Below are 274,928 nucleotides of genomic sequence, written 5' to 3'. Positions count from 1 at the left end.
TTGCTCTAAAATGCATAAAAAAATGCTCATATTTCTGTCAAACATCCAAGTTTGTCTCCAGTTTAGTTGAGCACAGACTGAATTATCCTAAAAAAAAACTCCTCTCCAGTATCTCACACACTGTCGCCTCAGATGATTCCAAGCTCAGGTTTCTCATTCCCTTTATGATTTAAAACCGTCCGTCTAACTGGAGATGAAGGCTGGTGCTGTAAAGTTTCCTGACTCACCTCATAAATCCACCCCCCCCTCCCTCGTATCTGATTTCTGAATTTGGATAGGAGACATTCAAACTCCTAATAGGTTTCTGTGCCTCCAGAAGGTTCCCGTGATACGATCAGTTCAGATTTTCCTGGGCAGACGGGGGCCAGACAGAGCACAAATGGGAGGAGGCTGTGAGGGCTTAGGGAAAATCTTGTTTGTCCGGTCTGGTGGCTGACACTTCGGCAATGAGAGCTCGAGTATGAGCCTCCCCCCTCCTCCTCCATCTCTCTCTCTCTCTCTCTCACGGGAGCAGTGGTCCACCCAGCAGGAGAGGAGGAGGAGGAGGAGCTGTGACTTGGATCTGCACCATCAGTGAAGAATGACGCCAAGTGGAAAAAAAGAGGAAGCAGACAATAAACACAGGCTTACATTAATGAGGATTCTCAGTCGTGCCCCGATGTCATCGCAGCATAAATTAAGTTGATTACACTTCGAGCTCAGTCTAGCCATTAATGTCTGAATTTACAGTGCATTTCAATTTAGATTACCATGCATAATTAAGTTAATTATAGACAGTACTGCTGTCTGTTTCCATAATGCCCCAACAACAGTGAAATGCAGGGCTTTTATTTGTATTTCATACAAAATAAAAGCAAAAGGAGATAAATAACCTTTAGAAAGCAAAATATTTTCAGAGCATGATTTTGCACCTCTATTTTAAAGGCATGAGGGGTCATGAGATTTATATATAAGATAAGATATTAAGATAAGATATATAAGATATAACACTGCCTATTCTAAAATAAATACACATACTCTTTTCATACAAAGCACTGATGATGTTACGTTTTGTGATTTAAAGACATCGTACACAGAATAACCAAGGTCATCATGCAGAGGAGCACAACAGCTGTTGAATCACATTTTCTCTCTGGAAACTGTAAGGATTCGATCAATACATGCACGACTCAAAGACTTTTTTTTTTTTCTGCCACGGAACGAACATCGTTTTGAAGGAAGATGAAAGCAGACATTTATGTGCTTGTATCACCTACTGATAATCAAATGTGGAGCTCTACATGCGTACGGGATCAAAGCTCTTCATCATCTCTGCTGGACAAATTGCGTCATTCAGGTGAGGGTGTCGTGTAACTAGACTCACCAGCAACTGAGCGTGACTAACTTCACCATTCAATCCGTCTAGAAGGACCTAGTTTCAGTTGGTATCTGTCTGAAATGCTATTTGTGACAACTCCATCATTCCTCCTTCTCTTTTGTGTCCTCAAAAAAAAGGGTCTAAAAGCACCTATAATCTAAATTCATATAAACTTCATGCAGCTCAGTTCATGATTTTTCCAACAATATTGCTTAATAACACAACTCACAAGTCTCCAGACAAAATTAAACGTTCTATCAGTGGCTGTCAAATGGCAAAATAAAAACTAATTCAAGCATTGCTCAGTGTGTAAATACTAAATCAAGTCTCTCTGTTGCTCAGCTACAGTTATAAGACTACAAGTGACTTGATGTTTAATAATTAATTTCATACTTTAAAATCCTGCAGGATATTTAGATTTTTACGCACAAATTCCCGGTCATATTGTAGAAGTGTCTGCGTTAAGGGTGACAAACTGTCCTGTGTGTGAGGAAATGGAAAGCTGTATTATTTAGTTGTTGGTAAATGGAGCTGGGACATATTGACAAGCCTGCTGGACAAGTCTTCATTTGGGAGTTGAGTGGCAAATCCCACAGGCCCATCAGAGCAGAGAGGTTAACGTGCTTAGGGGCAGCAAACACTGAATCAACATATTCACATTGATCCTGCCCCACGTTCCCCCCTGGAGGTATGACTGAGGGGTAAGGCAAACCGTTCATCCATCAAGGGCCTGTCAGAGGAGTTAAAGCCCAGGGGAAAGACCCCGGGCCATCCAAAAATCACACAAACCGTCTCGGCAAGTGTCGGGGAGAGGACATAATGACAAAAGAAAAAGTGGTGCAACTTCTGCCAAGACAGTAATAGAAATGTTTTTAGGGCACAAATCCACCCCCATTGTTTGTACTGAATAATACAGTGACATATTTAATAACATGACTTTATTCCTACAAAGCTAATAACATTCCCATCAACTTTAATTTCTCTTTAGTGCTAATTAGCAAAAGTTAACATACTAACAAGCTGGGGAAGGTCAACGTTGCTCAGCTAGCACTCACTAGCATGGATGCTAATCTTGCTAGCAAACCTCCGTAGCTAAAGCTAACTTTATAAGATAAAACTCACACAACAGTTTACAATTAAATACATATCCCGAGATTCGTAAAAGCTACTATACCACCATATCAGTCATTTTGATAGGTTAGGAAAAAGTCATCCAACCATAGAGAGTGTAAGTTTATTAGCTAACTCTTAGCTAAGGTAGTTGGCTAACGCTTAGCTAGCTAACTCTCGCTACCAAAGCGTTAGCTAACTCTTAGCTAAGGTAAGTACCACCATATCAATATTCTTGATCAGCTACAAAAAAATTTCATCCAACCATAGACTGTATAAGGTTATTAGCTAACTCAAAATTAAGACAATTAATTAGCTAACTCTTAGCTAAGGTATTCAGGTAGCCAACTGTTAACTACAGTGACTGGTTAGCTAACTCTTAGCTAAGGTAATTAATTAGCTAAGAGTTAGCTAAGGTAGCACCACCATATCAATATATATGATAGGCTAGGAAAAAGTGTCATAGACTGTATAAGATAATTAGCTAACTCTTAGCTAAGGTAATTAATTAGCCAAGTCTTAGCTAAGGTAGTTAGCTAATAGCATGTCTGTTTGTCAGAAAATATGTTAAACTATAAATGTGTTGCACTTGATATTATGAAAAAGTTTTGAAACCCTCAGCTAAAGTGAAACTTTGGCAGACTCCACCGTAGGTACTTACCATGCACTGTATAATGCATTATGTTCTGTCATCCCGAGGAGCAGGGAGATAGATGACGGCTACAGAGGCCTCTGACACAATGGCTGCACTGTTCTGTAATTCCTCTGGTATCTACTGAACTCCACACAATCATCTCAGCCTCATTTCAAAACACTGCACCTCAGGAAAAAAAAGAAAGACAACACTTTCATCTACTGTCAGACAATCAAACTGCAGGCAGTTTTTTTTTAAAAATGTGGTTTTATAGTTTCCGGGGTTGTGATAATATATAATAACATAAAATAATGGGATGAGAATCGTCTTATTTACAAGTAGCAGGATGGTCGGGCACAACATAATTAGGATGTAATGAGACCATAATTGACCCGCATCTGAAACCCCGCTGCTTCCTGGGTAGCTCAGAGGTTCAGAGGCTTCGTTTTGTGCCTTAAAAGGATTTGGAGATCACAGTTTTGTGTGAATAGCGACAAAAATCAAATGCATCTGTTTTGCATGGCCTTCAGGCAGATCTTACTAGTGTAGCAGCTCCACGCATAAAATATTTTTACTTTCCTGAACTAATTCATTCGTTTGTTCATTAAAATGTGCTCATTGTTCGCAAAACAAATCGGAGAGAGGGGCTTAAAAAGCGATGCGAGGAGGAAGGCAAAAATGAGACAAGCCTGGCTTTTGAATAAAGGAAATGACTAGACAAGTTGTACTCTGAGCAGCAGAAATCCTTTGATCTGGCATGTTGATCACACAATCCTGTCTGCTAATGTTCTGGGGCTCCGTGTTTTTTGGCTCAAGGCTTATTTAGTTTATTAGTGTATGTGGGGGTGGCGTATCATATAATGGCTTAACTCAAAGCAGGCTTGCACAATAGTTATGACAAGGTATGCATACCACGAACTCTAATTGGACATGCACTCAAAATTTCATGCAAATCCATCTGAAGCAAGCCCTCAGTAGTTATGTGCTAATCCAAGAACGAATGTATTTAACTGTCAGTTTCATTTGATACTTATGTTCATTTTTTTTTTTTTACTCTAAAACTTGTTTAAGTGTCAAAACCGGAGCTTTGAACAGCAGGATACACGTCCGCGCTCACAGAAGTACCGATTGTGGTTATGTACTTTGCAGCTCCTTCTGACCACACTGCGGTAACAACTCTGTCACAGCACTCATTATAGTTAACGAGGATAAATAATGTATGCAACCAGAATTAAGAGAAAAGATATTTCATAAAAAAAGACTCAATAGATACCACACGATCAACAGGTTTTATAGACAGCGATATGAGAAACGATCACGTTTTGGGGAGTAATGAAAATAACTGTGGACAGAAACAAAGTGTGTTTAAAACAGTTTTATTTCTTTAAATACAGGTATCATTAAATACTGACACAACTTCCACAACAGCATTATTTTCAACCATCACCTCCTCAGTAAAGGTAACCAGACTGAAATCTCAAAGCAAAAAGAAAACCGATTTGTGAGAGACTCATTGAGGGAAGCATCAACAGTGGAGTGTGCCCATCATGGTACTTACATTCACCGGGCACAAACATTTGGTTTCTACATTCAAAAAAACAAACAAATATTTGTGTCAGTTTGTTGATTGTTAATCAAATCAAAAGTGTGTGTTCACTTCGACATAGCTTGATAAACTCTAGAGCGCTGGCGAAAACAGAAAGTACTCCTCAATTAAAAGAAAATTACATCTATATGATTAATTCTTTTTTTGATTCATAAACCCATTTCTTTAAAAGCAAAGAATAAATTAAAGTTTGAAAACACAGCAGCCCCACTTGGTCCTTTACATTTCACACAGTGCAGGTACGCAAATACAGTAACATTGGCTGAAGTAACGATCTGAGACGGCAAATAACTAAACGTATGGGGGGGAAAAATCAGCAAGCCTTAAGCGTTGGATTTAACCTCGGACGAAAACGAGCAAAACAAACTTTGAAAATGATTACTGCTGTTTTTTTCTTGTACCAATTAACGTTTCAGAAAACAAGCAAGCAGAACAGTTTGCGTAGGCTCAGTTGTTCTCATAGTATCTTATCGTAAAGTTATATTAAAGCCAACTATTGATATAGTCATAAGTAACCATTTAAAGGGTCTAGAAAGTTCTCAGAGACAGTAAAAAGTAAGTTTGTGTCCGAGCTCGGCCTCCAAATAATACTCAGACGTATAGTTGTGGAGCAGCATATAAACTCTATATCTGCTGCCCCAATAAGTGTCTCTCCTCCTGTAGAAAAATGACCAATTTGTGTCAGTTTCAAACTGTTGATAAGTGAATTCTCAAGGTAGGATTGAGTTGGAGGATGCTCCCAGAATCCCAAAGTCATCAATAATATTGACTGAGAAAGACACAACAATCAGTCTGAGCGGTCTCATTAAGGGGAGGGATGTGTCAACTCAAAACAAGGCTGGAGCCCACAGGACGCCACTGCAGCGACACCTCCTTAAAACCAATAAATTAAATCATGACAAATTACTGACATCCATTTATTTGTCCGTGAAGTTGTACTTTCTAGTCTCTTTATGTTACGGTTGGAGTATCTACAAACCCGGCCGAGCGGATGCTGATTTTCAGTGCACGTATTCGTCGTCGCTCAGGTCTGAGTCGTCGGCCTCGACCTCTCCTTCGATCACAGACTTCTTCCCTCTGCAGCAGGACACCACCAGACCGATGAGGAAGGCCTAAAAATAATAAGCACAGCAGCGCACGTTAGGAAATATTTCATGAGGATCACTTGATCGATAGAATGCATCAGCAGCGGCGGGAAAGAGGCTATTAAATATTTTGCTGAGGAGATTAGCTGTGTGCAGTCTGGGAAAATCATTTTCCAGCAACCTTTTTTCTAAGTAGAAATTAAATTATGTGCTTCTTGCTCTCACACTCGTCCCAAAAGAAAATACTCCTAAACAGTTTCTGAACTGAATTAAATGTTTTATAGATGTTGTTGCAGTAAATGTTTTATTGTTCAAATTATACAAAATAACTTTTCAACAACCGGCTCTTTTTTTCGCCCAAATTTTTCCCATGAACACCGTAATGTGATTCTCCTTCTACTTTGAATCGACGTGATGACGTTTGATTTACAAACTTGGACTCACCCCGATAAAGGCCCAGTTCCCGAAGTAGTAGATGGTGCTGAAGAACCAGAACTTGTGGAGGAAAAGATAGGACCTCGTCACAGTGCACTGGTCTGAAAGGGACACAGGAAACAAGAGCAGAGTTTAGAAAAACACAAGTCAAGTTAAATACAGAGTATATAAAAGCAAATTTACTTTTGGACTCAACACAAGATGCTTGATATAAAATATTTCATTTATCTGTGACAAGTCCAATTTGTTTCTTTAATGTTTTTAGGTGCAACACTTCTGCACGGCACAGATAAACAGATACATAAAAAGATAAATAGGACACTAAAGTTTGGAAAACTAGCTGTTACTTTGCAAAATGAAAACAAAAAAAGGGAAATTTGTTCTCATGTGTTGGGACAACAGAGCGCAGAGGGAAGCCGTGAACCCAAAGCCATCTGGGAGAAGTGATGTTTAAGGAAGTCAGCAGGACACACAAACCCGACTGTCCTTCTCAAAAAGCAGAATTTAAAATAGATGCAATAAATTGTTGCAGAGTGACGAAAAGAAAGAAGACAAGCAGCCTGAGGGAAGAGGATTTCTGTCTTCAGAGAAATATGAGGAGTTCCTTCTCTGTGGTGTCTACGAGGAGCATGAGCGTAATAAAATGTGACAGGGATATTTCTACACCATGTTTGTAATTGTACCAGAGTAGCACTTGTTATACATCTGTTATAAAGGGGTCTGTGCTCACTTAAGGCAGCTATTACTACATGGACTGGTGCCGCGGGCAGTTTTGTCACTGTAACTGAAAAAGACAACCAGTCTTCCTAAAAGAGGAAAGCCATGTCACTGTCGGTGTGACTATAGCTTAACCAATAGATAAAATGGGAATGATGTAACATTTAATGGAGCCTTGCATCAAATGTATCTAGTGTTGCACACTGAAAAGACGAAAGGTAAAAGGACAGGCGCACAGCAGGACGCCAAACTGCGAACCATTGGCTATGAGTTATGCATGTAACCTTGATTTTCTGATGAGGTAAAGGGGATGCAACTTCAACTGGAGCCCCCTCGAGCTCTCCACGTCGTGTGAATCACTTTTAAAAGAAATGTATGATGTATATGTATCATACCCACGAATACAAAGTGAATATTGTTATATTTGGTTCATGCCAGCTTTAAAACATGTGGATCTCTCGCTGCTCCTTTGAATTAGTAACAATTGCTATATTTTGATTGATCTTGCTGAAATCTAACAGTTTGCATGGGGCTTTGATATCCTGGTACTAAGAGAGGCCCCGGTCATCAGCAAACCACTTCAGAGAGCACTTCTGTTTACCCGTGATGTCCTTGCCGTACAATAGATGGACATGTCCCCACAAAAAAGGATGAAAAGCTTCCCCTTTCTGTTCACTCCGTCTGTTTGTTGATGTTTCACCTCTCAAAAACCTCGGTAGCAGTAAGCAAATCTCTTCTCTGTGAGTTTTTCCCGGCTATGACCGAGCACAGCTCAATCAGTCCTGACTAAACTCTGTCATCATGAGCACAAGCACATGAAACCAGAAGACCTGAAAAAAAATAAATAAAGTTCTCAAACTGCTTTCTCTGTCTGTGCAGCAGCTCTGTGCTTTATGCTGGTGACATCACCTTTGAGTCTCAGCTCTCCAGTTTTTGACAGAGCTGATAGTGCTATTGATCTGACTGGCACAGACGGCAGGAATAATACACAAATACTTGAGCTGAGTCATTCCCCTTTATGTGCATGAATGGGTATTGGCAGGCTTGGGAAATGCTGATGACGTCAAATGTGGAAAGTGCCAATGATGTGAGTCTGGATCTTTCTTCAGTGCTCCAATTGTTGTTGTGTGAAAACACGGGAAGAAAGGGAAGAAGAAGAAGAAGAAGAAGAAGAAAAACGCCTTCCTTCAGATCACATGTATTAATTAGCGTAATCATGCACAACTGGAGCAATAAAAAGAGAAACATTTCAATAAACTCCCTAAACAGACTTGTATGATTGCAGCAAAACAAAGCAAGAGAGGAAGTCCACAAAGCCGAAGTGAAGACGAAGCGCACTGTCTGGCTATGTTAGAGAGCCATCTGGAGCATTAACGCTAACCCTGCTGAGCTGCTCCTATCACACTGTTTCTTACACAGCTCTTCACACTGACTTGAACCCCATGAACAGTGCAATCAGACTTATACCAAGCTACGTGGCATCACGGCCCACAGTAATAACTCTGCGTGGATTGGAATTTATTCATTACCACCGCTATTTTCAAAAGCTTCTTCTCTCTTTTGAGAGTTGAATGTAGAGTGAAAATCCCGGCCTGTGCTGCTTTCACAAAGACGAGCTGGAGTGGACACACGCGAGCTCTGAAGGTGCACAAGCAATCTGCTTGTACTTGCACCACCATCAACAGATAATAGAAGAAGCAAGTCTCTCGTCATCCCCATGACCCCACGCGTTTTCCTCCAGTCCCTCAGCCATCTGTAGCTCTCCAGCTGCTCACCTGAATAGCAGGGACCTACAGATGGTTCACAACAGTGGTCTGCCTAAATATATTATCATGTACACTGCTGACCCATTTCACCTTGAAATCATTACCGTTCTCTGATAAGAGCACGAGGGCAGTGTGCGAGTGCCGGTAGTTTCACCTTGACTCATGATACCCGGGTGAGTGCTGCCCTGTGTAGCATGATGCATTATGTATAACTTCCATCTCTCCATTCAAACACAAACACATGCATAAAACCTTGAACACACACACACACACACACACACACATATATTTTGGTCTTTGTGAAAGCCTCTCTATCAGCAAGCACTCGTGTTCCTACACTGTATGCTTTTACTTTCTTTTCAAAAAGCAAGAGAGCACTTTCACTCCAATGTCCTTTGAGAATGCTGATGTTCCTTCAACAGAACTATTTTCAAATCTCTGGCTTCTCATATTAGTGTCGATGAATGTTCACCAAATGCATCTTTTCACTGTGCAGAATCTATTTTTTATTTTTTTTTTCTTCCACTTGCAGAGAAAATCCATTTGTGCAGCGCTCAAGACCCACAGACACATACACAAAAGGCAAAATATGTAGAGGTGACCCCATCCGGCTAGAACCAACCTGAAGCTCTCAGTACACCGACAGAAAGCTTGGGAACAAAATCCCTGCTTTGGACAAGGTGGGTCTTATTTCCTTCTCCTGTTGGCTTGATTAAATTAAATGACTCATTAAGTTCAGGTTTGAGATGTGGGCATGCAGCTAGTAACAGCTTGTTAACAGCCCTCCACTCATTCGGATTCTGGTTTCAGGCGTCCTGACGGATCCACTCCTCTGTTACCTGTTGGGGGAACAGGATGATAGTTGGCTCTATCGCCTCTAAAAAGGTGAAAAATACTGATTAGAGCAGCTTTAAAATGGGGATATCATCTTAATTAGACATCTTTAAAGCCAAATCTTGATCAGAAAGTGTTTTTTATTCTATTAATTAATACTGCGGGTCTTCTGCCACAAAACCAAGCAAACGGATATTCTGTGGAAATGCAATTTCCTTTAAAAGGTAAGGGGTGTCTGTGGATTACAAGATGGACATTTTTCTTCCAGGAGAATAACTTTTGATTGACATATTCCATTGTAACTCAAATTGATGATGATCCCCTTGATGCAAAGAAAATTACTATTAATTTGTGTTGGGGTTGAGGGAGTCTCCTGCTGAAAATTGCTTGGGCACCTGACATCTCAAAGGCAACACATGAAATTATGACCATCTTTCCCCCGAAGCTCTTTAAAACAATGCCGTGGAAACTGGCAAGTTGCTAGGAAACAGACAGCAGTCCATAGCGTGATAACACTCCTCTGTGTTTTAAGTTTCACCACTAGGATTCAAACCAGAAATAATGTTGATATTTCTTCCAAGGTAAGAACTGGACTTCAGCTCATAGTTAAAATTCAAACTCCCAGGAAGACATTTATGCAGACGAGGGCAGGCTTGAGGGTTCTTTGTCAACTTTAACAATGAACAAAAGCAGAAAAACAGGAGCTGTGACCTTGTGGGCGTTAACTGGTAAAGTGAAAAACCTTGGAGTTGTGCTTATTGATATTAGGTGTAGAATAAAGTTTCCTTGCTAGAAATGGTGCTTTTATACGTTTTTGGGTCTTTCAATAGGAAATTATGTTGTTGACATATTATGGTTTGGTAATATGCCTTTACTGTACCCATAATGCACGTGGTTGTTGTGCTGTTGACAGAACGCCATTAAAATCATTAGTAAGACTGTCAAGGTAACTAATGTAAGTAATAAGCGGAGCTGCAGATGTGAAGATGGAGGCCTTAACATGACAGCAATAAACAACAGAGGAGACAGTTTATTTCTTGGGAGCAGGAGTGATCATTAAAAATGGACATGAAGACAGATAAATCTGTGATGGAAGCAGTCATAATGAAATAAAATCAAATGCATCAGTAAGTGAGATGAAGGCTTATTTAAATGGGCCTGATGGATTATTAACAGCTGAGATCCTCAACAATTAGACCATCGTCAGTCAGAAGAAGAAAACGAACATAAAATGTAGATCATCATGTCACCCAAGAGAGCAGTTAGCACAACCACATCAGAAAACTAACATCTTTACTGACAAGGACGAACGGTGGATGGAGATGATCTTAGACAGAGAGTCAGAGTTTATGATCAAAGCAACTCGCCCTCCATTAAGTAGCAGCATCTCGGTGGTAAGAATAATCTGGAAGAGCAGCCTCACTTAATGCTGAGTATCCCTCAGGTTTCAGCCAGGCTTCCTGAAGCCATAAAAGGAGAAAATGTAATTTATTAATAAAATTATTTATTAAAATAACTCTGAAATAAAGTGACTGAATATACTAAAACCAAACATGGGGAGATTTAGTGCGGCGAGGGTTCAAGGGGTCAGTAGCTTGAGATAGAATGAGTATGGATATAAAATGAAATGGATTAAATGGAAGCTCTTCCTCGGCTGAATTTAACTGCTGCTGTAATGTGCAGCATCACTGCTGTGCAGAGGTGCAACAAACAGAGCTTCCAATACATACTCAGACTTATTTTAAATACCATTATACCCTGTGTTGAATTGCACACTGAAGAGGAGCCCAGAGTTCAGATTTTCTGGGGCCTTGGCAGCTAATTTCTAAGGATTCGTTTCCACTCTGCGGAGTGAGAGAGTAACAGTTAGGTAATGACCTCAGAGCGGATAATGGAGAGCTTTACACCGAGTACATGTTTACCAAGATGTTAGTGTCACTGCACCACTGTGACCAGCTGCCAGTCAGGCACCAGCGTGACTTTCTTTTGATCCCGTGTCACAATAAAGGTTATTACACAGTCCATCCAGAGTGAGGAGCTTGAAATTTAGAGAGTGTGCTTGTGTTTATGTCCACGTTTGTGAATCTGGCGTTCTATGCTGCAGAGACATGGCGTGAAAAATACAGGTGCAGTTCACTGCCGCAGCCCTCGATTTGGTAAAGAATTGCAAAAGCTTACTAGAATGCACCTAATATTTGAAGATTAAAATACTAAATGTAACAGATGCATGTAAAATAAGGGCTAGAGGCAGGGTTACATAATGCTAACATGATAGGACACAACATGTGCTCAGCAACAGTATGTGCACACCTTCTCCTATTATGTGCTTTATTAGATTTATTAATAATAAAATGCACCAAACCCACAATAACAACGCTTATTATCATCAGATCATCCTCTGTTCTTGTCCTTAATATTAGTTCTCTTTTAATCATCATGGCTTTTCAGATGGACGCTGCAGCAGACAACAGAAGTTCAGGTAAAAATGATCTCACAGCACAGATTAGTTAAGGACATTCAGATGAGCTGGTTGGTTGACTCACTGACACGTAGCCAGTCAGTGTATTCCTCTACATCCACGCCTTCCTCCTACCTTGAAACTGCTACAGACATTATAAAGAAAACCCTCACATCGATGGTTGAAAGCTGCATTATGTAAATAGGAAAAGAAAGAGTTGCGCTCCTTCACCTCTCAACTCATTTCTTTTACAGTATATCAGTCAATAAGCTTTTGATTGTATTCCCTCTCAGTCACATGTGCTGTCTCTGCTTGACACTTCCTCCTCCTCATGGTAGGTGGTACAACGGCTGTTATGAAAGCAGGAGCCATTTCCAAGATGGCCAAAATAGGATCAGTTTCCCTAAACTGGTCAGAAGAGAGAGCAGAAATACTGCTGGTAATCATCCTAATGACGCCGTCACCACGACTCCTGTGGTGTACTGGAGAGCGCCAGAGTGTCTGCACAAACCAACAGACCTCTCAATCTTTTATCACGTGCCCGCAGTAACTAATACTGCTTGCCACAGAAACATTTGATTTTACTGCACTTGCTTAGACCAGCTCAACTTAAAACAGCTTCACATCTTTAACTTATCATCTTGTCAGACACAACGCAGCTTTCAGGCTGCAATAAACAACAAGTGGTGCAGAATCATGGTGGGATCTGTTCGGGTTCATTTAGTCAAATTATTTGTTCGAGAGAAAACAAACAACCAAACAAAGAAAAGCTAATTAATTTCCACAATTCTGTCTGAATAGTCATGTAAACAGGAGCATTTTGGGGGACTGTCAGTTTATGTAATTACTGTGTGTTATCAGAACTATTGTCATGTGGAAACACAGCTGGATTAATTAAATGCAATGTTATTAATCACTTAGGTAAATGTGATTAAAGGCAACCTAAATAATATATTATTGCTTATTACATTTAATTAATAATAATCATTATTCCAAACTGTTGCACAGGTGAGTGCATCTTTATCTTCTGATGCATACTGTAGGCTACTGTACACAGACAGCGTGGTGACAAAGATTTAATGATTTCATCTGCAGCAGGGACACCGTCTTATCTTTGACTGTTTATTTAAGGTGGAATATACATTTTCAGAATATAAAGTGTTTCGGAGAAGCAGGTATGGGTTCCTGTGTTTCTGTGTGATAAGAGGAGCTGATTGGTCACAGTTGTTAATGTATTCTGTGTAATCGTACCATATTCTAAATATGTTTCAGCTTATCCGTGGGCCTCTTGCCATGGAAACAGCAACCGCTGACCACCGACTGCCTTTTGTGCATGAATAGAGTGCAAAGAGACACCATTTCGCATCATTTTCAAATGTCAGAGACATTATTCCATTAGCCCCTCCGTGCTGTGCAGCCCTGAAAGAGTCACCATCACCACGGCCTAAACCCACTGCTGACAGCCTAAACAAATATGCTAATCACTTCTGCTTCTTTCTCGATTCACTTTGTAATGCAGCTAATCACCGCCAAGCTGTTCCTTTTCAAACAAGCCAGGTCCCACTCAGGTCACTACATCTGTCAACCATGTCAAAGTTTGGCCGACCACAGGAGTCACGTCACTGGACGACAAAGACTCCCCTTTCAGTTCCACACAAAAACCATCCTTTCAATAAAGTCTTTCTGTATACAAACACAGATAAATCGACAAAACTACTGCATGTGTGTAAAAAACAGGTGAGCCCATCCACAGGTAGGGGGACACAAGACCGGTTTGTCTATAATCTGATTATTATCTGATTATTTGAAACAAACCTTCCCTTCCATCTCTGCACTTACTCTCCTGCCTTTTTATTTTCTGCCTGTCGTACCCTGTATTGATACACTTTCAATAATGGATTAAGTAAAAACAATTCCTGACCATCAAGTCAGTAATCTCTAACATCTTTGCAGCATTCAGGCGAGCACCTCATTAGGGCTGTGAGATATGACTAGAATCTCATATACTGATATAGGTCATTTCATATCACGATACAGAACATTTTCTGTAAATTCAATGAATAAATAATAATAAAGACCTACTGCTTATTACATTTTGAATTATAATCTTGACAACTAAAAAGATAGGACTATTTGCCTCTTCTTATTTAGAGCCTTTGTGCAAATCTTCAATTAAGCATGTAATAAAAAATATTAAATATCTGATTTTGAGCTCTTCGGTTTGGACAAATGACAAAAACTATTGCAGTAAAGAGTGTGTGTGCGTCACCATGAAATAAACACTAGAGCATGACATGAAGCGATAGACGTTTTTCTATGCAGTCCATCGACAAAATGCTAGCACGGTGTTTTACCTCCAGCTGCTTTACCGCGAGAACCACATTTGACGCTATTTGATAAATTGATATCATTTGTCTTAAATAAATGTTCACAGGTCAGCCTTGTTTGTGAGCCTTTTAGCATCAACACATGGAAAAAAAACCCACTAAAAATCACGGAGAGCCCTAAATATGAGTGCATATTTTCTTAAATTGTATGTGTAATTAACTAAACAATAATTTATTCATTTAAAACTGGTACAAAAAAAAAACACATAAGAAAAAATATTAGGAGAAATATCTAATTTGCACAATATTTGTATATTGACAATATTGACTAGAAGAACAACAACTCCTACGTAACTGTTTCCACATCAACTTCACTCACACTTGACATTTAAACTCATCACCACTCATTAGTTGCTGTAATTGCAATGCAATTCTGCAACTTCTGGGAGAGCATTTATGGTCCAACACCTTGATTCATTTGAATAAAAAATAATTACCCCTCACACTAATAGACCTCCGCTAGCAACAACAAACACGCACGGGAGCCAAAACACTCCTACAACATGTTACAGAGAGACTTTTCAGGGAGGATGACTTGACTAAAGCTAAAAGTCTGTCTGTCTGCCTGTCTGTCTGTCTGTCTGCCTGTCTGTCTCTCTCTAACTTAATCGAGCGTTCAGCTAATGAGTGAATGAATTGTCAGGGTAAAGCTCGCTGCAACGATGTACATTCGCACGACACATTTATGTTTTCATGGCTGATCAGCTGTAATAAGCGTTGGCATGGAGACAGCAGGAGGCCATGTACTGCATTACTAAATGTTTGTCCTTGGTATTATTCCCTCTAATAAATAATAGATGGTGATAAAGATTACTGAGCAGTGTTCTGGCCATGCTGTTCGCTGTCCCTCCTTTCCTCTGGTATAGACTTGGTGTTGTTTTCTAAGTTCCTCTCACTATAGGACCGGTGCTACCTCACTGTGCTAGCAAGAGATGACATACTTACCCTCAGGCGCATCTGCATCACAGATCTTCGTGGTGCCAGAAGTAGCATTCCCCGATGTTGAACCTGCTGAGGGCATCTGATGAAAAAACACAAGAGGCATGTATCTGTTTAGGGAAGAAACACTACAAACTAACGGCTTGAGAAGAAAAACCTGAACCCATAATCTCTGAATTACCTCTCAGTTTTACAAAATCACCTGGAAGTTGTGGTTTCCAGCTGATTTTTTTTGATTAATTCAATAATAAACTCAGGTCCTCATAGAGCAACATAGGCAAACAACATCATTTTAAGGATTTATAAGTTAAATAAAGGAATTCACTGCACACAATTGTTAATATCCACTACACAGAGGCTACACTGTATAAGCTGGGCTGGTAGAAATGACAATGAATGTATTCAAATACCGTAGGGGAAAAGACAGCAACAGAGAGGAATAAGCCATGTTTACCCTGTGAGTCATATAGAGCTGGTTTTAAGAGCTTATTTTCTCACATTTAAAAACAGGATGTTTCAGCAAAAACAACACTGTGGTTCATTTTAATTATGTTGTTTAAAAGATTCTTTTTTTTTTTGAGACTAAGCATTGACGCGAGGGTGCATCTAAACTAGATGTTCACACCCACACAGAGAGAAACAGAGCAGAGCTGCATCAGATCACACAGAGGGTAGACTCGCACACAACAGATCCACACAGCAATAGCCACGAAGCCTACATAAAACAGATAGACAGAATCCAAACAGAGCTGGAGTCTAAAAAGCCCCGCTGCCAGCCCGCAGAGACCGTGCTGCTGCCTACACCCTGCTGGCCCAAAGTGGTTTGAACCCACTGACTAACCGGCATTGTTAGCTCCCCGTCCTCAGAGCGGGCTCTCATCAGCGAGACTACAAACCTAGAGATACACAGAAATGCAAAGACATCTTTCCTCACCTGTGCGAGGTATTTCTGGCTGCCGTACATGACATATTGCGGGGCCAGGCTGTAGATCATGTAGCTGGTGTGAAGGACAATCAAGAGAAGAATCATACAGAGGAAGAGGAGAGCCTGAGGGCGAGTCCTCTTAGGTCTTATTTTGTACAGCTGAAAAAGAAGAACACGTTAATGCGCAATTAATGAATATTGTAGTGGCGATTCTTTTTGTGGTAACAAAGAAAGACAGCCTTTGCTCACCCTTATCCAGAAGAACCAGATGCCCATGTTGCGGATGCCAGCCATGGATGTGACAACAAAGTACATGGTGATAACTGTGATCAGGATATAATCCAGTGGAAAAACCTGTGATACCAAAGACAGAGGTCAGCTGGGTTTCTTAAATGCTGCCTCACCAGTCACTGCAGAGCACATAAACCTTTGAACATCCAAAACCTTCTCTCATTATTCAGTGGATCAATTATCTACAGGTGTGGTCTACACATAAAAGAACACTGCATGGAACATAAACATTTATTGATTGTGTTGTGTAACCTGAAAAGCTCTGATTTAACCTGATCCCTACAAACACAGAACTGTATCCCATTCTTGATATGGTGTACTTCATCCCTTAAACACCAAGGTCAAACTTCTAAACACTGGCCCTAGACATTTAATCAATGCCTCTATGTATGATCATTTTTTTTCTCCACATTCTGCTAAAGAATACTGAGTTTAACAGAAAATGGTCTATTTAGTGTCTAGACCTGAGGCAATGGTGGAAATTTAATATTCTGTCAATCTCAATAACTCACATTTGGAAAACTTTGCTAACACTGAATTTAAATGTGGGTCTTCAGAATCCACAGGTTTATTGTTGATTAAACGGATAATATCACATTATAACTAAAAGATTTTTGATTATAGTTGCATTTTAACGTTTTGAATCTGATTTCAAGACGGATAAATATCCATAATCATTAAGCGTAAAGGCTTAAAAGCTCCAAATATACTATCAAACACAGACCTCTAGACTTTTTAAGAACAAGTAAACATGATTTGATTGTTTAAATGACGCCAACACAAGACAACAAAAGCAAAGAAATACATTATGATTCATTAACCAGAATCTGGACTGCAAACTGCTCTATGCAGCAAAACATTTGCCAAATCCTTTAATCACATGTTGCCATTTACTTCTCATTTGATAAATATTATTATCTGTGAACAGAATAATACACTGAATAATAATTACAGGTAATGAACAGATTATTTTCTACCGTATTTAATTCAGTGTTTTGTATACTGCCCTGTACTTCTACACCTTTTATTTCCTGTATTTCCAAATGTGGCTCACAGAGAAATTAATACCCTGAACACTTGATTGAATGCACAACAGAAGAGCGCGCCATGGTTTTAGAATAGTTTAAAAAAAGATTTTTTTCAAATGTTTCATCCAAAACAACACCTTTCGGTTGGGTATGCCACAGAGCGCCATCACGGGGCTGTTTCATTAGACTACATTGTACTGCAACTTAAGATACTTAGGTGTAGCAAATATCCGTTATCCTTGCCATCTATCATGCTCCCACTTATAGCTTTGTCATGTTGTAATTTCTCTCAGCTTTGCTCTCGTGGAACATTAAATTACTTTGACGTCACTGCAGAATGCAAAATGTACCAGTGAGTGTGATTAATGTGGGTATCATTTCCTGCTTTGTAATGTTGTTCTTCTAGGGTTTTTGGTAAAAAAAAAAAAAGTATTCAAAAGTGACAAAATGCTAACTGACTTCTAGTTAATATGACATTTAGTGTACGTAGCTGCTTTTGTGGTTGAGATTTTGATTTTTCAAAATTCACCTGCAGTGTAGCGAAGCACACACACACACACACACACCAGGTTTTTAACAACACGAGTGCATCTAAGGACAGCCAAGAATAAAGCTTTTAGATTATGCTTCATTTTGGTTAATGATGATGGAAACAAGGAAATATGGCTTTAAGCGTATCTTAATTGAGGATAATCATCTTTTCACCATGAGAGATGAGAGGATACTCACGGGCTGTAAGGCTAATAGAAGTTCATTCAGAGGATTGGTTAGGTTGGTGCCAAAGATTATGAACCCAGAGCTGATGCCAGCTGAGTGGAGAGCTTTATCCAAACTGAAACACACAAAGGAAACTATATGTATATGTTGCCAGCATTACACATTCATAAATACAGTTAAGGGAAACAATTACATCGTCCATTTTCATTTTATTTGTTTATTTAACCTTTATTTTACCAGGTAAAATCAGTTGAGAACAGCTTCTCATTTACAATGATGACCTGGCAAGAGGCCCCTCATCACCTTGCTTGGTTAATATGAAACAGATTTCTGAGCTGGATTGTTTTCAGAATTACAGTGTTCAGGACCTAAAATGACTTACTTTGAAATGAACAAGGCAACGGTGAACAGCAGTGCAACCAGGATGAAGAAAATGCCCAACAAGATCTGCAAAAACAAATAAATAAACACTTTACAATACAATACGAGACCAAACCTCAATCAAGAAAAGGTGTGCTTTCTAAGGCATCTACTGGGTCAGCAAATATAACCTCTCTGTCATGTCTTTTGTCAAGGAGAGACCATATGGCTTGGCCAACCACGGTTTGGCACTGTTGCCTAAGGTGACAGGGGGAAGCAATGGCACAGGCCAGACAGAGTAGGGAGGTTGCAACCAGGGAGGCAAAAGGTGGGTGGCAGCCAAAAAGGCAATAAACCCTATCAACCGCTCGCCTTCAAGGGGGCCCTTTGTAGCTGAAACATTTTGTACCAGCCATGATAAAAAAAAAAGAAAGAAAAGGGAACATGCATGGTAAAATATATTGTACAGTTAAAACATATAACGCTCCAGTGATGTATAGCACAATGTTTAACTGGCCACGCATCAAGATAAAAGAGTGAACAGATTATACAGGACGTAAGAAATGAGCATAAAAGAGCGTTCAGTTTCTTACTCCAGCATTTCAGGACCATGTCAATGCATAGATGCAAATAATTATGAGACAGTAAAGTAATTCATCATTCACCCAAAACACTGCAGCCTTAATGTAATGTATTTTTATATCTTAAATTAATTTGCATTCTGTTTTGCTTATCTAAAACAGCTCTGCATAAAAACCTGCTTTTTCACATTTACTTTATGATCTCATCGCAGGACATTAATTATTTTGTGAGGTCCAATCACCTTTTAGCTGTAGATGTTCCCCATGTTCGGTAAATAACTTTTGCTCACCACCAGGGTTGATATAATAAGGACAGCATGTGTCTGAGACACAGTGGCACAACTGCTCGGGAGAAATCACAATCATTTGGCTTATCACTCGACACCAGTGCCTGAGTATACAGTAAATAAATCTCCCAACTCATTACTGTTTAAATTTGAGTCTGGGGACTGTCATTAGCTGCAACCCCCTTGGTTAAAGACAAACAGTTACAGACCGTGGTTTATAATGTTTGTGCATGCCTGCAGAGCAGTAAAAAACTGAAAAATGAGTAGCAGTGGGAAAGTAAAATGTTAACCAGAAGAGTGATGTTTGAGCTCTTCCTGTCCTCGACACAGAAAATGTGATAAAAACAGCCAAACATATTTTCCCTTTGCATCGCCATAGCTGAATCATGTATGATGTGTAACAGACAATCAGGGCAGGTCAAGCAATCACGCCGTTATGTTCATATAAGTGTGATGTACATCCATGTGCGTCCTGTCTCTGAGGTGCTTAGAGGAAACATATGACACCATCACATTTAAATATTACAGCCATGATTCTCATATTCAAAGCCATACCGATCACCCCTGGGGCTTTCTCAAATTAAAAGTATTTTTTTGGAAATTAAAAATACAATGCTGTTTATGCCCAAACAAGCACAACTAAAATACTAATGTCCACAGCTGTTACATTTGGGTAACCAAGTAGTTTGGGATTTTAAATATAAAAATACGGTAAATTGTTGGGATTGGTGTGAATAAACAGCCGGGAGGGGTTTCGGTTGTGATGATTGTATTTTTCATACAACCGTGTGAACTGACTGTGTGAAATGAGCCCCTGAGACACAGTTTTTCTACAATCTTGATGCACTACTGCAGGAGTTTATAACTGATCAATATGATGTGCGGAAAGGCATTTAATTTGTTCTGGTTAAGTTGTGCTGGTTGTGTTGTGATTGAGTCCAATAAGGATTGAGTCCACTGGTACCGGCATGTCCACATGTGGTCATTCTGTCTAAAGTCTTGGACAAGTTGTGTTATAACCCCCTTGGACAAATTTGAATATGGGAACAGTGTTGTTAAAATTGCATATATGAGGTCCAGGTATTGGTTACTCAACCCAAAAAAGTAAAATCAAAGAGAAGTTTGTGGTTGCTTTGGTTTATCCCTGGGGAACCATGAGATCCTGCCTGAGCAATGTGAGACTCCCTGAGAGACTTCAGAGTAAATTAGGTGAAGAGACGACCCGTGGGAATCATGTAAATATGCAGTTGTATAAAGTAGAACTAAAAGTAAATCTAGAGCAGTCCAGATTAGAACTTGAGCACAAAGAAACAGTTAGAGAGGAAGTTGGTGAAACTTGGCCAAACAAGAGTTTTTTTAAAAAAATATAACTATTATGCAAAGAAGATTAGCTGTGGTATATTGTGAAGCTAACCTAACGTAACTTACCTCTGCTCAAAATCAAATCAAATCAAGTCCAGAACACACACAGCTAAATTATGGTGATAGACACTGCAATAGCATACAATATTGTCCATGCACTTGTAGGAATGGAAGCCAATTCCATAATGCAGACTCACCTTGAAAGGTCTGAGAGCACTGCCCACTTTAGTGCAGCAGTTCCTCTCTGCAATTTCCAGGTGTCTCCCCTTGCGCTGGAGGACCTGAAGTTTGCCCTCCAGCTCCTGCAGGTTGTTTCTGTCCCTCGAGGAAAGGGGACGTCCATCTTTACACTGATGAGAGACCAGCAAACGAAACAAATGCATAAATACAGACGTGCATGTGTGTTCAAATCAAACATGGCATAGCTGGAAGCTTTATACATGTGTGTGTGTGTGTGTGTGCCATTTAGACTACTGCGTGTTCTCCTCCTTATCTTCTACTCTTTAATAAAGCCAGACTGTTTTTCACAGAGGATGAGTGACAAATGATCTGGCCAGGCAACTAATGGCAAGTAATAGAAGTCATTACTTGTGTTTCCCTGTTTGTGCTGCCTGCATTTGAGGGGTTAGCTTAGATAAGGACAATGCTAACCATCCATAATTGCATGTTAAGACAGGGAAGCACGGCAGAAAGATAAGGAGGGAGCGATCAGCTGGAGGCCATGTGTGTATACCTTTCAATGAGTGCATGATTATACAGTAGGCTATATTGAAATGTAAAAACAACTGAATAAGTGCTCGTGATGTTTGTATTGATACAGTTGTTGCTGATGTAATGATACGTCTCATCTTTTATAGGTTTGTGTCCATAAAATCAGTCCATGACTCGTAGGTGATTTGCACATATGCCACATATTCGGCCGTCATTTAGCGAGACCAACCTTGGATTTCAGCTTTTCTATTTGATGCTCAACGTCGTCAATGTCCTCTGTGTTCTCCAGGCGCTCATACACCACACTCCGAGTGCCTTTTATCAGATTCAGAGGCAGCACAGACATACCGTATGCCTGAAAGACAGTGCAAACCTTCCATTATAATCACACATTATTGTCATAGTGGGATGGCACATATGGCACGTGCACCCACCCACACACACCCATGCCTGCCTGATGACAAACACATCATAATGTGAAGCAAGTTAACACACACACACATAATGTAGTTCCTGGCCTCCCAGGCTATGTCACTTTTGTTAGAGGAAAAAAGATTAAAATGGTGGAATCTATAATTGTGCTGAGGTTTATTGGTGAATTTGCTGCAACCATTTTGTGTGGATATCACTGCCTTATATCACTCTGATGCAATTTACAGCTTAACAGTGCCCCCATGTGACAGCACTATCTTCTATCCAGGGTCTGATGAAATTTTTATAAGTAGAATTTTAGAGAGAAAAATCTGGGTTACAGGAGAGGGCATCAAGGTGCAATAAATGTTGAATGACATGAATTTAAATGAATCAACTTTTTTTTTTCTTCTTCTTCTTCTTCTTCATGAGAAGGTGCATAGTATGCATATAGTGAAAACAATGACAGCCAAACATACAGGAAGTCACACATGCATGAATACAGAGACAGCAAAGAGAGAGAGTGTGTGTGTGCACAGACATGTTCAGCTATCAATGGGCAGCTTCAATCTCCAGAAGGAATGTCTGAACTTTAATTAAAACCAAGGGGCATCTCTAATACTAGGAAACAGACCAATCAATACAAATGAAAATAACAGCAACAGGCCGCTGCTTTCTTGCTCTCCCCGTGCCGCCTTGCTTTAACCAACTTGGAGGAATGCCATTGTATGGGTTCATGATCAAACAAAGGGGGCGTTCTGTGCAAAGATACTTCCAGTCCTATCAAACAATGCTGCCCTCTTTCTTCCATTTTTCAACTTGGGAAACGTCAAAACCCATATTTTTCTAAAACAACTTTTACTAGTTTCTGAGTTTTAGGTAGCATTAAGAGAGTCGCATGGGATAGTAAGTCAGGCTGGACTATTATTAGTCTCTGCTGTGGATCTCTGCTACGGGCGAATGTCGCCTCCTGCAATGAATCATGGAGCTCTTAGGGCCGGAGCATGTCCCGAATATCAAACACACTCATAAAAGGAAAACCTGTCCCAGATCCCAAGAGAAACATTTCCCTTCTCCTCAAATGTGCAACTACATGGGAGAAACATAAAAGGGGGAGAAAAAACACGGGTGTCTCTCTGCAGGAGAGTATATTTTTAGTCCACACATAATCGTGCATGCTCATTAAAGTTATTTTAAAGCCCACTGTGGTCAATAATAACCAGAAATAGCCTGGAGCAGTGTGGATGGGAGTGTGTGTGTGTGTGTGTGTGTGTTGACGAGGGGAGGGGTTACTGGCTGAAATCATTCACTGTCATGTGACTGCTGAATGGGAAGAGGGAGAATTAGGTGGACATGGGTCTCCCACACAAGCCTCTCCTTTGTTGCCCTTTCTACTTGTGATGGAGTCAAAATGGAGGAGGGCGAGGAGTCCCCTTCATCTGCAACACCTTTTGATAAAGAGGAGAATCCAGCATAACGCAGCTAATTAGAACTATTCAGTGCACACAGTGGCTTTTGAGTAAATCCCCTCATGGTATCACCTTGTAATACGCGTTAAAAAGGTCCTTATAAGTCTTATAATTATGCTTTTATTAACACTAATTAACACATGAAAAGAAACTTGTTAGATTAGATTATCAAGACATTTATAAACACCATAAGAAACTTTAACTATTTACAAACTGCTTAACAACATTAATAAAACCTTTTAGTTTCTTATTATTGTTTATGAACTTTCCTACTAAGTCACTGTTAAACCTTTACTGAGCTTTTTCTTGTTACTTAGCAGCTACTGGATCTAAAGCGAGAATAATGTTTTATTCAGATTGATACATACTTTATTATGCATTTATTAACTCTGTTATAGGTAAGTTTTTTAATCCACCCATGTTTAAAAAAAAAACATGAGTCATTGTTCTCACTGCTTCCTGCAAAAGCCATAATTAACCGTTAAGTGCATAGTTACCTGCTAATAAATGTGCAATTAAGTATGCATTAGTCTAAATAAACAAAAAAAGCTTTAAAGATTTAACAATGAACAACAATTTAACAATTTTATCAATGTCGTTTAACAGTCTCTAAAGGTTTTGTTTTATAATCTAACAATAAACGTATTTATTATGTAGTTATTAACAAATAACAATGTTAAGAACAATCTAAGAAGCACTTAAAGGTCTTTAGTCTTGCTTGTTATAAGATCCCTGATACAAGTGTTACCCTACTAATTTGAAATAACCAGGCTCAAGCATTTAAAGATATGGACCTTTACACATACACACATGTTGATTAGGACAATTTGGCTGGTCGGAGCATTAAACAAGACCGTCCTGTTAGTGTGTCAAATGAGAGTGTGGTTAAACTTTGTAACTTTCCGTCATAACCCTGATTAAAATGTTTGTAGAGCAGTGATGCTGACTGACAATCATACTGACTGATTAACATTTGAAGAGATGATTGCCTATTGTTGTCCCCACCAAATTTAAGGCATCTTTTTTAGACAGTGAGCAAAATGTTTTAGTCAAATATTCAAAAATCAAATATTCAAAAACCATCTGCTGTGGTATTTCACAAGAATTTGTGTTTTGCATTAGAAACTAAAATGTAACTTCTTCTTGCTTTTGCTTCGTTTATCTAATCATGAAATGCACTATAGGACCTCACCATTAAGAACCATCCATCTCCTGCATGTTCAAGCTCATTGAATTGTTTGGAAACGACACACACTGTCCAGAGCTTGACTGTCCATTATGGATTTATTTAGTTCCTGTCTCAGAGAAATTGGAACAACTCTCCAAAATATTGACTGCATGTTGCCATGTTTATGCCAAAGTGTGAGCTTGTGGGTAAAAACAAGACAGGAGAAGATGCCAAAGTTGGAGAGTGTTTGGGATCGCTAAGAAAGATGAGCGGCGAGTTGCATGACTGCTGGCTTTTTAAAGGCTCCTTGTTACTAGACCTTGTACTCATGGTCCCAAGCTGACACGAGGAACTTGTCTACAGCAATAAACCGTGATTCTCAATCCCTTTCGCGTCAAGCAACACACCCTATGGGGACCAAAAAAAAATCCACAGACATCAATGCTCCATTGATTCAGGAGTTGATTCAGTTTGGCAGTATGTTGTCATAAGATATCAGCTGTTTTTAAAGTGTTTTAGTCTTTTACAGGTTCTTTTATAATTATTTTAAGTATTATTAAGGGTATTGACACATATTTGCTAATTGTCCCACTGATATGAATGATATTTTTTTCAAACCAAAGAAGAATTGTTTGTCATTTTGTGTTTTCTTGTGAGTCCTTGACAGTTTTTAACATGTTTTAACTTATTTCTAGGGTTTTTTGTTGCAAATGCACATTTCTTGGAAAAAGAAAATGTTACATGTTACATTCAAGAGTCTCACATGAATCATAAGGACCATTCAAAAATAAAAGTAGCTGGCTTGGTCAAGTATTTTGTCCCTCTTTACATCCTGAAGTGTTGGACTGTTATTATAATAGAGGTCAGGACTGACAAAGTGGTTTGATCAAGGGGTCACTCTACACTGACACACTTGTATTTAAATATTTAAGAATTATTTAAATATTTTTAAATTTGCAGTTTGGCCACATCACAAAATGGGACACAGTGACCCAGACATGATGGAGGACCAAGTCGGGCTGTGCACATTGGGGATCTACAGAAAAATCACATGTCCATAAAATACAGTATTCCATATTCCACAAATTAGCCTTGAGAAACTGTGTTTTTTATCTGACTAAACTAGACAGGCTGATCTACTGCTCCATTGAGAAAATCCATATATTTGATCGTTCAGGTATAGCACTGAGCAATGTCCACAGTGATGCTTTCAAAATAATCTTAAGGAGTTCATGACTTCACAGCAAAATAATGTCACTGACAACGTGACTCCTCACTTTCATTAATCTTTCCAAGGCCTTCTACCTGACCTCTTATTCAAGCGTTGTCTGCCTCTTCTGAATCTGGATTTCATCTTAATACTATAGTTACTAACATGTCCTTCACACTGAAACGCGGCAGGCCAGCAAATGTTTGCTTGACACGGACTGAAAACTTACGGCAAAGCTGTTGGCTAGAAGGTTAGAACATGTTCTTCTAGATGTCATCTCAGTAGAGCAATAGACCAGTTTCATGTCAGACATTTTGAATTGCCAAACCAGGGAAAGCACAGGTAATAACATCAATGATGGCTCCATTCCCTTAAGTGTCCAGTGAGCCATGTCAGTGAGTGAGCATGCACAATACCAGACACCTGAATGCTGCCATTATTCTTTTTATTAATTCCACCACTGCTTTTCCTGCTCTGACAAGTCAAAATGTCTCTAGTTGGCTTTCTTTAGGGTCTGCTTGGGTCTTTTTGGCTTTGTTTAATTTGCCAGTTGGACTGATTCATACCAAAATATGCTGCTGTGTCCCTGCAAACCAGCTTTTCAACCGAAAATTTGGCCACCCTGGCTATTTTCCCCGGTTTAACCTGATAAATATGTTTATTAAGTGAATTTCTTTTTTTTTTTTTTTTTATACCTCTTTGTGTGACTGCAGAAAGGGTTTAAAGTTCCACGCAGCTGCAGCTGTACCCTGTTAAGTGTTGTCACAGAGAGAGTGCGAGGTATTAAGGGTGGTTCCCTGGAACAAACGATGTCCCTTTATGCTGATGACAATGCGCTTTTTAAGGTAAACCTTTGGTGTCAGCTGACTAAGGACTATTAAATCCAATTTTAAAAATGCAGCATATATAAAGGCTTTATGAAGGGTCTGACTAGTAAGTCATAAAAATATCTTTTAAAATTGCAGGCCTGTTATATTAGTGAGCCTAAATGAGAAAGTACTTTTTCGGCAGCTCAGCTACTTCTGTGTTTTGATTTGACAAGTTCCTTGTTAAAGTAGATTGTGAAGCATCTCATTTGTTGTTGTTAAGTTTCAAGATTATAGGTTTTAGTGTCATCAATGTATTAATAAAAATGAACACAGAAATACAAAAGCTATCTTATCTTATGAAGAGAAGCATAATGCAAGCAAAAATTCTGTTAGATTATCTGACAGCACCAAGTGAAGAGAACAGTATATCTCTTTTTAGCCAGTTCATCACTTGCCCTGTGTTGACCCTTGGGAACAAAATCACTTTCCATGCTTAAAATGATTTTCAGACCCTTTAGAGGTCTACATGGTGCTTTATGAATCATATTTTTGCCCGAGGTTTAAAAACATTTAAAATGGCCCTTTGAAATAGACAGCAATTTCCCCCCATTTTCTACAAAAAGAGATTCAACTAGCAGCCCAGTTATGAAAAGGGCTGCACTGGTTGACTGACAGTTTTGCAGTACTGCCTCCAACCTTTAAAACATTCTTTTCGGTTTCTAAAGAAATTGTAGTTTGACCTACCACCTCTTGTTTAATTACAGTACTTGCAGTAAGCCAACTGCAAGATTAAAGGGCTATTACAATCAGTAGTCCTATTCATAAAGTAATCTTCCATGCTAATGTTTGATAAAAAAAATAATAATAAAACACTTCAAAAAAGGGAATGAATCTTTCATGAACTCAGATTAGACGAGCTCAGTAAAGGCTGCTTTACACTTGTATAATAGAAAGAAGATTGATTGTCCTGATGATAATGATGTTATGTAATTCTTCCCTTTAAGTTGATAGTGTTTTGGCATGCAACTTAACTAGACTTAACAATGCATTGAATCTAACATGCCATTTTTGATCCAAAATCGAATGACAGATTTCTAAACATTATATATCAATTAAAAAGTATATAGGTGAGAAAGAAATATGAATCATATAAATCAAATTTAAATCTAATCAGAATCACTTTGATAATCCCCAGGGGGATATTGCTTTTTGTTACACACAGCTCCAAAAGAATAAGAACAAGAATACACTTCAAATTCTTATTCTTATTCTTAAATATAGAAATCAAACAACCATTAAAAGGAGAATCCTAAAGTAAGTATTTGTGACATCTATTGGATTCATATTGAGAGAACACATCTTCCCGGGCCAATCTCAGGGTTTGTGATTAGATCAACAGACATTAATCTTCCCAACTTAAGTTCAGCATCAGCATTTTATGGCTGGCAATTTAAGAGCAAGAGAAAGGCAGGTCCACAGGAGAGCCATGAGAGTCATAAGTCAATATGCTAGCTAAGCTTTTAAATGAACCCAAAGGACTTCACATGATGCATGAGCTTTGAGATCAGCCCGATCAGTCTCATGTCATCACTGCTGCATACAATGTAAAAAATGTGGGAGATAATATGGGAGGAATATGCATGTGCAAACATTCCAGGTAATAAGGAAGAAATTATAGATTTGCATGATTGAATGAAATCCTTACCATTAAAATTAAAAAGTTAGATCTACTGCAAAGCTAGTTAGCTATTTGAAATTAACTTAAAATTATAGTTAATTCAACTATACACAAAATGGGAGCCCCAACATGAGCAAAATTCAAAATGCAGGAATAGAACCTGCTATCTTTATCAAACTGACATACAGGAAACACAACAACACAGCAAAACTTATCTTAGTGAGTAAATGCAGAGGAGAAAGGCTTAGGTTTTCAATCATGGTCAGATGATTTACACACAAAATTAATCTTTTTATGTACTTAAATTCACTTTCACCCCTTATTTTCTTAGTTAACAGTACAGAGATGAAAATACAGGGATTAAATAGTTGACATTTGAGTTGGTGTGTACGACTACAGCATGTTAATAATATACACTTGAAAAAAAAATGTATAAATGTATAAAATATAATCTCACCTAAGGTTGAGCTCTATTAGCTAAAATGTAGAGATAAGTCCAATTACTACATGTTCCTGTAAGAGAACACCTCATCAGACAACAAGCTAAATGTATCAATAGTTGTGTATTTACTGTCATATCTTTTACCAATAGAAGTATTTTGCAATTTAACTGTTAAAAGCATTGGTTTAGTTTAGCAGGAAGATGGAAAGTCATCAAATAGTCACACCAAAGCACACTATGACTAGAGATGATTCCTCGGTTTAATATCAGTTTGAGTGCAAAAAAAAGACAGTAAAAGCTATAACCTGCTTCAGTTGGTATTATTAGAAGTGCACAGAGCTGCAGTGTTATATACTGTTCACATCACGGAGTTGTTTGCTTTAAGGGTAGATGGTTCTGCACAAAGAGTAGTGATAAATTAGCGTGGGAGACATGGACAACATTTCCTGCTTATGGAACCCGTCAGTTAGATTCCATTAAGTTAATCAGGCTTAAAAGTAACGTACACACATAGTAAAGAATGATAAATGACACAGGTCTTTACAAATATGGATGTGTTGCCACCAAAAAGAGTTTGCTCCTTGTAGACAGAAGAGACAGGATATAGCAAATAAAGTGGATGAAAGGATATAAAGTGGGTCTGAAAATATAAGAGGGAAGTGCTGTTTTTGTCGCCCAAAGGCCCGATTTCTTTGATTGACTTCATCAAAACAAGCAACATCAAAACAAAGCCACACTAAGATATTTGATTTCCACAGAGCATTCACAGAGTCAATAACAATGTGGGGTCAGTGCAAATCTGAGCACACTTGCATCCTCAGAATCTACCAGGTAATTATCCACTCTGTGAGAGGCAAAGTGAGAGAACAGTGGATAAAAATCCAGCTGAGATGGATTTTGTGTCCATACAGGAGATTGGTTCTACAACTTACTTGACAAGGTTGTGTATTATTCATTAAGAGCTCCACATTCAATTGTTGTGTAATTTGTCAAACAGGAGTCTTTGAGCTCAACAGAAACTGGATAGATTGGGGTTGGCTGTCACTTTTATTCTCACTCCCTGGGTTTGGCACCTGAGTTTTTATTTTTTTTTGTATTTTACCCCAGTAGGCACAATTTTTTTGAGACTTGCACCCTGACACCAGCACCACCACCTCCAGAGAATATTCACAGTCTAGTCACCATGATAACAGCTATGAAAAATGGACAGCATTAACAAGCGTTACAGCACAGTCGATTTTTCTGATCCAGGAAAAAATGAAAAAGTGCAGAATGCTGAGGGAATCAAAATATAGGCATACATTAACGGACACTCTGGTAGATCAGTATAAAGTCTGTAAATAGGCAGCAGTTAACTGGTTGATAAGCCACTGAAGGGTGAATACACATCATGCAAAAGTCTAAGGTGTTCTGGTGAAAGACAGCAGTCTGAGTTCTAAAATCACCAAAACCTCATTAATACTGAAAGGCCACCATCATTAGGTACGTCTCAAACCACGAAGATGGGAAACCACTTGTACACCAGAAAGATTTTCTATGTCAGATGTCTCAATAAGCCCATGTACTGAAGGAAAAAAAGCTACAGGAGTCATCCCATTGAATGATTTGCTACAATTACTGTGCAGCTATAGCTCCACTGAACACACACAACGCAGAATCAGCCACTTGTTTCATTTCCCAACTCACCGTGTATGTGATCACTGCCAACATGCCAATCAAGGTCAACGAGCTGATGGAGAAAGACAGAGCAGGTAGGCCATCTGCAGGTGAAAACACAGGAAATCCATTACATTTCTGACATTTGGCCTCTGAGAGAAATCAATGGAATCCACATGTGAAAACTATCAATTGCCCACTTTTTCGAGAAGCATTTTGATGGTGTTTCAGTCAGCTGAAATGCTTCCAGCACTCAAACCCAATTGCAGAGACTGTACAAACTGAGTAACACTGCATCTAAATTTCAATATAGTCTGCTCCTTTCTGCATCCTTTCACTGTGCATACTGTTCAAATGGAACAGGAGTGCTGTGTTTATTTGTGAGACACAAATTATATGAATGCGGAGCCAAACTGAAGATGGTACAAGGACAGGAACTGAGTTCAAAGCAAGCCATGGTTAGCTACTGTTAGTGGGTCTGCTTACACACCAGTTTACACTAAATACTATTGAATAAATGTGAATTCTCCTGAATAAGTGGAAAACTGAGTAAACTGGAAAAAAAATAGTGTGGGTCAGAGGAAACAATATTGATGATGTCACAGTGATATTATTGGACCTTATTAGGACTTGGAGACGACAAAAGTTTAATGGTTAAACCTGCATTACAAAACTGGAAATAGATGTAGAGAAAATTTGAATTTACAAGGTAAAGACGATTTACAAAGATACTTTGGGGGCATTACAGAAAAGTTTTTGGAGACTGAACCATATGAAGGGCCTAAAAGTCAGTAGATCTTGGCATCTTCATTTTGGGTATTATTTTCTATGGGCATTGCTGAAAACCTCTGCAAAGACAGTAATGATAACAATATGGCTAGATACCATGACAACAAATGGAAAATCCCGTGACTATAATGAGAAGCACCACGAATTGTTGAGAGATAAATGTGTCATCCCAAACAATCTTGAAATTGATAGTTTTGCATCTTCGCCGACCATGCAGCTGATCCCCAAAACAGAGATGACTTTTAACTGCAAGTGTGCATCTATGTACTGATGTTCTTGGAGGGAAATTTCAGGGAACTCATTTTCTTGAAGCCAGTTGATAAGAATGTTATTCGCAAGGACAAGGACAATGCATGCTTCCTCTGGAGACACATCTGGTCGCCAATTTTTGTCACCATTGTCATTTCATACATTGATCATGATCGGTTTTTAAACAGCAGGATCTTTCAGTCTCTGCAGTTTGAGTTGATGTGTGTCACCTTTGATTGAGGCGGAAACGGGGCCACCCATCAGGCAAGGGCAACAGTAGGTGTCACACCAGCTGTCAGAGCTGGAGTTAGAAGACAGGGATTGATGAAGAGACTGATAGCCCTTCTCCCCTGTCAAGATCCCACCTGTTATTGGGCTCCGTGTAAAAAGCTACACAGTTGTCCCTTTACTGATATCCCACATCCTCTCAGCAGCAACTTCATAGTGCCCAGCCCACCTGTCAGCAGGAGCATCGGTGGCTCTCTGTGTGCCTTTCTCCTTGACAGTGGCATTTGATTGGGAATATTAAGTCAGTATTCAGGGCATGTATAATTTGTCCTGTTCATAACATTTATCACTTCCTTTTAAAGGCATTTCACAAGAGGTGGAAAATGGAGATAAATTGTATGCCTGGTTCCTATTGTAATGTATTGTATGAAAAAAGAAAACTTTGAAGTCTGACAGCTGGGCTAAACATTAACATTTGAATACATGTTTCCCATTCCTGGGTGTTCCATTGCGATTTTGCTGCCTTTGTTTAGTTGTGAGCTTGGTAAAATAGACAATAGCTCCATGTTCTGCATGGAGAACATTCTGTTCATGTACTCTACACAAAGCAAAGGATAGATGTTTGCTGCCACTCTTCTTGGTTTCTTGTGCAAATTTTCTGGGTATTAAACAGAGGGAATATTGTCTATTATCGCTGGTGCTCCACATCTGTACAGCTTCGATTCCAACAGCAATGGAATGAGGTAGCCCTTATCTCTCCATACATATAGCCCTTCAGGCTTGGGTGCATGCATGAGACTTGCACAGAGAGGTGTTTATTAAGGAGCTGCTTTAGCCGTAGCACTGTACTTCTGTGGAATAACAGACTCATCAGAGGCGAGTAGGAAGCAGCTTTATGCTCAGAGGATGGGATACAGTATTTTGCAAGACTGCAGCAATGACCACATACTGTCATACAACAGCACGTGGAGGCTTATAGCGAAGTTTGGAAAGTTATCACACCATCACGTTTTATTTACGTGTTGATAGTAGTATGATGAGTATATATGCAGGTATATGTCAAGATCAGAATGAGTTTATTCATTCTTTTCTCACAATTGATGGGCACAGGTGGGAAAAGTTACCTTGTAAGAATCTCACTCGAGTATTCTCTCTAGTTCAAGTTGGACATCCACCCACTCCACCTTGAGGCATGGCCACAAAGATTCTACTGTATGATATTGAATGCCAGCATTAATAGCTACTGATCTAGAGTACTTTCAGGCACCATTGGAGCACTGTGACATATGTAATGCCGGAGCCATTAAAGATGTAGTGGCCTTATTGAATAGGCATTGCAGCAGTCAGCAGGGTTATGTGGCAAAAATGCTTTTCCTTTACACAATTAACCTCCCATCTGGAGAGAGAGGAGATGGGGAATTAGAAAAGGGATGATCCTCACATTTCCTCCTCAGCAGCCGCACAATTTCCCCCTGTGCCAGGGAAGGAAGGATAGTGAGAGCATGTAGGGGTCCACTATTGTGCAGAGAGGCAGATGGTTCAACTTCCTCCTTGATCCCCAGATGGCAAAAGGCCAGAGGAGTGTTGGGAGTCCACATTTGGCAATGTTCCTGCATTAGCATGAGTATAAAGGCAGGCAATGCTCCGTTCAACAAGTGAAGATGCCCAAAGAGGGTGTCATTAAAGACTGCTGGGATCACACAGTCAGCCCATCAAGACTAGACTATTTTAAGTGGTACATTTAATTTGTTATTACACATTGATATTTAGGCTATAAGGCGATAGTTTCTAAAATATTGGAACATATAGTGATACAGTCCTTTAAAAAGGAAAAAGGAACAATAGGGAAAAACATCTGGGAGTATCATGTTAATGTAATTTGTCATGAGTGATCACCAGACTGCCCCACCGACCAATCAAATCAAAGAACAACTTCAGAACAATACAACTCACCATGATTACTTTGGTCATCTCTGTGGTGAAACTAATCAATAAAGCCATAGTATAACATCCTTTCTATCAATTTATATGGACTTACGTTTAAATACTGCACAATCTGGATGTGATATATCGGTATAAATACAACATTTATATCCACATCTCAGAAAATCTGAACTCAGGGATAAAAGCAAAAAAATATTTGTGAGCCTGAAAAATAGCCCAGGAGGAGATGTGAAGAACATCTTGAATGAGGTATTATGTGAATTCAAAACTGAACCTGAAATCAGGTAAGGTGCTTAGGAACTTTGAGCCCTTGATAAATTTTACACATTTTTCATACCATACAAATATGAGTAAACGTTATTTAAATGTCCATTTCAAACACGTCCCTCACAACTGACCCTGTGAGGCTTTGCTTTCGTTTCAATTAACCTCTGTTACATTGTCTTACATAAGTACCTCCAGGGGAAAAACCTGTCCCGAAACTATCCAACCTTTACACAATTCTTTCTGTAGAAGAGGTAAAAAAAGTTATAGATAAATGTAAATTGAAAAAACTAGTAGATCTGACAAAGTTTCCAATGAATATGTTAAAGTATCTGAGGTTGTTATAGGAGTTGTGAAAGTCTTGTTTTTACAGTGTGTTATTCCTTCAGGGCGGCACAAGTCCTGTGTGAGACTTATTAGCTGCATATATAAGTTGACTCAAAACTGCGAGAAGACAGGTTTGCTTGTAGATGAGCACAATGGATTCAGCAAAGCCAGAGAATGTATTGATCATGAATATGGAGCCAATTTCATTATATGTGCAAGAATTAAGGAGAATCTTTGTTAGTTTAATTGATTTAAAGGCGGCATCTGACTGGATTAACAGGGAACTTCTTCAATATAAGCCATTAAATTCTGGTGTTTATGGCCAGTTGTATTATGCCATTAAGTACTTTATCAAGCACATGATGCCCATTTTCAGAATAATTAATACACAAAGGGACGATTTTCCCAGACATTTGGTGTAAAGCAAGGACATGTTTTGTCTCCTACATTGTTTTCCACTTCTGTTAATGATTTAGCTCCTCAAATTAAAGCTTCTGGCTAAGACGTCTAAGTTTATGATCAGACTGTAGGCACAGATTTCTTATTTTATGCAGATGATGTAATTTTATGTGCTGAACATTAAAAACGTTGGTTCAAAAACGTTGTCATATACTGATTGGTATGAATATCTTGGCTTGACACTGGATGAGCACATGCCCTTTAAAGACGTTAGAGGGTAGAGCACTGTGACATGTACTGAACAAAGTTACACAATGTGGTTATCTAGGATTCACGTGTGTGTCCCGTGTCTGACAATGTCTCCAGTGTTTGGGGTTTTTGCAAACATACACATTGTAAGTCTGTGGTAGAGCTATTCAATCTTATTTGGGAGTCCATAAATGTATTTCAGCTCTGGCATAGTGGAGATAAGTGATAGGAATCTCCAACCATCAGACATAAATGTCAAATGCTTCGCGTTTGGAACAGGCCTGTGAAGATGTCTGATCAAAGATTTGCTAATAAGATATTTCATTGCGACATTTTGCTCTGTCATCCCTGAGCTAGTGAGTTCAAATTCTTATTTTATTAGAATGATTTGTTATTCACTTTTCAAAACAGGTTACTTTGTGATAGTCAAGCGATTAGGAGCAAAATGAAAGAAAAATATGGTATATGGTGTTAACAGAAATTACAAACCAGTTGTCTCGTGAAGAATACAGTGTTGAATCTTAGGTGAAGTATAATTTAGACAAGGAACATCCTCATTTGTAAGATGCAACACGTGGTGCGTCTCCATCTCACCACCTTGTTGTTTTCGTAGCAGATTTTATTCAGCAGAAGGCAGAACATTTTGTTTGAGACCGAGCAGTAAAATAATCTGACATTTTATAATGAAATGAAATGTTTGACCACTGCAGCTGTACTTTTGGTGTCATGTAAACCCACGAGGATTAGACAGGTTGTGCGCAGAAATGTGAGGTCATAAGGCTTTACAATGTGTGCACATTTTTTAGCTGAAGTTGGAACATTTTAAAATTGTGAGATAATATACCCCCCAGCTAAAACTTGCTCCTCATTCTGTGTAATCAAACCTTTAGACTTTACCACTGAGGCTGGAAAGGAGCCTGAATATAGACAGAGCATAATGGAAAACAGCAGGAAAGAATACAGGCGGAGAAAGAAAATACACAGGAGCAATTGATATAACAATGGATGTGGCTTTAAGGGAGCAATGAATACAACTAGAGAATGGAGACTTCAGTAGTAAGACTTATAAAGAAAAGGGGAAAAAAACGTTATTTTCGTTAAGTCATGGTAACAACAGAGTTATTTCAAGTTGAAAATAAGCGCCTTCTAAGGAGACTATACTTACGACTACTGCCGAGCTCCTCAAAAAGGTATTGCACTTTCTCCCATTGAGTGGAATTCTGACTCGGTGGGGCCTCGAGTGGAACGAAGGCTCTGAAAGCGAGGAAACAATTGTTTATTAGACGTAAGATAAGATGCATGAGGTTACTTCTAGGCTGCCTTTGTACTGGTAGTGTTGGTTTCAGTGACTGGTGCATTTTAATGGATATTTAAATGTGAAAATCACTGAAATAAAGCAGAATCTACATGAAAGTCGTATAATTAGATTGAAATACTGTTAGTTTTGTAACAAACAGGGATGCACAGGAGACACAACAGGAAGGGAGAACACAAGAGACAAAAAGAAACTGGAGGCACGAGTTTCGAGTGCGTCAGCAGTACGGACTTTTAAGCTCTGCATGCCCTCCTATCCTTTTCAATTTATTTTGGAAAGGAGAGAAAAACATAAGCTGCATTGGGTGTAAAATCTTATGGCTTTCCACATTATTAACCACGACCTATTGAGCGACTTCAGCACTTCTATGTGCAAACTTTTTCACTATTTGTGCCCCATTAAGGCAAACAATCATCGTCCAATCAACCAGATGTTTTAACCTTGAAGAAGGTGGATGACCTGGTGTTTTGTGTTTACTGTAATAAGTTTCCTCACACTCTGTTAGCCCCTAATTACATTAATCAATAATCCTAATTACATTTAGCCATGCAGACCCATCACTCACCGAGACGTACAGAATTTCCAAGGATTCCTTGTTGTTCAACATATAATACATTATATACATACATAGGTGTATGAGCTGTATGTAAGCAGCTCCTCAATGTAAGAAAGAAAATATATTTCATTAACGTTACTGAAAGAACACTTCTTATGACTTCAAGCACATCTTTATACAAGCTGAGGCGCAGAAAGGCTCTAAAGTTAAATTTCAGTGCAGACTTTAATTCCATTAATCATGGAATCCTTTTTAGTATCTGACATCTACAAAATGAAATGAAACACGGTGCCCTATTTTTTTTTTTTTGTAGAAAGTTGAAAACTTGAAAAAAAATTTAAAAATTCATAATCAGGGGGAGATCAGCATCTAAGAGACTTCTCATCTCCCCATATGCAAAAAACAAAAATTTCTCAATACGCCTCATCTGCCCGACTATCATCCCCATTGGTCCACATTTTTCATTTCAGGAAAAAGAGAAACACCTCATCAAAGTGGCCTTAACCCGTATCCAGTTCTTCACAACTACCTGCAGTGAGGATGGAACTTTCTCAAACTTCAGTCGAAAAAGGTTTTTTTCTTCAAACACAAAAAAAAAGAAAAAAGAGTAGAGCACTTCATGCTTTTGCAAATTATTCTTGAAAAGTGTACTTTGCCTTCCTGTTTTAGCCCATATTCAGTGTTCGGGCTCCAGTGGCTGCAGAACACCGCAGTGCAGAACAAGTTGAAGGTCCCTCATCACCACAGTGATGGCTCTCCTTAGTTACACAATGTAAATGTTGTGTTTTGGTAGTCATTTTCTACACAGTGTATTATAAACCGAGTTAAGAAAATACTAGGAGTAGCCACATTCTCTGGTCCTCTAACAAAGCTCCACTTGTGTTGCCTTTGGGGTGAAAATCCAACTAAATGTGATTAGCCAATTTTCTTTTAAGCTACCAAGGATATGGAGTCTTTAAAAGCATTAATCAATATTCATCAGATTAACACAACAACCCTTTAAAGGTTGAATATGAGAGTTGACTTCTTAAAATAGAAACTGATAGCAGATCAGGGGTCGTATTAAGGAGCTTAACATCGTGCCATGTTTAAAGACAACAAATGCCACCAAGAAAGGACCTAGTGAGTGAACAGTCACCAAACAAAGCCATTTTGTCTCCTCGTATCAGAAAAGCAGCCCAGGATAAAAGCTATCATGTTGTTGAAAATCAAAGGACCACAGCAACCAATTGCCAGAACAAAGCGGCAACAGTTCCAGTTCATGAGCTAAAAGAGAGGCTAAATTGCTTCTGTCTAAAAAAAAAAAAAAAAAAAGATAAATAAATAAATCCAAACTTCCAAACTTGAAGCTGTAAGAAAGTATAGCCATGTGTCCTTTATTTTCCAAAACCAGGTAAGCTTTCCTCCAATGAACCATTTAATGACTGAGAGAGCACATTAAATCGTATAGGCTGAACTCCAGGCATGTTGCTGTCACAGCTGCAAAGGAAATCTATTATGTAGTGCAGGTGCTGGTGAAAACAACCTGTATAAAACTGGCAGATGAACCGGGCATGGCTGTGAATGTGCATCAGTACTGATTTGTAGATACAATATAGAACGGCATAAGAAAAGACTCAGTATTTCCTCCACACGAGCTTCGTACATTAGAGAAAATCCAGCTTGGAATCAGATAGACGAGAATAAAACCTATATTTAGACAGACGTATGTGGGTTTTTGTCTCTTGAATGGCTTATCATGGCCAGACAAATGGCTCTGTAGCTGTTTGAAGGGGTCTTCCTCTCATTAACTGAACACAATGACACATCCACACCCCCTTCCACCTATCGTGTACTGAAGCAGAAGAAGCCATCCATGTGTTCAACTTACCCAATTAAAAGGAGCACCACACAGACAATGGCAAATCCAATTGTGTACTTCAGAGCGTTTTTCACTTGCTGTAATAAAAGAAAAAAAAATTAAACTGGTCAACCATGGCCATGAAGTCAAATATTATTATTCATTGTGAGTGAGGGAAGGGGGTCACACTCCTTTCAGCTACGCACTATAGTGAGTAAGAGCTACACAGAGTCAGCGTAGATCCAGTTTGACCTGGCAGAGATAACATGTCACTCTCCGCGCTATTCAAGGTGCTTTTAAAGTAACAATACAAAAGACCTCCCTGTCTATGAGGGAAAGTGCCTCTGTCAGCTCAAAACTGACACATGGATAGCAGAAAAGGCACTGTGTGATAGCTAGCGGTACATCACTCTGCAAAAAGACTTCTAACATTGGTGGTTTGAAATTTTGAGGTGACAATGTGCAACCTATAATATATAGAATGGCTCGACAATGTGACCATATTTACTGCCACGAAATATTATATCTGCAAATTTTAGTTTTTTAGTTTTAATCTTCATATCTTTGCCTTCTTTAATGTTCTGAATTGTTTTTGAAATGTCATGTTTTTTTTTTGGTTTTTTTTTACAGTAACGCTCCTCTCGACTTTTACAGTACATCATCTCCACTAACTGTCGATATGCAAATGAATTACTGCCGTCCGCAGTCAGCAGAAGTGTGCATCATGTCATCTCTGTGCTCGTGGTGTGCAGACGTGACCTTTTTGGCATGCGTGTGTGTGTGTGTGTGTGTGTGTGTGTGTGTGTCCTTTGAGTGCGTGAGCGCAGAATACAAGAATGCAAAACAGTATGACAAATGGTCAAAAATCTGCATCTGCATCTGCATCTTTCATTACCGCTAAATGATTTTCAAGCGCATACTTGAGGAATTTCTGTTATTTACTGTCAGAAAAGTCAGTAATAATTCTGACTGGATAAACAGATACAGAGAGACAAAAGGCCACTATCCATAGACATTGATAAGTATTGCACAGATTTTACCGCAGGCCTGCCAAATACAGTGATACAAACAGATTACTGATCACTGATACATTCCACACACAAAATCACAGGTGAAATGAGAAGTGACTTCAGACAAAACATTACAATAAAATTCCTGAAGAAACATATAATCTATCATACTACATGTAATGTGAAGGTTCATGTAGTATCCAATGAAGCTTAAGGGGAAAACCTGGAGGTTTTTTTTGCCGCGCCTGAATCACCTGAATTAAATTTAAACTCCTCGGTCTGTGCAGGAAACTGTGCTGTGTGCGGGAAATTAAAGATGCATTCTCACCGAGCATTTGTTCATGTTATCGTCGTCCCTTTCTTCATAGTAGAAGTAAACGAAGGGGATCCATAGGAAGACGCAGAACAGTATGATGGAGTAAAGTGCTGTATGGAGAGACGAAAAACAAGAATTAGGCCAAATATTACCAAAACTCATCATTCATTACAACTTCCTAGCATAAAGTATGTAGTGTTTCCCCTGTGATTTTCTTTTCCAGCAGCAGATTATTTCATTTTGTGCCACCAAAACATAGTTTAGTACATCCACCAACACACACATACACACACATTTGTGCACAATTGTTGAATTATGTTTGGTAAAATGTTTCAAGGCCAACTTTTCAATTTAGTTTGGAGTGAGACTTGCTTTAGGTGAAGTATTTTATGAGCAGGCCTTCTTTCTGTGAGTTTCTTATTTTTATATAACAGCAGTACTGAGCATACAGGTGAAACAAAATGTGCTCTATCATGACACTAAAATATTAAACTGTACATAGAAAAGTGCAAATGTGATGTTTATGATTCAAAGTTGCTATTTAAGTTGTTTTCTGTGTGCCTGAGTGGGTAAAAAGTATTCCTTTCATGCATGTTTGATATTACTGTAGGACGTACCCTGTTTATCCACTTGAAATGATGTTGAATTTCCCTTGACAGGCTAAAGGCAATGTAAACATCAAAACTGATTTCTGTGAAGAATATGCTTCATTTCCCTAATCAGGTTATGCCATAGTCATAATCTAATATGTCTCTCACTCTCAGTCAAACCATTGGTTTATGAATGACAATAGCATTTGTGAAAATTCAAACATGTCATGTCATATGAGTTGTTGACTTTTTGCATGCCATGTCAAGAAAACAGAATTTACATAGCCTTTATTATCAGTCATTCAGCAGTGTCAGTATAAAGCCAAGGCACATCTGAGAAAACATGACCCCATTCCTTATAAACTTTCTAATGCAAAATCTAGGGCAGAGATCACTCATTAATTCATCAAGAAGCATTGAAACCACAGTAAAACATTAAAAACCTTATTTTCAGTCATCCATGAATAAATGTTTGTAATGATTCACTCACGTTGAAGTTCTTCCCAATGCCCATCTTTTCTGGATATTTTTGTAATTTGTGTCTTGACAAAATACAACATAGCAATGTTTTAAATAACACTGTTCACCTCATGGGCGACAACTGGGCATTCTTCTAATTTAAAAGTTTGACCCTTAGGGAAAAATAAGTTAATAGGTTGGTTTTTTCTTTTTTTTTTTCACAATAATCATCTCCTTCATACACAAAATAAAGCACTCTTATGCAGCCTCCTTTATAAGGAAAACAAAGCACATGTGGCTTATGTTCCATTAAAGTGGAACTGAAAAGCTGGCTGTTGTTGCAGTCCTATTTGCTGAAAAAAAGAAGACACCCAAGGTGGTTAAAGCAAAAAAGGCATTAACAAAACACAACATCTGATACAAAAATAACTTCTGAGCATGTATGAGGTCCCAAGACATGGCAGAATTTCAGCTGACGTTAAGGTCTATTGGAAAGTGCTTTGCTTTCTCTTTCTGCTCATTGTTTTTAATTGTTTTGAGTCCGTGTTCACATTCCTGCTGAAATTCCTCTCCTGTATTCGGAGTGCAGCGATCCATGTAACTCATCTCTTATGACAGTAACACATCTGGTCACGGGGTCATGAGTTCAAGGAGCAATGCGTTTCCTCCAGGATTTTTTTTCAGCACCAGGAGGAAAGGGTTTTGTTGTTGGGTGGTGAGTGAATATCAGTATGTAATCTAAAAAATATGATACGTCTGCAAAACAAACACAAGAATATCTTTATTGGCACCTACTGATTAATGCATAATACTAGACATTTCTTCCTCTTCATAAACTTCAGGGCTTAGCAAAGAACCTTAGCAAAGAAAATATTTCATTTTACCAACCTTTATTAAAGTAAAGTTACCAGCATTGAGTTTGTTGCTTTATTTCATAATAAGTTCTTCATATTAAAATAATAGTTGGTTGTGATATATAGAACACACATTGCAAATGTGTATTTACTAAAAACCAAGTCAATAATCATGGTCAGTGATGAATAAGTATAGTTCATCAGCATGCATCTCAACTTTCAGACATCAGAGCCTAAATCGGGCGACCAAATCCATCCAGGTAGTCTGGGAGCCTTCCCCCAGAAAAGTGTTAATGTCCCACAGCTTCCCTGCACTCTGGTGAATTTATGGAGTCATTTTGTTGGCACAACGTGGAGTCAGCATGACGGGGGGAAAGAGGGCACGAGAAATGGGACTCTTAGGAGAATCTACAAACAGTAACACTGCATGAAAAGCAAACGAAGGAGAAAAACACATTGTTCAGAGACAGTGGATCCCATCAAAGTGGACTCACTTTTTCTTCAGGTTCACTGGAGCAGGCAACATTTCACAAAATTCTAAAAATGTGTATAACACATGGCATGGCTGCGGTTTATTTTTGTATTGTATTGCATTGTATAAAGAAATGATTCATAAGAAAGATTGGCAGAAGCTTTTATCACTGAGAACATAGTTATTGACACTTTTTGAGAAATAATGTTTGTTATTTCCTGAGCGGTCCATGAAGCAATCACAGACCAGGACAGAGCTTTAGAGGAATGAATTTAAAAGTTATTGAACTCTAGTGTCATGTCCCTCTATAAGAATATAGAAGAAGAACATTGGGCCATTCAGTGCGTTTGTGTTAAGGTGCCAAGGTTTCTCCATTAGGTAAAGTCTACCGAGCAAACCACAACTCATTCAGACACATAATTCAGGAATGAGCAGACATGCACATGAACATTTATGGTTACTTATTACATCGTGTGCTGTTTTAGTTTATCAAGCTTGTTTGTTTTTTCATGTTGTGAGCTGTGATTCTAATTTCTTTTGTTTGGTGCACAGCCAGCTGTTCATACATCATACAAATATCCCTCCATCCCAATGTGTTTTAAACGTATTAACAGCATCTCCATCAAGGCTCCCAGTCTGTCTGTGAGCTTGTATGATTCACTAACTTTACGGGCAGATTCGCAGCACTCAGTGGGCGAGGAAATAAAATCAACGAGTCGGAGTCAGTGTGGATTGGATGACTGAACTATCACGTCCCGCTCAAATCTCGGTTCTTATATGGATTCCCCCGTAAAATGGTGCCGATTTTGTTCTGATCGTGATCCAGCACGCCCGAGGAGCTGACTCAACTTCAGGGGAATCTGCCACTGGTGTGTTTAAGATTGCTTTGGTCAAAATTCACAAAGCAAGTAACCATCAATCCATTTTTACATTTGACGGCTGCAAAAGGAAAAAACAATCTGCATCGGAAAGTGATTTGATTCATGGAAACCTGACATTATGTATGAAGTGGACACAATACCTTGGTGGAAAAACTCACTATTTCCTGACCCGGGCCTTTTTTTTTGTTTGTTTGTTTGTTTGGTTCTTCCTGTACAAGCAGCATTTTTAGAGAAAAGACCAAGACTCAAATACATTAGGAATTCATAGAGCAGAGGTGAGGCAAAAACACTTGAATAGAGAGATGCTATTTCAAGCTGGGGGCTTTTCTTTTTGCAGCAAATGGATGCTGGAGACGACAGCCCAGACAACCCCAAAATAACTCAAGGAAAAGCATGTCACAAAGATGTACTCAGCGACATGGTTGGCATGGCACAATACCTCCTTATGTTGATAATCTGAATTATTGGCAGCAGTCGCACTCTCATGCCGGCTAAAGAAATGTGCAGGAAGACAAACAACTTACCACAACCACATAAATCTCACTTTTTCCCTGCATGTCAAATAGATGTTTGATGTGACAGTTAGTAGAAATACGTCCTGATTTACAGTCACAAAAATCTAACTAAAGCATTAATGAAGAGATAAAAAACACAACTACATGCATGCCCTGAGCAGTGCCATTACAGCATGATAAACTAAGCAACAAATTCTCAATCAAAATCCTGCACTCGATAACCTTTTAATCCTGAACATCAGCGCCACACTTTAACTTCAATGTACACGTGGAGAGCAACATTTCCATATCATTCAAGGATGCATGGCCTCAAGCAAGTGCAAACATGCTCCCCTGTGAAACACACTATATTTCACAAACTGCTCTCTCTGCTGCAGACAAATGAATGTCACTGTTATAGTGCCTTGCTTTTTTGCCAGCTGTGATTGTGACAGGACATTACTTTCAATAAGCACATGCTCATTGCTCCACTAAGGTATCCATTTACACTCATTTACAGCCAGACAAACTGAGTTTAGGATGATGCCAGAAGCCAATAAATGCAAACCATGCACAGTATGCAGCCGCTGGCATATGCTTGTGGGTTAAAGCAATGGGTAAAATTAATCATAACACCATGAATATTAACATACTGGGAGAATAGGTCATACTGCATTGCCATGGATCATCCATTACTCTCTAAGCAGATCTTCTACGGGGAAGAACGCCTGACCACGGATAAAAGTTTATCGCATTTATCCCCCTGACAGAGAGAGAGAACTAAATAATTAAACATCCTTTCTTAACCCCATATATAGTTCTTGTGTTTATATATAGAATATACTCAAATTTACTCATAGGCGAAGCAAAAGTAAAAATAAACACTATATCTGTTGGAGGATTGGTGAGAGAAGTGGCTATAAAAGGCTGCAGTCTGCCGATGAAGTGCCAGCTGGGGGATCAATGTGAGAACACCAACAAAAGCAATAGCTGCATTTTAATAATCATTCACTGCAACTTAAAATTATTATTATTATTATATAACAACTATGATCAACTATCAATGAGAGCAGCAGCAGTAGTTTCACTCCCAGCTGCCTGTATGGCTTAATGAGAAACATTGGACCGTTGTCCTCACCTTCCTGTGGCCCTCCACAGGGGCATTAGCACCTGGACTCTTGTCCCTTGCAGACAGGCAAAATGTATTACATTTCATGTGAAAATTAAATGCCAGGGGAGCCTTCTCACAGACACACCGTCTCTGACAAAGGACTCCAGAGATTGTTGAAAATATCTGTCTGTGCAGACACTCGCTGAAAGGTATGACACTACGAGCTTGCGCTCTAATTTCCTGTAAACATCAGGGGAGGCATCATTTTTGGGGGGTCAAACCGGGGGAATATTAGACTTAAACTTGACAGTTAGCTTGATGCACGTGTTGCTCTGTTTCCGCTCGATGTGTGAACAGATAGATTCCTGGTAACAGGAGAGACAAAGGAACTTGATAAGCTGAGGGAGTATCAATGCTCACTGCTTTTAGTTTTTTTTTCTTCGAGGCACTTAATGGAGTTTGTGGATCAAAGAGCCGTACAGTACGATGGATGAAGAAAATGCATTCAGTTTTAAATAGAAATTTGCCATGCTGACTCTAGCTTGTATATTTATGGTGTTCAATTGCTGTTCTAACTATGTTTATAACTGTGCACAACCAGAAAAGTGGGTTGAAACAGCAATTTTTAACTTATTCACCTCCCTTGTTTTCCATGCAAATTCAGATTAGTTGATACAAAGCAGAAACAAATAGAATCAATCTCAGGTCTAGAACTATTTTTCTGCTATTTAAAACATGATGAGAAGTTGTGCATAACCTCTGCCAAGGCGAAGTCATCTATAACTGTAAGAACACAAACACTCAGACAGCTCAACGCAACCCAGACGGAAATGTTGTGGAAAAAGAAAGGAGGCTTGCGTTACCTGGCCAAGAGAGTCTGAAAGCATTAAATAGCGTCTCTATTACAAGGCTAAAGGCACAGAAAAGAAAATCCAGCATCACTGTGTATCAACACAGTACCAATTGTACCAATACAATATCATATCAGGAGGTATGGGGATCATACCACTCATCCAAATTCAGATTTGCTGATTTCAAACTGACAGGATGGCAGTGAGCATTAAACCCTACAGACTCTGGAAACCTATAGGATGTGTTTCAGGTGTTAATTCTTAATTTAGCATCTCGACCTTCCAGCCACATGTTTTTCTAGTTTGTTGCCATCTCCTAGACACTTGACTGTCACAAAGAGAAGCAATGTGCCGTCCGCAGTTTACCATTTCGTTTCACTTCATGGCTGAATGGCATGGGCTTTTGTTTGAAAGGAGAAGGAAAAATGGACTCCACAGGGCTTCTTGTCCACTGTAGCAGGATGCAGGGAACATCAATTACCAAGAGTAGTCGTGAAGGACAAGAATAGTGAGCCGATATGGAAGAACCTCTTCAGAGGAACAACATCTTTATGCACCACATTATGGAATGGTTCCTGAGCCAGAAGACCGGTTTGTGCAAAACAGTACTTTCATATTCTGCTCTATTGGGCACAAGCAACCGTTCTGGATGGAAAACAAACGCACAGAATACATTTTGCTTTTGTTTTTGTTCCGCATTGTGTGCCAAGCCATCTGACAGGAGATACATTACAAAACATGCTAATAATAGCCTCATTTTAAAGGAAAAAGAAGTATTTAGAGATTCAACTTTTTAGGCTGCAAGTAAAACACATGTGTGTGTAGGATTTGCATAGACCTCTCAGCGTTCAACATCACCATTTACACCCATGTTTAAATACACCAACTCACTCCGTTTTTTATTATCATTTAGGCCGTGAGCAGAGAGGAGACTTAATCCTGCCATTGTTTTTTTTATGGCATTTCTTCCAAAGTGAGGAGGCTGAGTGGATTTTTGTTTGTGTGGAGTTTTTCCAAGTGGAAACCACACATTTCTGTTAGTGAATAATGTGAAGAAATCAGGAAAGATGGTAATTTGAAACTGAATACAAATAAGAAAAGAAAACAGGCTGCCTTCACAGTTTTCATCAGCCTTGTCTTCTTATTGGATCCATGTGCAGTAATGGGGACGTTCATCATGAAGTGATGACATTTATGCATTATTTGTCGACATGTTGCGATGATTGGAAAAGCCGGACACAGAAAAATTATTTTTAGCTTTCTGGCAGGCTCTCAGTCAACAAAACATCAGTCAACATAATATATATTATATATTATTATATATTTACAGTAACAGAGGGAGAGGCGTTAATAATTCATCATTACCAACTTTCTCTTTTGGCCCCTTTTGTGCGTCAATTAAAGCTTAATCTGCAATACCAATAACAAACTGGTAACTAATGAGTAGTAATTTGGGATACCACTAAAGTTTTGTTTTAAAATAAACTGTTAAACTCTGGTAGAGAAGTCATGTGTTCAATATAACACACAAGTATCACCAGGTATTAGGCTAAACTAGGCTAATGCCATCAGCATGACATAAAAGCACTTAGATTCTTCCAAAGTTAATGGCAAACCATTGGTGATACAAACCGGTATATTACTGTAAATATACTGAATGTAATCCATCAGATAGGCAACCTTATCAGCCAATATCGGCTTGTTACGAGCATTGCAACAGGAAATAACATTAGAGAAATGCCATAAATGTCTTTATGGTCATTTAGAACCAATGTAGCAGTAACATAGTTTGTTATGATTATTTTTGAAACTGTCAAATGTCAGTATCATTTTGTCAAATATGATCTTTATGTTAAAAAACTAAAATCAGCAGATATACTGTTAATGTTTAACTCAAACATTCAGCATTAGTTGGCCTCTGCTGTATATCATTTTATCAGAGGCTGTCTACGGTCTACAATGTCTGAATCCTTGTTTTGAAATATTCAAGGTAGACAAAAGGCAGAAGTGAAGAGCTATTGGTTGTGGTTTCTGCACACAGTGGCAAGAAAAGGGCCTTTTGTTTCTTGCACACTGGACAATGTTCTTATTGTTGAAGGCCCCTCTGTATCACACGAAGCTGCCCTCCAAAATAAAACTGCAATTTGTCAATGTTTCCAAAATGCTCTTAAAAGAAGCACTAGGCTACCACTTCGCAATAAACTCAGTCAGCACATGTAGGTGGACAAGAATCACAGACAAAAAGAAAGTACCCGCAGCGTATTTACAAGAGGGTTGCATCCTCTCTCGCTTCTTTTCTACAAATGGTGTTTAAAATGGCACAGAGGAAGCCAATGATTTATTTAAAGGGCCCAGGGGTATTTCGCCCTGTTGCTTAAGGGTCTTATGCACCACTGCTTTGAAGTACTGAGCAGTCCAAGGAAATGTATAAATGGACAGAGGCTGGAGATTGAAAGGCAAGGCTTTCAAACTTAGGGTTCATCAAAGATCACAAAAAGCTATTTGGGCTCTAAAAGGAGGTGGGTGTTTAAGTTACAGACAATCATCCTCACCTCCCCTTTTAAGTTGAAGGTACACTTTATCTAATATTACACTGTGGAACTTGTGAATAACTCTCTACTTTCTTTTTTACAATTTAATGTAGCTGTTATGTCTTTTTTTTCCCTATGTGCTTCCTAATGTAAATAACTACCCGTGGACTCAAACATGCGAACTTTCATCGATCTAAGATGTAACATGACTGATATCACTTTACTTGACCCACTTATGCTGTTACTGCTAATGTGTACTGCTAGCCATCACGAGAAAAAGTGAAATTTCACACCACTGACAGTGAGCTTCCACTCCCACTGGTTCTGATGTAACTGTGTGGATTCCTCATTAAAATGAAGAATGCAAACCTGGTTAAACATAACAGGCATTAAGATAATTATGGAATTGTGATGCATTATAATTACCCCGCTATGACAAACATATGTGCTTTTAAAACACCCCAGGGTAATTATGCAGCAGAAAGGGGAATTTAAAACTGCTGCAGAAATGTTGACAGTATTAGCTTTGGTTTGATTAAACTGTTGTGTCCAGAAATAATGTACATATTTCTGAACCAGGAACTGACAGACATTCACCAAATGACAGCTAGGGAAGGAAGGCCATAAAACGATTTCAAACGTGAGGTAAATATTGCAGAGAATTTTCAAAAATCACTGCAGATACAAATGTACAAATGCTTATTAACAGTGAGAGACTGAATACAAATCAGTCTACCTTGGAGGAAAATATGCTCCAGTGGAGGAAATAGGAAATCTCTATGTCAACCCTGTAATTATTCAATTTCTGGAGAAACAAATGGACAGTACTGTCAAATATGGCCTTAAAGAAAATGTAACTTTAAAGGTTAGATTTGTAAGGAAGCCATGCAGACAAACCACATGGAGCTAGGTCTCCACCTACTGGCAAATAAAAAAGTAAAGCCCCTAAGAAGGAAAGAAAAAGACAGGAAAGAGTTTCTGGCTCCACATAAACATCAACAACAGAATAATAAACTAGACTATGCAGCCAAAATTAGATTTACCATATTTTCACATTTAGCCTTTTACTGTAGAAGTAAGACTCTGCTCTGCCTCAGCACACAGTCCTTTTTATACAGTCATTCTCACAAACATCCTCCACCACAGGGACCTATAGTCCCACAGTAATGCATCATGAATACCATTTGACTTTCAAAAAACTCAACTGTCAAGCACTGTCTCAAAAAGTATTATTGCATTTAGGTATTTAACTTTAATTAGCCAAGGCAGCCAATCAGAATCATTATCAGTAACAATCTCACAGTACATCATTATAGCTCCTGCTGTCAGGTTCATTTTGGCTTCACAGAAAACTTCACATCTTATCATAACATCGAGTTACCAGAGAAAATTAAGACATATTAAATGATCCGTCAATATCAGACACCTCTAAGCTTGGAATGCATATGTGATATTTAAAATGCACCATGGGTTTATTCCAAAAATATTCTCTGAGGAACTGAGCACAATATCAAAACTGCAAGGCTCTGATTTTTGTATTTTAGGCACTTTTACAAGCCCTCGACCGTCCTTATCAATAGCCAAAGGTTACAAGACCACAACAAATTTGTAAGCAGATAACTCTGCAGCACAGACTCCCAGAGCAATGATCACATGTATACATGCTCAAGGCAAGCAGCGAAGATCTTTCAAGCATCTCTTTTATCCCTCTCCGAGCTCCTAGAATACACATTCTCAGTACGTCGAAGATTTTTCAGCTGGCTAAGAGAACCTGCATGATGAAAACACCGCTTCTTTTTAAGTGTACGACATGAAAAAAAAAAAATACCTATATTTGGATTATAACACCCATTTACCATAAAATGTCAATTAAAGCATTAATGTGGAAGAAGACTAAAAGGGTTTAGCATAAGTGCCACAATATGAAATGCTGCATGACGCACGACCACATCAATCACTCAAAATAACTCTAGAGATTGATTTTACTCAAACAGACACAGATTTACTTACTAAGCCAACATTGAGCTTTTCCTTTGAAGTGACAAATTTCTTGAGTGTAAGTGTTGCACCCTGAACATGGTTTCGTTAAATTAATTAAATTACTGATGGGAAACAGCTCTGCATTCAAGACAGCACCTAAAGGATTACTCAACAAAGTTTCCATTTAAGGATATGTCTAATCCAAACTCTAGATAGTAACAGAGGAAAACAATCTTGTGTTTGAAATCATCTTTGTGTGTCCAGAGGACAATATACTATAGTCCCTTGAATGCTGGATTCATGTGCAGTGCTCATGGTCCGTGAAAGACAATTTTCTGATGTCACCATACCAGTGGAAGTGGTTTCTTTGATTGGGCTGTCTGGACAAGGAGACAGCTTGTCTTCCTTGCATTTGGCATTTCTGAACAGACGGTACATAACAGTGTTGCTGACAGGCACTTTAAGCCAGCATCTGTTAGAAAATGTGTGATCTAGTGTCTTTGGCATGACTGAATTTGCTATCATCAAAGACAACAAACTCGTGTTATCCCTTAATATGACAATCATGACGCTATTTCAGTGGCACTAATAGCTCTGAGTTAGGGATTCATCAGCCAAATAGCCTGGATACTGTCCCCAAATACTAGAATTATGGAGCGATCCATGGGAAGTGGACCTGCCCCCTCTCACAGCAAGATATTCAGCCAGGATAAGTACAAGATGTAGGACTGAATGCTTAACAAACCGACAAATGATACAAAACACGCTGCTACAAGCCAAGAACAAATCGTCAGTGCCAGTGAAATGTTGTAATTTTACTGAATGCAAGCTACATGAGACAATTGTGACAAGTGAAACCAGTGAGGACTAGCTTGAAAGAAAGTTGTAGCTTGTAGTCGTTTTAGAAATTAATAGATTCCTGCAGGAAAAAAAAAGGTCGACTTGCTTGGTTGTGTGCACTGTGTTGTTATTTTTGTTTTGCCAAGTCAACAGGGAAAAGAACACAATCCCTGAGATCACTGCGAAGCCTGCAAACAATCCTTCAGTTTTACCATACAGTAGATATTTGGAAGAGAAAATAAAAGCAAATAAATACAAGCATAATCAATCCACAAAATCTTCAAAACTTTTAATGTCCCTTAAGAGGAAGCTATTAAACGTGAAAACTTGAAGAGTAGCTGTAATACTCACTGCCTGTAGGTGGCGCAAGATTCAAAACTGCAGCAGCTGTTTTATTCCTTGACTGTAGATGGCAAACAAGTGTACATCTGCACGTCCAAACTGCTGCTGCTGTTCACAGACCATTTTCCCAGCAGACATTTTGCATTGTCACAGCAGGAAAAGCACATCTAGTGTCACAGTAGTGAGCCAACACGCACAATAGATCCTGGAGGTGGTTTACCTCAACGGGATGCGGTCGTTTTTAATGTAATCAATAGTGTTTTTCCACCTATGACAAGCCAAGATGTCTGCTGTCAAAATCCTACTGTGGGCTCAGGTTCTTCTGTATGAAACCTATAATTTTCATTACCATTACTTTGACTTTGAACACAACACTGGAAATATTTGAGCCGATTCTACTTCCCTTTCACAAGTTCTAAAAAAGTAGAAAAAGGAAGTCAAACCTACAAAGGAAACCTGAACTGACTCACAGCTAGTGCCAGTTATTATGCTCAAATCAGTGGTCCACACTGAGCACAGTGGTACCATCACCTACTGTCAACTCACAAGAATAGTCATTCTGTAATATTTGTGTGATAGCTGTCGTGATGGCTGTGGTAATCCTAAACATGGTTATCAACTCGCTCTGTAAGCACAGGATTTTACTATTCTGTCCTGACTGTCTTCACATGACAGAGAGAGAGACATCAATACATGCAAAGCAGCCCTCTTAAATACATGATGAAACTATTGGTCCCCGTGGGGAAATTAAGATATTGCTGCTATACATTTGGGTCCAGCCAACAAAGTATAGTGTGAATATAAACAGAGACTGGCATTACACAAATACATTAACAAAATAAATAGCTAAATCATATATTATAAAAGAACTGGTTATGTAGGACCAAACCAAGAAGGAATTTATAAACTAGACTGCATTAGTTTTAGCGAGGTGTACCTAATAAACTGGCCACTGAGTGAATATGACCATTAATAAAAGCCTATAATTGTGTTCACCTCCAGCATCCATGTGCACAAGACACATTCAACGAAAAACATTTGAGCATACTTAGCATGCATCAGTAAGTTTACTGGCCATAGTGGGCATTTTGTGGGAGATGTTTGATATCTCTGATATATTGCATCATCATGGAAAACAAACCGTCCATTACCGTCTGAAAAGGGCTTTTCACAACCTATTGTTTCAACAATGCTGCACATTATGGTTAATTATATTATTAGTTTCATTCTTTTGAAAGCAATGTCTTTGTTTACATCAGGTTTTGAGAAAAGGTTTTAGGTTTTTGCTCCAGGATCCGTGAGCTATTGTAGGTCTTTTAATAGATCTTAAACTGACAGCCTGAATGAAACATCTCCAGAGCAAGTAAGATGTGCAGCCCGAGTTACTATAGAGACACTTTGTATGAAAGTGAATCACCATTGTGTGCAACAATGAGGCAGCGTGAAGCCCAGAGTTAGACCACTAAGCCACAAAGATTACCGTGTGGGTGAGTCAGGCCCCAGGTGTTATTAAGATGAACTGCCATTACCATCAATTGAAAGAAGAGGCAGGGTTGATATAATTGGAGAATGAAGAAACACACTCATAACTGCTGATCAACACACAGCTAATAAAAATACTCAAACAAAAAGGTTTTCTGCAGTAAATCCTCTGCTGGATTCATAAGTCCTTCATGTTGAATTCCTAATCGTTGGGTCTCTTAATTAAAGAGTTTAGACCTGCCCTTTATGCAAAGCGTCTTGAGATAACACTGTTATGAACTGGCACTACATAGATAAAGATTGATTGATTGATTGATTTTTATTTGCACCAATATAGACAGGTAAGAAGAGAATGCACTTACTGTAATACCCATACAGCACAGTGTCTTCAATTTGCCCTCTCGTCTCATTGTTTGCTGCCCATTCCTGGATGTTACCAAAGGAAAAATCCATGGTGAGAGTTAGAATTAAGTGTAACGAGAATCAATGAGAACAGGCGTCGGATTAAAAGTCATTACAAAACAATAATGAGTATAAAACACAGTGTGATAATTGACACCAACACAGAGTAAAGTAAGGAGCGTTTTCTGGATACGGCATTAATTCAGTCACTTTTTGTGAATGTGAACCGTAAACTTCTAACCGTTCAAAACAAGAGGCATGAAACAAAAAACACAATGAATGAATGAATGAATGAACCAAGATCTCTGAAAGAGTTGGGTCATGCCAGACTAGCATGTGGGCTACAGCGATGCTCTGGCAGCTCCATTTATCCAGGTTCACAAACTGGATTCACACACAGACAGAGAATGGTGCAAAACTGACAGGCACAGAGGGAACGACTACAAGCTGTCAGACCTTAGCCTCAGTCTGTTTTCATTCATGTGCAGCACAGAGGTGAGCAATTGTCCATCATACACTTGTATTTCCTGCATTTTACTTTAAGAATGAATTCTCAAAAAAAAAAAAAACACACCGAAAAGCTGCAAAAAGATTGAAAACTAGGTGTTTTTAAAGAACAATGTTTGTCACCTCTGTCAGCTTCTACAGAGTCACAGTTCCATCTTTTCCCCTAACAAGCTGCTATGTTCAATCTTAACCATTTTTCTGTGTACACGTTTTATATAACAAAGTGTAATCACCAAGAGATCACCAAGAAATCATACTTGATTGGCTAAGTGGACGCATTATGTTCCTCCTGAGTTAACATGTGCAGCCTACGTTAGGTGGCCATGACTAAATGGCACCCAAAAAAAAAGACCAAATACTCTTTTAGCAATCAAAGTAGCTCACAACCCACACGAAGCAACACATTACCTGCTGTTCAAATGAAGATATCATTACACAGTTTGCTAAATCTTCAAATAGTTTAAACAATTGCAATGATTTGGCAAGAAATTTATGAGCCAAGCAAAATGGATTCAGCTCTTAGATTGACAAAAACAGCATCAACTTTTCTACTAATTCTACGAAAATTACAATGCAAAGTTAAACTCTGCCTCAGGAAAAGTCGTTAGCATTCCTCAAACTGATTTTACTGGCACTGTTAGCAGAATAGATACTAACCTTGTAGGTACCATTGGGATACTTCATGAATGAAACAAGGAATATATCCACTGGTAGAAGTGCAGACGTTATCAAAGCAATAGCTAGTGCACATATTGCTGTGATGGTCGAAACAACTTCACTCTCCTGACGACTTTGAAATTTCCGGATGTAAACCCAGCAGAAAGCCAGGATTGCCTGAACAGGGAAGAAAAACATTTACAAGTTAAAACAAACAGAGAATTATAACATTAGGAGGAAGAGTACATATCATTAGCAATTAAAACATTTGGCCTGGAGAGATTTACAAAAATATTACCATTAAATCTGGGGACACATAATACAGGAGATTAAATTTTTAATTTTGACATCTGCTGCTGAGCACCTGCCTGTAATCTCAGAAAGACTGGGGTAATAAAATTCAAACTAATGAAATAATGAAGAATGAATACATAAATTAATAAAACGAATGAAGAGACGCACACACAGGTTGAAACAATTGTAAAATATAACGCAATTAAATTCAGCAAATTCTACCTGTTTTGCAGCTTATATTGATCAGTGTTGCAGTGCTTTGCTTTGTTGAACCTGTCTTCATCATAATTTTAGCTTCAGTGTGTTGCAGATTGGCAAAAAGAAGCACTCAAAGCAGCGCGTTAACACAACAAGGAGGGAATTATAAACTGAAAATAGCCTGACTGCAGGTGCTGATCTGATTACATCAGACTCCTTCCGTTTATCCCCTTTCAGCATTCGAACGCACACACACACACACTCATGACAACATCATTAATGACTGACAAGAAATAACACAAAGTTTGTTAAATCAGTAGCAGAAATAATACACAATTGTGTACAACATCTTTTTTTTTTTAAATCTCTGAATGAATCGATGACACTGTAATCCATTCTGTTGCTGTTTCACAAAAGACACACACACACACACACAAAAAACAACATTTGAGGGATATTGTAACAGGCAGGAAACTCATTAGACAGAGGGGGCTCCAAAATGACAAGGTCATATTCCAGGCACATAAGCTGTAAGGAGTGAGGACACTGCTAAAACTAGTCCCTTCAGATCAAGGGCTGCCATTCACAGACAGGATCAATTAAAGGCCCGCAGCTTTAAGCCTCCGGCTGCCTGTTTTGCCAGGTAATGACGCGGGCTTTGCATCCAAATAAGACCCAATGAAAGGTTTGTTCAAATAAAAGAGCTGCTCGTGGTGGGCAGGGAGGGACAGCAATTTACTGGCACCCAGGCGCTCCTCTGATTCAGCCATGTGACTCTGAGTGACAGCTGAGATAATGAGTGCTAAACTGGCCAGATTAAGCTAGGTGACCAACTTCAAGGCATTCATTTAAGCACAGCTGAAGCCACAGCATTTAAACGTGTCTTAAACGGTGCTTGTGGTGAAAAGCAGCAACACTAAATTATTCATTTCGGACAGCACATTTTTCGTGACGTGCATTTTTTTTTTTAAATCGTGGTGAAAGTTAGCTGGGTGAGCAGCAGCTAGCAAGAAACACCTGGATGTTCGTTTTCTGTATCATAAAATAGGAATAACTGCCACTGTTTTATGCTTAAAAACACACCGAGTGCGTCCAACATGATAACAGCCAGTAAGTGTGTCATGCTAATGTTAGCTAAAGCCAATCCAAAGCCTCTGTTGACGTTAATACACGTAGCCATGTCGGGACGGGTACCGTTAAGACGTTAACACGTTAACCGAGCAGCCTTTTAACCCGCCAGGACACACAAACTGGTTATAAGGGAGTCTGATACTCGTCAAAGCTGTTGAACAACTTCACAAATGCTTACCAAAAGTATAAAGGTGAAAATAGACCATCCGAGCAGGGACTCGGAGAGCAACGTCTGGGCCGCCATCTTCACTTCCTGCAATAACAAACCCACGTGTTCCATGACGTCACCGCGGCGGTGGAGCTGGAGCGGAAGTCTGCAGAAAGTCCCCATGTGTGCTGATGGTTACAGGAGGGTTTTTTTAATGAGCTGTGAGAGTTTAACAGCTTCACTGTGTGGTGAGGACAAAGAGAGGCAATACCTCCTCCTCTCTACCAGGAGCAGCACCCCAGTCCCTCCATATTTAAGAAACAAGAAGGGGCAACAGTGCCTTTAGCATAAGCCAGCTTCAGGGTACTCCTATTTAGGAAAAAGTCAAAGTCAAGGTAAGTCAAGACATTCTGCCTCAAGCATTCATATCCTGTGACACGAACTGTCCCTCCTCTCAGATAAGTGACCGGCAAAAAGCCTTTAAATGAGAAAAAATGGAAGAAACCTCAGGAAGAGCAACAGAGGAGGCTTCCCTCTTCTTTCAGGGTGGGCAGGCAGCCCAGCAGACATGAGGTGAGAGGCAGAGTACACCCTGGACGGGTCACATACAGACACACACTCACACCTACGTGCAGTTTAGAGTCACTATTTAATGTAACCTGCATGTCTTTGGACTGTGGGACGCAGGGAAGCTCCACACAGAAAGGTCCGAGACTCAAACTCAAACTGCCTGCAGGTCTGAACCTGGAACCTTCTTGCTGTGAGGCTGCACAGTACAAATCACCACAAATCAAGGGAGGCAACAAGTCACAGTAACCAGCATGTCTGATACATGTAAATCATGAAATATATGTGAAAAATGTGGATTCCTGTGTATTAAACAGACCTGAGCCACAGGACCTCCTCTCCACCACTTTGGTAGTAGAGCTGATCCTCCCCTCTCTTTTGATCAATAAGAAATCAGTAAGATTGCATTTTTCCACTTGGACAACATAGCTAGAATTAGGTTTTTATATTAGGTGTAGATATTATATATTCACACACTGACATGTCATGGAGTAAAAGTATATAGCACCACAAAATAGTAATAGACCACGTCAAGTAAAGTACAAACACCTTAAGATTATTCTTTGCAGTATTGTTTTAGTCTTAGTAGAGGAAAGTGATTGAATGTACAAAAAAATATCTTTGGTCATTTTCCACTTCTGCATACAATTACATCAGATTGACGGCACTTTGGCTTATAGTCCTGACCAGTGGGCAAACTGACCTATCAGACTATTTCTATCAGACTGTCATCCTCTCCATTGTCTCCCCTTTTTCTGCACGTTTGTTGTTTTTAAATCTACAGTAGCATCTGTGTCACACATGTAATCTACAAAGTACAGAATCGCACTGCTACAAACTTTTACTATACTCACATTCACTATTTGTCCACTATCTCCGGAAAAGTAATTTAGTTCATTAAAGCTGCTGAAAAGTGAAAGTGGGTCGGTGGAAATTAGGGTGCAGTGCACCTGTAGCTGCATTCCCATGTGCAGAGCATGTCATTGGGGTACTTGCTATCAATTATCCACCGCAGTGGCCCACAGCAGCAAACAGCCACTGTTTTCAGAGCTGAACGAGGTCCCTGAGCTGATATGATGGTGTATTCCTGGTAAAATTCCCTTTAATGAACCAAAAGCAAAGTTCCATATTACTACAGCTATTCTTCACATGAAGAATATATATATATATATATATATATATATATATGTGTATGTAATATATTATGAAGATGAATTGGCCAGAGAATGGGTTAATTTACATCATCAGTTCACTGAAGTTTCCACTCAGGCCTTATCAATACATGAAAAACCACTGCTTATTTTCAATATGAGTTTCACAATATAACAGAAATCAGTGCTGTCAGATATTTCTGCTGCTACTTGAGAAATGTGTTAAGGTGTTTGTTCTTTTATAGTCTTCAGCTCGATGACTACGGGGGCCACGAATCCCTAACAGCCACAGCTTGTATTTATTTGAAGTATAACGCATGCATCCATAGCAATACCACTCAATTTTTCAAGTTGACTCTTTAGAGGCCCGAGCTTCTGCTTCATTCAGCAGGGGATCCAAACTTATGCAGCAAAGGGATTATAGAAACTTTCCAAAAATCTATGTGGAGTTAAACTATCAGGTTGGGTTTGTGTGTGTGTAGAGGTTCCACCCATACGCCAGATACACTCACTATTGCTGTCAATTCTTATCCAGTTTATCTTTCATGCAGACCCCATGGTGTATATATATATACAAAGAATGTGCCGCCTTTTTATTCTACCACCCTTTTCTGCAGTTTTAAGAGCATGATGTCAGAAGAAGTCTTCTCCATTTATGGAGTATATTGTTCCTTAAATTAGTCTTAGAGTGTGCAGTCATGCTTCACCATGTCTGGAATTATTGAGACAAAATTAAATTATTACTTGAGTAATTACTTTTGCAAGGGTATGAACTACGACAGTCTGCAGTGACATTGAGGCTCTAAAGTTTCTGAAAGTGAAAATAATACTTCTTTAAATTGTACTGGGGAAATGAGTCTGTTACTAATTGGAATGAAGAACATTCTTACGAGTTAATTAGTTGGTCACTGTTGGTTTGGACACTTTGAAATTCAACCCACTGAAATCAATAACCATACATCTAAACTCCATTCATGCACCTGGCTTCGCATTTTTTTTTATTAATTTCATGTCATTCGTTCACAAGCCATTATTCACTTGCATAAGGAAGGTGAGTCTGCTTAATTCATGCAACCTTTCAAAACTGGAAATGCCTTTATCATGCAGCTTGGCAATGCGCCCTGATGGAAACCATGAATTTAAAGGGACTTGCTGAGCAAAAGGTAGGAAACTGTCAAGATGTCTGTCAGCGAAGAAAGAATTTGGAGATTTTTTTATCTTTTCTTTTTTTTTTTTTTTTTAGATTTCATAATGATTCTTGTCAGCTGCAGGAGTTCCTGCAGTGAGCAGATCACAAACCCATGTTACTACCCCATGTTTTCTCTAGAGGATGATAGCTCTGTCGCTGCAAAATTATGGTTTCACATCCTCCTCTCATCCACTCTCCTTTTTTTGTAACACCCAACAGGCTCTCTCACCCCAGCTGAAGAGCACAAGAGGAGCTGCAGAAGTAGTTCCTAATATGTCAAATAGCTGTGGCCAGCACACATTTGCTCCTCTGTCCAATGTGCAGGTCATGCGGTTGCAGGTAAATGTATGTGAAATATCATGTAAACATACTTCAGCTTCCTCCCACAGTCCAAAAACATGCAGGTTGGGATAATTGATGACTCTAAATTGCAGAAGGTGTGAATGTGAGCGTGATTGGTTGTCTGTGTGTGTGTGTGTGTGTGTGTGTGTGTCAGCCCTGTGATTTGACTGGTGTCTCATCCACTGTCAGCTGGGATGGATGGATGGATGGATGGATGGATGGGTGGAGGGATCATGCACCCACAATGCAATGTACTCTAGAGCAAAGGCAGCTTGTTGTACAGACAGCAGTTTAGACTAAACAAGACATTTAATGACTTCACTTTGGGCTCTAAATTTTAATTGGACATTTTTTTTCTAATTGTCTATGTGATGTTGTGTAAACTAAAGGATTAATCAATTAACCTGGGAAATAATTTGCACATTGTGTGATAATGAAAATAGTAAGTTGTCGTCCTAGTGCCAGGGCTGCTGGAGAGAAGACTTCCGAATGATATTTGAAGACATTGTGTTTTGATTTCATGTTACCTCAAATTGACTGTCTGTGATTTTGATTTATCACTTTAATTAGATTACCCGTGTCTACAGTACTGCCTGCACTTGTGCCTCATATCTGAAACTGTGTTCCAAACCACTGTGTGTTTGAGCTGATATCAAAGAGAACCAGTATCACACAGCTTGCCCGATGAGTTTGCCACCAACTGATTTTCTTTCATTAACTTTCAATAGACGGGTCAATTATATGATCATATTTCAAGAATACCCCACAGAACTATAGCTGCAGGCCAAGCTGACGTGCAATTGTATCTTTTTAATTCATTTTCTCTTTTTGTCTACATTCTGGAAGCTCTCCTGCCCAGGTGAGCTCTCAGGAATGATGAATGAGACTCCTTAATGGCTTTTGTGATTTTATGAGCACATGAAAGGTACACATCAACGGTTGTGTGTGCATACAGATTAGCGACACACAGTAGGCTGTCTTTGTCGAATGCTTTGCCATATGTCAATTTAGTAAATAGTCCAACGAGAACGAGCAGGTGCTTTGCCGCTAAACCACATCAACAATGGTGGCTTGACTGGCGTAATGAAGAATCAGAATACAGCGATTGTACTGTTTGCATTCAAGGTAAAACACCGCTTACCCGAAACAATAGTGTTTGCTGAGGTTACATCTGTACTTATCCAGGGTTAATACAATGCTACACACATGCAGAAACACACACTGATGCACAGAAAGCCACACAAACACCCAGAGAGGAGAGAGTGCTCTGTTTGTTATGGTCATTATGAGATTCAGTGCACTTTTACTGCATTCAGGGAAACAGAACAAGAATATTCAACAGTAATTGATTGATCATTATGTGTTGTTTAGTTTCAAGAACATATTTTCTCTCATTATGTGTGTGTGTGCTAACGTGTCCAACACGTGTGTGTGTGTGTGTGTGTGGGTGTGAGAGGGGGCACTTGTTTATCATTGCTTGTTAATAACCCCACGCATTTTACGTTCACCTTCAAATGAATAATGAAACACCACTGAAAGCTGCACCACAGGCTGAAGGCTGTGATGTTGGTCGGCCGATGGTTTGTCCACAGCTTCCATGCAGCACGTTATCTTTAACGCTTATCAGTGTTGGGAACTGATCACGTCATTTTCCTTTTGAGTAAAACAGTGCAAACAATGATTCATAAGTCAATTAAATTCATTAGTAAGCCGAACATCTGCTTGATCCCGCAGGTGTTGTATCAACAAGAAGCCGGTTGGTTTGGATGTTATGTCCAGGCCATGAACACTATCGCTGGGAGCAGGTCCAGTCAGATCAATATACTGTAAATGTGTCCCATATATCAAAACAACACCTGAAAAGTAACTCAGAATAACACCAAGATATTCTGTTAAGCTCTCTACAATGAGAGGATCCAGTTCAGACAGGACAGAGGTTGAAAACCACGGCGTGTAATGAATGTATCGGCACCCAAAACAGAATATTATGCAGAAAAGAAGCTTTTTACTGTTCCTGGTTCAGCATGTGTTAACTATTTATGTATATTAGCTACATGTTATGCATACTGACAGCCACTGGAGGACAGACAAGCTAAATATGAATAGGCTTTGCTGCAATCATTTGACCTCTGTGTTCTGGGAGATACATTTGCAGCTCATAAAGTGAAGAGAAAATATGTGAAAGTCTTCTCCCAGGTCTCTTTAGTTAAGATTACGTAGGAGTTAACAGTTGGCTAGCACTAGTTAACTCCTTGCTTCCTGCTAACTTAGCCAGCGGGCTAATAGCATGAGTCCTATGTCACATGAACATGTTTTCTGTGTAGGGAGGACAGTAACAAACACATGAATTATCCATGCATGATTAAAATGCACTATATAATCAAACTGTGACCAAACACGGTAAATCTGCCAGACTGAAAGTTCTGTTATTATCAGATAAATCTATCTATTTGTGCATTATTTCTATTTTTTCCTCAATTTTTATTTACAAAATATTGCTGTTTTTGCTTTACATCAACCTGTAACATTTTTTATTCCAGCTGAGAGGGAGTTTTAGGGAAACCATGGATGTCCTCAGAACTCTGGTAAGTGTTATGAAAGGGTAAGTGGCTTATTTGAAAATTTGGCTTTTTTATTTTGGAGGAAAATAGAAGTTGACTGAAATGCCATAACCAATACAGAACTCTCACATGTAACAGGATAATCAAGGGCACAATCTGACTAAGCATATATTAGACTGGATAAACGTTGTCTGTCTTAATAGCACATGTGATGCTTTAAGTGCACGGACTCTGAAAATCACCGCGGTAAGATATCGCTTAAAGGTCAATTTCTGGCATTATGCCTTGAGATATTTCTCGAGTCAAGTCAGGAGGGCACCAAACATGTAAATGTAATGTCTTGGGGTCAGAAACAGCATGACCATCTGTTTCCTCCCACCCACCCACCCCCCTGTCTCCCTTGTTATCTCTCTAACTGTCTGCAAAAGTTGAAATGCCATGAAAATATTATTTCAAAGGGCAATTCCCCAAACACTAGGCAAAAAATTTTTGGGGGGAAAATGTGCTCTTAAAAGCAGATTTCTAATGTGTTGTGAATGGTTGAATGACCTCTGGTGTAGTTTATATTTCTGTGTTTCAGTATAGATGTGGACATGTTATCTATTTAGTTTAGTTATATATTTATTTAGTTAGTTTCTGTTATAATATGTGAAAGAATAATGATTAGATGGCCTTCAATTGCTTACTTACAGTCCAATTAAACTCAAATCCTCAAATTATTTTATTGCTAATGACATGAAACGGGAAAAGACTGAAGAAGCTGTGGAGATTTTTCTCCCTGACTCGACACAGTGGAGACGAGCTGTTCACACCTTTAAGAAAAACAGCAATGTGTCTTTTTGAAAGACTGTCCTGGTTACTCTGCTGGATAATCCACAGGCCTCACTGAGTAGTTTTCATTGGAACTGCCAAAGAAATACCCTGAAAACTTGACAGCGGGTGATTAAGCGAGGATTGTTAGGATAGACCGAGTGGAGCACCAACCCTAAAGTCGAGCTAACAAATCTCAGTGTTTCTCACTTTTTCATACAGCTTTGGCACACAGCATCCACACACTCTGTCTTTGCCCACGGAGCAGCGACCAAGGTGAACAACGAGGCTTTTCACAACCCTGAGAGGAGACGACCGTGTTCCCACCGGATACAGTGAGCAGAACATGTTGGACTTGTATCAAGAATTATTGATCTCAGATATTAAACATTTGTAATGTCTGGTCTAAATAAAGCTCCAGACATCAGCTGAATAACGGCGAACCAATTCCTCATCTGGCAAAAACATCCTGTTAAAATTAAGACGTGTTCATAAACAAAGGTTTTGATGCTTTGTGAGGGAATAATTTTACATTAATTACTTTTTTTCTAAGTGATTCTCATTCTTGTATAAATGCTTTTACAGAATATTTCTCAGACTACAATAATCTCCGGGGTATTTTAGAGCCTCCGTCAGCTTTGGGGACCTTGGAGTTTATTAAATGTCAGTCCAGCTTGGTGTGCTTGGAACATTTACCATTTGTCACCTATTTTGCACCAACACACACTCTGTTAAGTGACAGCAGAGGCACACACACTCAGGTGATTTAGGTGTTCAGGTGACTCACCGTGCTGTTGGGTTGTAAATCCCCAAATATCATTCTGTATCATCAACTGTGCTCAGTCAGTATTAGTATCTCTAATTATATTTCTTTCTTAATACACTTTAATGTAATACGTGAAGTGAATTACACCACAGCCACAATCTAGTTCAGCCAATCTAGTTTCTTTGTGGCTCCGAGTCATTCATTTATATATTTTATATATATTTAGAGTTACTTACAGCCGAGACTTCTGCTGCCACCATGATATAACGCACTGGAAAACCAGGACATTGCTTCCTTTTAGTATTAACAATCCACAGTGAGCTGCTTTTTTTTTTATTTTTATCTGTTTGGAGAGAGTGTTTTGGAGAGAAGCTGGAAGCCCCTCCCTTAATACCAGGTTAGAGATTCAGTGTAGAAGAATCTGATTGCAGATGGAGAGGTCCTTTTCAGTCAATCTAAATGTCTGTGCACAACCTTGTTATCAACCAATTGATGGTTGGAAAAAAAAAAAAAATAGCACTGCTGGTAAACAATACTGAGGGAGAGAGAGTCCAGAGAACACCGACCGACTGAGAGAAAAGAAATGCATCAGTGCTGCAGATGAAAAGATCAAATGTACATTCATGCTATTTGAATTAAAAAACTCCCACCACCACTTTGATGCGAAGTGTTAACTTTTTCTACAAGAGCTGTAGAGACAGTTCCTCTTCTGGTGTGAGAAAGACAGCATTTAATCAGCTGCTAACGATTAAAGAAAGCCAGAACAAAGACATGGAATCACAGAGAGGCTGAAAAATAATATGCAACTACTCCGAAGTATAAAATGCTCATGTTTGGATAACGTTCAGAGCCATCTGCTTCACGTCTTTAGTTCTTCATAATCTTCAGTTGTTCTTTTAACCATTTTCTCTTTGTGTCTTTGTTTCTTTTATCACACTACTGAAAAGTGTCTGTGTGTGTGTGTGTGTGTGTGTGTGTGGTGGAGGGGAGGGTGCACTGAAATCATCTGTCTAAACAGTTATGTGTGTGGAGCCTGAACACCTGTTTCTGAGGACCGGGCGTCTTGAGCTGCTGGTGTGCTGTTTCAACGAAAACTTTAGGGGACAAAGTACCTGTGCTTTAACGCTCACTTAGTTTTACAAACACATATTAGTTGTGGCACACAGACGCACTGGCGGACCATCAGTGGGCCCTGAGTTAACCGCCTTTGGATACCACGCTGATGAGACCTGCATTTGAGTGCAGTGAATGTTAAAGTCCAGCAGTGTAGCATTGCCACATGGCATCTGCGTCTTCTGACTAAAATAGTATGTGCATGGACTGTGCTGCAGCAGCACCAGGCCGAGAGCTGTCACATTATTGTCATGTGGGATCATCGCAGCCTTTTCTCACCATAATACATGTCTCATTTCTTTTCAGGTGGGGGTGTTATGTGAAGAACACACAGGTAAGACTCTTTGTATTATTTCCAGATTTACTTTCAAACTTAGTTCTTACTCCTAAAAACACACTGGAAGCCACCTTACAGGCAAGTAAATCCCCATGTATCAGGCCTGGTAATGACTAAAATAAGATAAGATAATAATACATGTATGCAGACATCAAACGGTGACTAATTCCCGCACCTGGCTCAGTTAAAGAAGAGAGTTTGTTTGAACCCCCGTTGGGCATTTCTTCCCCCCCTGATGTGGAGGCTTTCAGCGTGTGTTCCTCTTGTTTGCTGGAGCCTCTGCCAGTGCATTTCAGTAATAATGACAGAGTGGGAGGGCCACTCGGTGCAACTAATAAGGACCGCGATCCGGCAGGCGATCCCACTGTGACTTTTATTTCCAAGTCCTGGAATCCGGAATCAGACTGATCGTAATCACACATGGATTATGCTTTTTTCGCTGTTTTTTCTTTGTTTTAGCCTCAGAGGAAACTTTGTCAGCAACTGTAAGTACTTGTAGACCAAATTAATTTCACAGTGAATTTAAAAAAGATTCGGCTTAATGGAGATGTGAGCGTGTTAACCTCTTGAAAGCCCCTTTACAACGGGCAGCCTGTCTCCATCTTTCTGTCTCCGCTGTTTTTTTGAAGTGTTTTATTTCTCAGGCTTGGTTTTAATCTCTGCAACTTGTCTTTTATCCGGGACATTATGAGCAGGTTATTTCTGATGTGTGAATCTGCTCTGCAGCAGTAAACATGCACCGTGTTGCATCACTTGTTAGCAGCAAAGTGCGAAACGTCCCGCACACTGAGAGAAAATGAAAATGAACAGCTCCAACCCGTAATTATTAGAGAATAAAAGCAGCCAATCAGCGGTGGCGCAGAGAAACACGCTTCTTTGAATATTGCAAAGTGTCGCGGTGAAGTTATTGCCTCTGAATGAAGGATGGAGCAGACGGAGCAGAGCACCTCCACTGCTCAGCCTTCAACTGTGAGATGTGTGTGTGATGATAAACCCGCTGGAATAAACGCACTGTGTCAATTTAGCATTTTAGATTCACAGCAGACGGTGCAGCACACCCAAACTACATTCAGTTAAAACAACGTGTGGGCTTAAAGCAGCAATTAAACTCCCACAGAATCCCCAATAAGAAGAATCAGTCATGGAAAGATGTGGAGAAACTCTGACTGCAAGGCTGGGCTGCAGAGCTGCATGTATTACATGCATTTGCAGGAATGAGGGGAATAACATTACGCCTTCACACAGAGCCAGGAATGTGATACCTCTGTAGTGCTGCTTGTCTACGGCCCATGCATGGTTGTAGTTGTGAGTACGGTCACTTCATCTGCAAGCGCCATGATGCTGCGGGCCTGCGTGCAAAAAAACTTTCTGATCCAGTGGGAGAAGGCACGAGTGAGTGCTTGTTGCATGAATGGGGATTAATGATTGGGGCTGAATTAATTTGGATAAGACGGCGACAATTAAAGGAGGAGAGCGTCACAAAAAATATTATTGGTCACACTTTGTGAGGCTGCGCATATAAATTCACTTAATGTGTTTTTGGCTGTGTTCTAGCCTGTGGAGGTCATGCTCAGTACTCAGCTTTAGTCCTCCTCAGTGGAAACAGATAAAAGTGCATCAGGAAGGATTATGGTCTTTGTCATAAAACTACTTTACAGGTTGCCGGAAAAAGCGTGTTAGTCATTGTGAGTTATGATTTGCCTCTTGGCTTTGAATCAGATCTAACCTGTTGTGTTGTTTTTGGATAATAGACATTCGTTTATTAAGTGTCCCACCTGTGTGAACCTGTTTGTGGGCTTCAATTGAGTTTGCTCTTTCTTTTTGAAGTCCTTGAAAGTCCTTGAGGGGGGAAAAATAAAAAATAAAAAACCACATGAAATGATTTTTTCTTTTTGTGTTCAGTCTTGATCGGTGTTCTGGCAGGGCTCCAGTTTTGCTGGCAGTGTAATCCAGGAGTTACTGGAAGTCGGAGTAGTTTGCTAAAAGTGACTGCACTTCGGTGACTGTACTTTGGAGCAGAGTCTTCTGTCCAGGATGACTCTGCTCCCCCCCCAAAAAAAATTCTTGCCTTCTTTGCAATGGCATGAGAGCAATGCAGAAGATTTGGTTTGGCTGCAAAGTGGAATGGTTCAGCAGACTTGCTTGTAACTGGAGGTTTCCAGGTTTGATCTTTGCATGTGGCGTCCTTGACCGAGACACTGCTGACAGATTACGGATCAAAACACAACAGAGTGTTAATAGAGTCCTACAGAAACAAAGATCAAGGCTTTGGCACCCTGACAGAACCGGACAAAACGGCCAACAGTCATCTTTTGTAAAAGCATTGAGCCTCTTGTCCAATTCCTCTGTGACACGTAGTTTAAACTTGATGTGGAATTTGAATAAACAGCCAGCGATAAAGACGTGAAGAGGACATTATCACGAGAAAATAAAGTGATGATGAAAACTGCTTGAGCTTGCTAACTTCTAATCTATTTAACATGCAAAATGCTGCGTTTAGATCAACATCAGGCGTAGTAATATCTCCCCACAGCGCCGTCTTTAGATTGCACCACCAACAGATTAAGTCCATTGGCGCACTTCCGCAGCTCATTTGTGGTGATGACACACATAATGAATTTACAAAGTGTCTTTGGAGAACAAGAGGCAGCTTGGCTCTCTAGTTAACAACCGAAACCTTAACATAAACATAGCTCAGAGTATAATGATTTAGCTGCAGCAGAGACGTCTCCATTCATCACCGTATGGCAGGTGTTCATGAGAACTAATGAATGAAGGACTCAGACGTGCGTTCTCCAGATTGAGTGACTTTGCATTAATACACAGGGGCTTTAGGGACTTGTGAGTGGGCATTGAAGTGTGTGTGTGTGTGTGTGTGTGTGTGTGTGTGAGGAAAATCAGATATAACAACATACAACTTGCACATAATCTTGTGATCTTGATTTGAAGACACCTGCTAGAACACATCTCACATAGACTCCAGATGTTTTCAGTGCAACACACACATTCTGACCTAACAGTAAAAGTCAGTTTTTACTAGATTGTAAAATAAACACTATTCTGTTTGCTTCCAGGTTACCAAGCGGACTGCTCTCTGGCGTCAGAGCCATGATTCGTTTGTTAAGATGGGCTGCTCTCGTTTGGATGGTAAACTCCATTCCTCGCACGCTTGGCATGGCAGTGAGCGAGCGAACAGGTACGTGTGTTTGTCATGGAGCAACCTGTGCCTTTGAAAAGTGCAGGGACATCAAGAAAATACATCTAAATACATATATTTTATAGAGAAAATACATGTATTTTAGCAGTAAAGTACCAGTTTTGGTCTCTGTCTTAAATGTTCTGGTGTCAACACAAAGCAGGTGAATTTTATAATTTAAGTTCTTTTGCTCTTCATGTATTAAACTTGAAATAACTTTTCAAATCCAAATGTGTGAAGGATACCATGTTCATACCCGTAAGCTTAGCATAACTTTTTCAAACATCTATAGATTTGTGTTTTACAGAATGTATTTTAAATATTTTATATGACGTTTTATTCACAGCGGTAAACCGATGCCATAGTGCCGTTATTGGGGGGAATCCACTTTATATGTTTGAAGACAAAACTGCAGAAGTGTAAAAATATTACGGGGCTGATCAGTATTCCTAAAGTCAGTCTCCATTTAATTTTCAGTCAAGCAGATCTGGGCTTGCCTCTAAATTAGATCTCAGAGTCTTGTCTCTGTTGGTTATTTTTTAAAGTTTAAACTGAAGTTTTAAATATTAATGGAAAAAAACACTGAATTGATTTTCCGCTCTGATGTGGATTTCTCTAAAAAAGTTAGATTTTTGAAATAAATCAAACGGAAATGAATTCATAACTGGCTTCACCATTTGCCTTTCTGGTTGAAAATACAAATGAACATCCGTACCCAGCACAGCGTCTTTGTGCCTTTTCTCCAGACGGCCCGTGTCCCCCTCTGACTGTGGAGGAACACAAATTTTCTGATATTTTAGATCGTCCCCTGGAAATCACAGGTGCGTCCTGAATAAACAAACATCGCTTGAATAAGTAAAGAAGTCTGCGTTGGCTTTTTAATCACATTTTAATCCTTCTCACAGGATTTGATTTGACAGAAAAGTTTCTTCTCCGAAAGGGAACCATCACAGAAGACCTGCTGTCCTTTCGTTTAGGAAGCAGCCCGCTCATTAAGCCAACAAAGTGAGTATTATACTGTGATGTGTGTTTTATTTTGTGCTCTAATGACATTTGAGCATAACAAAGACAGCCGGCATGTCATCAATGACCCTGTAAACACACTTGCTCCCTACTCGCTGCTTCCCTCCCACACACGGCTGCTCTCGCTATAGAAATGTTGCACAATGTAAGCATGCTGTAAGATCACTCATGTGTGGCCAAGGCAGTGAACAGTGTTTAAACTGCGCTGGTCCAACTGGAGCCTTTTGATTGTTTGGCTCCTTCATGTACAGGTTCTGAATATGCAGTCCTGGTTATTTCATCATTGCAAGACTACATGATAAAAAAAAAAATAGCGAAAAATATCACAACTATTTTAGGTCTCTGTTATGCAAACCATGATGAGAGTTAAAGTTTGCTTTCCTTCCGATCCGGTGATATTCAGAGAAGAAAAAGCATAGCCAGAACTGGCTTTCATGAAAGGGCTGGCTTGTGGCAACCCAGATATCCCCTGCTCAGAGCAATAGTTTCATTTGCCTTGGCTAATAAGGGCAAGCAGCGAGGTGAGCTGTTAGACAGGGAATAATTTGAACAGAATTAATATATATTGCGTTTATTCTAGAAATCTCCTAAGGGCAAAAAGTGGGACATAAAGGAATGAAAAAAACGTCTGAGCACGTATAATAAGACAGGAATATTAAAATAACTACATAAATGACACACTAAGGTGCCATTTACTGAAGAACCTTATTCCCCTAGTCAACCGGTGGGGCTGCTCTGTGACTTCACCTCAATGCTGATATGATAATTTAGTGGGGATTTGAATTTGATGTAATATTTATAAAGGCCCATTGCTCTTTTACATTTAGCACCACCGGTACACGGTGCCAAACTTAGCTTTACAGCGATGTTTTGGATTTCAAAAAATGTATTCTGAGACGTTCATTGTTTTGTGTCCTTAGGTTGTAAAAGTGAAAGAGAACACTTTGTCATTCTTTCAGGAGGTGTGTGTGTGGGGGGGGGGGGGGAAGGATATTTTTAGCATTTTTACATGGCATGCAAACATTTACTGCCACTCTCTCTTTGGCTAGGTGAAAGAATCTTTGAGCCAGGTGATTTGTGATCTCCTCCCCTGTTCAGTCAGCCAGACGAAAATACATTTACTTCAGCCCTTCTCTCGGTCTGAGCCCAGAGAGCAAGAAGATGCTGGTTCTCAATGACACTGCTGACAGTGTCATTGGTTATAGTGGCGAGACTGCGATCCCTCTCATATCCAATTATCTAAGTACTTTGACAGGTGATACTGCATGTCAGCTGAGGAGGGAAAGCTAGGGCAATTGCACGAAGCAGGAGGCCCCTCTGCCCCTGCCACAGCCACTAAAACATTGCTCACTTTCCTCGCGAGATATGCAGCAATGGATGCTCGACTCTTTAAATCTGGCTAATGCTCTGTCAGCTTCTTGGCATGATGCACATTATAGTGCAGAGATCAGAGCTGACTCAGTCAAGGAGCCTTTGTGTGTGATGACAAAATGCAACATGTACTCATAGCGTGCTTCCAGACAGTATTAGTGTCACATTCGCTGTCTGTCTCTAGAAGCCTGTCTGTGTTTGACCTTTCCCTCTTTACATCTGATATGAACTTGTGTCTCACACTTATATCTGATTCATATAACATCTATATGTATATTTAGAATTATGTGCCCCGCTAGCGGTCGGCCATGTGGGGTGATAATGTTTCAAGCCGTAGCTTTTATTAAGTAACATAAAACAACCGGGACACTGAAATTAACCACAAACGGGCGAAAGACAAAGTCACCAAATGAAAGTCCCATAAGAGCAGCAGGCCCAGGAGGCCTCGCCCTCTGCAAACGGAGCCTGGAGCCTTTATCCTCTTCCCGTCCTGGGCCCGGTGCGCCTCGTTCAGAGATTCAGGGCTAATCAGGTGTAGAAAGGAACACATGCAGCATCTATTCAGCTAATTCACAACCATTTACAGGCTTTGCAGAGTAATACTGCGCTTTTGTTTCTTTAACTATTAAGCAAACTATTAATCATTATTTTCTTTTACAATAAAGGCAGCAAGCAACCTCATTGGACTGTAGCTTTTTTACTAAACAGTATAAAAGGTAGACTGCCTCAGTCAGTATTTAAATATATCTGTGCTTTTTTTTAGCTGCACTCTGAGGAAATTCTCAGGCCTGTTTGTTCTTTTCTCGTCTTTCAACATTAAGAGAAAATTAAATAAAATTGTCAGTAGTAAGCTCAGCACAAAATGAAATAATTCATTTTTCCTTTAAAGTAATAGTCGCTGCTCTTTTTGATCCTTTGAATGTGACCACAGCGTCTCATGATGTGGTTTGTGTCACTGAAACGCCGGCTTTCATCCAGACAGCTCATAACAATGGGGCACAGTGACTTCCTTTGATATTATGAATAGATGCTGAGGGTAGAGTATATTTTCAGACTGGGATATGTTGTATCAACGTGTTTGTTTATCAATCTGTGGCTTCAGCGGTTTGTGACTGTCGTGTCAGCTAATTAATCATATGAACTTACTGCAGATCAATACTGGATAGCAGCCAGTTGTCACAAGCAGCAAGAAAATACAGTTTGTAATTACTGTTTGGACTTTCTATTCAAGAAATAGGTTTTAACCATATATGTTGATGTCAATAGCATTTTAGCCAGTTAGCAGTGCTGTAGTTTACCTGCACCTAGTGTCAAATCTACATCCAGGGTTTCTCCTTTCTGTCATGGGGAGTGTGCGAGACTGGAAAAGGACACAATTGCAGACAACCAGGCAGACGGGAACATTAACATTTCAGTGATTTTAATAGTAAAAATGACGACACAAAGGCAAAGTAAGTCCAAAGAGAAGTAGCCCGGAATCCACAGGTTACTGGAACGGGGCCGGTAAAAGGTTGAAGCGGCTGGAAAACAAAAGCACAAATCAACATTGACAATCTGGCCAAGAATTGCTGGAAATGGGTCGGTATAAATACTGAGAGGGGGGTAATTGGGAAATGAGGAGCAGGTGAGCAGGTGGATGCAGGAGTTAGGTGAATGGGACCCGTGGGAAAGCCTGGGAGCGTCTGATGAATGGCTGGCAAGTCTGGAAAGTTCCTAAGAAATGCATGTGGCCCAGGGGCAAGTTAGAAGCACCGGAGCAGCAGGGACGGAGGGGCAGACTGAGGCTCGTCAGCCGTCCTGACACCTCGTTTGATAGTCAAAGTTTTTATCATGATTATGATTTGAATGAACAATTGGGCATTTTAGCTGAAACAGTTCCACACTGATCAGAGGTGACAGGATGCCTGTAAATTGTATTCATGGTGCCACATCACACATTTATCAGACTGTTGGTCATGTGTGGCCTGTTGTCATTGCATTGCTATCTAGTATATGACCAGAAGAACACAACATACACATCTTAGCACATACAAGTCTTTTTACTGGTAAAATAAACTTCTTCCCAATCACAGGCGTGCGTTTGATTTGGCTTGATCAGCGGCAGTCTTCTATGGTGCTGGCAAGCACAGCACTACATATTTAAACAGGAACAGGGGGGGGACTCACGCTGAGAGGAAGTTATAGTCTTTGCTAGCATGAATGATGCATTTAGCATATAAACCGACATGGTTGAGCCCACTTTGATGTGTTGGAGGATTGAGTGTCAGCGATGGGGATGTGAGCCAACTAGGCTAACGTTTGAGGTTTGATTGTTTCAGCTACAGCAATCTGATTCCTTCGACTCATTTAACAGAATCCTCCTGGATCGGATTTCTTACAAGCCAGGACACTAAAGCCGCTTCCGGGAGATTCTCTAGCAGGCCGGTAGTGTTGCTGTGACATTCTGTCAAAGCGTTGTCTCTGATTATACAAGGGCTATTGTCAGCCAAGCAATATGCACGGTGAAAGACATTTCCAAGAGTGGTGATAGTTTCCAGAACGCTCTTGTTCCTTATAATAAGTGAATTAATTCTGATTCCAAGGTTGTTATATTTTGTGCTTCCCTGATTATGGTTGTGCAATAATAAGTAACTCTTCCCTAAAAGAAAGAAAGTTATGCAAGAAGATTTTTTTTTTTTTTTTTTGCTCTTCCTTATTGCTGTAGCAGGTTTAGTAAGTTGGCTTGTATACAGGCACTGCTACTTCACATCCAGGCCTGTAGAATGCAAACAATGTTTGACTTACACTTGTTCGCCTATGCAAAATGAAATACGCATATATGCAAATGAAGCTGGGATAAGACATGGTTGGCAGAGTCACAAACACTAAATTGTAAAAGTTGTTTTGGCGCTGTAGCGTGGGAGAAGGGGAAATGAATGCAGAGCCTTTTCATTCAGTCATTATCACTTACAACACTTTACTTACTTTTTCCACTGTGGCAGAAAACCAGCGCTCAAACCAGCCTACACGGAGGGAAGAGCTGCTTTTTACTGACACTGTTCATCAATCCAGTGCTTTAACTGGACTTTTATTAGTTCTTATTGGTAAAAAACTAAACACAGTAAGAACAGAATTGATGTTGGTTTACTTCCTCATGTGTACAACAGAGAAATTAACAGCAGCTTTGTCACGATCACAGACAATATTGTGTTAATTGAAATGCTACAGTTATTTACTGCAAAAGCAACAGTTTGAACTTATTGTTAGAAACTCTGTAATGTTGTGATGATGGAAATGCAAAACAGATGATATAAGCAATTATTTAGTGCAAAGAAAATACAGTGTGTGTGTGTGTGAAAAAGCAGACGAGTGTCTTAATCTTATCGCAGATTAGAAACAGAGTTGTGAGATAAATGGAATGAGATTTTTTCTTAATGTCTCCAATACTGACAGCAAAAACCAATAATGTTTGATCAACACAACGGTCTATAATCATTTAGCCCCACGGTCCCGTTTAATGCAGGCTTCAGGTGCCCGTCCCGTCCGTACACGGAGCGCCGGGTTTAGCCATTTAGCCACAGATGGCCGTCAACACGAGGTCAGGAACTTTAACCCTGTGAGCCCTCGGAGATCAAGTGTGCCACACTAACACACCGTGTTTTGAAATAAGAGCAGAGTAAGTTGGAGACTTTGTAAAGATGCGTGTGAACTCCGCCGCCCGAACAGAAAACCGCCCTGCAGAGTCTCTCAGTTATATTAAACTTGCCTGAATGTACACTGCCTCTTGTAATAATGTCTAACACATTCAGAACAAGCAGTTACTGTATGTGCTGCATGGAAATATGCTGTGCTGAATTTATTTTATAAATCCCCATTTTTATAAATTGCACTGCCACTTTTTATATTGATTTGCAGCTGAAATAGTCTTTTACCCCTTGGGCAACAAATAACCTTCCCAGTCCTTGGCCTCTCTAAGAAGCATTTGATTTTTTTTCGAGAGCTTTAACTTGGTGTATTTATCATTTTAGTCATGTACCGTTTACACCGAAATCTCAAAGAATTCAAGGGACACAATAGAAGAGGGTATGAAGCTCTGAGAGAATAGGAGATGATATATTGGAGTGAAAACTAATTTCCAACCTGTCTGAAGGAACTCTCTCTCTCTCCCTCCCCCAGGCTGTGCTCTGCCTCCTCAATGACCTTATCATTGCATTATTATTATTTTTGCTGATCTTGATTTATTATGTTTATGCTCCTCCACTTTTGACTGTTAATCCGAGTCTGGAGTTGGGGCTAGGGTTAGAGTGTTCTGAAGGGTACAATGTTTTGTTGTTCATTTTACGCATTGTATAAAATTAGAGAGTGGGGGTGTGGGCTGAGAGATGGGTTACTCAATAAGCTGTAATTCATGTGGGAGTGGGTGTGATTTGAAATATGATATTGTTTTTCCTATATATTCCCTATTTTCTCTGCATATTTTGCGTCTGCTGGAACACATTTTCAGCTGTGAACACAGAATTGTTATTCAACTTTATGGAGCAGCTGAGGTCGCACACATAAAGCTGCAGCAGCACATAACCCCATAACTGTAGCACGTCGTATCTCGGTGAGGTAAAAGATTGGCTTCTGTGACTTTGGATCAATTTCTATATGTTTTCATTATCTGAATGACACGGAAGCCAGTATAAAATTCATCAAGCTAAATGGGATCAAGTCGGTCAGGTTTACTTATGTGAGTCGCTCTGCTGCGGGATGATTGAAACGTTTTATTGATCACTGAAGCTGATTGGCTGGTTCGTTGTTCGGCCGCTGAAAGCTTTTAAAATAGTTTACGTTCAATGCTGAGAAATGAAATTGTGCTTTATTATGTTTAGTTTTTGTGATGTTTTAATGACCTGGTGTTGATTTTCTGTGAGAATCATTCCATGTTTTGTTTTTTTTGTTTTTCTTTCTCGTAGAACAATATTTCCAAATGGCCTCTCAAGTGAATATTCTCTTGTGACCCTCTTCCGCGTAAGAAGAACCACAAAAAAAGACCGCTGGTATCTTTGGCAGGTATTCGACGAGTCAAGAGGAAGCCAGGTGGGCCTTTCTGTATGTTTTCATGATGGGATGGATGTTTTCTTGCTGTGAGAGCCCTGTTTTTAAATGTCCTCTCTGCTCCTCAGGTGTCCGTTGTGGTTGACGGTGGAAAGAAGACGGTGGAGTTTTCTTTCCAGGGCCTGCTGAAGAACACTCTGCGCTACACATTTAAAAGCCGTGACCTGCATGCCCTCTTTGATCGCCAGTGGCACAAGCTGAGCATTTCTGTACAGAGCAACATAGTCTCCATTTACATGGACTGCAAGCTAATAGAAAAGAGACTGACTGATGAGAAGGACAGCATTGACCCCAGTGGGCGCACACTCATCACAACCCGAATGGAGGATGGACGGCCTGTAGATGTATGTCCCACGCAAACCTTATCTTTTATTTCTCATCTTCAGCTAAATGTACAGCACTATTTAAGTATTTAGGAGCGTACTGTCCTCACAGAAATGTTCTCCCAATGCTTTCAGAGGCTCTTTAAAACACGCTTCAGGGACATATTTTCTTAATCTGTGTAAATCCTCTATTGTGTCATATGTGTCACGCTCATTCTCACAGATGCCCCAAAGTGCGAAAGAAACATTAGGTCAGCTATGTCATTTCATCACCCAGTGCTTCTGAGTCACAACTTAGCTTAAGTAGCATTAGCAGCTGACTTTTTGGTCCACGTGGTTTGTAGAGATGTAAATCCGTCGGTAAATCCGAAAAATTTAAATTCACATTTCCAGTTTGGATGTGATGAGCTAGACCAGCTGGCATTTGAACAAACTGTTCTCTCTTGACGGGACAAGGGCAGACCTTTGTCAGTAAAAACAGGAACACGGTGTGATGATGAAACTACTTATGATGCTGGAATGGCCCTTTTAATGACAGCTCTTTTCCACAGATTGAATTGAAACAAATGCTAATCTACTGTGACCCTTACATGGCTGAAATGGAAAATTGCTGTGAGCTACTGGAGCCAAAGGTAAAGTGCTATGATGTGTCACCATAGTAATAACACCCACTGTTTGTTTTGAATAAAATGACAAGTAGTAAGAACGCATGAGAGCACGTGTGTTCGTATCTGTCCTCTGTAATGCATTTCACTACTAAAGACATAAATGAGGAGACACAGTATGTGTTTGAGACAGACAGCTGTCCTTAAATAGGTCACAGATTTAAGTGCGCTCGCCAGACGTCTTGGCCGCACTGGCTCGACTGTCTTATTTTAACCGGTGTGACCAGACAATGGAAAGTGTAACAAGGTTTTGTCCATGAGGGTACGCGTCCCCAGATAGAAACTTAATGACCGAGATCTTCCACCGCCGTATAATCAATAAGAGATAATGTTACAGTGACTCCAAATGGAGAGATGACCTTTGACCCCTTACCATTACACGTCTCCATAAGCATGCTGTCACGTCCGTGTAAAGTTACTCCTGGGGAATTGTCACAGCTCGGAGGGGGACCGACGTCTGCTTTGCATGCTTTGTGGTTTTGTATGTTTCGCTGCATGTATGTTGTACTCGTGATGTGAATATGTGCCACATAAAACTGTGTGCATCGCAGAGACTTCTTTTTGCCGTGAAGCAGCCGTGACAAAGGAAGGTGTCTAAATGGTGAAATTTCTGTATTGATCCAGTGTGAAGCCAAGAAGACATTTAATGGGACTTCCCCTCCCCTGGTTACAGCCCAGCTCCCCCAGATGCTGTCTCAGCCGGCCGCACGGTCAATTGACAGATGTCACTGTCCAGCTGAAAAGGTACAATCAATCCCACCAAACAAGAGCCTCTAATTGAGTAAGTGTAATGTGTATTGTAACTGAACCAGCACTGATTTACACTGCATGCACTCAATCCTTTATAGGCACTAAACAGCCTGTTAAAAGGCCTTTATACCAAAAAGTATTTTCTTTGGATGCCAACCAGGGGCAGTCCAGCCATAATCTATTAGTAAGCACAGGTGTAATTCTCCCGAACAGCTCATACGCCACCCTGCTATAAATTGAATGAAAATGCAAAAGGATTCTTTCAACTACAAATATTAACGTGGGATTGAAATGCAAACTGAGAGCTGAAAGCTTCGAGGCCTCTTTGAAGAGGGGGCAGATGGTACAGCTCCAAGGTAATGTCCACTTCCATGCCCAGTCCTTTATCATTTTTACATTTTGCCTGTAAATTAGAATAAACAGAATAAACTATTCATAGGACTAAGAGTCAAATCAACATTGTGGGGTCCCAGATTAGAACTCAATAAAAACTCATTTTCAGTATTAGAACTCAAATGATAAAGATTTTTCTTTTGTGGAGGAACACTTAGACTTTATAATTCCTTTCATGTTAAAACATCTTACTTCTTGAGTACTATTCTTCAGAAATCAGTTGAATAAACTGTACAGTATTTTCAGACTGACGTGATTTTATAAATACTAAATTCTAGTTTTCTGCCATAATGTAAATATCACTAAAGGGAGAGGACTCAAAAGTTAGACTACAGTAACATGGCTTCATCCAGCCCAACATAACCAGATGAACTTATAACAAAGACAGCCCTTTTATTATTATTATTATTATTATTATTATTATTACTGGGTATGCAGCATCTATAGAAATAACCCTTACACCAATACAAAATGTAGCACAATGCCTTTCTATGTATCACCATGGCAACAGTAACCAATTTATGAATAAAGAGGACGGGAGTTTTCTTTAAAAACTGACATCCGGAATTAAACAAACCCAGACGAAGAGAGTGGTCTATACATGTGTGTTTCCTTTTGAAAAATTCTTTAGATACCAGAATCAACCATCGGGTATCATGAATGTCCAGGATGTGTGTTGATGGCATAAATCAGTGTGATAGAAAGAGCTCCAGTAGCAAAAGCCACATTCTTTTCTCTGATTACAAGAAATCTTTTAAACCTGCTAATGCATGTTATGTGCACAGGGAGATGCTGGTCTTCCAGGTGTAATTGGATTGCCGGGAGAAAAAGGGGAGAAAGGGGACAAGGTATGTACAACCGTTTTATGATGGGGATATGCGCTATTTATTCTTGGTATTTATTCAAAAGGAAACATGCAGGGGTTAAGTGAATGCTGGAGATGCAGTGTGTTTTCACTGCAGACTTAGGTGGCCCACGTATAGATAGTATCACGTTCAACAAGTCATACATAATGCATAATTCATTTAATCATAGAGAGTATTATCAGTGGGCCACTGTGCTTTGTCCCTGTAAATAACCATACTTTTGTTCTCCAATGAGACTCACAACTGCTGCCGTGGGTTTTCTTTGTGGCCAGTGCCACTGGTTGCAGTGGCTGCAAGATCTAAATGTCAAGACAAAGAGCAAGTGCCTGTAGGACAAATTTATACTTTGTTCTAAATTCATTTCTCAGCAAGCCAGTGTATACGTTGAAAGTGTCAGACGGGGGTTTCATGTGCAGCAGACGAGGTCCTTCAGAGATGCCAGAATACAATTACCTTCACAAGGTGAATTTTCTTGCAAACCAGCCACGGTGTGTGAATTTGGAAATTATACACTTTTCCAGTCACTATAATAAAGGTTACTTCGAAAAGGCAACAATCGTCTCCCCGTGAAAGCTCAATAGACAGGTGAGATTGTAAGAGGTAAATGCCCAGTCACTAAAAATTGTGGGTGTTGTGTCGGTCGGATGACAACAGAAAAGATACAGTACACGAACCACCAAACACCCAGACAAAAAAGTGTTATTTTTCATTCGACAAATCTCATTGTTTGAGTATGAAATCCCCTTTGAGTGTTCTGTGCAAGGTTAAAAAAAGAACCAAGGGAGAATGCGTTCGGCTATGAATGGAATTCATAAGGATGAACAGGTGGTGGTACTGTATGCCTGATAAGACCAGATGGCTTTTGGGGTCAGTGTCCTAATTACCATGATGTGGCTGTGGGATTAAGATATGCAGGATGGCTGGTAGACTTTTGTTTCTGGAAAACCACTCATTCCTGGAAGGCATGAAGGCGACATACAGGCGGGTGTAAAATCGTTATACCTGTAAATCCCAGCACTGGAATTTTGAATTGAGGGATTTTCTTCTTGTGCTGTTTCCATAATGAACTGTTGTCACTTTTAAAGTGTGTGTATGAGCCCAGTGTGTTTAATGCTGTTTTACCCATAAACAGCACCAACCACACACCATTTGGTCTGGTTACTGAAGACTGTCGTGACACTTTAAGTCACTGTCCTGTCCTAAATAGTGTAATAGAGATATCTAGTTATCTAGTTACAGTTATTACAGTGTTTTTTTGGTTAAATTACTCTTTAAAGTGACTCTCTTTAGTCTGCACTCTTTAAAACAAGCATGGATCTTATCGTATATTAAAATATTATTAAATATTTCTTGCATTGTGTGGTCAGGACTGTAGGCTATTATTTTCTGTGTGTGTGTGTGTGTGTGTGTATAGCAACAGATTGTACCAATCAAACTTGGTAATTGCGCTATAATTGGCCTCTAATAGCTCTTAATTGACCCAGTAGGGATCAGCTCTCAAGCTGTAATGCGTCCATGTATGTGCACCCTGAGTGTGGTGCTGGTGCTGGTGATTAATTACTGGCTGATATGACTCCATTCAGCGAGTAAGAATGCATCAGACAGTTTAACATTTCACAGAAGGCAGCATGTATAGCAAGGACCATGAGAAGTTCTTCATATATTCCCCAAGTTAGTTTTGAAGCAAAGCCCAGGAGCACATCAGCATCAGTACACATCTTTTATCATGTATACAAAAAAAAAAACCAGGCTCACAGGGTACTTAGAGTCATAGATTACTGAGCTGTGATGTTACAACATGATTTTCAGGAGCACCGGCAATTTTCTTCCTATCATTTCTGCAGGCCGTGTCTTCTGCTATGAGTCAGTGACTCGCACTCTTAACACCTGAAATCTAATTTCAGGTCTTCAACAAATCAATACTTGGCACCATTTGTTTACTTACTGAACAACAAAATTCATAACAAATCCCATTACTGGCTCGAACACTAAATCAATGAAGTTAAGGTAAAACTTGATCAGGACTGTGCCCTGTAGTTTTGTGGTGGTTAACTGGTGCAAACATATCAGAAAAACACAGGATTTTCATAACGTTTTTATTTTTCTGATGATATTAGACCCACTGTTTGAATGTGGATGAATATTATACACAAAGAGTAATTTGCTGAAACAGAAATTATTAAGTTTTCTTCCTTTTGTCTGTAAGATTCTGTCCTTAACTGATGGTTTTAAAGTAAATATGAACAATTGTGTATTTTAAATCTTTTGTATGCACCGTAAAGACACAGGGATGACGGCGGATACACTTCTTTCCCTCTCCCCCCCACTCCCACTTCGGGTCTTGAGAGGTCCATCATCTGCTTCATTTCAGCCTCCTTTCCCTCCTAATCCCCCTGTTCATCTTCTTCACCTCCTCAAACATACGCAGTGTAGTGAACTGTTGCTGCAGCATGAGCGATGAAGACATTGTCAATGTCGAAAAATACCACATGGAATCCAAGGTTAAAGCTTTACTTAATAAATCTCAGGCCAGGAGACATTTGTTTAAATGTTGAGTGAAATCAATACATTACCAGGGAGAGCAGCTCCAGTGCTGCTCTCAATTAGCACGCTGACAGCGGTGCGGCTCAGATGATTTAATTTACCTGATTTAGAGTTTGAGTTAATGTGTTTGATAAACTGGCTGCAACAGTTTTGGTGACACACTTTAAAATCTTGGTTTAAGGTTAAAGTGTGTTTGATTTGATAGCGCAGGAAGATCTGCAGATGGTTCGACGTCAGAGCAGTAAATGCAGTGTTCTCCTCACTGACTTTAGTCAAAAAGTTTCACTGAAATAAGCAACTGGAGCAGGATAGAAGAGCGGCAGATACAACAAAAAGTCACCAATCATCAAGTGAAAAATAGTTTGCACGTCTGGTGGGATTTGCAAATGTTCATATTCCACAATCACTGAGAGACAAACGTAAGAAAAGAGGTTTATTTTGAGGCGTATTTGCAGAATATCAGTGACACAGTCACATACAGTGATTCTGAAGCTTTTCTCTTATTCACTCTGACCTTTTAATCTGTCTGGTAAATTATGGTAACACTGCACTTTTGTTGAAGCACATTTAATTCATATTGATCCCTATATTTCCAAGGGGGGTTTCCACCACTATTAAATGGTGCTGCTCTCCTTTTAGATATATATTATAATGCATTAAAAGGGGGTAGCAAAGTCATAGCAAATACTGTTAATAAGGTAAGCTCAGGAGACTTTCAATTACAAACACGAGAATCTCTGTCTGTATAAGATTAAAAAGAAATGAGAGTATACTTATTAACAATTTAGCTTGACTTTGTAGAGATTAATCAAAGACATCTGGGCAATTTAGAGCATTTAAAACAGCCATAATGAGAACTGCAGGCCAATCATCGTGACCTACACAGAAGGTTTCTTGGGAAAGTGTGTGTGGATTACTTTGGCTATGTTACTCCAACAGAAAGTACTATCCCGCATTACAGTCAGAGTTTGATGGAGGATTCTAATGCACTGCAAAGGGATTAAACTGCTATGATTAATCCAGAATCCCTCAGGAAATTAAACAGATAAGGATTGGGTTATAAGAATGCAGCTTACTTGAAAGGAAATCCATTTTCTATGGCCTTGCACATAAACCCTGGTATTACTAGATTTACAGCTCCTGCATGTACATGCAAAAGAAAAAAAAAAAAAAAAAACGCAGGCATAATGGTGAAATTAAAACTTCTTCCTCTTTTACAATACCCTTAATTTGTTTTTCACCATTTACAACTCTCCTGCCCTTCTGGCTTGTGTTTTCAATTAGCACCCTCTAATTCAATTTGAGCCCATTGCATCTCCAAAGTGAATATTTGCAGTCAAGACAGTTTATTATTGCGCTGGCACTGAATTTTGATTAGCTGTCAAAACCCTCTATTGTTTCTATTATATTCATCAATGTTAAAATATTAGTAGCTTTTTCTAAATGGGGGGTTTTGTGTCCATGGTTGAAGAGGAATTTTAAATCAATGAAAGCTAAATTGAAAACACCTCTAAATCCATATATTCCCTTCTCCGTTTTATATGAGGTTTATCTCCTCTTAATGAACGGCATCAGCAGCTGTGAACGTCTGTTGTCTCGTACAAACGGAATAATCACTGAATCTTAATATCTCGTCGTTTGTTCACTTCACTAAACAGCTGTGTTTGCGTGGATCAAAAACTAAGTGTTTATAAAAGGTAGACCGGGCGCGTTGTCTTTAATAATGACTTCCTAACCTGTGGAGTAAAGACGGCATCTGTTATTAGGTTCACCCACATTTTCTTGTTCCTCCTGAACAAGCCTATTGAGTTCTAACGAACTGGGATTGTAATGAAGATGTGACCATGAATGGGCATCATGTTTAATTAGATTCTTCGCTTGCAGCAAGTTCTGTTTTAGCTTAATTTGTTGAATAATTTTCTACCTCCACCTTCTCTCTCTTTCAACACTATCGTGGACGATTTGTTCCCTTTGCTTTCCTTTCACATTCTGCCCTGTAAAGTTATAACCCCGAAGACGAGCAGCCTCTTCCTCCTGTCTTGTCGTTCCTCTCCTTTTGTTTTTAAATGATAGAATCATTAAAATAATACAATGAACCTTAACAAGGCTCATTTTTCTGCTCTCCAGTTGTTGGGGAAATAGTATCCCGCTCTGCAGCTGCTGAGCCACTGTGTCAGCAGCAACTTGTGGAGCAGCTGTAGGAGAAAGATCACTGATGAAATGACAAGCATTCATAAAAGCTATTCACTAATGTGCGAACGAGAGACCTTTCACTAACCGTTCTGTGTGTTGTTGTTCCCGTCACAGGGGGACTCGGGGGAGGCTGGAAACCCAGGACACAAGGTAGGCTGCCCACTGATGGAACAACTGAAAAAACTTTTTTTTTCATCAATTAAAGCTGTGATTAAAGACGTGATTGACAGGAAGTCAGATGGGAACTTATCTTTGATGATTTTTATCAGCACATTTTGTTACAGTTTCAAATAGATTTTTGTTTTTATGTCCTGGTTTTCAGATCCAGTGAATAGCAGGTGGCTCTTTTTTTTGTTCAGTGCTTTATGGAATCCGTAACTGCCCCCTCTCTGAGACCATTTACCAATATCACTGGATTGAATCACTGACTTGCTTTGTGCGTTTGCCACGGCGACACAGAAAACAAAGCAATCTCTAAAATCAAATTACACCAGCAAGTGGGTGCCTGGTTGGCACGGGGTGAATGGTGCTGCTACAGAGACGCGACTTCAGTCCCAAGCAGCGGTGCCCCATTGGACACAGTTGGCAGCTTTCCTGGGTGGGAAGCCAGTAGGGAACTGTGGCCTTGTGGCTGCACTAGCTGCTTCGACTAGCTGGCGGGCTGTGTGTGCATGGAGGAGGGGGGCCTCGGTGTCTCACTCATGCTGGTGTGAAAAATTAAATGGCTTGCATAACTTGGTGTGCATTTAAGGTAATATGTAAGCGTCTCTATTCTTCTCAGGCCGATAATGGGGGTCAGGAGTGACAGACGTTGCTTTTGGAGTCTGACATTTAAATTGGGAGAAAAATGCATGTACTTTTAATGGAAGCTTTAAGAGTGGCTAAGAGCTTATTTTGCACTTCACTGTTGCTGTTATAGTCCTGAAGAGCTGAGAAAATTGCCAGATTTCAAATACTTCCAGTGAAATTACTGTTTACCGGGACCACTATTCTGTTGCTTTCTCATTCTATGATATTTTCATCAGTAAAGATTGTTGACCATCAAATGTGGCATCTGGGATGTCTGTGTCAATCGCCGTCAGTGTCCCGTCACCAGAAACCACCACTTACTGTGGCGCCGGTACATGGGGCTGCTTCTGTGTCTCAAAGTGACAATGTCTTGTTGTATTTTTCATGTTTTTTTGTTGGGATTGTGATTCTATTCTCAGAAAAAAAAAATAAAACACATAGCCAGATATTTCATTGCATTGAAATTCTCACATGTGATATAGATTGTTGTGGGAGCGTTTGATGCATCGGCCGTAAACAGGATCATTCCTGGGTGTGGAAGATGGCTTAATCCTGCACCTATATCCACTGAAGATGTTAAGCTCACTGTGGGGTGACATATTTGCCAATGAACCTTGAGACATGGAATAGGGAATAGCACTTAATGGCACAGCTCTCTCCACTTGGGCTTTTGTGAGATGACGTTCAGGAGCCGGCTTAAGCTGTTTCGTTACACAACAGTGCACAAGAAAAGTCTACATTAAGAGGAAGAGCAGTGGTATTAGATGTTGGTGCTATTGCGCAGTACCACTTCTTGTAGCTCAGTTCCTTATCAATAAAGCTTTTGATGATGTGATACTGTGCAAAACATGAAGTGCTTTGTTATATTATGAGTGTGTGAGTGTGTGTTCATGATCACAATAGTCATATAAACGTGTGTTCTGTACAAGTGGCGCATGGTACTTGTGGTTTAAAAGGCGTCCTTGGACAGAGCGTCAGACACGTTCGGGCTCTTTTGGTAGCCATATTGTGAGCGACAACAACTTCATGCAGCTGTCGATACCATAAGAGTGATTATATGGTTGCCCTTGGACACTATAAAATGGCAGTTTGCTTGAGCTTTATGGGCCAGCTGAGGTCATGAAACTGTATAGGTTACACTCTAATAACGGAGCCAAAAAGTTCCAAGACATCTCACACATTTCTGGCAGAGTGTGTGGAAAGTAGGAGCTGGGGAGCTGAAGAAGAATCAGTGATCAGGAAGATATTTGTGAGAATAAGCCTCTGAGATGTTATATTTGTGGAAATAAGCCTCTGACGGCTTATTCCCTGACAACATATAATCTTACTCATGCTATAGACTTTTCTGAAGCTCAAACGAAGCAGTGGGTTCACTAAGCAAACAATATTGTGGAGAATTTGATATATATGGTTCCCAAGTGTGTTTTTGTATTGTTGTCACTGCGGTGAAAGTGTGCGGTTCCTCAGTGAACTCAACTTGAAGGAGCTTTGAGTGAGTTTTAGAGTTTGGGATTTAACTTTATTGCACCAGTAAGGACAAGACGAGAGCTACTCTAGACACTTTGGGCCCCTCTAGCACAGTTTTACTTATATAAATTGCTGCATGTGGTAAAGATTTCTTGTTTTGTCCTGCCTTTTCTGTGTGACGCACTCTTGTAAACCCCCAAACTCAAGAATAATGGAATAGAAATGTCATGCATACACCACACAGTCCATCTGAGCAGTGGTGTGATTACATTATGGAGTCCCTTGGTGTGTTTAACTTTGCATGTTTAAAGGGATAAATGGTTTTCTTAAAAGTACAATAACTCCTCCATGCTTTTAGTAAATCTCTATAATTGTGTCATCCCTGTTGTCCATACAGTCGTTTTACTGTGTTGGTTTATTCTGTGCACATGTCTGTCTGTCTGTCTGTCCTGGAGAGGAGTCCCTGCTCTGTTGCTCTTCCTGAGGTTTCTTCCATATTTCACCCCCCCCAATGCATTTGTGTTGCAACACAGATTGTAAAGCCCTTTGATGCCAGTTAGTGATTTGTGACATCAGGCTGTATAAAATAAAACTGACTTGACGTGATTTAAGTGGATTTGTGGATTCATGTATTCCTTAGTTTATGCACCAAATATTTTTAGATATCATGTTTTATCACATTTCACAATATCACATATTATTTAGTTCTTCATTGTGGTCGTGCTCCTTCTCAATCATACTCCAGAATTTGGAGAGTGTGTGTTACAAGAATGTGGTATTAAAGAGCCATGCCAAATTGTTTAGATGTAATGGCTGTAAAATAGAAAAAAAAAAAAAAAAGATTGAAGTATGAACTTTTCAAGGGTCTTTTCTTTGCCTTTTAACTTTCAATCTTGTGATTGCAGGGGGAACTTGGAGCAGAAGGGCAAAAGGGAATCGATGGGGAGAAGGTAAGTACTACTATCTCCAGCAGACATATATTCCATACATAGCACATCAGCCAGATCTAGTTTCGTCAGGGAATCAATTCTTATAGGCTTTTCATTTTCTGTGTGATGCCCTGGGAGTAGGAGCAAAGCACAGGTTTCTGTGTGGCTGTTTTCAGGTGCCTGTCATATCTGAAGTAGATCTAAGTGTGTTCCAGCCCGCAATGTCCTTCTGCAGTGAAATTAATTGATGTGTATGCTACCATAGGCTTGGCATACTAATGGACCAAACTAATTTTTCAAATTACTGTAAGCCCTTTCCATGTCAGTTCAGGTTAAACTTTATTGCATGCTTTTAAATCTGGCTGCAGTAATGCAACTAATGTAATTACTGTTAACCATAACAAGAAGTACTAGTAAATTATTCCTTTTTCTTCAGCTAAACCCCAACGCAGTAGAAATGACTTTTATTTTTTTGTTTGTCAGCTGAGAGCATCATTAGTGCACATTCCTTCAAAGGGTGCTTTATGTTGTACAGCATTTGTTTGCCCACAATAGCACAATCTCAGTGGATGGTGGCTGTGCAGATGGTCAGTTTAAAGTGGCTTAGTGAAGGGACTTATTTTCATCATCATCACCCCCTTGAGTAGACAAACAGCTGCCACAGAAATCAACCTCCCTGCAGGCTGTGGACCCGCACTCTGCCTTAGCAAATACTCTGAGAGGAATCAGAAAAGAAAACTTGGGGGGGAAAACAAGAATTTGGAGCTACAGTCGGAGTGTGAAGTAGTGATTCAATCTGAGCATACATTCTTCAGCAGATATAATCCTTCTGTTGTGTTAATGGTACAGCTGCTGATAATGTGGCCTCTCTTACAGTGGGTACTGTTGTTTTACTCTTCACTAAAGATAATAAGGACGCTGGTCAACTTAGGAAGGATCAACTTGGATCCTCTGTCAGTATTTCCCTGAATTACCCTGAGATGGTTACCGTGGATAAAAGTAATCGTAAATGTGTCGTCGGTCAAGTAAAATAGATAAAAAAGACAAAATAAAGCAGAATTGGCACATTGTAAACTCAACAAACACATGGCTCGCTTTGTTCCAAGGTAAGTAGCTCTTGGCGGCTTGAAAGGCCAGTTGACGTCATGCGCATATTTGCATATGAATGACATGATCAATCTGAAGGAGAGTGAGACCACCTAACTGGAAATTAGCTCCATCCCCATCAATGTCTGTCTGATTTGAAGTTATAATAACACCGCACACACTAATGGAAGAATGTGAGTGATTCCTCAGATCAGACTGTCTCTCTTCTCTCACCGGATCACCCTGGGCTCCAGTTCACTGGATGTCAGAACAGCTGGAAGCTTGTTCACTAGACAGAAACCGAGTCTGTGTTCAAACCCTTTTTCAAGTCAGTTGGTGTCATCCGTTCGTTTGCATATCAGTAGATTGAGTCCGGGCCTGTCTGAGGAGGGACGGGCGACTACAACGAGTCAGGCTGCTGCTGAATCAGAGTTAGTGAAGTCTTGGAATAAATTTAGGGCAGTCAGCGTAACATTGTGTTCAGGGTCACAAGAAGTTTCTAGATGTGTTGCTTTTGGGGAATAACGTCACCAGACGGTGTCTGAAAAGTGATTTTTTACTCTATATCATGCATGTTCAGCAGTTTATGTTATATCAACAAATTATTCTGATTATCTGATCTCCTCTGCTCGGTGTTTGTGAGGAAGCTATCATCGTTCATTCATTCATTCATTCATGCACAGTTAAAGGAACACACCATCAATTTTGAGAATTACACTGTCATGCCATTAAGCCCAAAGTCAGATGACTCAGATCAATATCAATTTCACCTCTGTGTATCCAGTGCAGGGGTATGTCAGGGGCACAAATATGTTTTCCTAGAGGGGCAGCAGGAGAGGTGACTTGTTTTTGATCTTTGTGCATCCCATGTGGGCTGTTGGGCTTTCTTTGGTCACGCTCGCATGGCTCACCATGTGTACCCTCCAGGGGTTTATTATACTGTGCCCCACTTTCTGGAGTGACTTGAAATAAAGAAAAGTTGAGAAATGGGGACTGCATTTGTGAAGCATCGCTTCTAGCCGGCTTGTTTGCAGACGCCCATTGTGTATAATAAAGGACGGCTGTGGAATGTGTTTAGCCTAGCTTAGCAGGGTTTTGTCCTTCAGCAAAGTATGTTAACGTGTCCTGGACGTGTCTTTGTACTGGAAGCACTGGGATGACATCAGTACCTCTTCTCTGCAGTGGATGCAGTTTTAATTATTCTACGAAGTGAATAAATGTTTCTTATCACTTAAAAATGGGTGCTAAAAAGGTTCTGATTTGTGGGCTACTTGGGAGCAGTGGAAACAAGCTGTGACCACATCACTTAACTCGCCCGTAAACAGTCGCCTACTTGCACTTAACTAACTTTGTCTGTCTTCAACTGAGCTGATAAAACGCTCTGCAGAGCTGAGGGGAACAACCGCGGAAGGTGATATTCTCAGTTGGTTTCATTTCTGTCATTTACTGGTTTCCAGCAAATAACCAACACAAGTTTCAGCCGTTTATCACAATTGGTACTTTACAGTTTGCACCCTTCTTGAAATTCTGTGGAAGCCAGTTAAGTCTAAGCTCCAACACGGTCTCCTTACCCATGGAAACACAGCATTAATCAGGCTGTGATGGGGTATTCATTATTAGTCTTTTCCGCAGCTTTTCTGTGATTTATTTGATTTGCTTTGACCTGAACCTTGTATTTGATCTAGATTAATACGAAGGCAGGACACTGGAATGAAAGATAGGAGGTAACCCATGTCTCAACAGTGGGCATCGGGCATTACAATGGGTTAAAACCACTATCCCCAGTGCCTCCATAAGTCGGTGGACGAGGCCGAGCCACATCAGCTGAATAAGACTGCAATAAGGCTGCCCTCTCCTAACCAGTTAATCATCGACTGTAATCACCTCTAAGAGACTATTACTATTTGCAGGCCATACGCTGCAGATGTTCTGGGTCTGCAATGTAGATCTCACACAGATCGTTTGGCTGTTGCACGGTTCCTTCAGGTGTGTAAAACAGTGAGAGCAATAAATATGTATGATATGTATTTGTATTTATATATCTGACATCTAATGTAATGATGGTGTTAGATACAATTAAATCTGCCATTAAGTGGTGGTTGACTCAGTTAATTGAGTTTGATTTAGTCTCAATTGCTTTAATATTGAGAGGAAACTCAGTTAGTGAATTGAATTTTGCATTGTGCCTTTTAATGCTCCCATTAAAACATATAATTCAGTTTTATTTTCAGTAAACTGTGGTTGTCAGTGCTCCTTGTATTTATTTAAAGGGTTAAAGGAGAGCAAGTTGGGAGCCTGCTAAAGATAGTAAGATGTAGGTTACTATCTCTGACTGGAAACAAATTAAAAACTTTTATGTTGCACAATTAAACCTACTTGATGACTTCAGTCAACCTATTTACTGTGACTACCAGACTCTATTACCCGACCTGTCCCTTTACTGCAATTAGCTCATATTCCATTTTTAAAGCCAGTTTGTTATTTAAGGCCCGAGTAGACACCTGAGAAGCCAGAATCCTACGTATGAGCATGTGATCTAGTATCGTTTTGCAGATACCAGTCCTAAGGGACAGAAGGGGTGCACACCGTGTTATCTTGCGGGTAATCCAAGTTACATTTGTGGATACATGATGTTCAGTTGAAGAGTGAAGTGTCGTAGAAAAAAGGAGTCAAACAACACCGATAGAACATGATATCCTCTGCACCAGAGGATGTCCGGTACTCTGATATCCTCACAATGGCCATTACCTAGGCTACCTTGGTAAACTACAGTCATTCATGCAGGGTAATAGGCACGTTACCAAGCTTTCCTCTTCTCTTTCCTAGCACACCACGGCGGTGTGATTAGTCTTAAAGCACACTGTATGTGGTGGTGTATCGCTGAGCAAATGGAAAGTCACAAAAGGCATTTCCTGCTGTAACCTCTCTGGCATTTGTAGGCCGGCACTCAAGATATCTATGTTACTTAGAGATCCTGTTCCACGGGGCTTTAAAGGCCTGTCATTCAGTATTACCACATTTTCCCACCAGAATGGGAATCTGAATACTTAGTACATCTACAATTTTAATTTAGCCTCTCCCCAATAGGCCAAACCCAGTTTGTGATGATTAAACTGTGCACAGTAACTAAAACTTGCAATCAGTCTACCTTTTGTCAGACAGGGGCGCTGACCTGCAGCTGCTCTGTTTGGTAAAAGGTATAAGTAAACGTAATTAGACTGCATTTGTACATCCCTGCTTCTCTGGCTCTGTTTATTTGCTTGCTTTGGTTGTCTTGTGCTGGGGAGCTGCCAGATTGTCTTGTGGCCCCACCGCGACAGGAGTGACGAGACACAGTGGTGTGTGTAATTAGCAGGCAAGTGTACACAGCTCCCCACAGTGTTCTGACCTCGTGCTGCAGGAACGAGAGCCACACTGCCAGCACCGGCCTATTCCTAGCCCCTTCTCCCTCCTTCATCCCTCTTTGTAGATGCAACAAAGCCCACAGCTTGCAACAAAAGCTAACAATATATCCGGCCCCTGTAGGCTTCATCTCCCTCCATGTCACTATGCACCTGAATTGGGCCTGTGGGCTCATGACTGAGTCCATTAGATAGAAGGGCAGCATCGTAGCTAGGCTATGGTGTGGAAGGAAGGATCATAAAAAGAATAAAAAAACAAGAAAAAAATACACTTTTTCCCTTAAGGGGTCATTAGATATTTCCTACATCAGAGATGGGACCTTCTTGACAATCATCAACACACATCATAATTGAATAACTTAGTGTTGGCCAGTTTAAAACAACATCATTTGGATCAACATCTGAGTTACTGCTGCACTGACAACACATCCAGCCATTTACATTTTAAGGAATCCTTTCTTTTTGACTTTAAGATGATCTTATCCCTCGGTATATAACAAGTTACACTGCCAAGTCTTTCATGTGTGGAGACGTGGAGTCTCATATATATGTATGTATGTATATCTATCTATCTCTCTATCTCTCTGTATCTCTGTATCTCTATATCTCTATATAGATATATAGATATATATCTATATATATACACTCCTCATAGGTTCAAAATACTGTGATATTTGACACAATTATATCTTTTCTCTCTCTACTCAAGTTGACATTTAGATTTGCTGTTATTTCTAACACTTGAACAACATTATAATGAAAGTGTCTGTAGGTAGAGGGGAGATAAATAAGATGAGAGGATGCTCTGGGACAACTTTACATATTGGTAAGCTCATAAAATCGGCAGGTAAAGTGCTGTATTTTTAGATATATGTTTAAAACATTTTCCACAATATCAATCAATTATCTAAAACAATCACATAAAAGCTTTTTGACACAATAAAACTATGTATTTTGACAAGCAATTGTGCTCTAATATTAGAAACCAAAACATATAGTGAACATACACAAAGCACCAACTGAATTAATTGTGTGTGTGTGTGTTCATTTTGTGTGCCGGAGTAAGATTTATTTCAAAATTTGCAACACTGGCAAAAAACCTGAGCTAAAAGAAAAGTGAAGGCTGAGTTTTAATTGCACTGGTTCCTATTATGTACATTATTACAGACAAGACCAGATGCTGTGCTCTTCCACAGGTCCCACAGGGCACTACTTTTCTTTCTTAGCCAAAGTATCTGTTTTCATACTAAATTAACACCACAAGCTGGAAAGTGAGCATCACCTGCATTTGCATTTGGGAATCTTGATAAATTCTTTATCTTTTATGTAAAACTGCTTTGTTCGCTGTTATAATTAGAATACTTACCGGTAGAAAACATTTTTTTGTGGCACACAGATTAGCCACAACATGTGCAAAAGCTCGGCTAGACTGTAAAACAGGCTGAGCAAGTCAATATATGGCGACAGAGTGACTGTATGATTGACTGAGCCTCTGACTGACCTGAATTTGGTTCCTGATAAGGACATGTGCCACGGGAAGAATAACTCACCACCTTGCAAAATTCCAGTTGCATTATTCAGTTTGTATTATGGCAGTTCCCTGTCAACCCCTCTGTAAACATATTGTCTCGTGTCTGCAGTCTGCAGAGGAGGATGCCGGGGAGGGGGAGTTCATTTTGCAACAGTGATGTAAAACATTGCGTTAAATATTTATGACTTGTAACAAAACCCTACAGTAATAGTATTATTTTGTAGTTCTGACTTAAATGTGACAGTTTGAGGCTGAAATGTTGTTTTAGGATGTACAAACTGTACATATATCATTTTTGGGGCTTCATTTTAAAGAGATATTAGCTCCATTATATTAACTTTTTTACGAACTTTGGAGGCTAATGCAGGATGTGACAGATATTTACCTCATTTCTGATTCTCCTGGAAACAACAATCACAGCTTCTATTTAAACTTGTGCCCTTTAACTCTTTATTTGATTCTTTTTTTTCTTCAATAGATGAAGCTAAAGTATTGCACAGATATGTGGTTTTACTATTGTGAAAAAATGGTGGCAGGATTCTTCAAGCACTCTTCCACAATCAACAGAACCTGAAGTTGTTTACCTTCTTGTTATCAGATGAGCTCTGTACTCTGATGCTCCTTCGTTCCTGCCGCAGCTCTGGTAATAACTGCTTCTGGATCCCCTTGTGTCAGATTGCCCCAGTAAAGTGGTTAGACTGTCGATTTAAATAAAGAATCGGGCTCTCGTGCACAGATACGAGACAGCTGCCCTATTATTGACAGTGTGTGTGGGCTGAGTCCCACATAAAGTGATACAATCCGATCAAATTATGTCACAATCATGCCACTTTAAGTGCAACTTATAGGGTAGCTGTATCAGCTGGTGTTACTATAGGGGCCAATATTTTACATCAGTATCAGCTGCTGTTTTCTGAATGGTAGTGTTTAATACGAGGCTTGCTGGGAATAGGCAATGAATTAGTCACGTCTCTGGTGAAGCCAGGCTTAATGTGATAAAGGTAGGTAATCATCTTCTGCAGATGTATAATTCACTATTAATAGCCCTTCTAACTCTAAATTTAACCATGACAAATTATTGTATTTCTGAGTCATTTTACAGACCAATCACACTCCCCATCTTCCCTGTCCCCCCCCCCACCCTAACCTATTTCAAAGAGTTGCTGCTACTGGCCCAAATGTGTCACACCTAACAAGGCTTGCTGCAAATTTAGCCTGTCAATATGTGTCAAGCCTCATTCATCAGCTATCACTCTTTATCGCAGCTGTCCTTCTTTCACGTTTCACCACCGAGAGGCTTGACTTTGCCGCGAGCTTTCGTGGCTCAGTTCTTACCCCCCAGGTCCTCTGCTTCAAGGTGCAGAAGCAATGACAGTCACAGTCCTTGCTAAAGCCGAAACGCAGCGAGGGAAAACAGAGACACGGCTGGGGGCAGAAACCGTGTATCCAGCTGATTGTAAATCTCTCGGCACAACTTTGGTACATGCAGGGTCTAATGATTGACATTATCTGCTCTTCTCTCATTGACTGGTTGTGACAGGCATGAGAATCTCACACCTGCATGAGATACTTGTCTACTGAGTGTCAACATACTGACATACAGTAACACACGTTGGCTTTTTCTTTTCTTTTCTTTTTCTTTTTTTAACAATCTTCTAATCGGTCGATCTCGTCAAAAAGAAACATACTTCACTGTGTTGTATATTTTTTTTTGTTCCCAGGGTCTGAAAGGTGACCCAGGGCCAGTTGGTCCAGTTGGTCCCAAAGGAAGGAAAGTGAGTGAGTGTGCTGTACATAGTGGCTCGGACAAAATCGCACAATAATTGTTTTCGTTTTCCTTTTTCTTTTTTTTTTTTTTTGTTAATTCAAAAAGACACTTCAGGGAATGTGTTTGACTTTCATGAGCTGTAATCCCAGTCTCAATAACGGGTTCGCCCATCTGTTTGAAGTGCTTCTATGATTGCTACTCCAAACATGGCCGGCTAAAGAATACTGTTATTGCTATCATAACTTAGCAAGACCTTATTGATGGTCATATAGAGCAGCCTTTATCACGGCTGAGAGAAAATGTTCCACTCACTATATTTGCAGAGTATTTGTATATTCACGGGGAAAGCTGTTTGTAATGGACATACCCAACAAAATCCCTTTATCTCGCCCTCTCTAAACAGTTTTTTTATGTGCCTTGAGCCTACAGCGAAAATGTGGATTGCATACTATTGCACTCTGGTTTGGGTGCTTGATGTAGAATATGTTTGAGATTTCTTAAACATTAAGAAGCCAACAGTTGTGTAGGCATGTCCTGTACAGTAGGCTACGGCTGTGGTGTCATAAGACAGGGATTTAAGACAAAGTGGAAGTGCTGCAGAGGAGTTTGATGCAAAACCTTGTTCTTATCTGCAGCCCCTTTATAGTCTGTTCAGTTACATCACTGACATGAATTAGATTAACTCTTGTTGCAATGCAGAAAATATTGGTCTTTTTAAAGTTTTCTTTTCTTTTCATCCCACAGTGGGATTATTTTCCATGTATGAGATGAAATGTTTTTCCTGTAATTAGTTGCCATATCTCCCTCTCTTTTATTTATCCTCCCATATTGGGGCTTTCTTTCTTTCCTTCTTTCTTTCTTTCTTTCTTTTTTTTTTTTTGTTGTTGTTGTCTTTTGGAAGAACTCACCACATAATTGTAGGTGCAATGCTCTGTCTGCCAGCCTTGAAGTTATAATGAGGTCTGTGTGTTTCTGTGAAGACAACAGAGAATCACAGGGTATTTTATCCTATTTTCTGGATGGGAGGGTAGGGGTGGGGGTGGAGAGAACGTTTGTTTGTATTGAAACTGACAGAGGGAGGCAGATTTGGAAGCATAAAGTAATGAGTCCCCTGAATATCCCATAGCAGGCATATTTTAGCTGTGACATTCATTTAGACAACAAAATGGATATGAACTACAAGTACCATTTTTTCCTTTCATCCACATCTGATGAAAGGGTATTGCCAGTTGTAAAGTCCACTGGGTTTTCAACTCAGTGCTTTATTAAGTACTGCTGGGTTTGTGCTGAAAAGGGGAGAGAAGTGCAAAAATATTGGACAGTGACACATGAGTTTTATCTGAAAAGACAAAAAAAAAACGAGAGGCAGTAAAAAGCATGTGAGATCATTGCTTACATTGGGTTATGCCGGCATCAAAAGACATCTACTTCTTTCCTTATATGACTTTTCGTGACTGCCTGTATGTCTCAGTCACCAAACAATGTTATCATACCTGTCCATTGTTAATACTGCAGAGCTTTTACATGATATAGTACGGCTGTGTTTATTTTAAGGCCTGTCACGTTTAATAGCACCAGCCCACCTGCCAGTTGTCTGACGGTGTGAAAGTCATCAGACGGGCTTCATTTCAAGACATACTGTAAATACCAGTTAATGGGCTTCCATAGCACATTGTGCGTATATTGAAATATTTGGCTGTGCATAGTAAATCTTATTTTACCCGACCTTCAGTTTTTATCACAGGCGTGATGGCTGGCCTTTGGGCTACATGTTTAAAAGTCTACAATATATTTAGACTTATAGATTTTGCTGTAGCCATCCCCATTGCACACAGTATTTAAAAAAAAAAATGTTATTGACTGAAGTTTTAGGAGTGTTCACTAATTATTATCTTCCTTCACAGGGTGATGTGGGTCTGCCTGGAGCTCCGGGGCTGCCTGTAAGTTTACACTGATTCATTTACATCTCATTATGCCGTCTGTATATGTAGGGACATTCAAAAGAGCTAGAGGTGTTGAAATATGCTCATGCGGGTGCGACCTGAAATGGCTGGTTCTGAGCTTTGTAAATATCACAGCCTTTTGGCTGACCAGGCGCTTCACACAGTGTTAAAGCGTGTGCCCCATGGAGATGGAAAGTGAGGCACTCAGGTGAGCAGTCTCCATGTCACATTACCATCTCTGGGGAATGGGTCAAACAAGGAGCAGATAGACAGGGCTCAGTGGGCTTCCTCACTTGGGCCAAAAAGGATAGGGATGAGCAGCCAGGCAGAGAAGAATGGAGCTCCGAGCCTCGGGGTGGGGGTGGAGGTTGACAGGTAGTCGCTGGCTGTATCCTACATGGGTGAGACATGCACTTATTGGGTCGGTCGCTGTCCCTGCAGACGTCTTGCACCCGGGAAGAACTACAGCACGCTTTATGTATTTCGATCTTATAATTGGTGCGGCTGTACTAGTGGTGTTTTTGTTGTCTTGTAAAATCCACAGGACAGAGAACATGACCCACAAATCCACTCATTCCAGTGCACACACAAACTGAAGGTGCATATGTCAGCAGACGGCGGATATATGTACTCGCAGAAGCTTGCATAGTTACCTATCAACACATACAGTGAATGCGTGGGCACAGATGCAAACACACACTCTCAGTGCATTGTAGCCGGGGAGTTGACGGCTACTGGAGATTAAGGTATACTGCGGGTGGTTAGCTAATTATGTACACATCATGAGGGGATCAGCCTGCCAGTTTTAATCAGCACTGGAGTGATACAAACACTGTGTCCTACTGCTTCTGGCTTGGCCCCTTTTATGTCACCAAAGAGTGTACGATACCCAGAGTACACTGCTGCCATCCATTAACTATTCTGTAATGCTAATTTTACATTTATGAGGAAAAGCAAAATAACAATCTTTCCCTGACTAGCGAACATGGCTTTTGCAAACTTTTTTTTTTTTTTTTTCTCCACATCATGTCAGTAAATTGGTTGGTGAGTGTGAACAGAAAATATTGGGAGGAAGCTATTTAAGTGGTGCGGACCTGCCAGCGGATTTGCATCGCATTGCTTGTTACCCAAGGTCAAAACTCTGTGCTCACAAGCCAAACAAAAGATGTACAGATGTACATGAATAATTAATCTATTAGCAAAAGCACTGCAGGAAGACTGTGGTGTGTTTTATTTCGGGTGTTATAGGTCAGAGCTGTCACTCTTCTTTTTTAATATAGATACAGCTGCAGATACTGTAGGGCAGCCAGCCTCCTTGTTAAATGCCTTTCTTTCCTTTTGTTGTTTGTTCTTTACATAAGGCTCTGACTGACACATGTTGGGAATGTCAATTTCTGCAGCTGTTTCCAAGAAAAGTCAACAGTGTTTGACTTTTGGATGCCGATTGAAAGAGGACACCAATTATTCGGCTTGTGTTTGAAAGCCGAGATGTATTATGCGGCCTTGTGTCCATTCTGTGGCCTGCTGGACAGACGACTCTGTCTGCCCTTTCCTGACAGTGGCCAGCAGGGTGTCTGGGGAGTTGTAATAGTAATGCCCTAGCTTCTCTCGGGGTCATGGCAACCAAGGATAATTACCTCATGACCAATTGTGTTGCTTGCCTGTAACTGGCAAGCAGGCATTGTTATACCGTATATGTATTGTGTGAGTCATGTTTTCATACTGACTTGTTTTCTTTGTTATTGTTTGTTTGATTCCTAGGCTGACAAAGAATGTCTCAAAGGGGATCAGGTACTTTAATTAAGTTAACATTGTTTTCGCTGAAAATACCTCAACAGTCTGTATTCTTGAGATTGTGTTTTAACACTGTCTTTATTTGCCACATACAGGGTCCTCGTGGTGACAAAGGAGAGAAGGTAAGAAATGAATAACCACATTTAGGTTTAGTGTTTCATTTTCATCTGTTTTACTTGTCGGACAAAACATGTTCTCAAGTAATCAGGCACAACTTTCACGTTCCACGGCATGTCCTTGCACAAGAACGTTAAACAAAATCACGACTCATGGTATACAATACCTAGTAGTCCCTTATAAAGATGCTGTTTCGAATAATACAGTGAAGCTCTGATCAACTGAGGCTGCAAATTGCCTCTTAAGGGAAATGCAGAGAAGTCACACAGAAACTGTTCATGAGTGAAAATGGAAACTGCAGCGGTACATTCTCTCTTCTATCTGTTCATGCATTTTTAACTCAACTAATGCTGTGTTTCCTATCACTGCAAATAAGCCAACTAGTTATCCGATGGTCTGCTGAGAACATGTGGCACAAACATCTGTCTGCATCAGTTTCCACAAGAAGCCAGCCATAATCTCTTCCTGCAATGCCAAAATGCACTTGAATGTAGCACCCAATTCAACATGATACATGTCCTTTCCCCAGGGATTGGCTGGGGTGCCAGGTCAGCCAGGGGAACCAGGCAAAGAGGGCAAAAGGGTGAGTAAACAGAAACAGTCCACCAGTTGTGTGGCCTGACTAGTGGTTGGACTGACTGAGAGGATCCAGCCTGCGGGGCGGCCAAACGGCAGCTGAGTGGCTGTTGTTGTTTCGGGGGAGGCGAAGACAATTTGTGGCAAAATGACCGCAAAGGGGCCTGCAAGGAGAGAGGGGGTGGTGTGGGCTTGTTGTATGACAATTAATGAATGGGCTTCATGGTCAAGGGGTCACATACACTCACAGTATGACTGGCAGCACACATGGTTAAGACTTGCAGGGTGACGGTGGTGGACAGTATTCAGTTTCCTAAAAGGCCAGCTCGGTTTGGGATAGACACATGACTGAGTCAACTGAAGCGTTACGCTACATTTATTTATTTGTCACCTCCTCTTGTAATAACTGTGGTTAGAAATGAGAAAGTGTCAGGGTTTGTAATGTAATGTGCACATCAAAATACATATTTACTGCAATATTGTTAATGCAGGAAGCTTTGTGGGATAAAAACTCCAAAGTTCCAGTTGATTACACATAATTACATTTACATTTGAATAGTGTGCGGCGTTCTGGCATTAGCAACGGGCAAACATTATAACATTATGTTGAGCCGAAGACTAACAACAACAAGAATGTTATTGTTCCTTGACATCACAGCTGAAGGACAGGTGGAGAGAGTGGCCTTTTGTGCCCAGCTTAATTGACTCGCCGCGAATACCTTTTGCTTGTGACACGGCGATCAAAAATAGACTGCTCAGAAGACGGAGTGTTCCTGTCTTTATGGAGAGAATGGTTATAAAACAACAGGAAAACGTTTGGCTCCAACTGCGGCGTAATATAAAATATATAGAAGGTTGGGCTGTAGAGCCCATAAGTAGGTCAGGCAAATGTTCTTTTCAGATTAAGCAAGAGCTGAGATGATGTACAATATTCGAGACATCTGGACACAAGTATCTCAAGGATTCTACCCTCCTGTGTGTGAGCACATTCAAACTCAAAACCTGCTCCAATAACATTAACAATTTATGACCTATCATCGCTGGTATCATTTCTCAATGGATCATTTCCCACAATGCATTCAGTAACTGAAACTATTTTCGGTGGAAAGTATTCAACAAAAGTGAGCTCAGAGGCTGTTGCAGATGTTCTTCTTTTTTTTTTTTTTTTTTCACTGCTGTTGTTGCTCCGTCTTATTAGTCAGCTGTTATTTTATGCCTAACCTGACTTACGTGAGGATGGAGCGTCAAAGGGACCCGAGTGTCAGAGGCATCAATTATAACGTGCACTGTTCTGCTGGATTAGAGCTTCACAATAAATCTTCCAATCATAATTGGTTCTGAGGAAGGAGAAAGTCACTTTGATGTTATGGCTCCTTGGTTTCGTATATACCTGTTATATTTCCTGTTATTTCTTTGAAGATTTTGTATGTTAAACAGCCCGACAGTTTTAAACTAGCCATTTCAGACTTTTCTGTTGTTGTTGTTGTTGCTGAAGACACAGTTCTGATCTATTAATACCCTGTCTTTGATGACTGGCTGACTTCGTGGTGACTGTTAATGTGCTAAGGTTTCTGCTTATTCTTAGCTCTAGCAGTCACATGTGGCCTAGAAGTTGTTGACCAACCTGTGTTTCTCCAGTTTGACAGCCTATTTTAGGCCGGTGGACATGTATCGTTATCAGGGGCTAGCTAGTGGCCAGCTGATACAGCAAGAGACTCGCACCCAATTAGCAACTGTTGTCCACGCTTGCAACTTATTGGTTTCACTAAGAGCCAGAGCTGCTGTGCAAATGATGCAGAATGACTTGACGTAGACTGACCACTCCGCAACCTTCATATAATAGCTGGGAGCGGAAAGCTTTCACAAGGCCTTAGATTCAAGCCAGACCATCTTTCACACTGTCTACTTCAATTTATCGTTGAAGAAAACCACTCTAAGCTATTTAGATTTACTTCAAGGAGATGTGGAGGACATCGTGGTGGGGAGAAGAAGAATGGAACCATTTGCACTGATCTTTCTCTGAAGCTGAAAGCAACATATGCAGGAGAGGATATCAAGGGCAGTCACCCAAACCCTTCAGTGACCCCCGTGTCTAACACTCACAGAATCTTGATTTCATCTTATTACCTTGATGGATGACGAGTTTAGTTTGTCAAGTTGGAGGTAAAGGCCAGTCCAACCATGTCAAGGAATTTATAGCAACGTATTGCCCCTATGTTACACATTGCCATTAATAGTAATGTGAATGGCTTGGTCTTATCCATTATGGATGGTATTGACACGTAGGACTTTGGGATTCAGTGGCACATTACAGCAGATCAAAAAAGAAGACAGGGAGCTCCAGTAAAAAGGATTTCCCCCCCTAGCTAACTGTGGTGTGCTAAAATTTTCATCAGGCGCTGTAATGATGTGCTAAGCTCTGTGTTATCATTGTGGGCTGGCCCTGTCTTACACAGGTCTAGGAGGCAAAAGACATGCATGCTGAAGGGGACAACCTTGGAATTAGAAAGTTTTCAGCGCAGTCATTTGTAAGCCAAGTATTAGGTATGCTCATACAGCATGCAGTGCAGAGACGTGCCTGCCTGACACCCATCAACAAATATGAGGGACTGTGAAATAAAGCCCTGCGTGCATACAAAGGTGATGCGGGATTTGGCGGCAGAAAGAATTGCAAAAGTACCAAATGATGTAATTTTGAATGCTCAAAATAGGACTGAAAACCTACGCTTGGTCAATGCACGCTGCCTCCTTAAAGCCAAAATATACAGGGATGCCACGGCAAGCTCGGTTTATTCATGTCGTGCCAAGTCTTCCTGCTACTCTGCTTGGGTAGCTGGCACAGGGTTGTGAGTGGGTTCCGTACACACATGGGTTCATCCCCTCTATAGTTGCAGGTTCCTGTGGATTAATAAATAATCACCTTAAGAAATCCCCCATTACAAGGTGGGTCTTAGAGTTTTAATCCACCACATTAAGCCTTATTAGCTGTATAAATGTACCTGTATAGAAAAAATAAGTCCTCGCTAAATATAAGTCACTGACGAATGCCATGTTGATTCCCTTGGTTTGCTGTGGAAGACATGTGATGTTGTCATACATAATGGACAGGCATTCATTATAATTAAATGTTCTGGGACCACAAGCGCCATAAATAGATTTTCTCTATAGCGTCCATACCGTTTTCTATTGATAAACTCTATTTTCTTCTGCAGAACGTACATGATGTGAAAGCAAAGTTTTTAGAAATCGGCCGAGGGCCTCTAATGTGACACGGGTTCCTTGTGTCCTGCTGTGGAAAAACACACATCTCTGACAGAAGAGCTGCACAGTGTTTGTTCTTATTGCTGTAGACATGGCTGTGCAAGTGCAGAGATGATGAAACTCCAGCAAACCCAAGAGGAGGCAGAACAGTGCAACTGCTCTGTCTACGGATGTGTTCTCTTCAAATGAATTATGCAGTGTAGATCCTCTTACTGATTTATTTATTTATTTAAATCTAGGATTATTTATTTAGCTATTTTGCTTAGCAAGCAAAGAAGTTGGCCCTGTCGGCAGGTTATATGGATTGGTACCTGGTGAGTTGCAGCACAGTAATAAGCATGTAGCTGTCTTTTACTGTGCATGAGGTGAAGAGATTTCTGTAATCTACAAAGATTTACCATCAGGTACGAAGTGACATTCTCAATTGACTGCCTTCCAATTGTCTCTAGTATCTCTTTCCTGTAAAATGGCTCCTGTTTCTCAGGAAAATATTCGTCTGTGTACCTCAACTGGGGCTATGGGCGGATGACACGGCGCCACATGAGATGCCTGCCTCATATGTCAAGGAGATAAGCGCTTACAAAAGTCACAATAAAGGTGACACTTAGTTGAGGGAAAAGTCATTAAAACAGAGACTTAATCTGGGAGGAATCACTTTTGTACTAAATAATATGATGTGCCACATCAGTGCCACAGATAAAAGAAGTCAGCCAGACTATTGATGACTACTGAACACACACGACAGAGTGGAGCTCTGTGACATAGCGGCGCTTTGATTTTACTAGCAGGTTATTCCTCCCATGCTGAATCATGTATGCAGTAGATCTACCATGGCCACTATTCACAGTGTCAGACAAATCATGCATTATTTATTTCCAAATCATTCTTCTTAGACCTATTGTTCAGTTTTGAATTATAGTTATTACACTGTGAGGATGTGTTTTATGTTAATGTTTTTCTCAGAGATATGTTGATAGTGTAAGATCTATGTAACAGGTTCAGACACACAAGGTGCCTTAAATGTATTTATATCTTGTGACAGTAGACTTGCAGCAGCATGGCGCCTTGATATTAGTGTACGTTTTGATTTCCTCACAAGTGCGTATCAGTAAAGTCATGAGACGGCTTCGACGTGTGATCCTCGTGCCGGAAGTCGAATGAAACCGGAGAAGAGCTTTGGTGTCAACACGATGGTCACTTGTTGGCTATTGGGCAGGAAGACAGTTTCTCAGTAAAGAGACTCATCTCCAGTTATATGGGAGAGACGGCTATTTGTAAAATAATATGAGTCTGTGTCTCAAAACTTCAACTGCTGTCACATCACATCCGTCAGCTGTCATCGCTTCAGATCATGTGATGGCACAGTCGCAGATCAATGCACGTCAGTAATTGTAGTGCAGACACACGTTCAGTTCTTCACTTGTGTCAAGAATTCGAGAGAATGTAACGAACGTTTCCAACAGCTGCCGGGGCTTTTTAAAGTGCCACAGATAAAAGCTGTCAAAACAGTACAAAAGATCATCTGTCTTGTCTTTGCTTGGCAACTGGACTGGTCATTTCTAAAAGAGAGGGAGGTAATTGCTGTCTTTTGGAAGTGATAGTGGTGTTTACATTTTCCATTGAAGCCCTGTGCTGAATGACTGAGACAGCTGTCTATAAGTCCTGACCAAAGGCACCGGCAGATTTTTTTTTTTTCCATATTTCCCTCCGTCACCCTTGTGCTGACACGTCTTAAAGGTTGGGTGCTAAACTAGGGGTCAAATGTTTTCTCCCAGGCCAGTGAGCGACTGTATGAGTTTGCACTGAAGTCATTTTCTCTCCTACCAAACTTTTGATGATTGTCTCTCAGCACAGGACGCATGCGTGTGCTTGATTTGACCTTTTTTTTTTAAATATATATATGTATATATATATATATATGAGTAAGGTATCCTTTTAATAGGGCACCAGCATCCTACTTGTATTCTCTATTAGATGCTATAATGGAGGTGCATCGAGATCCAAACATTAGACACAATAACGTTCATCTACTATGAATCTATGGATCATTCTTACACAGATAATAGCTGTTGTCATTTAACCTAATTTGGTCTGAAAGAAATGTTGTTCTCTGAAAGCCAAATGTACGCTGTAAGATGCCTCCCCTCTTACAAAGCCGAGCAAATGTTGTTTGGAGATAATTGAACCACCACAGTATACCACAGTATATGTAATATTCATATTATATCTGATGGACTTGGCTGAGGTTCATCTGGATCAGTCTGTGTGTCTGCAGAGACCCAAGCAGACAGTGACAGTGATAGGGAAGGAGTTATGGTTCGGTTTGTAGGGACGGGAACATTTGGCAGAGGCTTCCTGCTCCATAGGTGGAGGCAGACATGAACAGCGATGCAACTGTAACAGACTATTGACCTCTACCAGAGCACCTGCAGGGTGAGATTATTAAGTAACGAGTCCCTGGTGAGAATACCAGCCTTCCTGCCAGAAGTTCTCCACGGGAGGCTGCCGCTGATTTGGGTGATACAGTAAAATGCATGAAATTACAGCCGCTATTTGATTGGAGCCGTGCTTTTTTTGTTCAGCTATACATGTGAGCTGTGTTCAGTACAACACAACTATAGTGATGTGGACTATTAATTTCTCCCTAAAGGCTTTCTCAACAAGAGCCTGCATATACTTTGATATCTTAATACAGACATTAGATTTTACATTTGATAGATTATTATTCATGGCTGAATGTAAATGTTATGAAAGGAATCAGGATAGTGTGACCTTGACTCATTTGGCATGTCTTATAATTACAATCTGTAGTGAAATAACGTCTATCCTTTATGTACACGTCCACATTTATGTCTGGTAGATTCAATGTAACTCAATAGTATTATAAATAAATAAATATCTGTAATATTAAACCGTCGAGACACAATTGTCTGTGTCTGTTAAACCAGTGTTTGAATACAGTAGCGTGATGTAGATATGTAGTTACAGCTTTGGCCCAACCCATTGAAGCTCAATGGCAGAGTAACACGGAGAGAAGAATTTACAGGTCAGCAGGGCTCACAGCTGAGATTTTATGGCAAGATTTACACCCTGTGCCATTTTACAAGCAGGGGGAGGATTCGTTAACCCTTTGTTGAACAAAATGGGAAAGGTTATTCTTCTCTCTCTGTGTCCAAATTCGTATTGAGGAAATCCAGAGAGCCGCTCTTTTGACACCTGTATTACACCAGGAGGTAACACGTTGGCCCGGTGCACAAGGCAATTAATCTTGTCAATGTCAAGTGCATTGGGAGGCAGGATGAAACAAAGATTTGACCTGATTGGCTATGAAAAGGTCTCGCATTCGGGCCCAGTTGGGAAAGAGGAGGGTTACAGGGGGAAGTGTTTGGCACATGCGAGGACGGATGCACAGAGCTTTGATTTATCTGTCTGACTCTCATCCTTCCCAGAGAGCCCCAGTATGGCTACATCCATGGGTGTCCAGAATAAACACACATTAATTGGCCAATTAATTACAGGGACGAATACAGGGGGCAAGACTTTGAGAGGGCCACTTTGATTGCACATTGTTCACTGGCTTTTGTCATCACTGGGTGTGCATGTTTGTGTGTGTCTGTAAGCTGATTTGGGTGTGGGTGCATACGTGCACAAAGCTGATGTTCAACAGGGGGTAATGTAGGTCAACACATCCTCTGAGCTTTTGAAAAGCTTGATATAGTTGGCCAGAGCTTGGCCCTCATTCACACGTCTACAACCTCTCGACTTTCTCAGGAGACAGAGCTGTGCCACGCGGCGGGGACGCTGCAGCCTGCGTATGCATCCCTGCCGCTCCAGTGTCAGGATTCATCAGGGCCTGGCATCCCCTTGGCCTGTGTCTAATAGGCCTACCTCTCAACATTTCCAAATGTTGTTGTTGTTCAATGTCTGCCAGGTCATAGCAACACTAATGGAGGGTCATGTGTCAGATGGGGTCAGCTGAACTAGATTCACTCGACTCAATGAGTTATGTCAGTGGGCAGGAGAGGACCGGCCCCTATGACTGTTCTAGGCATCGCGGCCTACACCATAGCTTCAGTCATCCAAACAATGGGATTTCTCTGGCTCCAAACAGTCTACTAATGCACAAAGACACTCTCCTGGCATTTTAGGCCAGTTCAAGAAGGAGACCGAGTTCGAGAAATGCTGAGAATGTAAATACCTTTTAAGAGGGCGTTTTGGATTGAAGCGTGCCCCGAGTCGGCTCTATCTGTGTCTGCATGTATGTTTCCTGGGCCAAGGGGATGGAGGAAGACACAGAGAGCTCAGAGTGCAGGCTGACGGAGGCTGGACGGGGAGGAGATTTAGCCCTGAACACTGCAGAACACAGAGGCACGGTGGTGGGAGGCTGCATCGCTTTCAGCACACAGTTACAGCCTGCCATCCATATTCTGATTCTTCACACTCTCATCCTGCCCGCGACCAATTTAGATACATTCATCTGTGTCCACTTTAATGGCATGCCAGGGAGCAGCGCATTTACAGTGGCCTGATATAACACGGATGGTAGTGTGCGGGACCTTAGTGTAATCTGTTATGCGTGGTGAGTGATACGAACCATAAGACTCGCTGAAGGCTACAGTACCCGCAGCAAGCGCCCTGTGGATCTTTGCACAGTGTATTCTCTCTGACCTCAAATATTTGGTTTGTAAAATGAACCAGGGTTTATTCAAAGTAGATTTTCAGCCTCTCCTATTCACTTGTTGGATAATGCGTTAATGAAACACTCTGTATCTGTAAACATAGGACGCGAGCAATCTGCTCCGGATGAATAATACCGCCAAAAGTCCAGATGAGACTGTGAAATTTCTGAGAGCCAAGACTAATAACAGCATCCATTAGGAGATGAGAACATTCAAGAGCCAATGTCGGCCTACTGAGGAGCCAATGCAATAGGCACCCAGCTTGCAAGGAAACGCTGCACAGACATTCAGCTGATAGGTGGGAATTGAGCTCATAGTTTAATATAGATTTATCATCTTCACCACATAAAAATGCAAATTCAGATAATATCATCATCCCTCTTTCCTCTCCTTAGGAGTTGTTAAAGTCAATGAGCTCTTAAAACTCATCGCTGAAGACGTGGTAGAGACGTGGCTGTTGTAAAGAGCTGCTCTGGAGCTCCCATGGGACTGCCTTGACTCAATTTCCATAGACATCCACTGTCTGCATTTCCCATGTTTGCCTTTGGCTCCAGTGTTTGCATACTGTGTGGTAGTGAGATTTTGATGTTTGCAGAAATAGCTCTGTAATGATTGTTTTACCCAATGATATGCTGCATTCTATGACTGGGTACCCCTGTAATGCCACCTGTGTCCCTTTGTATTGTGTGACAGTTGAAAAGAGCCATAATGCGGTATGAAAATTATTGTCACTCTCTCTCACTCTCATGCAGCTTCTCGCTCTCGTCTATTTGCTGTTTCTCATATCGTTGTAAGCCCTCTACAGAAAAATCTCCTTTACAGTATTCAGTGCCTAATTGCCAGGCTGCCTAATTAGGGATGTTACCCAACACACATCATACATTCATGCATTGAGGACATCTATCCTCTCTCATAGAGAGCTTACGGTCGCCTCATTGGCTCTATCCCCTGCTACGTACAAAATTTGTGATGAAGCTAGTTTGCCATCTAGTGGCACATGTACAAATCACCATTTGGTCACATGGGATCTATGATTGAGTCTCTGTGAGGAAAGCCTTCATGGAAAGCTTTAGCCAAGAGACTATAGGTGCAATCTTGGCCAGCTGAGCTGTGTCTTAAGTCGGCTGCAGTGTCAGCCATCTCTTTATACGTCCCTGAATATTTAGATGGCTGGGAGTTAAAGAGAGCATTGTGTGCCAGTCAGAATGGTGAAAAATGCTAAGCTGCATTTGAGCCCCTGCCAGGCAGCTGTCGGCTTTGCCGTTCTCTTCCTGCCCCGGCCGCTCCTCTTAACCCTCAGTAAACAACTGGAACAAATCCTATTTTATTGAGGCTTTTACCAAGTGCAAGGGATCTCTGCAAGCTCCAGTGCCCAGGCATTTTCTGAGCTTGTGCAGTGTCCTAAGATGGCACCCAGCGAGGGCAGTCAGAAGTAGGGAATTTGCACTGTCTGCCTCTAATTGGATCCGTAATCAGAAGCAGGTGAGGCTGCGGTCTCTGCAGTGTGTTTTGTGACATTTCAAGCGAGCAGGATAATCAATATTTACCTCAGAAGCAGCGATAGCTGATTTGACGTAGTGAAAATGGGCTTGGGGAGACTTGTGTCAGCTGCAGCTTATCGAGCCACATAGTTGATGTGAATTCACTGAATATTTGTCCCCTTCTCCAGCTGATACTCAGATGATCTTCTGAAGAAGCTGGGCTCTAGTCTGTAGTGCACAGATGAGAGGATATTATTAATGTAGGTGAAGCTGAGAGCGCAACTTGTCGGTTGTTCTTTAGAGAATCACATTGAACAAGTATTTTCTATCACCTCTTTGCTCTCTATTTGGAAGAGAAAAACAACTTTTCCTTTTAAGAAACTAGCTTTGGAGTGTATATAATATTCATTTTCATTCCCAACATATTGCTTAATAATTAGACACATACTGCTTTTCAGCTAAGCACAGTGAAAGGTTTCAAAGGTTGCTGCTGAAATCTTGGTATTTCAGCGATCCTTAGTGCATCCTTTATGCTGTTTCTTTTCCTCGTCTTGGTAATTCTTATGGTTCATGGTGCAAATTTTTAAATAAGAAACTAGAAAATATTTGCAAGGGGGAAAGGATGACATTTCAGAATTAATTGCAGAGTAAATTAGTTTTTGCCGGCAGTGTGAGTAATTGTCTGTATCTTATATGAATCTGGGTACAACAAATGCCTCGAAGGGAGTCAAGGTTTGACCGAAGGACTGAGGGGATCCAACACATCTGGTTGTTATGTCTCAGTCCTTTTTTCCATCTTTCAAAGGCCAGGAGCAGACAAGGATTTTCTCATGGGAATAAATATTGTGACAGGCAAAAATTCTCTTCTGTGTGTGTGTGTGTGTGTGTGTGTGTGTGTGTGTGTGTGTTCATTCAGCATGTGCATGTTTGTCTGTCTGTGTTTGTGTCTTTTTGTGGTTCACACTTGTGGATGTCTGTGTGTATTTCTGGACAGGCTGTGTCCAAATCATCCTTTCAACACTGCTCGAAGGATGTTTTTTTTTTTTTTTTTGTCTTTGGTCACTCACTGTACTGCTTAAGTACACTTTGCACACACAGACAGCAATAGCAGGAGCTCCATACCACCGACTCTTTGTTCTGTGAATTATTAAATGACACGAGGATATTATGAGGGTTTATCATCTTCACTGTCGTACACACTTGTACACCAAGCAAATACAGCTGCTGCTCATAAGCTACATAGTCAGTTTGAGTTAAACGCAGTACAGCAGTTAGACAAAAGGCTCAGGTGGCCTTAGTACACGTCCCCAGAGGCAGACAGGACTCAGCTCAGGCAGAAAGAGTGGGAGTGGCATGTGAGTTTTTCAGTCAAGAAAAGGTCATCCCTCTCATGAGCCCCATAACATTGTTGCCGACCAACTTGGCTTGGTAATGTCAGATAGTTTCTCCTTCAGGACATTAAACTTCTGCGTCACACATGAGACAGGCAGAGGAAAGAAAAGCAGTGTACCAAAGATTTCGGTCTGATGTCAGTCAAAAGCTAGCCAGCATCATGATCAATGCCAACTAACCAGGCTTCATTTGGTTAAAAGTAAAGGTGCAGTAGCTGAATAAGTTCTCCTCAAAGCTGTAACATCACTAAAATGACCATAATGTGGCTCCAAAAAATACATAATGAATTAAAAACAGACTGGATTTATGAATTAGCAGAGAATTAATTCAAATAGGGAAAATGGACATGATGTTTGGGAGCCCCAGTGGCTCGGAGTCTGAGATATTGTGTTTTAAATCCAATAAAATCTGATGTTAATATTAGTTGGAATTGATTTACCTGCTGATAACAGTCTCTGAATATAAAAGGGAAAAAAATACCCATCATTTTGTGCCTCTGTGCTGTTTGTCAGGTGTGAATTGGGTCCTGTGGTGTTGATTTCAGGAGGCTCCTTCAGCTTATCTCCTGACCCCTCTTGACGGGGACATTTGTCAGGTGGATTACGTGGCTTTTTGATGGTATATCTGCGTTATTGCTAAAAATGCATCACTTCTGGCCTCTCCGCTTTAAACCACCGTGCCTTCCCAGTATGGGTATTCGGACATGGAATGTCTCGGGGAACATGTTGACATTTGGGATAAGGATTATAGAGTCATCGTAAACGAGTGCTTCTGCTGTGTGTCACTGTCGCTGTTGACTTTGCTCTCAGAGTGGGGCTTGTGTCGCAGGACTGAGCCGGGCCCCATGTCTGTGCTTTCCTTTTACACTCTACAACTCATGGCAGAGTCGAAGCCAGTCGAGGCTGAGATCCATGTGGATTAAGTCGGAAGTTGAAAATGCGCTGTCAGTCTACCGAGGCCTCCTCCTTGCCCCGGCACCAAATGTGTGCTCACTCCAGCTTCACCAGCACCATTATTGAATTAGTGGTTAAAATGAAGAGCTTCTTCACATGTCTGCTATGTGGTTTGCAGGTTTTTAAGAGACCAGATAAATAGTTCTTGTGTGTATGTGTTTGACTTTGCCTGCCCATCTTTGATTTACTGAATAAGATTGTTCATCTTTCACTCCAACTCTCCCTCCTCTCCTTTCCTCTCCTCTCCTCCGCAAATCCCTTCATCTTTCTCCACCTCCTTCCCTCCCTCTCATCCCTCATTTCCTTCCTTGCCTTCCTCTATCTCTCCCTCCCTCTAATCTACTGCAATGACCTGAAGGGGGGCTTCACACTGCAGCGCTCAAATAATAATCAAGCACTAGGATGTTGTCAAATTTATAGGACAGCGAGCGTTGCATAGCAACAGAGATTGCCAGGGTGATCCAACAGTCGCTGGAAGTTGGGTGAGGGAGAAACGGGGCGAGTGACAGGAGACAGGAGGAGGAAGGAGAGATGACAAGAAAAACAGGAGAGAGGGATGAGATGAGAGTAATAGAATTATGATATTGTACACAAAGGGAGAGATAAATGAGAGATGGAGAAACAGAAAAGGAAATGAGAAAGTTAAGGTTGGCTTAGCTGACAGAAACCATTCACACACTGCTGGCTGGACTTGTTGGCCTGCTGTTCTATTATAATTCAAGGTATAATTATAATGTGCCGTTTTGGCACACACTGGTGGTGTTAAGTTTAAGAGTGGCTTGACTATAGCAGAGCAAAATATGCATTTAACTAATGGTCCAAGTACGACTGCAGGCTGATCTTGCTAAAAAATCCTTTTTTCTGTCTTTCTTTCTTTGAAGTTGAAATCCTCAGTTTCAGTTTCCTGTCCATCCTTGTTGCCTAGAGACTGCGCTGGGCTGCATGTCACCTCTGACATGTATCTTTGTGTCGGTGTTATGTCTACCGTCTTCACAAGAAAACCTGAATTCCTAGAATTTGCTTGGCATTTGGAAAATGGACAGTCTTGAATAACACATATTTAAAATAGCTAGCAATCATCATCACTTGAATGCGTGCACTGTGGAGAATGATATCAACGACTTCTTACCAGAAGGATGCTTTACGGCTGAAGGGGCCTTTTTATTATTCCATCACTGTAATGTGCTCTAACGGTGAATGCAGTGGTTCCATGACGACGGGACGGAAACACAAAGCCAGTCATAAGATACGATGTTTTCTTCATGATCGTTCCACAATGAATGAATGAATGAGACATAGATGATGACATTGTTAATATCCACTTTGACAGGATTAAATAACGCTCAACGAGTGGTTTACAAATGGAAATACAGCTGCTGGTATCAAAGGAAGTGTGTCTGCATGAAGCAGTTTAGTCGTACTGCACTTTTACAGAAGTCTAGTCTGGCATTAACGCAGAACTTCACACACCTGTGCTAACTGTTGCTGCAGCGTTTGCTCATGGGCACTACAGTAGCTGCTGACATCTTGATTATCTCAATATACCTGAGCCAGCGTATGTCCCTTCAGAGGCTGTTATCTCTCTGTGTCACTGGCAGGTGTTTCAGTTTGGAGAGTCAACTGAGTGCAAACGGTGATGACAGCTGTGCTCTGGACTAATTATTTCTTGTCACCGAGCGCAGATTTGTTGGGGACGGTGTGCTAACCAGAGGTCATCTAGACAGAAAGGTGTCAGTCCAACCCAAGGTCACCTGGTGGAGCCTTTTTAATGTGAAAATGATGTATTGATAATACATATCATGATGTATTGAATGAGTATGTTTTAGTTTTAACTAAAACTAATCATCATGACACTGGGGTTTATATCAGGGCTGCAAGGCAGATTACTTTCAGGTAGTTGTACTTAATATAGTAGTAAGTGAGTATAAATCCAACGTGACTGCTGTCTAAGTAATAAAGGCTCCAGTGCACTAAAACATATTTTTGCTGTCTACTTTTAATTATGACAGAATTATATGTTTTCAAACTGTTGGAAATCGTTCACAGGATTTTCAGGTTTGGTAATAAAATCCATTTCATAGCTTGTATTGTGGGTGACTGTATCGCTAAGTTTAATAATGTGGAGTTTAGTCATTTAGTTGTTGTGACCTCTAGATCTAAAGTGCCTCACTTATTCTGATGAAATTATGCAAATACATGGACGCAGAATTAGCATGCACTTTGCTGTTAAAAAGATTTAAGGGCAAAAGTGGGAAAATTATTTTGAAAACACTGTAATTCATGACCTGCTTGGAATAACAGCATATGAAATATTCATTAGCTAAATTAGTTACCTGTGTAATCTGCGTTCATTGTGGAGTTGAGGGGAGAAAGGGCAGCGGCGGGGTCGAAGGCCAGAAACGAACAGTCTGATCTTTTTGCAAGCGAAGCAGCGCTTCAGTGTCAGTCTACTCATTATCAGCGAAAGAGGGAAAAATAACAGCATCCACCCTCGCTGAAACGCTGCCTTTGTTTGTAAGCGATAGACCTTTTACACAAAAATCGCTGTGTTTGAATCTACATATATAGAACTGCGATACACCAGCGCTCGTTGAATGCTTTGGCTGCCGCTCTCGACGGCTCTTTTCATGCCACAAACACAACGAACCTCAATTAAGTTTTAAACGGCTCTTTCCGGCGTAATGCAATGTCAGATATTCAAAGATTTTAAGGTTTAAAGGTGCTGCTCCCACACATCGACGCGTCTCGCAGCTCTTCTCAGCGTGGCACTCCTTCCCTCTCAGAGTTACATTAGCACAGATGATCAAAAGATGCCGGCCAAGGCAGTGTTGGTACATCAAACACGAAGAGAGCAAACTCAATTCCCACGAGTAGGCACACACTGGCTCCACTGTGTCATTATTAAGGTTAATATTTACCGTATTACACCTTGGCTTCTCCTGTTTTCATAATCCTGTAATCTGTGGACTACAAACGGGGAAGCACACACAGCATATAAGCACGAGAACACATGCAAACAGATGATTAAAAGCAATAGCTCTCAGTGAAGTTCCCTCCTTTTGTCTTTGTTGCAGGCAAACGTACGTGTCAAATTCGACCCAGTTAATCAAAGTGTGCGCACATGGAGTGTCAGAGGGAAGAATCGGGGGCGTTGCTTTGTGATTCTCTACTTTTCTTTCAGCAGCCGGTGATTCTTCCCCCTGCACAGATCTACGCCACCACTAACTCGGTGGAGGAAAGAAGTGTTTTTGTGTCACCCGCACTAACACATACAGTAGGAGAGAAGTACAATGTTTCAATATAGCAATTGTGCCAGATGATGAAACTCCTATTAGAAAGAGGTAATCACATTTAGCCGTAATACAGATAGCTGCATTGTCTCATACTTCTGGCATTGATTACGCTGCTGTACAGTGAATTGATACTGGCCAGAGTATTACCATCTCCTAATTGAGCTGATTTTACATCCGTCTTGTGTGTGTGTGTGTGTGTGTGTGTGTGAAAGCCAGCTAATTCCAGGCACTTCTCATAACACACAGCCAGTGATGCTCTGCCAGTTTATAGGATAGCTGTGGGGATATCCACAGAGCTTTATCCTCTTTTCTCACGAGGACATAAACCCTCTTGATGTAAATTATACCAACTTTGGTTTGGTTCAGATAGCATTACATCTCATTAAGATGTCAGCTTTTCAAGACTTGCAGACTTTCAAGCACTAAGGCCTTTTGCAATTCACAAAATGTCAAAAACACAAATTCAGCTTTGAAACAGGCAAAATGGTTCAAAATGGTTTCTTCCCTCTGACCTCGTTTTGCTATGCTGGACAGCATTGGCTGGCTCGGCCTGTTTGCTGCTGTATCTGCTCCTTGGGTTGATTAATGCACCGAGGGACTCACACAGCTGGAAAGGAGGCAGTAAACCAGAGGAGGGAACAAAGACTAGTGGGCCACACGGGGTGCAGCAATTAAGCTGTTTTCTTGTTGTTAATTAAAAGCAAATTAGAGACTGCGACAGGAGTTGCTGTCTAGCCTTAATTGCTAGCAGCGTGTATGCCCAGCTACACCTGTTGTTCCTTCTTCGACTCACTCATCTTAATCTTTTTTTTGTCTTCCTCAGGGACGGAGAGGGAAGACTGGGGAGCCTGGACCCAGAGGCCTGCCTGTAAGTACGACAGGCGCAAACACAACTTCATTTGATTGATTTACAGTCTGGAATTCTTAAATCTGAGCTATATATATATTTTTTTGGGGTTCAAAGTAATTGGGTACAAACATTTTGGAATCCGTCCAATAGGTCACCTCGGCCAACAGCCACAAACAGCCTGTGAACAAACTACATTGGCCACAGTGTTGTCCTTTGGGTAACCGCGCCTGTCAAAATACTTCTGCTGAAAAAGTGTGTTGTTTCCGCTCGGATTGCTATTCTAAGTGTCTGACAACATTATGGAAAAGATCCTCTAAGTTTAACCACAAACAGCTGCTATATTGTTCAGTTAAAAGCCACCAGACTCCATTGACAAAAGCAGCAATTTTACTCTGCAGAACACAGGAGTCGCTGCCTCAGTTGGTTGGTTTGCGTGTGTTATTGTGTGACTGTGGTGTTTTTAAAGAATTATTTTGGGTCCAAATTAACATGTTAAAACACCAAATTAGCAAGATTAGCAAATCCTGTGCTCTGTAAGGTAAAATCACCTGTTTTTCCTCAGCGTAGGCTTTTAACAGAGCGATATCACAGCTGTTTCTGGTTAAGCAGAAAGGATCTTTCAGGTTTATCTCTGCAGGGATCCTTCACATTACAGCCGTTGTAGCTCGTTCACGGCTGCTGGCTGAAGCAATCTACTGGACCAGTTCCAAAAGTTTTGCACCTACAAGTCATTTTGAACCCAAAGTAGATAAAAGATACGACCCAGTCTCAAAAATAACCCTTAAGACAGAGAGAAATCTGCAAAATCTGCAATTCAACTATATAAAAAACTACTAGACATACTGTATTTTTTAGTTTTATGCATCCATCTCACCATAATGAACTTATTATTGATTATAAAAGCCTTTTAAAAAAGAAAAGTCAATCAGTACAGCAGATAAGCATTACAGAGTCCAGCACAAAGATCAATCGCACTCTATGAAAAATCTATGTACAGATTTGTCCATTAATTCCTTGCTGAGGATCTACTGACCTGCTAGAAAATTGTCTCCCAATTGCCCACACTCCAGTAAGAGGGCTATATTATTAGCACAAAAAGGAAATGTTAAGGTAGCACTTGAGAATGCTCGTATTGATGAGTAGGACAAGTCTGCCTGTAAGGCCCGTTGACTCCTTGAATTATGGTCTTTTCCTCCGGCAACCAAACCAATCCCAGACACTGTTTGTGTGTTTGGGTAGTGACCCACGCTCTAAAGGGCACAAAGACCACGATGCGTTAAAGGAGACAGCCTGTCAGACTCTTAACTGCTCTGATGTCAGGACAAACAGGAGTGTTTAGGAATTATGTAGCTCTGATGCGTTGGGTGTCCAATTATTTTCATGCACTATTGCCCTGATTACACTCTTGATCAAGACATAGGGTTTGTCTTATTTCATTTCATCCAGGAATCCAGAAATAGTCTGCTCTGCCTCCATCACCGTTATGCACAATAGGTTCAATTATCTATAGTATAATCGAGCTACTCACTGTTAATCCCATCCCGCATGACTCAGAGAACTCCCTTCCTACTTAATAATGCAAAAAAGTGTAGGACACAAAGTTGCAGGATAAAAGAAAGACAGGATGGAGAAAGTGTGACATTTCTAAATGGCAATGTCCCGATGATACCCTTAGCATGTGCCAGCTTTGCCTCCATCCCCTGGTATTGGCATTTATGAGTCACCTGTTTTGCTGAGGTAGATCTCAGGGGCAAAATCATCTATTCAAAACACACACCAGGGCATCCACTCTCTCTTGTCCACTGGCAGCAGGACAGTGCTCGCAGTTGAGGGGGCAGCAGTTATTTTTCAAAGTCAAATTAGCATTGCACAATAACAGGAAAGTCACACAACAAAGACACACTCACAGATAATCTATAGACTGCTGGGGGCCAGCCATTCTTTATGAAAGCTAATGCTGGTGCAAAGGTTAGAAAATATACCACAACAGGCCTTTGCAGTAAATAGAAATATTTTTCATTAATTTGTTGGTTTAAATAAGGGTCAGGAAAGGTTTAAGGTGGTTTAAGGTGGTTTAAGGTGGTTTAAGGTGGTTAAAGGTGGTTTAAGATGGTTTAAGGTGGTTTGAGGTGGTTTAAGGTGGTTTAATAACGCGTACTGTTCTGACATGAAGTCCTTTTTATCCCCTTCTCTCTGTGTGAAAAGACTATTTCATTGCTTGTAATTGCAGGGTCCCCCAGGAGCCTCTGAAGGAGCAAGTGTCAAGGTATCACTCAAAACATCCTTCATCACAAAACAAAGTAGCGTCATGTGGCATTTAAAGTAGATTTGAGCTGTCAGCCTGTTTGATAAACTAGCCCTTACCTGCACTTCCAGCAAGGGTGAATTGTCAAGATGACTGAGCAGTGTTCATTGTAGCAGTCCTCCAAACAGGCGAGGAGTTTAATCATCTGCACCGTGCATAAAGATGTATTGTGTGTAACTTGTTGTCCCGAGAAGACTCAAGGCGCATGTGTGACCATCCCTCTGTCCTTCACTGACATTTTGTGTTTGTAGTCAGGAAATGATCTCTCTCGTCAGAAATGGCACCTTTCAGCCGATTGTATCTTATCTACTGTGTAAGTTAAATAGCCGTTCCCGCCCTGCACCTCCTGCAGCGCAGCGCAGCGTGACTCGGCGCTCGCGCTCCAAACAGACAGATGGCCATTACATACAGTGCTTTTGCAAAAAGGGCCTGCAATCATTTTCATGAAGCTCAGGGGTGCAGTAGCTCACCAGAGGCACATGAGATATGTGGTGTAAAGAGATGGACCTCTACCAGCCCTCCCACCGTCTCTGTTGCTACCTGCTTCCTTCACACATCCAGCTGCACCCCCTCATCCCCCCACCCACCTTCCCGCCAAGCCTCCAGTGGCCCACTTGCGATCATGCTGAGAGTGAAAGCTATTGTGTAGTGGACAACCTCTTGACCGCAGCTGTTCATTTGATGTATAGGTGCGTCGTTTGCTGTGGTGTCAGCTCAGGCCGCAGAATTCCTCCTGCCCCCTCTGCCCAGAGGAAGGAGAGGTGTCAGCTGGCCAACCTTGAAAAAGAAAGTTGTCTGCATGAGGACACACTTGTTATACCTGAAAACAAATGGGATTGCAGTGGGTATACCTCAGTGGAGGCACGGCGGAAGGCAGTTTCTTTTGGATAGAAATGACACAGTTTTACTATGCCCTAGTAAGTCGAGCTTGAGAATTAATAGACAAACAGACTTTACCTTGATTAAGTTTTCATGAGTTTCCTGTAATTGGCTGCCGAGCTGCAGCTTTATTATCTTACTTTGAATCCGTCTCATATCATAAAATGAAACTGTAAAAGTCAAACCTTCGCGCGGCAGAAAAGACAAAAAAGCTGCATAAAATTTGCAACTGCTACTACAGTTTCATGGGTCTTTTGTTAAATAAATGTTGGAAAAAAACATAAAGCGACTTGAAGCGAGGGTAGTAAATAATTATTGCATAACAGTGCGTCTTTGAAAAAATGAACCTGTAGGCTCACTGTAACTTAAAACATGAATCTGAATTCAGAATGATGAAGAGTAGAGGAGCACTTGCAGGTGACAAACCCTGCAGGAGAGCAAAGCTAGACCATTTGAGATTAGATTAAAGGTTGCATTATGATTAAATAATATGCTTAAACATTGTTTTGAGACCACTGACTCGTGCTGATGTGAGTTTGAGATATTGTGAGCACTTTTTTTTTCAATACTTTAATGCTTACATTAAATGTGCATGCCAGTCTTACCCTTGCCATGAATGAGTCATGCCCTTACATTACGGATACATCTCGGCTTCGTCATTGCAAATTCATGCTCACTGTGGATGACAAGAAAAGTCTGTTGTCCCAGAGTATCACGTCACACTTTAATCTGCTAAAATGAAACAAGTAACGCCAAGTTAAAGCAATTTACACAATCCAGCATGATAGGTGAGGGAAGCTAAACGGATGGAAAGGAAAGTACGTTTCCACGAGCAGTAATAATTGAGCAGCATCAGGGATTCTCACTACTTCTCAGTGGCCGTCCTTGTGCATTTTTTAGCCTGGACAAAACAGACGTAAGTTAAGACTAAACTACAGCTTGTGTAACATCTGTGTGAGCTGAGCCTCCTTCACTCACTCAGCAGAGTGTGAATGTTTTAAAGTGAGAAAAAAAAAAAAGAGAGAGACTGTGCGGTGCATGATGTGCCGGGAAGACGGCACGCTCATGAATCACATCTCCATAACTGTATCTCCCACTGACAGTCTCAAACGGGCTCTGACAGAACACTGCAGATATTGATGGAGAGACGGGGAGGAATGCAGACAGGCTTAATTGCAGTTCGATGACTTGAGGTGCCTCAAAGTCAACATCACCCACAGATTTCCACGGGAGGACGCGTTCCCTGTCCTATACACACTGGGCTTTCTCCTTGTGTACATACAGTAATAATCTGGATAAATACCGGCTGTGCTGCTGTTAATCTCATTTGAAAGGTTTATTAACTTCTTACATTGCGCGCTGCCAATAAATTGACGTTGAATGATCTTCAATGGAGATCTAACAATGATAGCGACAGAAATATTCAGTCACCAGTCGATGCCAGAATATATTGCACAACATTTTACAACAAGTGACATCGTGGGCTAATACAACCTTTCCATCAGATGTGATTTACACTGAATGTCAGTCATAACTCAAACAAACAGTCTCAACAATAGGGAACCATTTTGTGCTGAATAGTATGTAGTTCACAGGTGCTGTGAGGCAGACGCTGTATTGTAAGTGGCCTTTGTTGGGAAACCAGCCTTTAGCTGATGGCATGAAAACAATAATACAGTTGAAAATCACAAGATCCCACGTTGTTGATAAAACTACAGAATTCAGTTAATACTCAGTCAGTTTTACCACTAGCCCGTCCTCCTTAACTAAAATATTAATATATATAATAGGACAATCCATCTGTAGATGCATGGCGGCAGTCTACTGACGTAATAACAGCTCTTAATTTGGATGAGGAAACAGTGACTGTCTTCTCTTATCAAGTGAAAGGTATCACAGCGGCTGTCGTTGGCGAGTCGAAGGAACGAGGGGGGGGAGGGGCTGAAAGTGAACGGCAATTACTGTCTCAGATGCTATACAGATGCTCCATAATGTCTCGGCGCTGAGCATCTGGAGCGTTTCGTTAAAATCCTCACACGTGTCACACAAAAACAACTGTAATCTTTGATGAACAATCGACTTTTTCTGTTCTGTGTGTTACTATTCGGAAAAGAAACAAAATGTACCAACAGGTGAGCCTTGTTATGTGTGTCAGGAGCTGTGAAACAACGCTCTTCTCCTACTCCAGATACGCTTGGTTCATTATTTACTGCGCTTCTACTCTGTGAAAATAGCTGGTAATTAGTGGGTGCATGAGAAGTGCATGTAATATAAAAAAAAATGTTCATAATTATTCATTCAGTAGGTGTCCTGACCAAGATGCAAACACATTTGCTTTATGGTTATGTTTACTTAGAGTACTCTCCTCATAACTGACAGGAAGAAATCCTATTAAAATAGTCTAAGCACAGCTCAGCAGCAGTCATAAAGTGCCATCTATTGGCAGACAGAGGAAGGATTTTAACATAGAAATGAGGAAAAGTGGTGCAATGCAACAGGGGCTTGAGTTTGTCATTATCCTGCTCGTCTCACCACGTTACAGTCTCACTGTTTCTTTTCTCCCACCATGATTACAATCTTTATTCTTAGATGCCACAGTACTTTTTTTTCCTTATTCATAACATCTGCCCTTGCCTGAGATTCACTCTCTGAGCTTTCAGTGTTTTTGCCCTGCCTGTGCTGTCTGTCACTGTCACTGATCTGCTCTGTTCACACACAGGGGGGGGAGAAGGGCGAGTCTGGACTCCCAGTGGTAAAAGGGGAGAAAGGAGACGGAGGAGACCCTGTACGTATTTTCCTGCAGTGACATTTACAGTGCTGTTGTGTTACCAAGTCATTAACCGAGGCCTCCTCCCACAGGGTCAGCCTGGAGCTGAGGGGGGCACGGGGATGAAAGGACAAAAAGTGAGTCACATCAATGCCAAGTGTCATACATGATGATTCCCTCTAAGTCTCCTTGGTAGTTCAAACCGCACAGAGACTAAAACTTCTGAGTTAGTTTTCCTTCCCTGCTTTTGCAGTCGGCACAGATTAGGTTTCAGGTATCATTACATTTTTTCCAATAATGCCCGGCATCTTTATTGTGACAAGCCCAAAAACACACTAACGCACACTTCTTTCATTCAATATTCTCCAGAATTGGTTTGCAGAGAATAGAAAAGTGGTTTCCGAACTCTTGTAGGCGTTATCTACTTGACACAAAACAACAACATACTGTGGATATGAAAGCTGCACGTATGAACTCTGGGCAGTCCTTTTTTTAAATCAGATGGCATTTCACAGCCATACATTTAAACTGCAGCTATGCTAGCATCCTCAGCGGTGCTTTGAGCTCATGTCTGCATATTAACGTGCTCACAGTGACAATGCTAATATGCTTAACAGGTGTAATGTTTAACATGTTCAACATGGTAAATATTGTACCTGCTGATGACGGCGCTGGATGAAAATTAATTGCAAGTGATTACAATTCAATTTTTGCCATTGGGATATATATACACTTACAATTCTGTGCTAATCTGTTGAGTAGATCTCAGCAAGTCTTACCCTCTAGTGGTGCAAGATGAAAAGTCAAGAGATAACCAGAGTCAGCAGGATTCATCTTCTGGGAACCATGAATGTCTGTATGAAATGATGTGGTGAGATGTTACTGTGATACTAAAGAGATGGACTGGCTGACTTTGCTCTCCCTTGAGCTGCTGGTTAAAAACATTTACCTGATAGGTAGCCTAAAATGTTCAGATAAATAACATGAGAATAAAGCTGCCCAGGATTAAGAGCGTTGCTCCATGATTATCTATCATCCTGTGTATTTTGATCAAGATCCAGATGGGGATTAAAAACTTTTAAACCTTTTCCGTTATTAAAATCAAACACTCAGAGGATTGTGCAGGCAAAGTAAGGAGCAGCATTCTCTGCTCTTCTTGTTTCATTAAAAGCACACAAGTTATCGCTTGTAAATTATGAATGAAAGAATGGAGGCTCCCAAAAACAATGTATCACAATTAAGATCTGTCCACAGCTCCCTGGAGCACCCAGTGCACCCATTACCGCGGGTTATATGGGATGTATATATATATATATGTGTGCACGTGATACACAAGTGCAGCGATATTCTGCATGATACGCATCAAACACACACTTTCCCAGTATGCTTTTGAACAAGACTTCTTTAATGTTTTCTTTCCACTCATCTCATGACTCTTCTCTCATCGTTTGAGTTAGACAGTATTTTCTCTGAAGTCTGGTCATGTTATTGCCTCCTTTATTGTTGCTCCAAAATCTATTGATGCGGCTGCTCGAGGTCACTGATGGCAACTTGCTCTCAGAAGTAGTTTCTCAAGTGCATTTTTATGTTGTGTGTTTCTCCTTTTTGTGGCAGCCTGTCGCTGTGCTTCTTATCGGTCTGCTGTGATTGATATGTTGTTTCTGTTGTGTTTTTCAGGGCGATGTTGGCCCTCCTGGTCCTCCTGGTCCTGTAAGTACAATATGTGGTGGTGGTGAGAGCCCACCTTGCAGAATTTAATTCATTGTCAATTCCATTCTGTCAGTGTTTTGTCATGAGGGACACCACATCGTGCTGGATGAGTAACAACGAAAGAAATGATCACATCAATTATCACATCAGTGCTTTGTTCTCTGCGACCAACCGAAGAAAAATGTCATTTTTTTGTGCAGCAGTATGCTTTTCACATCCTACTGTTAAAAATGTGGGGAGCAGGAAGAGCAACAGCGGCGCCGTGTTTACCTTTGCTGTCACACCCCCAACGTGGTGGCATGTCATCCAGTAACCAATTTCCATTCTTTGACAAGCTTGCTGATTCGTTCTATCTTTAGATATGTAGTTTTCAGAAACTCACTTTTTTTTGTCATCACAGTGTTGATGAAGGGCATGAAACATGGGCAGCCTTTTCAAGGCAGTTGAGATTAGTTGTGTTGGATTTCTGCGAGGAAGAGCTTCTTTGTTTGCACAGGTAAAATGAACTGATGTTTGGCAGCAAGCGTGCAGTGAGTGAGAAAAATGCACAAAACAGCTTGCACGGGCAATGAAAGCCGTGAACTGTTACTGTACATCCAGTCATCCATCTGTCCGTCCAGTTTCTTCTGCTTATCCGGGGTCGGGTCGCGGAGGCAGCAGGCTAAGCAGGGCACTCCAGATTCCTCCACCCCAGCAATGTATTCCAGCTCCTCCTGGCGGATAACAAAATGTTCCCATGCCAGATGAGATATATAATCCCTCTGCAAGTTCTGGGTCTGCCCAGAGGTCGCCCACCAGCTGGATATGCCCGGAAAACCTCCATGAGGAGGTGCCTTGGAGGCATCCTAATCAGATGCCCAAACCACCTGAAGTGGCTCCTCAGGATACCCAAGCTGTTCACACTCATTCTGGTTGCTTGTGTCCACGACCTCGTTGTTTCAATCAGCTCGTGACCACAAGTGAAGGTTGGATCGTAGTTCGACCGGTGAACCAAGAGCTTCGCCTTCCTGCTCAGCTCCTGCATTACGACTGATGCAGCACCGATCCATCTGCCCATCTCACGATCCCTTTTTTCCGTCACTCATGAAGAAGAAACCAATATAATTCAACTCTTTTGCTTCGGGCAGCAACTCGCTCCCGACCTACCACTGTTTTTTTCTGGCAGAAAACCGTCAGACTTGGTGGTGTTATGGACCCACCACCTGCAGGGTGTGTCGTTGGGGTCGATTGCAATATGAGCTGGGCGACAGGCAAAGGTGGGGTCATGCAACACTGCAGAATGGCTCTAGGGACGTGTGATGTGCGCTAGCCATAATCTTATTAGTGTGAATTAATGGGGACCTTGCAGCACATCGCCTGCTTATAATGCTCACAAGTGTAAATTGTAGAAAATTTTGTTGTGGTGCTTTTAGTGGAGAGACAGATAAAAACAGACCATTACATGATGGTAATTGTCTGATGTACACTGAAGGTGACACAGTGTGGGTGGTGCTGGGATGAGAGAACTCATTGCTGAGACGTTTAATAAATCAAAAATGCACTGTGACAAATCAGTTAAACATCTGCAAGGGGGCAGTAATTACTTTAGAGACATGCTGCAACTATGAGTACCCTTTTTTTAAAAAAAAAAACAGAAATTGAAGTATGAAAATTATCAAATGAAACACAGTGTTGGTGCCCACATGTCACGAATTGAGGGGTTTGACATTTAGATGACTCTGTCCTAATGGGTTTTTGTTCCAAAGATCTGCTGCCTATTGAGCATCTGAAGGCTTCAGACGTGAGCTTGGAAACAAAGTTTGATGTCTTTGATTCTCATTCTCATTCTCATTGCTTGTTAGCAGGGGATTCATATGGAAATTAGACAACTTAATTATATAGCAAACAATTATCACTCACTCCAACAAAAAGTCTAACCAACAAAAAGTCTACTCCCTAATAAGGATAGATATCAATGTAGGCGGCTTTAATGGCTGTTCATAGCATGGAGCTCTTGCTTTGCAATTATTTTTGAATAGTTGTCTCTTTTCCCTAAATTTCATCTCAACTGGTAGAAGATGATAAAGAACGGTTCTGTCAAAACTGAAATACTCTGAGATATTCTGTGAGGAGTGTGAGGCCACACAGGATATAGGAGATGTATACTATAGCCACAGCAGAGGGAAAAACATTAGTCATTTGATAAATGAGGCTGTTTGAATATTTAGTACCAGTCTCTGTCTGTGCTCTCTGCTTTCCTGTGGCAGATAATTTTGGCAGTTAAGCATTGATTTCCCTTACACAGCAGAAGCAAGGGTTCAGATCATTACCCTCCTTTCATAAACCTTCTTGTGCCTCTGTTTATTAGTGACGGGGAGGAGCAGTGGGCTTACAGGCGTGCATGGCCATCACTTCCCCCACCGCCTTTAAAGTGGCAAAACAGCTCAGCTCTCAGAGAGGGTCCTATTTTTATTACCGCCAGTCGTGCTTTACAATAGAGTTTTATAATCTATTAAACTGAATCTGTTATTCCGAATCGTGTCGAGAGAACGATTCTGTTCTTTGCGGTACTTCACTGCTCTTGAGAAGCTTCCCAGTTGAAGTTTCTGATCTGATCACATGTTGATGGAACAGAGACGATGCTGAGCGTCTGAGGTCGAAGGCTGACTGATTACTTTGACTATTGTTGCTGAAGAAAGGACAGTGCAAAGGGTGGACAATGGGAAATTTAAAAAAAATGGGAAAAACAAGGGAAGAACCCGATGACAGCGGTTTAAAAATTCACAATTCAAGAACACGAGTGTTCCCCAGCTGGATGTCGCTTTCATTTATTAGATTGCTTCTGTTGCTTGTTTTATCACTATGCTAAAACCAGCCATGACTGAACGAGTTCAAACTGTATAGAGGGGTGAAACATGCAGTTAACACAACTCAAAGGCCCTGAGGACATCCAGAGGCAATGAGCTCTGATGATTATAGATAGATAATTAGATTCTCTCTCTAGACTGCTTTGCTCAGTTTTTCATACATTGGGCCTCCAAAGCACATCACGTTTTTTAGACCTTTGCTGCAGTTTACACCCACGTTTTTATTGTGCCTCTCAGATTCAGACGTGCCTTTGCCATCTGATGTTAAATATATGTTTGCGGTGTCAGCACTGAAATGTGATCATGAGCTGTCCAACTGAAACGATCATTGCGTATCATCAGTGACTGCTCCTCTCCCCGGGGTGGGAGTGCTATGAAGGATAATTGTGGGCATTGTTGAAACTGCATTATTTTGGAACAACGTCTTTATTTTTAAAGCAGTGGGGAAAAACTGTTAGACATCTAGAACGGCGGCCGCAGGTTTGTGTTTATTAAAAACACATTTGCGTGTCGACTCTGTCAGTAGTTTGGACCCTGAATAACAACAAATCCTCAGTGTGTCCGGGGTGTATTTTCACCTGCGTTTTTAATTGAACAAGTGCAATTAGGTTGTATTCTGATCTGCTATGATGCATGTTAATGCGAGGTCTAAATGAGCTCTGTTATCTGCTGTGCAGCCTGTATAAAGATGAGAGGATGGAGTAGCTCTCTAGAAACGCAGTGAATTCTTCTAATTTCTGCTTTGATTTCATGTGAGCACCTTCCTCTTCACTTATAGTAGCTCCAGCAATGAGTCCACCTTAGCCGGTGGGTCTTGACCTCTCTCTTGCTGGTTCATTTAATTTTGCTTTAGAAGGCTCATTTCTGAGCTTTATTCAAGTTATAAAAGAAACCAAGGATTCAGGTCGGGCTCAAATATTTGTGAATCAGGAAGTTGTCACCTCTATGTGGCTGTTCAACACCTCAGAAGGGTTTTTTATCTTTAATTAAAATGTATCAGTGTAGAAAACATTGTGTCCTTCTCATTACTTCTAGGTGATGACGGCTCAGGGATTAAGACAGCTCTCTGAAACTGTAAGCAGCTGTTCATGTCATGAAAAAATGTGAAATCTTTGTGTGGTTTCATATTTTCTGTGGTTTCTCCTCAAATTGCACTTCAGTCAGAGTTTTGACTGGTTTTTCTCTTGTGTTTGAGGATGAAATGAAGGGGAAGACCCAGAAGGGAGAAAAGGGAGATCAGGTAATTATCATTTCTCAGTAAAGACGATTTAACCATGAGAAACTCAATATTAGTTTTCAAACATTGCATCTAACATTTGGCATCGCAGCATGAAAAAATGCTTCTGTTTCATATGTATCAACAAAAGCAGCGCTGACATTTGATTGGAAAAGAACAATTGCGCTTCACCTGCTGCTCAGAGTTCAATGTTGTCTTTGTGCTCTGCAGAGGTGGAACCACAGAATAAACTGGTGCACAATTATTGTTTGGACATCAAAACAAAAGATGCATCTACTCGATTCAAGCGGATTACAAAAGGTTGCTGACCAAACTATTGACCAAACATCAAAACTAACTAAAAGGAAAAGAAAAAGAAATTCCATGTAGAGAAAATTACATGTTTGGCATAAATGAACAGACACAGCATACAGTCATGATAAGTGTAAGTGGTATGGAGGCAAGAGCAGAAAATGATATACATGTATCTCACAGTTACATTTTTTAGAAAAAGTTACTGCTTTGATTATTTTCCACAATGTCAGAACAAAGAAGCAAACTTGGCAAAGGAAATACTCTGCGTTCCTAACCTTCACACAGTGTGAAAGAACTTCATGAAGGTCCTTGAAGAAATTTTCTTAAACCTCACCGCAGTCAGCAAGAGGAATGGCTTACTTGACTATTTTCTTTATGCACGTCTATCTCCTTTACTTTCTACAGGGAGAGACAGGAGTTCAAGGACCGCAAGGCTTCAAGGTAACTTGTTGGGCGCTCAGGACTTGAACAGAAACTTGAGAATTGATATCCATTGCCAACAAAATACAGCTCTGAAGTCACGTATGACCCTCGACTGCCACTCTGTGTAGCCCCACATAGTGTCTGTGCAATCTTGCTATCGTAGGAAAGACTACTTCTTTGACATACAGTGATTCCTGAGCCAGATAGTGACCCTTCAATTATGGATATATATTAATAGATAAATAAATTTTATTTTTTTGGAGCCGTGCTTTTGTTGTCAGATTGCTGAAAAGTTCTGGCGACACACCAGACTAATGTTTTCAGACGTTTTCCTGCCTCCACCTTACCTCTTTCTCATCCTGTCTGGTTATGTAACAGGGAAACATAGGACCACCGGGACTGAAGGGAGATCAAGGACCAGAGGTGAGTCTTGTACTGTTTATTATCATGTCTGCTGTGCCACTTGGAAAAGTGCGCTAGTGGGAAGAAGGCTACTGAACTTTAGGTACTTGCTAGATCTAATCTGATGTTGTTGTTTGAATAAGTTGATCACAGGTAGTTGAGACAAACATTAAGGAGCACACTGAAAGCAGATTATTGTATTTTATCTATAAAATATTACCAGAATAAAGTCATATTTTTCTGTTGACAGAAAAAAAAAACATATACAGACATACACTTGCCTCGATCCATAATTACATCATCATCTGAATGTCAACAATCAACAGTTTTATGTCGATTTAAAGGACGTTTGTTTGGGGGAAATGAAGATGCAAGCAAACGATTAATGGGTCTGTGACTCAGAGGTAGAGTGGGTTGTCTGTCAGTCAGAGCTCCTCACGCTGCATGTTGAAGTGTCCTTGGCCAAGACACCCCGACCTGCTCCTGAAGCAGCTTCAGCGTGTGAATGCGTATGAAAGAACAGTCTCCTCCGACTCACATTCCTCCTGCGTGAATGATGTGTGAATGAGGATTTAATGTAAAAGCGCTTTGAGTAATTGAGGTGACTTGAAAGGCTGTATGACTGTATACTAATACAGAGCATTTACCATTTAAGTAATTGTAAACACGCTCATTGAAGCTAATTAAACTGGAAACTCTTATATTCTTTTGAACAACGTCGGTGAAAATATTATTGAACGTTCATAACAATGCAGATAGCCTCTTTATACCTGTCATTAGAATATGATTTATGAGGACAGCAGCTTGTGTACTCCTTTTCTCAGTTGTTATATTTGACAGAAGCTCAGTCTTCATGGTAAAATGTGAAGCCTTCAGCTCACCCATGTATCCAAAGACAGTAATGAGTCAATTCAGAATATCTAATGTCTATATTGTAGCTGTCTGGGCTATAATATTTGAAAGCCCAGACGATTCTGTCATCAAACAAAGGGAGAAAATAGCCCCAACTATTGCTTTTTCTTTGTGTTTTGCCAGGGGAAGCAAGGTCTGCCCGGACTCCCAGGACTCCCAGGCGAGCCAGTAAGTACATTGGCACTGGCCAGTAGCACTTCATGTCGAACCTTCCTCTCTCTCGTTGCCTCTTCCATCACCTCGCCATTCCCTCTGCTCTCTAACTCAGTCTGCCAACATTAAAGGGAGAGATAAACAGATAAGCGTCAACAAGCAGAGACAGAGAGGAAGTAGGAAGAAAAGTCCAGAATTTTTACACAGACGATCAGTAATCAAATTTAAGAATTAATTAGTGGAAAGAGGCAAATCTAAGCGCTTTATGCCAGGAACGGAGGCAGAGGCCCAATCTGTTCTCCACACCTGTTTCAGTAATGAGCATCTGTCTTTACTCAAAAGCAGGGAGGGAAAAGAGGCATTTCATAAATCCTGGCTAAGGGAAATTATGTTGGAACACGGCAGCCCGCTGAAGCAGTGAGGAGGAGGAGATAAATGTGTGTGAGGAGATGAAGGCCTGGTGATAGATGTGTCTCTTTTCACCACTATTTACAGGGCTCGCAAGGGGAGCTTGGGAGAGATGGCCTGAAAGGAGAAAAGGTAGGTAAACCTCAAATCAAGTTCTCACCTCAAGGAAAAATATGAAGCTATGATGTTTTATCACAGGTTGAACATACAAGACAACTTGTGAAGACGCCTTTCAGATTACTCGCCCTGCATGCCATCCTCAATCATGTCGTAACTTGGTGTTCTTGCTTTTGATGCCTCTGACTACTCTGTTATTTGTACACAATTTTGTTCTTGCAGCAGGACTTGTTCCAAATACTGTGCTGAAAGCGGAAAAGTGCACAGTTGACATGCATATTTTATTTGGTTTGTCACTTGTCAAAATAAACGAAGCTGTACTCAAGACTCCCCACCCACTGGAGTCACTCTGTTACACTCCAGGGCAGAGAAAAAAGCCTAAAGTGCTTAAGCCTCCTACATCCATTCACATTTATAATCCTTCTTTGTCATATTTGCTATACTGATGCAAGAAGCAGTTGTGGTTATACATTTATGTGGTAGTCTATGAATAAATAAATGTGAAAAGAGAAACAACGCCTGTATTCAAAATGTGAAGCTGTTGCCAGGAGAAAGTTATCTTAAAGACTTTATATATTATATATACTCTTCCTTCCACTGTGCTAATTGTAACTAGAATATCCCAGATGTGGGCGCTGCCATCTTTGGTTTGGGACGTCATTTGGAGCCAGAGTCAAAGAGCAGGTCTAGACCAAACTCTTTAATTAAGAGAGAGACCCAACGATTCAGGAATTCAACATTAAGGATTCAAGAATCCCCACATGAGCAGCATCAGATATTATATTGAGGAAAAATGGCAGGAAGAACTCCCCTTTAACGGGAAGAAACCTGGAACAGACTTCTGTCAGGATCCATGCTGGTCGACCTGCCTGACTCAGTCATGGGTTGGGATTAGGTGTCAATCATAACTAAAATAACTTAACACTACCTAAAATGACAGAAACTATCTTTATGCTTTATGACCTGTGCTGCAGCCCTCCACCAGGGGGAGATCGAGACGGTTTGGATTCACTTTTTTAGGGGGGGGCCGTCATTTCGTCCATCTTTATATACTATTTCCTCCTATATACTGTCTATGCTTTAGCCTAGCTTTGTCATTAGCAGGTTTTCCTCTTAAGGTACAACATTAAAAACATTTGAATGATATTCTATTCAGGACAAGAGTCTCTACTCTTTCTGCCTTGTGGACAACAACTTCCAACCCTCAAACTTGATGGCTGTGTAAAGGTCCATGCAGCAGTGCCAGAAGCGTTCCCCAGAACAGTGTTAATGTTTCTCCCCACTGATGTGTAAAATGATGCTGGTGGATGGTTTCTGTGGTGTCTTAACCCTCCAGACTTTCCTTCACCTTCCTTCACACGACACTCGTTGTAGTCGAGATGACAGAGCCAATCTAACAGTTTGTCTCTCCTAAATACCGTCTGTCTTTCTGTCTGCAGGGGGACTCCGGTGGAGTGATGGGGCCACAGGGACCTCCAGGTCCTAAGGGGGAGCCCGGAGAGCCTGGAGGTGGATATATGGTGGGTACCATGTCGAATTTAGAGAGTCGGTATCATCTGACCTTGTTGGCTTCAGCCCTCAAGCCACAGACCACAAAAGTGGAAGCTGGTGGTGTAGAATACGAAACAACATGGGGAAATTCAACAGAACAAAGCAGATCGACTTTGAACAGCTGGAGCGGCAGCAGATAAGTTCAAGGAGACCAACTCCTCCAGCTGCGTAGCCGCCATGACATTATGGAGATGCAGTGCTGTTAGGTAATCCACCAGTGGCTAACTCCAGCCTGGGTAATCACCTATCCTCCCATTTTGGAGCTTATAGCTGTTGAGGCACTCTCTTTTATGGACATGGCTTTGCATATAGAAATGTTCATTACCGCTTTACCAAAAAGGCGGCGCATGTGCAGCCAAGGCCTCGGTCCTGGTTTATGGGACAGCGCTTGCACTCCCTAATCACCTGCAAGTGTTCTGTGGCTTTAAACAATCATGTCTGTTTGTGTGTGGCAACGCTGAACCGAACATTAAGCTCGGCAGCAGACCCACTCATCACGCAAGGGGCACTGCATTCAGATGAGCAGAGTAATAAGGAAAAGATTGCATTCAGGCAGAAGTATTTAAACCCCTTTAATGTATCTCAGCACTGTGGAAATTGCAGCAGGATCTGAACGGAGGGCTAAATGTGCGTGTAAGTGTCAAGGAGAGCAGGCCAATGACCTCCTTTATTGTTATATGTTCAAAAGCTAAACAAAGAGAGTCGTCTTTTGTGGCAGGCGTCTTCTCACTCACATCCTGACCCTGGATTTTATGAATGTCATTTCTGTCTCGAGGCATAGGAGGAAAATGGATTCTGAACGTTTCATGTTCTTTTGTTATATAAGACAAAGAAAAGGGAAAAAGCAATAAACAGAACTGAGTGCTGATGGTCTGAGCATTTTTCATGAGTCAGCCTGCTCAAGTAGTTAATGTCACTTCATTGATTTTTGCCTTTAAATGAATAATGAGCAATTTACTCTTTGTTTCTTTGACTTTTTTTATTATTTGCAATCTCCCTCTGCTCTGAAGTACTGATTTAAAGGCTTTGTTTCAGTGCAATGCCGACGCATAATGTCTTAACGCAAAAGAAATTGCAGTCATAGGATAATTCTATTTGTCTCAAAATGTTCTGAACTTCCCAAACCTTTCTCCGTTTTATGTTCAAAGGAATTTCTCCCTGAAACTGTAGAATTGCTGTGTTTGTTCAAATCCAACTTCCACAGAGTTAATTTACATTGTGCCATGTCGGACTTGTAGCACTAATACATGCTGACCACAGAAATCAATGTCTCATCAGCTCCGTACAGTAAATAATGCTTACAGTGGCCTCGATTCCAGTCAAGTGTTTTGCTCCTTGCTATGGCATTATCAGCCTGCCTCTGTGCACAGAAACTATTAAAAATGTTGTAAACAGTATTGAACTTGAGCTCATAATGCAACACTGACTTTTCCCTGTGTAGCTCATCTAGATTCAATGTTCCTGTTCCTGTAAATTCCTGCACTCGAACAGCTTTTTTTTTTCGGGGGGGGGGGGGCTACACCTCAGGTCTCAAAGTGAATCGCTGATGAATGTGCAGTGAATCCCTTTTCTGATGTCTTCCTCCTGTTGTTCTGTAGGGTGATGGCTTGTCTCTAACTAGGGGATCTCGCGGGCCCAAGGTGAGAGCCATCTATACAGCCCACCATCTTTACCTCTGCAGACCTTTTTATCCATTACCTGTAGTTAACGTTTTCATCTGTTTATCCATTACTATTAGCATATAATAATGTGTACCCGTGGTTGGGAATCACCCATCTCCTGGAAATGATGCCATTTAATATGGTCACGTACTGCATGTGCTTGCTGAGAATTGTAGTTTGGAAAAACAATGCATTAAAGATGCACCGATGATCAAGGCTGTTGTCTCAGAAAAATAATAGTACAATGGATATACTGCGTATCACAACGCACGCATGAGGTCAGATGAAACAGATAATGAACATGTGCGTACCATTAGCCTTGAACATAGCTGTGTTACTTACCCTTGAAGCTACTAAAGGCAAAACATAAAGGGAAAATGAGTTCCGGCAGAGTGTGAATACTTAATGATCGTGCAGTGGAGCAGCTTCTCATGACTTCTGGGTTCTCCTTCACTGAAACCCTACTGACAGCTCCTTTTGTATTTTCACCAGGGTGAGAGAGGTGTTCCAGGATTGCCAGGAGACCATGGTGAGAAAGGTGAACCTGGAAAGAGTGTCACTGGCCCGTCGGTGAGTGTGATGCTGTATTGATTGGTCTGTGTCTCCCAACATTCATTATTCTGCTCAAACTACATGATACCTTCAAGTTATTGTCTTTAGTCATCGAATGACCGAGATCCTGTTTGAATATCAACATCAATGCACATTAAATAAACTCTCGGATGAAAACACTGGCCATTACCGAGAGGTGCGGGCATACAGCTCTCTGTCTTCATCATACATGCTCTGAACTGCGAGTTTCAAGCTCGCAGATTTGATTGTGAGTGAGTGCTTTCATTTCAGAAATACAGGATTGTTGGAGACAGAGAATCAATAGAGCAAAAGGTGTCTAACACAATTCCTTTATTGGATCCTGGGTGCTAGAGGGCAGATGGTGTTAACAAGATGTGTGATGTGTTCTTAGGGCCTCATGGGACCCCCAGGAAAGCCAGGAATTGAGGTCTGTGAAAAATTCTTTGAATCCACAACACAAAAACTGTATGTTCAAGTGTATTTTTAATGATTTTCAGCCCGCTGATGCTGCAGCCATGGGTCCTCCAATTATTTTGCCATACAAAAACAATCAACAACTGTGTTTGTCAGTTGTGAGCTGGTTGTATAAAGCGAGATTGTTAAAATCATCAAAGTATCTGGATGTTTTTCAGGGTCCTCGGGGAGCCCCTGGTTTAACTGGCCCTCCTGGAGCTACAGGGAGAGAGGTGAGTGAGATCAGTCTGTCCGCTCTCGTTCACTCCCTCACACATCTGCGGATGAAAAGACGTCCGGAAGCATAAACGAATGTCAGCTACCCACTGTGTTTGAACAAGTACGATGTATCACAGCTCCTGGACACAAATCCCCACCAACCGAGATGGGTGTGAAAACAGAGCTATAGCCATGCATGTCTGCTTGATGTCACAGCCAGGAGGATTGTTAACTTCTTTCTTTGTCTCAATTAAAGGGCTCCCCCGGTAGACCAGGCCCACCAGGCCCTGCTGGACCCCCAGGTGAACCAGTAAGTATGAAAATCTTCATTTTGATTTCTGCTGTTCAGCATCACTGATCTGCAATAAACTACCGAGCCCACCTTTCACCCAAAGTCACGATGAAGAGCAATGCAGCTCCAGTTTTTGGGATAATTAGCAGCTAGCCCTGCTGTTTACTAACCAGCATCACTTTGAGGACAATGTTGCGGTTTAAGACAAATTGGCAGCACCCTGTTGTTAGCACATGTTTTCACATCTTTCTTGTCTTATCATGTGTTTCAGATAAGCAACATTTACCATAGCTCTGATAGATGTAGAGCAGCAGCTCTTATACCATGTGAGAGCTGCGGCTGCTGCATCAAAGACTTAAGAATTTAGCATTTTAGCCTATTTATATTCATGTGTTGTAAAGACCCAGGAAAACCCATTTATTGCGCATTTAATGTTTTTAAAAAATACATGGGCTACAATTCAAAAATGTTTTTCTCAACTCCGGAGAACAACAATATTTTGAAGATGTGAGGATTCTGTCTTCCAACAACAAAGTTATTAAACTGTTCTCTCAAGCGTTGCACATAAATACTGGAAATGAAACACTGCAACAGAAATGTGTTAAAAAATGTTTGGGGTGAAATCACATTCCTTAAAGGCATTCAAGATGGTCTTATGAATTGATGTTTTAAGCAATTTACTAGATGATGTTGCACCAAGCAAAGAACAGCAGAATACTTCCCAAAAAAAGAAAGATATGTTAGCTCTGAAATTAAGACTGTGACAATGTTTCATGGATTGTCTTTCTTCTCTTTTTTTTTTTGACAGACAGCCTTGCCGATTGTTGGAGACATGGGTGCTTTACTAAAGGTAGTTTATCTTCATAGTTAATGATAATTGCAGCTTTTCACAGACAATAACATGCAAATGGGTGCCTGGCTTAGTATTTAAAAAATGTTCAGTTAAAAGGGTATTGTTCTATTAATATATGGATGCTATCACTTTAGAAAGGCAGCAAAAGCCCTCGAGTGCCTCCATCAGGATTACTGGGAGAAGTAGCAGAGACATTTGAATAATCTCGCAAGGAATCCAGGCAGAATCAGTCACCACAGGTGCACAGACGAGCCATAATGTATGGCTGCATGCTCACAAAGGAACTATCTGTGCAATGTAAATATTCAGCACAAAACTCTTTATTACAGAGATTATCGTATCAGAGGGTTGACATTAAACTCCTCTGCAGATATGCAAACACGCTGGGGTAGTTTAGTTTTCCCAGTTTCTTCCCACCGCATGAAGCCAATTTCACATCAGTTTATCTCACAGCAATCTCCTCGAGTGTAAAGAAAACCTAGTAAAATGGTTAATGTATATACATTTCTGTCGGTCAAACTCTTTTCTGTTTGCTTGAGGAGGATTTACATAACAACGTATAGCCTGTATACACTGTTCAGGGGGTGGCATTCTTAATTCAATCAGTCATAATGGGCCAGCAGTAAACAAACGTCAGACTTAGAAAATGTGATTCATCACCTATTGTGTTTGTCCTGATAATGAAACAATCTTTGTAATCTTTAAATAGGTGAGATACAGATATAACTTTGATAGATTAGGAAAGAAAAGTGAAAAGCGCTCGGTGTTGTTCCTGCAGGATTACACGTAGAGTTGTTGCCCCCTTTGTACAAACAGCAGCTGAAGACTTTGCAGAGGGAAGTTAATGTGAAGCACTTTTCAGCCTTTGGCCTTGATCAAATACTTTTGACTTCAGAATTACCATTTTCAGTCAGAATCCACGCAAGTTATAGATTAATTCTTTTTCGCTTTTGATCGAAGCAGATTAGTCACTTTACTTAATGATAATACCTGCAGGACACTTTTCTGAATAAGGCTTTTTAATTTGTGATGTTAAATGCTGCCTTCACGCGGCTAATCGTTGACGGCTGAAGCCAAATACCAGCAGCCTTATAATTTTCTATCAACCTTTTCCTTCATTGTCAACTTACTTTATCCGTTTAAATGCTCTGTTACGTTCAGCTGCTGTTTACAAATGTCATCAGAGTTACTTATGGCACTCTAATTAGTACTTCCAGCACCTTGAACACACCTACAAAAGAGGACTAAACACATTCAAACCAGTTTTTTCTCTTTTTGTTCGTAACCTCAGTAGAACAAGCTCTTCTTATTTTGTTCTATTGATAACTTGATATTTTGACGGATAGCTAGATGACAAGGACATTATTTTCAGTTTTGCACGTTAGACACAGTTGATTTAATGGTGCACTATACCTCCTCCTGCTGCCTCCCTCCAGCGGAGAGCTGCTACCTAATTCCTGGAAGGTGCAGTGCCTATATCTAGACCGGATCAGGGACAATGATATTTAAGATTCTCACCTAAATGTCACAGTCAATGAGTTTGACAAAGTTCACCACTCACCTAGATGAGAGACACTCCTGGAGACACACTTGGTGGGTTCACATTATTTCTGCTCTGCAGACATTTAGAGAACACTTTGTGTCAGGTGGGGTCTTGTCCTCCACCCGGGGGATGTGACATAATAAAGGGTGAAAACGCAGTGCTCCAGCTCAGCTTGATGAAATCTTATCCTTGCCTCCTCTTTTGCTTCCTGCCTTGCCTGCGCTGGCAGAATGCCTGCAGTGTTTGCCAGACGAGAGTCCCAGGGCTTCCGGGGCAGAAGGGAGAGAAGGGGACCCCTGGAGAGCAAGGTGTAGAAGGCATGGTGGGAGAAAAGGTACAAGTAACTCATCAGCATGGGAGGCAATCTGGAGCAGATGCTGTCAACATGTTTGTCCACTCCATGATACTTTGCCTTACATGATACTTGTTATATTTCCTCTTGGGGTTGCTTATTAAGTACTTTGAGTGTATGTGTGCTCAACACTTATATTCATTATGAGCTTCCATCCTAAACAGGGGGATCCAGGTGTAAGAGGTCCTATGGGGAACCCTGGGAAAGAAGGCCCAAAGGTAGGCAAGGAAATATCAGCCCTTAATATAGTCAGTACATAATAAAGCGTATTCTTAATGTAACTGTGGATCTGAGTGAATTAATCAGCATCTCAGTGAGGCTAAAGAATCTGTAAAACAAATAGCCTGATTACGTGACATTGTTTATTGAAATGTGTGTTTAATCTAGTTCATAGAGATTTACAATGACTCGCCTTTCATAAATTGCCTTTTGGATTAACTCTGTAAGCCGAACCAGCTGTTCTACAACTCGTATTATTCTGCACACTCGTACTGTATGTGCTCGCTGCAGTCGGTGTTGCTATGGATACTGTGCTGTACAACTAAGTAATTTCAAGTCATGAACTTTGAGAGGAGGGAAGAGACATTTTGAAGTTTAGACCCCCCAGCCTTTAGTTTTTTAGGCCTTTTTCTGTTTGGTGAGGAAAAACATTGACTTTACCCTCCATCACTGGTTCTGCCTTCCTGCAGGGAGTCAAAGGAGAGAGAGGGTTCCCAGGCCCTACCGGAGATAAAGGTGATGAGGTGAGCGAAAGAAGTTTAATCTAAACAAATGAATCCAGTAGTTATCCAAACATCTGAAAGTTGCTATGACTTTGAGAGGTAAGTTTGTTTTTCAAAAGAATGGAAATGAATTGTAATGCCTGTGTCTTCTTAAATCCTGTTTGCCCTGAAAGTCTGTTTTTAAAAGAAGCTATCAAAAGCTATCCACAGTGCTGTGTGTGCACTATGCTCTAACTTTTGCACTCAGAGGAGCTGCTTTATTAGGAACGTAGCCTGCCCTGTGTGTGTGTGTGTGTGTGTGTGTGTGTGTGTGTGTGTGTGTGTGTGTGTGTGTGTGTGTGTGTGTGTGTGTGTGTGTGTGTGTGTGTGTGTGTGTGTGTGTGTGTGTGTGTGTGTGTGTGTGTGTGTGTGTGTGTGTGTGTGTGTGTGTGTGTGTGCTAATTAAAAAACAAGGCACTCTTTAGAGGTGCTGAGAAGCGTTTCATAGGTCAACTTTCAGCACTGAACTGCAGTGGCAGGAGATTTTCTGTAACAGCCACACTTGTTACTAGATTTTATAGGCTCAATAAAAACATGTTTTATAGCTCTGTTGAAAGTTTTTTTTTTCTTTTCAGTGATGAAAGTAATCATTGAGAGAAACATATCCGATGCCATCTCTAAGACACAATCAACAGTACAGAAATACATTATCTAAACAAATGATTAAAGATCTGCACATAGACATCCTCCACAGTTTAGGTACCAGCTGCTGTATTATTTCATCTCTGATTGTTGTTGCTAATGGATTCCGTTCCAGCTAATTAATATTTGCCTGACTGCAATTAATGCTTTACTTTGCACATGTCTGTGAAACAAAACTATTCATTTTCAATATTGAGAAATTGTTTAACCCACTTTGTGTCTCCTCCAGGGTCCTGCAGGAGTACCAGGACTTCCTGGTGTGACGGGTCGAACAGGGGCCCTGGTAAGAAGCCTGTCCTTTTTATGTGGAGTGATATCATATCCTTTCTTTCATTACTTCATAACGTGAAGAGTACCTTTTTGTGATTACAGGTCTTTATTTTGTGTGTGATGCATAAAACAGATTCCATTGTAAAGATGCTGTTCTGTTTGCAGGGGATTATGGGTAGACCTGGGCCGATGGGCGCTATGGGGTCAAAAGGAGAAAAAGTAAGTCGACCACTTAACCAATTTTCTATATAATGATCGAGATGTGCCTTCCTCTGCTTCATGCACAGTGTGCAGTGGATGGATGCATTATACATTGTACATTATATGACTTATTTAAAGATCTCAGTTTGCTGCTTTGCATGCAGACTGTATGCAGATATGTTTAGTTGAACACTGAGGCTGAAAATAAATGGTTTTGACAATAACTTCTGCAGGCTTTTTCTCCACAAAATGTGGTTTTATTATGAATTTTGAAGGCAGGTGTGTTTGATAAGCGTTTTCATTTTCACAGCCATGTTTAGGAATTCCTCTGCTTTGTGTTTGGCAGGGAAATGAAGGGCCACCGGGCACACCAGGGCTGCCAGGGCCTCCAGTAAGTTCCTCCCACCTCAACAAGAACCAGATGGTGATAACAAATGTCATAACCTCAGATGAAGTCACAGCTTCATATCTACACTTAGATGCATTTTATTGCCATTTTATTTCCTTCTTTCTTCATTCTGCTGAAAAAAAAAGCATGTTGCAGACGTCTATTCAACTCACTCAGTGCATTGAAATGCATTTAAACATGTTTCATTGTGCTGTTATCGGCAGTGAGATGTTCTTTTTCCTGTGATTTAGCAAAGGTTAGAGCTGAAACCTTGTCTCGGCACCTTTTCCTACAGAAGTGATCATTTCTGTACTTGTATTTTGCTCAGTCTAACAGTATTTAGTGTAACAACCAAAACACAACTGACAAACTAGTACGAATGTGATGAAATTGCGGCGACCTGCTCGCTGGCATTGAATCATGTTCCCTCCCTTTTAAAAGGCCAGTGAGTAAGCACTTCCAAAGGCAAATCTATAATTCATCAGCCGTCCCCTTGAACCTGCCGTGCCCCCCCACACCCTGGTCTCATAAACTGCAGTCTGGGAGGACAGGGGATGGCTCAGTGGCCTGAAAAGGGCACAGGCATCCGCTTGCTTCTAAATGAGAACCTTGACTCCTTCTACATTTACAATAGCTGCCCTATACCAATCTATCATGGGAAAAACATTCTATTATGTTCTAATACAACCCAAGAAGTCTAGATTACCTAGTTCTCATACCCAAATCTCTTTTAATCAGTGAGCTCTTTTGTGTTTCTGAGATACTCTTATTTTTTGAATTACCGCTGGCTCAAGGATTATTAAGTCCACTGTGCTCTGTTTTTCCTGTTCCCTCTTTTCACTTCTCACTCTCCGGCACTCTCTTTCCCTCTTTGTGTAATCACCAAATGAGCTATTGATCTCTCTCATGTAGCTTTTAAGGGCTTAACAGTATATAACTGCTCCAGACCTACTGTACAGTTTGCAGTAAAGACTCCTGGTGCCTAAAACTCAGAGGACAGCGAGGAGTCAGTGAGAGGGTATGTCTGATTTACTGTTGATTGTGTTTTAGGGTGTACCCCATGTGGAGGGCAATGGGATGAGAAGTCTGTACAAGCTGCAGGTAAAGACTTCTCAGATGGCTTTAACTCAGTGATAACGTCATTGTGATCCATTTAATGCATAGTGCAGTGCCTTCAATCATATTGGAAGGAAGGAATCTGTGCTGGTGTTTAAAATGTGCTTGACCCATATTGTAAAATACATACTGTAGTCATAACATTAAAAAAAATGTCTTTTCAGAGTGGTGGAGCTATTTTAGGACCCCCTGGAGCTCCTGGTGCTCCGGTAAGCATAATCATTGTTACGCCTGAAGCAAATCCTTTACAGTGTGCTGTGGAGAAACAGTAGCACACAGACATGTTGATACTGTATGAGCCGCAGAACCTGGGAGAGCTGAATAACAAACAGTCCTCCAGTGTTATCTCGGCTTCTGGGGCCCTATCACAGTCAATCATGTTCACTGAGAGATGGTGGTTAGTGAAGGCCAAGAGACTTCCTGACTCTCAAACAGGTGTCTCTGACCCACCCTAGGACACACAACATCATTGATATGCAAAATGGGCTTAGAAGTTCAGTTGCTCCGCTCAGTGCCGAGCCAAAGTCACCCGATATGCTTATCAGCTCTCCCCCGCTCCTCCTTATCAGACAGTTTGTAATCTGGTCCGGTCCTGGGAGACGTTCACTCACAGGGATCCTTCCACCACAATGAACGCTAACAGTGGCGACATAAAATAGACACTCCAATATCCCCAGCGCACAATGCACATGAACCGCTGCTAAATCACCTCCCAACAGCTCCCCTGGAAGAGTCTATCAGAGAGCATCCTCATCAGTGTTCAGAGGTACAAGGAGCCCAATTTATCAATTATTCCTTGATTGGTTTTTGTTTTTTTTTAGTGTGGAAAAATGCTTAAGTGAAGTTAAACATGCAAAGGCAGTGCATTAACCAGACAAGATTATATGATCCTGATCTTGTGTGAGAAAGCCTACATACATACATGTGAGCATGATTTACAGGTAGAAATTGGGATAAAAGAGGAGCAATAACAAACTCATTTTTCATGACAACAACATGCTGCAGCCACATGTCATTTCTGGCTGCATTCATGATTTATAGAGTAGTGATTATTGCATTCATGGGAATAATCCGTCCTTGTTTTCCTCTCTTTTAAGGGTCTCAAAGGAGATAAAGGACCTTCAGTAAGTTGAAGCTTTTCACTCTGAAATATGTTTTAATGAAATATTGCTCTACTTTTTCAGCTGCCTGAAAAAATAGAGAAGTCAGAGTTGCCAGTTTCCTTCTATCATTGGCTCTGTGGTTCTCCACGACATAAGTCAACACGCCCTGAAGCCTGAGCACTTAACCACTCTCAGTGGCACTCCGACATACAGCGAAAAAATGATCAAGTGTCCTACAGATGTCTTACTGTTGTACCATATTGTCTTGCCAGTGGGAACCTATGAACTCTCTCTGCACTTCAAATGCCCTCCCCTGCATACTGACGCCTGAAAACAATCCACATAGACATGGAAACAATTCAGCGCTTCTGCCATCAACTTGAATTCTTTATTCTCACGGGGCCAATTGCTTTTTTTATTGTTTTGTTGCACAGTGATTTTTCACCAGGATGCTAATTTGACATTTTAATAAATTGTGTGAGCGGCACCATTGCTGTGGTGGAATTGCCCCAATCCGTCTCACAGCTGATCCTCTGGCTGGCCCACTCTCCCCTTAGCCGCACTCGCTTATTCATGACAATCTACATGTGTGACAATTACCTGCGCAATCCGTCTATGTCAGCACCGGTTGCCCCCATATTCTGTGTAATGGCATTTCTCCATGGCAGCCTGAGCAAGATGAGGTAGATAGAGGCCATCACTTGCTGGAGCGCTGGGAATGGGTCTCTATTTTTAGTGCTGAAAGCAAGTCTGATTGTGATTGTCAAATGGGGCTCTTTTTCTATCCCATCTATAGCCTACAAGGTGTGACAGCGTGTGTCATAGATCATATAACATAATACACTCAGGCTGAAGTATCATCTCCACATTGACACATGAACAGTTGTATTAATGCCTGACTGAGAATATCAAGAGGAGAAATTTACATGTGTGAAATCTTGGCCCTCATGTAGCGTCGATCTATATTTGCTTGTTTGTTGGTAATGTTCACTGACAGCCTTATAATGATGCCTTTTACTTGCCCTCCTATTGAGGGACAAAAATAGCATCGGAGCAAACTAACAACCCTTGGTCTTTATCAGCGGTGACTTTCATGTCTTGACACAGCAAGTGGTGTTTTTTTTGTCTCCTAGGGGGAAGCTGGGGCCATGGGATTACCTGGACTTGAAGGGCTACCTGGTGCGAAGGTAAGCAACAGTGTTGTGTCTCACCTGCCTTGACCTAACTAACCTGATTACAAAGTGGTTCTCTGTACTTTATTCTCACTACAGAACATTTACATTTACAGTTCATGTCTGAGATTAGATAACCAGCACAAAAACTATTTTTAAAAAACGCTTCCCTGCATGAAACTGAAACAGGAGTTATGAGTCGACTTAATGAAAAATAATTATGTTCAACAGCTTGTTTTTTTTGAAATATTGACTGAATTTCAAGATTGAAATCTCTAAACTGTGGATATACAAGTTAACCATCTGCACAATAAACTGTTACTATTGCACATATTTTCCTTAATGGAACAAAACAAGCCCTGCATGCAACTCTTCTCATCGTCCTGCGTCTAAATGTGTATGGAAAAGTTGCCACTGATTGACAGCGTGTGACTGTGTGTGAGTGTGTGTGTGTGTGTGTTCAGGGGTGGAACATTTCAGTTTCTGTGACATCCAGAGTAATTTATCCTTTAGGGGAATACTGTCAAAGGTGTGACATATGCAAAGTGTTTGCTGTTGAAATATGACGACGACGACTCAAGATCATAAGGAGGTTGTTTATCATAACTCTGTAGTTATGATTTTTCTGAGTAGAAATGGGTTTTTAAGAGTTTCTTGCATTGAATTTGTCCAAACCGAGAGGAGCGTTCATTATACCCAGGTGTAGGCAGGCTCTGATATCAGCATCTATGTGTCTGCTTGACATGACAGTGATTTATGTGTATTCTTTATGGAAGGCAAGGCAAGCTTATTTGTGTAGCAAGTTTTAACAACAAGGCAATAAAGTGCTTAACATAAACCATCATTGTGACAAAGTGCAAAATTTAAATACGATGAAGTAAAAAGGGGCAATTAGGATTTGAAACATGTCTGAATGTGTTAAAAGTTGATGTCTGTGCCATCTGTCTGACATTTCTGCTACGCTTCCTTCAGGGTGATATTGGTTTGGCTGGTCCACCTGGGATATCAGGTCCTACAGTGAGTGAGATCTCTTTTCTTTATTATTAATTTACACAGACTCATACTCCTTCTTGATCGATCATGTGTATTGTTTAGGTCTGCTGCAGGCAACAAGTCGATGGTGTTTCATAAAGTAAACAGAACACATAACAAAGGTCCCATAACACAACAGTATTTCATTTGGTTATGAGCTTGGAAGCTGGTTGGTATATTTTAAATGGGAGGCTACAGAGGCTGCAGATATGACACCATTGAGGACCTGTCAAACATGGTCTGTTCTCCTCCTATGCTTGTGATTGACAGGGGAAGCCCGGCACTCGTGGAGAGCCAGGCATCCCAGGAGAGTCGGTGAGTCACAGCGTCTAACTCTCTTTGAGCTGTCAATCCACGTGTCATTCCTTTGTCGCAGCCGACTGACAGATCGGCTGTCTCTGTTCTCTGTTAGGGTGAGAGGGGGCCGATCGGAGAGACAGGATTCCCAGGGCCTGAGGGACCCCAAGGTGTTCCTGTAAGGATGCTGCGTGAATATCTTGCTCTTCCCTAATAATCACTACTACATGATGCCAAAGCACCTTCCAGTATCACCCAGGCTGGAAACACTGTAGGGCTGAATAACACATCTCAGCATCAGCAGCTTTATCTATGGTTGTCTTCCAGTTATATGGGAAAAAAGAACATGACTCAAGGACAATATGGGCAAAATATGTATGTTAGCGATTGCTTGTCCTGTAGATGATTACATTCCTCTATGCAATTACCATCAGAAATAGTTTCTGTAATTTTCCCTGTAAGCGCACAATGGAACAGTGTTCGCACTGCAATCAGGATCATTATCCCTCGGTTGAGATATCTCATTAACTGCGGAGATTACTAGGAGTGCAACAGTGCTGATCCAATCGAAGGTGGGAGCTGATACGAAAATGTCTTTGTTTGTGTTGCACTCCTTGAGCAGGGGAAACCTGGAAAAGATGGAACTCCTGGAATCAAGGTGAGTTGTGCGAACACACTGCAAATCCCCTTATACAAAGTGCTTTACATCAGCTGAGGTACAGAACGATTGCACAGCAGATTTTTATCCCCCCCTCCAAGCTACAGCATCCTGAGTGCATTAAACCTATTTGCATATTTGAGATTTTAATGATAAAAACTAAATGAAATCCTGCAGATTTAAGGCTTTGTTGACTTTTAGTCTTTTTTATCCTAATTATACAGTTAATGCTTTCAGGCAATAATAAAATGTTTGTAATAGAGGGCAGTAGACATTCAGATTAAATGTGCATTTTCCTGCATGATCAACCTGGCTAAAATTTAAATAAATACTGCAGCAAAATCTGCTTTTAGGCGACTGATCAAATATGTCTTACACTGTTTACAACATAATCTTACAGAATGGGCTCACAGCATGCAGAACAAAGCTGCTATGAATAGCCAATCCCAAGGCAATATACAGCCGAAAACCCACACTGGTTTGGCTATAATTGTTACGGTTTGGGCTCCTGATTTGAATGATTTTCACCTAACAGTTTAATGGCAGCGCTAACAGTTTATTGTTTTCCTCTTATTATTAGTTAATGTCCTTCCATCAAAATATCACCATTCCACAGAGCCCTTCTCCAGTTTCATCCTCGTGTCTTTGTGCCACGGTGCCGGGCTTTTTGGTGGGGCAACAGTGCCATCTAGCAGGTGGCTTTGCTCCTCCACTCAGACTCCTCGCACACTGCTTTGAGGTTTAATGTAATGCTCAGAGAAGCACATTTCAGTGGGCAAGATGATAGATTTAAGCCTCCCATCAGGCATTGGGGAATACAGAGTACTGCAGATTAAAGCAGGCAGGGGAGAACAGCATCACAAAGAGATGCCCGTTTTAAAACCACATCATGCCAGATTGTCTTTTGCATAGCTCCTGTAATCCAGCAGGAAATTGATACAAAGATGCTCCCAGAGGTATTGCTGTGAGCACAGCAGAGGGGAGCGATGAGGAGTGACAGGGAGAGATTTGAAGACACAAGATGTTGTGACATGAAGCCAGAGACCTCCATACAGTACAGACAGCTGATTGGGTAGCAGGCATTTCTCAAACGAAACAAGAAGTGATGCAGAGAAGCCATGACATTGCAGAAGGTGAAACGCTATACAGGGACATATTATACAAGCAATACACCTGAGCTGAGTAAGAAGCAATCAATGCACCGTCATCTGAAAAGTGTACATTTCTCAAAGTCAAGGAATTCACGGGAAGCTTGGTCGATGTTTTTTCTTTTTCTCTTAAGGCAACAGAAACTTTTGTAAATACAGTAAATATCACCATATGTCAAATGTTGGGTTTCTCAGCTTCATATCTACAATATTACAATATTGGAATATTTTTGGTGTAGTGGCTGAAAAGCTTAATTTCTTCCATGACAACAAAGCCATAAAATATATTTCTCTTCTTTTTTTTTTTTTTCTAAGGGAGCTACAGGTACATCAGGGGACAGAGGAGCCAAAGGAGAACGTGTAAGTAGCGCCGTTCCTGTTTTCCTAAAAAGAAGCAGTTTTATAACTCAGACTATAATGCACAAAAAGGTTTTGATGAATAGTAATGAAAGTCTTCACGTCAGCACAAATATGACTAATCCCCACAAGCACATAAGCACTAGATAAAGGCATTCAGTGCTCAGTGCGGTGTCCTATTGTATCTGCAGAGCAAAAAATAAAGAGCTCTGTCACACTTCTGCCGTAATCTATTGCAAATAGAGGATGCAAAACAAGGCTTTTAGCTGTATAGTTGCAAACAGAACCCCAGGTGACTGACTAGACACGTTAGGAGGAGGAGGTCAGTGTGGTGAGCATGTTTGTGATACAGTTGCATATTAGTCAGTGAAAACAGTGACAGCTTCTGCCAGCCAGGAAATGTGGCTTTGGTTGTTATGCTGTAGAAACTGGAGCAGATCTAAACTACACTGCGTCACATACACCTGAGACATGTCTGGGATTCTTTACTGCAGGGTGATCCAGGGATTCCCGGAGTGAGGGGTGTTCAAGGCGAGAGGGGTCGCGCAGGAGATCCTGGCCCTATTGGACAAAGCGGACCAACGGGCCAAAAAGGCGATCCTGGCCCCCCAGGACATTTAGCGAGCACGAGCCTCCTGGTAGGTTTTACATTTGCAGATACCTCTGAGCAAACAGATCCCGCCACATGATTAAAGCTTTAATCAGCCTGCTACGTTCCCGGGCTTGTGTAACTCCTTCAGTTCTCGTTCCCTGTATGGAAAAAATGGTGCGGCTACAGATCTCTGCATGAAACATCAAACAAGGCTTTGCTAGGGAGGTTGCTGTTCTCTTTCTGCTCAACGCTTCCCACTCCTCATCCAGGCGCAACAGAAGGTCAGAGAGGGAGAGAGATGGAGACAGAGAGAAAGACAGATATGTGGGCGTGCCTGGAGCGCTGCAGAGCAGTGAAAACACCTCCGTGTGTCACAGACATTTTACACATACTGTGCACAGTCACAGCAGTTATATAACATTCACAACACGGATGAAAAACCATTTTGAATGCAAAGATCCAAGGTGCAAGTCTCTCCTTGTTTGAGCCCTGGAAAGCTATAACAATGTTTGTGAGGAAAGTTAGCATGAGGGACATAAAGCAGCGGCAGAGCAGGCATTTTTATATATCTGCCTTGATAACACATACATTTAGAGGCATACAGAGTTGGTGCAACAAGACATGCTATCCCCCTTAAGCACAGGATGCTTTACTACAGAAGTGGACATAAAATAAGACTTTATAAAGTTAGAATATGGAATTTAACAATCAGACCCATTGTATTTCCAGCTGGGTTTAATGTCAGAAAAGTCAGAAGAGAGCTGATCTATCCTCCCTGCCTTCTTTTCTGTACAGATGGTTTGGAAATGCATGTCAGGCATCCATTGGATTTTCATGTCGTGATAACTGCTGAATCTCCTCTGCTGTCAGCGCACTATGAATGAAAGATCACTCACGGTTGTCTCTTAATTGTATTTTGTTGTTGTTGTTGTTAGAATCTGTTCCTCTCCACCACACACAGGGTGATACCAGCTTCATGGAGGAACTCAAAATGTTTATCAGAGGTGAAGTTTTGAGGGTCTTCGAAGGTACAAGTTGTTCCAAATTTATTTATTTGCACATTTCTTCCCATCTTTATTCTCTGTGCTGTTGTATTCTGAGTGTGAGCTACCTTGCTTTGTAGAGAGACTATCGGGCACCGTCATGCCACAGAAGACACATGCAGGCATTTTAGCTTCACAAATCCAAGGGCCTCCGGGACCTCCCGGCAAGGACGGACTACCAGGACCACCAGGAGAGCCTGGACCTCCCGGTCCTCAAGGTAAGAGCTCAGGCTGCCACACTGTGACTGGCTGGATGTTAACACCACCTCAGAAAAATAACCACTTTTGTTAAGATAGGAATTAGAAATAACACTCTTTGACCTGTGATTGCTCAGAAATGTGAAACTTAATTAACCCTCATTGGCATTTTTAAACCAAGTGGTCAAACTAGCATATGCTGCAGCACCCATGTATCTCTGAAGGAGACATCTTTTACTGCTACTCAAAAGCTGCAGGGTGACATGACCCACGCCGAGTGAACAGCCTTCAGTTAAAGTTCTTATTCTGTTTGTAAAGAGTTGGGATGACACACTGGAGACTGATTGGGGTGGGGGCACTAATGTAGGCTGGCACGTGTATTTTGTAGGGATTCATGGGTATTTTTCTCTTGCTTAGACCCATATATCAATGCAGACTGAGGGGCGGGAAGCAGAGGAAAGGCCAGGAGTGTGGTGCACAGCAGCTCTCTGGGAAATATGAAGACAAACGAAGAATTGGCTGTGAATAAGAGAAAGTATTATCAATGTGGACAAGCAAGAGCCCCAGTATTGATACCTCACTCCAGGAAAGAAAGCTTCTAAAGCGCAAAAGGAGCATAGTCAGGACAGAGAGTGGACGATCTTTATCAGAGTGTTCCCACTTTCTGACTGCTCATACACTAATGGTTTGCTGGTCAGGCTTTACCTCAACTTTGGTTAGATTTGTGTTGCGTCCACAGCAGAACTATAACATCTTAACTTTTGAAGAGGAGGAGTGTGTTACGTGTTGGTGCCAATCAAAGCGCTACAACACTGCGTTGGCCTTCCTCTTCAAGCTTTGTATCTACCTCACATTATTCAAGACCATTTACAGTTTACCCACTGCTATGATATGAAATGCTGCTTTTATTCACCAATGATGGAGTTAATTAGGCAACAAACCGCCTGTGAATATTTGTGCCGTGTTAATGCCACCGGCGTTACACATGTCTTGGATTTTGTTTAGCTAGTTTTATTTTTTTATGCTTGAAAAGAGTGTTTTATAGGTGATTCTTAACGCAGCTTTGCAATAAATATTTATTGAAAATAAAGAAGAAAGTTATTTCCCATGATAAATCAAAAATTCAACAACTTCTTAATTTTTTTCTTTGTTGACTTGTGCCTCCACTCAGCTGGGGAGAGAGTTCGGGGTAATATTTCCTCATTATTTCTCGTCATCCTCTGCTGGAGACTGTGCTCCTCTGGAATATCCAATTTGACTTCTTCTCCAATATGCCAAAATGAATTGTTTATGGAGAAAAATAACCCTCTGTTGAATTCACAGTCTTCTTTTCCTCATGGTTTGATTTCACTTGGGTGAAAGTCTCAAGCTGTTAGAGAATACCCATAAGGACGCACGCTGAAGAGCATCATTTCCTCTTCCTCCTCTTCTTCTTCTTTTTTTTTTTTTGTTTTCCCCCTCCTTTGTTGTAATTGAGAGCTCATTCATCTTCCTATTCATCTTTTACTTTTGAGTTCGTAATGAAAATACTCACTGCTGTAAGTCATTATGTTAAAGTGCATATTTCATGAATTCTGCATTTTGTTGTTTGAACATTTATTTTTAATTTTGTATTTCAGTGCGTTCTGTGTGTTCATTAATACTGACTGAATCAAAGTGTCTCAGATTATATCAGGCTGTAAACTGTGTGGTTCAGAGCTGCTCTCCTTTGTGCTGTATGATATGGAAATATCGGTAAATATCTCACAGTAATTGGTCTAATGATGGAGCAGCTGCCCATAGAAAGTTTCTTTTGTAAAGCATAGCATGAATAAATAGATGCTCATACTGTTTACAACAGTGTACAACAGGTGCAGGGATCCTATCAATCAAGCATGAAAAACTGGTCTGTGGCGATGTTATTCTTTATTAACGCATTGTGTCCATTAGTGCCCCTCCAAACAATTTGTTTTCAACCAAGTACGGACACAGAATGGCATTTTTGATTTATCAGAGTGCTCCACTCCGGCGTGTCACCCAAGCTTATTGCCCTTTGTGCTGTTCAGTATTTTTTTGCTTAAGGTACAGTGCTCTTTTCTCCATGGAACGCCTCCTCCCTGAATGAATGCCCCAGGCTCTGTGAGTGTTGAAAGAAGTCTCATTATTGCGGCAATGTGTGGATAGCCCCTCTCTCTTTGAGACTCAGTTTTGGAGCATTCATAAGCCTTTTTTTTCTGAGATTTTCTCTGACATGTAAGCGTTGAAGCGTTTCCCCTTTGGGCCAGGCGGTGCAATGCTTGATACTCCTGTCAATGTTTCTGATGCACTCCATGCAACCGCTGGTCCTGAGACTCCATTACTTCAAGTGCCTCATGGGGAAATATTTTCTCAGTGCCTCAGATTCTTTCTTGGTATGCTGCTGTTACCCGCTTTGCATGGAGTGAGAAAGCTTTTGTATAAAATCTGTGTGTGCATATTGTTAGACGCAACGCAAGTGCTGCCCTGTCGTGTCCAAACGCTTTGATTTTGTTCTACTCACCAGCCTTTTTTTTCAAAAGGCGAAGCATGTTCTTGTACCGCTGTTTAGTTTGTCATCGTAGGGGTAGTAATAATGCAGCCACCAATTATCATCACAGGAAATGATTAACACAAATAGGGACAATGTCGTTGTGTTCTGTTGCCAAACAGAAAAAAGGTTTTATATGCTAACCTCTATTCTATCTTTTGGGTGTGCTTATGTTCTCCCAGAGAATTACATCTCTGAGTCTGGTTGTCATGAATAGACATGATTGTTTTCTGCATCTGTTGCATCTGTTTGTTTTCTGTTGAATGAGTCCACCTTTGATAAGACCTGTCTTTTCACTCTCTGAATGCCTTTAGTGACCCACATATCTGACCTCCGAATGAAAAAAGCCTCTTTGCTCTGTTCTGAAATCTTCAAAGACGTGTGCTTGTGGCCCGATTGCTGGCAGAAAGCTGTACAAGCCCACAACGCCTCCTTCTTCGAAAACAAACGCACAGATGGCTTGTTTGATGATTTCTATTTTGACAGGATGTCAGTATGCACGTTTATTATTAAAAGGTTTGGGATTGAAACTGGGAATCCAGAGTAGCCTGTTTCTACACCAACAACCAACGCTGCCTTTCTCAAAAGAAGTGCAGACTTGACGCCTGACATTCACGATATTTATTTCATCAAGAAGCTAATCTGAGTCCCTGGACAGATACAAAGGTTGCAAACATGGATCCTCATGTTACGGCATTTTCTATTAATCCTACTAACTGTACTGCACACCCCGTGACCGTGACTCCACGCTGTTCTACTTCAACTCGGCAGAATTTGTGCTCAGCCCGAGTGTCATGTCTGTTCCCAGGATACAGGGGTCAGAAAGGAGAACGAGGCCAGCTTGGTTTGGGGTTACCAGGAGATCCAGGACTCATGGGGCCGCCAGGTAAGAACAGCACGCTGCACTGAGAGGCCTCCATGTCTGAACGTGTCATGTGTTGTCCGTTTTAACACATAGTGACACACAGTACATATGTAACACATAGATGTGGTCGAATGGAGGTTACATAAACAAAGAGAAGGAAGGAAATGAGCGATACTGTGGAAATCATGTTTTGTTACAGTCAGAAGAAGAGTTTGTGTTTCATGTTGCTTTAACTGCATATTTATAAAACAATAACTCAAGGCTGCACTCATCAATATTTTCACATTAACAATGATACTGTGTGAAGAGAAATGGGTCATTCATAGAGATGAACCCACCGAGAATAACCAGCTGACTCTGCACTTCCTCTCAGCGCTATGGAGGTTTTTTTTCATCATCTTTTAAGTCAAGTCAGAATCTGTTTGTACAGCCCGAAATCACAAATCACTCTTTGCCTCGCCCAGTGTATGACCCTAACTTCATATGAGGAAAAAAAACTCTTTTAACGAGGATAAAATGGAAGAAACCTCACGAAGAGCAACAGAAAAGGATATTTAGAGACAGACAGACAATAGATGCAATAGATGTGGCCTGTGCAGAACAGACTTATTCTGATTTTATTAGCATTGTTTCCACCAACAGCAGACGACTATTTTTAGTGTTAAACAACCCAGTCAGTGACTATTGGACAGATATTTCCCTCAGGAGTTGGTGGAGACCAAAACAGAGTTAAAAGAAGAGTGAATATTGGACTTCATCCGGTGGAAACACGACTCCAAATGAGTGCCAGTGTTGCTCCACATCTGCGTTATTATGTCAATGTTATATTTACAGCTTGTTGTGCTCCAAAAAAATAACTGCTGCTTTCTATCATAATTCTAAGCCTTGAATTTTGACTGAATTCAAAGGTTTAACCCTTTCATGCATAGAGGTCACAGCAGTGTGCAGCTATTCAAAAAGCTGTTTTCTTGTATATGCATGAGTTTTGATGGCATAGTTGCACATCAGCCACTACAGTGAAGCTACTGCATCATCAAACCATCAAAGTGAAACCAAGATGGTCGACAGACCAGAAAATACCAAGTTGCTCATTTTCTTCTGTTCAAATGTTCTATAAAAAGAGATCCTTGCAGGTCAGAAAAATATTGTAGAATTGTACATCATGTATCACTAGCTATATTTCAATGTAAACATATCTTTATAAAATATGGGTTGAAAAAAGTTCAAATCTTGTTTTTCACGCCTGAAGATGCATGAAAGGTTAAAAGTAGCACTGATTTTAACCATTTAACCTTCCAATAACCAGCCATTGACCTGCAAAACATAAGGAAGTACGTTAGTTGTGTCTCTATATAAGAGCACCTCTGGAAGTCGAGACGCTCGAGTTTCAATTAGACCACATTAGTCACAGAATCACCGGGAAGCTCTTTCCTCCTCCACATCCACCGCTGTTCATCACGTTTTCTGACTCGTCCACTAAAAAGAGGAAAGAGTAGCACATATCACCATGAAACCACAAAACTGCTGTTGTGTCAAGTCTCAAACTTTAAATTCTCTTTCAGTCTTCATTCAGTATCACAGCGTGTCGGAGATAAACACGGTTCCCAAATGGTGTTATGTTTTCCAAAAACTCCGGCGCTGCTGTGACATAAATGGGACCCCATTAGAGGGCAAAATGCTGCAATGATGGAGCAATGACGTCCTGTAAAATATAAAAGCCCACCATGGTGTCCCAAAAACCAAAGTTTCACTGAGCACAACCTCAGATGTCGGCTTGTCCGCTGCTCCTGTGAACTAAAACAAATAACTTCAGTGATGAGAAGTGGGATTACAGCAGGAGTTTACCGCTGAACCTAAAGTCACCCATCCTACCTATGTATGTGCATAATGCATGTGTCGGCCAACGGGAACATGGCTGCAGCTCCCCTGGGGAAGACACCACCTCCAGGGAAGCACAGTGATAGGAAGCACATCTGGCACAACTGGCGGGGTTAGACTTCAGCTGTATTTGCATCTTTGAAAGAGCTGGAATGTACTTTAAAAAAAAAAAAAACTGCTTCACATCTGCTGGACCACTGTGATGGTTTTCCCTGCACATTTACAAATCCCTGTGCAACAGAAGATTATTCCTACCCACCACAATTTCTGTCACTTGGCCACCGTAATGAGGCTCAGCTCACTCCTGCTAAACCACCTACGGGTTTCATATACAGGAGATCCACACAACTCGGTTTTATCAGTTTTACTATCAGGGTGTAAAAGCCCCTCTGGCAGGCGACAATCTCAGCGTTGTAGGTTTGCGTGAGGGCATTACAACACAGGAGAGATCTGAGAATATCTGAATGAATGAAACCTACTAATAATCTCAAGTAATTACTGGTAATTCATGTGTGACTGACCACCCTCGCTTCTGTGCATCCCGATGGTGCTTCTGCAGATTCATGCCGTCTGTAGCACCGTCGCCGTAGCAGACAGAAAATACATTATTTTTTTGATAATAAGCATTGCTGTTGTCAGTAGTAGCACCGCGGACGGCTTTGTGTGTGAGCAGTTAAGCAGGAGATGGATGTGGCACTGATGAAAGGGTCAAGTTGTGCTCTGAGAGGGAGGAAAAGCACAAGGCAGCACCTGTGATTCCTTTTGTATTAACTGCAGAGGAGGAAGCTGAGGCTGGTCTGACTGATGTAATGAACACTCCCGTGGCTAGACCGCAGTGGAGGGTTTTTTAATAGGCTTACAGAGACCCGTCAGAAAGAAAACATTATCACTGCCTCCTGTGTTTGTGTGTGTGGACAACATGTGAGAGACAAGGAGGCAACGTGGATGGCTTTGCAACTTCAGCGCGCTGTTGCTAAGTAACATAAGATACTAATGTCTCATCTGCTTGCAGAGTGGACAAATGTTCCGTCTCTGTCCTTCATTCTCATTGCTATTAAATGAAAGACTTACTTCATTGTGAAGTAGATATCCAGCTTTTTCTCGGCCGAGCTCGCTTGTGTGAAAGTGACACATGTAATGGAGTGAAGCCATTTTAAGGAAAGATGATAATGTGGAGAAGAATTTACAGCACACAGTACCAATATATCAGAAATAAGATGATATCAGTCAATATATCCTCTCTGATTTATTGCTCTACCTCTTGTAGGAATATGTCTGGTAGATACAAAGTGTACTGTAGCCTTTTGGCTTAAAACCACTAATATATTGCTTCATACTTCCAAACAGGATGTCACACTTCTTTGTGATGCTTTCCACATGCAGCTTTTCACAGCCTGTGTGTGCGGACAGTGTTTGACAGTGTGTGGTTGTGTGAGGGAGCGTGTGCTTCTGCCATATCACACTTTGGAGTTTCATCTCTAATGGAAAGCTCTGCCGACTGGGTCGGTGGTTCCATCCCCAGCTCCTATGGGTCAGCATGTTGAGGCGTCCTTGGCGCTGACGCTGAACCCCAACTTACTCCTGAAACACATCCTCAAGTGTGTGAAAGAACAGTCTCCTCCAGCTTAGATTCCTCCTGTATGAATGACGTGTGAATGGGTGAATGAGGATGTGATGTAAGACTAATAACAACCTGCAGCCAGTGCAGGAATTAATCATGTTTGATTCTCCATCCAGGTCCTCCTGGGATCACTTCTCAGGGCCCTTCTGGCTCTCCGGGGCCCCGTGGACCTCCTGGGATGTGTGACCCCAGTGACTGTCTCCGTCCATCCCTATGAACCCAGCAGAGGGGTGTCGGGCGGATGGAAGACAGTCCTCCGGCTCCTCTCTCGGAGAAGGTCGGCCTCGCTGTGTCCTCGGCCCCGGTTCGATTGGACAGTCTCACAGCTGACCTCTTTTTTTTTCACTTTACAAACACATTTGGATGCAGCCAGGATATTTTTGTTGTTGATTTTGTTTTGAATGCAATAGAAAACCTTTTCATTTCTTTTTTGCAATGCGGTACTTTTAAGTTATTTCTTGTTTTCACATCCCCTACTGTGATATAATGCATTCCTTGTCAACTCTCATTATGACTTTCAAGACCATGAAATGACTTTGTTTCATCAAATTCAGTGCTGTCTGAAAACATGATCTTAATTATTTGTTTGCCTCCTTAATGGGCATGCCTGTTCACTCTTCTGTTCTTATTCAGATAAGCCAATGTGCTGGCAGAAGGTACATCTCATGTGTGTGTGTGTGTGTGTGTGTGTGTGAGAGCGAGCAGAGATTAGCTGAATGAATATACTTGTTTTATGTGTTCGTGTGAAGAAAATTTGCAGATTTATGAAACTCCTTATGCAACCAAAGTGCAGCAGATGTGTCCGATATGGAAATTATTTATTTTTAAGTGTGTTCTGCAAGAATGTATTTAAAAGATGGTACTAGCAAATGTAGTAAATGTAGCACGGATACTCAGTAATATCATCGCTCGCAAGCGGATTGATACATTTCTGGATTACTAGTTAGTTTTGTTTTCTGAAATTATCACTCGTGACACATTTTGCAGCGTGCACGATAATCTTTTTTTTTTTTTTAAAAAGATCTACAGTGTAATCGCCAATAAAGACGTCTTCCCATTATCTGTAGGTTAGGTAGCGCCAGAACTGAGCACTCATTAGTGAGATTTGCAACTACATGCAACTATTTATAAGAGACGTACATCAAGGGCAGATTTGAAACGAATGTTCTGTAAATGTTTCATATTTATATCTATATTTAATGAGTGTGACCTCACATTCACCTTTACTGTTGGTTTAATCTGTAAGTAAGTCGAACAGCTGATTGAACAAGTGATTGTGTTTTTTTTTTTTTCCTTTTTCCTGTCTAATGGGGCTTGTAATGGGACCTGACAATATAATTACATAAGCAAGTTGTCATTGTAATGACGCATAAAGGTTCTCACTTTTGTTATCAATCATACATTGCTGCAAATGTTGAAGAGAATGTTGAAGTGTGTGTGTGTGTGTGAGATGATGGTTATTAACATTGTTTACAAAGTGTTGTGTATGATGATTCCTCTGGTTTATTTGTATATTTTTGATTTTCAGCCACACAAAGGAAATCGGACTACTACACTACGCCTTCAGACTTTGTGTTTCGCTGACACGTGTTCTCTTAAATGTACTTGAACTTTCTTGTTGTTTGTTTTCACGGTCTACATCCTGGTTTTTAGCTTGCAGACCATCCCTGTGTGTGTCACTAAGACTGGAGTTTTGATTTATTTATTGTTCTAACAAGTTTCAGCAGCAATTTTAAGTGTTTTCAACTAATAATTCAGAAGAACGTTTTGAGTCAGCTTGACCCAAACAGGCCACATGTTACTTATTTAAATGAATGCTGTGGTTTGAAGATTTTTAAGTAAATGCACAAATAGTTAATCCAATAAGTGACCTAAACGTTTAGTTTGATAACCACACTACACAATGGTGGTAGTAGAAAAACATAATTGGCCTCTAGTGTATATTACTTTCCTGAAACTTTCATTTTGAGTGCTGTTTAATGAGTTTGACTCAAAGGGTTTAATTTTACTTTTAAGTGTCCTGTTGTGATTAATGTTTGAAATGTTCTGTGGGTGTATCTGAAATTTTGTGACATTAAGAACTCGGTTCTATCTGTATTTCATCCTTTGAGATCTGTTTGACACTTTCCCTTTCACTTCATGCCTCACATCATCATGCTTCTCTTACACATATGAATTATAACTCGCATCTTACTTTGAAGCTGCAGAGCATTTTTTTTTTATATATATTTTTCTCAGCATGCAGGCTTGGTTTTTATCTCTGCCAAATTTTATCAGTGTGAGTGGGTCTAATTTTAGATGGGTATTGAATCAAATGTGTGCAACTGACTTCATTTGTGAGTTGAAAGAGCCCCCTGCTGGACATTCATTTATTTTCTCATTGCTTGTAATGTGAATGGAAAACCATCTTTCTTTGGGTTATAGGCTGCATAAAATCCCCTCCTTCTATTGGCTTCTGTCCTTTCATCGTGCTAATTTTCATATTCCATTTAATGGGTTCCCCTCGAAGACAATAACGCCGACCTTGACCAAATTCAAATGAGACGGCATCAGCAAACTAATGCGATCTGAACTTTTAGGTGTTCTGATGGGAGCAACTATCTGCGTATATTGAATTTAGCTTGAATTGATATTAATGTGCACCCGTTTGTGACTTCAATTTAGCTAAACAGTATGATAACTAGGGAGGACACAAAATGGCTGCTGATGTCACAGCCCACTTCACTAGCAATTTGCTGCCAGCCATTTTACATCCCTCCCAGTTAAAATCCATTTATTCTAAGTGCAGAATGTCAGAGGAAAACAAACTCAAAGGATGGAGGCGTTGTAGGTTGAAGTATCCTTTAAATGAAATGCTGTTATATGCCTAAAGTTTGGCAAAAATCACTTTAAACAATAACATTAGTTTTATACATCCACATATTACATTATTGCTGATTTTATTTTATTTTACTGTAATGGAAGTTGATCCCGTTGCCACATATAATCTAATCTTGTAAATAAGCTTTTAATGAGGGGGAATATGGATCAGCCTCTCAGCATGGTCCCTCGGATTAAAAATGTCTGCCTGCTGCTTACATCTCTGCTCATGTATGAGCTCATGTCGTGCTGAGTGAATTAATGTGTGTTTATGAAAGTCTTTGTTTCGTTGAATATCTACCTCAGTCTTGGTTTACCACACATCTACATGATTAGCTATTTTGGAAAAAAACAAAAAGAAATATCACAACACTGACTGTTGCCTTTTAATAATGATAATGATTAAAAAAAAAAAAAAAAGCAATTGAAACCTCATGTGTAGTAAAAATAGATATATTGCAGTCCTGGATGTAGACGTCAGTAGAAAGGTGGAGGCGGTGATGGTCCTGTTGTGTACGTGGTTACCAGATGTCAGAGGTTATATTTTACACTTTTCTTTGCAGCATCTTTTACTGACACTGATTACCGGCACCTGCCTTACACATGTGCAATAAATGTTATTCAGTGCTTCATTTCTTGTCTTGTGATTTTTGAGCACTAACACACAATGTTTCAAATATTAAGATTAAGATTTGTCTTTTAAGTTAATTCATGAAAAATGCGAAGATGTGTTATAAAACCCACTTCACCGTCTCACCTCAGTGTTCATTCAGGAGCTGGTAGGGAGCTTTTAATCACATCACATGATCTTCATCAGCCGATTGTCATACAAATGTAGATTAAAAGAATGTAGATGAGAAACACTGAGTGCTCAGAGTGAAATTTAAGTGTCTGCATTTGTGTGAAAAGTGCAGAAGAGTTACTAAGAGCTGAGATTGTTTTGGCCACTGTAATATTTTTGTTTTTATTTGAGGTGAACAACATCGATTTTGTGTTTCCACATATTCTATCGTCACAGAATGATCCCAGTATACAGAAATAATCAAACACTGCACGTGTTGTTTTCTTTATTTGTAACATTAATGAGGGTCTCCCTCATCCCTAAAATATATTTTCATATACGCACGACTGCAGTCTGTTGTCATTCTGTACAATGAGGCAAAATCTCACATCAGGTTGTTTTGTAGGAAATATAATTAACCACAACTCAAACATTTTTTTTTTTTACAGATTTACAACATGTTCAACAAACTGAAGTCAGTGTGACTTGTTTTTCATGTTTTCATCCTCTCTCCTTTTTATTTTGAAATGCGGGGCTGAAAGGACGGTCAGACATAAAGAAATTAAATTAGACTTTAGAAATAAATTTTAAAAAGTTGGTTTCAGCAAATGCATCTTTGGTAGAATAGCACATACAGAACAAATAACTGAAGAAGGCACTTGAACCAAACAAAATCATGATCCTGCTCTGCTTTGAGTATTTGAAATGTTCTGTGGGAAACGGATGAGCCTTTAATTAATAGGAGCAGTGTAAATGGACATAAACAAAAAGAAGATGCAGGCAGAGGTACAAGGAGAGTGGGATAAACAAACGTTTCTGGTCATATCGTCTCAGAAATGTGAGCACATCATCCTGAAAATATCAAAACAACTCTCAGGTTGAAAACTCCAGAACAAGCTAGATTCTTGAAGCACATTAAAAACACTGTTTTTTGCCTCCTTCTGATGGAGATGTGGCTGGCACATAACATGCTCACAAGACTAGAGGTTAATGGATTGAAGACACCGCACCAACCGCAGCCCGTTTGGAAGGCAGTGTGAAAAATGTTGTGTGCTCAGGGGACCTAATCCAACAGTCTTTCTGTCTCTGTCAGAGTGGCTCTTAGTTCCCTGCAGGTCCCTTCACATCCAGAGACTGGTGAGCGGCTCCTGCCTGGAGGTTGCAGGCCGACGGGTCACAGTAACCATTAGGACCGGCTGAACCGGGAGGCCCAGGTACGCCGGCCATTCCGTGAGCTCCAGGAGGTCCCCTCTGCCCGTCCCGACCATCCTGACCATATCCAGGTTTACCCGGCTCACCTGAAACCACAGAAGTCACCTTAGGATGCTAGCTGCTCAATTTAAAGTCTTAAAACACAGTCACGTGCACTTATATACAATGAAAGAGTTTCTGGATATTGTTAATCGCTCCTCCTCTTCCTAACTCGATTTTAATATTAGTGATCTGAACAAAAATCATGTAAATACCCTTCAAGGTTGAAGAGCAGGTTTAAGAGGCAAAACTGACTCACCAGGAAGTCCAGGGGGTCCTGGCTGACCTTTAGGTCCCCGTACTGTGGGCCCTCTGGAGCCTCTGTCTCCCATTTCACCTACAAGACATATTTTGTTATGAAGATGTTTGTGCACAACAAAGACAAACGTGTCATTGTTTTATTTGATGTATCATTTGCTCACATCACCCTAAACAGTGACACCTGCCAATACATTCATTACCTTTGGCTCCTTTCCTTCCTAAAGGTCCTTTGGGCCCTTTAAGTCCTGGAAGGCCTCTTGTTCCAGACTGCCCAGGGAAGCCATTGTCTCCTGGAGCCCCAGGAGGCCCTGGAGGTCCAGGTTTTCCAGGTAAACCAGCTACGCCAGACTCTGGCCTCCTTAAACTAGCAGCTAACTGGGCCAACTGTTCTGTTGGAGGATAACCGAAAGAAGACGAAGAACAAGATGACCCATCACGTACAGAACAGGCAGCAGGACACGAATGTTCCACTTGTAGTTCACAATTATCAAGGGGACTTTTTAAGATATAACACTTAGCAATAAATCATGGCGTTGCATAAGAAGGCTCGTTTCTGAAAGCTCAAAGCAGCTGTCATGGAGGAGATGGGCCAACAGCTCTTGTACTTGAGTTCAGAGTGAAGCAGAACAAGGTGAATCTGTGGTCACGATATCCCTCGAGCTTCTCCTGTTTTTCAACCTTTTTCCATAAGCCCTCCGTAAATTGAGCAGAAAGGAGATAATACTCTTTATTTCAAGCAATCAGTGACAGAAAATTTATGTTCATAGTGCAGAGGATATAATATTAATCTCCTGTGGCTCCTTGCTGCATGGTATTTTGCACTTAAGATTCCAGTTTTCTGGCTCCTGATGAAAATTCATGCAGCGCCTGCTTGAGTGCTCTTTTTTTTTTTTTTAAGATTTCCTTTCCAGGCAGACTCTGTGCTGGAAGCAGAGGAGTGTAGGTCTGCTGGAGGTGAAATTAATTTTTCAGCACATCGGGTATAAAAAAATCATGAGTATAGGAGATGGGTTGTGGAGACGTAAGAGCTACAGAATGAAGAGAACACAGGTTGCGACTTCAGTGAAAAAATTTCTGAAGCTCGGTGAAGGGATTTTTCATCCATCAAATAAACAAAGAATGAAGCTTCTTTCATGTTTTTGGTTATGAAACTTTGCCTCTTTTAACTTGAGAGTATTCAGCAACCGCCCAGATCAATGAGACAACGGAGGGGCGGCTCTATGTGTGGTTGTGTAATGAGGCATTCTGGGAAAGATTAAAGTCATGAAATGAGGCACAAGAGAAAGATAAATGAGGTCAAAGGCCTATCACTTCTTACCTTGCATGACTCGCATGCAAACTTGTTTGATGTGCTGATCGCTTGGCTCTTTACCCTGAAAGGAAAAAAAGAGGACTTAATAGATGTCGCGACAGAGTCGAACATCATGTCGAGACTCCACGCTGCTGTTATCCAGTGGAAACAACACTCCTCCTGTTTTATCCGCTCGGTTCTGTTTGGGAGGAGAAGATTCTGCTGTTTTCGGGCTTATAAAACCTGTTTAATACACTCTAAGTGCACTGTGCTGAAGCTAAAAATAGGGCTTCCTTTCTCCTCTTCTGAAAACTTGACAGTTTGGGGATACCCTTTCAACAACACAGGTATTGAATTTGAGCATCTTGCTTATGTAGTCTGATGTATTCCCTGCTGCTGCTGCACAGGATTGAGGTTCAGTGTTTTAGAAGTGTGCAGGGAGAAGGATCCACCCCTGAAGGTCTACTGGCCTCTTCCTAAGTATTTTTATATGTTCTACACACTTTTAAGGAGGAAATTACTACCATTGCTGTATATCCTCCTGAAAGTTGACCCTAACCAGTAAGTAGCTTTGTGAAAATAAGCAGCATACGACGGTGTTGCTGGAAAATAGTTTTCTGTTTTTGTGACTTTAAGCATAAACAAGAGTGTTTTGCACCAACTATACAGAGGGTAGACAAAATATTAGCATTGTATTAGAAAGTACTGTGTAGAAGGACCAGATCACAGCTGAGGAGTGTGATTGTTGACTACCTGTAATCCCTCATGCTAAACCAAAGCTTTTAGGCCTCACAGTTTTGGTTAAGGACCCTTGGCTTGCTCCTCACTGTGTCACACAACCATCGCAGGTCTCCTCATACGTGTTCTCTGAACTTGGACCTACCGCAGGACCCTGGGTCCCTCTGACTCCAGTTGGACCCCTGTTCCCCTGCATGCCACGTGGTCCAGGTGAGCCAGGTGGCCCCTCGATGCCAGGCTGGCCTCGACTCCCCTCGGGACCTCTTCTGCCAGCGTCACCAGGGTTACCAGCCTTAACAAGAGAAGTATTACAAAACTGCAGCACTTTCTCGGTGGTTTGACACACAGACAGGTTAAAGTAGTCTGTCTGAACTCACCTCTCCTTTAGGTCCAGCTTCTCCTCCCTCACCCTGTGACATTATTTATGAAACACAGAGGATGGACACAGTGACAATGTATTCTGGTGAGTATGTATTGTGAATAAAGATGCTGAATAGTTACATTAATAACATTAATGTTAGTGGAACAACTTACAACTTCTCCTTTCTCTCCAGGGTTTCCCTCGTCACCTTGTTCTCCCTATGAAAACACAGCCTGTAAATGATTTATGCAGAGCAACCTACATGCTATTTAAAGGCATTATTACTATAAAGGGAGAATAAATGTTTAGTATCAGAATTTCATACCTGCTCTCCTTTGGGTCCTCCTTCTCCACGCTCTCCCTGTGTTAAACCAAACAAACGTTTAAAGAATGATCATGGAGTGTTGATGCTTGCAGAAATCAGACTTTGAGAATATTCTGTCTGTTCACACTAGAGGGAGCTGATCAGCAGGTTGTTGTTGAGCGTTAATCTCTTTCTTGCAGTTTAAGACAATAATCCTCAACCTGAAATGTCTCTGTGGTGCTTTCTTACCCTCTCTCCTTTAATCCCAGGCAGGCCAGGAGGACCAGGGAGTCCAGGAAGGCCGGGATCACCTTTGGGCCCCTGTAACACATAAACATGCACATCTGATGGGTAGAAACATCTTATCAACGTATATTAAGATCCACAGCAGATTTTACAGGAGAAATAATGCTGTTTTTTAAGTTATTTCATAAAGCAGAATATCTGTTAACATTTCTGAAATGAAATAATAGTAAATAAAAGGCTGGATGTTGTGTGTGCACCATTGTGGACTTTGAACACAGCTCAGCATTGCTTCTTATTCTCTGCAGCATGTTTGTGTGTGCCATTCTCCCTTTGATCAGTGACCGACCGTCTGAGGAATGCCAGGAGAACAGAGAGCTCATTCAGCCTGCTGCTTACGAGTCTCCCCTTACTGTGAAAATAGACCTCATGTGAGATCCAGCCTCGGTCTATTCTCTGAGACATTCCAGCGAAACAACAGCCAGGACCATACACTGTGAGGCTTCCCTCCTTTTCACCGTCTTTCATTCAAAGTTTTAAAAAAGAATGCAAGAGGTAAGTATTGTTTGGTGCCTCTCCTTGTGTATGTATTCTCTAAAGGGTTTTCTATTTATAACCACTAATGATTATTGGCTGTACACTTTATTTTTTCAAAATAAAGGCATGGATTAAAACAAAATCATTCTGTTAACATCGGAATTGTATATATTTGTGCTCATGTGTTTATAACTTACCCTGGCACCTGGCTTGCCGGATGGACCTGCGGGGCCTCGCTCTCCAATATCTCCCTGTGGGGAAGAAGAGAGAATAATAACAACAAGGAGTGAGTTTAAAATTAAAATAGGACGACAAAATACAGAAAATAGAAATTCAAGCAGGCAAAACTACTCACAGGTTCACCGATAGGTCCGACAGGTCCCACCTCTCCTTGTTCTCCCCGCTCACCCTGTAGTGTGACAGTAAAACCACACAGTGACGCATCAGAGGAGGCAAAAATCACAACAGCATTTCTCAACGTTTGCTGTTCTTACTCACTGTTTTGCCAGCAGGTCCCATTGTTCCAGGAAAGCCTGGCTGACCAGCGTCTCCCTGTCCAGAAAAAAACAACAACATTGCTTTCGGATTTCGATAATGTAAGAAAAACAAACCAACGCAACGAACAACTGATGATATTCAATGACTGATGAAGCAAACAACCTTGGTGCCGCTCAAGCCTTTTGGTCCAGGCGAACCAGGCAAACCCTGAGAACAGAGAGCATGTGTTGGAGAGATACAGAAACAAAAACAAGGAGAACAATTCATTACAACAAAGGAGAGATATTTCTAATAGACCTGCCTGTGAGAATCACTGCAGCACAAAGACAGCAGGCTTAGAGCATGACAGAAATGCATTTTGTTAAGCCTAAGGTGATAAAAGTGCTCTGGATATTTAAATCACGGGATGACTTTTATGCCTACAAGATCTTTCTTAATGCTGCCACAAGCAGGCTGTTCATGTTTACCTACTGATCCTCATTAGTGCCATTGATTAGACTAATCACAGATTAAAAGGCTAGAAAAACTTTGCTCTCACTTTCCTGCTCGAGGAAGACACAGCCTGCTTTATGTCTGCAATAACACAGAGGGATGAGTTCTATAGTATTTGCTTGAAAGTAAGTCAGCTTAATGAAATATCATAAAATATGTGATGCTAAAACTTTCCTCTGAACGCTGTTTTTAACTCCAATGTGGATGTGGAGATGAGTATTATACCCCATGAGCTATGGTGCTTTAACCTGCTCCTGGTGGGTTTACTCATGTGCATCCAATCAGTGTTGGTCTTGACAGTCTGGGGTCAAAGGTCATACTCACAGGAAGCCCCTGAAGTCCGACCTCTCCAGGAACGCCTGGCTTTCCAAGGTCTCCCTGGAGGGAAGCAGACAGTGAAAAAATGAAGCAGCCAAATAGCCAACACATTTTACTGTTATAAACTGTAACAATAATAATAATAATAGAAGAAGAAATGATGCTCTACCTTTGCTCCTGGCATCCCAGGAATACCCTCGCGACCGTCAACACCCGGCAAGCCCTGGAGATAAAACATACAGTATGTGACAGAGAATACATCTGAACATTAAATCTTTATTTGTTGTCACTGATCAAATACTCACAGCCTCTCCCTTGGGACCTGGAAGACCTGTGATTCCTCTCAGCCCTTGATCACCCTGAGCAGTAAACAAACAATACCTTTACGTTTAGTGCTTTTGTTCAAATTGTACCAACCAGTGAATCAAGGTTTATTTTCTACTTCTGAAAATGTCCATGTTGTTGGTGTGTTTACTAACCGTTTCACCTATAGGCCCAGATTCACCCATCACACCTCTCTGGCCTTGATCCCCCTGTAATAATGCATTGAATCACATGCTGCTCATGCATACCACATATATAACAAAAGCACAAGAGGAATAACAGCAATTGCACTGTGGGACAAACTCACAGTTGCCCCTGCAACACCCTGGGGACCGGGATCTCCATCATGACCTCGAGCTCCCTGCCAGAGAACAACATAAGCATCGGTATTATAATCTGTTTAAAGAATAAACATTTGAACAGGCAGCTGCTGGAGCTCCTCGTGGTATTTACCCTGAATTTTCAAGTAATTCAAGTAACAGGAGGAATGTGACGTATATGAAATATAGCATGGGCTTAAAAATCATGGAGGTACTTACCATCTCTCCCTTGGAGCCCATCATTCCCATGGCTCCACGAATTCCCTGAGGACCCTGAATTAACAAGCAGACCCAACAGGTGGCTCAGTGAGCAGAAAAAAAAAAAAGAAAAATAGACACAGTAAAAAACAAACTGTCACTTGTAATATCATCTATTAAATGCAGAAGCTAACCGTCGGTCCTTGGGATCCAACCTCCCCCAGACTTCCCTGGTCTCCCTCCTCACCCTGAGTGAATGAAAGAGAAACGACATTGGCGCTCAGATGAAACACTGGACAACAAATCTAGCTACATTAGAGGAGTGAAGCCGGTGGCATCCCGTTGGTGCCTCTCTTGCAGAGAAATGAAAACAGAGTCTGCTCCTATCGACGGTGTGGTTAATTAGAAAATGAGGCAGCCGTTCTGAAAAGTGTTCCTAATGGACTGTAAGGGGTCAAAAGCTGATGATTTAACTCAACAAATTACAGTTCCCCTGCTTTGCAATTTACAAATAATTTAAATGCTGACACTGAGAGACCTGAGGAGGCATTTCCATTAAGATAGATAGGGGTTCGGCTGCACACATTTCCTGTGGTTAAGAAGGCAGCTTTTCTCCTTTTAATTACGTTTATTAGAACTGCTATTACGACATGTAAACAAGGCATAGCTAATAATCAAATATTACACGACAAACAGAAATGAGTGTGATGAAACGGGTCATAGAGACGAGACAGAGGGAAAGAAAGATTTTACAACGTCTGAAATATTCCACTTCTGTTTCATTCAATTCATTGTTTCTGTTTCAAAGCGCTGCATGTTTCTGTCTGTAACTGGGTCACACAATCGTTTTCCTTTACAACCACATACCAGGGCGCAATCTTTCAAATACAAATAGTTATATTTCAATATCCTTGTTGAATATCAAGAAATTACACACTTCCAACCCTTGCACAACATGTTGTTAACTTTAGCTCAAATTTATTTTTGTGAATTTGAAAGTGGAAAACGGGCAAAAGGCCCCTGAAATGAAACTCTCAGTGAAGTAGAAAATCATTCTCGGGGACGGACAGTAAATCATATCCTGGCGTGTGGTGATAAAGGGAGATAGGCCCAGACTCATTTCCATTTATACAGTGCATAGGCACATTACAGGGAGAGGGTAGTTGTGCTTGAACATCATTTTAAATAAATCATCCTCCGTGCATTACAAGGAGTCGGAGGCATTACACACAGGCTTGTATCACTTTGCCTTGAAATAGAGCAGCACAAATAATACTTGTCTCGATGGCGCTGGGAATTCCCATTGAAGTCATGCATAATTTTTTTTCTCATGCCAAATGTTGTGGCATGTGTGACAGTTGTGGAGGGAAATTCACTGTTATGCGGAGCGTAAATCCACTTTGTTGTGTGTTTATTTGTTCCATCGATCTGCATGTGTTCATTTGACATGACTAGAAAATGACTTTTTGAGATTTGTCTCTAAGTTGAGCGTGTTTTACCTTGTGCCCTTGTTTCCCAGGTTCCCCTGCTTCACCTTTTACACCTTTGTGACCCTAGAAACACACACAGAGAATACAGTGAGTGTCCATCAATCACACTGTACTTCGGTACACAAGCATGATTTCACTCTGCTGCTCACCTTCATGCCAGGAAGGCCGGGATGTCCAGCGGCCCCAGGTGGACAAGAGTTTGGACACTAGACAGCAAAATAAAAGTCAGAAAATATTCTTGACATCTTATGCAAAATAAAACAAAAAGACCTCATTCTTAATCTCCAGAAAACAAAGCTTTACCAGGTCGGCACTGCCTTGCATTCCAGCTGCACCCTGAAGGTTGGAGAAAACACAAGTTAACGCTTATATATTAATATATAATATATATATAACATCATGATGGATCATGAAGGAGCTTGTAAATCACTAGAGGAAGGACAGCAGTGTGCAGTGGTGGCATCACTAATGAGGCCAAATTGATTTCATGGCTGCGTCATGCTCCTTCCCTTGTGAAATATAAAGCCAAATGTAATCATTTGCTAATCTTGTGAAATGTCAAATGACACTGTGTCACGCACTCTGGGCCCCGTTGGTCCGCGAGGTCCCTGTGGCCCTCTCACACCCATGGCCCCCTGTGGAAAGAAATAAAATGTGTCAGACACTAAACCAAGAGGATAAACGCAATGAGCTCTCCATTACTGCTGAATACTGAAGATTTCTATCAGCAAGACAGATGACAGGAAAATTATATTCATTCTAAAGGTCCTGTCAAGAGTCATTAGGAGTCCTGACAGGGACTTTTCTGTGAATTACACACTCTGCTACAGTAGCATCTGAGAACTGCCAAAAGTACTGTTATCCTAAATTATCCTAAAACCATAAGTTTACTTTAAACTTACACTGACTCCCTTCACTGCAAAAACTTTTAACGCAGTTTAAAAAAGAAGAAACATCCATAAAACAAACAATAGAAACCATTCACCTTTCTTTTCTTACACAAATGTACGTCAACCAGATTTTATCTAGTGGGATTGATTTTGATTTCACGTGCAGATGCTCATTCAGGGAAATGTTTGAAAGTCCATATTTTCATGTGTAGCAGGAGGTGATGTTATTTTAATTGTACTGTGACACAATGACAGCTAAACCCAGATCACATCCCTGACTGCATTTCCAAAATCACTGCTTTGAAATCAAGTGCAAGCTGATGCTGGCAACTATAGCCAAGGGCAAAATAAAGATTAAAATGAATCAAAAACAAGTCTTCCCTGTAAAGTAAAAATAATGTAACACTAACAAATGACCCAGAGGCAATTTACTCAGATGTAATGCTGAATATCTCATATTTTGTGTTGATTTTCAAGCCATAAACCAAGAGCCTGTGTAAAAGTGTTTATATGAATCAAATCATGACAGAAAATTATTTCAAATAATCTGTTGACAGGTTTCAGTGATGTCTACAATCCACCCACATACTTCAATGTCGGCTTGGACCGACTTTCTCTTGTTATCATGGCCGACACATGAAGATAAACACGTGTGTTCTGCCAGTGGTGGCACACCAGCACCTCAGTGCTCATGCTGGAAGCATTTGATGCAGCAGTGTGTTTTGTTTCCTGTAGTCCTAACTTGAAACAGAGTCACAGTCCATTGCTCTATCTCTACTCACAGGTGGTCCAACTTTTCCCATTTCACCCGTAAGTCCTCCAGGCCCGGGCGGTCCCTGTGCAAAGTCACATTTCATGTGTTCAGTATCGACACATTGTTGATAAAGACTAGAAAAAATGTAATATAAAGGTTGGTAGTGATTGAGAAGCATGAACACTTTACTTACTGGGAGTCCATCTGGTCCAACACCCTAAAGGGAGACAACAGGACTCAGTGTGATGTATAGAATTTGGTGTACGTACACGACATGAGAAAGACTTAATGTGTAATGTCCAGGTTCAGAGTGGAAACACTACTCACAGCTGCTCCGCGAGGTCCAGACTTTCCAGGTTCACCCTAAAGGATGAAGACAAACACATTACATACATAGCTGGGTTTTGAAACAAACACTGAAATACTGCAAGTAAAATTGAGCTGCAGACAGTCTGAATTCACATTCCTCCAGCTCATCACATGACCGTGTTGGGCACACTTGACCCATCATTGTTTAGCCTAATGAGGACCGATGTTGGGGCTTCATTCCCCACGGAGATTACACAGAAGACTTGCAGGATTAAGTCTCATTTGTCATGAGGAATTGGTTTATGCACTGCAGCTCCCGTTGCCTTGCCAGAAGACCGGACAGCAGCTTGGCACCATTTCACTGACAGTCTCTGAAGCAGGAAGGCAAAGGCTCATTAGTCACTCACTTTTTGTCCAAGGGGGCCGTCGGGCCCAGGATCTCCAATAGGGCCGGTCAAACCCTGCAGAGAAGAGACATCATGCATAACTAATACATCATAACAAACCTTGGAGCAATTCAGCATCTAGATATTTTCACCGTACATTTGAGAAACCATATGCAGGTTAAATACATCAGCTACCTCAGCAGGCATCAAATCTCCTCGTTACATCATCACAACACAGTAATACTCCAGTGGGAGGAGTCATACGTATTCACAAGTGGGATTAACTTTGACTATAACTCCCTCCTCTGAAGTGTCTCAATATAAAGTGCACTGCAGCCTCATGGTACTGAGCCACATTGAGATTAAAGCTCCGCTTTGGATCGCGTCATGACGTCCACAAGAGCGTGTTCAATCTAACAGACACACAGAAAAAGTCAGAGGGCAAAAGTCTCAGACTGCAAACCAAGCAGAGAGCTACATTCCTCCGGCTCATTTCAAACAAGCGCAGTGAAAGGAATCATTCCACACCGTTTTGAGGATTCTCCACAGGAGATACCAACAGCGCTCAGCCAACAAAGCTGCCATTGTTTGTAGAGTCCTGGCCCATGTATTGAGGTAAAATGATAATAATCATAATGAACTTCTTTATTCATACAGCACTAAGTCACAAAGTGCATATAACCCAGGTAAGGACTCATAATGCACAAAACATGGACATTTTTATGATAGATTATAATACTGCCTTCTGAATGAGTGTTGAAATGAACCTTTAAACTGAACTGAACACACCTACAGCCCTTCTTTATCAGTCCATCAGCAGCACCAGGATTATGTTTGGATATTTTCCTAACCCTCCTTTAAACTCTGAGGGTGCAAAGTTAATTACACCCAGGCCCTCGTTTACCTTGTTACAAGGGAAACTTGGATTTGTTCATCCTGTTTAATGAATTCCTCACATTTTTGCGCCCATGTCCCAGAGCTCCCCTGCTAAATGTGAAGTTTCACTGGTCATTCTACAAGGCTGATACGTGTGAACATCAGATATATGGTGGGAGGATCACACTTTGTAGTTCCACCCCCTTGTGGGTTGCACATTGACCCGACTAATGCAGCAAACACCAAATATGTAACATATAACAAGCTGTGAGTACTCACATCATTTCCAGGAATTCCAGGTAACCCCGAAGAGCCGGGTTTACCTCCATCTCCGTCAGCTCCCTAAAAACAAAAGGTCCCACACACACACATAATTCAGCCACACAATGAAAAGCAATGCACTACATCTTTTTAATGTTTTTATATCAAATGTTATAGTTACAGGAGGACCATCCTCGCCATCTTCTCCCCTCTCCCCCTGAAACAAAGGAGATTCACTGCTTTACGGGGAGCAAACGGTGAACTACTTGCAAGGAATTTGCCACATTATGTGAACAATCTCACAGAACAGAGAGCACTTACGGCAATGCCATCAATTCCTGGGACACCTGCAGGTCCAGGAGGGCCAGAAGGTCCTTGGCTCCTCTGAGTGAAGCAGCAAAAATGATAATAAGGAGGATAATAAGGAATAAGTATCATCTTAAGTTTCTGAAAACTACCCTTCCAAGTTGTGCCATTTTATCTGCATTGGTCCACTGCTACAAAGACAATATGACAATAATGAAACAGGTGCACCTTGTTGTATGTTGCTAGAGGACAAGGCTGTCTGTGGGATATACAGAAGCAGCTCACTGCCTATAGAGCTGATTTCACGAGCATTAGGGAGCAATTTACAAAAGGAAAAAATAAAAAAAGAGAGTCCTGACAAAAGCAGCATCTCTTTTGTCCGTCACAGATAAATTTAATAAATCTACTAAAGAAAACAATCTGGAACTTCTTGACTGCAAGAACTTGTATGTTTAATGGATCTTGTTATTTAGCATGAACACCAGGAGAAGACTCACCTGCACCTCTGTCACATCAGTCTATGGAGACAACAGAGAGACAGACAGACAGACAGAGAGAGAGAGAGACATAAAAAGTCTTACTTGTGCGGAGCAGATAAGGACAAGCTGCAGAAGCAGAACCAGAAGTGGTCCTCTGACGCCGGGGGCCCGAGCCATGATGTCCCCGTGGGCAGGAAAGGTAAAAGTAGTCCTTTCTCTGGGATTTGTTGGGTTGAACGAGCCCCCGACAAAACAACCCAACTGAATCCGCTTCGGCTATCTAGACCGTCCGAGGTCCCATAGCCATCAGGGGCTCATGTATATTCATGCAATGTTTGGTTACAGGAAGGGATTGGAGGGTTTACAGGGGGGACACCGCGGGGAGGGGCCACAGCGCAGACACCACCAATAGGCAGGGTCAGCGGGCTATTTAACCTCTGCTGTGACCCACAATCATTTGATTCACACTGTATCTTAGATGTGACACATTTAAGTTTGCACTGCAGTCCTCTCTTGATGAAGATGACTTCACGAGGACAAGTGGAGCCGAAATTAAAGACTCAAATGTGCAGTTTTGGTCAATAAACTGTGTTTTTACGCACAGTTTGGATGCATCTCCATTAACAGCAATGTGGGCTCATCCAGATGAACCGATATTTAAAGTGTATCACTGATGGTCTAGAATAATTTAATAATTCATTAACTCTCCTTACCGATGTCCTGGCTGGGAGGTCATAGCAGGGCTCTGTCCGGGCTCGGGTCATGTCGCAGTGAATCAGCATGGACTGGAGTTCAAACTGGAGAAATCAATTAAAAAAAAACAGTTGATGAGCACAATATCACCATATCAGGTGTACAGAGTCCAGTCCTGTGAGAGGCTGTATGTTCAAGCTCACCGCAGTCAAGAGTCTGTTTCCATTAGCAATTAAGCCTCAAGTCTGACTGTTGTGCAGCACACCATAAACAGCAGAGAGCACAGGCTACTAGTGGCAGTCTGGACTTCATTATGGGCTTTAAACGCTCTCCTGGTGGTTATAATGTGCTTAAAGCTGGTAAATATGGATTTATAGTAGTAGATAGTTGTAGGTTTATAGTATAGTAGATGTGCGTTCGTGCGTAACTGGGCACAACAAAGGCGCCCGAGCCTCTGGATTCAGCGTGCAGTGGTGTGGTATTGCAGGATTGTTTAGCCTCGTTTTCTTCACCACAAGCTGCAACAAATTCCGCATATTTGGCGGTGAAGCCTGAATGGAGAAGCAGCAGACTTCAGCTGCTGAACAATGTCACAGAACAAACCAAGCAGCAGAGTGAGAAAACACAGGGATTCCCAAACATCTGCATGTCAGAGGAAAACCTGCTTACAAGCACAAATCCCCCTGGTTATAGTAGAATCAAGCGGAATTCAGGAGGATTTTTTTTTTTAAACTAATGCAAAGAAATAACTATATATATTAGTAAGAAAATATGTCACACTGGTAAAAGCTCTGACAACTGATCACATCATGCCTCAAACAATAAACTGCTGGGATGTCCAGGGGCTGTTTGTGGCAAGTGAGTGTGGGTGACCTTCAGTAAACTGTGCAGGAATTTCTCTTTCTAAAACTTTTACAAACGTACAGGACCCTGCTGGAGTTGCAGCACTTGTGCTTGCTACTCAGCGCCGTGATGGACGTACCGGAACAGCCATCACCGGGTTCTCCTTGAGCTTTCCAATCAGCGTGAAGCCGTCCAGGCTGGCTCTTTGTCGGGCTGGTGTATTCTGAGCACCGATCATGGCACAGTCCACGAAGAGGCTGACAGAGCGCCTGCTCACATCAAGCAGGACTCTGTGCCACTGCTCATTGAAAAGAGAAGCCAGGGGGCTGAAGACTACAGTGTGCGTCCCGGCGTGCAGCGCTGTGAAGGTGAACTCCAAAGACCGAGACTCCCCGTTGAGTCTGACTGCCAGCTGCTCGTTGCCATTCACGTCCTGCATTTGCCAGATATTCCAGTTTTTAGTGATGGTGCCGCCGCTCATGCGCAGCACGGCCACAAACACAAACTCCTCCGGCAGTCCCAGCGGATAAGCTGATCTGAAACACGGAGGATGGATTAATATTCAATTCTTTGATTAAAAATTGATACTCCAGAGATGATTCATGATGTCTGTGACACTCTACTGTGTCCTGAACTTTCATTGTGCCATCCTCTACTGTCTTAAGATGGACTTGTCTCTTGTTAAGTGGTTACAGGAGGAAGGTGATGGTGCAGATGAGGCCAGTCTGTGGTGTTCAGGACCATGGACAGGGTAAAGGGCGTTATACCAGCTCCACCACCAGGTGTCAGTGTCCACCCATGTGAACGCCTTGAGCATTACCTCGTGTTGATCCTGAAGTTAAACGCAGGGCCTATTTGATAAGCAACATGCTGAGGAGACGATCCCGACACCTTTTTAACTGTCCCCCTTCTTGCCAGCTCAGCAATGTGGAACTGGGACATGATGTAAAATCCTGAGGGGGCAAGGACACAAGAATGGTTACATGCAAAATCATCTCAGAGAACATGTAAGACTTGAGGTAGATCCTGCTCCACAGTGAAGAAACTATGTGTTCATTAGTTTTCTTATTAAGGTATTGCCATAATGATTCTTTGGAGACAGCTTTTGTAGTCAAATGTCAAACAATAGACTTCTTATATAGGATATTTATACCTTTTAATTCAATATCTATTTCTACACAGCGCCGATATTGTGTAATCCTTTTTCTAGCATGGACAGGGCAAATGTCAAGCAAATAAAAAATCAAACTGTGCTTAGTTTTTGTGAATCCACCTGGGAAATGATCCTCCCCGACATTGATCTGAGGGCACACGGACTGCTGCTCCCTATGAATACCAACTTGAGATGAAAATCTCACAGCTGCAAAATGGAAAAAGAAAGCAGCCGGTTAGTAGTTGAAGAGTGTGTGTGTGTGTGTGTGTGTGTGTGTGTGTGTGTGTGTGTGTGTGTGTGTGCTGTGGGGAGGGAATAAAAGCTCAGTGTTTGGAAAGCTGCACCACTGCCTTGAATAAATATTAGGTTATCTGTGAGTGTTTGTGGTTTCCTCTTTAACACTTAAGCTCTAAATTTGCCCGTTTCTACACTACTAGACAGGAAGTTAAAGGTCTTTATCAAGGTTGAATAAATGGTTCACACACAACAGATGTTTCCTTTCTCCATTTGCCAAGCAGGGTGACAGAATTGCATTAAACATCTGACACTTGTGGTATGACTCCGGGCTGATGCTGTAATATCATATCCTATTCTGATTCTTTGTCAGTATACTATTTATCAGTGCATGTTGCTCAGCTGTGACCATCCACTGCACAGCTGAACCTATATACTAGCACACAGCTGGACTCTATTATCCCTGCAATGCTAGAGCTGCTACACAGACCCACGCAGGATACATGTCATAAAATATAGATAAGAGCAGCCACGTGCACGGAGGGAAGATAAAATTATGCCGACACCTCATGGAAAAGACACAGTGTAGTCATACAATAAATGTTTCATATGAATGAATATCAATTAACAGAGTCTGTCAGCAACAAAAAAAAAAGTCAATTGCATATGTTAGAAGGAATGTCAAGAGAAACACATGCTAGAGGTCGTCCTCACATCACAGAGAAACCCAACAAAGGGAGACAGCATGATTATCATACAGAGAATCCAGTGGGATGACAGATATTGATAACTGACATGCAAGTGAACATGACTCACCTTTGCAGCAATACCCTGTTACTTCATTCACTGAAGTGTTTCTTTTTTTAATGAAATGTTTGGACCAATTGCACCTTGCAGCGCAGAGCACTACTTACTCTGAGAATGAAGTCCTGTGCAAAGACACTGTGGCATCACATAGCAGCAGCACAATGAGTACAAAAGGATATTTCTGAAACGCAATCAGATTTTTATTTTAAAAACCTCATTGTAGCATGCATTTTTGAGTGAGAAATATGTGTATGTGCATAATGGCTGTCATTGTAGAGTTAAAAGTGCCACTACTGAGTAAATTATTTACCTTTTGACTCCACCCATTTCATAGCGTGATCTGGAAATGGAAAACAAACTCCCGCTGCTGGATGTTTCTACAGATTGGCTTCCAGGAGAGAACAAGACCCTGGACAGTTGCTCCCTCAGCAGGAGTGAAAAACGTCAGGTCACAGTGAGGGCTCTCTTATAGGCTTGACTGTTGTCATTTATTTAGGGGAGTGAGTCAACAGTGTCCACAGTGTCAACTTTACATTCCACAGACGTCCTCCTGCACCCACCTTGGATTTAATGGTCACACCTCTTGAAGCACACAATCACAGCATTGTATTCCATTTGTAATTGTACTTAAATTACTGTGTACCATAATTAATACCAAGTAAATTAGCTGTGGAAAAGATAATATTATCTTGGCTTTATTTGCACTTCCAGAATCCACATTCTCTGTGATCTCTATGGTTGCACAGTATCCCGACAGCATTGTTCCCCGTGCAGTCCAAACTGGAAATGAAAAGACGCTGACTAAGAAGCAATTAAAGCTGTGGTTGCAGGAGCAGGAAAAAAAAAATCTCATCATCTTATATGGATGCATTTTCTAAATTGAAGTCTAGGTCTTGTGTTTTTCATTTCAGTGAAAACATCCAGAAGCCAGTGCGTTGTGTTTATTACCAGAAAGCCCAGATTTCATTATGTTTTCCGGGGAATTTGTTATAAAATTTGGAAATTTTAGAGCAAGGAAATAATAAATTAAACTGCTGTTTGAACATTAATGACCCTCCTTTACACAATCTGCACTGACAAGTTAAATTTGACTTATTGCACCCAGAATCTACTGTGTGCATACTGTAGAAAGGAGCTTTAAAGCCCTCTTTGGTTGGCAGGTTGCATTGAGCCTATTCAGAGTCGGGCTGTGAGCATGTAAGGCCGCCTGTATAGCCTTACATGGCCGATCCAATGGACCCAACAACACAAAACTTAGATAGTAGTGCGGATTCTTAAGCCCTTTTTTAACCTGCTAATAATAAATGACATGCACAGTGTCACAACATGTGAATAGGTTTAAATAACTGAAACTAATTGTATAAGAACAATTATTTGGAAAAAGCTCCATCAGAAATGGGATGGGTATACAACATTATTATCATTATTCTTATTATTCTTTAAAAATTATTTTAAAAATAAAAATAAAAGAGAACTATATACAAATATACATATAAGAATAGAATAAAATAAAAATAAATACGCATAATAAATAAGAAACAGTAGTAAAAGCACTCTACATAAAATATGAAAATAGTAATGCCCTTAGTTGGTATATTATTTGATTGGTACATTATTATTAGTAGTAGAAGTATTAGTATTATTATTATTAGTATTAGTATTAGTATTAGAGTATATTACCATTTACACAGGTAAGAACAGGTACATTGGAATTCTTTGTGCGTTTCTCAGAGTTGTCTTTGTAACGAGGAACAGAATAAAAGTAAGAGCAGCAAAAAAAAGGAAGCTATGTACAAATATACATTATGAGAATGAAATAAAATAAAATAAATACACATAATGAATAAGAAGCAGTAGTAAAATCACTCTATATAAAATATGAAAATAGTAATGCCCTTAGAGGGTATTGATATTATTATTATTATTGTTGTTATTATTATTATTATTATTATTGTTGTTGTTGTTGTTGCCTGAAGCCAGGTCTTCAATGCTCCACTCACAGGCAGCTACTTTGCATGTGGCGTCAGCTGCGGCTCTGGTATGTGCAGTTAACGCGCAGTTAAATGTGCGTGAACGAGCAGCTGGAGCGGCGCCGCTGTCGGCTCCTCAGATTGAGCTCAGTTAGCTCGATGGCTAGCAGCGAGCAGCACCGTCCGGGGACACTCTCGGCCTGTCGACTATGCGTGTCAGCTTAAGGGCGTTTCTCCCGCAGCTCTAGCCAGACCAGGAGGTGAAATAGTCCGCACAGTGGGTGTTTTCTGTCCGCAGCGCACAGTGAAAGGACGACGAGAGGACTGGAACCGGAGCTAACGTTGGTTAGCTAGCTAATGTTAGCTCACCAACGCAATGGTACGTAGCGTTAGCTTAGCCGTGCGGCTAACAACTGCTCGGTGGGTGGCTAACGTTAGCTGTTACAGTTAGCCAACTGGCTATCAAGTGAGACTTTCTTGTCGTTGGTTATGTCCAGCTATGTCAGGGTCTTTTTGCGGGTCGCTCCTCAGCTTCCGTGGGCCCTCAGCTAAATGTTGTTTTGGTAGCTTCCCACCTGTAACCCCGAGGATAACCCTTGCCGAGATTCTGCCCACCAGCAAGGGACCTTCACCGCTTCATCAGCTCCACTTCAGGCATCAGAACCGTGCAGCTAAGTTAAGATTTACAAAGTCTACTTCTGCTTGGGGTTGTAGGTGTTGACATGCAGGTTCCCCCTTTTGCTGAAGAAGAAACTGTCTGTGAAGGCCTCATCATATATGTTTTAAATAAGACTGGATGTTTTTAATTGTGCTTTATATTTAAAGTCTGGGTTGTTGGCTGGAATTGCTTTATTAAGTGTTGGTTTTACTTTCTTATCAGTGTAGGGAAATTTTATGCTTAGTTGTGGTGGTTTTTTTTTCTGCATTATAGTTTTGCATTTATTGTGAGGTTATAAATAAACGTTTCTGCGAATATCCATCCTCTGCAGCCAGCTCTCACTGACAGGTTCATTGTTTTGTTTTTTTAGCTGCAACATTTCAGCTTTCAAGATAGTCAAGTTACCCTTTATATTATTATTATTATTGTTAACAGCCATTAGTTAAGTGTAGTATTACATCTTCAGACAATGCTCTTGGCTTAGAACTAAACCTGATAAACCAGTTTCTGCGATGACCCTCTAAACTCAACACCAGATAACAGTAATATTAACCTTAAATGTAAATGGTGTCTTTTGGTTTAACAGGGTTGTTTGTGCAAACATTTCCACGTCTCTGCATTAGAAACTGGAGAACTGTCTACTGTGCAGGCTCTACTTTCACAGTAATTTATTATTTTCTTCATTGCCAAGCTTGCAGCTTAGTTAGAAAGGTGGCACAACAACAGAAGCTTTAATTGATTTGATATAATTTAGCTTGGTATAAAATGTACTTGACTGAGCATCTGAATTGCCTGTCAAACTGATGACCTTTTTAATTTTATTTTTCATAAAACAACAATGAAGGAGCTATTTCAAGGTTTTAAGTACAGGGAATTAGCGATCCGTCCTTGTCTTGTCCATCCTTGTGTGTCCTCTGTGTTGTGTGCCCGGTGCAATTTGTTTTTAACTGACATTTTATAAAGAGCACTTCTTCCAGGAAGAGAGGCTTATTTGGATATTAACATAACCTGGTACTATTTACTCTGCATCAGGCATCTGTGTCGACCAGGTCAAATTCATGGTGGCCGTTTGTGTCTCATATTGGTTTTCACTGGCATGAACACAATAGCAGTTTGTCTCCCAGTGGATGATTTATTCATTTCATACATGACTAATTTAGATAGCGTCTGTCTGATTGTTTTTGCCAGTTTCTAGTTCTACAGCCAAAAACAATGATATAGCCTTTTTTTTAAATATTGCATCTAAATAAATCTAGAGCTAAAACTGTTTGCATTTAATGACACGGATGACCAATTGGTAACATTATATGTCAGGCCTATTTTTGGGATCTTATTCATAGTATTTTCCCTTACCCCATTATAGTACTGCTATAATACTACTACTGAGGACAGGATCCCTCCTACGCCGAATGTAGATTTCATGGCCTAGTAATAATTCCTACAAAGTTAATCATCACTGAAATCTTTCGTATTCTTAAATTTGATCCTTTGACTGTGTGAATATTGCTGTTTTCTTTTCATTGTTGGCCTCTGGTATTTGTAGATATTAGGGCTTGGCCTTGACTTTGTGTGATTTAGGGGGTCATTTTAGCACACGAGTCTATCACATGATTTAGTTTTACAAAAAGCAGCTTGCTTTGCCTCAGATTCGTTTTAAAAAGGGATCCTGGAGCTGAAATGACTGATTTTATTACTTTTACCTGCAGGCCAACAGGTGTATCCCAGATGATGTAAGGCACCACTGCCTTTAGAGACCAACATGACTGAGATCCAGGCCACAGTGGAGTTCTCTGTGGAGCTCCACAAGTTCTACAACGTGGACCTGTTCCAGAGAGGGTGAGGATTGTCTCGACATAACTGATATCCTGCTTCTTTTTTGGCGTGTTTCCAGCAGGTGGTTGTCAGTAAATCTTTATCAAAGGCATTTATTCCCCAAGTAGACAAGTTTACCTTACTAATGAAAAGTAGGTCAGCTGTTATGGTACGCTTTTGAAGGGACGTGAACAAGCTTTAGTTTGCAGCTCGTGGTTGAAGGGGACCAAGATGTATTCTGTGAGTGTCCCGGCCAATCTGGGACAGTTGGCAGTCTTGTTTAGACCTTCAGGGGGCTCAGAAATGCTCTTTGTACAGACAGCATAGAATATGATAAACAGAAGCTTGGGTACACTATTTATTATTTTTATTTGTGTAAGAGGACATTTTGCTCTGTTTCTATGTGAGGACGAGGGTTGTTTCTCTGAGTGGACGTCAGAGGTAAAGATCCAAGCTAAGCGTTCAGAGTAACTGACTAGTGTTTTTAAAAAGCAGCTAATAAAGAACCTTTAGTATTACATTTAGGACATTAGGTATGGAGGAGCATCTTTTCTAACTCAATTTAAATTTGCGTCATGATTACCGTAAACAAAAAATGTAACTGGAACATGCAAATATATTGTAGGAAGCCTAATATTTTTGTACTGTACATTAAATTTGTGAGTATGAATGTAAAAGAATAATCAACTTTAGTACAACAACTCAGATTGACTTATCCATCTTATTCTGAACTTTAATGGTTTTGGAACATATATAATATTTATTGTACAGCAAAGGTCTGGTATCTGAAGCAGATTATATAGTTTTGTTAGAAAAGCATGTTTTAGCTAAACTGTGTATATTAAGACCAATACCTTTATAGACAGAGCTTCTAATGATCTAATAATAATGTCAGACTTTTGCTGTTCGATGGCACTGAGCTCACATTCAGGTGTAGCGTAGCATATTACACTAAATGGATCACATAGCTGCCACTGTCAGTGGATTTTATGCTACTCAACAGGAAACAAGCTTCCTATATTTAGTTTTTCACTTCCTGCTGTCTGATTCATGTCTGGTTGTGGTACTTTTTGTTTTATTGATTCTTATGTGAGGGATAAATGCACCCTTTCAAATATACAGTATGTAATTACAGTTCTGTCACATTTGTTCCCCAAATATCCAACATGGTGTCCAACAAAAGCAGAATTAACATGTTTGTAATGTGAAACTAAGGTGGAAAAGTGACTTGCATTGATTAAATGACATGGTTCCTAACGTCTGGAAATTATTTTTTCACAGCAACAGTGTAATGCTGCTTCGCTTTGTAGAGCTAAAGCTCCTGCTGTGTGCTCCCAGCTCATCAGTGCTTTAAGAGCTCAGGTTTGCCACATGAGTGACTGTAAAAGAAAGTGCTCATTATTCATGTATGAAAGGTGTAGTGTCATTTTACAAGTAGTGGCACTTGTCGCTAACCTGTGCAGTTTGTTCTCATTTCAGCGAGCCTCTAATGATGCCCCAGACTGAGGCTATAGTTCTAGTCTTTCCTACCAGCATTCGTTTTAATTTTAATTCTTTTTCAGGTTCTACCAGATTCGTGGCAGTCTGAAGGTGCCCCCCCGGGTGCCACACAAAGTTGAGGCCAGTCTGCTTCACCCGGGAGGTAAAATGTTGTTGTTGTTTTTAACATTCATTTAGCATTCAGGTACCTTTTTTTAATAATAATAGTTTTTGTCTGTGCGGATTTGTTTTACTCACTCTTGTGTTATTTATTGTACAGGCTAATCTCACATGCCACTCTCTTTTTCTGAGTATTTCTCTAAGGGTTTGAGCATATGCCTCACCCCATTGCTTCCTTTCACACAAAGCGCTCAAGTCTTTGTTTCATAGATAAACAGACGTTTAAGGAGGTTTTGAAATTGATCCAGTTGATGACTGCCTACATTGGCTGTAATAAAATCATTTGGGCCAACTTAGTCCATCCTCTAAAAGTGCTTGTTTTTGCCACTGACAGGCTCAGCTTGTTAGTCTAAGTGACTGATAACATTATGGAAATGATCCCTACAGAGAGGGACCTGAAAGATCCTTTTTATTCAACCAGAAGCAGCCATTTGCTTGGTTCACAGCCACCAGACTCTATTGACAAAAACGGTAATTTTACCCTGCAGAACACAGCACTTGCTTGTTGTAGCTACAAACAAACTAAGTCCGCTGTAGATCAGCAACTCGTTCTGTGAGGTCAAATGACTAAAATGTTTTTGTCAACAGAGTCTGGGGGCTTTGAACCATGCAATATACAATCTGAGCCCCAGTTTTATTACTTGAACCTTGCTCAATAGAATCCAGACCTAATAAGATAAACCTTGTCAGATACTTCCTGGCACAGGTCACAAGAGCATCATTACCTGTAGGATGGTTCATTTCTAATCTTTGTTTTATATTTCAACCTCAATATAATCCATCTCGATTTTTCCTGATCTTTGAACTGTCAGCCATATTTAACAGCACTTGACATACCAGTTGTCCTGTTCCTGATCAGTGCAACAGATAATGTGTTTCTAAGGGTTTTACAAGGAAGTTTTAATCACACAGTTAACCAGAGTGATTTTTTTTTGTAGGTTCTGATCTGGCGTTTCCTGCTTCAGTCCAAGACGATGTCATCTGCAGCAAAACTTTCCAAATCCTGTACAAGAATGAAGAGGTTGTGGTTAACGATGTCCTCCTCTTCAAAGTCATGATGCTGCTGGATGAGAAGAAGGTAATTTTAAGAAAGAGGAAGTGTTTTTTCTTTTTCTTTTTGCCCCTTGCCACAATTGAACATATATATTGTTGTGTATTTGCTAATATAAGTCCCAATCTTTTATTTTTCTATATGATGCAACTGCACTTTGCCCATTTGGTGTAAAGCAGATGTACATTTCATTGACATCTTGATGTTGCACCACAGATTACATTTTCTGCAATGGGTTTCTATTACGTTCTGTAGGGTTTTGTGTAAAATTAATAAAAAAGAAATGGAACTTTTTTGGTGGGAATATTGGGATAACACACTAGAAGAATGATGCATCTGCAAGATGTCACTGAAATGAAGAAAGATTTTTTTTTTTATTAACTCAAAGCAACATAGCTGTCAAGATGAATATCTTCATCAAACTTGCTTCTGTTTCTTTGTGCTGCTCCTTAGTTTACTCATTTGTGAAGCCTTGTGTTAGGAATGCAGAGGTTCAACTGCTGTAACAGGAAGAAGTGGAGTGTTTTTGACAGCCGGTGTGTCCTCGGGGCAGGGGATTACAGCAGCCAACGGCTTCAGAATCAGGCTTATTAGAGCTGCTACCATTTAGAAAAACACCATGATTGGTGTAAAACAGTCCTTGCGGATCGAATTAGGACATCACTGGCTAATCTGTCCCCTGTTTTCTGTTTTTCTCTCCTGTTTTTCGTTGTCAGGTGGAAGAGTCGCTCAATGACATGGATTTCCAGCTCTTCTTGGATTTATATTTCACAGATGGTGACTACACGTAGGTGTTGCAACATTTTAACTGTCTGTACTTGTTTTAGTGGTCGTGAATTGAGATATTTGTATCTCTTATGCAAACGAAGCACTAACAGGTCTGTTCTGTCTTCCTTATTTCGTTTCCTCAGGCCAGATGATCCAAGCTCTCTACAGAATATCAGTGGCCGCACACTACGTTTGCACTTTAGCCTCCAGCGAGGCATCCACCAACATGTCAATGTCATGTTTGACTACTTCCACCTGTCTGTCATCTCTGTAGCCATCCATGCCTCCTTAGTGGCACTACATCAGCCTCTTATCAGGTATGACTGCTTCCTAACCCGAGAAAGCACGTGGACACTCATAGAAGACAGTTATGCGTTTATGCAGAGGTGTTGGAGCTCTTTTATGAATCTCCATCAAGTTATTTACTGTTGTTTATTGCAGTAAATTTCAACACAAACCTTTTTGCTTACTAATTTAACATTACAGTAAAATGAACAAAACGGCTGTTGAATTTTAACTCGACAGTCATGTACAATAGAGAATGAGATGCTGTCCCATTAAATTCTTGTGGTAAATAAGCTGAGCTTGATTTCACTCTGTGTTTATCTAGTTTGCCTCGACCTGTGAAAACCACATGGCTTAACCGCAACGCTCCTGCCCAGAGCAAAGACTCAGTCATCCCACCTCTGGAGAACGTCGTGTTTGGCAGCAGTTATGTCAAGCAAGTATCACCAGATGTAAGTGAACCTCTTTAAAGTCTTTAGAAATCCCCTTTTTTATTATTTATAGATGCTACTAAACCTTAAAGCTGTTGTGAAAGGTCTGAAAGATGCCACCATCATATATCATCTTACAGGGTAGGCTAGATTAATTAATGACTGACATATACCTAATAATAACTCAAGATGTGCTGTGGAATGCTGTTGTTTTCCTTTTGTGAGGGACAAATAAAACTGAAAGCATAAAAAGAGCCTAGGATGTATTGTTAAAGTAAGGCTGCCTGCCAGTAATACAGGCTTTGCTCATTACCTGGACATGGCTGTGCACTCTGGATTTGACAGCTCTCTACCTCAGGTAGAATGATGTCACGTTCATGGCATTTGAAGCACAGGGGGGGTGGTGACAGGCTATTGACAGATAAGGCAAAGGAAGAGAAAACTATCAGACCACTGTCACATTCGGCCAGGAGTAATTGGCCTCTCCTGACAGAGAAAGGTGTCCAGCTGAAGCTGCCCCGGAGATGCAGTAGTATGAATGTACCAGAGTCCTCCAGGCAGAACAGTGGCAATGCCCCTCATCACTAGCTGGTGCATCAATAACAGGCAGCTTGGGAGTAATAACACAACAATACAACAATTCATTTCAGTACAGGGATCTGTGCAGAAGCTGCTATGAAGCATTGCCATGTAGATATTGCATGAAAAATGAAATAACTGTCGGGTTAATCTTCTGTGATGTAGAAGGCTGCAGTGGGTACTGCAATGCCAGAGTAATGAGGCACACACTGTGCACTGGCAGACATTTTTAACCATTTTCTTCTATGTTGTAGCATAATTCTGTGGGTCTGCCACCATAGCTCAGTGTTGAATTTATTCATTTACCATGTCAATATACTACAAAAATAGTTCTCCTGTCTGTTTGACAGCTGTCTGTGTAGATAATAATTTCATAAATCTAAACAGTCTGTCAGTGGCTGCCAAACAAATGTTTACTACTGTTAAGAGTTTTCAGAACAGCACTAATATTGTGTAAAGAATCTAATACATCTTTTCCGTGTCCTTCCTGATCCTCAGGGCAGGACATTCCTGGTGTCTGACCACTGTCTGCAGCATGCCTTCAGCCTGCACCATAGCCTTTGCTCCAATCTCCTACTAGCCTACCAGGGCCTCTTTGGCTACTTCACCTCCATTACCAAGGACCTACCCTCCTCCCATCGTATGGAACTAGGTACACAGCACTGTGGCTCCACATCAGCACACGTCAGAGTGTCGGGTTACAACAGGTTTTAAAGCAATTCAACCTTTAATCCCAGATTTGTTGATATATGACCTGCACACTGTCTTTTTTTTTTTTAAAACTCAAAAGCACTGAGAAGAAGCAACTAGTCTTCAGATTATACAGCAGAAAGACTTCTGATTCATTGTTTGCCTTGTTTGAATTTTCATTGTTTTGTCTTACAAGTTTGTGTTCTTGTGTCATTTCACCTGATCCCTACACTGTAACATATTCTCCCCTCTAAACAGACTGCGCAGCCAGTAACTCTCTAAGTTAATTTAGGGATCTAACTGTGTTAACTAATCTTAGAACATTATAATTACAAACTCATACTTGCACTCAGTAGATTAGTCTATTAACCAGTTGGCTAAAACCAGACTGTAGCAGCTCTCACACACAGCTCATCATTGTAACTGTGGCTCACCAAATCTAATCCACACCAGTGGACAGATATTAACCCTTGCCAGAGGACCAAATAATAAAAAGGTTAAATTTGCCTATATGTGCAATCTTACTAGCAAAGCCCAGCATGCAAGTCCTATATGAGAGAGTACTCAGAAGACCCTATCCCAGAAGTCAAAGGCACGTCTACATAGGTATGTCCCGACCCTTACAGTACCTCAAATCAGCTTTCCTTTCTCTCCCTTTTCCTTTTCACTCCAGTTTTCTTCTCATAGAAAACACCATGTCCTCTCTTTGTTTGCTCCCACTTCCCACAGACAATATACTTTACTGCTGCAATGCCATCTTTTCACCACTGTACTCAGTCTGTCTTTCCATCTTGATAACAAGGCCGTGGGCAATGCGTCTCTTAACACAGTGGTTCTGTAGAATTTGTTGGCTGTCTCTGGTCCCGTCATACATTAAGTGCTTTCTGACACCACTTTCTTATTCAGCCAGCACTACAGGTCCTTTCTAACTAACATCTAACTTTCTGCATAATTGAATGAATAATTTAAAAAAGTGAATCTTAGCAATGCTGTTTTTTAACTCCTCAGAACAACTCGACTTAGAGGCCCGTCTAGCTGACTTATGTGAGCAAGTCAAGGTAAGACTTGTTGAGTGCTGCTTTTTTCTCTCTCATAATTGTCCTACAATAAGCAGGGATGCAAAACATTTACAGGAAGCAACAGGCCTGGCACATTCTCAAGCTGGTCAATGACTGCAGGGTATGAGTGTGAATTCCTGATTTACTGGAAGTAGATTTATGTAGTTACATAGTTTAAGTAGTTGTGCGATCAACATCGGGTGTATGAGCATATCGCTAATCTTTTATGTATTTTTATATCATATATGCAAATAATCAGGCAGGCACAAAAAAAAATCAGAGATTCCTCTGATGTGAGAAGGGAATTAAGTTCACGTTGTAAAGTTTTTATGGCATCAGCAGATATTTTATGTGGTTATATTGAAGCATTATTGATATTGAGGTATTTTGATCTCCAAACGATACTGATGAGAATCCTTTTATAGTTGCCAAGACTCTTAAGGTGTGTCAGCAAATGACAGGGCAGAGACGCCGCTGAATATATGTGCAAGCTGGCAAGTGTTCAGGTTTTGCTACACGGCTGTTATTTTCTGAAAGCATTTCATAATTGTGTAGTTTAGATAACCTGTCTTCACTAGTTGTCCCTCTTCAGATCCAGATTGATAGAGAATGTTTTGCAGAGCTGTGGAATGACAGGGATTTGTGTAGGTGATGATGACACATCATGCAGGTTAAGTGCCTCTTAATGTTTCAGTGTATTGCACTTTTCCCCCAAATGTAGTACTTCATATTGCACCCTATGGCAATAGGTTAGACAGACGCAGGAAATTAAGTGGACTGCCTTTCTCGTGGAAGTCAAGCAGCTTTATGTAATTGTAACATGTCAATGCATATAAATGAAATGGAAAAACACTATGGCCTTGTTATGGTTGCAGAACATTTATGGAAATCACCTTGTTGAAACAATTCCCTTGTGTCTTTGGGGCTTAAAAGGTTCATGATGCTAATTTGTTTTTTGTGATTCAAGCAACAACTAACCCCAGGGGAAAACTATAAATGATTTTTTTAAAAATGCCCAAATTGTCTTAAACAAATGAATCAGCTGACACTCAAGAAAAGTCAATCTATTTAATGAACTATATTTTACCTGCTGTAAAATATGCTGCGTGTGGTATATGCTCACTTGAGCCCTCTGGTGGCTGACGGTTGTCTCTTATACTCTTAGCAAAAAGCAGAGTCCCCCGACGAGCTGGCAGAACTGGTAAATATGAACCTGGCTCAGCTCTGCTCTCTGCTCATGGCGCTCTGGGGACAATTCTTAGAGGTCGTGTCCCTGCAGGAGCATGTGGCCGCCCTGCTAGCTATGGAGCACCACACACTAAGAGTGAGTGTGAAATCATCTACAAATTAAAATATTTGACTAATTATTTTCAAGCTGTAATAATCTTTCTTCTTCTGGTAATTTGTCAAAAACCTCAGACATCTGAGCTATTTTTTTGACTGATTCTTGGCTGCATACTTGGCGTTATTACAGGTTAGGCGGTTTGCGGAGGCTTTTTTTTGTCTTGAACATCCAAGAGAATCTGCACTGGCCTATCAGGAACTACAGTAAGTTGCAGAGGCATGTTTGATTATGAAATCTAGTGCTGCTGTTGCCAAGCCCGTGCCACTACTTGCCCATCTGAAATACCACAGCTCAAGTATGGAAAACCCTGACTCTATTTTTTTTTTCTCTGTATGACCTTTTATTGTCTCCTTCCGCCCTTCACCCCCCCGTCAGTGCTCACAGTCACCAGCAGATGACTAATGCTATCAAAAGCTCCAGCTACTTCCTGTCTTTGCCTCCACTTCCTGTGGAATGTGCGGACTTGGATGGTGACGTTAGCTCCCTGCCGATCATCTTTGAGGATCGATACCTGGATTCCATCACTGAAGGTCAGTAGCACAATACTGCTGCTCAACTAGACGTGCAGTCCGTCGACTGACTAACTTTTTAAACTAAATATGTTTTAAAATTTCTCTCTGCAGATCGAGATGGACCGTGGCTGGGCATGCACAATGCAAGGACAGGCTCAGTGTCGAGCAAAACGGACAAGTTCAACTCCAAAGACTGCAGTGCAGCAGCCAGCCCCATGCCTGAGTCCAGGTGTGCCCCGATGGATAACACCTGGTCAGACAGCTTTGATCCGCCGCCTAAGTCCAAAGGCAAGTCAGTCAAACTGAAGAAAAATTCAAAGTCTGATAACTCCAAGAAGCTGATCAGACAGGGCTCCAAGGACTCCGTAGTTCTGGTTGGCTATAAGAACCTCAAAGCTCCTTATAGTGACACTAGCACAAAGTACAAGGAAGGGGAAGCTCCCCTAAACCAAGAGGAGGAGCGAGACATCTTCCAGGGGGAATCAAGTAGTTTTGTAAGGACTAATGCCAGTTTTGTTTTTGACTCCGGTGCCACATCAGCACAATCTGGAAACAGTGCAGATGACAATATAACTACTACTGCTGCTGCTTGTCAGAAAGGATTTTTCAAAAACCCTACAAACTTGGATGCACAGAATAGTCTGCAGGCAGGTACCGGGGCTATTGCTGCATGCAGCCAACCACTTCACAAAAATGTGCCAGTGGACCAAGGCGGCCAAAAGCTGCCTCAGTGGTCTGCTGGGCTGAAGCAAATTCAGGTGAAACCAAGTAACAAGGATCCATACCAAGGGGACAAAGTAACAGTTCTTCTACCATGTCGGACTGATGGAAATCTAAGCAGTAATATTCCTGAGATCACCCAGACAGACTTCAGTGACTCAAAACAGTCTGTGGTGGATTCTGTGTTTGAAAGGCCAGGTAAAGAGCCAGCACAGCGCAGCCAGTCCTGTCTGGTCTCCGTGCAGGTAAAAGGTGATTGTATCAGACTGCCAGATGGAGCAGCCCCCAGTGCCTCGTCTCGCCTCTCAGACTCGGGCATTGAGAGTGAGCCCAGCTCCTTTGACACTCAGCTTGTTCTAGGACCACAGACGTGTTTAGGGCTCGGTGTTGCTGAGTCAGGTGTCGGTGCCCCACAGCCTGAGAGGCCCCTGCAGGGTCCAGCACCGCGGCCTGTGCAGCAAGGCTCAGTGCAAAAGCCCAGTGGGGCAGCAGAAATTCTTTACCCAGAAAATACAAGTGCTGTCAGTGGAGTCCAGTCGTCTCTCACTTCTATCAACTCCTTGCCTTCAGATGACGAGGGTGAAGGTTCCTCCAGGGGGTCCAGCGGAGCAGATGTCCGAGGCAGGAAGTCTAGTGTCTTGGTGCAGGAGCAGAGCGTAGTCTTCTCTGGGGATATTTCAAACAGACCTGTCATCGACGTGGCCTGCACCCCTGGAACTGCTGTAGGTGATTCCCAGCTTATAAAATCGGCATTTGACTTGGAAACAGACTCCAAATTAATAGGCATTTCTGTACTAGAGGGAGCAGCTGGATCTGGAGCAGTTAAAGAATCCCGTAGTGAACCCCAGACTGCCTGCCCTTCCAGTAACTCTGCCACCAGTAGCACTGACCTAGTAAAACGTGGGATGGTGGAGAACTACTTTGGCTCATGCTCTAGCACGGATGTGTCTGAGATCAGCCCTGTAGAAACGTCTGCTATCACACTGGGAATCCAGACGGGGCCGCAGGTTGAGGAGGACGAGGACGAGACGGAGCACGAGATGATTGAGAATGGTTATTATGAGGAAGGGGACGGGTATGCTTTTGTGAATGGTGTTGCCGACGAGGAGCAAAGTGGGGTTGGGGATGCAGCCGCTCCAGAGACAAGTCTTCTATTCGAACAGTTAAGCATCGGCTACCTCCATGAAACCAAGGATTTGTCAAAAGCTCCCATCTGCTCCAACCTAGCCTCCAGCTGTGGGGGATTTAGCTTGGGAAGACCTCCCTGTCCCTCCATGTCCATTTCCTCTAGCCTGCGGTGGTATGAATGTGCACCCACACCACAGATGAAAGCGTGAGTCATCTTGCACATTTTTTCTCATAATCCACTCAGTGTTATACTTAATGTACTATATGCTGTCTCCCACATCATAAATTAATATTCATCAACTTAAATATGCAGGTTCATTAAGGCCAAGGAAGAAATGAAACACCTAAGGCTGCCCGGCTTCTTGTATAGTGAGGTACCTGAGCTGGCGTCCACTGTGCCCTACTTCAGCTTGGAGGAAGATGACAGCTGTGAAGAAGGCATCCATCTAATAGTCTGCGTCCATGGCCTGGATGGTAGGAAACCCTGTCTGCCAGAGTAAATTATTTCCTTTAATTGTTTTCAAAATACACATTGATATCTAATGTTCCCTTTACTGCTGCAGGTAACAGTGCAGACCTGCGACTGGTGAAGACGTATCTGGAACTTGGACTGCCTGGTGCTCGTATAGACTTCCTGATGTCTGAGAGGAACCAGGTGAGTGGAGAACTACGTCTGTCGTCTGCTATCAGCAGTAATGAGCTATAGCACATCCTCAGTGAATCAAACACACTCCAAAACTACTCCACTTCATTTTTCGTGCTTCCTTTCTTCCACAGAATGACACTTTTGCTGATTTCGAGTCGATGACAGACCGATTGCTGGATGAGATAGTCCAGTACATTCAGATTTACAACCTCACGGTGTCAAAAATAAGGTAAAATATTATAATATATAAATAATAAATAAATAAATTTATAAATAATATTATAAATATATTCGTACCCAGATGTAATATTAGAGCATTATTGTAAGGTGCATATAACTGGTGTTCTTCATTTGCAGCTTTGTAGGTCATTCCTTGGGGAACCTCATAGTTCGCTCAGTGCTAACCAGGCCGAGGTTTAAATGTTACCTGAGCAGGCTGCACACCTTCCTTTCCCTTTCTGGGCCACACCTGGGCACATTGTATAACAGCTCTGCCCTGGTCAACACAGGTAAGATTCTAGCCGATAGTGGGAGACAGAATATCTTACCAGCTATTTCACTGACGCTACCTTCAGTCTGCTAATTGTTACTTTCTATTGTTGTATTCTCTCTGCCTACTCTGTCACTGCGGTGAAGCCTGTTGAATAACAGTTAACTGTTTGCTTCAAGGCCTTTGGTTCATGCAGAAGTGGAAAAAGTCAGGGTCACTCCTGCAACTGACGTGCCGCGATCACTCTGATCCTCGTCAAACTTTCCTCTACAAGCTCAGCAAGAAATCTGGTTAGCTTTACTGTTTTTACCAAAGATTATTTCGCTGAATATGTGGAATGTCAGATCGTAGAGATAACTTTTGTATTAATCTGCTTTTGAAGGTCTGCAGTTTTTCAAGAATGTGGTGCTGGTGGGGTCACTGCAGGATCGCTATGTCCCTTATCATTCTGCTCGAATAGAAATGTGCAAAACTGCATTAAAGGACAAACAAACAGGTGAGTTGAAGCAAGGTTCTCTGTGAGCACGCTGATGTAACACCATGTAAGGACAAGATACAGGAGAGCTCAGATTCTAAACCTGAGAAGAGCAGGCAAACAGAACAAGCCCAATTCTGTGGGCTGTGACTCAGCGACCCGCAGTCAGCTGTTGGGATGTATTTCACATGTGTAAGTGGATAGTTTGCTGATAACCAACCAGCAATGAAAGTAGTAAATATAATTGAATTATGTTACATTTTTATCCGCAGCATCCACACCGAGAGCTCCGCATCCTGCTCATTGTCCGTTTCACATCTTCAGAGGGGCATTTACCGCCTCTAGGGCTGTTTTTTGATCGAACAAGTGAATTAAGATTATGACCGTTATTAGCTCTACAGCTGGTAAATGCCAAAGTGTCGTCTGACGGCCAACGAGCGGGATGACGAGCAGGGAGCTCTTGATGCAGGAGACGGAGAGAAAAGTTAAACATTGTTCATTTGCATGCACTCCCCTCGTTGCAATGATGCAAAGCCCTTTTGCCAGTTTGCTTGAAATGCACATCCCTAGAATTGTTCCACATAAAGGGGTTTAAATTGAATAAAGAACATCAGCTGGACCAAGCTTTGCCCTCTTCAGCCTGTTTATCTCTTGTCTATACCAGGTCCTGTGTATGCTGAGATGATTGAGAACCTGCTGCTGCCAGTACTTCAGAACAAGGACTGTAATTTAGTGAGATATGATGTCATTCACGCCCTGCCCAACACAGCCAACTCCCTTATCGGCCGGGCCGCCCACATCGCCGTCCTTGATTCGGAGATCTTCCTGGAGAAGTTCTTTCTTGTTGCAGGCCTCAAGTTCTTTCAGTAGAAAACACGTGGCTGGACGAGAGGAATGTGGAGCTAATACCTCACTGCATCTAAACCCTCTTCTAATTATGGTATCCGAATTATCTCTTGGTTTTTAAATACCAATATGTATACTCACTTTTCAAAGACACATGAGCAAAATCACAATTTCTTTCATTTGTTGTTCATATTGGAATCACGTTGGTTATGGAGTTCGCCATTTTTATTTTTCTACTGCCATTTTTAAAAGGTTTTATTTTTTGTCTTTGGGAACTGATCCTCCTCACCCCCGCCCCCCCCATCATGTGCTCTATTTTCAGTGTTATTTATGTGTTTATGTTTTTACTTTTTAATTAAAAATTCTCCAGGTTATTCAATTCATTTTAGATGCTGAACTGGAAATGTAGCTGCTACAGAATGGCTGTTTTGGTGAGCTGGCCCAAGTCAAGTCCGCACATACTGTCCTCACCATCGCATATATTTTTCTCACCAACTGTAAGAGACACTGCATTAATTTGCACCACAACTACATTTTACAAGCTTTTGTACGGAAAATGGTCATTTGTACAAGTTACTTTTTTATCAACAATTTTCCATCATTTTTAAAAGAAGAGATTGCATTTGAAATAGAATTGTTGCTCAGACTTTGCAGCCTTGGCTTTGGTCTTAATACTTTATGCTGTTCCTTGCCATTGCAGCATTCTGCACAACACGTACCCAGCCTGGTGTTGGGAGACTAAAGCTTTGCCTACAACATAACAACATTTTATTACAGGGGTTTGAAGCAATGATGATGAGGTAATATGCACATGCACACAAAAGCACATGTTGGTAATATGAACTTGTTTTATTGAAAGTATTTGGGTGGTAACATTCGGTGATTATTTATGTGTTTGAACTGGAAAGTATTACTTGGAATTAAAACATGTTTCTTGGAAAATTTGTTTATATATCATCATACTCTACCATTAAATATGCATCTTATGAAGTTGGTAATGTGACTTTCTTTTTTTGAGCACCAGAGATTAGTTCTGATTTAATATCACCTGTTAATGCTGACAGATATGATTAAAATGGGGGTTCCTGCAGTTTGTAAACAAAAATATTAATCATCTAAATGAGCCAACTAATATTAGCCAACATTACAATACATTTAAGTCTAGTTTTGATTTTCATCGATGTAAATCTCTTCACTTGATTGGCTGCTGGAATGGATTTGTTATGGATGAGTACATGTAACATTAATGATATACAACACTTCATTTTAAAGTCTGAAATGGTGCCATTTGTTAATGGTTTTTCTGGCATTTCTCTTTTTGTTTTTTTTAGATTTCTCCTTTACAATGGATCAAATGCCCCTGCAGATGGCAGTGTCATCACAGTCAATGTGGGGAGTTGCTTGAATGTTTTGCATAAAACCCTTGTAAAGTGTTAAATGTTAAATATTGTACTAATTCAATGTTAAGTGCCAAAATTATCAAAGCTGCACCAAATATTGAAAGTATTAGTCGTGCTTTTCCACAGACTGTAGGCCAGTGCAAGATCCCAAGAATATTTATTGTGAGCTTAACTTGTCATTTCCACTAAGGTACTGTATATTTTGCCCCTCTCACATAAATGCAGTTTTACAACCTGAAGGTGTTCTGCCATTGCAATAACTTCTGGAAATGGGAATCATCTCACAGACTGAAAGAAAATAAAATAGATGGAGGCTACAAGGTATTGATGGCAAAGTCATTTAGGTGGTGTGTATGGACACATGCTTTATTTACACAAGATTATGGAAGATGAGCCACTTTCCTCCAAGTCTTTATTGATATTTTAGGCCTGATATGCAAGAAAATTCAACTTAAATCCAGGGGGAAAACATTTTTATCCCAATATGAATGGATGCATTCACTTTAAAACCACATCATATATGAAACAAGCAAAAAGTCTCCGATCCAGGGCCGACAAACCCAAACTTAACACTAATAATTAGTTTTAAGGAAAACTTAATTGTGCTCTTTGCTAACATGAAGGCTCCTCTAATTAGCACAAGACCGCTACACCAGCGCAAAACACGGGGGGCGCTCATCTGTTTAGCCCTGTGTTGAAATATTCTTCCTATAAGGATAAAGAACTATGTTTATTTTTAGTTAATTACAACTAGATGAAAAAACTAAAATGATAATTGAACAGGACATGAAAAGAGTAGAAACATCTCCCAACAAGGATTCAAGCGCAGCAGATTCCCCTCTAACTATCCAAAATGGTACGGCCCAATCGTTGTGCTTCCCTGTGGTTGAAAAGTCCCAACAGGCGCTGCGGAGGGGGACAAACTGGTGTCCTCCCCGCCGCTGATATGTCTTTAACCGGATGGAAAAGAAGATATTTGTGTCTGAACAAACTTTGAGAAGACCCGTGACTGAGATTTGGACTCCTCCGCCTCGTCTAATGCGATGGTAGGTGACGTTATTTCAGCTAGCTAGCTAACTTTTTTTTTTATGAGGAGCGTTAGCCGGAGTCAGTGATGCACTTGTTGCATCCCAACTTTACACACTTCAGGGGCACATTTAGATAAAGTTACCACGATTAGCTTTAAAAGTCTTTTATAGCTCGTCTTTCTGTGAGGTCTGTTTAAAAAAAACAAAACACCAAAACCATGACAGACACCAAACATTGTGAGGTTTAATATAAATGCGCCTGGAGTGTCTCTCACAGCCTGCAGTTCTTCTCTATGTGCCAAAACAATAAGCCTGTTGTTACACGTTTTATTCTCAGACTGAGTCACTGCTGCGTGATTTAAATGTGCCTGTCAGGGCTCTGAGTCAAACCCAAGAAATGCACTGCACCCCCAGAAGTGAGGGGCTGGCTCACCCCATTGTTTTCCAGTGGGGTGAGTGCAAAGTGCCCCCCCCTCCATCCTCCCCTCTCTCCCCTCCCCAGTTTATCCAGATTCTTATCTCTCTGTAACTGTGAGGATCCCTGTCAGTGCACGGGGGATGTTGTTTTTCCAGCAGTGTGCTCAGTAGTGGGGATTATGACAGTCTTGGAGAGGGAATTAAGGCATGCAGATGGCTGCTCTCATGTGATGCCAGGTTTCATCCTGGTCAGCAACAAGGGGGATGTCTGAGGACGTCAGCCAGCTCTGTTTGGGCTCGTGGAAAACTTATTAAAAGTGGGATGCAGTGAGGATCAGTGCGCCTGATTGTGCTCTGAATTTGTGGCAGAGTAAGGTTGGTGTGGTTCTGTGGCGTTCATTACTAACTCAGTACTCCACCAGCTGTTTGTCTTTGATATTTAAAACATATTTTGATGTAATTTGACAGCATTGACAACTACTACTGCTCTTCTTTGCTCTTTGTCATCAATGAGGTAGCCCAAGGTTGTTGTTTTTTATTTGAAATTGAATATCAGGGTGCATTATGGTATCCTTTTTCCCCCAGCTGAACTCTTAAGTCAAATTATATTATATTTAAGTCAACACAAACAAACCAAATGATACAAAAGAGGAAAATTATTGGCCAAACATTGCATCTCAAGTACAGTTAATATGTCTAATAAGGTGCATACACTTATTTTTTTTAAACAAAAGTATTCTAGTTGTTGAAATGCGCAGTATAAAACTGTTGTCAGGGTCATGGCAGCAAACAAAACACCCACAAAATCATCCAGGTTCCTCTCCTTAGAAATCTGTCCCTGCTTTTCAGTTTCACTGGTTGAACAGTGAATTTCTCATGAATTGCTCATATATATGTGTCTGCAGCCTGTTCTTTCAGTACCCCAGTAAATCAAACAGTGTTTTTTATCAGGTGGTTTTCATCACAAATACACCTGGATCATTGTAGTTTATCAGAACGCTGCAGCATTTACATACTATCTCATTATGGGCACAGATTATATTGAACTCCAGGACATAAGATTATAATTAAAAGAATTACGTGCATGAAAATATACTTGGGTCTGCAGAGGTTGCACCATTTTTTTACAGAGCTGATGTAAACCTAGAGTATAGTTCAACTCTGACAAAAACAAGTCTGATACCAGAATTTCAGGTTGAGTGATGTCTGTTGGCGCTGACACACAGATGTGAGAGAGGTCGTGTTCGAACACGTCCATAAATCACATTTGGTGAGAAATGTTGCCCTCTGAGCCAACATTTACTTTTTTAGTTCCCACAGCTTGGTTTTGGATACTGTGAACGTCTCTTTATAATGTTTAATTTTCTTATGAATCATCTCAACAGAGAGGCTTGTTGCATCTTGTGCTTTTAAACTTATGTAAATACCTTTTTTCCCCGTGTGAGTGCTGAACTCCTGAAGAGTCCTGAAGAGAAAGAAACAGCAGGTTGTTGTCGAAGGATTTCTTGTTACAGTAAAAGATATTTTCTGCTTTTTCCTCGGAGCGTATCGACACAGGAGCACGCTGCTTCACTCACTCATCATTTGTTTTTGTCCCTTTTTTTGTTTTTTCTTTTACTGGGTATTGTCCAGAGCGGGATTTAAGGGGATCAGAGTCGGCGTGCGGCAGTAATTAACCTGATTAATTGATTCTGAGACGTTAATCAGATGAGCCTCGGCTCGTACCAGTTGGGGCTCTGGGTCAGCATCATGGGGCGGGTTTCAGGTGAGCCCTGTTGCAAGTAGACTGTCCCCATCCACCATTTAATTTGGTACGTTAAGCAGAATCTGCTGTAATGCAGCTCCTTTTTTATAACCGTGTGTTTGCTGTGGTTACTGTTGGACCAGAGAGGGTGTTCAGAGGGATAATCTGGTTGATTGTTTCCAGTTAATAACTATTATTGGGATTAGAGCACGATAAGCCTGTTCAATTTGCCCAACTATTTCCCTGTTATTCAATTAAACACTATCATGGTGTTTGCTGATGATTTGGGTCAAGATGCTCTGTTAAGGTGGACCTGTAATTTATTTGACTTTATTTGTAATTTATTTATTTGATTTATTTGAGTTTTGGTTGATCCATCTGGAAGATAGTTGTGTTGGTGAAACGACCGACCTCTAAACCGTCAGAGGGAACAAACCACGTTGAGTTATTCTTGGTTGTGGGGTAATGAGAGGCATCCGTGGACTTATGTCTGAGCGTGGGATTGTTGCTTTGACTGACAGTATGCTAATGCTATGCTAATGCTGCATGTTACACAGCAGAAGCTGCAGCGTTTAGCTTTAGTTCAGCTGGTTTTATTTGTTTTCCAGTTTGGTATCAGAGCTTAAATACGAGTTGATGATCTGTTTTAAATTCCATTCTGTTGTCGTCTTCGTTTGTTGGATTGTGCTTCTTCATGTCTTTGCTTATCTCATCTTTTTTAGATACAACATGGACGAACTGCCCTGGGACAGATAGAAAGTGACGGATAGAGGAAGAGGAAGAAGAGTGCTGCACATTAACAGGGGGAACGTAGTTATCACAGACTTACACAGGACATCATGTCCAGCTCGATAAAGCAGGAGAGAACCATTTGTGTTCTCCTCCCCAACAAAGACCAGCTGGACATCACGGTCGGGGTGGGTGTTAAATACGTCTCTAGCTGTCCTGTTGAGACGTTTTTACAGGTGCTTCTGTTTATCATTAAACTGTTTTGCAGATTAAATACAGACTTCTTTTGTCTTTTCTCCTCCCCCAGCCAAAGTCCACGGGGCAGGATGTTTTTAACCGTGTGGCTGAGCTTCTTGGAATCAAAGAGCTGCACTTCTTTGGCCTCACTGTGGTGAAAGGTAAGCTCAGTCTCTGAACCTGAGCAGACTGTTCACACTGGAGTACCCAGCAGAGAAACACACAGAAAACTGAAAGAAATGTGGTCAATTTGTTGATCAGCTCATGCATATCCGTTATTTGGGACTGTGACGGCGGTTTACTGCACTGTGGAAAATGTTTTCCGCCAAAAGACTATTTCACTAAAGCCAAAAAATGTCATTCTGCCCGCCCAGTCTGCATAATTGAATGGTGTAATCCAGTTTAGCCACTGAGCAAAGTCCTGAACTCTCTGTTTCCTTATGTTCCTGTTCTCTTTCTTTGTACAAATACGGTGAAATGCCTCGGTAATCTTGTGTGGCTCACCACTTGAACAAGCAGCCTTTTGTTTTTGTGGTGTTGGTTCAGCGATCACTTAGGCCTGGATTCCTGCAATATTAACTTCATTAAGCCTGGAATGCACCCTTGCATTCCTCCTCTTCACTGAGGGGAGGGATGGATTGATGATGTGAAGAGGAGGGTGGGAGCGGAGGGGAAAAGAGGAAGGGGGACTCGTCACGACAGAGGCCGCCTTGCTCAACTCTTAATCAAAGCCCTCAGTGAAGGATGAGGGGTGAAGGAGCTGGAATGAGTCAGAGTGTGAATAAGACGGGCTGAAAGAAGAGATGGATGGTTAAAGGAACGAGTTGTGAAACGGCTTGATGAGCTACACAGAGCTGAAGAAGAGAAGAGATGAGATGGATCGCACACAGAATGCCCATGTCATGACTCACAGGACCAGGCAGAGGGTGATACCACATCCTCAGCTTCCCAGCCCCTCTGCTGGGGTAGACTTCAAATTTGGTTTTGATAAGCAGCATTAACGTTGGTAAAGTGTTCTATTCAGGGGAAAACGTCCAGATAAAAGCTCAGCGATGTTGAGTGCATATATTTACAGACTATTCTAACAACACAGCTCCTGGCCAACCACTGGAATTAGAAAATGAATACATTAACATTAGCATTGTTGTCATTAGCTTCCTAGTAGCCTCATTCACAAACGGAAGAATAAGGCCATTTCTCTTTTACCCTAATGAATCCTATTGTGTGTCAGATTTCACGCTTGGTTACATCATTGCTTTGTTTGCTTGCTAACTGTCTGCTTGTTTCCTGCTTGTCTCTCTCCATCCCAGACAATGAGCACATTTTTTTAGACATGGAGGAGAAACTGACAAAGTACTTTCCTAAGGAGTGGAAACAAGATCCAGGAAAGGTGAGGCAGCCCGTCACCAAAGGGTAGCGAAGTAGCGACATTTTGCCGCGGCCCACTCCAAACTATTGTACATGCCGGTTAATTGGGAGGCACAGTTCAGTGGCCTACATGCCACATCTTGTCATTTAGCATGACAAAAAGATTCAAACCCACTCAGGTTTCTCTCTCTGCACACAGGGATCACAGAAGAGAGCGTTGCCTCTGGTGCTCTGCCTCAAAGTGCAGTACTACATAGAAAACGGTAGACTCATTTGGTATGTATGTGTGTGTTTTGTCTTTTATTACCAGTGTACTTCTGTTTTATTTCATCTATCTTTGCCCTCCTTTTTGACATCTGACATTTTTGTGCCCCCTCCTCCCTCCTTTTTTTCCCCCCTTTTGGTGTGTGTGTGGTACCAGCGAACGAAAGGCACGGCATTTATATTATTCTGACCTGCGGGAGCGGGTGCTTCGCTCTGAATGTCGTCAACAAGAGGAGGTGTACTTCCAGCTGGCAGGTTACGCCCTGCAGGCTGACCTCGGCGACCACCCGCTGCCCAGGGAGGATATGGAGGTCACTCCTTACTTTGAACCCAAGGAGTACTTCCCCCCTTGGGTAGGTGTTACCATGCAGCAGCATTTAAAACCTCCTTTAATCTGACTTGATGTCCAGTTTGAAGTCATTTGCCTGATACATTCCTGCCCCTTCTTCCTGCTGTAGATTTTAGCCAAGCGTGGAGTAAGCTATCTCCTCTGCCACGGGCCCAAGGTGCATCAGGAGCTGTGGGGCATGTCCGCTCGTGATGCCATCCTGCTCTTCATCAGGGAGGCATGTCGGCTGGAGGATGTCCCCGTCACGTTTTACAGACTGCAAAAGGTCAGAAGTGAATGATTGTTTTGGTTGTTGGGTAATTTAATTTGTTTCCAGCTCATTTTTTTTTTTATCAGCCATTCCAGACCCTGTCTTTTCCGAACACAAATACAGTTAGCTTGGCTTCATTCGAGCTGTGCTGGACAAACGACTATGGGGCAGTTATGTAACCCTCCATCTATTCCCGTTTGTTGTCCTCCCCATTTCACAACCACTCATCTACTGAGTGATATTTTCAAGGCTGGCCCCTCTATTGCGTAATGTGCTCACACTTTTAATTTGTTGTTAGCAGCAGCTCGGTGTTGCCCAGTGAGTTGGGAAAGGGGCTCAACTGTGAAATAGCTATCTTATCTGAAGCGCTCAGATGCCTCTCTGACATCTCATCATTCATTCGTCCAGGACAAAAAGGCAGAGAGAGGAACGGCGTTGCTCGGTCTGACCCTGCGAGGAATGCAGGTTTATCAGGTGCGTGAGTGTGTTATTAATGCAAAGTATATACGTCAACACATGCGTACGTAAGAGTGAATCTGCGTTTGCTCAAAGATTCCGTCTTTGTGTCTGTGGTGCTGTAAAACCTCTGACTAGACGTGTGAGGAATGTGTGGGATTGCCACCAACAGCAGTGCATGAGGAGATAGGAGCTGTCTGGCATGCCCGTCAGTTGTTTGATCTGTCCATCAGGGGCCATCTGGGGGGGATTAGGGCTCCAGGCCTGGCTGATTAAAGAGCCAGCAGACCATGAGATACCTCAAGAAACTATTGGCTTCTTTGCCAAGTCCAGATGGCTCCTGTGAGCAAAAATACAACTGATTATTGATCACTAGTTTAAAGATATATCCAAGTAGATTACACATCCAGAAATCTGTTGCACAAAACATTCGAGCTGTTGCTTTTTTAATTCTGTGTGTGTGTGTTTTGTGTTCATAGGAGGTGAACAATATACGACAGCTGCTGTACGACTTCCCCTGGTCAAACGTGGGACGTCTCACCTTCCTGGTATGCATGCTGCTCATATCCATTCTCTGTTAAGATGAGGTGCAGTCGTTGTAATTATTTAACGGGCATCGGCTTCGTACACTGCGTATAATATACTGTCGTATTCAGGGTAAGAAATTTGAGATCCAGCCAGATGGGTTGCCATCAGCCAGGAAGCTGGTCTACTACACTGGGTCATCGTTCCGCTCCCGCCACCTCCTCCTGCACCTGAGCAGCAGCCATCGCATCTACCTCAGCCTCCAGCCCGCCCTCAAACACCTACGCCAGCTGGAGGAGAGCGAAGGTAGGGCAGGGAGAAGTAAATACAAGGATAAGATTAGTATCGGCGATAATTAGTTTGGCTGAGGGCCACTTGTGCTCAGCACAACACTTCAGCAGCAACTGGAAGTGAAATGCACAACTTTCTTTTTCCTGCACAACAAACCAAAAGTGTTCCTGTTCAATAATCACATTTGTAGCTGTAACTTAATAAAATGCATCACATGAGACAGAAGATAAAAATTTAATTCTTGCTCCTTAATTTAAAATATTTGTGTTTTCAGAGGTCTGATGTTTAAATGATTAAGCTGTGATAGTAAAGAGTTTTTATTTGATCAGCAACACTTAAACAGTTCAGCACTGACAACAGCTCTATGAAATCACCTGCAGCTCTTCCAGTGTCTGACTGTGTTTTCTTTTAATTTAACTTTGTTCTAATTCAAGAAAACGTCTTTCCTTAAAGAGAAAAAGCGTTACAGAGAGTCCTACATCAGCGATGACCTGGACATGGACCCCCCGGGCAGCGAGAGCAGCCCCGGCCTGTCCCGACACTCCACCAGCAGCTCTGGAATTGAAGCCGACGCCCGCCAGCACAGCATCTCCGCAGAGATGGCCTCCATGGACGAGGAAGGTCACCGGCAAGAGGAGAAGTGTTTCAGCTCGGCGGCCGGCCGTGTCGGCTCCTGTTCTTCTGAGTTTGACTCGGGCAGAAAAGCTCGAATGATAGAAGAGGGTTGGCAAGAGGAAGGTGAGAGCAATGTTATACATAAACATTTGCACAGGACAGTTTGTCAGTAAACTGATGCTTCATGAAAGCAGCTGTGTGCCACGCTCATCTTTTATTTACCTTTGCAATGTTCTCTTGGGAGTAATGGTTTACTGGTGGCTTCTTGAGACACTAACAGTGTTATTGTTCTCATCACGTGCCTTCGACTTTACCCTAAGATGTGGAATAGACATGTATATGAATATGTAGCTTCTTAACCGTCAGCAATAACAGTTGGCTTAATGTTTTTGTGCATCCCTGGCACATCAGATACTGTGATGACGTTGTTTACAGCTGCATTTCTTCTTTGTAATCTGTGGTGCTATCAGATGCAGGTATGATAATGGCAGATGATATTTTTAATAACCCAGTTTGTAAAATATTTCTCTTATTTTTCCAGAGAACAAGAGCAGTGTTGGAAGCACAAAGGAGCTTCTCGTGGACGATCCTGATGAGATGTTTCACCTGGCTGATCTTCTCGAAGGAGTGTCGGTGGATTGTGCAGAACTCTCCTCAGAGACTCTCTCACCAGGTACGAATAATGTGATTGTGACATGCAGGATATTACGTCAACAATATTTGTAGTTGTTCACATCCCACCAGTGGAAACAAAACTGTCTGTGTCCTCAAACTCTGTCAAATCTTACAGACGTGAGTCTCCCAGACAGTGACGAAGACCCTGAGGAGTCCCATAACAAGGATATGTTGAAACCGGTTGGTCATCCATCTTCCCTCCTTTCTGCCTTCTTGTAGATTCCTCTGTTGTATTTTCTTTCTTACCTCCCATCTGTATTCTAGATGCAAAACTCCAGGGCACAGGTCTGTGTGGATCGGCACAGCCACAGTCTGGATGATGTCCGTCTCGTCCCGCCTCAGGCACCCCTGGGGACGACGCTGCCTCCCGACTCCTCCCACAGCTACACCTTTGGGCTCCCAGACGCCTCGGCTAACACAAAGACCCCTGTCGATCAAAGTCATTACCCCCTTTTGCACTGCCAAGCCAAACCCTCCTTCTTTGGCCGCAGGTCCACCAACTGCCTCTCCCTGGACATGTTAGGCGATGAACAGTTCCTGGAATTCATACTTTGAACACATCGAGCGATGGTGTCGACAGATACGCCCGTTCTTTACCGCGCAGGTTGCCAACATGTGAATGTCTTGGTGTTTTTCTGTGTGGTGATGATGGCAGAGAGACATTACTGAGCCCCTTATTCCTCTTAGAGAAGCTGCGGATTAGAGAGCAGCGAACTAATCAGCAACAGTTCAATCATTAAGCAGAGCATATTTATTACTGTTGTATATTGTGTACATACTACTTGCACTATTTTATTACATTTCAACTTCTCTAAGCAAAAATACTTTTAATCAGTTTTATTGTCTTTCACCTAAATTCCCACTGACATTTACTGAAATGTCTGAACAGGGTGATGTGGAGGGCAGAAGATTGGACTTACATTTCTTTATTTTATTCAGGAGAATCTTCAGAAGCCATGGTGCTAATTTTTGTGCTCCTGTATTCTTTTGCCCTCTTTATTTTTTTTAAATCACATTTTATAATATACTCTATTTTTGTATAGTGTGCTTTGTTATATTTTTCCTATTAGCCTGCCACAGCAATTTAGCTGCCAATGTGGAAAATTGAGCCTCTTTACAGCAGGTAATGCATTCATCCAAAGCTTCCCCATCCTATGCTCTCCTCCTGATTGCTACAGAAGAGTATTATTTGTAAAGCACTATTTCTGTAACCACTAAGTTTATAATCGATCTGCAGTATTTTTGTACTTTGTAGCCCCCAAACAAAGAGCCTCTCTGTTGGTATTTTCACTGTTTTTGTAAAGGATAATTGGTATGCAAAAGAACTGATGTCTTTTTGACCAATGTGAACTCGCTTGGAAAGATTGTCAGTCATTAAACAGACACTTGTTGATTGACAATTAATTTTTATGAAAAGCAATGTTTTTATAGTGAAAATAAATTCTTATTGCCACTAAATGGAGCCACGTGTTTTCACTTTATTGTACTGTTGCGCCTGTATAATTTAATTTAATGTTAGTGGTTCTACTCCTCAACTCTCGCCTCAACCCACTTCTCGCGGGAGTTTGAGATGACGTATGCGGAAGTTTACATCCCCGTGTGGAAAAACGTGTCGCTCATGGCAGCGCAGTGGAGAGCCGGCTCAGTGGGGTGTCTTTAGCTGCTCCTCACCATGTTTTCAGTCTTAGTTAACGCGGTGCTGTCCAGCTCTCCGGACTACGGCCTGTTGCTGGACTCTCTGTCCTGGCCGAGCGACTCCTGGCCCGGGACGGAGCGGGTGGAGGCGCTGGCAGCCTTCATCGAAGGGCTCGGACCGCTGTTAGCCGAACCGGACACGGTTTCCCCTGCGAGTAGAAGAGCTATTAAAGATAAAATCAGCTCTCTGGTTTGGACCCGGTGTTTGCCTCTTCTGTGCAGGATATCAGCCGGTGAAGGCGCGCGGTGCAGGGAGAGCACCGCGGCCGCCTGCAGGCTGCTGGGTGTCGGTGTCCCGCTGTGTGACGGGGATGTACCGGGGCGGGTGGCTCTGTCCGTCCTCCCGTCGCTCCAGCTGTCGGAGGAGGAGGTGCCCGGCCCGGGGAGGCTCAGTGCGGAGGTTGCCAGCGAGGTCCTGGCTGCTCTGATGCCTTCTCTGTCGGCGGATGAGCAGCTGACGCTCAGCACCCTGTCATCCGCCCTGTCCTGCATCAAAACACTCCCTGACGCCTTAGTGTCCAAAATCACAGTCCGGCTCCTCCTGAATCTCCTGAACTGCTGCAGCGGAGTGCAGCAGAGCAGCATCCTCCAGCTGATCCTGGAGGATGTGTGCAGCTGGCACTCCGCTGCCCGCACACCTGTGGCCACAGAGCGGGCACTGCTGTGTCTGACCGCCCTGTCAGACCACCTGCTGCAGCCTCACGGCCTCTCCTCCACCTCTGACCCCCGCTCGTCCCTCCACTTCTGGAGGATGGTCCAGGACGGACTGACGCACAGAGACAGCCTGTCACGCAAGAGGGCGTTGTACCTGCTGAAGAAGTGCGTGGCCCTGTCAGAGGAGGAGGGGGTGGACTGTCCTCTCCCTCCATCAGGGGAAGGTAAACATGCACAGGTTCACCGTCACTGTCACAACTTTAACCTCTCTGCTGTTGCTTTCAATGTCCTTAAAACTGGTTGCAGGTGAGATCCTGTTCAAATGGGCCCCAGACAGGAGCAAGTTACTCAGAGAGTTCTGGGAGGATTACGCCCTGGTGATGGAGACCCTGGAGGAAAACCAGGTAGAACATCCCCACAGGAGTGTCGGTTCTTCAGGAGCGTCTTGATGCAGCTTTTGTAATGTTGCTTCTCTCTTTGCAGGTTCATGTCGTCCGGCCAGTTCTAAACCGAATAGACACGCTGATCCAAACAACAGTGAATGACAGTCAAGGTAACACAAGTTATTAGAAATATTAGTTTCTGCTTCTTTTCAGGATTTCTTTTATTCAGACATTTCTGGTTTTGTATGAAACAAGTCATCCAGCACAGCCCCCTTTTTTTCAATAGCAAGTCTTATTCATTTGAAAATACAATAAATCTACAGAAGTGGAAGAATAGAGAAAGAAATATGTGAGATGCCGACCTGGTAGTTCTCTTCCTGAGTTCTCTGCCTGTATTACAGCTTCAGGTCAAGGCCTCTTCCATCCGTCGTGGCTGCTGTGTGTGTACCAGCGGATGTTCCACAGCGAGAATAAATCCTTAATGAGAGAAGGAGTGAGTCATCTGCTCGAGCTGCAGGTCCTGCAGCTGCCAGCCTTCGCCTCAGCCTTTTCTCAGGTGCAGGCTCAGTGTATTCAGTCTAGTTTGGGATTGTTTATGAACCTTCACTGAAATAATTCCAGTTATATTTCATGCACTAATGTTTCTCCCACTGTTGCTTTGCCTCTCAGTTCATTGTCGGCCCTTTCATGGATGCTCTGTCTGAAACTTCGCTCTTCTACAGGTCAGGATTTAGAATCGGTACACAGAGGAATAAAACGTCTGTTATTTAATGTTTTTTTGGAGACAGATGCTCATTAATCCACCCTCTGGCCATGTGCAGATCAGTTGGGCAGAGTGTGGGAGATTGTCCTGAGCTCGGGGCCAAACTCCAAGCCTTCGTGGCCACCTTCTTCAGCAGCCTTCCGTCAGAGCAGAGAGGTACAGAAGCCACACAGATTCCAGGTTAACAAAGCGTTGACTCACTCATGGCCGTCCATGTCTGACTGTTGTGTTTGCTGAATAGGCCGAATGTTGCTGCAGATGATTCAGCAGCTCTGCTCTAAGCACTGGTGTGCAGTACCCCTCCTCTTCCTCTCCCAGGCTCTGTGCAAACTCCCCCCAGGTCCACTGCTGGGGGTCGACGGTCTCACCGCTCTCAGGTACCTCATTGTGTTTACATCAGATTTGAGGAGACTGTGTCGCAGCTTGTTGCGCTTGATATTGGAAGCTAATTTTGTCTGTGGGGGCTCATCAGGGAGGTGCTGCGCTGCACCATGATCACCCATCAAGTCCTGCTGAGAGGTGCTGCTCAGTGCTTCCTGCTGAACAGCGCCCTCTGTCTCACAGACGTGGTAAGACACACAGGCACTGAATGACAGCGGGATGTTTGGCCAGAAACAGCACAAAAAAACGACAGCGTCAGAAATAAATATGAAGTTAAATGAACAGTCTGACACTGATCTAACTGTCAGTTCCTTGTGCTGCATGCTAAGGTGTCTTCTCCTACAGCCTCTATGCTCTCATACGCAGCTTTAAACTCAGTGAGCTGTGTAATTGAACTGTCTCATTTCAGAGCGCAGTGACCCTAGATGATGTTTTTAATTTCCTGATGGATTTTCGTGCAGAGGAATCACTGTGTAGAGGAACGAACATTTGGAATCAGGTATGCTGCATCAGAGACTTTTGAAGGAACGTGTTAAAATGACACAAGGGAAGTTTTAAGATTAGACTAATTGTTACCCTACGTATTTGTGACATTGCTGCAGTTGTGCAGCTGGTTACTGGACAGTGAGGGCAGCTTCAAGCCCAGGATCATGGATGGAGACTGTGCTGATGCTGCCACAAAGAAAGAAACCGTAAGAGACTATGTTCAAAGCGAGATGCACACCTATCTCCGAGTCCCAGCCTGCACAGGTGAGTCTGAAGAGAAGCGGCCAGATAAAGTGAATGTTTCTACCTGTAGACTCGGTCATTTCCGTTTGTTTCCCTGCTCCTCAGGTCACACTGAGAGGTTACCTGACCCCAGAGAAGCTGACAAGTTAGCGAGGGCCATTCTGCTGTGTGTAGACATGGAGAGGCGTAACCCCGGGTCAGAGATCGGCAGCACTCTGGAGTCATTACTGTCTCCGCTGCTGGACACCCTGAGCAGAGTCAGCACCAATATCTACTTGCCTCGGCGTAAGAGTGACAAGAGCCTGCAGCTCGTGCTCCGACTGCTCCAGCTTGGAGGAGCACCGAGCTGTCGGCGTGCTGGAGAGGAGCGAGGTTTGTAATGATAACACACTGCTTTGCTGTTATACCTGTCGATTCCACCCTCATGCATCTGCAATAGGAACACTGGAGGGAGACGCACATCAAGAACATCAAGCACTCACATGCATGTAGAAATAAGTCAAATGTACTTTTCATAATTTCCTTCTGTGCTTATAGTTTGGTGGTTCACATATTTAGTGGCTCAGATGTTTGACAATCACTTGTTCTCTCTCTGATTTCCACAGCCGATAGCGTGACGGTGGCCGTGGAGAAGCTAATTTATAAATTTGTTGATCCGATCCAGGAGTTTATCATGAGGCGGCTGTCGGGGGAGCTGCAGGAGGTAAACAGAGAGTCACCATCACTTCAATCAGCATCGATGCCCCAAGTGGTGAGCTCTCATGTGTGCGTGTGTTTTTGTTCCAGCTGTTTGATGTGGAGCGGGCAGAGCTGTATCTGTGTGTCCTGAGGCAGCTGGTGGTCACGTACGGTTCCACACCACAGCACCACAGTAACGTTCAGCAGACCTGTTTCCCTAAACTCACCACGTACAGCCTTAAGGTCCTGCAAGAACCAAGCCAGCAGGTACACAGCTGAATCTTCAATGCCACAGTCATCAGGCAGGAATTGTATGGATCAGTTTTAGTTGCTTGATTATTCAGCCCTGGTTGTTTTTTCCATCACTAGATCGACTCTGTGGCAAACCAGGTGGGTAGAGCGGTTGCTATGGCGTCCCTGGCTATGGTGTGTGGTCTGATGGGGCAGGAAGTGATTGACATGCGATCGGAGACCATTTCTGTTCTCAAGTCAGTGAACGACTACTTCTACAGTCCAGTGTCACCCTCCTCCAGAAGTCTGTCCTCTCTGGGAAACATCAACAAACACCTGCAAAAACCTCAGACAGGAGACGGTTCAAGGTCAGAGACAGGATTCATCGTGCCTTCAAACGCACCACGAGTAAACAACAGCATTTATTGAAGAGGCATCTGGCTTGAAAAAAAGATGTTCTTAGTAAAATCCTGGCCTGATAAAGTACAATAATGCTTTTCTTCAGTGATGTAGGGATGCGGGCCCTCCTGCAGCAGGACTGGGGACGCATCGCGGCCAGTTTTATGAGGGACCAGTGGATTTGTCTGAGCTTCCTGATCAAGGCTGTTGGGATTCCTGAGTCTGTAGAGATTTCCAAGACCCTGGAGGCTGCTCTGAGCTGCAGCGTGGAGGCTCTGTCTCTGCTGCCCAGTGACCTGGTGCTGCCCGTGCTCACTTTTATGGAGACGGTGCTGCCACAAGTGAGTCTCAATCAATTTTAGGTAAACTTTGAACTCTTCAGGCACAACAACGAGTTCCTTGCAGTTGTAACCAGAGTGTTTCTGTGTGGTTTGGTGATGTTTTGATCCCAGTTACTTCCTGATGAGGAGGCCGCCTGTGTGGAGGCTGTGACTCTGAGCTGGGAGCTGGTGCAGGGGCTGAGCACTAATGCCCATGACTTCTGGCTGGCCCTGAAAGGCTTCATCTCCATGGCCTTCCACCATAAACTCCTGCAGCTGACCGACGCTCAGGCTCCGACGCTTGTCTCCACCTTGAAGCAGGTGATGAAAAATCAGGCTAGTAGACGTGGAAAGGAAGGAGGGTTGTCTTTGGCACGTTTCCATAATGTTTACTGTACATGCAGGTATGTGATGGCGCCGTGTGGTTGTGTTTAGATCACCACTGAGCTGATGGAGCTGTCTCAGTCGAAGAGCGGTGTGTTCGGCGTGCTGCTTCAACACTGCTGTCAAACGTGGCTGCCTGCAGACCGAGGCAGCGGCGACACGGCTGACATGATGTTTTCTAGTGTTTTCAGCCACATCCACATACTCTCTGAGGCTTGTGTCTACGGACCGGTGTTCAGAAGAGATCAACGGTGACTCCCAACTGCATCTCTCACATTTGTTCAATCGCTGCTCAGGGCTTTTTTTTTTTTTTTTTTTACTCTCTGTTCTTGCTCTCTCGAAGGCTCATCCAGGATATCCAGACATATGTGGAGCAGCTCGGTGAAGAGTGTGCCGCTAATGTGGCCGTTACAAGGTGAGCTGCGGTTGTCTTTGTCACATTTTGTGTTATAACTCCCCTGTCTGGCTGTGGGTTGAGGGCACACCACTAGAGGCCTCTCTTACCGTGCAGATGTTCTCACTGTCGGATCACTGCTTTCTTCTTCCAGTGATAACAGGGACGATCAGTTGCCCCGCACATGTGTGCTGGCTTTCCTCAGCCGCCTGGATTCCTCTAATGTGCAGCATGAGAGGCTGATAGAGCAGCTAGTTATGGATTTGTTGAAAAAGGTGAGCTAAAGATTAGTGTGACAAACTAATTAGAATATATTGTTTGATGTGCACAATCACAGTCACACACGTTAAACTGCTCACACAACAAAATGAAACCCCACAGCTTATCTTACAAGACTTTGCATCATTTCCCATCATTTCCTTCCACCCCGTCTCTCCAGGATAATGACATATCAAAGTCAAAAGTGCGTTACTATAGCAACTCCCTGCAGCATCGTGTCAAAAACAGAGTATGGCAAACACTGCTTCTGTTGCTGCCCAAACTCAGAGAGGTAAGACAATTACACTCACGCTTCCAATCACACAGCAAATAAGCACTCAGACACTCAGAGAGTGTGTGTGTGTGTGTGTGTGTGTGTGTGTGTGTGTGCGTGCAGGAGTTTGTTGGCACTTTGCTGAAGTGTGTGTTTGAAGCTGGATTCTGCAGTAACCAGGCCTCAGTTAAATACCTGATTGAGTGGATGATGATTCTGATCCTCGTCCATTATCCACAACACATGGACAGCTTTTGGAGCTGCTTCAACATGGTGAGCCTCCACTTTGGAAACCAGTCTACCAGAAAATACTGTTGTTTTTTTTAATGAAACAGTGGAATTATTGGCCAATTTCTGTACAGGATCATGAAAAGACCAAGACAAGCATCTGCACCTTCCTGTCAGTCCTGGTGCATTTCAACGTCATCATTCCTAAACTTAAGAACAAGGTACAGCCGTTAATGTTTCTCTGTTAAAGCATCATTCTCATTCCTCTCAGTCTTTACATGATCTCTGCCTCTTTGTGTTCAAGACATCGCAGCTGCGGAAGTCGCTGGACGTCATTCTGCAGTGGTGTTTCAACCATAACTTCAGCGTGCGCCTGTATGCCTTACTGGCCCTGAAGAGGGTGTGGAGCTTGGCAGAAGTCCGGGGAGAAGAAGGGGCCGATGGGTTGGCAGGGCTGTCCACTGTGGTCAAGGCCTGTCTGAACCAGGCCGAGGCCATGCAGAACACCGGGTGAGAGCAGAGCAGCCGCAGTAGTAGAGTTTGTTGTTGCATGCTGGTGGATTTATTTTTTATTTTCTGTGTCACTGTTTAGAAATGCCAACAAGAACTGGATGAGGATTCAGGAGCACTTTTTCTTCGGTGCCTTTGATCCTATCAGGGATTACAGCGTCGAGGTGTGTTAGTGTCTTTGTGCAGAACACATGACAGCTGCTAAAATACAGGAACACAGTGTGATGACTTTCTCGTTGTCTTTGTTTTGCCTTCCTAGACCATATTCTATACTTTTCCCAGTCTGTCAGAGTTGGCTGACGACGAGTGGATTCCACCCTGCAAGTTTGAGAAACTGTGGTGTTTCTCTGAAAGTCCGTCTTTCCCTTTGAGGAATGCTGCTCCTGACCTGAGTCGGCTCCAGCCGGGAGACTGGATCCAGCAAGACAAAGGTGCATTTACGTCTCTCACAAGCAGTGGAACCACCGCGTGCCGTAATCTTACCTCACCCCTGACTGAGTGGGCATGGTGTCGTATCTCCCAGGTGAGCAGAGCAAGGAGGACCGCTGGACGGAGGTGCAGAAGAAGATCACTCCCTGGAGGTTGGGGATCCAGGAGCAGGAGCCTGAACTTCAGCTGGTTCCACAGCAGAGGGCCGCTCGATTGGGCAAACTGCACGGTGCCCTGCTGGTGGTAGCCTCACTTATCGACAAGCCCACCAATTTAGGAGGTCAGGAGCAGCACTGGTATCAAGCCTTTGTGTCATCATCAGGAAATAATACTAAAATAAGTACATTCCCTTTAGATTTGTATGATATTGTGAAGAACTAACATTACAGGCTTTTGTTTCACTTCACAATGATGATCTGGGCGAAGAGGTCAAACACAGCTGCCACTGAAACCAATCACTTATCAGAGTTTGGACAGAGAATGTCCAGCTATCAGCACAGACACTCCTATTTTATGAGTGTACTCCAGTGCTTTTGTCTCCGATGATAAGAGGCTGAATCAATCAGAATTTGTTTATAGAGGAAAAGACCCATTTTCAAAACCAATATTGACACTAGATGATGTACGCAGGAGCTTTAGCTGGGCTCTTCTGTAAATGTTCTCCTTGAAATTGCCATTACAGGTGTAGCTTTTTATATCCGTCTGTTCGTGATGGCAGACTGATTTTACCGTGCCACAAATGGTGTCAACAACTCGGTGACACAAAGGCAACTCAAAGTTCATATTTAGAGAGATGCCACCTCTAGGCTTTGTCCTCATTTGTGTCTTTGTTGTTGTCGTAGGTCTGTGCAGGACCTGTGAGATCTTTGGTGCCAGCGCTCTGGTTCTGGACAGCCTCCGCCATGTCAGTGACAAACACTTCCAGTCCCTGAGCGTCTCGTCGGAGCTGTGGCTTCCTCTGTTAGAGGTGGAGTGCACGAAACAACCTCAGCTCTCAGCCCAGTGATCACGATCACGGCTTTAAGTTAGCTTCGTCCCAGCGGGGTGCCAGCCTGAGAAATGTGTGAACTGTCAACATCTTTCCTGAAGTTCCAAGAATATTTTTCTAGTTGTTGTTCTGATTTCAGTAAATACACTCCTTTATTATGAAGAGTGCCACTTTCTGGATCATTTTACACAAATTAAAAGCGTGCAGACGTGTTTGGAAGCAGTCTGACTCTGGTATAATAACCACAGAGATGGAAAGGGGCAGTAAACTCTAGGAAAACAATGAAAGGCTTAAGGAAGCCTTAAATGATACCCTGATGTCACTCTAAGTCTTGATCATATTTTCATCCACCACTTGGAGCAGAAAATGTGAGCACATCTACTTTTAATGATGTTACGATGTGACAGCCTGTTGCAGATTCTCATGCCCTCTATGTGAAAAGGGCTTAGAATAATTGACAGATGTGTTGACTTTATCGTACACCCTTTTAGACGTATACGGACTGTTTTGTCTCACCTGGATTGTTTGAAATTAAAAATTCATGCAGGTAATCTCTATCTGTCCTCCAGGTGAAGCCCGTGGAGCTCGCTGCCTTCCTGCAGGTGAAGAAGAGTGAGGGCTATTGTATCGTTGGAGTGGAGCAGACGGCCAACAGTCACAGCCTTCAGGACTTCCAGTTCCCTGAAAAGACCCTTCTGCTTCTGGGGTGTGACGGCATTTAATATTATCTTATAGTTAAGTCAGAGCACAAAAGGGCTCCAAGACATTTTCCCCATCACTGTGGTGACCCGAACACGACCAGCTGTGCTTAAATGCGTGCAAGCATCTGTCTTCCCCTTGTGACTCTCACATAAAGGTGTGAGCTGAGGAGGACGTTTAATGTTATGTGACCGGTTTAGTGTGTTTCCCTGAGGGGCCTGCGCCTCTCCTCCCCTCTCCATGGTGCACCTGTCAGGGCATGCTGGACTGTATAATTGGGCGTCCCGGAGGAGCAGAGCACAGGAAATAAATAACACAAACCAACAGAAGCAGCGTGATGACAGCAGCAGAAAAACTTTAACCTTCATCTAATGTAGCGTGAGACGTGATCCGGCCCTGCAGCTTCCATCGCTCCATCGCTTTTAGCAAAGCACTTGAAAGTGATGCACAACTGTTGTTATCAGCTTGTGCAGCTAGTGGCGGCAAGCATGTGCTTCACTCACTAAACGTGCACCGCGGCCGGCCTGAATGTTCATCACGTCTGTCGTAGGTGTCCTGTTTAGTTTTGCCCTGTTTAGTCACAGAGGTGTGAGCAGTGCCGTTAGGTTAAACACGCAGCATGTGAGCTGAATCTGGAGTGCTTTCACAGCTGTGCTCTCCCCCCAGCACAGCGCCGCCCGCCTCTCATTCCTCATCAGGTCGCTATTATCTCACCCAGTTGCACTCACGATAAGTGTAGCTCATCAAATCAGGCGTTCTTACTGTGCAGCACCCTGCGTGGACTCACTGAGAGCCAAACTCATTACCGCTTTATGTTTGCTTTACGTTCGCCCATCCTGCTGGATCTCAGTATGCACTCAGCTGATTACGGGTTGAATTGCTCTCGGACTTGAGCTCATGAGTCGCCTGTATAAAAAGCTTATTCCTCATAATTGGGAGGACTTGAGAAAACGAAGGATTAACTGGGCCGCTAATGATGAGGGTCCTTAAATCAGCTGTGTAGCATCATTAAGATGATACTCTAAACACCCAGTTGTGACAAATGTAGATAAATGAATTTATCCCAAATGTTCCCTGCTGTTGAAAAGAGGGTCTGCTGAGGTTAGTCTGGACTTCACTGGGTTTTTAATGTGTGTGAATTATTTTTCCGCTCCGATGAGAGTAAAAGCTCAAAGTAAATGCCAATAATTGTTTCCAGAGCAGGCGAGAGAAAAAAGGAATGATTGAATATTTTGGAAAGTAATCCTAATATTTGCTCTCTTGCTGACATTAATTCAAGATTCAAGATTCAAGATGCACCTTTATTCATCCCACAAAGGGGAAATTCGCATATACACACAGCTCCATTCAGAAAAAGGAAAGGAAATTTAAGTTAAGAAATAAAATAAATACCAATATACAAAATATAATGCAAATCTAATTAACAAGTTAGATCCTGTTAAGCTCAGCTAAGCAGCTCTGGCTCTAAATTTGATCCTCTCATCTAAATCTTGGCAAGAAACGGTTAAATATTCTTTTAAAGACGCTGAATATCAGCAGCAAACAAGTCTGATCTCTCTCTGTGGCTCATTACAGAAGTCCTGAGCCACAAAAATGGAAAAACCCTTTTAAAGGATCAGTTTTCCAGACACTAACACACTCTGTGCTGGATTTTCCTCTTGCTTTGTTTTTCCCTTCACAGCAACGAGCGGGAGGGGATTCCTGCCAATTTACTCCAGATGTTGGACGTGTGTGTGGAGATCCCTCAACAAGGGGTCATCCGTTCGCTCAACGTGCACGTGAGCGCTGCCCTGCTCATTTGGGAATATACACGTCAGCATCTCTCCTCCTCCGAGGTCCACCGACCCCAAACGACAGCGGTGCCCCCCCACTGACCTGACCCCTGACCTTCCTCGCTCCTCTTCTGTGGGACCTTCAGGATGTTCAGCTTTCTGTCCTCGCAGGTTTCACCGTGGTCAGCAGTCATGAGGAGGCTCACTCTCACAGTAATGGAGCCAATCAGTGCTTTAGCAGAGAAGAGGCAGAAATGGAAATGTTCCCTTTGAGGAAGAAGAACAAGTTGTTTATGGAGCACGAAGAAGCTATTCCACATAATGTGTGTAAATGCTGATTTACTGTGTTCCCGGGGTTTTTTATAGCGATTTGTGGTTTTAAATAGTTTCTGGATGTGATTAAAGGAATAAAACTTTATTAAATAAAAACATAAACACAATTTGAAGAAGTTCTTATTTATTATTACTGTCTATTTTATTGCATCAACAAAGGAAGCACTGAAGGGGTTAAGTGTGGGACAGTGGGTGTGCATGCATCCTCCCCCCCTCCCCCCCCCCCCCCTCCCTTAAAAGAGTGAGGGAGTTGGTTCACCTGTCCGGCCACTGGGGGAGCGCGTGGACTTCACTGGCTCGCGCTCATTTTATTCTTCAAGTCTCTCCTGTGTGTGTCCGGATCATGTGAGGATAGCGCCGGTTTGAGTGGGACATGGGGGACGTGGGGGACGCGGGGGCCCCCCGGTCGTCTCTGCTGCAGGAGGCTGCAGCGGTGAACGGGAGCCGGACGGAGGGCGCGGGGCTCGGTGTGACCGGGAGGGCGCAGCTGCTCCTGGAGATCCTCATGGTGCTGATGTGTTTGGGCGCCGTGACAGGTACCGAAACACCTGCTTACCTTCTAAAGCTGTAATAAAAGTCTGAGCTCTGTCTCATTATGATCCTTCCCTCTTTAACTCAAAGACAATAAAAGTCAAATAAAGAAGTCTTCATTACTCACATTTCACTTAGAGTCACACCAGCTTTAGTTATCTAGTGTGGATGATGAATCATTGACTAATGCTGCATTGATAAGTTTTAATCCATTAATAAGTAGAATCATCGGGTTGCCAGGTAGTGAAATATCCATCAGGCTGGTGTTCATCCTCCTCCTCCAGCTTTTAGTTCATCAAAACCATTTCAACAAAGAACTTATTAAAGTGTAAAGTAGTGAAACATTTTCATCAGAGGCCTCTTTGGCAAATTCTAAAGCCAGTTCACTTTATTTATGACTTGAGTGGTTAAAAAGTTCTGATTACTTTGAGAACGTGTGTAAAGTTAGATCCTCAAACCTTTATTGATCTTTACAGGAAACAACCGGTAGAAGATTGTAAGTGATGAGGACGCTGTTTTTGATGACAGACTTCTTACATATTTAATATCTACGTTTTTCAATGTCAACAAAATCCCTCTCACTTCTGTTGTAATTTGGTCGCAGCAGAGATGTCTGATTAGAGTCTGATATCTGAGTAAATTATTAGTGTTCTGCAAAGTATCTTGGACAAACTAACCGTTTACGTCTCCTCAGATTTATTTAAGAACAGTTGTTCTGCTCTGTTAATTATTCATGCATGGGCTCAGCATACAGTACATACGTACAATATCCACAACAAAACAGCTTCTTTGTGTTTGTTTCTTTGCTTTTTCAGAACCATTAAGATCAGTAACAGTCTAATGCAGCCCGTCTGACCTCTGTGTCGCTGTGTGTGTCTCTGTGCAGGTAATATTCTTGTCATTGTTATTGTGGCTGCAACCAAGACTTTCCACTCAGTGACGTCGGTGCTGATCATGAATCTGGCCGTCAGTGACCTCCTGGTGGGCCTCGGGGTCATGCCTTTTGTTGCTTTGTCCATCGTGAACCGTGGATGGGTGAACTGCACCGTACGTCACCTCCGTCCAGCTCTTAGAGATGCTTTACAGTCAGGTAACACCACAGCATGAGTGTGTGACCTGACTCTTATGTGTCTCCTGTCTGACAGGACCTGTGTCTGTACGTGGGCTACACCTCCTCTGTCTACTGCACAGCTTCTGTTCTCACATTAGCCGCCATCGCTCTCGACCGCTACCACTCCATCATGGACTGCCTGCGCTACAGCTCCCGCTGCACGCTGTGGAGGACCTGTGCCGTGGTCCTGTGGATCTGGCTGCAGGCTCTGGCCACCAGTTGCCCCCCCCTGCTGGGCTGGAGCTCCGTCAGCTACGTGGTTCCCATGTACAGCTGTGCAGTCAACTGGGCCAGCACTCCCAGCTACACGGCCTTCATGGCCGCCCTCTCCTACCTCCTGCCGGCGGTGGTCATCCTCTTCTGCTACGTGAACATCGTCAAGGTGGCCCGCAGCCATGCCAGGAGGATCCACACGCTGGAGGACTCTGTCCAGCGCAGCAGGAACCTGAGCTCCGCCTTCACTCCGGGTGGTTCATCTCCCCAACACTGTGGGAGCCTCCACAGCCCCACAACACTGATCTGCCATGTCAGTGGACAGTTTGTGTCTGAGGTCAGAAGAGAGGAGGGGAATTATATCAGCCCTGCTCTGCCTGATTCCACCACGGAGCAGAACAACCGTTTATCCAGGCGTTTGTTCTCCTTCTTGGCCAGCGGCGCCTCGCAGCCGGCCCTGCAGAGCTCCCAGCAGCAACACAACCATCACGGAGTAGTGCGCCTCTTCCTCGTCATCTCAGCCTTCTTCCTCTGCTGGACGCCCTACATAGGTGTGGCCCTGGTTCAGGCCACCGAAACCGCAATCTCGGGCCGATCCAGCCTCGTCCCACCCTCCGCTGTCACCTTCTCGTACTGGCTGCTGTTGTTGAACTCTGACATCAATCCACTATTGTACGCTCTGCTTAGCAAGCGTTTCCAGGGCGCTCTTCAGGGACTGAGGCAAAAAATAAGAGCACGCGTGGGGAGCGTGGTGGGCAGGGCGAGGGAGGTCAGGGCAGAGGGAGATGACGGCAGGAGCAGCGACCCCAGCACTCAGACCACCACCCATCCTGCTCCTCCCTCCAGCTCCGAGGCCTCGGCCTGCGACTCCAAGTATTCCTCCTCCGTTTTCACCGTCAGCTCCGACTTCAAACGGCATTCAGAGGAGCATCTATGTAAAGTGTGTCACCATGAAAACATCTCTCCATCCTGCTCCGTGTGGCAGGAAGCTGCTGGTGCTGATGGGAGGGCGGACTGCCTGCAGGTCCCCGCTCGGCCACAAGAGGGCGGCAGACTTCCTTTCTCTGCTCTGACCAAAGAGCGTCAGGCCACCTTCTTCTACGGCCAGATCACAGTGAGGGTGGAGCATGATGTTTGCTAGGCTGCAGGTGCTGTTAGAGAGGAATTCTCACCTGTGGCACTCAGACCAGGACTGCAACTGACAATGATTTTCATTATGGATTAATCTGCTGATTATTTTCTCAATTGAACAGTGAATCGTTCCGCAGAATGTCAAAAAATGATGTCCCAAAACATTCATTGTGCCTGTTTTGTCCGCATCGGTGCTCCAAAGCACAAATCTTTTTACTTTAATTTTGTAGAAAACCAGCAGATATTCACGTTTGAGAAGATGGAATCAGTTTTTAGCATTTTTGCTAATAAGAAAATGGCTTAAATGATTAATCAATTAAGAAAATATGTAATTTTCAGCTGTAAAGACAGTGTGGTAAACTGGAATGACTTGTTTTATCTCAGTAACGCTCAAAAAAGCTGCAAATCCTAACAACTGGGAAGCTGAAACAGAAGATAGTTTTTCTTGAAATCTGGCTGAAACTATTAAAAGATTACCTAAATAGCTGCAAAATGATTAACTCTCTTTCTTCAACTTGTCGTGCTGCCTGTGGCCATTTCCAGGAACCAGTAATTGCAAAGCACAGAGGAGTAATCAAACATGGACAGGAAAATGTATTGAAAAGAAATCTTTTATATAGTACATGTGATTACACTCGAAGACACCCAACAGTAGATCTAATAAACCCTGCATTTATTCACGCTCTAAATATTTCTTCCTCAAATGTGATAATCATATGTTGCATCTCAGTGTAAAAATCATCATTCCTTACAAAGGTTTACATTTATGTCTAGCAATAATTCCAGAGGAATACAATATTATTATTTATTGTCATAGAGAATGACAATGGGAAACAGTGCTAATGTACTCTGTTGCAAAATAAAGAAAAGGCAGTGAAGTGGGCTTGTCGGCTGTATCTGCTCGTACAGTGTGTGCATGCTTGTCCTTCAGACGTCACTCACTGTCCCCTCGAGGTTAGTAAGCAACCAAATGCAAAAATATAAAAAAAAAAAAAGAAGTCCTGTATGATGCGTCAAGAAAAAAGAAATGCAACTGAGTCAGATGAGTAGAAGAAGGGAAGTATTAAAGAGTCTCTCTGCAGCAGTCTGTGGTGGCACTGTAGAAAACAGACAGCACGTAGCGAGCGTGTGTGGTCGAGCGATGTTCATACATTCACAACAAGGCAGAGTTTCCACCGGCCGCTTTGCTCTTGGGTTCTTCTCGGTCGGTAACCTGCCTCCGAAATGTGATTCATGACAACAGACACGGTAAGACGAAGAGCAGAGGTGGACAAACAGGAGCCGCCCTCACCTCTTTTCAAGAACACAGTGAGACGACGTACATCTACTGGCCGTTATTTTCTCCAGGAAGAAAAAGTATTTGAACAGATAATTGCCGCGGATTCGTTTGTGTTCATATGAGTCTCGATAGTTAAATGTGGGTAGGAACTCAGGAGGAGGCTCAGTGACAGCTATGGTCGATGGTTGAAGTTATTAAAGGGGTAGTTCCAAGTTTTCATGAAGCCTGTCTGTCTTTTTATAAGCTGCTAGTGCTTTTAGTCCATCCAAGCACTGGAATACCTGAAGCATTAACTGTGAGAGGAGGCCATGTAATAGTCTGGACCGCTAAAAGAGTCACATTTAATATTATTTGGATGACAATACATGAAAATATATGTATTACCTGTATTGCTCGGCTACTGAAATGTTAATACTGTTTGCTGCCAGCGTCTCAGCAACAGACGGTGTGAGTCGGGTGCTTTATGGATGGACTGAAAGAACTCTTTGACAAACAAATCTCAACCATCTCATGCATTGATAACTTTTGCAGTACTGGTTTTAGATCTCTCGTGACTAAACTGTGGGCCTGAGCAATGGGTGTCAGCATTGACAGAGTGGGAGTTTAGCCCCAGGAAAGCATCCAACCACAGGGGGCCAATCAGTGTGGTGACAGAGGACCTGATCTCTTGTCTCAGGATGAGCAGAGTGAGGCGCTGTGAAGGCTTCTTCAGGTCAGATTGATCCTCAAATGTCCAGACGGGTCTCCTCACACCAGATGAGCCCACTGGGTCCACAGCTCCAGGACGCCCGAGGTGTGAAACACAGCTATGTACAGTGCATGAAAGGCAGGTATTTGTCATTAAGTTTACACCTGAGGGACGCCACGGCGGGCCTCCCGTGTTTTCAGGCATTCAGCATTTTAGGCATTCTTCTTTGGATCGTAAAGGTGAGTAAATGTTTACGTGTTTGAAGACAAGCAAGTCCAGAAGGTGCTTGGCCTGCCTCGACAAAACAGATTCTTTTTTCAGAAATGAAAAATATCAGGCAAGTTGGCAAGTCTGTAGTGGGTGGGATGGTTAAGAGGTACAGCAAAGTTAACACACGACTCAGTCACTTTTACCTAATACTTTTCTGGGTAAGAGGGATTACAATTGATATGAGTCCATGCACCAACTCAGATAACTTCTGAGAGGAGTGGACGCCAAATGAATGACACACAGTCTGTGCCTCCTAAATCTCCCTCTTAGGCCGACATGTTGCTGGTCAGAGGACAGTTTCAGATACTTTCACCACTCAGGGAGCTGTGTGGAACCGGGTGGGGGGGGGGGCAGGTTAACAGGCAGGTCAAATGTCCCGACATCAACACTAAGGAGTGTTAGTGTGTCTCCCTCCCTGTGTCTGTGGGTGATCGCGTGGTTTCATGGAGTCAGTGTGCGAATGTGGACATGGAGGTCCTGGCTCTGCCCCTCCAGTTGAGCCCCGTGGTGGCTCCTGCCTCTCCGCTGGCCTCTGCTGGCTCATCACGTTTGCGCAGCTTCGTGCTGAGCTGGATGATGCACTGGTCCCAGTCCTCCGGTAGCAGCAGCATGAGGAAACCCAGGCAGATGATGAACACAGCGATGAGGCGGACTGTGTTGAAATGAATGTCACATGTGTAGAGGTCCACCACTGTAAAATCAGGGATGGATGCATTAATATAAAGGAGTTTATAAATACTGTAATTAATTTAATAAATGGAACGTAAATCACAGAGAATAATATGTTTATATAAGATTATGAATTATACAATGAATGTAATTGAACTTCAATGCTTCTTTAAATATAGATGCTAACTTTTGGGGACATTTCAGTGCCATCAAATATTTAATGATGACCAGAAGTCAGGTCTGGGAGGAAAGCCAAGACACTTACTGGCATTTACAGGAACACTTAAGACGATGCCAAGTGAGATAAATGTCGGGTATGTTATCGCAATGCCAAAGTTCACCAGGACGTTGAAAGCTGTGGGAAGACGCAACATCAGAGCAACGGCAAACTCAAACACAGTCATGGCTTACATAATCACTACAGTGTCAGATTTAAGCACAGAATGACTTCATGAGTCATGTTTTCATACCAAAAAGCAGGCCTGCGACTCCGCAGAGGTAGGCCCAGGGAATGTCTTCAGGAGAGCCAATGTACTCCACATGTGTAAAATACAGGATGATCGGCACGAAGCTGACGAAAACAAAGTTGGCGCTTCCAACGATGCTCAGAAAGAGTGCAGCCTCTCCAAATTTGGCACTGCCCAGGACCATCTTGAAGAGCACCTGAGGATAAATAGGGAGGAGGGACTTGAATGCACAAAATCTGCCCCCTTAAGGAGCAGAAGGATATAGCAGAGGGCGCACCTGCCAAGCACCTATCAGGTCTCTGGCACAGGGCCGCTGCTGTCTGTTTATCACATTAGGCAGCACAGACAGCGGGGCAGAGGAGACCAGAGCCCTGTCAAAATAGAGCTATCTGTCCCATAACCTCCTTGATCAGGACATCACAGCCTGAAGCCAGCATCCAGCCGCTCACATATCACACAAATCTGTCAGCTGAGTCTTACATTTCATAATCTCCTCCTGTCTTCTGCCACCTGGTTACATAAGCAGAAGGGAGCTAGTCCAGCATTTCTTATATAAGACATCACTAGTCGTGCATATGTTGAGCTGGAACCCTAACCCGTTACTACAAGGGAGGTTTATGGACGTAATAACCATCTTTCCCTTTGATCAAATGCATAAAAGTACCTTGTAGAGCGCTGACATCGAAGCAGAAGCCACAACCAAAGTAATGCCGATGACTGAGTGGCTGTGGAATCCATCGGCATAGGTCATCATTACGATGCCTGCTATGGCCAAGATGGCAGCTACGATCTGCGGAGAGAGAAGGAGGAACATCAGTGAGTGACGGATGGACAACATGCTGCTCGCAGTGTGGTGATAAAGGCGCCTGAGCCTTCACTGCTGTGCGGGGACACAGCAGGCACACATGGCTTGTGATGTCTGACTGCAGAAATCAAAAGCCTCACAGGACAGGGCTTTTAACGCTATAATTAATATGTGGGTTTTATTTTATATAGCGAGCAGACTGCTCATTTAGTGGCTACATTTCAGCGTACACACACACTTCAAAAGAAATCTGCTCTCAGATTCACAGTGCGAGTGCTTCCTACACAGGACAGGCAGCTTCTACGGTGTTGGCTTGATTGTCTGACATTGATTTTTGTTATACTACCATCGTGTTTACAAACCAAATCTCCCTCCGCTGCCCCACTCCCCCAGCCCATCAGCCCCCGCCTCCCACACCCACTCCCTGCCTCTGCGATTATCACAGCTTCAAGATGGCACCGAACCATCTGCTTCATCCCGCTCTCACTTTAACCTTGAGGAATCAGGAGCAAAAACTTTCATCCACGCTTCAAAACATTTACAGCGTTTGTCTTTGCTGCGTGTTTGAGTGTGAGCGGTCAGAGCAGCGTGTGCTGGGTTGAAGACTACTGATAGGGACAGGCTGCAGTCCAGCTGAGTGGATTAGCTCTGCATTAAGGAGGTGTCAGGAAGATAAATGAGCCGTGAATTTTTGCTTGGCCGAAGCCCTTGGGCACCTTTGGCAAAATGGCTCTTTCTGCACTGCAGGCTGCCTGTCAGTCACAGATACACCTTTCATTCCTCGTGAGGGACTGTTTGCTTACAAGGTCAGAGACCCTGCATGTGTTGGTGTTTTGGTTTTTCGTGAGATGTTTCAGCACAATGCGAGGGTCAGCGGGGGAAAGGATCACGACACCTGCACAACGAGAAGCTGATGTGAATACAGTCTTATTCCTGCAGTGTGGATATGGATCCAACTCCCCTTTACACTGATGAATCCAAACACATGAATCAAAAGGCTCTTTGACGTCTTCTAACCTCTGTGGTCCGTTCTGGCTCTGCTGTTGCCACCAAACTCAGCTAATAAATCAGTGCTATATTTCTTTATACACAATATCACAGAAGCAGCCCACATTCTGGTTTAACAAGGATGATTTAGCTTCCCCCCCGTCTTTCTCTCTCCCCTCCTTCACTTTCATTACAAACTCGTCCAAGATCCCCTGCATTGCTGCAGACATCCAAACACTGCAATCCCCTCCACCAAGCAAGAGAGAGAGAGAGAGAGAGAGAGAGAGAGAGAGAGAGAGGCTGCGGGTGTGTGTGAGAGAGAGAAGCTGGATTATTACAGTATTTGTCTCTTACTGAGGCCCTTCATCGCAGATAATGGGGGTGGGGAGTCGGGGCATGCACAAGGGAGATATGGTTGGTGGTTGCGAGCGTGAGAGAAAAAAAAAAAAGGGGGAAATCCATTCTGCAGAGTGCAGGACGGCTGCATATCTGAAAGCATCTGAGGAGGTGCGGTGGGAGGACAGCAGGAGATCCCTCAATTCACAGAGCTAAAGCCTCACTCGTCTGCCTGTCCGTCCACACAAAGTCAGCGACAAACACACACAGACGCACAGCAGGAGGCACGTTTGAAATTCATGCTGTCACACAGGTAGCATGCTGTCAGCTGTGCTGTGTGTGTGTGTGTGTGTGTGTGTGTGTGTGTGTGTGCGGCTCACACACTCCATCATTTGCATTCCTTTGGACACAGATATTTTCATCACCATGACTGAAGTCCTGCACAATACAGACAGACACACTTCAAGACACAAATTAAATAGTGGCCTGGAGTAGTGGGAAGTTGCCATAGCTGTTTAGCCTAGAGGGTAAATCACTATTTTACACTTCACCTTGTTTTTAGTAGCCTTGGCTTGACTCTTATCTAAAGAAACACACACACACACAGATGAACTCACCCTGACCCCCATGAAGCGGTCTCTGAGTACAATCCAAGACAGCAGGAAGACGAAGGCCTTGTTACAACAGAAGAGCGCTGACACGTCTGTTGTGTTGATCTTCCTGAGGGCCTGCAGGTACAGGTAGTTGGTGAGGATCCACAGCAGGCCGAAGGGAGCTACCTTGGTGAAGAACACCTTGGGGGTCAGCCCGTCATCACCAAAAAACCTACAGCACTCCCTGAGCAGAGACACAACGCAGAGCACAGTGTTAGCATGCTGACAAAATGTGGAAGAACTAATTCAGGAGGTGAGAAATATGACAAATACAGAATTATACTTGAGTTACATCTTTGGGCTTAAGAAACTAAACTACTTATTTCCTGCTCAGGTGTTTTGTCACTACACTAGCGTGCAGGTAAAAACCAGAGCAGTATCTAAGCAGATACAATGGAGGAGAAATAAAAATGGAAACAATATAATAAACAGCACATTATTAATTAAACTGTGCAAAATGTTTTCGATCGTGTCGTCTGACGGCACCTGTTCAGGCTTTAGTCTGTGCATGACAGTCGATTTATGCTACAGCAGCGGGACACAGAAAAGTCTCAGAGACTCAAAGAAGAAGCAGAAGTCTACTGAAAAACGCCTCCTTTTGTCTTCCTCCCTTCTCAGCGTTACTCGACAAGACTCTCTCATGGTTCATATGGTTGTAGCGCCGGAGGCTCCAACGTGTCAATATTTCATAGATACACCAGGGACATCTGCATTCAGCTACTTATGCATATGCTGAATATCTCTGGCAGGTTTGTGATGACTCAGTATGTAAGCAATCATAGTCATTCTCACTGGACTTACTTAAGGAGGAAAACGGAAACATTTTGACATTTTGTTATCTTGAGGAAGTGATTCATCCTAAACTGCGTTCCTGGCCAAGTATGAAGTCATACAGTGCGGATGTTTTTCATCTTCTGGACTTGCTCCCTGTCTGGACGACTTTATAACTACACAACAGAAGCTGTAGGTGTTTGTGATGTCGGAGAAGATCCAAACTGTGACCAAAGGTATCGAGAAACTTGATAGTGATCCTGTCCACTCTGTTACCATGCACCACTACTATGAAATGTACGGCTCCATAAGGCCTGACGCTGCATCGCTCTGCTGTGATGCCAACAAATATTTATTCTACTCCTCGACTACACGACTCCCCCCCCCCCCTCCACCCCATTCCCCAGGGCACAATATAACATTACTGCACTTTTTGAGTCGCTGGCATTTTGACTGCCACTGTTTACGTTGCTTGAGTTACACAGTTTACCCTGCATGCATCTGGGCCCCGTGAAAGCGATGAAGCAGCAATAACGGAGGAGTGACAGGTAGCACAATGTCCTGCCAGATACTGAGGAGCAGCGCTGTTGTGACTCAGCTGAGTCGGCACTAAAAACACTCGATTGCGAACACCTCCTTTCTAAACACAACACTTATTCAGTGACGTCAAAGTCTCTTATCATTTCATTACAGCCACTGGATACGCCACCTTCAAATCTAATCCTGTAACAGTTTGGGGGTTGTTTCTGCTTTGCTGTGAACTGCTCTGATTTTAGAAAGACCTACAGCTCCATAAAGCTGATTTTAAACCGGCCCTGCAGCTCACGAAGTCAATAGCTTCCTACCTGGATGTTGAATTAACTCAATGTACTTTCTTAATAACCAAAAACAGCCAAACCCTCTCAAACTACAGTAAAAAGAAGCATGAAGCATCTGGTTTTTTGCAGCTACAATCTGCCAGATAAAACAGATAACGTGTAATAAAGAGCATCTGCCTCTTACAACGTGAATCCTCTCCACTCGTATCTATGAGGAGAGAAGCAAGCTATTACCAGTGTCAGCTCTGTGCCTCTTCTCTGGCCACCGTTTTATAGAAAGAGACAGGACGCTACTGCAAATGTCAACTCTCCGCCTCTATTTCACTGCATTGTTTGAGATGCACCAGCCGCTGCGATTTGAATGAACACAAAGGAAAGCAAGCGTTTGATATTTGGAGCACATCAGCTCCAGCCGAGGAGCGGGAGCCCCAGATCCCCGTGCAAGCCCTCAAAAAAAAAAAAAAAAAAGAAAAAGAAAGGAAGAATTACATCACAGAGGCGCAGCAGAAATACAGAGCTCACCACACCTTCCACCTCTTTGTCTCTTTGTGCCAAAGTAGCACAGCAGGTAACACAGATAAGACTTTTGTCTAAAGACGATGATTAATGGACTGTTTCAGGTGTGAAAGCACTTCTAACACACTTGGGATTACATTCTTTCTGTTTGCTGCAGCAGAATAACTACAGATGACATTTGGACCTCCGACTTAAGTACGAACAGGGAGTCACTGTGCACAACTAACCAGGAGAGGACACCACTCTGATGCAGGGAGACTATCAACAGGCCTGATATTTCCAACTTTTCCACAGTCTCCACATAACGTGCCTGAATATTTCAGCTATTTTAAAGTAAAGAAAAACGGTGAGACGACTGGTTATCAGTTGAGAAAACACAGACTTTCCACAGACCGATTTCGAATGACAGCGTTGCACTCTGGTCTGCTAAGGCTGCTGCTGCTGCTGCTGATGGGGGAAATTGCTTTCTTTTCTATGATCATCGCATCATCGGCGAGTGTACAAAAGAAACGTCTTTCTTTGATTATAGCTGAGTGGACATACACAGATGGTATTTCTTTTTTTAATCATTTCTGTTGTAGCTGCAGTAGAAATATCACAGTCAGAGTGTGTGTTTGACTTTAAGACACAACAGTAGGAAAAATACACTTTTCGCCATTAAATAAAGCAAATACTAGCCTTTTTAATAGTGGTTAAGTGTTTTAGAGCTGATAGCATCCACTGCTAACTGTTTTCCTACTGACCTAATGTGAGCTTTAGGAGAGATTTTGGAAAAAACGTTTGTATTTGAAGGAGGCGTTGTGACATGTGACCACTGGCAGGAGGCTCCAGTCTTCAGAGCAGGGACCTCTGGCTGGTCAAAGAAGGTGTCGTATACTTACTTCTTATATTTCTCTCCGTTTATCTCCCTCCATCCTTTTTGTCTTCCTGTAGCACTTTCTAACTTCAATTTTAAAGGTCATGTATTATGCAAAAAGCACTTCTTAATATATTTTCGACATAAATTTGTGTCCCCAGTGTGCCTCGAGGCTCTGAGAGAAGACTCCCCTCTCTTTTTCCCCTGCTCCATCTTTCAGTAAATGTGTGTGAAAACACTTATGATGTAATGACGACTGTCTGCATGTGACCTCCTCGCCCACTTAATAACTCTTGGATCCACCTCGCTGCCCGCCATTGTTTTTTCCTCACCAACATCGGCTTGAACAAGGCGAGAGCAAAGCATGTAAATGGTTCTGTTCCTCTAAAATGGAGAAAGAGGCTGAAAAACTACATCTGGGATGAGAAAATAATGTGTTTTTGAACATTTAACCCTGTAAAAGTGTTCTCGTATGACCTCAAAATTAAGTAGGAAGTTGAAAACACTGATGGCACACTGATGCAGTGAGTCTTCTCACCTGAATCTCTGCCTGGGCGTCTGCCTCTCTGCACTCTTGCACAGGTGGCCGATGTAATAGAGGGGGAAGAAGAGGCAGTTCCAGGAGGTGGCGAACCAGGTGAGGGTGAAGGGGGCGTCAAACTTCTTAAAGGTCAGCTTGGCCAGCTGGGTGGAGCCTGCCCAGGACGAGCACACGCACATCACCATGGCGACCCCCCACAGGGCCTTCTGCACCTGTACGGTTGTTACTCTGATGCAGCAGTGGAGCCTCCTCCTGCTGGAGCCGGACTCCGTTCCTGCCGCACCACCAGCCGTCTGTGCATCTGTGGTGCCGACCACGTTCTCCCTGGTGCGGTCTTCTCCTGCAGAAGGACACGGGAAGGACGTTAGACTGTCACACATGTGCTTCAGTGTACTGTAGGTGAGACTATGCTCACTTTTAAATGAGTTATTCTTTTATCACATTATTCAAAACGTGACAAAAGTAAACACGTACATTTTATTTATTTAATGCATCATACATAAACATATACACATTATCTTTTGAAGAAAATCTGACCTTTTACTGGAAGTTCTCTGGTCTGTATGAAGTGTATGAGTCTTTTCTGGATAAAAATAACTGCTTCTACAGTTTAATTGAACTTGAAAGTGATCAATCGGACATCTGAGGTAAAAATGTGGTGATCAAGTGTGACACGCCGCAGCCAAACAGAGGACAAAAGAGGGCAGATCTGATATCCAATCCAAGACGACCTCTTCTCCACCTCACGAGTCACAATGAGTGTGTGTGTGTGTGTGTGTGTGTGTGTGTGCTTGCCCAAGCTTGCATGCAGCAGCACTTGACTTTTCTATTGCTCCTGTCACAACCTGATAGCCTCCATACTTCTTCAGTAATGTGTGAACTGAAGCAAAGTGTTGACGTGCTGTTTTCCGTCCCACTCACACCCACATTGTGCTTCAAAAGTGACTCACTTAACAAGGTCACTTTCTTCCCTGGAGTCATTCAACTTACTTATGATTACACAGTCAACTGACACACTGGAACACAATAGTTATACCTGGATATGGTGTGCAAACGTAAAAAAAAAAAGTTAATAAGCTCAAATGCAAGCATCCAACTGTTCCAGGCTCTACGTGGACGTCTACTCTGCAGCCAGTGATGTATACATTATTCATTCTGACAGGTTATCTTGCTCCCTTTATCTCTCAGTGAATTGTGTATTGATGTTTCATTAACATATCTTGGCTAAGACAGAAACAGAAACAAAGGGCACCAACACTATCATCAGCATCCTCTCTGAGTCAAACAGCTGTATTTTCCCCACAGAGGACAAAACTGCAGGACCACAAGAGCAGCCCCATGTCACCTCTGTTTCATAAAGGTTGTCTAATACGCACCGTACATCTTCCGTGGCTTCCTGCCGTCCAACGAGTTAAAGACGAGGGCTTTCCCTGATGGTGTTTCTGTGCTGCAGGGAGGCTTTTGCAGATTCATCTGCACTGCACACAGCTGACTGGAATACAGAGCGCACTTCAAAAGGCCTCAGTGAGACAAGAATAAATCTGTAATTATTGTAAAGCCCTATCATAAACCGGACACTGTACTTTGGTACTCCTCTAGTTGTGATGTGCCAGTGTGTTACCTTACACCTAGCACGGATGACATTGTAATCAAAGGCACACTTATTGTCTGTTATAAGACACTTGCTACCTATTCCACTGCTGGATAAGAGGGCATCCATCATGCCCAATGAGGCGACTCATCCTGCCTGGGTGAGCTGCCGCTGACCTTGCCAGGTGGTCTCATCATATCACAGATTAACATCCCTGATTACTATCTCCACCAATGCTAATGCCCCGGCTCCCCCAGGCTCTCTACTGAATGCACAAGAGATTCTCGTTTCTGTTTATCTACTGAGGGACCAAAATGAAAGCCTGATGCAATTAAGATGAAATTAAGCTGCATTATTTGAACACCCGGAATCACTTGACAGCTCTGACCTCTCAGAGGCAAATTTGGTAGCAATGAAAGATGATTCAAGACCATTGTCTGGTGTTGCAATGAAATGATGAATCAGCAAGGATAAAAATAAAAAAAAAGAGGTAGACACACGTGGATGTCTGTTGAAGTCTTGTGCACAAGGGTGAGAGTTAAGTTTCTCTATTCTGAGCTTCAAGCCTCTGTCTTGTTCTGAAGGTCATCTTTTGTTTACTGCTGCGCCGTTTTTGTCCTTCCTGGGCCTCCGTCCCACATCCCGTGGCCCTGGCCACTGCTCGCTACTGCAGCACAGCTTAATCTTCCAAATGCAGCGATGGGCCAAGTCAATCAGTCCCTAGGAAGGCACCGGCCCAGCTCAGCATTTCCAGCTCCGGCACATGTGAACACACTTAGTGTCATGCCAACGTTAAGTGCAGTGATATACCTGTCACACATCCCGTGAAGGTGCGACCATGACGCTCTTTTATCAAATGAAACACACTTGTGTAGATTATTAATTAAAGCTCCTCTGGTTAAACGCTGAGACATCAATGTATATTCATTTGTTTCCCACTGAAGCACTGCCTTAATGATTTAAAGGAAACATGCTTCTTCTAAACTCCGCCTGACGGTGAGTAATGATACGGTATCAGCCCTGACTGGCGGTGATGAACAATATGGAGCACCACTCAGCTCATCAGGGTGAGAGAGCTGGGTCAGTAGAGTGGATGAGTGAGGAAGAAAGGCTCCTCCGCTAATGACATTTGAAGCCATTATTACCACGACTCAAACACCAAGAAAGAGTCTCTCTGTGTAACTGCTAAATGATCAGCTGAGAGCTCTTAACCGTATCAGTTTATAATCAAATGTCAACTGTCAAGGTCAGCCGGCGACGCCAAAATGGCTGCTGTTAAAGGTCCGCAATGCTACGTCTGGTTTGATTTATTATTATTATTACTATTTCATAATTAATTTCAGCATTCTTCACACTAAAACAGATTTAGAGTGGGTGTAATTGCAGATGACTTTAACTTGAACTTAACACTAGATAAAAATATCTCCACTCATTCAACACATTGTGCGTCCAAATGTGCTGAACTGAACCTAACAGGCAGCTGTGAAATCACTAAGGACAGGAGGAAAATCTTTAGTACGACCAGCTTTGGATCCACTCTGACAGACGTACACGGCTTCTCCTTGTTGCCTCCTCAAGTCTTTTCAGCCAAACCACTCAGCTGAAGTGAGGCATTACCAACACTGTGAAATTTAACATCAGTAAGTGTTAGAAGACAACAGAAAGGATCATATTTTAACCCTGCTGGGTCCCTCTACAATACTTTTCTCCTTAATTCACATTTTAGGAGAAAATTCCACTTGTTTTTGGCTGAAAATCTGTATATGGATTAGTCTCTTTACCACTAAAGGCACAGTAAACCAGTCTTTATCACATACGGTCATTTGTCTACCACTAGCACACTGAGCACCTTATAGACTGAGTATCGAATATACATTCTGCTACCAGCAGGGTCGCAGCTCTCTGATGGGTGTTGAGATTTATCTGGCCATTAACTAGCCTGTTTTCCAGTTTTTCCTCTCAGTCCATGCTTCCCGACCGGCCTCGTTCCCGCTCCCGCTCTCCTCCCTCCCCCTGCAGACTCTGCAGTGCAGATCTCTCCTGCTGATAGCTGCAAATCCCAAACGTGCCAGCAGAGCCCTGCCTGCCTGCCTGCCTGCCTGCCTGCTCTCACACTTCACAGAACCTGGCCATGACAGGCTGAAGTCCCTCTGTAGCTCCCTGAACAGGCCACCGCCCACGCCATCCACCGCTCTCTCTGCCGCCCCGCCGTTCCCAGCGCGAGAGCAAAGACCCCAGCAGGCGGCGGGGACGATAGCATCAGGCCTGTGATGGTTCACCAGGGTGCTTCACCGGGGCCTCCGCTGAGCTGGAGACAGAGAGGTAGGAGAGGTTTGTCTGTTTGGCGACACCTCCGTGGGAGTGAGAGTGCAACGCAGCGCTCTGCCTCAGTGATTCAAGAGGGTAAACAGATCAATCACACATACACACCTCAAACCAACTCCTCTCCTCGTCTTACTGTCTGCTGTGTCTCTGCTTGGCGATGAGAATTGCCTGGCTGCAGCTTACTCATTCTGTCACGCTCATAATCAAACATTATGCTGTGAAGTCCAAGAAATACACAGTTTATATCAAACACAATACCTTTACCTGTTTGTTTAAAAAAAAAAAAAAAAAGAGCTGTAAATTAGAGCTTCTTTGCACAAATGTGACAGAAAAATACTAAATGCTTGTTCATCTTTAAACCCGTCTTTGGCTGTCACACAACATCAATCATTGCTCTTATAAATAAACCCTTCAATCCCATGTGGACTCATGCTGTTTGTCATTTCTGACATGTAGGCCTACGACAAAGCCTGAGCCTTACAGTCTGGATTTGTTCAAAAAGTGCGACAATTTCGAGGGAATTTGTTGAGAACTGTAAACTACAAGTGTCAAGTTTGACGGTGGGTTTATGGTGACGGGCAGCTGGTCGGGCAGACAGGCAGCAGTCACTATGATCTCTACCTCTGACAGGCAGTGGGAGCCTGTGATACTTGCCTGTGACAGCTTAGCCTGACCAAACTGTCGGTCAGAGGCCTTTCAACACACCAGAGCAGGCTCATCTGACAAGCCTGTCTCACTCAATAACACAGCAGAGAGACAGGCGGAAAACACACCCTGCTGCGCCAAACAGCTGATAGGTGGGGCCGTGAGTTGAGGGGACAAAGGAGGGCAGCCAAGGGTGGGACGACCGTTACTGATCCTGCTCGCTTTAACTCCCGCCCTGTTTCTCCTTCAGCCTCAAAGGACGACAGAGCGGCTTCCTCAGCGAGTAGCAAACTTGTTGTTTTGTCAGTGACCTCACCAGCTGCTTCAACAGATGCTCATGATACAGGTCAGTGCTGCGGCCCTCTGACGCCTCATTGGTTAGTGACACGACAAAACACTGGTGTGTGTGTTTGCTAGTGTGTCGTGCACTGTGTGTTACAGCCGAGCCGTAGCTCATAGTTGGCCTCGGGTACACCTCTCAGTCTTGAAGCGTCCCTCCCTCTCTGTTGCAGTCCCTGAGAACAGTGAATATAGCCTGATGGACCTGCAGGTTAACAGGCTGGCAACAGTCCCAGCACTTTTCCGCGACAAATCAATATTTAAAAGATTGGCCACAGCGCCCCTGTTGAAGTAATGGATAAGCAACCGCCGCAGGTGTACGCTCTGAGTGTCTGCCCAAACAGCGGTTTTACTCCTTCCCTGCACCCCAGGGCCACCGATAATACACGGGGTCCATCACACTCGCCTGACTTGTGCCTATTTCCAGATACATCTCAACCCTCCTGTTATTTCCCAGGAGTAAAATGACCGTTACAGTTTTATGAGTGAAATTTTTTAATGGTATCAAATGAAAAAGGGGAGTTTATCAAACCAAATTTAAATAGAGCGAACTGCCACCTGAGTCGTTTTCACGGATGAAATGCAACGAGAGCAAACGGCACACATTTCTGCTGACGCTGTTCCCAAGCTGTTCACAATCACTGCTACAGGGATGATGGAAATATTTTGTAACTTCAGCTTTGTAATAATTACCCTTCTAGGCACACCACAACTGTACCATCTGGCCTACTGGCTGCATTAGACGCTTGGAGAGGACAGACAGCCTTCCTGCACCCTCAAGAAAGCTTTCGGATAAACTTGCTCAATTTAGGATTATAGCTTTGAGCTTCCTCTTTACACGTTTGTGCCGAGGATTTCATGCTCAGACATGAAACACCATTACGCTGTTACAGAAGGCATTTTCTTACATGACATACAAAAGAGAAATGCAGCAAAGGAAGTCGTGGCTGCAAACCTTAAATCAACTTATACAATCAATCAATTTAGCAGTTAGCATCAACCTACCTATTCAATCTCATTCATTAGAGTAGATACTGAGTGCATTTGATAGACCTGAGCAAAAGCCCTGTCTCTTAATAAAATAAAAGCCCCGTCATTGTGTATTCATTGCACACTAATCAAGCGAGAAAGCCCCGTTTCATTTGCTTTTTAAAATGAATTTGGACCGAAGGAGAAGCCTCATTTTTCCTCCTCTAACTACCTTCAAAGTCAACTCCTATTACATTCACGGGATGAAAGTAAGACATAACATTTTAATGGAGCCTGGAAGGGGAAAACTCCAAAATGAACGTCATCAGTGCTCCTGGTGATCTGATGCTGGTTAAACATCCACGTTCGCAGGTTTGACCTTTGTTCTGTCAGATGGAGCCTCATCTCCATACTGATCTTGTTGCTATTCACGGGGCTGAATGTACATTTCCATACAAACAAGACACATGCAAACAAGCACAAGATGCAAATTTTACGAGCTTTCTGAGTGTGCTTGAAGTAAACATGTATTGTTTTTGTGTTTAACCTTCAAATTGATTCATCTGAAAGAGACATTATTAATCATTAATGTTTCTAACTAAGTGGTAAATGCAGCTGATCTTGTGCCAGATGATAATGTTTTGTATTAAGATGACACTCACGCACTTTACAAACTTTACATCCATCACTTCAAACAATATCCACATGAAGCAGCCAGTCTAATCCTTGTCTTTGAAACCTTAAAGCAGACAGAATAAATTGGTGGACAGTCCACAATAAAATGATAAGAAGATGTTCAAGATAATCCTCCTCACTGGGAAACACTTTCACTGAAGATCCAATACTGTGTTAAATTAGTTCATTATGTCCACGTTTTGAACTGAGCCTCTACTTCTGTGTGCGGACGATCATTATTTGCCTTTTGTCGATTGATATGCAGCCCTGGGGAAAGATCCATTCTGCCCATAAGAGCAGCTGGTGAAAAATGTCCAGCTTCCTGCGGGATTTATGTTCGCTAAGTCCATTTTAAAAAGACGCCTGTTCTGTTTCAAAGCGTGAAATGAAATTACAGAGACTAAAGGGACTTTTATGAACCTCTTAACCCCCTGACAGCACAGGAACAACACAGACATACCGCCAAGACATCATCACTAGAAACACATTTGAAGAGGAATCAATAATTATCGTCCTTGAGCAGCATGAATGACGGTAAAGGTAAATACTCCAGGTGGAGACAATGAATCAAACGTATGGCTGCAGGAGAGATGCTGAGAAATTGACTGTTGTTACAAAACCAAATTAAGCAACATTAAAGTAACATAGGATGATCTGGGACGTGCTGCCTCATAGATTACTGTATTACCAGCCAGAAGGCAAAAGCCGTGACTGCATCTGACCTGATAGGTCCTGAAGAAATCTTGGTAATTTACTGACAAATGTAGAAAAACTAGAACTCTGTGTTCAGTGTTGCTCTTTTCATCCCCTCAGCCTTGTGCTAGCTGTTTGAAGACAGTGCACTGGCCCTCTAAGCACTACGTGGGACTGCAGATGCTAACTGGACACAAATACGAGAAAGAAGAAAGACGACAGAAGACCCCAAACTAATTCTGTGACAGTCGGGCGCAGGTTGTTAGTGCGGAGAACAGAGGTTTTGGAGCTGGTATTACATAAGCAGCAGAGTCTCTGTGAAGCTGGGTGTTGATCTGCTGTGGACCCCTGTGATTCCCTCCTCCTTCAAAGCAGCTGCTCAAAAAGGGAAACTGAACGCTCACAACATAAACTCTGCAGCTTTGACTCCCTTCAACAATTTACAATACATGCATCACCCCCCAAAATGCAAAACACAAACACACACACACACACATTTACAATCCTCCTTCCATCCACCGCCTCGTGTCACAGCATAGCTTTTGTTAATGCTGCACATGGAAGCTTGACAAATAGCAGCCCACCATCTCAGTTATTCTGAAACTGAAATATTTTCAGCTGACATTCACACTAATAAGCTTAAAACCTTTAGTAATCCAGCAGCAGTGATTATTCGGAGGTTATCCAGGCGGCCTCACAGAGACTGAATATATGCAACACAGTTTAAGCAGCCTCAGCATCTTAATTTGATGGACTTCTGCAGTGTCCATAGAATAAAACTGCATGGAAATTCCTCATTCATATTCAAGCAGCTGGTCAAGTCATAAATTATGAATAATGACGTATTTATATATATATATATTTTCACATTAACACTGTTGTGAGCTCCAAACAACAGCCTTAGTCAGTGAGCTCTGTAGCCCAAGTTTTCACTGCCAGAACTTCTGCAACAGAGAATGAGAAGTATTTATGTACGTTTTTGTATTTTGTATTAAATATAACTCGTCATGACACGTGTAGGTGTTTTAATCATGCAAAAATGAATAAAATAATTAAAGTTATGACGATAAGTGCACGCTAAGAATTCAAGACTGAACAAACCATTTATTTATTCAATTTAATCCTTCTTCAGGTTTCCTCAGGATTAGCTACTCCTTCAGATGCAAGGTGCCACAGAGCTGTGAAATCAGCAGCCTATTCAGTGTTTGCTCTGCGCTCACGCCAAACACACGGAGACACTCAGCAGTCCTCTGTGCTGAGAGGAAGATTAAAAAATGCAGAACAGAACGTCGCCCCCCTTTTGCATGCACACCAGGCCGAGGAGAGCATCGGATAGGGGGGGGGGTGGTACCGCACAGTCAGGGGCAGAGCTACGACACTGGACGTGGTCAAGACATCAGGAGAGATGCAGCAACACACACACACACACACACACACAAACACACACATATGGGGAGTCAGAGAGGAGTCGTCCTCTAATGTTGCCAACAGGATGCCAGTTTTCTAATTGTGCTCCTGCAGATCTGAGACTCTCAGACAAAACAAGGAGCCGTGAAAGTCCCAGACATGACAGAGCAGCAGTAACATGCTTCCTGCTGGGTTCATGTCCCAGCTGCTCTCACGTGATGCTCTGGTATTTTAGCTGTGACTCTTGCAGCCAGTGATGGGTGGAGGGTGGAGGGTGGAGGGTGTAGACACTGAGAGGGGGAATCCCTGCTGCAATAACAACTTCAGATCCCTCCCTATGGACCAGTATATTTAGCACAGTGCTCACCAGGCCAGCATGAGACACGTTCAATCACATATTTGAACAATGCAGCTCTATTTCAGGCTTCATTTTTTTTTTTTTTTGGGTGGTGGGGGGGTTCTGCAAAATCACAAGATGGAATAAAACATTAAACACACGTTAGGATGTCAGATTAATTGCATACAGTAAATGTATTATAGATTTTTCTCGGTGAGTTGCGCGCTTGATTGATTCCTGTAAGATTTTCAAAAGTTGATCCACGTTTAGAGGAATATTTCACCTCGTATTCAGTCAAACACAGACAAGAAGCAGCCCCCACCACACACACACAGCCGCTCCGAAGGGATGTGAAACGTCCATACCTTCCACTTTGGTGAGGGTGAGCACCGGACTGTTGCAGGCGGACAGCGGGGCGACCCTTGCGGAGTGTTTCTTCATGATGCTGAGCTCGGGAGGGCTGAGCTCCAAACCGCTTCGACTACATCCCTGAAGCTGATTTGGTGCAGACACCCAGACCTCTTGATGGGACCCTTGCTGCCTCTAGAGCCGCTCTCCTGCTCTCTGTCCCCTCGCATCCATCCAACTCCCTGTTGATGGGTTTTTTTTGTCGTCCTACCTCTGCCGTGTCCCCCCCCCTCCACCTTCCTCCACTTGCCTTCCCTCCTCAGATCTGCTGTATCCAGTGCGTCCTGGCTGGTCTCTCCTCACGTACACTTTGGCAATTGCTGCAATTCGCCAGCGTCACACATCCATCAGCCGCCCCCACAGCATCGCATCCACCCCCCACCACCCTCCTCCCTGTCCCGAAGCAGGCGTGCCTGTCCTCCCCCCAGACCCCCCGTGGCCGTGGTCCCTCCGGGGCAATAGAGGCTCCCCATGACTGACCTGGTAGCGTGCAGGCAAACTGTCTGACAGATATGATGGGACCAGTGCAGAGAAGGTGGGGGGGGGGGGGTCTGACTGGAGTGGCTTCATTATAATAAAACGCACTAATCCTTGTTTTTATGTGGAGACCACGATCATGGCTCAGTCACTTTGTAATAAAACCTATTGATTGATCTCTAAATGATCTCTCCTGTTTGTTCTCCTGATCAGTTCCCATCAGGTTTCAATGAATTGCAGCAGTTTGGTGTCTGAAATGAATTATTAATGTTAAAGAGCATATTGTGACATGTGTTTGGTGCTCATAGTGTGTTGGGATGTGAATTAACTTCATGCACTCAGTAAAGTGGGAATGTTATCCACAATTATTTTTTTAAAAACTCAGTTAATAGTAATAAGAAGTCTATTTTAATTCTTGTTCTTGTCCTACTGGGGACACAGGAGAGTTTACAGTAAGGGCAGTATAGGGATGAGAAATAATAATTTATATTCCTCAAGAAGAACACACCTTCACATTTAAGCTTCATTTTCACCTCGTACCATTTTACTTTCTGTTTAGTTTAATTGTCAGCCAACTGTATTGAAGCGACTCAAAGATTATAGTGCTTTCTGGTCCCACATTTAAAAACTGCACTTAACAAAACCAGTATTTAATATTTGTCATGCCCAGTCCATTTAACAGGGTTAGTTTACATACTGATCTGGTGTGTTGGATCAGTTAATCCCCTTCTGCTGTTGTGGTTTAATTCACTGTAATGGAAATAAAAGCACTGCCAAGACTGTACATGAGTACTCAGAGCATCCTGACAGCCATGTTTAGTTCTGGGACGGAGACCTAAACTCCAGCTGACTGACCGGAGTTACAGTCCTGAAAGCTTTCACTGTCACATCACCTCTCACATGTCTTTGACTTTGCCAAAGTCATCGCGTATTGTCCATATTGTGCTGGTAGAAACACAGAAGGGAGGGAGTAACATTTTCAGGCGAGCGAGAGGGAAGCATTAGGCGTGAGTGTCCCCTGACTCTTGTCTGTGAGGTCTTTCCGCCCACATCAGGAATTGGTTTTGAAACCTGAAGTGACAATTCAGAGCTTCACATCGAGTTTCATTACAGTTTTAAAGTGAGAGCCGTCCTCGTTCTGTGGCAGCAGCTGGTCAACTGTAATTATGCCTGACACCCTTTCTGCGTCTTCATCATGTCGTTGTTTAAGTGGACGGTGTTTTACTCCTGAGGAGCGGCTACATGCAGATAACAGATCGCTATCAGTGGTAAAAGTGGAACTGCTCAGTATTGATCCCTCTGCTGTCCCCGTGAACCTGCTTTAAACACATAGGTGTGTGTCTGCAGTGCTTCTGCATGTGTGTGTGTGTGTGTGTGTTAAAGCCACTGAGTGTGAGCATGCCTAAAGGAAGCTGCACTGAATAATTCACTGCTTATACTCCACCTCACACTCATGTAAGAATCCCCTGCTCTGCCTAACTAGGACAAGGAGCTCTAAAAACGTTCTGCCCAGACCCATTCTGACGTCCCACGGCAACCAAATCCACTGGATCCTTCACCGTTTTCCGTTGCTTCCCTTTGTTTGGGTTTGGAAATGGGAGACGTCAGGAACAGAGGACGGGAGCTGATGGATGAAGTGCAAGAACACACGGCGAACAAACTAAACGAGAAGTGCAGGGTGTCTGATGGATGCACATTATAAACATGTCATCTGTGAGTTATACGGCTGCGAGTCACGATGAAAGATTCCACGTCACGTTTTAATTTTATTCTCCCATTTGGGCTCTGCAGCTGCCAGCTGTCTTTGGGGACTTAATGTTGCCACTTTTCAGCTGCTTATATGAAAAGAACAAGAGGATTCAGTGGCAGTGCACATGCTATTGTTGATAGAAAAGACAGGAAGGTGGAAATAGGTGGAGTGGGTGAGATCATTAAAAGATCCCTGTCAGTGACTCATAGACTTTTATCTGCGACTGTGGAGGAGGATCAAACAAGTGCACGCTCTGAGACACCACATGACAAGGCGCTCTCTCCGGCACGCATTCACACACTGTATATGAATAGGGAAAAGTGTGTACGAGCAATAAAGACAGTGTAAAAAGGTTCCTGCATCAGCACTGCCTTTTGAATCCCCATTTCTACCCAGAGACCGCGAGCAGCAGATCCGGGACGAGAGGCGATTATTCCTCCATGTACAGTTGAATGTACCAGTGCGCTCCAAAGAGATGCTTGTGCTTCTCTTTAATGTTTAGTCATGCTGAATAATGAAGGAAGCTACAGTAGCCGTTTTCCAGGTCAAACACACTTTTACTCCCCCAATCAGTGCTGCTATAATATTCCTACTGATGGTCAAATCAAGCAAACATGGAAGCGCTCCACATAAAACCTTTCTGGGACAATATAAAGGCAGCTATTGAAGACATTATGGGATGTGGCATTCTGAACAATGCTGCTGTTAACTGCTTATAAATAAAACCTGGCTGTGCAGGAAAGAGACAGAAACCTGACAAGACTCTTCATCATCGCCAGCAAAAGAGAAATTAGCCTGAAGCTTATCTCAGGAAATGTATTTGATGGAAAAGTTGACTCAACTTATGAGAATTAAAGGAACTATTTTTGATAGAAAACAAAATATATAACTATTCATGGAATATTGAGAACATGTATATAAGGTTGAATAGTCCACAACCACTTGTTTCTAGATTTTGTCCTGATCCGCCCCGTAGAGAAATTTTACTGGATACGTGAAAACTTTGACCCACTGAAGGAAAAGTAAAGGAATCAGAAAAGTCAGGAGGTTTCATTCTCCTTGAGCGGCTTCACAAAACGTCGTGGCAATCAATCCAGTAGCTGTTCAGACATTACTATTACTACATTATTATTATTATGAAGTTAATGAGCAGAAACCCCAACTTCATCTGCAGACTCAGGTCTCCATCTACACGATTCATCACATATCTGCTGCTTTCACAGTTCCAACTCTTGGTCCAGTCCTACAGAGCACGATGTGCAGGAGGAAAACAAGGTGGTCTGGAATCTGTTTCATTGATTAAGCATAAAAATGCTCCGGCTGCAAAACAGGCGGCACTGAGGTCTTGATAGTGGAAGATGATGGACTTGGAGCATTAAACTGTAAGAGCTAATGATTTCCTGCTGTCTGATCTAAATGAACCAACAGTGCCGATGTGAGTAAATATGTCCGGCTTAATTCGTGTACAGCAGCTGTTTGGTGCAGCCTGTCGGCGCTGTTGTAGTTGCCTCTTTGCCAAACCATTAATACGTTTGTTACTGGTATTTCCCACCCAATTACAGAGAAAACCCTGATTGAATCTAAATCAATTCCTTGTCTAATACCAATAACAATTAAACTGAAAAAATTCAGGCACTTGCACTTCTGCCTGCAGCATCATGAGTGCAGGGCATGTTTGCCCCCGGTGTGACTGATCCACATATTATAATCAATGAAATCATTACCACATATTTGTGCTTCCCAGAGGATGAATCCCCTTGATTTTGGTAATTCCCTGACTTTTCCTCTTGTGGTACCATGTTGTTGACATTTTCAGCTCTTAGTGAAATATCTTGTCAGCTACAGGACAGATTGGCATGAAATTTGGTGCAGACATTTGTGGTCCCCAGAGGAACGACGTGTTGCAAATGTTAGCATACTAACACAATGATGAACATGTTGTCGCCATTGTGAGAATATTAGCTTGCTACAGTTAGCATTTAGCTCCAGGCACTGTGCACAGAGATGTCAGCATGGCTGTGAGCTCTTAATCTCGGTGTGGGATGGCACCATCAATGATGTAGTGAGATTACTTTTTGCAAACTTTTCCCAGCTTTGAAATGATCAGACATAATCAAGTTTAGCTCTGTGAGCAAAGCAGCTGAGGCCATGTACCAAAAAATAAAATAGGTCAATTCATTTTGATATTACTATGAATATTAAAGGCGCTGTGATTAATATTGATATCAAACATTGTCAGTGTTCTCTTTTAAGGAAACTAAAGAGAGGATTTCAGTGTTTGCTTCTCTGGAAAAAGAAGTAGTGAATCTTTTATGGCCTGAAGCATCTCTCCCTCCACTGTTCCAGTCACGTTCGGGCCCCGCTTAACATGGAAAACAGGTAGCGGAGCTGTAAACACGACAGCTGAAGGTTCATTACAAAACTAGAGAGGAGTCTCACACTTAATAACAACTCCCAGGGTGTGAGAAAAGAAGAGGAGGGGGGGGGCAACTGTGACATGGAGTCCAAAATAACAGCTTGTTTCAAGTACCACAAAGGTCAAGTCAAATTAACTTTCCCTCTTCCTGCGTCCATGAATCTTCAGAGCAGACGCAGCTCATCTGTGGAGGCAAGTGGCTGTCAAGGTGCTGCAGCCAGCAGAGGTTTATTGGATTAATGGTGTCGGCAGGTTCCCCTGGGGTGTAGGAGGGAGAACCAGTTGCCAAAACACTTTTTCCATTTTAGTTACATCATAGAGCTACATGGTGGCTCACACTTGTATTGATCTTTCATTTCACTGAGCGAAACCTCACGCTTCAAAGTGCTGCGTCATTTCTACTGTAGACTGGTGTGTTTTCAAGAGAAATTTCACCTTAAATACACTCAGCAAAATGAATCTTTTGCTAAATCAACCCCATGTTGTCTGGGCGGTGAATTAGTCCCTCTGTGTATAATTGTAATATATTTAGAGCAGCATGAAGTTGTGATGATACTGACACTAACTGTGCGCCCCATGGGACTTGCTAGAGTTTCTGGTGATGTTGGTATCTGCAATGGTTGGCAGTTACCAACACCAACACAGCAGTAGAGACACAGAGAATTTGTTCACTCTCACTCAGGCTTTGTGTCTTTGTTTTACAGTCTAAAAATATGCTAAATACAAGATTACCCCCCCCCAGTAATTAGGCTAAAATGGTGGATGTTTAATGAGGGATCAGGCAGCTCCAGCAAGTTCTATGGATGGTCTCCAGTATACATTCATATTGCTGGAGGAGAAAAAAAATCACAAACATTCAATTAAAAAATGAAACTTGAGTTTGTTGTTCTCTGGTTAATTAGTTAATATTGCACCATTCGCCAATAATTAACGGCCCTGACCATCAGTGCACACACAGAATGCGTTAGGGCTCTAACGAACAGTGTTTAATCTGCAGATGACTTTCTCAATTAACAGAGAACTCATGTGGTCCATAAAATGCCAGAAAAACCCTCAAGTTGATGAATTCAAACAACAAGATAAGTTAACTGTCACAAACAACTAAAAAAATGACTCGTACCAGTAAAACTTTTGATAGTTTTGCTAATGAAAATGACTCGAAACTGTTCAGGAGGAAGACAGACAGAGCTGAAGTAGCTGCCAGTAAAGAATAATAAACAGTAATGTGGGTCTTCTTAATTACAACCACAGTTAATAAAGTCCAGCAGCATCTATTAAAACGCTGTCAAGCTGTAACACCTAGTGATAGCACTTATAATCACATTCTACCCTGGTGGGCCGTGCTTAATCACTAAGAGTGAGTCTCCCATTAAATTTACATCCCACTGGAGGAATCAGCCCCCGACAGCACATTTCTCCTTTCCAATTAAGGTAGTTTCAGAGCTACAACGTGTAAAAGTTGTTAGTTGGTGTCCTAACACACCGTGTGAGCAGAGACACGGATGCTGATTGGTTCCTGACACTATGATGCCAAACAAGAGGGGTATAAAACTGGACTTGTCACCTTGGCAGGCAAACTGGAGACAGCAGATGAACCTTATCTGTAGGAAGCCCATCTTAAAGGAGACAGACAACCTCACTCCTGTGTTGTTTGCATATAGATCACAATGTTTTCTACCTGTGTAATAGTTCTAATAAAGTATAATAGCAATAACAGATTAAGAAAAGGCTGGAAGAGACACAGCACATTTTAACTGAATGCCAGCTACTGTTTCAGGTGAAGTGGTCTCAACATAATGACCATGTGTCTTTCATGAGCACTTACATTTCCTCTTTTATTTGTTAAGGGGAGTTTTAATCTCTTCTGCAGACACACCTTCATCACTCACACTCTTACTAATGTAATGGTCGTAGCCGTCGTGTCAAATGATCAAATTATCATTAAAATTATCATGTAACTCCAAATCACTCCAGAAACACAGAAACGGACACTTGCAACCCTGCTGCTGCTTAAATTAGAGATAATCTGTGCCTGAAGATATTTTCTCTCCAATAAATGACGCTGGCTCCCTCTGTTGTCAAACTACAGTATGACTATCTCATCTTTTTTTTTTTTTACTGGGCAGACAAATAGTCTGAATAACTTCAAGTTTAGGATATATATAAGATACAGCTTGGTAAATTTGACTTTCACTGTGCACCTGTCCAGTGTTTAACTCACATTCACAGCTGTCCGTGGATCTGAAACTGAAAAAGCTTCCCAACTGTTGCTGCTTCAGAGCCGCCTCTTTAAACTGCACTCATCTCAAAGAGCTCAACATTAGTCAAATTGTTCCAAATTGCTGTAATTACGGGGGCAGCATTTCCAAAAGCTTTTCTCCACAGGTTGCATCTACACCAGGCCAAGTGTGGGCACGTAGTTATAATGTTATGTAATTGTTTTCCTTTTAACTATAAAACAGGTTTCATGAAAATAAAACCGGTCTGGGGTGGTGCATTTTGACAGCAGAGTATAATCCAGAAGAAAATGTGAATATAAAGATGTACATTACATGAAGGGACAGTGTCCCCACACTGCAGAGCCTCCGGTGGGCCTGCAGGGGGCACTGTGACCACATGTACTCCTTCTCTTACAGACACCTGCTCAGGGTGTGGATGAGAAATGACCAAGAAAACCAAACTGCAGCTCACCAGTGGTGCAGAAAGTGGGACAGCAGTAATGAAAGGTGATGATGTGACCCACATACACTCCGGTTACACTCATTTAGAGGCACACAACCACAATGAGAGAGTTTAGATGATCACGCTCACACACAGGTGAAAAATAGAAACAAATAGCATAGCGGCTCTATGATCACTCCTCTTTCTCCTGTCCTGTCCTTTCTGGAGATATTGTTAGAGCTCTGGCTCACTCCCATTTTGATCTGAGATTTTTTTTTTTTTTTCAAGGTACATCCTTCAAAATCAGGTGACAAAAGTCTACAGTGAGTCCAGAGTGACCTGAAAAAGCACTGACAGCTCCATCAGAGTGGATATTGGGTTTCTAAAAGTGGAAACATAACACGGAAAATGATTTCACTTTAAATAACATTAATTAAAAACTCCAAAGACACCAAATACTGTGTGTGCTGGACTGTTAGAAACAAAGATTAGGTTTTTCTTGTCTTGTTTATCAATCAGTTGCATAAAAAGACAGAAACCAACAATGTGTTGGTTCAAACGTGTATTTTCATTTTTCAGAAATATCCTGAAACAGCTGTAGTTTTCTCTTTCTTTAGTCAGATGCTACACAAACAGTAAATAGTGCATTTTTGGGGACTATTTTAAGCAACAGTTTATTGCAAATGTGGTTCTCTGGTGAGTATATATACTCAAAATAACGTAAAAGTTTTTAATCTTTTTAATCTGTGGACCTCTATGGCACAGAGAAATAAGCTCCATCAGGCTTTGGCCACAAAAACAATTAATTCATAGCTGGTTTTGGTCTTTTCATGGATTAAGATGTTAAAAACTATACTTATCCTTATATGAATAATCTCAAAAATAATGATGTCACATCCCAAACACAGACAATAATTCAAACAAAACAACAAAGACATAATGTGTAAGTAGTCTATAATGTATAAGACTCTCTGTGTGCCTGAGGCTGACACACAGTTATGTCTGAATATACCACAGAATAGGACAGCTTTCATCTACTGGTGCACTGCAGGTTATTTTACATCCAGACAGTTAACAGAAGCTAATTAAAAGGCAAACGGCAAACTGAATTTCAACGAGGCTACACAGAGTTTCCTTTCTTCCCTGAATTTCTGATATATTTTCATTGAACCCTCGAGTGGGAAAACGTTTTTCCCTCCTTTCTAGTTAAGATGCGCCACTGAAAAGCCACTGGGTCAATGCTGATGGAGTTATTCATGCTGCTGAAGGATGCTTCAACATGTCTGGCCGCACGGGGGATCAGACCTCTGACGTTAGGCCGATCGTGCAGCTCTTCATTAAATCTCCCAAACGAAAAAAGCCCAGGATCCTGCTGTGGATGCTGGAAATAAAGGACCTGTTCCGCTCACCTCCTCCTGCAGAAGCAGCCTAACTGTCTGCCTGCCAGTGACATGGGACCTCGACTGAGGGATTCAACTAATCTCTATCTTTGTTACGGACGGTGCCGTGGAGACTGCTGACAGAACTGTGCCCAAATGAGAGCAGTGACTAACAGTTAAATAATACACCTGAGACGCTCCACTTCAGTCACCCAGATTGTTGATGTGAATTAGATTTGTTGGTATGAACTTAATTGAGACTGGCAGACAAAAAAATCGGGCACTGGACTTTGCCTTTTGTGATAAATAATTCAAAGCCAGGGAATAAGTTCAAACACCAGGAAATGCTGCAGCAGTGACAGTATGATTTTTCTTTTCTCACGAGGGAGGAATTGTATTTATTGATTGCCAAATGGGAAGAAGAAGTGAATTCTGAAGCCACGTTATCATTAGGCTTCAGATCTGAAGTCTTTGAAGTGTTTAGATTGCCGTGTTCAGCCAGGTCGCTTTCAACACTGATCAAACTGTTTTCTGATCACTTGCGGGCTCTTTCCATCCACTACAGCAGCAGGTGTTTGGAGGCCCTTCAAAAGGCCAGGAGCAGGTGTGTGTGCCGTCAGAAGTGTAAAATTCACACTCTTCCTCTCCGCCTCCTCTCAAACCTCAAACGGGAAGCACCCAGGCAAACACCGACCAGTCGCTGCTGGGCAAAAAGTAGAGCTAGAAATTGGTGCTTAAATGCACAGCTTTGTGCACTTGTTATGGGGTTTATGGAAGAGCTGCTTTCTTAATCAGCTGAGGCGATGAGCTAATGTGTCATACCGATGAGACTGGTTCTCATTACAGGGAAGTCTCCTCATTATAAGGGGGTTGTAAGCAACACGGGTGACAAATGTCTCCTGAAATCATGTTCCATTCTGCATGGTAATTACCCCGACTTCACACCGAGGAAAAGGAGGGAGGTGCTCGACATCTGACGCTTGCATTGTCTGTTTCAGACAATTTGCACCATTTGGATATAAAATTGGCCTTTAAAAGTTGTGTGCATGACACCTAAAACTGTAATTTCCAGTATACTGAACTCAAAGACCTGTTTCAAACGCTGCTCTCTTCCCTAATTAATTCTGCTTATATTTAACGTAATATATTCTCATTGTGACCATGTTTTTTATTTTGCTCAAAAGACTGAGAAAGCACTTTCAAAACAGCATAATTTTGGCAGCAACTGGAGATAGAGCACAGTAATCAAGGCTTGATTTTAATGCTTGATATAATTTTCAGTTGTAAACAGTCCTGTCGGAGTGCTGTTCTCCAAGCGTGGAGTGATTGTGCATAGTAAGTGCTTGGCCAAATGGAGGCCAGTGCATTGGCTTGATTTGAATAAGCGTTGTGATTAAGTGGTTGCTCTGTGCTTGTAGTGGGCTGAGGGATGTGGACCAGTCAGCTCCCTGAGGGGGAGAGGAGGGAGGTTCAAGCCTTCCTGGCTCCTTCTGCACTCCCCCATTGGCTGTCGGCTCTCATCCATGTCCACAGCTCCCTTAATTGCCTGATTTCCTGACGCCACGGTGAATACTTTGTACACTGGGGGCTGGGGGGTTATAATAATGACTTATAGTGACATGCATGGGGAAGACTCGCTCCCTTGGCTATCATAGCCCTCACCGACCGACTGTAGCCCCGTCACAAACCTCCTGATTAAACATTTAAATTAAATCCTCATATGAGGCCTTACAAGAGTGTTTCTCCCTGTTTGGGTCTGTTCTGTGTTATGGACTACGTGACACCAAAACTTCCAGATGAAAATGAAAAGGGACTTTGCTGCTCCTCCTCCTCTATCTACATGTATGTAAGAAACACAGCTGGAAAACAAAACTTCACATAACACCAAACCCTAAGAGACTTCTATACATGATTAACAGAAAATTAATCATACTGTAAATCATTTGGTTGTTACTGTTACATGGATTGCAATGAAGCTTTGTACAGACATTCACGGTCCCCAGAGGATGAATCCCAATGACTCTGGTGATCCTCCGACTTTTCCTCTAGTTCTTTACAGAAATATCTCAACAACTATTCAAATGTTTGCTGTGGAAATGTGGCACACCCAAAAAAAAACCTAGATCTCCTGAATTTTCCTGTGGCGTCAAACTTCCTTTTTAAAGATGTTATGACTATTGCTACTACTGCAGATTAACTGATAATGAAAGTAATTAAAATGCAATTATTTGCTTGTTCTAGCTTCTGAACTGGCTTTTCTTTATTCTTTAGTCTTGTATTTTGGACTGACTGGGCTCAATCAATGGGCAGCCCACTCTGCCCTGCACTCAAACTAATCTGAGGAGATCACCTTGATCTCTGTGAAAATGTGATTTCCACTCTAACTGTACATGTTAAACACTTGGTAAAAGTTTTGACAACAGAAATATTAGATTACTGTCCGGTTCTACATAAAAACCAACAATGCACTCGCTCAGAAATATATAAAACACATCGCTGAGTGTTGCTGAGCTTTGAAAGAGTGCATGAGAGGGGGAACATGAAATATCTTTTAAGTCAAGTCTCGCTCGTCATGTTGAACTGTTTGTAAAATACTGCATTGAGACTTTAAAGCACTTTAGATCAACGACGGTCATCACACATGAAGACTCGTCATCTGGGGAGTTCTCTGTGCTTACACTGTGCTATTGTTCACTATTTATGAAGCTCTCCGAGCAGCGAGGAACCACAGAGATGGTCGGATGCGCTCGCTCGTGGCTTTTGGATTCTAAAAGGAAATCAAACGCTTACACTCCCGGTCATTAGTGATACTCCTGCGAGCACACTAATAAACTATGAGATGGAAGGCTCGGCTAGAGAACAGCGTGCTACAACAAACGTGATTCTGATGTGAAATTACATGTGTATTGGATTTCACTTCACCACCTCTGGCTTTATAATCTGAGGTAGTGACGCCCATCAGCTGGTTGTGGTGTAAATTTCTATCTACATTAATTATATATGAGTTTAACCAGCCCAGAGGAACACAAGCTGATTTTCCAAAACAGATAAAGGTTGCAGTGTGTGCAGTCCTCAGTGAGGACTATTCCCCCTGAACAATTTCACACAAAAGAGATCAGCTGTCAAACAGTGATGATTTCTCTCATGCAGACACTCCAATTAGCCGTCCTATCACGGCCTGCACACACCACAGGGGCAGCATGGGGGTCTCTATAGTCCAGAAATACAGAAATACATCCATCCAGTCTGTGATCTTTCTCCTGAGCCGCACACTCTTTCTCCGATAGATCTGTTTGTGACTTTGAGAGGCTTTTATAAGCAACTTGCTCCCAGACATTTACTGTAGTTTGTGTGTGAACCATCAGCAAATATCACATAGTTAGTCAGTTAACACATCACCCACTCAAAGGAAAAGTTTTGGCAAATATGCTTGCAGAGAGTTAGATGGTAACATCAATACCGCTCTCATGTCTGTGTTTTAAATAAGACGCTAAAAGTAAGAAAATCCCCCTCCAGCACCTCTTAAGCTCCTCAATTAAAATATTATATGTTGTCTGTTTAATTTGCACGAAAAAAAAAAAAGTGGGAGTTATGTGCTGGACTATTTCTTGGTCTCAGAGTCTCAACTCATTTCCCTTCAACTAGTTATAGAATTTTCTTACATATCAGCCCAGTAAAATCAAGCTTGTGCTTTTGACACTTTGGTTTTTATAGTAAACTAACGAGATGTTTAATAGCAGTTTTCCTTGTCTCAAGTATTCATGCTAAGCTAATATGCTGCTGGTTGTAGCTTCATATTTACCGACATGCAAGTTTTATTGATCCTTGGCAAAAAACGCATATTTTTTGCAGCTTTGGGTAAGCAGCATCCTGTTTTCACCAGGCCGGAGGAAAAATCCCAACAAGCAGCCGAAGTCTTGTTTAGAGCTCCACATTTTCAAACAGATACCAGATGTTGTCAGGGGCAACATGGTGGTGTCATGGCAACGTTAAATAAAAATATTGATTTTTAATTGTGTTCAATTCAAAAGTGTGTTCATGAAATGTAAACAGACATCATTTTGTTAAAAATGCCGCAGATTTGTTCATAAGTTTAAAATGTGGTAAGATTTATTTAAGCTTATGAAAGTTGATTTTTCTTAAACATTACTTAATTGATAACTTTTACAAACATAGTTGATGATGTGTTTAAAGGCTCTTTGTCAGTGGGCAGTGAAAATGGAACATTTGTTCTATGAAATGTTGTAGAAGTGATCATCTGAAAATGTAAACAATTGCTGAGATTAATAGAAATTAAATGTGTAATATTGATTTTATCTGTTTCCCACCTTGTTAAGTCATTGTTGATAATTATTGTGAGAAATCACTAACGTGATCAGTGTCTTCACATAGATGAGTATCATTAATCAATGATAATAATATATATCTAAAGGCAAACTGAGCTCATTTGTTATTTCAGAGGAGTGTGACAAACTGGTAGCCCTTCGTCTGACTCAGTACCATGAAGTAGCTCTCAGTTTCTAAAAGGTTGGTGACCCCTGATTTATATAGATTTGAAAATAACAATATCTTAAAAATAAAAGAATTAGTTTAGATCAGGGGTCACCAACACGGTGCCCGCGGGCACCAGGTCCCCCCCAAGGACCACATGAGTCGCCCCCCTCAGGCCTGTTCTAAAAATAGCACAACTCACCAGTGAGCTGCATCTAAAATTAAAAAATTTTCTGTTGCTATTCTTTTTTTAATCACACTTGCATTTATATAGATTTGAAAATGACAATATCTTAAAAATAAAAGAATTAGTTTGTTTTAGGTGAACTCTGACCTCTTCGAGTTCAAAGGTCAGTGTTGTGTGTCACTTACTCGTGCAGAGTAAGCTAGCAGGCGCCGCGGAGATGGAGAGCTGAATGCGGTTTCTAACCCAAAACACATGGCAGAAAAAAGAAAGAAAGCTCATCATTTTCACAGTGAATGGGAGGAAGAGTTCTTTGTTACTACTGTGAAAGAAAACTGCGTGTGTCTCATTTGCGGGGCGACGACAAAGCGGCACAATGTGGAGAGACACTTCACTATGGGTCACAGAGCTAGCATGCTAACTGCCATGCTAACTAGCATGCTAACTGCCATGCTAACTAGCATGCTAACTGCCCACCGGGAAGCTACGGGCAGAAACAGCCCGTGAGCTGAAGGCAGCTTTGGGTAAGCAGCAGTCTGTTTTCACCAGGCCGGAGGAAAAATCCCAACAAGCAGCCGAAGCCTCGTTTAGAGCTCCACATTTTCAAACAGATACCAGATGTTGTCAGGGGCAACATGGCGGTGTCATGGCAACGTTAAATAAAAATATTGATTTTTAATTGTGTTCAATTCAAAAGTGTCTTCATGAAATGTAACCAGATATCATTTTGTTAAAAATGCCGCAGATTTGTTCATTAATTTAAAATGTGGTAAGATTTATTTAAAAATATGAAAGTTGATTTTTCTTAAACATTACTTAATTGATAACTTTTACAAACATGCTGCAGCATAGTTGATGATGTGTTTAGATCAGGGGTCACCAACCTTTTAGAAACTGAGAGCTACTTCATGGTACTGAGTCATACGAAGGGCTACCAGTTTGTCACACTCCTCTGAAATAACAAATGAGCTCAGTTTGCCTTTAGTTATATATTATTATTAATGATTAATGATACTCATCTATGTGAAGACACTGATCACGTTAGTGATTTCTCACAATAATTATCAACAATGACTTAAGGTGGGAAACAGATAAAATCAATATTACACATTTGATTTCTATTAATCTCAGCAATTGTTTACATTTTCAGATGATCACTTCTACAACATTTCATAGAACAAATGTTCCATTTTCACTGCCCACTGACAAAGAGCCTTTAGATCAGGGGTCACCAACACGGTGCCCGTGGGCACCAGGTCGCCCCCAAGGACCACATGAGTCGCCCCCTGCAGGCCTGTTCTAAAAATAGCACAACTCACCAGTGAGCTGCGTCTAAAATTTAATTTTTTTCTGTTGCTATTCTTTTTTTAATCACACTTGCATTCATATAGTTTTGAAAATGACAATATCTTAAAAATGAAAGAATTACTTTGTTTTAGGTGAACTCTGACCTCTTCGTAGGTCAGAGGTCAGTGTTGTGCGTCACTTACTCGTGCTCATGCTAACTCATGCTAACTAGCATGCTAACTGCCCACCGGGAAGCTACGGGCAGAAACAGCCCGTGAGCTGAAGGCAGCTTTGGGTAAGCAGCAGTCTGTTTTCACCAGGCCGGAGGAAAAATCCCCAAAAGCAGCCGAAGCCTCGTTTAGAGCTCCACATTTTCAAACAGATACCAGATGTTGTCAGGGGCAACATGGCGGTGTCATGGCAACGTTAAATAAAAATATTGATTTTTAATTGTGTTCAATTCAAAAGTGTCTTCATGAAATGTAAACAGATATCATTTTGTTAAAAATGCCGCAGATTTGTTCATTAGTTTAAAATGTGGTAAGATTTATTTAAAAATATGAAAGTTGATTTTTCTTAAACATTAAATAATTGATAACTTTTACAAACATAGTGGATGATGTGTTTAAAGGCTCTTTGTCAGTGGGCAGTGAAAATGGAACATTTGTTCTATGAAATGTTGTAGAAGTGATCATCTGAAAATTTAAACAATTGCTGAGATTAATAGAAATTAAATGTGTAATATTGATTTTATCTGTTTCCCACCTTGTTAAGTCATTGTTGATAATTATTGTGAGAAATCACTAACGTGATCAGTGTCTTCACATAGATGAGTATCATTAATAATAATATATAACTAAAGGCAAACTGAGCTCATTTGTTATTTCAGAGCAGTGTGACAAACTGGTAGCCCTTCGTCTGACTCAGTACCATGAAGTAGCTCTCAGTTTCTAAAAGGTTGGTGACCCCTGATTTATATAGATTTGAAAATGACAATATCTTAAAAATAAAAGAATTAGTTTAGATCAGGGGTCACCAACACGGTGCCCGCGCGCACCAGGTCGCCCCCAAGGACCACATGAGTCGCCCCCGCAGGCCTGTTCTAAAAATAGCACAACTCACCAGTGAGCAGCATCTAAAATTTTATGTTTTTCTGTTGCTATTCATTTTTTAATCACACTTGCATTTATATAGATTTGAAAATGACAATATCTTAAAAATAAAAGAATTAGTTTAGATAGTTTTAAGTGAACTCTGACCTCTTCGAAGGTCAAAGGTCAGTATTGTGCGTCACTTACTCGTGCAGAGTAAGCTAGCGGGAGCAGCGGAGATGGGGAGCTGAATGCGGTTTCTAACCCAAAAAACATGGCAGAAAAAAGAAAGAAAGCTCATCATTTTCACAGTGAATTGGAGGAAGAGTTCTTTGTTACTACTGTGAAAGAAAACTGCGTGTGTCTCATTTGCGGGGCGACGACAAAGCAGCACAATGTGGAGAGACACTTCACTACGGATCACAGAGCTAGCATGCTAACTGCCATGCTAACTAGCATGCTAACTAGCATGCTAACTGCCCACCGGGAAGCTACGGGCAGAAACAGCCCGTGAGCTGAAGGCAGCTTTGGGTAAGCAGCAGTCTGTTTTCACCAGGCCGGAGGAAAAATCCCAACAAGCAGCCGAAGCCTCGTTTAGAGCTCCACATTTTCAAACAGATACCGGATGTTGTCAGGGGCAACATGGCGGTGTCATGGCAACGTTAAATAAAAATATTGATTTTTAGTTGTGTCCAATTCAAAAGTGTCTTCATGAAATGTAAACAGATATAATTTTGTTAAAAATGCAGCAGATTTGTTCATTAGTTTAAAATGTGATGAGATTTATTTAAAATGATCAAAGTTGATTTTTCGTAAACATTACTTAATTGCTAACTTTTACAAACATAGTTGATGATGTGTTTAAAGGCTCTTTGTCAGTGGGCAGTGAAAATGGAACATTTGTTCTATGAAATGTTGTAGAAGTGATCATCTGAAAATGTAAACAATTGCTGAGATTAATAGAAATTAAATGTGTAATATTGATTTTATCTGTTTCACACCTTAAGTCATTGTTGATAATTATTGTGAGAAATCACTAACGTGATCAGTGTCTTCACATAGATGAGTATCATTAATCATTAATAATAATATATAACTAAAGGCAAACTGAACTCATTTGTTATTTCAGAGTGTGTGACAAACTGGTAGCCCTTCGTATGACTCAGTACCATGAAGTAGCTCTCAGTTTCAAAAAGGTTGGTGACCCCTGTTCTATATGAATACCATTCTTTAAAAAATACTGTCAATGAGGGTTGTTACTGACTTTAGTGAGCAAACACTGTACTAAATGAGTCTGTTTACCAGAGCTATTCCTCACACGCCATGCATGGCTGCTCCTGTTTGTTTCTCCCTCGCCTTAGACAACACAAACCTTTTCCAAATTAATCTCAAGCCTCACATGCTGAGCTCACTTGATTTTTTGCTGCAGCGGTGGCAGAAAATAACCACACGTTCCTCTCCTCTAAGTCCCTACCTGCTTTTACTTTGAAAAGAGAAATGACTAAGACAACCAGCAGGAATAAACAAGGACACAGAGGAGGAGGAGGAGACTGGAAGAGATGTAGGTTCATTGAAGGGAATGCAGCTCTAACTCTGTTGCAAACATTCAGTCACAGTCGCCTTATAAAGGAAATTCAGACAAATGACAGACAAACAGAGCAGATGTTGCATGACTGTGCAGGCTTGAAAAAAGGATAATATCAAAAAGAATGCTGGGAGGGAATCAAACATACAGAGTGGATATGTAGGCAGTCATGCACGTTGGACACCTGAAAATAGGAAACATCTGGAGACCAAGGAGAGCTGCTGAAGGATAAAACATGCGTGACTGTTGCTTTGTTTATCTTTGCTACCAGCAAAGTCTTGTATCAGGACCGTATGTAATCCTGCCATGTAATGCCTGCTGGTACAGTAAAGTGATGCCATGTGGTGAAACGCAGCAGTCAGTGTCAGTGTGTCAGTGGCTGCACTGTTTGTTAGTTTCAGGTACTTTGTATTTCACAGTTACAGCATAAAACCACATTGTAATATTTGTACGAGAGCCAAACATGTTGCAGTTTGATGCCACTAAGGTCGATAAATGCTCAGCTGATAGCTATAATAAATCATGCTTTATTATAGAAGCTTACTTTTGACACACAGAACTGCTTTTGAATAAATATTTGCCTTTTTCCCACTGGCCCTGGTACAGATCCTAATCACAGACGAAGGTCTAACTAATAACATCAATATAACCTGAACATGATCAGCTGCGACTTCTAGGAGATGTGCACTTCATGCCACCAAAACATTTTGTGAATTTGTTGCTCAATATAATATAATCCAGCCTTGGGGACAGAGTATCAGGTTTAAAACAAGCACGGATTCACACTTGAAGAATTAGTCATCTCTTTTCTGTCAGCCTGTGGACAACATGAGTCACTAATGCTGATGAGTTGAGTGTCGACCCTGGAGAAACAATATATTTTCCTCACAGCTTACAACATGTTTACTGCCCTGCGTTCTGGTGTGTTAGTGGAAATGTCACTCTCTGGTGAGCAGTGCTTTGATGTTTCTGTTTTTTTCTGGTTATCTGAAGGACAGAGTGATGATTAATGGATTGTACAATGAATGTCATGACAGTCAAATACATACCCCAACATGGTTGTTGTTCTGTTCAAAGAGTGTGAATCAGACTGATGCCATCTTCCTGTTAACTAATGAGCAGCTGCAGCATGACCCATTTTGGAATATTATTTCAGTTTCCCATTAAAAAAAAAAAAAAAAAGTGTGACAGAATATTTTCACAAACGATGCAGTGCAGTGTAAAACAATATATCTACAACGTTGTGATCCCCTTCTAACAATCAAAGCAGCATTTGTAACTTCAGTGAATATTTGTAACACATCGCTGTTTGCAGTCACTCAATTAGAGACTGAGATTGACGGTAAAAGTGGAAAATGTGATCAGTTCTGTCCAATTAGACCTTAGCGCAGCACTAAATGACTGTTTTAGGCCAATTGGGAGCAGAAGAACAAGTTAACAGAACACTTTCTAAAGTTTTTAGGATGAACGTGTTCACAAACATTTTCCTATTTGCAGATCTGACACTGACAGAAGTGTCTCTGTTCTCCTGATGAGTTCAAGCCTCTCCTCTTAGCTCTGCTTTGGTCTCCACCGACTCCTGAGTGAAATACCGAGCTCTTTAGCAGCATTACGTTCACCAACTAGTTGCTAGCTTTGCCTTTCTGCCGCTTGATGCTGGGCAGGTTGTGTCCAGTGAGTATATAAGGATTTTTAACTGAAAATGAGGTTGATAAGAGCAGTTAAAACAAAACATTAAATCTGAGGGCTGTAAAACCAAAATAAGGAGCTGAAAGATGCCAAAACGATTTGCAAACCTAATAAATATGTGGGTTTGACACACAAGTAGTCATGTGATTCATTTTCAATACAAAACGACTGATTGGCTCAGCTTTAACAAGTCTCTAAACAGGTGATGAAGTAGTCACAGCTGCACATCAGACAGTTGAAACAACATCTCGTGTTTTCCTGCTGCTGCTATACATCTTTAATTGGAAGGAGGCCTGTTAATCAGCTGACAAGGAAGCAGTGTGGCTAACGCCTCTGGGTTAGTGCTGTGCTTCTGTAGCATCTCAGCTCTCTGAGAAAGTCAGCTGACGGTCATGCACCACGGCTGACACCAACTATGAATATGAAAGGCAGTATTAATACGGAAGCTTAATGTGGTGGTGAATGGATAATGCAAAAACCAGCGGGGTAAAGGAAGCTTATATTTTCTGAAAGAAAATTGAATTGGAGAGGAGCAAATAGGAGAAATGGAACATTTCCGAACTATTTTATAACTAGGCCGGTTGATTCAACACTTTTCTTACTTTTCTTTTAAAACTACAGGACAGAGATATTCTGCAGGTACAGCTGACATACGTCTCTTTTTTTACTCTTCCATTATTCACTCTTGACACTTGGCATAGATTCAAGTGTCAAGAATGTGATCTTGTCTCATTTTTGGACAATTTTCTTCTATTATATTGATGATGTCTGCACTCACCGTTCTAACTGCCATAAGCAGAAAAGTTTAAAGTCAAACACAAGATGTCACACAAGAAGTTAACAGCAGTTGTTGAAAGCTTGTGTTTGTTTCTACCACTGCAACAAGCTGCCACCGCTGCTCATCCTCTTCATCAACATGCCCAAATAAGCAGTCTAATTACTTGCATAACCCCATTCACACTTTGCTCTCTCTGTTTCTGAGCACGGCTCCTCTGTGGCCAACAAAGACAATGATATGCTGGGTATGGCCACAGCAGGCCCTGGATTAATTACGCAGAGGTAGGAGTCATCACTTCACAACTTCTAATTAATAGTAGATAAAAGGAGTGCGGAGGAGAAAGGGGAGGAGGACGGCAGGACAGGATTTGGCATTAAACTGGCAGGATTTCCATTACAAGGAAGAGTGAGCAAGAAGAATGGAGCGCCACAGCTCTAATTTAGTTAGTGCTATTGTTTTGAGGATTCATTCTGAGAAACACAAGAACTAAGAATACCAAGCTGAGGTAACAAGTTGTCACATGTATTAAATAATGTATGGTTTCCATCAAGCATCCCTGTACAAGAAACACTCTGGGGAGTTTGTAAGAAATATCCAGCTCTGAACTAAGAGTGAATCTTTACCACAATACTGGTTCAATTGGAAGAACTGGAAGAGGTCTGATTCGCTTTTCTGCAGTCGCCCCTCTATCCTTGGTAATCTCCACCACTTTGGATGACAGGGAGAGCAGAGACGAGCAGCTGACAGAGACGAGACTGGAGGTTTTTCTTCTTCAAAGTGCTCCGGCTGATTTGCAGCTCCCCCAGTCCACTGGGCACTAGCGGGACTTCAGGAGCAGGTGTGTGATGATCTATGCATCCTCCTCAATTATAAATGAAACGTTATGCAACAGAAGCTGCTCCTACTGTACGGGTGATGGTACAAAAAAAGCTTAAAATACATTTGTTCAGAGAAGCCTTGCTTGCACAAATTGGACAGAAGATGAAACTAGAAATGTTCAGCTTAGTGTTTTTAACACAGTTTCTGGTTAAGGACTGCAGAATTTCCTACGATTTGGGTGCCGATACACTGGAAACCTTTCTGACATGGCAACAGTCCAACCTTACGCAGCTGTAACAACTCTCTCCAAAAAAAAAATAAAGGGGTCTAATTAATCATTAAGCATGTTGAAACAAATTAAACATGCTCTCCTGTTAAATCCCTTCTATGCAAACATGCGTAGTCCTTCACTGAACGGGTGAGTGGTGGGTAACACTCCACAGTTACTGACAACAAATAGCCACAAGTGGAAAAGGACTGTGAACAATCCCACTCAGATAACATGTCAAATGTTTGCATGAGCACTATGTGGATTTTGTACGTACCCAAAACTCATAAATATATGTCCCTCTGTCATATAAGCCATCTACATAAAATATTAAATATATCATGATGATCAAGTCCTCTGGGTGTATGTTTTTTTTTAGCATCCTCTATGTTATGCATCTCACTAAAACATTTTAAAAATGTATGCACAAGGAAAGAAGAGCACTGTAGAGATGAAGCTCCGCATGGTAATGAATTGTTTACCTAAATATTGGTCAACACTAGTCTTCGTTTCTTTTATCTCTTTCTGCTCCGACTCTCTGTGGCTGACAGAGTGTGAGTAGTAGAGATTTTGTGATTGCTCTGTGTGAGCAGCCGTTTTTGGCTTGAATAAGGGCTGCAGATGTGGAGGAAAGTTGATCGTGTCTGCAGGGGGTTTTGCTTCCACTGTGTTCCACATCACACAGAACAAAACAGTTTTTCTACCCATTGAGTGAATTTAAAAATAATGGTAAGGCTGCTCCCCAGTCTGGGACTTTCAGTCGGCTTTTTTGTGGATACTCATCATTTCCCAGAGAGTCTTTCCCATCATGCTCAAGCTGGTCACTGTTGTCGCTGTTGATTAAACCTAAAATTGGCTGAACAGTAGCTCTTCTATGCTGGAAAAAGTGGGAGCTGAACCCTTTGCTTTGGATCCAACATCAAAAAGTGATGCTTCACTGATTAATAGTTGAACTCTATAAGCAAGCTGGATTCATCCGTGAGGAGCTGAACAAGCGAGGAGGTGTAACTACATAACTACCCCCGTCTTCCGTCCTTCTGGTCGTCAGTCACAGTCGGTCCATACCTTGCCCATCCCTTCCAGCTGTCCCGTTACTGCCAGTGGTGAATGTGCACATGGGTACATGGGCTCTTTCCAACCTGCTCCACTGTTGCGTCTCACCAAGCCCAAACCCTGAGCTCAAAATAGAATCAAACCTCATTTCATGCATCATAAAGGTCCAAATTTGCACCAGAGGGGACATTACATTTGTGATAGATAGTGCGAGTAAATTAGGAAAAGAACAAAGTCTGTTTGTCTGACAAATGCTTCACTTCTCAGAGGAACTCAACAAACCCAAAGGGACAATTTCACAGGAGAGACTTTGAGAAAACCATTTCTTTCTACGAGGCTCTGAGGCAAAACAACCTTTTCAGGCTGAACTTATTCATGGATTTAACTCTGGACGTGCACGGAAAACCTACCAAAGCAAATTAACCTTCTCCAACTTCCAGAAATATATTCTTTAACCAGCTTATACCTTATAAACTTCTACCTCATTTTTGGATACAAGGATCAAAACATGTGCCTGTCAAAGACAAATGGAAAGAAATGAAACAATCAAAAGAAAGAAAGAAAGAAAGAAAAGCAGTTTCAGGTTGTTCCTTATATCCAATGGCCACCTTCCTTTTCATATCACTGCTGCATGTCTGTGACAAACACCTACACGAGTCTTTAAAACGTTCATGATATACATACAGCACATTCTATTTAATGAACGCTAAAGACCAAGCGATCAAAAAACATTAACCAGTAAAATAAGTGAAGGGAAAATAAAGTAAATGCCCTAAAACATTTAATCCAAGATGATTTTCGGTGGTATCTCTTTAGTTTTGGTCTCTGTAGGCGAGGGGGAAAGTGATGACAGTCTCCATTTGATAAGAGGGTTTTTCATTTCAATTTCTTCCATATGTGGGAAAAAAAAAAAGTTCCCTTTAACCTCCAGCAGTGATATCAAGTTTAATTTCTGTTTCTGGCAAAATTCTAATCAGTCTGCGAAGAGGACATTCAGCGATGTTTTATTAATCACGACTTGGGTTGGTTTTATAAGATGGTATTTTGTTCGAATTCAGCAGAAGACAGAGCCCATGGTGGACGATAGCACCACTGCTCTGCTGGCTTTTATGTCAAAGCTGATGTGTGAATGTCTCAGGCTCTACGTTTTTAAATCAGCTACGTCTTTGATTGAACCACTATAGAAATGTTTCATCCACAGAGAGAAAACAATGGATGGAGGCTAAATCTTAAAGACAAAAAGAGCAAAAAGAGTTTTTATGATGTTGGAGCTAAATATACTCTCAGCAGTAACCTTCTCCAGTGACCACTGACCTTTTCTTTGATTCAAACATCAATCTCTCCATCTACGCCCATTATCAGAGTAGAACGAGTGTGTTTCTCTCTCAGGTAGGGTAGAGGTGTGCCGATTTGGTGATCTTGACTGAGAAGAGCATTGATTACTGGCGTTGCAGCCGCATTTATCACTCAGTGGATAGACAGAGAGGGGATAAACGCAATCAGAATCAAACCACAGGACCTCTCTCTCCCTTCTTGGACTGGTAACGTTAATGTGAACGGGGCTTTGGACAGTGCAGCAGTGTGCTTTTGCTTATGTGCATGATGACACCTCCACTTTTCATAGTTAGACTATTGGGTGAAAAGCTGATGTTAGCTATACTTCATAAACACACTAACTACTATATCTTGCATGCAAACTAACTATCCTCTTTTCTAACCTGATCACACACACATATACACGCTGTAAATATGGCCACACTCACACACAGAGAGGAAATTCAAAGCTCACACACTCTTGTTTCTGACCTGAAGCTCGTGCAGGCAGAACATCTGCACACACACTCTCACTATAGTTCTTTAGTTAAGTTGTTCTTTTCCATAAATGCTTTTTAATATGCATGTTGGTCTTTTTGTCGCCTAAGAGCGAAGGCTGCCGGAGCCCTTCAACCTTTCAAAGGTGGCCCCCCGGAGTTAAATTCTGCTATTCATTGTAAAAACTCACTCTTAATGAGTTTGCTGCAATATTTCAATGTCATTCACTTGTATCTGACACATTAAAAGCAAAAGGTTTTGCTTATTCTGCGTTGGGTCGACGAACATCACTCAAGTGATGCTTCTCACAGGCAGGTTTACGTTCTGTTACACACGGTCAGAGGGCTGTTGCAGCATCCTGCATGTTTGTGAGGCCCTTCAATCTGATATTATACAGATGATTGATTAAGTCAAACAGAAAACCAGAAACACACAGTCACCTTTCATCCTCGGCTTGAATCACGCCTTACTAGCAGCTCCACTCCCCCTCTCGCTCTGCTTACTCCCGTGTGAAAGAGCATATGTGCCAGTTTGCAGTCTATTGAAAGATACTCAGCCTCCCACCTCAGTGGGATCAGCAGCATCCAGCATCAGCCCACCACTCTTCAGCCATTAGCCAAAGCTTTCTCCTGCAGTCACCAGTGGGTCCAGAGTAGTAAGGTCATGTGTGCTACAGCTGAATCCACCAAGGTGCTGCAGGAGGGACTGTGTGGACTTAAACATGGCATATTTAAATTTTACTTCAGGTTTGTTGGAAACAAAGGCAAGCTGAACAAACCCAACATTTCCCGAAAGGCAAACTGCGACATCGGTTATTTGACAGGTGGCATTTCCTCTGATGGCCGTGAAAAAAAAAAAGTGATGAAACAATGCAACTCATCATGAAATATTTTGATCCCAATGTGACAGCCAGAAAATACTATTTTAGGGGACAGGCGGCACCATGTAACTACTCTTCAGGTGAGCTATCTTTTCACAAAATGAACATCGTGCTTTGAAATTAAACCCACCGTCCATCTCATTTAACATGAGGCGCCTGTGTGCTTTTGGGAAAATGGACACTTGTGCCATTACTCTCATTTAGTTTAACCGCTCTAACAAGCAATACGTGACATTATGACTGTTCCACGGCAGCTATTATAGTCAAGGCAATTACATGGAAATTAACTGTTACATAGAAGATAATGGGTTGAATCAGTTTAAACAGAATTCCTAGGAAAGTGTGTAAATGATTTCAGTCTGGGGTTTCAGCAAATTAAACAGTATTATTGTTAATACATCAACAAATATCAGCAATATTTGTTATTTCTCCAACTAACCGAATGCTTGAAGTGAAAAGCTTTTCAACATACAGCTCTTTTATTAACACTTCAGTGTATAATAAAAGACTTATGCCTATCAAGGGGCATGCAATAGTGTATTTAACTACATCGGCCCTAGCGGCCAGAGAGATGTATATTTAATCAAGTTTAAATAAATATGCGTCTCTGCTCTTGTACATATTTCACCACATCCCTCCGATCCACACAGGCTTTGGTGGAACATTCACTACCCCTTCTCTTGTCACAGCACCAGTGCTTAAAGAGGAAATTAAGACAAATTCAGGTCTGAGCAGCATCTGTTCTGTGAATCTGCAGTGTCCACATGTCAGGTATAGGCCTATGAATGTTGAAGCAGCCTTGCAGCTGTTTAATATTGCAGTTTCTCATATGAAATTTACAAACTTTGCCACCAGCTAAAGGCCATCAGCCAGCAAAGTCCTACTAAATGTGCTCACATCAGAGCAGCAATAACAAACCAATGAACAGAAGACTGACAGTTGTTAAGACTGTGGTTTGTCCCGACACCACCAGAGCAGCTAGTGGAGCTCCGAGATGAAACCGCAGACCAAGTGAAGCAAGACTGTAGTCCATCATCCAGCCGTTAGACTGCACTAATCAGAGTCACTAATCAAAACCAGTGTTACAAAACATAAGAGCCTTAAACCTGCATCCTCTCTAATGTCCAGCAGGGACGACTCCACTGGCTCCAAGCAGAATGAGCCGACTTCTCTCCTGATTTATCAGCTCAGTGAACATTTTCCTGATGAGTTTAACACAGCAGGATGTTCATTTAGTAAATTATGGTCCCATTTAGAGGGAAATAGACCAGGAAGAAGTGCATGTTTTCAGACTACCTTTATGACTAACCAATCAGAGGCTTGGAAGAAACATTCACGTGTCATTTCTGGCTCCAAAATCAAGATGCCAACAGTCGTTAAACTAAGATGGTGGTTTTGAAAATGCTGAACTCCAGGCTTCAAAATTGCTTTTTACAGTCTTTGATCAAAAATCACCTCTTCTGAACTGATTGTGATCAATATTGTCTGTTCTATGTATTATTCTTATTGTTGCTGCTGTTAGCTCGATCGCAGGCTTTTAATACTGTGCACACAAAAAAAACTGGAGCCCAAAGTTCTGCAGCGATGGAGAAAAAAGGAAATGAGAAAAATAAAAGCTGCGTTGACAACTTTATACTTCAAAGAATCAACTGCTCTGAGCAACGTTCCCAACGTCTGACTCCGAGCTCATTGAGCTCCAGTGAAGCAAACATTTACTGTCTGCTGCAACCAACAGCAACACTGATGCTTTAAGCAACTGATTTCCAGAGCGAGGGATGCTGCAGATCTCACAGTGAAGATAATGACTGACACTACACTGCTGTTTTCTTGCTGTTCTTGTGCAACAAACACACGTCATGGACCACAAACCATTTTGCTTCAACCACAAATTCAGTTTAAGGATGAAAGGATGAGAGGATGGATGGAAAGACATCGTGTACCAGGAGTGAGGAGGGACAAATCTGATGAACAGATGAATAGACATCATACATGCAGTCAGTGAACCTGTCAAACCATGGCAGCTACAGCACCTCCAAAACCTGAAAAGCAGGGTGTTGTGTGGTGACATGGACTAAGAGAGTGTGAGGGCCAACAGACCTCTGCTACAGGCCCCTCTATGTATGGCTGCATGTTGTACACAAGTTAAAAGCTCCATTTACGCAGACTCACTAGTGTAGCTGGCACTCCAGGGCTGATATCCATAATAGCCGGTGATCCGCAGTATTCGCTCCTCTATGGACGCGCTGTTGATGTCCTCCACTGAGCGGGAAGACTTGAGGTCCTCCTTGATGGCTTCGTCCACCACCAGGTACTTGAGCTGTCTGAGCTGAGGGCTGATGTCCGAAAGCCGTCTGGGGCTCACGTCGGGCGACTTGCGCATCCCGCTGGGAAGAGAGGACAAGGGGTGGCGGCGTTACAAGACAAAGTGAGACCGGTTTGCAGAAGAGGAAAGAAGCCTGGACACCGTGTGTGTGTGTGTGTGTGTGTGTGTGTATGTGTGTGTGTGTGTGACTTGTGAGTTCTCCTTGGCGAGACCAGCAGCAGTGTGTGCGCTCCACAGTGATGTTAAGGGCCCCTGCAGCGCGTCTCTGGCACAGTGCAGGAATCCTCATCCTCCACTGGCCCCTGCGTCAACAACAGCACTGTGACACTGAGTGAAAGTGACTGGTCCTGCAACTGTTGTATACTACGCTCTGTGCAGCTCCTACTATAGGCTTATAGGAATAAGTAATGAATCGATCGTGAGTGATTTGTTGAGACGGAGAAGGAGCTCTTGTGACAGCTCCGGGCTTCAAAGGCACTGAGGCACAAAACACTGCGCGCAGCCTAATAGACGGTAACCTATCAAACATCATTTTATCATGCAGGGGAGATAAAGAGTTTGTGTCCAGTAGGTGAGTGAAAACAGAAAAAGAACCCCTGAATATTGCACCAATAAAGCTCTGCAGCTGCAGACCAATGGAGCCCAACTGTGACCTGACAGCCCCTAAAATAATCCTGGTCTGGTTGGCTGATCCGTGTTTATAGGATCAATATCTGACTCCAAACTAGGCCCCGACAGCCCTCTGTCAAACCTAAAGAACCCAGATGCACAGAGAATAAAAGCTTTACTACATTTTTTACAACTCCAGCTCAACAAAGTCAGTTTATTTTACCAATGCACCTGTGAAATCAAGCGCGCAACAGGTGCCCCCCCCCCTCCTCAGTCCTTCGGCTGCAACGCATCTGTAAAAGTTCAAATATCTTACATTGGCATCAGAGTGGTAGGAGGTCCAAGGTAGCACATGCAGTCCCGGTGGGGCCGTGCGACCCGGTCCCACACCGTGCCCTCTCCATCACCGTACATCCTCAAGGCCACACAGCAGGGCGCACACTGGGGAGGCTAAATCCTCATCCAAGCCGACGAGGAGAAAAGCACCGCCGCCCTGCTCCTTCTCACCCCCTCACAAACATATTCCTGACCACCACAGCTCGCTCTGTTCCAACATTAAAAAAAAAAGGATGCGCTCGGCTGTGGATGCTGCTGGGTGCTGGAGGCACTGCAACAGCGCCACCTACCGGATCCACTGCAATCATCTGGAAATGTAAAACACGGAGGATGAAGAGGACCAGCTGTAGTTCTCTGAGCCTGATGTATCTGAGCCATCACTGCACCAGAGGACCTTATCCATTATGTAATGACGTACAAATGTCAGACTTCAGATATAATATTGATGTATATTAATACTGCTGCCGTTCTTTGGGCCCTCGAGGACTGAGCACACCTCCACCTCTACTGACTCAGCTCTCTCCTTCACATCTGAGCTCAAGTGTTTGACAGTGTGTTGACCCGTGGCTTGAGAGGCCACAGTGAAGCACACGGCGATCGGCTGCAGCCGTACTTTGCAAATAAGCTTTCTTTCTAATCCTTCTCCCTCAGACTCAGTCACGTTCTGACAGGCAGCAAGATGGAAAAAAAAAAAACACATCATTTTACTTTGAAGCTTGACGGAGGTGTTTCATTTTAAATCTGATTGTGCCAAATTATGGCTCGGAGCAGAGTATAAAACAAAAACAAAAAGCAAAGCGGATGGGATTGGGAGGCAGAGGCACAGAGGCTGTCCTGATAGCATTAGCATCTGTCAAACAATGAACCCTCTGCTTAGGTCTCATGACAGGCGGATGTGTTGTTGTTGTTGTGCTGTATGGATGCGAGGGAATACATTTCCCTCCTAACTGCACCAGTCCAGGCTGTTTAAGTTGTTTTTCAGCGCAGGTGTGAAACACAGCGGCTCTTATTAGCAGACAACTTCACTATAGATTTTTCAACCATTCACAGGCCCCCGGGGGCCACTTTGGTCTATTATTCATAGGCTAGTTTTCCTGAGGAGTCTGATGATGGCGAGGCCTGCATTTCAAATGTCTGGGTGAACAGAAGTAGGAATGAAACAGTAGAAATGTTGCCTCTGTTCAATACACAGAATCAATTACTGGGATTTGATTGCATCCAGTCGGAGACTATTCTCTGCTAATGGAGCAATTATCTTCACTGGTGGTGCCTACATCTACTTGGAAATTAAAATCAAGTCTTGTCTTGTCTTCAGAGGTGTTAAATGTGCAACAACAACAACAACAAGTACAATTTGTGGGTTCGTTAAGTATTTTTAAAAAAAAAGTGAACCCTGACTGTCAACAAGGCTTTCAGATGAAGCTTGAGACCGATTTCATGCTCTTTTATTTTTAGTTTGGCAAAGTTTAGATTAGATGTTGTCTTAAGTCCCTACATAAACCTAAGCAGTATATGCAGTTCCAACAATGAGGAGAAGTGGAGCTCTACCTTGTATGAGTGGCGGAGAGTCGGCCATAGGTCTCAGGTCTGTGGTCCACCCGCTGCATCGCGCCTGCATCCTGTGAGCTCCTGACTGCAGCGAGAAGCACAAGGATCCTGCTGGTTGTTTGAAGACAAGGTTCTGCATAGATCAATGGCCACACCGGCACAGTTTGAGAGGGGGGGGTGGGACCTGTGCTTACTCTAGCAAAAAAAGTGGGGTCTAGTCATCAATAAGAGGGTCAACACCTCCATCGACTGTCTCAGGCAGGAGAGGATCGAGTTCATCTTGCATAATGCACCTCTCAACTTCACGGCTCAGCCAAAGCCAAATCAATTCATCAATTCTCACTGGGCGACCTTCTGCTTTCCCAAAACTAAATAAAGTGGACAGCTTTCCTGTGAGGCGCAGCCCATAAATATCAAAACAGTTGATATAAAAGGAGTGCTGACATATGCAAGTCATTCACTGCCATCCAGTACATCATCTTCCACTCCAGCACTCCTCTAATAGCGATTTAATTGGTGCCCCAATCTACAGGGCACTGCGCTCCTTTCTAAAAATGGATCAGAGATGAAACGGGAGCCAAAGCTCAAGGCCAAGACTCGGATGAACACAAGTGAGAAGGAGCCGCGGTTTGCGTCACACACACACACACGAGACGCAAGAATCTGACGAAAATAATAATAAAGTCAGTTAATTATTGATGCTATCTGATTATCAGCTCCTTCTTTCCACACAGCACAGCACAGGCTTAAGCACAGGCGTCACAGGCTGGTATGGTCAACAATGACTCAGCACCACTGTGTGTCCTCATCACTGACTCACCTAAACAGAACGAGGCCGTAATTAATGTTATTATTATCATTATTAAACCTCTGCTTGTGCGGCCAGAGCTGCTGGTGTGAGAAAGCTCTGCAGACTTCTGTCACAACAGATACAGTCACCTGTCAAGCGCAGGTGTAGCTAACAACAGTAACATGTCAAGACTGTGGTGTCGTGCATGCTGACTCACGGGCAAAGTTAACTGGGACACTTAAATTGTACGGAGCCATCGTTAGTTATTGTGCTTTCCCTGTCAGGACAAGGTTAAAAGGTTCAAATGTCGACATGATATTCAAAGCTCATTAAAAAGCTCATTATTCTATCCCATCAGTTTTAGGATCCAGCAGATAAAATACAATATTTGTTCTATTATTTGGAGGTGTGACTCCTCACCACTTGTCCCTGGACATGTTCATGGTACATTCTACTTTCTGTTTCCCCCGTGTGTGTTTTTCTTTAATCTAACCAGGCCAGTGTAGCATTAAGGTTCATACCATCCCAGGTTTGTCTGTGTTGTTAGGTTACAGTTGAGATCTAGTGCATGAAGGGTTAAAGTAAAACACAGTGTCATTAATTAGTTCAGTGGTTCTTTATTAAGTTGCAGGTAAAATGTGGTTCAATTGTTTGTTCCTTTGTTTAAACTCACCTTTCTTTGTTTGCTCTGGCTCACCATGCTGGAGGAGTGTTTGGAGAGGAGGCCGGCCCAGCACTTCCCCAATTTATGGTGTTGGTGATGTCAGAGTGACATCATCGGGTCGGACCAAGTGGAGGGTTTCTTTTTCCTTTTGACAAATGTTTGTTGGTATTAAAATGCATAAATTGTTGTTTTCGCTTGTTTAGCTTGTGGGGAGATGGTTGAGAAATGTCTAGAGGTTTGTAGTGTGTGTGCTGTGATTTTATTTGTAGATTTGTTTACATTCACAGTACAGACTACGTCCCCATGTTACCGAATGGTAGAGCTGAAGTGAGCAAAGGTGGGAATTGAATGCCCTATATAAGGTGCTGCCACAGTAGAACAGTTCTTTTTTTTTTTGAGTAGCTGCAGTTTAGTTTTGAAATGATGTTTCTTTGTAAATAATTTTTATAGTGTTTTGTAATTTAAATTTAACTTCACGGAGCACTGTGAAATAAAATCACCTCTTTTGCACTGAAGACGTCTGCTGAGTCTGCCTGCTACCTTCCTTCACCTTTTGTGGCCGGACTACTCTACAGGAGGAATTAAATATTTTTTATAACAGGTCATGACTTGTCAAACCAGGAAGACAACAGGTGTTATTGATAATATTGACAAAGGCTCCGTCCTATTCACGTGTCAGACAGGATGAACAACACCAGCAGCTATGTGGAATTCAGCCACTATTAAGTCTAATTTTAACTTCTGTGATTTTCCTACTGACATTAAAAATGTCTTAACTTTTAATTCTGTAAACCAAAATCTCTACAGTTCTCCTCTGAACATATAATGACCCATATATATATTTTCTTTTTTTTTATTGGGGATGCAAAAATACGTGCAGTATCTCCCATGTTTCTTATGACAGGTGCTCCATATATCTCTAAAACAAGGGCTCCAGGTTACTGGTGAAAGACCAGGATCAGGATTTCACCATCCCTCATCATAACCTCCCCTGTAGCCACTTTTACACCTCAGTGCTCAGTCAGAAACAAAAGCCAGCATGTTATAAACCTAAAAACTTTCTCTGTATTTTTTCTCTCATCCTCTCGTGTTCGGTTTCATACAATTCAAACAAGTATGATGTAAATCCTCTCTCTTCTCATCATCAATATTTAATGGCGCGCTGAGCCTGGAAACAGTGTGACAGACCACTGCTGATTGGCCAGAGGAAGAACAGAAGTGAAACTCCGAGCCAGTAAAAAAAGGGTCGCATTCATCGCTGTACTTAACTATTTAGAGGTTTGGTAAACATTTTATTACCTCATTACTCAGCAGTTGATTACTGAGTCTAGTCATTTGCATTTGCCAACATGTGGAGCAATTTCTTGTTATATTCCAGAGAGATAGATCTGCTCCTGGTGTTATCTGAGGAATGATTAGTTCAGCCAGAAGGAAACATAACCTTTATGGAATCGGCACCCTGTAGTCCCAGGGGCCTCTGCGATTGCTTTAGGGTATATTTGTTATTCAGCTGCCATTATTGGTAAGGTTGACACACAGCTGGAGAGTAGCCAGATTCTCTGTGGACGAGGGGACCTGCTGATGCTATTATGTGTCAACATCGTGAGCCAGTTAGCTGCCGAGGCGAACAGCGCCAGTGGGGGAAAAAAAATATTGGCATCTTCAGTCTTGTTTCCGGGCCAGCCTCAGCTGCTCTGATTTCCACTCTTAGATAATTCCCTTTTTTTAGATTCGCTGACAAATGAAAAGGAGACAAAAATGGATTCATTTAAGTTCTGTAAGTATCTAAGCATCGTCTCCTCTCTGTTGTGCTGCTATTAATATTAAAAACACCTCCTGAAACACCAGAATGACACTGATCTGTTATTATTATTATAAATTTAACATGTTTTTAAGCTTTGAACAAAGGCACTGGATGTCATTAAATGGATCATACACTTCTTTATTCCTTTCCCATGTATATATTTACATTCCACATTAAAACATTATCCGTTCACATATAAATGCTCCCATTTTTTGGGTCTTAAACAAGCAGCACCTCTCCTGTCGTAAGCGTCTGCTTTGCATTTTTGTTGCCCAATTTGCCAAAAGGGATTTGGAGTAATTGGTCACCGTGTGTTGGCGAGACAAAACTGAGCCTCGTGCTCCTCCAGGTCCAGGTTGTCTGACATTCACCACCTGAAACAAGGGGCTGCTTCTTTTGAATATTTATAAGAAGTTGTGGGGAGAGAAGTCTCTGTGAGGATGACGTCTCGCCATTCTGAAGTTATTCTGCAGGCACTCTGATAGCATTAGATAACGGAGATGGCAATTAAATTTGTCAGTCTTGTTCATTCATGTGCTTGTGAACTGGTCTGAGGCACATAGTTGTTTTCCTTTTGTCATCCAGTTTGTGGCAATATTTCCCCATGTTTGCTCAGCTAGACATCAGATCTGATGGTCTGATGTCAGCTTTAGTAGGATGACAAAGTGGAAGAAACAGAAAAACGTGCACCATGCTGTTTCCTTGCCAAGAGTTGCTTTGTGCATTTCAGCATTACTGATGATGTACAACCTGTCAGGGCTTTCCTCAGAAGTCTGAACTCTCAGGAAAACAACAGCAGAATTGTTTTTTTCGCTGTTTCTCTTTTCGTGTATTCACGTTTGTGTCATCCAGCGCCTGATAAATGTGCATGTGCCGTTGTTGTATGACAGATGAGGGGAGCTAACTGTGAATCCTGATGCTCTCAAAGCCTCACACCCCACAGCGATGGAGGTTTGACTGCACAATGGTTGTAAGGGAGAGAATGGTCCCTGCTGCAGCATCCTTTCTCCCCTCCTTCTCTTCTCTCCTCCTCTTGTCCTGTCAGTTTGTCTCACCTCTTATGCATTCAACACAAAGTTAACTGGGGCAGTGTGTATGTACTTCCAAGTGTTTGCTGTGTGCCTACATGCACATATACTGTGTATTTTATGAGGTTTATGCCAAGAAAATAGGACTGTCATGCATTCGCCCAATCCCATGTCACATTTTAGTTATTTCTCAGGTGCATTAATAAAAGTAAATCCACATTATCACTCAGAAAACATAATCAATACTCCCTTTATTCCTGCAAAATGAAAGCATTGTGTGTGCAGTAGCAAATGGGAGCAGTTGGCAGTGGGGAATGTTTGTGCTTGAGGCCTCCTGCATTCCCATAGTCCCAGTGTGTGTGTCGGGATATAAATAGATCTGTTCCACCACCAGAAAGCGGTGCTATAGGGTAGGTGCCAGTTGTCGCCTCAGTTCAGCCCGGCCCACCGCCTGTCCTGGATGACCTCCGAGGCCCTGGACCATTCATGTTTATTGAGAGCCAAAGTTGCAGCAATGGACTTTTTGTAAAACCTGACGGATTAAATGCCAAGTGTTACACAACATACTCCTGGGCGATCCTGCAGCGTGTGTTAGTCTTGGGCTGTACAATAAGCAGTCTTGCATCAAAGCCACATCCTTAAAGAATGGCTTTGGGTTTTTCTTTTAGCTAGTAATGATGCATTTCTCACTTTGAACATAGAGATAAAAATCATGCCTGTTGCAGATTTTTTTTATCCTCACAGCTCAGGCTCAGGTAGTTTCCTGTATGCATACAAATGAAGCAAAAAGATCAAATAGCAATATTAATAACAAGAAGCAGTGAGCACATTTCAGTCCGCTGAGTGGGGATGGGCCTTCAGGGATAGTCCAGTTCCACCCTGATACACTCCTGACTGACAGCCTGGCTGCTTCTGATGACAATTGCACAGTAGTGTGTGTACCGTTTGTGTGTGGGTACAAACTTGAAGTAGAGAAAGGAGAGAAAGGGTGGAGCGCTACAAGACACGATGTCCTAAAGTGTAGGTGCGCATTAGCTGGCTATGTGCCAAACTCGGAAGGTAATTTGTTGGTGTCCCTGAAGTCGGTGAATCCAATATCATTTTACTGTAAGCACACCAAGCGGAAGATCTCCTCTCCACCCACAAACTCACTGTTACGCTTTACAGGGTGCAGATCCTCTACACGGGGGCACTGTTTGGTCATTGTCAGAGCAGCTTTACACCCACTGTAAAGGAAAGTTAGACATTCAAATGTAGAAATGTGAGTGTACAAGGAAGTCACGTCACTACTGTAACTATTTAAAAGTGCATTTATATGTTTTATATTTCTTTGGTTATGTTCAATCTTATATTTTAAACCTGCACGATGTCCATTTTAAAGAAGTAGCAGAATTGCCACAGAAGCAGGGAACAACTGCTATGAATGAATCATAAGAGTGTGAATGTGTGATAAGTGTGTCTAAATGTGTGAATTAGCCTCTTTAATACAGTGAATGTGCTGTTATTTTGCTGTTACATCACCTTTTTGGTTATTTTCCTCAGAATTTCTTTAGTCTTTCCAGATAAATAATGTTTTATTTTGATGCATCACATGTATTCTGATTTAAATGAGAAGGTATCTGCTGTGTTTTGATGCATTAACTGTAAATGTGATGGTTGTTAATGATTCCAGGGAGTTAAATGTGAATATTTTGACTTTTTATACATAAAGATGCAGCTTTATGTTACAGCTTAAATGCACTTTAAGCACGGCTCATCTGTTATATATGGACAAATTGAATGAGGGCAGGTTGTCAGTTCTTTGGCTTTCACTTCTGTGGATGTGTTTTGAGCCTTTTCCTAATTCAACTCCCAGAAATGCAAAGTACATTATATAAATTCAAGCCAATTACATATTTCTAATGTGGATTCACATTATGTAAATGAACAAACACAATTGTTATTCAGTGCTGAGTCTACATATCAAGCTGGCTGACATCCTCAGTTATTACTGTGCACCCACAGGTAATAGTGTTCTCACAACGTGCACCCAATAAATACTTCGCCAGGAGCTGCTTCCCGCTTAATCGTTATTCAGGTAGACCTGATAACATGGATGGCAGCTCAGTGGCTCTGCAGTGAGTCAGAGGAAACTAAAATACAGCTGCTGATGACATAAACATTCCCAATTAAATTCTCTCTTGTTGTCCTTGGGACCCTGTTCTGTGGTAGAGGGAAGAACACTGATAATCACAGACAGAAGTCTGAATATACCTAAATGTTTCTTTGTACAATATATTGTACAGTATTACCAAAGCTAGCATTATATACTGTAGATTTTAGAGCTTTGCTGGTCTATCTTTCATGGAGTGCCACATATAATGAATCTGATGTGCAAATCATTGCCTCTTATGCTCAAGAGACAGAATTTCCTGTCAATCACTGGCTGGGATGTCTGTGAGGATCTCTTATGTTCAAGTGCAACAATTTAAGTCTAAAAAATGCTCCAATTCACTCAACTGGCAATCGTCCACAACTCTCATCTTTACATGCATCCATTTGAATTACACTTTTAATGTAAATGCATGTTATATAATCATGTGTTCCTGCGGGGATTCACCTGACAGACATTTACAGTAAATGACAAAGGAGTCAGATTAAGTAATAATGAACCAACACTTTATTTAAGACACACTGATATCTTACAGTTCATGGATTCACTTCTTATGCTGAAATAGTTTCACATAAAACCTCGGTGCTCCGCGGCACCCTAACACTAAAATAGTCAACGGTGCAGATAAATCTACAGTATGCGCCACAACAGCTGTAGAAGTATGTACAGAAACCCATGAATCCAAATGTGTTGCCGTCGTCAGCATGAATAAATAATGTCAGTGTGCTTCCATTTGTAATCCTTGACATAAATTTAACTCCCTGAACAGAACTAGAACTACTTTACCTGACAGCTCTCACCTTCACGACAGGCTGTCTGTGCATGACGAACACTGCTGAAAACAGTAACGCTGAGGGGCCGAAGCCTCGACATCAACATATGTAACGAATGTGAAACACCTCACAGTAAAGGAGAAACCGCAATGTGGCAAAAATTCAAGTTTCCTTTTTTTTCAGCAGACACTATGAACAGTTTCGATGCTTAACAGTTTACATGAAGGCCTAGACTGGTGAAAAAAAAAAGAACTACAATCCCACTGATCTATAAAATACATTAAAGATCAGCGAGTAACTCACATGGTGACACAGTCAAAGCTCACCTTACGCAGCGTCTCAATGAACTTTAGTCACGACTAAACTAACGGAGCCAGCAGAGCAGCAAGAAGCAAAGACGCGCTGTGGTCAGGCCTTAAATCTCAAGGTAGCAAAGAGCATAAGAAACATACATACGTCCAAGACAATTCATAAAAGGCTGCGACTGCGTCTGGATGTGGCGAAGTAGCAGAGAAAAATGAGGTCAGAACTTCAGCTCCTCACAGAGACTGAGACATACTTTGAATTCACAACATATGCAAAAGGTGTACATGACCAATAAGTCTGCATGACAGCAGTGTGCTGCGCTGCCAAACACTAGAGGACGGAGAATGGCATGAAATCACATCAAAACTATTTCCCTCCAGATACAAATATTTAAAAACATTACACAATATCTCTGTCATAAAAACATCCACTGGTTTAAATTCCAATAAAGTTATGTTATAAAGTCATCCTTGGTTGATGGACGGATTAAAAACTGTGGTGGATAATCACAGCTGGGCTGTTTTAGCTTCACTCCTGCTGCTTGAATTTATAGACCCCCAGTATCCCCAGAGTACCGTTTGTGGTACAGAATTAATTTGATTAATTACTGACAAAATTTTGTAAACCTTCCTCATGTCATATTCAAAAATATACATTTCTACATTCAAATTATGGAAATGCAGCAAGTAGTTTCTGTTCAATGTGCGCTTTGTGTTGCTCAGAGCACCTGTCAAGCCCTCATGAATCCTCTACAATAAAACAATCACCGACAATGAAATATTACTTTTCTATTAAAAATAGCTCCTGTTTCTACAGAGGAAATCTTTGGAGCCATGTCCCTTTCCTTTCAGAGAGAGCCCACGCAGACTACTGGCTCTGGTACATGTGCAAACTGAGCTCTCTTTGTCGACGGTAAAAATGCATCGGGCCAGCCGGCCTTCTGTGGTTCCCTTTTCAAACTGGGCTACTTCGCTTCCCTTTCACACATTAAGCCATTCAGACAAATCAATAAGTTATAGTGCTTATCATCACGCATGGACAGCTTTGAAACAGCACTGCAACATGTAGAGAAAACACACAGCTGCAGACAAATATGTTCCCTCACGATGAAATGTGACAATGTGGAGTGCAACCAGAACAGTTAACACATCTGTAGAGATTATATCTAGAGGAAACTGTTCACAG

The 274,928-nt window shown here is 41.8% G+C and overlaps 9 protein-coding genes across 10 annotated transcripts; 5 read left to right on the top strand and 4 right to left on the bottom strand.

Annotated features, from left to right (window-relative positions):
* Nucleotides 1-4,473: 4,473 nt before the first annotated feature.
* On the bottom strand, nucleotides 4,474-56,247 carry lmbrd1 (LMBR1 domain containing 1). Its single transcript, XM_070840800.1, has 16 exons — nucleotides 56,174-56,247; nucleotides 54,373-54,549; nucleotides 53,169-53,232; nucleotides 39,932-40,029; nucleotides 38,624-38,691; nucleotides 36,048-36,136; nucleotides 30,464-30,537; nucleotides 21,820-21,945; nucleotides 21,077-21,229; nucleotides 18,672-18,736; nucleotides 18,302-18,404; nucleotides 16,503-16,607; nucleotides 16,263-16,412; nucleotides 15,335-15,410; nucleotides 6,237-6,328; nucleotides 4,474-5,819 (listed from the first exon to the last, which is right to left on the bottom strand). Exons 1-16 carry the CDS (start codon nucleotides 56,237-56,239, stop codon nucleotides 5,709-5,711), a joined length of 1,617 nt encoding a protein of 538 aa, XP_070696901.1. The 5' UTR covers nucleotides 56,240-56,247; the 3' UTR covers nucleotides 4,474-5,708.
* Nucleotides 56,248-65,390: 9,143 nt separating this feature from the next.
* LOC139211001 (collagen type XIX alpha 1 chain) lies at nucleotides 65,391-158,020 on the top strand. The gene is made up of 51 exons (XM_070841238.1): nucleotides 65,391-65,464; nucleotides 68,054-68,175; nucleotides 68,922-68,996; nucleotides 69,081-69,180; nucleotides 75,507-75,630; nucleotides 75,717-75,992; nucleotides 76,523-76,603; nucleotides 77,261-77,380; nucleotides 83,497-83,532; nucleotides 86,544-86,588; nucleotides 98,058-98,087; nucleotides 98,186-98,212; nucleotides 98,737-98,790; nucleotides 114,666-114,710; nucleotides 116,923-116,958; nucleotides 120,596-120,661; nucleotides 120,736-120,780; nucleotides 122,321-122,353; nucleotides 126,235-126,273; nucleotides 126,395-126,439; nucleotides 127,136-127,171; nucleotides 127,532-127,576; nucleotides 128,591-128,635; nucleotides 129,116-129,160; nucleotides 130,585-130,665; nucleotides 132,295-132,336; nucleotides 132,850-132,927; nucleotides 133,322-133,357; nucleotides 133,563-133,616; nucleotides 133,859-133,912; nucleotides 134,703-134,744; nucleotides 136,520-136,624; nucleotides 136,807-136,860; nucleotides 137,332-137,385; nucleotides 138,275-138,328; nucleotides 138,481-138,534; nucleotides 138,863-138,907; nucleotides 139,955-140,005; nucleotides 140,185-140,229; nucleotides 141,118-141,144; nucleotides 142,257-142,310; nucleotides 143,268-143,312; nucleotides 143,598-143,642; nucleotides 143,740-143,802; nucleotides 144,247-144,282; nucleotides 145,746-145,790; nucleotides 146,282-146,425; nucleotides 147,341-147,407; nucleotides 147,503-147,640; nucleotides 150,974-151,051; nucleotides 154,646-158,020. Exons 2-51 carry the CDS (start codon nucleotides 68,088-68,090, stop codon nucleotides 154,744-154,746), a joined length of 3,228 nt encoding a protein of 1,075 aa, XP_070697339.1. The 5' UTR covers nucleotides 65,391-65,464; nucleotides 68,054-68,087; the 3' UTR covers nucleotides 154,747-158,020.
* A 1,250-nt stretch (nucleotides 158,021-159,270) lies between these two features.
* col9a1b (collagen, type IX, alpha 1b) lies at nucleotides 159,271-171,233 on the bottom strand. The gene is made up of 32 exons (XM_070841245.1): nucleotides 171,159-171,233; nucleotides 170,593-170,655; nucleotides 170,453-170,488; nucleotides 170,290-170,352; nucleotides 169,156-169,209; nucleotides 168,767-168,802; nucleotides 168,633-168,656; nucleotides 168,468-168,521; nucleotides 167,377-167,430; nucleotides 167,099-167,131; nucleotides 166,945-167,001; nucleotides 166,805-166,858; nucleotides 165,500-165,553; nucleotides 165,327-165,380; nucleotides 165,095-165,148; nucleotides 164,943-164,996; nucleotides 164,769-164,822; nucleotides 164,633-164,686; nucleotides 164,470-164,523; nucleotides 163,816-163,860; nucleotides 163,654-163,707; nucleotides 163,511-163,564; nucleotides 163,353-163,406; nucleotides 162,625-162,696; nucleotides 162,397-162,432; nucleotides 162,245-162,289; nucleotides 162,088-162,120; nucleotides 161,856-162,002; nucleotides 161,000-161,054; nucleotides 159,882-160,070; nucleotides 159,680-159,757; nucleotides 159,271-159,467 (listed from the first exon to the last, which is right to left on the bottom strand). Exons 1-32 carry the CDS (start codon nucleotides 171,231-171,233, stop codon nucleotides 159,271-159,273), a joined length of 2,040 nt encoding a protein of 679 aa, XP_070697346.1.
* Nucleotides 171,234-171,482: 249 nt separating this feature from the next.
* Nucleotides 171,483-175,546, bottom strand: LOC139211280 (collagen, type XIX, alpha 1). The gene is made up of 5 exons (XM_070841568.1): nucleotides 175,492-175,546; nucleotides 173,413-173,545; nucleotides 172,732-173,128; nucleotides 171,770-171,853; nucleotides 171,483-171,491 (listed from the first exon to the last, which is right to left on the bottom strand). The coding sequence occupies exons 1-5, from the start codon at nucleotides 175,544-175,546 to the stop codon at nucleotides 171,483-171,485; spliced, it is 678 nt and encodes a 225-aa protein (XP_070697669.1).
* A 1,499-nt stretch (nucleotides 175,547-177,045) lies between these two features.
* Nucleotides 177,046-193,065, top strand: fam135a (family with sequence similarity 135 member A). Its single transcript, XM_070840693.1, has 21 exons — nucleotides 177,046-177,135; nucleotides 179,121-179,250; nucleotides 180,789-180,868; nucleotides 181,824-181,963; nucleotides 182,653-182,723; nucleotides 182,848-183,021; nucleotides 183,315-183,441; nucleotides 184,498-184,651; nucleotides 185,218-185,295; nucleotides 185,698-185,747; nucleotides 186,913-187,071; nucleotides 187,222-187,295; nucleotides 187,468-187,622; nucleotides 187,716-189,657; nucleotides 189,766-189,926; nucleotides 190,016-190,107; nucleotides 190,230-190,327; nucleotides 190,456-190,607; nucleotides 190,768-190,878; nucleotides 190,971-191,084; nucleotides 191,728-193,065. Exons 2-21 carry the CDS (start codon nucleotides 179,174-179,176, stop codon nucleotides 191,931-191,933), a joined length of 4,215 nt encoding a protein of 1,404 aa, XP_070696794.1. The 5' UTR covers nucleotides 177,046-177,135; nucleotides 179,121-179,173; the 3' UTR covers nucleotides 191,934-193,065.
* A 1,219-nt stretch (nucleotides 193,066-194,284) lies between these two features.
* LOC139210748 (FERM domain-containing protein 6) lies at nucleotides 194,285-203,672 on the top strand. 2 transcript variants are annotated; one of them, XM_070840889.1, is made up of 14 exons: nucleotides 194,285-194,355; nucleotides 197,221-197,415; nucleotides 197,535-197,625; nucleotides 198,775-198,854; nucleotides 199,032-199,108; nucleotides 199,254-199,449; nucleotides 199,555-199,710; nucleotides 200,104-200,169; nucleotides 200,631-200,699; nucleotides 200,808-200,982; nucleotides 201,421-201,705; nucleotides 202,124-202,255; nucleotides 202,373-202,437; nucleotides 202,522-203,672. In XM_070840889.1, exons 2-14 carry the CDS (start codon nucleotides 197,338-197,340, stop codon nucleotides 202,810-202,812), a joined length of 1,761 nt encoding a protein of 586 aa, XP_070696990.1. In that variant the 5' UTR covers nucleotides 194,285-194,355; nucleotides 197,221-197,337; the 3' UTR covers nucleotides 202,813-203,672. The 2 variants fall into 2 exon arrangements, with proteins under 2 accessions (XP_070696990.1, XP_070696991.1); XM_070840890.1 differs by lacking the exon at nucleotides 194,285-194,355 and adding an exon at nucleotides 194,956-195,129.
* Nucleotides 203,673-203,929: 257 nt separating this feature from the next.
* Nucleotides 203,930-214,810, top strand: tarbp1 (TAR (HIV-1) RNA binding protein 1). Its single transcript, XM_070841453.1, has 29 exons — nucleotides 203,930-204,830; nucleotides 204,913-205,010; nucleotides 205,090-205,159; nucleotides 205,391-205,545; nucleotides 205,659-205,711; nucleotides 205,811-205,908; nucleotides 205,994-206,129; nucleotides 206,225-206,321; nucleotides 206,543-206,632; nucleotides 206,736-206,883; nucleotides 206,968-207,234; nucleotides 207,468-207,565; nucleotides 207,649-207,807; nucleotides 207,910-208,139; nucleotides 208,277-208,511; nucleotides 208,623-208,811; nucleotides 208,926-209,125; nucleotides 209,218-209,289; nucleotides 209,423-209,543; nucleotides 209,708-209,818; nucleotides 209,924-210,073; nucleotides 210,163-210,249; nucleotides 210,333-210,538; nucleotides 210,621-210,702; nucleotides 210,798-210,969; nucleotides 211,062-211,247; nucleotides 211,810-211,934; nucleotides 212,525-212,661; nucleotides 214,336-214,810. The coding sequence occupies exons 1-29, from the start codon at nucleotides 203,930-203,932 to the stop codon at nucleotides 214,526-214,528; spliced, it is 4,866 nt and encodes a 1,621-aa protein (XP_070697554.1). The 3' UTR covers nucleotides 214,529-214,810.
* Nucleotides 214,811-215,132: 322 nt separating this feature from the next.
* Nucleotides 215,133-217,755, top strand: LOC139211279 (5-hydroxytryptamine receptor 1D). The gene is made up of 3 exons (XM_070841567.1): nucleotides 215,133-215,295; nucleotides 216,177-216,337; nucleotides 216,436-217,755. Exons 1-3 carry the CDS (start codon nucleotides 215,133-215,135, stop codon nucleotides 217,753-217,755), a joined length of 1,644 nt encoding a protein of 547 aa, XP_070697668.1.
* Nucleotides 217,756-220,431: 2,676 nt separating this feature from the next.
* On the bottom strand, nucleotides 220,432-264,756 carry slc35f3b (solute carrier family 35 member F3b). Its single transcript, XM_070841316.1, has 8 exons — nucleotides 264,659-264,756; nucleotides 263,580-263,794; nucleotides 227,399-227,741; nucleotides 223,864-224,083; nucleotides 221,783-221,908; nucleotides 221,122-221,314; nucleotides 220,917-221,006; nucleotides 220,432-220,673 (listed from the first exon to the last, which is right to left on the bottom strand). The coding sequence occupies exons 1-8, from the start codon at nucleotides 264,754-264,756 to the stop codon at nucleotides 220,432-220,434; spliced, it is 1,527 nt and encodes a 508-aa protein (XP_070697417.1).
* Nucleotides 264,757-274,928: the final 10,172 nt, after the last annotated feature.

The sequence above is a fragment of the Pempheris klunzingeri genome, chromosome 12, assembly GCF_042242105.1.
Source record: "Pempheris klunzingeri isolate RE-2024b chromosome 12, fPemKlu1.hap1, whole genome shotgun sequence".
NCBI lineage: Eukaryota > Metazoa > Chordata > Actinopteri > Acropomatiformes > Pempheridae > Pempheris > Pempheris klunzingeri.
The sequence above is the reverse complement of the archived record's forward strand: the minus strand, read 5'-3'. Positions and strand labels throughout refer to the sequence as shown.

Excerpts from the sequence above, each read along its gene's own strand:
- lmbrd1 (XM_070840800.1), bottom strand. The coding sequence starts at position 56,239 with ATGGCGGCCCAGACGTTGCTCTCCGAGTCCCTGCTCGGATGGTCTATT. Across the intron at positions 21,946-30,463 it reads TGGCAGTGATCACATACACG|GCATACGGTATGTCTGTGCT; the intron begins GTGAGTTGGGAA and ends ACTGTCTTTCAG. Across the intron at positions 5,820-6,236 it reads GGAACTGGGCCTTTATCGGG|GCCTTCCTCATCGGTCTGGT; the intron begins GTGAGTCCAAGT and ends TATTATTTTTAG.
- LOC139211001 (XM_070841238.1), top strand. The coding sequence starts at position 68,088 with ATGATTCGTTTGTTAAGATGGGCTGCTCTCGTTTGGATGGTAAACTCC. Across the intron at positions 75,993-76,522 it reads AGGATGGACGGCCTGTAGAT|ATTGAATTGAAACAAATGCT; the intron begins GTATGTCCCACG and ends TCTTTTCCACAG. Across the intron at positions 138,535-138,862 it reads TGGGGTCAAAAGGAGAAAAA|GGAAATGAAGGGCCACCGGG; the intron begins GTAAGTCGACCA and ends TGTGTTTGGCAG.
- col9a1b (XM_070841245.1), bottom strand. The coding sequence starts at position 171,233 with ATGGCTCGGGCCCCCGGCGTCAGAGGACCACTTCTGGTTCTGCTTCTG. Across the intron at positions 167,431-168,467 it reads TGGGAAAAGTTGGACCACCT|GGGGCCATGGGTGTGAGAGG; the intron begins GTGAGTAGAGAT and ends TTCTTTCCACAG. Across the intron at positions 163,407-163,510 it reads TCGGACCTATCGGTGAACCT|GGAGATATTGGAGAGCGAGG; the intron begins GTGAGTAGTTTT and ends TCTTCCCCACAG.
- LOC139211280 (XM_070841568.1), bottom strand. The coding sequence starts at position 175,546 with ATGCTGTCGGGATACTGTGCAACCATAGAGATCACAGAGAATGTGGAT. Across the intron at positions 173,546-175,491 it reads AGAGAATGTGGATTCTGGAA|GATTTTACATCATGTCCCAG; the intron begins GTGCAAATAAAG and ends TTGCCCCCTCAG. Across the intron at positions 173,129-173,412 it reads AACTTCAGGATCAACACGAG|ATCAGCTTATCCGCTGGGAC; the intron begins GTAATGCTCAAG and ends TCCGTGTTTCAG.
- fam135a (XM_070840693.1), top strand. The coding sequence starts at position 179,174 with ATGACTGAGATCCAGGCCACAGTGGAGTTCTCTGTGGAGCTCCACAAG. Across the intron at positions 184,652-185,217 it reads CTCCCATCGTATGGAACTAG|CAAAGCCCAGCATGCAAGTC; the intron begins GTACACAGCACT and ends CAATCTTACTAG. Across the intron at positions 189,927-190,015 it reads CTGCGTCCATGGCCTGGATG|GTAACAGTGCAGACCTGCGA; the intron begins GTAGGAAACCCT and ends TTACTGCTGCAG.
- LOC139210748 (XM_070840889.1), top strand. The coding sequence starts at position 197,338 with ATGTCCAGCTCGATAAAGCAGGAGAGAACCATTTGTGTTCTCCTCCCC. Across the intron at positions 197,416-197,534 it reads AGCTGGACATCACGGTCGGG|CCAAAGTCCACGGGGCAGGA; the intron begins GTGGGTGTTAAA and ends CTCCTCCCCCAG. Across the intron at positions 200,700-200,807 it reads TGGGACGTCTCACCTTCCTG|GGTAAGAAATTTGAGATCCA; the intron begins GTATGCATGCTG and ends TGTCGTATTCAG.
- tarbp1 (XM_070841453.1), top strand. The coding sequence starts at position 203,930 with ATGTTTTCAGTCTTAGTTAACGCGGTGCTGTCCAGCTCTCCGGACTAC. Across the intron at positions 208,140-208,276 it reads CAGACAGGAGACGGTTCAAG|TGATGTAGGGATGCGGGCCC; the intron begins GTCAGAGACAGG and ends GCTTTTCTTCAG. Across the intron at positions 210,250-210,332 it reads TTCCTAAACTTAAGAACAAG|ACATCGCAGCTGCGGAAGTC; the intron begins GTACAGCCGTTA and ends TTTGTGTTCAAG.
- LOC139211279 (XM_070841567.1), top strand. The coding sequence starts at position 215,133 with ATGGGGGACGTGGGGGACGCGGGGGCCCCCCGGTCGTCTCTGCTGCAG. Across the intron at positions 215,296-216,176 it reads GTGTTTGGGCGCCGTGACAG|GTAATATTCTTGTCATTGTT; the intron begins GTACCGAAACAC and ends GTCTCTGTGCAG. Across the intron at positions 216,338-216,435 it reads GTGGATGGGTGAACTGCACC|GACCTGTGTCTGTACGTGGG; the intron begins GTACGTCACCTC and ends CCTGTCTGACAG.
- slc35f3b (XM_070841316.1), bottom strand. The coding sequence starts at position 264,756 with ATGTACGGTGATGGAGAGGGCACGGTGTGGGACCGGGTCGCACGGCCC. Across the intron at positions 263,795-264,658 it reads CCTACCACTCTGATGCCAAT|CGGGATGCGCAAGTCGCCCG; the intron begins GTAAGATATTTG and ends CTCTCTTCCCAG. Across the intron at positions 221,007-221,121 it reads AGTCGCAGGCCTGCTTTTTG|CTTTCAACGTCCTGGTGAAC; the intron begins GTATGAAAACAT and ends GTCTTCCCACAG.